The following is a 243,793-nucleotide window of genomic DNA, read 5'->3' as shown; positions in this document are numbered from 1 at the left end:
AGGCCTTAATAAGCTTTAGGTTCGGTTAAGCATTTTAATTTCCACTGGTTAGATTTAAGGGTAGCTCATTGGGGTAGGCGTATATTTTAATTAATTAGCTTCCTTGGGTTAGCTTTAGCATCTAAATTCCACTGGTTAGGGTTAGAGTTAATGCTGAGCGGATGTAGACGCATTTGCACATGCGCAGTACAAATCGGGTTTCCGGGACTTATCGGGTAGCGACAGCTAGCGTTCTGGTTGACAGAAACATAGCCTCTGCCTGTCGAGCTATCTGTCAATCAAATGAGACGCGCCCATCAGTCCGCAGTGAGTTTTTCCTAAACATAATCTAAACCATTGTGGTACAAAAAAAATCACCCCCCTATACAGTGAAAGCACATGAAGACATTAGCTAATGAGACACGTTCGTTTTGTTTTTTTTGGAACCAGGCTGTGAACCAGTTTATTTCTAGTGTAAAATCCGGCTGTTTAACAGCTGTCCAGATGGGACTTCCAGTGTTCCTGCAGCCAGCCTAAAGTGCACACTCACTGTATTGTATTTTTTTGCACTTCCGCATTGCCTTCATTTTTCAGGACCAGAGGTTGCTGCTTGGTTTATAACGGATATCAAAAACTTATTGTGCATTTATTTAGTTTTTGTTTAATTCATATCTTCTAAATATTTATTAGACATAACAAAAACTGTTTTGTGTTTTAAAAATGTTATAATTACGGCAAACAATTTCACATTAAGCTGAAAGGTCTCCAGTAAACATGGCCACAAGTTTAACCATGACACTGAAACTCCCACACCATCATCAACAGTGAAGATTCATATCATGCTTCCTCTGACGTTTTTCTGATTAATGTTCCCTGCTTAAGCCCACATATTTTATTCATTGTAATATTCTGCAGTTGAAGCGAAAATTGTCATATTCTGTTATTGTAATTAGCTGCTAAAACGCCACAAATAGGTTTTTTAAAAAAACATTATCTTGAGCATATTTTTTTAAGCTTTTTTTTTTTAAGCACCTCTTTCTTAGAGGATATGTTGTGAATCAAGAATCTGTCTGAATCAAAAATAGATTCTGTATCAAATCGTGACCCCCAGAATATGAATTAAAGATTCTAATCTCTAATCCACAGCTTTATCAGCTAACAGAAGTGTGTTAAAGTTAATTCTCTGAGAGACTGGGGGCCATTGTGAATACCTCAGATCAGCACTGATATGACCCGCTCTCTCTGTCTTAGTGAGGACTTGAGAATCAGCGTTCTGACTCAGCAGCAGCTGTCTGATTGAGGTTTTGGGCAGACCTGTAATGATACTGAAGATACATGCATGGACAAGTTTTCAAGATCCTCCTGGGTCATTAGTCCTTTAATCCTAGAGATACCTTTTAGATATTATAGATGTTTAAGTTTTGTTAACAACAGACTGTTGTCTCATCTTTCCACCATGTAATAAAAAGGTATTGTTATGATCAATAAAGATTCAGATTGTTAATGAGGGTCAACAAGGGTATCAATATAAAACACTGATCCTGTCACTGCTGTTAAAGTGTGTCATTGCACATAAAGTCAGTATATTTTGAATTAATTAGAGAATTGATTAACTTTGACAGTTTAGCTTATTATGTTTACAGATAATAATTCTTTGGGCAAAGATAATGAATAGATAACACATAAGCACTTTGTGTTGACTAGACTTAGATTGTTGAGTCTTCATAGACTAAATCTAGACTAAAAGTACACAGGGTACAAATGATCATAATAGGACTGAAACTAATAATTATTGTCATTAAAAGACTACACAACAACAACTGGAGTTTTGAATTCTCAGTGTCAAACATTTCAGAGTTGATTTTAACTCTCAAAGTGTAATTTTAAGTCTATTCAGAGTGAAATAGCCTTCAGAGTTGGAGTTAGTTGACAGAGTTGATCCAAAAGTGTTCGTCTGACTCTGTAGAGCAGTGATCATCAGCTGGTGGCCTGGGGGCCATATCAGGCCCCCCATAGCTTCCCATTCAGTACTAATACTGTTTGATTTTAATTGGACCATGTTTGAATTAGTTTGGTTTGGCTGATAGTCTGGACCTGCATCGTCTGTCAAGACCATAGACTGCAGAAAGAATTGGACAAACCCTGAGTGACGTCAGTCGTCTGCTTACAATAGGCGGACTCAAATGGCTCTTGAAGCCAATCCGCAGCGGCTTCCATATTGAAATCGCTGTTTCAACTGAACTTTGGATCAACCTAACGGCACGCCCGCCAAGCTCGACTTCCTGTCAGCTAGCTAGCTAGCATTCTGGTCGACAGAAACGTAGATTCTGTCGAGCTATCTGTCATCAAATGAGACGCGCCGATCAGTGCGCAGAGTTTTTTCCTATAATCTAAACCATTGTGGTACACAAAAAAAGAGTCAAAGTTAACGCGTAAATATCGCGTTAACTCAAATTATTTTTATCGCCGCTAAATTTTTTGTCGCACGATCAACGCATGCGCGTTCTGTATGACCCTCGACCCATCCCGTAGTTTGCCAGACCAGGAAGTGGCGCCGTTGTGATGCGGTACAAGCGAGCAGAAATGGGTAAAGGACAGAGACTTTTGAATGACAGGTTCAGCTCTCAGATCATGTCAGATAAGACTGAAGTTATTTTCTCCTACTGTCGACATGAACTGAGTTACAGGAAGTTCGTAGAGTCTTATATAGCCCGCACCACTCGCTAGCCATGCACCCCGCTAATGCAGAGAGCCGCCCCCCTCGCCATGCTGGATTTGTTTACAATGGAGACACTCAGACAACTCTGCAGGGATGGACTCGCTATCTGGCATACCGGGCATTTCCCGGTGTGCCGACGCACTTTTGGGCCAGTATGATTTATTCATTTATTTAGGCTATTATATCTGCCATGAACCGGCACCACAGCTGCGCTATTGACTGTTGACTGGTCCGATCACGTCTCCTAAAGGTCCGCTCCCATCCCCACGCAGCTCCTGCTTGAAAGTGAAAGTATTCGGAAAAAACGAAACTTACTGAAACGATCGACTGGAACTGTAAATAAACGCCAGATTTAAATAACAATCAAGACGCTGCAAAACTATCAAAGACTCTGCAGTCCCCATAGGAGACTGTCTGATGCATGGTGAATGTACAGCTGCATCATGAGGAGGAGGAGGAGACAGAGCAGCAGAGGCTGGTGTGTGACAGGAGAGCAGAGGTTAGTGAATGAGCTCTGTAGAGTATCATAATATAAGCTGAAAGCATAATTAGACTGTGGGTCTCCTTTATTTAGGAAGAAAAAAATGGTTTTAGATTAAATCTGTAGCTCTTCTATGATCTGAAAAATGAAAAGATGGTTAAGTCCTCTTAGTAGACCTTAAAAGTGCTCCACTTAGACTTCTTTTACTTTGTGTGTTCATGAGTTTTGAAAAGAGGCTTCACATGTGTGTTTATTGACATCATTCCAGTAAATCTACTGGACTGATGACAGTCATTTCTTACTGTTGGCATTTATTTTACATTTGGACTACATTTTTTAGTTTGAAAGTAAGAATATGATAGATAATAGCAGACATTTTTTAAGTAATTACTTGATTTTTCTCTTGAGCAGGGCAGATGTGTCCACCTTACTCACATCAGAACAGTGAAACACCATTAGATGAGTCTGTGCCTTACTGCTGAGCTCTCAGTAGAGACTTGACTTCTTCATGTCCATGTGTGATGATGAGATCTGTTTGGTGTTCAGCTGCTGAGAACAGAGGAGTAACTTCTAGAAGGCTAAAGTTTGACTCTACATTGTGGTATTATTCAGTAATGTTACATTAAGGTCAGTGTTTTCATCTGTTGCAGCTTGTTGGGCTTGAGTCTACCATGTTATGCTCTCAGGATATTTTTGCAGCATTCAGTATCTTTGAGCTCAGACTAGAGAATTTTCTGGACTTTATCTGTTGTTGTTTTGGGTTGTTGACATGAACAAACATTTGCATAAAGAAAGCATTTTTGTCCACTTGTGTTGATAAGGGTATTTAAATCTTGAGAAATAGTACTGTAAGGTACATTTAGAATAGACAAAAAAAAGTGCGATTAATTTGCGATTAATAGCGAGTTAACTATGGAATTTGTGAGATCGATCACGATTAAAAATTTTGATCTATTGACAGCCCTACTAATGAGACATGTTTGGTCTGTTGAACCAGGCTGTAAACCAGTTTATTTCTAGTGTAAAAACCAGCTGTTTAAGAGGTGTTCAGGCACTGTATTGCAATTTTTTGCACTTCCACATCGGCTTCATTTTTCAGGACCGGAGGTTGTCGCTTGGTCAAGACAAAAGCCGAATCTTGTAAAAATGTAGCTGATGACCCCTACTGTAGAGAGTCAGTCGATCTAGGCTCCGCCCCCGGCCATTTCATAGAAGTTTTCCCACCATGCCCTTGGGCAGAATGTTTAACTGTTTTAGATGTTTTTAGATGTTGCCTGTTGTACACTGATCATTACTGGGAATTCTTTACTCATATTGTCTTATTGAATAAGACACTTCTGCACCATGGATGAAGTTATCCACTGAGTTACTGGCTTCTCCCTGTGGCAGAGCTGGCCTACAGGGAGGGGTGGTGGGCTGAGTCTTCACAAAGACTGTTTCCTTATTCTGCATTTGCCTCTTTGTTCCACCTTTACTAGAAAATGTTTGACTCTGTCACAGGTGTCAAGTGGAAATCTTCTTTGGAATGGAAATCTTTTTTAATTACGGAAAGTACATTGCAATGAGTCAAATTTACACCTAAAGTGAAAAGAAATAACACATGGCTGTACTAAAATCTTTATTTTAGCATTTTTTCTTTTTACATTATTTATTACATAAATAATTGTACCCTACAATGCTAGTGTGTGGCTTACACTTCAATAGTTTAAAATGATAAACACTACAAAGAAGTGTATAGCTAATGTAACACTGGTTTGTGTTAAAAAGAGTCCATTTTTAACTCCAAAAAAGTCTGTGGTTTGGACCCTTAGAGACACTGTAAAAGTGTTAACTCTGACCGTGTTAATTTGACCACACAGATTTTGCTGTGTAAAACTAAATTTTTACAATTTGTCAAAGTGAACACTGATTTAGACCGTCTCTGATAGTCAGATTTCATTCTGATGATTTAATTGTTCTAAGAGGAAAGAGGAATAATCATGCACGCAAAAAGTTCCTAATTTCCTCTGTTAGTCTTTGTTTTATTTGGTGCTTACATTTCCTGATCTCTCTTTCACGTTGTATACCACATGGTCTCAGTCACATGTCAGTGGTCTGTCTTATTCTAAACGTGTGTCAAGGACAGTCACACCTGCTTTGTTGAACAGTGAGGAATCAGCTAATGAAGCTGTCTGAACATACTGTGGAGCTGCAACAAACTCATCGAGCAATCTGTCCTGTCAGTCGCAAAGTTCTGTTGTGTCAAATTAAGGCTGTGCTGATTAAAATGAAATGTCTGCTGCTGTGACATGCCATTCACATTTGTATCATGCTGATAGCACAGCTTCTGTTGCTTTAAGCTGATCAGCCATGTCGGGATGTATATCAGCTGGATTCTCACATGGAGTCCTTCAGACTACCACACGCTGCAGCAAAAACAACCTCCAGAAAGGCACGCTGTGTTATTTTATTGTTCAGTATGTCCTTTGAGCCGGTAGCTCTCTTTAATGCAGCATTTGTTGAGGATTTGTGTTTTTTATACATTCAGAACTGTAGCCTACATGAGTCATCAGTCTGTGTCAGAGCAATGTTTCCCTCGGCTCAGAAAGATCATGAGCGCTGGGACTATGGGGCTCTGTCTGGAAAAGGAGCCAGTGGCATCTTACTCACTGCTCTTGCAGCACTTTAGCGCCATCCAGTGGAAAATGTTTGAAAGATTCATGAGGATCGATCTGCTGCAAGCTTAAAGACTGGGCGACTGTTGCCTTAAATGTGTCAAAACATTTTGACCATAAATGTTGCATAAAAGAAGCAAATATGTCATTTCTATGCATCAGCACTGATGTTATGCAGAATAAACCCAAGAACTTCACCAGTGCAAAACAAAGTTACACCATACAGCCGACTGCATCATCTCCAGCTCAGGGAGAAGCAGGCCAGGGTCAATGCAGAATGCAGCAGATCTATACTGGACACAAATAGCAGACCGAGATACATCATTGATTAACCAGCAGCTCCCTCTACCAACACAACCGGCGGGAATGGAATGCATTATACGGACATTAGTATGAGATTATGATATCTGGCCTTGATATGCACGGAATCCATGAGAGGCATTCTGGGAGGGGGGAAACAGGGGGGCATGTGAATGTCCATCTGCCAGGCCAGCAGTCAAAACAGCACTCTCATTCCCAGGTGGAGGAAGCTCTCAGTCACAGCTGTTGGAGGGTAAGATTGTGAGGGAAAGGAAACTGTAAAGTGAAACAGTCTCAGTAAATTTGTCTGTGAAAGGAATTTGGATTGACACAGAAATCTCCCATTTAAAAAAACATCAATCTTGAAAGTTATTTGGAGAATTTTTTGAATAAAAAGTGGCAATTTTAGGACGATAACTTCATTTGTTGTTTATTAGGATGCTTTTATACTCATTTTGCATTACTGCCTTTACATAATAATAGCATACAACGTTACAAATTAAATGATTACACATCATATTGGTTGGTCCAAAAGGACAGAAAACATAGCTTTGTTTTAACTGACAGTAATGATCATTATGTACATCCTTATTCCTGGCCTGCTACAATGAAAAGCCAACTGCAGTAACTTAAAATGCTCTTTCAAAATAAAACATCCAGACATTTAATTTTAGCATAGCCACCCTATTACCAGCCCTCATGAATTCTGCACGTGACTCCCACACTGTAAAAACAAAAAAGTTGAATTTTGTTGAAACTGATTACATCAAAGTTCTTAAGAGTTGGCAATATTTTTTAGTATCTTTGTAAACTTTATCTTGACAATTCTGTTTATATTCAATTCAAAATTATTTTTGTAAAGCTACATGTTCTTCTTCCTCTACAATTCTCTGTCATTTCTTCAACATTCGTGCCACTTAAGGTTGGCCAACTTTAGTGACAGCAACTGAAAAGTGCACACTAAAACAGGAAGTTGTCTTCCTTTATAGTTAGCATACCATCCATAATGTATTCTGGTTGCTCCCCACAGACAGGACTTGTCTGACTGAGTCAGCAACTTCACTCACGCTGCACAAGGGCCGAATGCCCTAAGGCATTCTCGGACAACTCTGCAGAATAAGGGATGGTTTTCAAATATTTTGAGTATATTGACAAAAACTTAAAATGAATGAGTACTGTTAATAGCTATTAAAAATTTTTGGTGACCAATTTTTTTTTCTTTTTTTTTTCTTTTGCAGCCTCCAACTGTTCGGTCTTACAGTGCAGTGCCTTCTGCCAAACCAGCATTTCCATACTAACAAGACCCTTCAGTGGTTAATATGTGAGAACAGAATCTGTTACACCTGAAACTGGATAATGTGATTAATACTCTGCCTCATACTATCAAGGAATGAAAGAACAGTGAAGATCAGAGAAGTTTATTTAGCTGATCTTATTAGCTCTGTTTCAATATTTGCATTGTAATAAAGATTTGTGCTTCTTAAAGTTGGTGTTACACTACTTTACATACTTTAGAGCAGATGTGGAGCAGTCAGAGCCTTAACATTTCTCTCTTTAGTTTTTGGATGTTCTGAAATTCATTTTTCACAAACCTCTTTGAACTTATAGTCCCGCTTTCAATATGTGTCTAATATCCATGATCCACACAATCACCTCTTCATATCTGTAAATCTGAAATTAATTTGTGATGAGTCAAATCCCTGATGCAGCACCACTGTTAAAGACACACACAGTGCATTCAGACAGTATTAAGACACCCTTCACTGTTTTCACATTTGTTATGTTGCAGCCTGGTGCTACAGTCAATGCTACATTTCTCCCAGTTTTTGCTGAGATGTTTCTACACCTTGATTGGGGTAGAAACACCTGAGCCAGGAACTTTATGACTAAAACATAACAAAACTGGAAAAAAAATGAAGGAGGTCTGAATACGTACTGAATGTGCTGTATTTAATTTCATCGAGTTATCAGCCCAACCAGGAGAAGGGCAACAGGAACCACAACTTAGACCTTCCAGAAATACAAATCACATCAAGCTTTTGATATTATTTAGTTGGATGTTTGATTAAAAATAAAGCAGTGTTTGTTTAATTGATGAAACATGGTAATAAGCCACTGGGAAAAATATGTAATCATAATCATATCTACAGTATACTCCAACCTTAGTAGCTAAAGATGAGTGCAGTAGCATACCCTTAAATTAAAGATAGCTTGTAAGACAGCCAACCTAAACCTTTTCTGCTCTTTATTATGTCTTATATGTTAAAAAAAAAGTTAATCTTGCAAAATCCAAGTAGCTATGTTTATTATCACATAAGAGACTGCAAGAAAAGGTAAATCCAGCGAGAACAACAAAGCAAGGGAAGAATAGGGGCTAAGCTAGTTCTGCTAAAATGTTACCAAACCTGTAAACTGATCACCGTTAAAATGCTAGGTTAAATAACTTTTTGACCTCAGTTAGCTAAATATTGTGTTGCATTTACTAAAGCTTTTTTAGTGTTGTCAACTTGCACTTGAGTTTAAGTATACTTAAGTAATATTCACTGAAAAACAGTATTTGTTAAGTAGCTGGTACTCATCCATTTGAAGTTGTATCAACACAGTTTTACTCATACGTTTATGTTAGGTTAGCTTACTTTTCTTATCCATTGTAATTTTCACTTCAATCTTTCACATAATTTTATTTCAAACATTCATGCCACTCAGAGTAGTCTAACTTGTGAGGTTTGAATTGGTAATGACTGTTGAAGTGCTTTTCCATCATGTTCAGGACTTGTCTAACTGAGTGGGTAACTTCATGCATGGTGCAAAAGTCTTTCATGCCAATAGGCATTCTGGGGAAAACTCTGCAGATTAAGAGATGATTGTCAAAGCATTTTAGTGGAACGCAAAAAATACTCAAAGTGATCCAGTACTGTTATCTTGTAAACTTAAACTTTGTTCTATAAACTGAAAAACAGGCCTAATGTGGCTGTTTTGGGATGTTTAACTTATATCATGTTAACCTTCTTTTTAAAAGTGTCTTACTTTTCAGTCCTACAGTGCATAAAAATAATTGAGAAGTGCATCCCAAACCAGGATTTCTTCTATGAAGCCTAGCATTCCATACAGGCCTCACCTCCAACTGAGTCAGTAACATCATTCATGGTGCAGAAGTGTCTAATGCCCCAAGGCATTCTGGGAAAACTCTGCAGATTCACTGTGATTGTCAGACAATTGAATTAGAACTACAAATAATACTTAGCTCAGGCGCCTAGTCCTTATCTTATCATCTCAGAAACATCAATAGAGCTGCACTAAAGTTGAAATCACAGTTTTTTGTTGTTCCCACTTGTGTTTACAGCGGTGGTTCTCAACTGGCCTAGCCTCAGGACCCACTAATATCTTGGATAACAAATTGCGACCCAGATTTCCAGTAATTTTCACCAGTGCACATTTAGATAATGAAAATGTTGCATTTAAGATCTTGGATGGCACAGAATTTATGACAGGAACATGAGACAGTGAAAAACTGACATGTTTTTTATCCCCCTTTTCCCATGATAACGTGTAAATTTTAGCCAATTTTCCAGAGATCTTGAGAAATGATTTCATTACCATTGTAAAAGCAGCTCTTTTATTGCAAGAACAGGAGACAAATGAGCTGAAATATTCATAAAACAGTTAAATTTACCCATTTTCACAATAAAACAGTTACATAAATGGTATTGTTGCATGTTCTTTATAGATTTTTGCCACAATTTTTTTCCAGACACACATTTGCGACTCACTGAAAACTGCTTCATGGCCCACTTGTGGGTCCTGACCCACCAGTTGAGAACCACAGGTTTACAGCATGGGCTAACATTGCTCAATCACATGCTCAAACTGTTCATACTGTAAAATTTCTTCTTCTTTTTTGCTCGTTTGAGTGTTGCTTTAACCTGGTTACCGCCACCTACTGGACAGTTATGTGAATCTGCAAATTGGCAATCAACCTATAAGTATATATACTTGACTATCAATTTATTTGAGTCTGAATAGCTATCAGGGTTTACAGTGATGTAACCTTAACAGCGTAGCTTGATGCCAGCCCTGGAAAGTTTGGAAGCTAGAAATTAGATAGTAATTAATTGGTAAATACTGTGTACAGATTGGATAAAGTGTATTCATATAGCCTCTATTGGAGCAGTAGCTTTGGCACTAGCCTCCTGGCCAGCATTCTCCTCCTTTTTGAGTTAAAAAGTTATTTTGGGTTCAAATGTTCTACAAAGTTGCCTCAGTTGCCTTTTGTGCAGCTTATGGCTCAGCCCAGTGCTTTAAAATGTTAACTTAACCAAAAAAGTCTCCTTCTGTTTTAAGACAAGAGACAACATTTTGAATCAGGTTACATTTTAATATAGCAAAATGATAAAATATGGTTATAAAAGCTTAATTTTACAATGTATTGTGTTTTTACTGAACTTTGTGGCCTCAGAAAGTTCCCACCATCCAACAGACTGTGGACAAAAAACTGAGCAAAACCTGAGGGAAATATTTGGCTTTCTGTTTGCAAAATGCTCCCCTAATTTCATAACTAGTTGATAATAATGTGCTTTTAAGTGTAGAGTAGGAAGTGTAAAGACCAACAACAGTTTCTTGCTGCAGTACTGAAGCATTACATTATTTATGTGTTCGTTACACAGTTTTTATGACCACTTTAAAAACTTTCTAGACATTTTTTCCCTGCTTCTATTTTTCTGTCTTTAACCAGCAGCATCTCGCTCCACCAGAATTGAGTCTATCATAGTTTCAATTCTGTCTCACACATCCAGACTAATTGGAGTTCAGCAGTCACTTGACATTAGCATCGCACCCTGGGGGGGTGAAGCCTGTGAATGAAAAGGAAAGTCTCTCATCCATCCAGGCCTTGCTAAGCAGGACCAGAGGGCTCCAAAATCGCCAGGTCTTTCAGATCACTGAGTTTTCGGGAGAAGGAGCTCAGTCTGGTGCTAAAGGAGCCTCTCTTCTGGCTCTGATCCTCCCCTTGGGTCTTCAAACAAGCACAAAGGCCCTTGCACAGCCCTCCTAGACGTCCCCTGAAATGGTTCCCAATAAAGCAGTAGAGTACAGGGTTGATAGCTGAGTTGGAGAAGCCCAGAGAAAGAGTGAGAGGTGTCAGGTTTCGAATGATCCAATCTACCCGACAGCCATCCACCCAGCCGTCCATCTCCAGTACTCTCAAGAGGGTCACACAGTGAAAGGGGAACCAGCTGAGGAAGAAGGCCAGGACCACGGCGGCAACTGTCCACAACACTCGCTCCAACCCCCTGCCCTTCCAAGATCTGCTTCCGCTGGAGCTGGGGATCACGCAGGGGGTCGGAGGTCTCTCTGGCTTACTGCTGCTCTCTTGAGATACGCTGACCAGCCATGTATCAGCCAATAAATGTCTACCGATGGCACAGTAGCAACAAGTGATGACGAGCAGCGGCAGAAGGAAGGCCAAAACAATCTTCAAACACATCAGGGTTGTATGCAAGGTAGGACTAGGATGAGTAATGGCGCAATGAATCAAACCACTTTCCTCAGAGCGATAAAGTTCCCTCAGATACATGTTTGGGGTTGAGCAAGCAAATGCCAACACCCAAACGAGGATGCATGTGAGCCGTGCACGTTTGGGGTACCGCGCACTCTGAGAACGGAGCGGATGCACAATGGCCAGGTAGCGGTCCGCACTCATGCTGGTGATAAAGAAGATGGATGCATACAGGTTCAGATTGAGGAGGCCTGCACAGACTTTGCAGGCAACCAAGCCAAAAGACCAGTTGCCTTGGGAGTAGTAGACGGCCCACAGTGGTAGCGACAACAGGAACAGCAGGTCGGACACACAAAGGTTCAGCATGAACGTGTTTGCTACAGTTCTCCTTGAGTTACTGGCATGAGCCAGCACACACACTGCCAGGGTGTTGGCTATGATTCCCAGCACGCAGATTACGCTAAAAATGACGGGGATGATGGTAATCATGGGTATTTGAGGCCAGTCTGTGCAGGAGGGAGTGGAATTGTCCACAGAGGTGTTTGCATAGCCCTTTGTTGTTAAATATGGCGACGAAGTGGAGTTGAAAGCAGAGTGGTCATTTGGGATTTCCATTATGAAAATAGATACACTGTTGTGTCAAACAATTTAACTTCCCTCCTTTGAGTTGTCCAAGGTCAGCTGGAAAGAAATAAAGACAAGAGAACATTTTATATTCAGTTACCTTTTATGGACAAAAAAAGGTTTCCTACAGCGCTATCCTTAGTTGGCTGCAGTGTTTAGTAGCTGTCATACTTGATAAGTAATCACAGCAAAAATACATTACACCATTCTTGAAGTTTGGCAGCAAGAAATGCATATGAATGGAGCACATTAATCTGGCTGCATAATGGATTCTTTCAAACCAGCTTTATTTTATTAATGACTGCAGTAAGTTTTTGGAACATTTTTGATTTAGATGAAAAACGTCAACTTAAATTGAGAATTAATAATTGACCAGACTCTTTAAATTCAATTTTAGTGTTCTGGGTTCTATTTTGCTCCATTACACAAAGGTAACATATTTGTAACAGGCAAACAGGAGTTGAAACTCACAGTTGGTGATTAATAATAATATACAGAGCAGTATTCATCCCCTTGGATGTTTTACCCTTATACTGATTTTCTAAATCAATCGTGGCCAGTATAATTTGACTTTTCAACACATAAACATACAAAAAACTTTTATAATGTCAAAGTGAAAACATATTTCTACAAAGTAATGTCAATTAAACAAAAATATTTATATTGATAATATTTAGTCACTCATAAGTGACTGACCTAATTCAATAGAGGTCCAGCCACAATTAGTGAAGTGGGAATCACCTAAGAGCAATGAATGTGTCTCAAGTGATCGTAGAATAAAGACACCTGTGTAAGGAAGGTTCAGTCACTTGTTAATCAGTATTCCTGGCTACCACTACACCATGGAGTCAAAAGAACACTCCAAGCAACTCTATGTAAAGGTTATTGAAAAGTATAAGTCAGGGGGGAAAAATCCAAGGCACTAGATGTCCCCCAGACTTCAGTTAAATCCATCATCAAGACACAGAAGGAATATGGCACTAGTGTAAATCTGCCTAGATCAGGCCATCCTCACAAACTGAGTGTCCGTGCAAGGAGACTAGGAATAGAGGCCACCAAGACCTTTGACTACTCTGAAGGAGTTACAAGCTTCAACAGCTGAGATGTGAGAGAGTTAGTGAAGTTTATTTTGAACATGTAAAAGCATAACAATGAAAAATGGTCATATACCTTCAGAAGACATACACATTTTGAAGAGAGAAATGAAACAAAACAATTACAAGAACACGTAATGATCAAGATTACATATTTTAAACGGAGTGGGAAGAAGTGCAAACTTATTTAATCCCACCCCTTCTTAATAAAAGTTGTGCCAAAAATCTTTCTAATTCAAGATATGACCTCTTATATGAGCTTCTTAGTTCAAAAATAGAACTGTTTATTAATCTGTATCAAAAATAATCACTGATAAGTTTATCTATATCAAATAATAATAATAATAGTAATGATAATAGTAATAATAATAATACATATTTTCCCCCATTCATACATGTTTAAACAACAAAAAGACAATATTTTGGAAATTTAAACAGGTATTTACAGAGAAATACAACACAAACTACACTAAACCTTAAGAGGAGAGAAAGCCACTGTTGAAGAAAACTCAGATTAAATCTTGACTAGAGTTCGCCAAAAGGCACCACTCCATGGCCAAGTGGAAGAAAGTTCTTTGATCTCATCAGATCAAAATTGTCCTTTTTGGCCATCAGACTAGATGCTAAGTTTGGCAGACACCAAACACTTCACATCAGCACAATCATACCATCCCCACTGTGAAGCATGGCAATGGCAGCATCACGCTGTGGGGAGGCTTCTTGGCAGGTGGCCATGGAAGGCTTGTAAAGGGTAAAAATATCGGAAAATCCTGGGAGGACAATCTTATTCAGTCTGCAAGAGAACTACAGCTATGGAAAAGATTTATTTTCTGGGAAGACAACGGCCAGAAACATACAGCTAAATAGCTCAGGGACAACAGGGTGAATGTTCTGGAGTGGTTTAGTCAAAGCCCAGACCTCTATCCAGTAGAAAATTTGTGGCTGGACTTGAAAAGGACTGTTCATGCTCATTCTGACAAGGTTTGAGCAGTTTTGTAAAGAAGAATGGAGTAAAATTGCAGCGTCCAGATGGGCAAGCCTGATTGAGACCTATCCACACAGACTCAGTGCTGTGATTGCAGCCAAAGGTACATCTACTAAATACTGACTTAGTTGAAATCTGTTATGACTTTGACAATAAAGAGGATTTTATAATTTATAAAATCAAAAGAAGGGTAAAACATCCCAGGGTATACATTTTCAGACACTGTATCTGGCAGGTATGCTAAGACAGAAGACACAGATTTACAGACCACAGAATCATTCAAACAGTATTATTACATCATTTTAAAAACAGACTATAATTTTTCAGTTTTACCTTGAGACGTTGATTGTCCAGTCCAGGCAGTTAAGCTGTTTTCAGTGCATCTTTTGGTTAAAGCCCGTGTCCTGACATTTGCTCCTCGACCCCTTTAAGAGACTTCACAGCTGAGTACCAGGACCATATCATGCCTCTGTGTCTGTGTGTGGAGAAGACAGACTGGAGGCTCTGAGAAACCAGATGAGGTTGGGGGTCTTATAAGCCCCCAAGAGCCTCTAAATGATTGCACAACAGGGTAGTTACTAACACGTCACACCTTCACCAAAACCAAGGGGCTGGACTGTACCTGGACAAGAGCCAGTGAGAGAGGGAGGGAGGGAAGGAGGAAGTTGTTCTCTGTTTTTTTATTCTATCCCTCCTTCTTTTCCTCCCTCACAGACTCTCAACCAGAAAAAGCCAAAACTTAGTAAATCAAGTCAAGATGTATGTTAGAATAATAGCTCTGTCTCTGCTGACTGCAGACAAGCAGCCATATGTCATACCTGACCACGATGAACATGATACTCTTGTGTTTCAGGTGTCAAACTTAAAGCTCTAGCTGTCCCCCATGGGGCCTCTCACAGGAGGAGCTGAGGCTGTTTGTTAATTAGCAGGGCCTCGCACTTTGTGTCATATTCGTCCTGCCAGTGGTCAGATAAGCCATGGGAAATATTTACTCTGTCTCAGCGGAAGTGGAGCCCGTCACTGGGGCAGAGGGAGCGCAGGGGAGGCACAGTGTGGAAGATGAATGAGGAGGAGGACGAGCAGATACTGCAGGGAGTAAACAAGGAGATGAGGAGGAGAGATGGAGAGAAGGAGGAGTGAGAAATGGAGAGAAAGCGGAGATTCCCTCCAGTGGTTTTTCATTAAAGCCTCTGGTGAAAGTTAATGAGGGATGCGTACAAAGCTCTGAGACTGATTACATCACAGATCCTTTGATCAACGGTGTGAGCATGCTTCTCCCCCTGTGTGTGCGTGTGCATCTATGCTTCAATACTTGTGAAACTGGCTGTACTTAATCTCATCCTGGCATGCATGCATCAATGCAAGGAACTCGCCTGTGTTTACATGTGTGTTCAGATGTATTTGTGTGCACTATGCTCCATTGAGTATCTATCAGTTTGTGACATGTTCTAATAGCCGTGGGAAAGCTGACGGTGAGGATGATAGATGAGTGAAGACAGAGAGCAGCGGATTCTGAAGGCAGCATGTGAAGAGCTCTGTCGTTGCCTACTTCCAGGATATGAGATATTAGGGTTTGTGCTGTAACTCTCAGAACTATAAATATGGCAGATGTGCTTTCCAAAACGGAAACTTCATAATGCAGTGTTCTTGCACAGGCATGCTGGGTATGCACAGTTGTTTTCACACATACTCATGCAAGCCAAGGCCTCTGAGTCATGACATGACAACGAAAAATACAATTTATGGTTTTCATGTCAGCCAACTCAAATAGGCGAGACAAAAAGAGAGAGGACTGTGTCTTTGCTTCACCCGCTTTCCTCTGTAATCGGGTGAGAGTTTTTAACTGCCTACAACTAATAAAGTACACGTTTCTGGTAGTGTAGAAGTGTTTATGAACTGCAGTTCTCCAAGTGTCCACTTGAGGCTGGCTGCAGAAGTACTGAAAGCCACATACACACCCAGTGTTGGAGTGTACATTAGTCCAGCAGGATTAGGGATGTTTACAGCCTAATTCAAAGAACAGATTTGTGTTGACAAATATCTTATTGTCATAAGTATTCCAACCCTTTGCAGCAACACTTGAAATTTAGCCAAGGTTCATCCCGTTTGTCCGGATCTTTGTTGAGATGTTTCTACACCTTGATTGGAGTCCATTTGGAAGAAAAACACCTCGCTATAGAATGCATATCAACCAAGCTATGAGGTCAAAGGAACTCCCTGCAGAGCTCAAAGACAGGATTGCTGCAAGGCACAGATCTGGGGAAGGCTACAAAAAAGTTGTGCTGCACTAAAGGTTCCCAAGAGCACAGTGGCCTCCATAATTCTAAAATGGAGGAAGTTTGGCACAACCAGGACTCTTCCAAGATCTGGTAATCCAGCCTCCATCCAGGCTCAAGAAGAGCTTTTGTAAGAGAAATGACCAAGAACCTGACGGTTAACCTTAACATGCCAGATCGATTGTTTCAAATATCCATTGTAGGGATATATTTTACATTCATCTGGGAAAGCTCCCATAGAAAGCGTTTGGGAAGAGCAGGGGCTTCTGGAAGGTGATTGGAGGATGCTGAAGCACACCGGAAGAGCAGCTAAAAACATCTTTTCTGTCATCTTTGACAATCTCTGCCCTTGTTTTAAAAAAAGAAATGTTGTCCAGTTCTGACAAAACTGCTGCTGTGGCTGAGTTCAAGCTAATCACTACACTAGCAGCCATTGTATACAAGCACTCACACAACTAACCCGTTACCTCCGTAACTCACGAACTCAGGCTGAGCAGGTCAGTGGAAGAGCAAAAACATCTTTCCCATCATAAAAAGCTTTAAGTGTTGTTTTTAGTTTTATTTCATGCTCTAGTAAAATGACACTATACTAGAGCTATCTCCGAGCTAATTACCACAGTGGATGCAGCCATTGCAAACAGCTAACAACAACTAGCCTGTAGCTACTGCCTCATTCTCCTCAAATGACACTGATTGGTCCAAACTGTGCTCGGTTTGGCAAAACCATCGTGGATTAGAGCTTTTCAAGATGGATTTGCCTGATGACAGAGATGGAGTCTGGCAAATCCATCTGCTTTTCAAGGTTACCCAATGGTCCTTTGACTGAGCTTCAGAAGGGCAGCCTTCACTGCAGGCCTCCTGCAATCTGGGCTTCATGGCTAGACTCAGTGCAAAATATATGTTCATAAGGGTTCTTGGTCACCTCTCCTACTAATGCCCTTCTATCCTGATCTCTCAGTTTGGCCTGACAACCAGCTCTGGGAAGATTCCTGGTTGTGCTAAAGAGTTTAAGTTAGCTTTTAAACGCTCACTTTCACTTTTATATCAGAACTGCGCGTCTTAGACATTCTTTGACCTTTGTCAACTTTCTTTATCCAGTCGTAAGACAGTCAACTCAATCGGCATGTTAATGCTGATGCATATCCTTCACTTAAAAAACAAAACAAAACAAAAAAACATTATAATTCTTCTACCAGATAATTAGGCTCCATTTTTAGGTGCTGGAAGCCCAACTGGAGAGGCTGTATGAGGAACACTTTGAGAATGTGTGGGAGTTTGTGTCTCTGTGTTTGTTTGATGATCTAAACACAGAGATTGAGTTACAGGCAGCGTCTGTACAGGCAGCAGATAAGAGGAGCTATAGAGCAGAGAGCATCAAACTTTGGCTTACATCACAACCCTTACAGGACATCTATCTCCGAGCCAATTATTTTTTCCTTTTTTTCTGGCTTAAAGCTTGACTTTTTGTATTTTCCCAGCTATCACAGTTTGTCTTTTTCCTTCATCTGTGCACATTAACAAGATACATAATTATTTTATGTCTGGGTGTCTCTGCAAACATAAAGATTTCCACTTTAGATATCATCCAAACAACAACTAGGCTGCATTAATGTTAATAAACAAGAGTGCTTTTGTGAAGAATGTTTCTGCTGAACAAGATGAAGTCGACTTTCATGTGTGAATCAAGTGAAATAGTGTGGAATGTATATTATGCATGTTAATCACACACAAATTAAGCAGAGGAAGATGTGCAAAAGTGAACATTAAGGCGTTCTGTGTTCACAGCCCCCTTCACTTGCTTGCATAATTGTAATGTTTATAATGATAACTGATGAATGTGCCATGTGTTTATTTGGTGGGTCTTCCCTCCCTGCCTAGATCCTGGGAAGATAACCACCACAAACCATGACTGTTGTCATGTCCTCTGTGGAAAATTAGGCTCCTGGGGTTGAAGAGTGAGGGGTCAGAGCTGTGAGCCCCACTTCCTCTCTGCTGGTCAGAAAAAACTCTGAGAGAGCTCAGGACTACATGACAGAGTCCAGTCCATCAGTAGTTCTGAGAATATAATCATAGCTGCTTGTGCGGGGGCCCATATGTGTAGGGGACCCTTGAGAGAGGTGACATGAGGCTATACTTAGCACCACATCTTATGAAACCTCAAACACTGGCTGTCTTCTTATAGCAACAAGATGTTCATGTGAGAAGAAAGGACTGAACAGATTTCCCACTCCCTCTGCTCTGTTCTATTTTCAACCCAGTCAATATGTTCAATGTGCTTTTATTACTGCTGTTGGCAAATAATGATTCAAAAATTGTTTTTGAGAATTCATTCTTCAAAACAACAGTCACACACCAGCTACGTCCCTAAACCCCTTGACTCAAACCATCAGTACAGACTGTTCATAGCTCTGACGCTGCAGAAATCCTTGCTCCCATATGGTTTTCCCTCTACAAGAAGAGGGATGAGAAAGTATCGACATCTGATTGGTCTGGCATCCTCTTGTCTCTTCAACACGTGAGCATACATAGTCCCAGGGGTGATGACTGGTCAGCTGCATGCAGAGTTTATGAGGTCCAGGCAGCTCGGGTTCCCCAGAGGAGCAGTAAAGGAGCTATAAAGATGTTAACAGATCGCCTTGTTCCACAGAAATAAGCAAAAACATGTGGTGCTAAAATGCTTTTAGGTACAAATAACCCTCCCAGGGTTAACCCACATTTCCAATGATAGATATTTTCTCATTTGTACTGTACTTTTATTTCTGGACAACATGACTACACAGTCACATGGGATCAGCTTTAGTGGCAGTTTCTCAATTTCTGCTTTACTGGACGATGTCTTCAAGCTGTCTCTGGCTCGGTCCAGCAGCAATTAGTTAACCGTAACTTAACAAGCCACATGGAGACGTGTCTACAGCAAGCAACAAACAGTGGTGTTGAAAATTAAATCAGTGCAGAGGTATAGAAAACTGAAGTTCATTGAGTGTCTGCTTAATGCTTCCAGCAGACCCCAGTAGTCCCATTCACAGCCAATCCAATATGCCAGTTTTTACACCAGAAATAAGGCTAATGTACAACCCCCAGTCGAAGTTGGGGCACTGTGTGAAATGTAAATATAAAGTGATTTACAAATCTCTCCGACCCATATTTCATTCACAACAGAATACAACATATCAGATGTTAAAAGTTGGGACAGGGCCATGTTAGCTGTTGTGTTGTATCCTATCTTCTTGTAACAATGTCTGGAAAGTGAGGAGACCAGTTGCTGGAGTTTTGGGAGAGGAATGTTGTCCCATTCTTGTCCGATGTAGGATTCTAGCAGCTCAACAGTCCTGGATTTTCTTTGCCGGACTTTTCTTTTAATGATGCTCAAATGTTTTCCTGTGGTGAAAGGCCTGGACTGCAGGAGGTCAGTTCAGCACCCCACTGTGAAGCCATGCCGTTGTGATGGATGTAGTGTCGTTAAGCATTGTCTCGCTGAAAAATGCAAGGCATTCCCTTAAAGTCTGGGTGGGAGCATATGTTCCCCTGAAACCTCTCTAAATGTTTCAGCAGTGACAGTGCATACCATCAGAGATGCAGGCTGTTAAACTGCACTGATGACATGCTAGATTGTCCCTCTCCTCTTTAGTCTGCAGGACAAGGTGTCCGTGGTTTCCAGAAAAGAATTTCAAATTTTGATTCATCTGACCACAGAACAGTTTTCCATTTTGCCTCAGTTTAAATTATCTTTGGACAGCAGTGTTACTGGAACCCTTTCACTTCTGGCTTTTTCTTCTTCTTCTTTGCATGATACAGCTTTGACTTTTATTTGTGGCTGGCACGGCAAACCGTGTTTACTAACAATGATTCCTGGAAGAGTTCTGAGCCTTTGCAGTGATTTCCAGAACAGAATCCTGACTGCCTTTAATGCAGAACTAGGGACACTTATGAGGGCCTGAAGTTCATGAGCATCCAATAATCACCTTTGGACTTGATCAGTTGCCTCCAGACTCTCTTAATCTTCGGATATTATGTATGGTAGATGGGATATGCAAAATCTTTGTAATTTCACATTTAGGAGAATGATTCTGATGTTTTTTCTTCTGAACATTTCACAAATTTTAGATTCTCTTTATTGCAGATTGGTGATCCTCCGCCCATCTTGTTAGAGACTCTGCCTTTCTGAAATACTCCTTTTATACCAGGTGATGTTACTAATCTATTGCCAAATAACCTTAAGTTGTGAAAGGCTCCTCCAGCTGTTACTCATTAGTACTGGGGCTGAACGATTTGGGAAAATAAATTGAGCTTTTTTCCCCAATATTGTAACTGTGACATGATATACAATTTTTTCTTAAGCCCCTGAGCTTGTTTTTTGCAACAAACACAAGCAATGAAGCATTCTATATTACAGTTAATACGATATTAGATAAAACCAGGACTGAAAGCTTTCCAAAATTATCTAATTGTGACAATATTGACTTGTATTGCAAATTGTATTGGAATTGTATTGAAGGGAATCGTAATTTTATGTCATTCTCATATTGAATGAGAAAAACTTACAAAAAAAGTAGGATTTTTGCTGACTATTCTAAAAATCTGACTTTTGGATGACTGCATAAGTAATTTATAACATCTCTGCAGCAATAAAAAAGTTTAAAATTGGTATTTCGCTCAATTGCCCAGCCCCCTTTTCCAGCATTTTGTTACCCCGTCCCTACTGTAAGATGTATTGCTGTCCTCAAATTCAAATATGGGTTCAAAATATGAATTTGGGTTTATGAGATTTGCAAATCATTGCATTCAGTTATTTACATTTTACAGTGTCCCATTTTTGTGGGTATTCAGGTCCAGTTTTAATATCATTATCCTATTGTCATTAACATTCCTTACAGTCTTTGTCTCTGTTCATCCCTATGCAGGTGATCAGCTGAGAATGGGCATTTAGTCTTTAATCCCAAACAAAACAAATCTAAACAAACCCGCTATGAACCAGTCATCTTGGTGCTTTCAAACATTTAATAGGGTCTTGTTTTTTCCTTATATTGTAAACTATTTAGAAACTAAAATATTTACAGGCCAGCTGAGATGCTATTGTCCACTGGCCCCCAAAAATGGGGCCGTCAATCATAAATTACATCATGCTCACACAAAGGATGATGAAAACCAATGGTTTATTTTCAGAAATACATTCAATGTTTAGATTTATTCCAAGATTAGCTATAAGTCGTGATTAATTTGTAAAAATTGGACAAACCAGTGTAAATCAAATATTTAATACCCCCATATTACTGGAATGGAAAGACCCATGTTTCATAAGCATATTTAAATGAGAGTGGCAGAGGAGTTGTCAAGTATTCATCCAGGAGGACTTTTTAGTGAAAACTTATATTTTCAGAGCTTTGCAGGGTGGATAAAGATGTGTCTTTGTAAAGCAATGTCATTTGGAAAAAAAGGCACAGGTTGATATGATAGAGCACTGATATGCAATACAAACAACATGAAATCATGAAAAATATAAATTTATTTTTTGGTTCAAACGATTGAGGAACTTCTTTAAAGAAACAAAATGGAGCATCGTTGGCCCATCTTGTAATCATTACCAGCACATCTGCTCTACTTTAACTTAACTATGCAGTGGGCTAAATCACAATAAATAAGCACCATGCATTCATGAGAGTAAAGGCTGCAGCACAAAATCCAGTAATTGGTGAATGACACGTACAGAGAATGAGTTTCACAATCTGCCATCTGTGAAAGGCTTGGTGTGGGAGTATTGTCTTCTCCAAGTTTCTGTCCTTCTACTCAAGCCGATTCATTTTGTGTACTGGAATTGATTTCATCTCCACTACGAGGAAAACGGTTCTGGAGCTTTTCTGTGGAAATTAGAATAATGTGGGCAGAAGAAATGAGAACGGAAATGTTCATGAAAGACTTCCTGAGCCTGCTTGCTTTTAAAATGGCCTACTTATGCTGCAATGAGAAGGACTTTTTGTATCAAAGTGAGTTACAAGATGGCAGTGTGGGAATGAGATCTCTCATTGAGGTTGGTTGTAGTATTTCAGCTGCGTGTGCTGTACAAGTCTTCATCCTCTGGGCTGGATTGGCCAAAGTCCATCAGAGCAGGGTCGGGCTTGAAACCAGAGCCACCTGGAGGGCAGCAAGAGAAATGCAAAACATTTTGAGTCATGGGCACAGAATAAAACTTTTAATTTTGAAGGTTTTCACTAGAATAAAGCATAAATCTGATAAATCTGGGGTCTAAGCCATAGAGTCCTGTCAAAGGCATACATGTCCTGACATTAAAAGCTGAATTAAAAGTGAACTGGATGATAGATGCTGGATTTTGTGATTGCTGGTAGCTCAGATAGAGGTGATTTTAAACAAAGAGACATACAGAACTTTCCTATCACATTTTCTCCTATATATGATACTGTATATGAATTTAAGTGTTATGCAACATGCGATAACTGCGTTGTGTTTTTGTTTTTCTGGTTAGAATAAAACCCAGCTGTCCAGATCATTTCAAACTGTGGTTCCAATGCATTGCTCAAGTTTTCAAACTGCACACGTCCAAATGTTGACTCTGGCAGCAGTGCTTCAGATTCCTCTCATGATTTGTTTGGTGGATATTATTCTAACTCCTCCACTTCTCATTCTGTCAAACCGTTGAATATATAGATGTGTTCTTCTGAAATGTAAGATTCATGTGCGCGTGGCTCAGGGGTGGCTGCAGTAACACATCATCTAGCAGTTCGGTATCTTTCCCTGTTTTTCACAAAAGCAAGACTATTCCACTGCGGTCATGTTGACACAACACCCAGCACAGACACTCCTTCAACTACAGTTTCAATATCATAACAAAGACTATCATACAAGAAAACTTTAAAAAATAAAATGCAGCATTCATTCACTGAGGTCCACTATCATAGAGTGACTTAATTTTAAAATGCACAGCTGACTGTAGAAGCTGTGCTGTCTGTGCGGACACTGCAAGCATGGAAAAACCAAGCGCTTCAGCAAGTAGAGGTCAAACTCAGGCATCATGGCTAAGGACTTTCTGTAAAATCATGTCTTTAAGTCCCACTTTTATACCTATTTTTACATCCAAAAACAACCTGTATACCACTGAAACGTATATGCCTGTATAAAATGGTAAAGACATACTGCTGTGATCATGAGTGCAGCTGCCATCACCATAACCTGACATGCCAGATTGATTTCTTTCACACATCCATCTGGAAAACCTTCAATACTAAGCATTTGGGAAAGGGCAGAGGCTATGAAAAAACTCGGAGTGTGATTGGATGAACGTTCTGACTGTCACATCTTTACAGGCTAATTAGAAGCAGCAAAACATGTGACGTAGCTGCCACCGAGGTGTGCGTGCACAGCTACGCGAACCCTGGCGACTGTAGACATGTCAGTACACGACTTTTGTTGTTTTTGAAAAGAAAACTCACTGCTGTTCTTTGTTCTTCTTTTAACGAAGAAATGTCGTCAAGTTCTGATAATTTCTGATTCTGGGGACAGCAGTAGCTCAGTGGGACTTGGGATGGGAATCGGAGGGTCGCCAGTTCAAGTCCCAGTCAGACCATATCTGGACTTTGGCCTGGTAGCTGGAGAGGTGCCAGGACACTTCCTGAGCACTGCCGAAGTGCCCTTAAGCAAGGCACTGAACCCTAAGAGCTCACGGCAGCCCTCCAACGAGGGCAGCAAGGCCATCACTCTCACATCTCTCCATTAGTGCATGTCCATGGGGATCCTGTTTGTGCAGGTGTATCTGCATGTAATTCAGCCTATGTTTGTGTACCATGTATAACAATAGAGTGTAAACTGTGAATTTCCCTTCAGGGATTAATAAAGTATGACTTAACTTAAAACTGGCACTTTAGCAGCGTCCCCGCTAATCTCTTATGGCCATAATAGCACTGGCCTCTTGTTGCTGCTTGCTTACGTCACGACTCCGCCGCACCTGAAAGTACTGCCCCTCGTCACTGATTGGTCCTGTCACTTTCTAACCAGGCTGAAATGGTTCAGATGGGAGCTTTGCAAGATGGATTTGCCAGAGAGAAACAAGGAAACAGGTGTATCCATCTGCTTTGCAAGGTTACCATCATCACGCATTGCACACAACATGACACTGTAAAAGATTTGCCCCACACTGAGCAAAACAAAAACAAAACAGTATGGCGATATATTTTTTATACACTTAGCTAATTATTGTACAGTTCACAATACTGGCAGCAGCAGAAGGAAACTACACAAGACAGTCTGCAGACCGTTCATCTCTGATGGCCGCTCTCACAGACCGTTCATCTGAGACTCTCTATATCTCAGAGCAAAATACATGCTAAAACTTTAGAAATAAAGTCCGGTTGAACTTTTGTTCAGGGTCAGGGCTAAGGAATAGTTATGATGCCAAATACTAAAAATTAAAAATCTGACCTGCAAACCTGATAATAGAACATTTAAAAAAGTAGAGTAAACATTCTGCTTGCAGGAAAAAGCTTGTCCTTCATGTAAACATTTTAACGCCGCAAGTGTAGCTTACATAGCTCCATTAGCTTTGTAAGCTATGTAGGTAACATAGCTAAGTAGCTAAAGCTTAGCTCTCAAAGCAGCTATGTAAGCTACATATCTACATTATAGAACTGGGCAATTAATGGAAAAAGAATCAAAACCGACATTTAGAGCCTCTAACCGACATACTCTACGCTACTAATGCACCATCCCCTTAAAAACATGCTACTGGCTGTGTAGTCAGATGATAGAAAGCCAGGTGTCGCAAAGCATGAAGTCTGCTGAAAACCCAAAGGAAGTAGTCGAGTGTCACTGTCCCATCCAGTCCCCTAAAGATCTAACATGGAGCTAACTGTGCAAAGCGAGCAGCAGAGTAATTTTCTATCTTTATACGATCGTGTAAAAATAATCTTTGTTAGTAAGAAATACACGTCATTTATTTCTACTTTTAAATTTGAGGTACTTTTTTAGAAAGAAACATTTTCATTTCAGCTAATGTGTTTTAATTTCAAATTTTTCAAAAAATAACCATCAGTTGCGAATAATTGGCATGTTCTTTTTAGTTATTTGTTTTAAGATTATACAAATCAGTCATAACAGAGGTTAAAAGTTAAATCAATTGTATTTTGGTTTTTAGCATAATTGCCCAGCCTTACTACATTATCTACGTAGCCAACTTTGCTTTAGCTGTGTTTTGTTAAGCTCACATTGCTAAAGCTTTTTTAGCCATAGACAATGTAGCTACATAGCTATGTTGCTAAAGCTAAGCTCACAAAGCAGCTATGTAGTATCTGTGTAATCTATGTAGCTAAAATAGCTTTAGCTACATTTGCTAAAGCTCACATTGCTGAAGCTAACTTAGCTACATTTGCTTATATAGTAATGGTAATTACATAGCTTATGTAGCTAGCGTAGCTATATTAGCTTTAGGTAAAGTTAACAAAGATAAAGCCAGACACCATTTGTTTAACTTCTTCTAAAACAGGTCTATACATAATTTAATGCCAAATTAGACCTTTTTCTCTGTTCTATTTATGAAATCTTGCCTTACTGTTAGTTTGCAATGTGGTTTATTTTAGATACAGCCAGTATCCAAAATCAAGGAGTATCACAACATGCATCACATCAAGAATCTGTATCATATGTATTTGTATCATGAAGGAGTGAGAAATAGCCATCTCATTCATTACTGAAAGTATTGGTTCGCTGCTCAGACATTCTGGGATTAAGTGACACAGACCAACTTTATAGGGGTTGTTTTACTTTTAAACAGCATTTCTCCCTCATTAGATCACAGTCCTGCATTTACAGAAAACTGTGGTATACTGTTAGGTGACTAAACCATGACTTCTCAGTAAAAGATTAATGACCAGAGGAGCCTGACTTGCAGTCATTGGGTCGGTACTTTACAAGGCTGGGAGCTTAACTACTTTACTAAAGCTGACAGAAGTGCAAACGCTACACAGAAATTGGACTTTGTTGAATGCGAAGAAAATCAATGCAGAAAGACAGGTAAAACCTTCTTCTGAGAGCCATCCAACAACAGACTGCATCTTTCATACCAGTAAACCCCCCCAGTGTGCTGACTAATTCATGCCCAACATGCAGCACAAAGCTGTGGTGGTGAAAGGGTTAACAGTACCTTCAGGTCTTTCCTCTGTGGGCTGCACAGGAGCAGGTTCTGTTAGTGTTGGTTTCTCTTCTACAGCAGCAGGTATGGGGTCGGCTGATTCAGCAACTGGCACTGTGAAGGAGCCAAACACAAACCAGGGTCAAACACAGGGACACAGACAGATGTGTTTCTATTTTAATGTAGTCAAATGTCATCACAGAGTGCTGCAGCAATGAGTCTTAATAGGGATGAGTTCCAGAATCCAGTACCAACATGTCCACCTACCTTCCTCCGGAGCCAAATCAAACACAGATTTCTGTGCTTCATTTCAGTACCCTGCAACCCCAGTGTGACCCCCTGCCAGTCCAAATGAAAGGTATAAGATATATTTTTTCATGAAATTAATGTAATTCCCACTTGTTTTCTTTCAACAGGATATGAATGTATTTTATTTTTTACCTGTCCAGAGCAATGTCTCCACTCTTATCTGATTACGTTTCTTTGCACTATTTACTTCATGTTCTGTCCTTGACGCTGCACCAGCATGAGTTTTTTGCTTTGTCTTTACTTAAGTCACAACGGTTCTACTGGCAACTTTTAAGATATTTCTCTGGTTACCAAAATGGCTTTAATTCACCCACCGACTTTAATAAATTTTCTGGCACTCCCTGCTGTCTCTTCCATGTTTGTTTCTTGAATTTGTCAGTCTCGGTATGAAATGTTTATAAAGGTATGAAAGCAGACAGCGACACTCAGCTGGAGCAGCATCGCAGCGCTCTCTGGGTCAGATCAATGGAGAGAAAAAAGTACTCTGACTTTTATTTGGGAGAAAGTTTAGTCCCTTAAGTTTCCCTTTCTGTCCCATCAACAGACTTCTACATCCTGTAGCCCGCTTAAGTCCCATAACTTGTTATATGCATGATAGTTGAATAGCAGGGGCAAATCTACACTTTTTGATTGGTATAGCCTGGGCCTTGACTTATATATGGGGGTATTATATCATTCTGTAGTTTTGATTAAGGCACGTTTAGACACCGGTATAGTTTTAGAAGTATCAATTTAGCAGTGGTATTAAAAAAAACAAAAAAAACCCCATCCATAGTCCTAGAAACCAGATGCATAAGCATTTTAGCACTTCCAGTCCTATTGTCAAAAATGAGTGTACTGTTAAAGTCCTGAAAAAGACACAAGTAAGCAAAAGCTTGAGATAGAGATTTCAGTGATATTCTATTCAATGAATAAATCTGGGAGTGCTCCACTTGTAGACACTGAAGTTTTCACATCTTACAAAAAAAGCCCTTAGCAAACTAGGACTTCAGAGTTTATCTAGGACACTAAACATCATCACACCAAACATCTAAACTCAACTAGTCTGGCTCTCTTTGCAATTTGTTGGTCAAACTAAGAAAGAAGGCTTCTGTAGAAGAGGTAAGAGCAGGAAATAAAAGTTTGGAAGTTAAATGGTAGTGGCACTGAAGTCAGATGACTGTGCTGCAGTACTTCTGTAGCCCAGCATTAACTTTTTTATTTTGTTAACTGAGAAAGTATGCTTTGTGAAAATTACCCTCATGAACAAAATGTGCAAGTGTCAAAACTTTTTAATCCACAGAACTTACTTTTTAGCCATAATCCAAAAGCCACGTCAAAAGCCTACAAGTTTGTTGTTTTTTTTTTAAGATTTATTTTTGTGCCTTTTTTGTGCCTTTATTAGATAGAGGAGGACAGTGGATAGACTCGGAAACAGGGAAGAGAGCGGGGAGAGACATTCGGGAAATAATGCCACAGGCCAGACCTGAACCCGGGCCACCCGCATACATGGTGCGCACCCTAACCACTTGACTACCGGCGCGCCCCAGTGTGATGCTAACTTCCTGGCCTAAAAAGATTTGTCATCCCTGCAGCCTCTATGAGTAATGTCGATTTTGGCATATTATTTTGCATTAAAAGTGGACTTCCTGCACTCTGGCATTGGGCGCAGAATAATTTTGGTACCTAAAGGTTCATCTGAGGCCTTTGAAGCAGGTAGTTCTTCAGAAGAAAGAACAGGTTCAGCTGGGGCGGCTTCAACTGGAGCAGGCTCAACTGGAGCAGACTCGACTGGAGCAGCTTCAACCGGAGCAGGCGCCACTGGAGAAGGCGCTACTGGAGCAGCTTCAACTGGAGTAGGCTCGACTGGAGCAGGCTCAACTGGAGCAGGCTCTACTGGAGCAGCTTCAACTGGAGCAGGCTCTACTGGGGCAGCTTCAACTGGAGTAGGCTCAACTGGGGCAGCTTCAACTGGAGTAGGCTCAACCGGAGCAGACTCGACTGGAGCAGACTCCACAGGTGGTGCTTCTGCTGGACTGACATCAGTTGATAAATCCTCTGCTTCCACTTTTGTGCCAGAGGGCTCACTTCCAACAGGTGCAGATATTTCCTCTGAGGCTGTGTTGGTTTCTGTCTCTGCTGGCACTAAATGTACCGCTGGATCTGTGCAGAGAGAGTGAATGCAGCATATCATCAGTAAGAGCCTTTATGTGATTGTGTGTGAAACAAAAGACATTGAGATACAGAAGGAAGAAGACGGAGATCAATATCTATAACACCTGTATTGGCCTCTGTAGGGATCTGGTCTGGAGATATCTCTGTGAGTGTGACTGATGACACATCCTCTTTTACAACAGCTACAATGGGCTCTTCAGAGAGAGGAACAGACTCAGCTGATTTCACCTCTGTCTCAGGGATTGAAGAGCTCTGAACTGAGCTGGGCTCTGAAGCTTCATTCACTACAACAGACTCTGGAATTGGCACTGCAGCTGCCTGAAAACATGGATAAAAAAATAAGTTTTCAATCTGTTCAGCTAATAGAAAAAATTCCATTCATCTTTTTTTTTCAGGAAACAAAGCGAGAGAACAACAGGACAAACCATAATCTTAAATATAGATGTGAATACCCAACAGCACTTGCTCTTTAGCTCGTAGAAGAGCATCACAACTCAAACTCAGCACATCTAAAAATTTTAACATGGGTATACTGTATTGTAAGAACACTTCAGCCATGAGTCAGAGTTTAGGAGAAGCCCCGTATGAGCAAGACAGTAACAAAAACACATTTTGTCTCTTATCTTTTTGTGTCCGTGCACTGATTTTCTTTATGTTTCCCTTTGTATGCATGACATTACTTAGTTTTGCTACATGCTATGTAAAATAGGGAGCATTTATATTAATACTTATGCTGTAAAAAAAAAGAAGAAATTTGCAGTGGTTTTTCAAATGATCTCACAAGGCACACTGGTGTGCTTTAAACCAAGCCCTGGTGTGCCGTGGGAATAATGCAATAACTTAAGTTCATTCAGGACCACTTTGTCAAGAAACACAAATGATGTGTGTTAAAACTAGTTTTTCTTTATAAGCAGTTATGACATGATAAAGTCAGAGGAAGAATAAAAGAGGAGCTGGAGAGGAGGAGGGCTGTAAAAAGAGGGAGCTGCAAAGCAAAGCCAGGCAAGAGCAGTTCACATATTGCAGCATGAGTGCAATTAGCCAGAAGTGTGCTGATCTCATTTACATGGCAGCCCTTGACTCTGTGACTTGCATGAACTAACGCTTTACACTTGATTTACTATATTATTGCTAAGTCAATTTAGCCTCTGCAGCAGTACCGGCGACTTCAAGCGGCTGCAGTGTTCACAGCTGCATCTTTGACTTTATTTAATGCCACAGCCCACTTCTTCGACTTGGCATGGACTTACATCAAGTGAGTTCAAACTCTTTTTTTAAACTGTTGTTTAAGCCAAATCATTGCACGGCTGAGCAAAAAACTAACCGAGATGACCCAGCTTGTCTTTAAACCCCAGACACACCGATGGAGTCACTCTGCAAAGCAAGCACAGTCGCTAAGTTGCAGTTATTATAGACACCAAACAAAGGCATTAAAAAAAACGCAGATTTTACGTGTTCACTGTCTTGCTAACGAAGTACAGTGGCACAAGCGTGTGACATTCTGTTTGTTACCTGGTTGCTTGTAATGCTAGTGATAACGCTGACATATTGCTACTGGTTTACCACCCACCATTACTCTGAGTGTCTAAAAACTGTGTGGCACCGATAAGTTATTGAAAACAAAAGCACAAGTGTAGAGTACGGTTTAGTCACAAACAGTAAGGCATCCTTGCAGTATTTTTCTTTCAAAACTATAATGTAATCTCTCTTCGATTTAACACACTAATATGGCCGCTAACCTGTGGTTGTGAAGCAGCGTCGTCTTTGGCACCCGGCTCCTGGGGCTTTGAGGTGAACAGTGAAGACACTGTGGCACCGCTCCACTGCCCTGCAGCATACACCTTCTTACCTGTCACCTTACAAAAACAGAAATTAACTGCGTTAAACTCTTAAAAGAAGTTTTTGTAACTGGTCAGAATTTGTCAGAATTTAAAAACAGTAAAGGTTACCTTTAGTACAGCCACAGCTTGGGCCGGGTAGCACACTGAAGCTCCTGCACTCATCAGACCCACTGGAAGAGCTACCCTCTTAAAACGAGAACCTAAAATAATGTTTACAGAGAGGAATGTAAGTAAGTGAGTTGGCATAAAATTAAGCCCTGGAGAACAGAATCATGAGGGACCTCTGTTTCTGGAAAGGTTACATACACATGGCCTGCTGTAGCTTATTTAAACTAACACAGTGACGCAGTTTCACATAGCCCCTTCTCACAACCTAGTATGAACCTAGGAAATCTTTTTCCACCTTAAGAAACCAGGTGATTTATTTGACATTTAAGTGTTTATGATTCGATTAACTCTGAATAATTCACTAATATAGAGTTTAAAACTGTAAGAAACTTTGTTATTTTGACCTGTTTTTCTTTGATTTCTGTGCTTCAGTGTGTAGAAAACTGCATCTGCAAGTGCACAGCATACAAGACTTCTTTTTTTTTTTTTTTGTTAGGTCAAAGTCAGGTTAAATGCTGCTGCTGAAAGTGGTGATATTTTATTCAAAGTGTCCGAGTTAAAGCCCAAGACTTGGGGGTGAAAAAACAAAGGCTATGCAGGTTATGTGTTATTAATAGAGTCATTTCAACAGATCCTGCAAATGCTTCATGAGAGTTCAAAAAGAAAAACAATAAGCACTTTATAAAAATACACGTGATGCCTACTTTACGATGCTCTTTCAGAGCTGCATGGTAAAAGACCATCCATAGTTAAGGCAATGAAATACAAACAACTCCTGGTAGGTCCTGTTCTGTCCCCAAACATTAAATAAAATTAGGGGTGTAATGGTATTCATGTAGTTGCACAGGGAATATGTCTGAATGGAAAAAAAAGATGAAAACACATGGAAGTATTTACACGCTAGTTAAGGTGGCAGAAACGCTTGTAACAGTTTGCTAACTGCTGTTAAACAATTAACAAAGAAGGTGATGAAGAAAGCTTGACAAAACAAACAGGGGAAATGGGGGAAGCCTAGAACTAGAAATCAGAATTTTATGTTGATTTTATCCCAGTGAACTGAACTGTGACCCCAAAAACAAGGCACAAAGTGAACTGTGGCCTCCATAAACCCTTACTCTCCTACAACAGATTTTTTAAATTTTATAAACAGAAAATTTGCCACACACTGGCACAGCAGTAGAAGCAATTTAAGGCAAGTGTTTTGCCTAATGACACACAGACATGTAACAGCAGGATCTGGAGATCAAACCCTCGACTTAATCCTTAAAAAATGCCTTTTGAGGGCGGAGCCATACTGGTGGCAGAAAGTTTGCTAGCAGTGGTTTGTGGTCAGTTTACACAGGGTATACCCAGAAAATCTGACATCAGATCAAATACTTTTTAAGACCTTGCAGACACCCTGTCACATCAGAAAGTTCTAAACCATCTGGTTGTGTTCTCCTTTAACTTCAGTTGTTTGTCTGCAGAAGAAAAGTTTTCTTTTAGTGGCAGCTAATGTTTCTCAATGTGATGAGCAGAAATGGACAGTAACTGTTTGCATTTACTCAATTACGGTAACTGAGTATTTTTTTTTGCAGACTTGTGCTTCTTTAACTACTTTTGAGATCAGTAATTTTACTTTTACTTGAGCAGATTTTAACCAGAGTAAATGCATTTTTACTTGAATACAATACTCTTGCCTTTTTTTCCCACTGTCTTTGGAGCTCATGAAACTTTTTCAAATGTTGTGCAGGTTGTGTAAATCAGTGTTTTTTGGACATTAATGGTTTAGAAAACCACAACACAGCTCCGTTAAGGTCTGTTAGAAATTTTTTGAGGACTGAATCTTTAGTTTTGCTTTCATTTACAGCCATAAATCACTGTTGTGTCAGAAAGCAGAAAGAGAGGGGGTGAAAGAGCACAGGGCTAGAAGTAATAAAGCTGTTTCTACCCCCCCCCCCAAAAAAAAAACCCTGCTCTAGTAGATCGCAGATGCATTCTGATTCTTAACGATCTGAGATTGTCCTATCGCACACCCCATGTCATCCTAACATTTATATACCTGGCCTAGAGAAAATAACTATTTATGTTGAATCTATCTAATATTGTGTTGTTAGAGTGATTTTATACTTGTGTTTGTTGAAAAATGCATAAGAGGAGGAACTTAGAAGCAAAATTTCAAGTCAAATCGCAACTGCAATATTGGAATAAAAATCACAATCAGCCCTGGTAGCAACTCAGTACTGAAAGTACACTTTAAATTATGTACTTTTTACTTTTACCTGAGCAAATTTTAACCAAAGTAATTATACTTTTACTTGAGTACAATAGTCATGTACCTTCTCCAGCCCTGGTGCTGAGGTCCCCCGACCTATATGAACTTCTAGCCTGGACTTCAGATCTAGTTTGTACTTTGAAGTCATGTCTCTGCCAGTGAATGCCAAGATTTGTCAGACAACTTTTGGTGTATTAAGGACTGATGTACTGCCTAACAAAAATGATGGTAAACTGCACTTGTATTGACTGATAAGTATTTCCTCTTTGCTAATTCTTTTATCAACTGTATAAGAGCATTGTAAATCACTGTGAACATTGCTGTCACTTCTGACAATCATCTGTGTTTTATTTTACAGGGCGTATTCAAGGACAATATAGTATTGAAACAGAAGTTCTACCATTTTTAAAATTAAGGGTTAACCTATTTTGATTACCAGCGCAGGAATAAGACGTTTCCCATGATCTAGTTTGCGTCTCTGCTTCTCTCCACGTGCTTTTGCGAAACAGCTGTGTAAAAATGTATGCTTACTTCAAATTAGAAAATAGATTGAAAGATACATGAGAAACTCATTTTCCTCAGACATCCTAGAATGTTTTCATTCAAATAACAGGGGATCAATTTACCTTTACGTGCCAAGAACATGCCGAGCAGGCCAGCCATAGTGATGGTTCCAAATCTGGGAAGAAACCCTGGGGGAGGGTCTTTCAAGTAATAATATACATCTGGGAATCAAAGGAAACACAGTCAAATGACGATGAATACTCTAAGTACTGTTCTCAAGTCTGACCTAATGTCTGACCTTGTTTTAGATTGAATAAAGCATTAGTCATGGTGGGACTTGTGACGTGAGCACACGTTTTTATTACTGCATGGGGCTGATTCATCAATGGATTGTGAGATGCAGTCATTTTTATGGTGCAGAGCTGCATATTTTCTATTTTCTATGGAAGCTTGGCATATTTGAACATGTATGCTTGCATACTGAAATGCTAAAAAAAAAGTCCCAGATACACTGATTTTGCTTGATAAAAGGGTGTCCATATAAATAAACAAATTTAAGTTTTATTTCTATGTAAATAACCCTGCAGAGTTGACATCTTAACTATGCCTAAACTTTGTAATTGCATGGACAAGTGTTTTAAGTTTGGATTTTCAGGGAGTTAATATCAGTGATATGTGATGCCTTCATGTACCAGTTGATTACTCACCCTCTCCTGCGTGGTACAGATTAACACTCCCTGTTTTGACAGACACATACGCACCCTGTCAGGAACAAAGGGACAGAGCAGAAATCAACTTACAGCCAGTAAGAAAACAATTCTTAAGAAAACACTAAACCTGCAACATATGAGTCAGTGTGGATTTTTTTTAAACCTCCATCCTTCACAATATCAAACTGTCAAATCTCCCTGCTGCAAATCTAACAGCTGCGGTGTTGACAGCATGAACCCTGTTTCCTGTCAAACTCCTGAACTATGCCGTTTGCAAATATCGTACCTGCACAGAGCACTTGCAGCACGTGGGATTGTGCTCTGTAACCGCAAACAAGAGGAACAAAAATCAGGGTTGGAAAACTAACACTGCAGGTGCAAGATCAGATCTCTTCAATGTGCTTCAGTTGTTCCATTTTCAACACTTTTATCTGTCAGAAGGGTTTGTGTTTATTTTGGTTTGAAAAGTTAAAAGCGTGAATTACTTCTGAGGAGGCGGTGTCTGTGAACTTCACTTTATTGTCTATCACTGTATAAACACACAGCATATCTGAATACCTTAACAGCCAGGACAAACGGTTGTACGGTTTCTCTTGCTGTAGTTAACCCTCTCTGAATAACACCTGGACTCTCTGGAATAAAATGAGCTGTGGCAGGGTGTGGCACTGGGGTGTAGATGTTCAGCTGGGGACAGGGGCAGAGACAGCATGTGATTATGATGTTTAATAGTAGACTTTAAAATCAATAATTTAAGATGTAAAGAAATGTTCACACAGCCATACCTTTTCTCGAGTGATGAGCCCATCAGTGGGGGTTTCACTGATTGTATACACCCGTAGGGAGGCTAAGCCCAGCACCGTCGGGACGGCCACTATTGCCACCTAGGACAAGTGAAGTACACTGCTGTAAGCACCAATGCAAACCAGGCTACCAACAGACACATATCACTGACAGACACAAGACTTTTGTGGACCAGTGGGAGAAAGTGTAGCTGCTTTACATATGTAAAATTATAGATCCTGGCCTGTCTTTTATGGCTTTACTGTAGCTCAGATACTGTAAGAAAGCTCACTCTGGTAAAATACATCAACCTCATATGCACATTTGTATCAATTAATGTAAACTGTCTGAAACTATTTTATCTACCTCATGTAAATCTGCCCACATCCTTGCTAATTTATACTTCTGAGCATGTCTGGTCAGCATCCATGCAACCTTTGCACATCAAGGACTGGAGTCAAGTTCCTTGTTAACTTACTAAATCAAAATCTGAAATTAAAATCTGAAATAATTGTAAAGTATAGTAGTAATGCTTCATCAAAGCATTAACGACCAATGGTGTCATCATGCTGTATTAGCTAAGTTATTTATGGACTTTAATCTATTAATACTTCACTACTAAACATTTAAACTTGCTCGTGTTCAGTTGAAGATCATTTGAAAGAACTGTGTGCAAAAAAGGTATGAAACTGTACGCTGATTTACCATATGTTTGTCTAAAAACAACAAACAAAAAACTTAGTCCACAGGTGAAAAGAACTAAATGTACCACATGCATACAAGCTATAAGATACATCAGTTCTGCTCTAAAACCCACGTTATTCTGTTTTCTAGTCACTTCCATGTAGGTGTATTTTGAGCAGCGAACATAAATGTAAAGGCGTGTATAACTTGTAATACAACAGCTACACTAATGCTACCTGCATAGTAACATTCATGTCAATAGCCGCATGTTCATGACATTTCTATCACTTTAACAGTTTATACTGTAAACGAAGCCAGAGCAGGTGCATTTATCCGCTCAGACATATGCTTAGGAGGAAATAAACAGTGAAAGTTGTTATGAATAGCTATCAGCTAAGAAAGTAAAACGCTGACAGTTAGCATACACTCATTCAACGAGGCTAATACAGTAGGCATCATAGTTAGCAAGGCTATCTTCGAGAAACGTAGCGTTACAAGCAAAGAAAGAGCCGTTAACAGCTCCGGGGTAGTTGTCGTTAACGCTACACTCGACTAGTGATGCAGAATAAGCATTGTAAAGGCATAAAACTTTGACGGGAAGGAAATGTCATGCATTCACCTTGGCCGCCATGACAGGGCTCCTGCTCCTCCTTCTTCTTTGGGTTCTGAGTTACTCCTTCGAGTGGTCGCTGTGCAGTCCCCTACTGCCACCTAGTGGGCTGAGGACGCGTCTGCAACGGCTTAACATTGAAGGTGCTCCATATTCAGCAGCTATTATCAGTGTGTTTGCACGATCACTGTGAAGACTATAGATCAGGGCTGTCAAACTCAAACACAGCGGGGGCCGAAATCTGAATTTAGGTCTAACCTGAAGGCCCAACAGGGAAAACATTTTTGTTATTTAAATTCTAACCAAAAAACTGTAAACGTAATTTTCACAGGTAATTAACTAAGGGGGAAAAACCGATGATAAATGAATTTGAGATTTTTTTTAGCGTCAAAATGACAAGTTTAAAAGCTCAAAATCTGAGATAAAACTTTAAAAAATAGTTCAAAAGGTCAGAACACAAAAATAAAAGTCAAAATAATGTTTTCGAAAGGCAAATATATGAGATAGAAAGTAAAAATCACAAGTTTAATGGTCAAAATATGACATAAAATCCAAAACAATGTGTTTAAATTCAAAATTAGATAAAATTCAAAATACTGAGTTTAAAAGGTCGAAATATGGGATTAAAAAACAAATTCAGAGTTCAAAAGGTTGATGTGTGGCTTAAAATTTAAGATTGTGACTCTAAAAGGTCAAAATATGAGATAAATTTCTAAATCATGAGTTTAAAAAGTCAAAATATGAGATTAAAAGTCAAAATTAGGAGTTTAAAAGGGCAAAATATGAGATTAAATTTGAAATTCTGATCTTGAAATTTTAAAATATGACTTGAAATTCAAAACTGAAATGTAAAAGTTCACAATATGAGATAAAAAGACAAAATTCTATAGATAATGAAAAATGCTATAGATAATGTTTGTTAAATCTGGTTAAATGTTTTCAGAAGGGAAATCCATTCTATCAGTTTAATCATATTGTAAAGATGTATAAAAATAATGATAATAATAATAATAATAATAATAAACTGCAGCTGGAGTTTCTGAGTAAATGGCTTGAGCTCTGCACTTGTTAATCAAAACAAAGTGGATGCAAGGTGGGTGAAAACCCAGAAGACCCAGACCACAAGGGTCCCCTGAAGTTCTTGGTTCACGCCCATTTTTTCTTGTTTAATGCATACAAATCTTAACCAGCACAACTTAAATACAACTATGTTAATCATACTTTTTATGTATATCAAACATTTTTAAACATTCTGAATTTCATTATTGAAGTAAATGCCATGCTCATGTCATCAACTAGACCTTATTTAAATTTTAGTAAACACTGATTGCAATGGATTTAATGGCAACTGAGAGATATAGAGGGCAATGTGCCTAAAGGTACACTGTAGACTTGGTGGAAGTGATGCAGAAGTAACAGTTTTATTTGTGCTCAGAGTCCCAAAAAGGTAAATCTACCTTGAGATTTACTATAAAAATAAGAGAATTAGTAGAACTATAAGGATCAGCAATACACATTGCCACATACAGTGTATTAACAAAGCATTTAGACCCCCTTTGCTTTTTTCAGTTTTGTTGTGTTTCAGCCTAATGGCACTGTCAAAAAGAAACATTTTGTAATGTAATGTACCTACAATCAGCACCCCATCTTGACAAAGTAAAAACAGAATTTTATGATTTTTTTTGCAAGTTTCTGACAAATAAAAAAATGAAACATCACATTAATATAAAGATGCAGAACCTTTGCAACATGCAGTTAAGCTCAGGTTCCTCCCTCTTCTCTTGCTGAGATGTTTCTGCACCTTGATTGGAGTCCACCTGTGCTAAATTCAATTGATCAGACATGATTTTAAATGGCAGATATCTCTCTTTAGAAGGCCACATAGCTGGCAATGCCTATCTGAGCAAAAATCATGCCATGGGGTCAAAGAAACTGCCTGCAGAGCTCAGAGACAGGATTGTTGACAGGCAAAGACCTGGGGAAGGATTAAAAAAATGCTGTTGCAGTGAAGGTTCCCAAGAGCACAGTGGCCTCCACAATTTTCAAATGGAAGAAGTTTTGCACAACCAGGACTCTTCCAGAAGCTGGTCGCCCGGCCAATCTTAGCAATCAGGTGTGAAGGGCCTTCGTGTTTTGCACTGAGGAGAGGCGTCTATCTAGCCACTTTGACATAAAGCCCACATCGGTGGAGGGCTGCAGTGATGGTTGTCCTTCTGGAACTTGGTCCCATCTCCACACAGGATCTCTGGGGCTCAGTCACCTCTCTTGCTAAGGCCCTTCTCCCCCCATTGCTCAGTTTGGCTGAACTAGAGTCTACTTAAAGCTCAAAACATACTGGTGCTACACTGTCGTGTGACGTCACATGATTGGTCTCATTTGCCATCTTTAGCACACACTGACTGCAGTGCATCATCAGTCAAACTCCCCTCCAGCTAGTGCCTGGCCAGGTGCTTGATACCAGAGCTGAGAGTCTGCTCGGGGCTGGACTCCTCAGGTAAGTGATAAGGCGATTAGATCAGTGGCATTTCATCAGCAGCCTCCTACTTATTCAACACACCAAAAAAAAGATGGTGCTAATTTTCTTTTTTCTGTGCTCTCAAACAGCTGTTCTCTCTGGAATAGAAGAGTTGTGAAGACTCCTGTCTCTCTTCATCCAACTAGATAACACTAGGATGGCCACAGAACTGAGTAAAATGGAGTATTGATAACCTACACACCAGGTAAGTCAGTTCAACTCTGGGAGGAAAAAACACTTTTTTGTCAGGATGTAGGGATAGCACTAAATGCATGTAGAATTTTTCTGATGATAATTGCAGTGCACAGGTCCATCTAAAGCAAGGGTGTCCAAACTTTTTCCACTGAGGGCCACATACAGAAATATACAAGAATGGTAGGGCCACTTTCATACGCCACACCTTGAGGATATGAAAGTTAGTAAAACTAATCTAATGTAGCTATATATTCTTAGTGATTGAGTGTGCTCAAATGGCTAGGTAGTTGTTGACAAGACAAATAGCCAATAAATTTAAAGATTTTTGGGGAGGCCAACCACATTTCAGAGGGCCCTGGCTATGCACCTGGAACGCTATTGGTGCTGCTATCTGCTGTGGTAATCAATTAGGGCATTAAAAATCAAGATATCTGTTTTATTTTGGTTGCCAATATGTTTACCATTTACAGTGTCATCTTTGCTTGGTCACAAATTAAAAAAACAACAACATTAAATTCTTCTTGTCAAAATATTTGTTTACAGAATTAGCATGGTAGAACGGCCTTGTGCTGAAACCAAGAAGTAGAGTACCGTCAAGCAAAAGCTTCATGTTCTAATGTGGGTCATATTTCATTTTATCTTTAAAATTTGCTGTGGGTCAAACAAAAGTGGCCCCTGGACCATAGTTTGGACACCCCTGATTTAAAGCCATCCTCCATTTCCATTCATTCCAAATGGCTGTCCCCCACTTCCTGACCTCCAGCGGACATTTGTGAGTCATGTGGTTGCAAACAACCAATCAGAGGATCCCCTCTCCTCACTTCATCCTGGAAAGAGAACACAAATAAGGTAGACAAACAGAACATGGCTCATAGTGCAGAGGATTCAGTTTATTGAAGTCAAAGTTTAACAACTTAAGTTTACAATCTGTATTTTTTGTAATATATATTCATATATATGAAACCAAAAAAGGCTACTTTAGGAAGAATAAATGTAATTTTCTCTCTTTTTTTAATATCATCTTTAGTCAGTTTAATGTACAGAATAACAGTAAGCTAATATTATCCTTGAAAAAGAGCAATATGTTCCTTTTTTAATGTCGCAGTGCAACTTACATCTTACACACCTGTGCAATGTACCATGAGGTGTACACCCCTGAAAGAACACACAGTGGAATCTCCCCTTTCGGCCTGTTTCTGCAGGTCTACACACACAAAGATCAGGGAGGGATAACACAGTCTGTGCCTACAAATTGTAACTCGCACTCCTTAATCTACAGTATGTTGCCTGCTCGGCAGAGCAGCGGTTGAAAATAAGGAAACTAACATTACAGATGAGAAATGTAGATAGGTCTGCAGACTAACACTGAAACTCTTCTACAGCTGTGTGTGTAGGATCACCTGTATATGTCAGTCCACCGTTGCCAAAGAGAGGGTTGGGAGGCACAGGGAAAGTGCTTGCATCATTTAGATTCTTTGTGGAAATAAACCATTTAAAAACATGTCTGTGGGGTGCATTTGATATTTCACAACAGTGTGACATAATGAAAAAACCTGAACCTACACTCAAAGATTACAGAAAAGTATGAAGAATAAGTACAGATAGTGCTGGATGCAGCAGCTGCTACGCGTGTCTGTTAGAGTCTTGACCACTGGGGGGCACCGTTGAGTCCTTGGCCTGATATTGCAGATGAAATGGTTCATCTGAGTTTCACAGACGTTACAGACCGGTTAGAGTAGAGGTCTTTGTCCGCCCAGTGTCGACAGTATGCTTGGAGGGAATGTAAAAACAGCTTTCATTTGAGAAGCACCTGTACTGCTATCACTCAGGTGAGATTCCTGAAGCCTTTGGACTTGTGTCAGTCTTCCTTTGCAAACCAAAACAAACTGAAACCTCCTGGTAGCATGCTAAAAGAGGATCTGCATTAGATCGAGTAGCTGAGTGGCGCTCAGCTATTGTACAGTGTGTGTCTTCAAACACTATCAAAGGAAGAAATAAATATGAACTCTTAAATAAAAATAATTTTTCAACAGTACTTTTGCATGTATCATGCGCTACAAGTCTAATCTTGCAATCATGAGAGAAAGGAAAAACAAAAGAACACAAATGATCCACAATATTTTACCCTGTCCAGTCAAATCAGTCCCAGGCCTTTTCTCATGCAACACATCACCAGGAAAAGGGTCAGCCATGATGTAAACCAGTACAAACTGTCAATGATGGTGGTTGTTGTCATTTGCCTCCTAGTTGTTCAACTGCTAAACACCCTGCATCTACAGAGTGAAGAGGGGGACACTGCAAAACCTTGGCATAGAATACATCATACTTTACATAATATCTATGACACAAAACGTAAATAGATTTATATATTCTTCTATGTTTAAATATATTTGTAGACTGTACACAAATCTTTAGAAAATGAGACGGCAAATGCTTTTACCTGATATTTTGAAGAGCAATGGTTAAAGAGGCCGATGAGACATAGACCCTGTGATGCAGCCAATGAGATATAGAGATATAGAAAGTGCATTCTTTGTAGTAAGTGACTCCTTTGAAAAGAACTCTCTAGCTCTTGCATTCACGGTTAAAGATAAAAAAATAAACCAAAAACGTTTTGCACCCACGCAAATACATAATCTCTGTCTTCCCTCCGCTACCTCTAGAAGCATATCACAGTGGTAGTGGAACGCAAACATTTACATCAGTATACACAGCAGTATACACATATACACAAGTCTTTGAGGAACAGAGAGATAAAAAACAAAGGGGAAACTTGGACAAAATCAAAGGTGGAGATGAAGAGTGAAAAAGAATGCAAATGAACCATGCTATCAGAGGAGCCTCCTTCTGCAGATAAAATTTTAACAGTTCACAGTTTGAAAAAGTGTGCATCCAGCCAGCACAGTGGTTCCTTCAATTAGTTTTTTTCCTCAGTTTAACAACTAAATAGATAAACCAGCTACCTTTCACAGTCTTAAAGTCACTGCTCTTATATTCCCCACACTGTCCCGTCAGATCAGCCTGGAAAAACCACCTTCAAATTAAGATATGCAGTGTGACAAAGAAAAGATACAGAGAGAGAAAGGGGGAGAACTGTTGGCTCTGGGTGCAAAGTTCATCAGTACAAAAGTAGTACAGTGCTGTGGTGAAAAGGATTCTCCTCTGTATTGCTGCTACATAGCTCCCCCTGCCCCTGAAAATCAACTGGACAAAACAAAAACGAGAGAATACGAAATGAAAAATGTTAAAAAGTCTCCTTTTTTCCATTTTGCTTGACAAGCATGTGGAGTTTATGCTGAGTTCCATAGACAAAGGAAGATTAATGCTTTCTGTTCAGGCATGCAATAGGCACCCTGTGGGGTCCTCGGGATTATCAAAAGTTCATACACGCAGGTCTCAGTCTGTTCCCTCTATGATATTTACACATCGTACAATGTGCGTTCCTGTGTCTGTGTCGTGCTCAGAGTCGTGATGATGCAGGAGGATTCTGCCGATGTAAAGCTCTGTGTGTGTTTGTGTATGCGTCTGTTAGTAAGTGATTGTGTGTTTCTGTTCAGTCTTTGCTTTCCGCTCCCTTTCTCACACGTGTGTCTCGATAAAAGAGTGTGTGTGGGTCATGAGAGGTGCGCCCAGCGGGGAGAGGTCATCCTGGCCGTTGGTGCCGGGGCTGAGCTGGCAGATGTCTGAGTAGAGCTCGCTGTGCCACTGCTTCCACTCTCTGAAGGTCTGCGAGCACAGGCCGGGGTCCTCCAGGAGAGCACAGATCACTGCCAGCTCCGACTCTTTGGCCTGGGGGACAGAAGAGACATCAGGAAGTTACAAATAAGTTTAACAGCTAGTTCAGGGTTGGACAATTGGTGGCCCAGGGGCCACATCTGGCCCTCCACCTTATTTAATGCAGCCAAGTCAATTTCAAATACCAATAAACAGAAAAAATCTGCCATGAAAGCATGAAAACAGAAACAATTATATGATCTTTTGCAACTGGTATATAGTTAGATATTTCTTGAAGTTTTTAGATGTGATTGAAAAAAATTTAAAACTTTTTTCAATTTCTTTTCATAAAAAAAATCTATAAATATTCTATTTTTAATATATCAAATTTCATTTGTATTTACTTTATAATGCTTAAATTTCTTTTTCTAATTCTATTTGAATATACTTTAGCTTTATGTTTTTTATTTCATTAAAAAGTTTACACTTATTTTCTAACTTCAGATTTTTTTTATTTGTGCATTTATTTCATCTTTAAATTTTTATTTTATTTTTCTTTATGTATTTTTTAATTCATTTTCTTTTTATGTGTGTCAATATTTTTTTTTAGTTTTTTCATTAAAATTTTATCTTATGATTCTTTAACAAATTTGTATCTATCTCTATGATTTATATCTATTCACTATCTTTATTTTATTTTATTTTCAGTTTTTTTATTTCATCAAAATATTTGATTTTTTTTTATTTTAATTTCTTTTTAAATTTGTTTTGAGTATACTTTGGTTTTGTTTTTGGTTTCATTTAAAAGTTGATTTTTTCAACATGTTTTTTTAATTTGTGCTTTTATCTCATTTTCTTATTTACTAGTTTTATTTTATTTCTTTAGAACTGTTTTCTTTTTAATTTTTGTCAATATTATTTATTTTTTTAGTTTTTTGATTAAATTGAAAATAGAAATTTATTGATGAAATTCTTAATTACTTTTATTTTCATTTTGTTTCATTTTAAAATTTCTTATTTTATTCAAATTAAATGTATCATTTATTAATTTATCAAATTTGTGTTTATCTCTATTTCTTTTCACTTTGATATATTTTTAGTTTTCAAATTTAACTTAAATATTTGAAATTGATCTATTTCTAATTTCTTTTATCTGGACATTTTATTTTTTATTGTATCTAAATTTAATTTTTTTTTTCTTTATCTTTTCAATTTTTTTCGATTATCTTTATGTAGTTCTTTCCTTTTTCTTCCATTTAGCAGATTTAATTGGCTGTAGTTGTTTCTGTAAAAAAAATTGGGTGTGCATTACATAGCACTTAAAAATATGCAAGTAAAATACCAAGTATCATGTTCATTGCATTGAAAAAGGAGCTTAAAATTGATTTGTTTGCTGTGTTTATCTCATCAAATAAACTATATCTATCGCACTTGAGTTTAAAAACATGTTGGTCTAATAAATTATCAGGAAAGCAACATATTCTTCCTCTCATTTAATTATTAGTAATCACAGAGCTTAAATTGATAATATCCAACAATCAGTAATATTTTGGCCCATTGGCAATGAAGCTTAAATTAATGCGGCTCTCTTGATAACCAAAGATGGCCATCTCTGATCTAGTTCTTCCAAAATAATCCCTCAATCCTCTCTTTGCACTACCTTCAAGGTGCTACGGAGGGCTCGGACTCGGTGCAGCCTGTCGTTGAGGAGAGGGTCTCTGGCTCTTTGAGTGAAACATCGTCGAAGGTCCTGCCTGCTACAGGGTCTTGGGTCTCCCAGGGCTGTCACATTGGCTTGCTCTAGGGCTCGGTAAAGCTGCTCTAACCCGTCTAAGGGCTCTGGCTCCCGGCACTCTGATACTCGCCGCTCCCTTCCTTCTGACACCCTTCTCTCTCTGCCCTCAATTCTCATCTCCCGCAGATCTGAAACACCCAGGAGAGGACCAGTTAGATTCACAGTCACTGCTGAAATGACTTAAAGCACTGTTTAGTGTAAAAAAGCAAAAATATACAATTCTGCACCCAGAATAAGGGGCAAAAACTTATAATCTCTAAAATGAGAATACTATTGTTTATTTTGTTTGTTTTTCAGCTTTTCTATGAAAGTCACCTGAATATTTTGATGTTAGTTCGAACAGAAAGGGCACCTATCATTGGTGGGAATGCAGAATACTATCATAATAATATCAGTATTGGCAGATGTAAAGTCTGCAGGTTGCTACAGAACTGTTTGTAGCTTTAAAAAAGACAGATGGTTAAAAATTCAAATAAATTCTGCACAAAATGTCAGTGCAATCCAAAGAAATGCATTTCAGTTTTTTTATTCTGTCTATATTTGAAGAAGAATACACCTAGAATTTATGCAGGATCTAATTTTGCTTTCCATATTTCAAGCCTGTTTTGAAATAAATACATAGTCACAGTAATAGTAACAGTTCAGATCAAGTACAGGAGGGACTAAGTTATCTTTACAATGAAGAAATGTGTCTATATATCAGAATCTATATCAGCTAAAATGAGTTTGGATTGTCATATCGGATATTGGCAAAAATCCAAATAGTTCATTCCTAATAGTCTGTTTTTTTTCTAACGTTCAAGCCAAAAGATTGGTCCTTAAATTAAGCATCAATAACAACATCAATGCAAAGGAATGTAAAAAGAACTCATCTCCTTGGATGTTTTACCCTTAAACTGATTTGATAAATCAATCATGGTCAATATACTTTAGCTTTTTGACAAAACTTGACAGTTCCAGCCAATTGGTGCTAGTAGTCTCACAGTTACTGAAATGGGGATCCCCTGAGTGCAGTGAATGTGTCTCAAATGATTGTAGTATAAAAACACCTGTGTCTGGAAGCTCCAGTCGGTGGTTAATCAGTATTCCTGGCTACCATTACACGATGAAGACAAAAGAACACCCAGCAACTCAGAGAAAAGGTTATTGAAAAGTATAAGTCTATACTTAAAAGCTATGTTTGGACACCAAACACTGCAAATCATCACAAACACACCATCCCCACAGTGAAGTATGGTGGTGGCAGCATCATGCTGTGGGGATGCTTTTCAGCAGCTGGCCCTGGGTGCTTGTGAAGATAAAGGGTAAAATGAATACAGCAAAATATATGAAAATCCTCGTGACCAATCTTATTCAGTCTGCAAGGGAACTACAGCCTGGCAGGAGATTTGTTTTCCAATAAGACAATGACGTGAAGCATACAGCAAAAGCTACACAGAAAAGGTTTAAAGACAACAAGGTGAATGTTCTGGAGTGGCTGAGAGAAAGCCCAGGCCTCAATCCAATAGAGAATTTGTGGCTGGTCTTGAAAAGGGCTGTTTACTCCAACTTGAGAGAACTTTAGCAGTTTTGCAAAGAAAAATGGAGTAAAATTGCTGTGCAAGCCTGACTTGAGACCTATCTACTAGAGACCTAGGCGCATCTACTAAATACTGATTGACATGGGTAAATATTTATGCAGTCATTTATTTAGCATAAGATATTTTTGTTTAATTACTGTACTTTGTAGAAACTTTGTTTTCCCTTTGACATTAAAGAGTTTTTTGGGGTATTTTTTTAGCCAAAGTGCTAACTTATATTGATCACGATTAATTCATAAAATTAATAAAAGGGTAAAACATCCAAGGAGCATGAACACTTATTACAGGTACTGTACATTCTGCATATAATGATCTAAAGTGTACATAATAAAGACCACCTTCAACACTGAAAAGTCATTATAAACCATTTTATAAAGCAAATATTTTGAGTTTCTTTTCCTCCAAAGAGCACAGAGATTGCTTTTGTGTATGCCTCAGAAAGTTTTGTACATGTTGCTGCTTCTGTCCTTGCGTACAACAGATTGTGTGTTACTTACTCACCCTCCTCACCCTGAAGCATATCTGCAGCCTGCTCTCTCTCTGCTTCCTCATCCTCGCTCCTCTCCTCCATATGAGCAGAGGTGTGTAGCAGCTTTCCTGGCATCGGGTCCCTGTTCCTAGGTAGGCTCTGGCTGCGCTGCTTGTGGGAGCGTCGGTGCGTGTGGCTGTGTGTGTGGGGACCTCGCTCCAGAGGGAAGGGACCATCCCGTTCTCGGTCCCTCTCTGCAGCGTGGTGTCTCCGTACGGGCAGTGTGGCCTGTCTGCGTCTCTCTGGGGACATACCCTGTCTTCCCAGCCCTCCGTACAGCCCCATTTCTCCTGCCATGCTCCCCATTAGGCCGTATTCACTCTCCCCTGGTGCTGTTTGTAGGAAGTGCAGGCCTGCGCTGGTCAGAGGGGTCTCAATGAGGTCCTGCCAGGAGCGCCGCTCACGATGGGAGGAGCGGCAGCCTGATGAGTGTGTACTGGTGCTGCCCGTGCCGGTCCCCATGCCCATGCTGTCTCCACGCTGGTCCTCAGCCGAGGAGTGAGAGTGAGTCGACTCACTTGAGAAATGCCTGCCATGCTTGGGCTCTGGAAAAGGGCTGGAGGAGTTGACCTGGAGAGGGAGAGGGGAGGTGGAAGAGACCATCTGTGGAGGGATGGGGGAGGTGGAGGCACTCAGTGATGGAGGACGTGGGGATGGAGTGGAGCGCATGAGGCTTATGGAGCTGACTGAGCGGGGCAACTGGTCATAACTGTGAAGGAAATTAGTCTGAAGGAGCGAGGGTTTGTGAGGTGGATGAAGGTTAGTATGAAGAGGAGAGACGAGGACATTGTCACAGAGAAATGTGAACACAGATACAAGGAAAATGTGACCCGCAAAACAAGGAAAAAGAGGAGTTGTGCGAGGAAGGAGAGACAGCAGGAGAAGAGAGAAGGCAGAAATGCATAAAGGACAGAAAAAGAGCAAAAGAAGAGAGCAAAAAAGCAATGAGATGGCAGATGATAAAATCCAGGAATGACTGGCATGACTGTTCTGTTGCTCAGCTAGAAAATCACCAGTCCAATTCCCAGGACTATGTGCACATGCACTATGTAGAAGTCTTTTTCAGGGTGCAGTATCTCTCAGAGATTTAATGAGCTATGGCAACTGTCGCCACCTAGAGGTCTGATTTAAAATAAGCTCTGGCAGCAGAACACAGAGAAGTGATGGTGTTGGCTGCTTAGCAAACCAGATTCTCTCACACTCTGATGTTTTATTTATGTGAGTAGCTCTGGTCTATGCAGCCCTGAAAACTGAAGGGCTTTTAGGGATAAAATATTCCATCAGAATGAAACACTGCAATAGAAATGTAGAGTGTATGTGTATGGTGCTTACTGATGGTGTACGGTGGTAAGTATCACAGAGTGATGAGGGTCCCTCCTGTTTGAGCGTCATCGAACCATCAACCTCGTCCTGATCGCTCTCACTCCAGTAATCTGATGTTGAAAGGAAATCAGAGATACAAACAATAAATGCTAGAGGCTGCTGGACAAACAGAGGAAGAGGGCTGCAGAGCGAGTCTGTCTTACCTTCATCAGGGCGAGGCACCTTGTCATCAGGCGTGTAGCCAATAGCAGCAAGACCGAGCCGATTCATCCACCTATAAGAGACAAGCAAAGGGAAACGAAAATGAAAAGTGAGGACAAGTAAAGACCAGACCACCTTCTTTTGAGAAGTACTCACCCCCTTTGATGTTTCACACTTTTATGATTTTACAAATTAATCGTTGTCAAAATAATTTGGCTTTTTAAGAAAAAAATCACAAAAAAACTCTGCCAAATGTCAAAGTGAAAACAGATTTCTACAAAGTAAATCCAATAAAAAAAAAAAATGTAATGGAAAATAAGCAACTGCATAAATATTCACCCCCTTTAAAGTGACTGACCTAATTCAATGTAGGTCCATACAATTGGTGCTAGTGGTCTCACAATTAGTGAAATGGGGATCACCTGAGCGTAGTGAATGTGTCTCAAACGATCATAGTATAAAGACACCTGTGTCTGGCAGGTCCAGTCACTGGTTAATCAGTATTCATGGCTACCATTTCACCAGGAAGACAAAAGAACACTTCAAGCAGCTCAGAGAAAAGGTTATTGAAAAGTATAAGTCAGGGGATAGATACAAAAAAAATCCAAGGAACCAAACATCCCCCAGAGTTCAGTTAAATCCATCGTCAAGAATTGGAAGGACTATGACACGAGTTAATCTGCCAAGATCAGGCCATTCTCACAAACTGAGTGGCCGTGCAAGAAGGAAACTAGTGGGAGAGGCCACCAAGACACCTATGACTACTCTGAAGGAGTTACAAGCTTCAGCAGCTGACATGGAAGAGACTCTGCACAACAACTGTTGCCCAGGTTCTTTATCAGCCAGAGTTTGCCAAAAAAAGATGTGGAAGACTCCATGATAAAGTGGAAGAAAGTTCTTTGGTCTGATGAGACCAAAAAGGTGCTTTCTGGCCATCAGACAAGACTCTGTGCTTGGCAGACACCAAACACTGCACATCACCACAAACACACCATCCCCACTGTGAAGCATGGTGGAGGCATCATCATGTTGTGAGGATGCCTCTAGACTGGCTCTGGAAGACTTGTAAAGGTAAAGGGAAAAAGTAAATACAGCAGAAATAGGAAAAATCGTGGAGGACAATTGTTTTTTAGTCTACATAAGACCTCCAGCTAGGGAGAAGATTTATTTTCCAGCAAGACAATGACCAGAAGCATAGAGTGAAAGCTAAACAGCATTGCTGTTTAGCGAAAGCTAAACAGAAATGGTGAAAAAAACAAGCCTAATTATATGACTATGATTAATTTAGAAAATCAATTAAAGGGTAAAATATCCAAGGGGGAATCCTTTTTATATACACTGTAAAGCATTTTTACTTAACAGAAAAAAAAAAAAACATTCATAAATTTCTTACAGTTAAGGAGAAATGCACTTAAAAAGGCACTTCCAGGTTTGTGCTTTAAGCAGTCCCAAAAGCAACTCTAGAGCACTGGGTGACAAAGAGATTCAAATTTTAGACTAGCATTTTTTTAGTGTCACATAAACACTTAAGTAGGTCCTGAAGAACTTAATGTTGTTAATTTTTCTAGTATGCAATTTTTTTTGCAAAGCTTTTTTTAAATTGTTGTGTCTCAACAATAGCAAAATATTATATTTAACAGTTCTTTATGGTTTCCAACAGAAGGATCTTAAATACAGAGGTAAATGTAGAAAAGCCATTATACAAAGAAGACATGGTGGAACTATTCTGATGCTTAACAACCACCTTTTCACCTACACAAATAATAAGAATGTTCTTTAACTGTGTGCAGCAGCTTCTGCATACATGAACCTACATGGAAGTCAAATATAGTTGGTTAATTACTCTCTGGCAATTATCTCCCCATGTTATTGAGAAGAGGTGTGGATAATTAGAACTCATCAGATCGCACTCCTGCAATTATCACTACAATCTTGCTATCACACAAGCACACACGTGTCACACAGACACGCACACAGTCAGAGCTCCACATTTAACAAGGGAAGGCCAGGTTCATACCTTATTCATGCACTGTGTTGTGTGGGCTGTTGCCTTGTGTAAACTTGGTTTACTCAGTTAAAATATTCATGAAAGAACACGTGACGTCCCCAAGCATATGATGATTGTCCACATTAAGACACAAAAACACACTTAGAGACTCACAGAGACAACCCCTCGCTCACCTGTTCATTTCCTCAAGACAATCTGTGGCGAAGAAGAAGCTCTTGATTTTGGGATGACAGGCTTTGAAGGCGCTGCAGTCAGTCAGGAAGAGAAGGCTGATTAGTGTTTGTGAGTGTGCATGGTAGGCATGTGTGCATTCATGTTGTGTGGGTGAAAGCTAATGTGCTTGATTAGTAATTTTGGCGACATGTGAGGGACACTCACAATTTCCGTCTGCACTCTATGGCTCTGTCTATTCTGAACTCTGGGAGGCTGATGAAGCCCTCAGCTTTCTCATCCTGCAGGCACAGACAGATGGAGAGTGGTGGCACATCATCAACACAGGGAACAAAATGTCGCACATACTGATATACCAATTTTATTAGGGACAGCAATAGTCAAGTCTAGCATATGAAACAACATATGTTGTTTACATTGGCAGGGATACATCCCATCAACAATCTGACATTAAGAGACAGAGAAGAGATGAGACTGTCACAGCTAGAAAACTGAACAACAGAAACACATTTACATCAAATGTAAAGGCAGTTTTAAAGACAGATAGCAGTGCAAACATCCAGACTTGAAAATTACTATTTTTAGACTGTTGCTCCAAAGAAAAAAAAAAAACATAGTACCACCCCAGGAAAGTCTTTGTAAACGTTTTTATTCTTTGCTGCTTTTTCTTAAATGTTTATAAAAATCCTGGATTCGCACCCCCAGGTTTGGACTGTGTCTCTTGCAAAGGTATTTTCAACTATTTGGCTCTTTGGTTGAGCAAGGTTGAGTAACACTGAGTAAAGTATTTAATAAGGCTTTACTAAAGCTTATTAGTCTGTCGTATTGATGAAGTGTTTCCAAAATGTTTTATGTAAAATCAAATTTTGATATAAGTGTTGCAGAATTTGCCTAACTGTAGGAGTTTAAATCTGATTGTTGCATGTGATTTCTTACGTTTTGGTTGGTGTACCAGTAGAGGCAGGACTCTTTGAGGATAAACCAGTACTTCCGCCATTTCTGGGTGAAATAGCCTTTAGCATCCTTCTTCTTCCACAGCCAGCCCTCACAGTCACCATGGCCCAGATCCTTACAGGAAATTCTTCTTCGACTGGCACTAGTGAGGGAACCTTCATGAAGACAAAAGAGTGGTGTCAATACTACAATAACTGTTCATGGCATTTGAAGTAAATATTAGAAAAATCTGTAGGTACCAATGTTTTCGGGGGATTAAGCTGTGCACTAAAAAGCTCAATCCAAAATGTTAGGGTTCTTACTCTAAGTGTAAAAAAGCTCACTCTTGTAAAATGCCTCACCTCATATGCATATTTGCACGAATTAATCTATTTACCATACTCAAATGCTGGAAGTAATAAATCTATTCACTGAAAATCAAATACCACAAAAAAATGCTCTCTGCCATAAAATGCCTCACCTCATATTCACATTTTTTATTTATCAATCTACTTATTGCATCTTAAATCACTGTGGTAAAGTGCTTCACTTCATATGCATATTTGCACTTATTAATCTAAATACTGTAACCTAAATCACTGCGGTAAAATGCCTCACCTCATATTCGTATTTTTTTCTTATCAATCTATTTAGCCCATCTTAAATCACTATGGTAAAATGCCTCACCTCATATGCATATTTGCACTTATTAATCCATTTACAGTACTCATATGCTGTAAGTAATAAATATTTTCACTCTAACTCAAATACTGTCAGAAGGCTCTGTGTGGTAAAATGCCTCACCTCATATGCATATTGGCAGTAATCAACTATCTTTATCTTCTCTACCTCATGTAAATCTGCCCAACTTTCCAAATTCTATACTTCTGATCTGTCTAGGCAGCACTCTTGCACTCTTTGCACATCTTGCAACCATACTTCAAAAGCACACAGACTTGTATATACCAGCAAAATACCTAACAAGAGCTAGTACATATATTAATCTTATTGTTTTAATACTTTTTCAGTTTTATTTATTTTTTATATTTAATGTTTAATTCCTGTACATTGAGAGCAAAGATAACCAGAGTCAAATTCCTTGTTGTGTAAGCTGAGTTTGATTTTCTTACTGTCGTTTACTGAAGGATTTCTTAATGTAAACTGATCAAGTTATGTGGTCTACTTAATCCCTCCAGATTAATTATACACAAAGCTTAAACACATGTATTAAATCATTGGCAATGTTTAATGTGAAACATTTATTATTTTATCTTCTTATCCCCTTTTGTCTCTTTTTAAATTTTCATATCATGAAGTGTGATTCTGGACTTTCACATGTGAGAAATGTGTTAGATTGTAGAGCCTGCCTCAATCCCCCTTGGGTCTGTTCAAGCCCTGTCTTGTTATCAGAGTCACACAGCACCTGAACTATCTCAGGCTTGTTAAAAATAGTGTAGTCTGAGCCATGTCTCAGGGTAAAAGACTGGTTTTCTGGAGTTATAATTGACATACTGTAAGTACATTGTTAAGATCACACACAAGATGATACAAAAAGAAACGATTAAGCATGTTTACCTTTACTTCGTTTTTTGGTTTTTGTTCTCAGAGATGTGTAGTGGAAAGACTAGAGGGGAGACAAAAAGAAAAAAAAAACACATTAGCTCAAACAAACTTTCTGGGTCGACGTTGATACACAAAAAGAGGTTGCAGTAAGTTCATTCCAAGTGCTTATTTTTTTTTTATTTTTATCAGGAACACAGTGGAGAGGATTACAGGCACAGACGGATCACGATGATAAACCGCTTCAGCCAGGAAGTGACCTAGCTACAACCTGTGATGGAGATCTGAGAGCTGTTTGCCACAGAGACTTAAAGCCCGGTGATGTCAGAAAGTCATGAACAGTATCAATTAAGCTTTGACTTTTAGCAGTTTAAAACATTTGAATACATTAGAAAAGGGGCCCCCAAGTCCCAGCCCATGGGCCACTTCAGCCTGCCAAAGCCCCTCTGCATCCACACTGATCTCTTCCCAAGTTGCCATTCCCAAATCGTCTGGAAAGGCACACACCTCTCTATAGAAGGTCTCAAAGCTGATAATGAATATTTAACAAAAAACTAAGTCATGAGGTCAAAGGAACTGCCTGCAAAGCTTAAAGACAGGATTGCTGCAAGGCACAGATCTGGGGAAGGCTACAAAAAAAATCTGTTGCACCGAGAGTTCCCAAGAGCACAGTGGCCTCCATGGTTCTCAAATGGAAGAAGTCTGGCAAGACCATGACTATTCCAAGAGCTGGTCACCCAGCCAAACTGAGCAATCAGGAAAGAAGAGTCTTAGTTAGAGAGCTGTCCAAGAGTCTGATGGTCACTCTGATTGAGCTCCAGAGATCCTGTGTGAAGAAGAATGCTTGGGGGGCTGGACGTTCAAATAAACTTAAATTAAAGGTGCAGCGTGTAATATTTAGCCTAGTAGCATTAAGCTGAACAAACTTGGTAAAATAAAGCAAAACATTTCTGAGACGGTCTATCTAAACAAGTGTTTAGTCATCTCAATTCAAAAATAGCTATTTTGAAAAAAAACAACAACTCAGAATAAACCTTTAATTCATACATAGGGAGGGTCCTAGGGAGCATCCTCCATGGATGCCGCCATCTTGAATTTTTACATGTTTCCATGGTAACACAGAGGAAAAAAAGGATAAATAAAGTCATTGTATTGTATTGTATTGTATTGTATTCACATTACATTAAATTCAACTGGTTTCCAGCAGAGAAATGCAATCTAGAACCCACTCCTAGATGTTGATATTCAGTTTTACACACTGAACCTTTAAAAGACATTTTCGTCTAATTAACATATTTTTAAATATTTTATTTAATTTGAAATGTATGCCATTTTTAACCTCTGAAAGTAAGACCAGTCCCTATACTGTAGCCAGCCACAAGCAGGCTGGGTTATTTTAGCTGAATGCATCAGGGCTGTTACATTTTCCATTACTGCTAATATGGTGTGCCCTGATTTGAGAAAAACCTGTGTAAGAAAAAGGTCTTTAGTTTTGATTCTCAGGCAGGAAAACGGTCGAGATTGAAAGAAAACCAATGTTTAAATAAAGAAGGAACTCAAAATATGTGTTTTTTATTCATCATATTTGCTAACAATTGGTGACAGGTGGATTTCGATAAAATGGATCAAACATTTAACCAATCTGGACAATGTTTTTAAATAGCTGTAGGGAATTTTAAAAAGATGCCTTATATGCATCAACCAATATTTCCCTCTGCATATTTCTGAATTAAATAATGTTCTGGGGCTGGATGGGAAGATGTGGGGGCCTGATGTGGCCCTCGGGCCGCCAGTTGATGATCTCTGCTCTAGAAGGACAACTATCACTGCAGCCCTCCACCAATCTGGGCTTATGGCAGTGGTTAGACCAAAGCCTCTCCTCAGTGCAAAACAAATGATAGCCCACTTGCAATATCTCAGCAAAGACTGGGAGAAATGGGAAGAACCTGAGCTAGATATCAAGTGTTTTTGCACAGGGTCTGAATACGTATGTCAATGTGATATTTCTGTTTTTTATTTTTCATACATTTGCCAAAATTTCCAAAATTCTGTTTACACTTTGTTATAATGGGATACTGGGATAGGATTAATGGGAATGAAATTTTCTTTTTTGACTGTAGCATCAGGCTGCAACATGACAAAACTAAAAAAGTGAAGGGAGGTGAATACTTTCTGATTGCACTGTACATATAAAATGTCCAATTGCTGTCCAGTGTCCAACTGCAATTTTGTTTAAGCATGGCAAAAAAAAGTAGCTCTTGAAAGCTGAAGTGGCCCTCCTTCAAAATGACAGAACCAAAAGTGGCCCCATGACAGTTTTATCTTCCCTCAACACTACAACATCTCATTCTAAAACATAACTTAGTGTATCAAATGGGCTAGCAAATACTAATTGCCCATTAGCTGATAGATGTCCAAGAAGCTAATGCTTGAATGCTAAGAGCCCAAAGTTATCAACATTAAATACACAAGAAATAGACCTAGGAGCTATTTATCTAGCTAACAAAGCTAAATTTAAGTCCACTGAGCTGACTCACTGTATGCTACATCCCACAGTACTCAGGAGAAGAGACTATGGCTACTGTCACAGTAACCTAAATATGAAAACCAACTGACCTCATTTGACTGTTATCTTTTATTTAATTTTAACTGTCCTGAATGGATTTAATCTCAGGTGTCACAATGGATGTCCCTGTATCAGAGGATGTGCTTAGTAATGGTAAATGGACTTTGTCTGATAAAGCAGTTTTCTAGTCATCTGACTGCTCAAAGCGCTTTCACTCTGTTCACTCCACATTCACACACTTATGGAACAGCTTCTGCTTGGCCATTAGTTTTAGCTTATCCCATTCATTTGCATTCATACCCATTTAAACACTGCCATTGAAGCAGCAAACTTGGGGTTAAGTGTCTCGCCCAAGAACACATCAACATGTGACAGCAGGAGCTGGGGATCAAACCCACTACCTTCTGATTGCAGGAAGACCGACTCTACCGACTTTGTCTTCTATGGGGCGCTACAGTCGCCCTATAGAAAGCAGATGATGTAAATTCTGCTGTCAGACTTCTACCAAATGTATGTGAGAATGAGCAATATTTGAAGGACTGAGTCCATATGCATTTATCAAGCATCCAACAAATATAAAGGTGGTCTCACAGCTCTGTCTGCTCTCCTACCTTCCTCATGGAGGCTCCTCCTGAGCTCCCTGAGCCAGAGTACCTGCAGGAGGACAGACAGGATTGAGTGTAACCACAAACTACTCCTACTTCTCCTTCCATCAATCACAAGCATGTGGTGAAACCACAAACAACCACAAACGCACCTGTCTGTCGTGTCCGCTCGCAGTGTGTCTGCACCTCGCTGAGACAGAGACAGAAGAAGAAAAGACTCAGTTAAAGAGCTTCTTATTTACATGGATCAGGCTTCTACTTGTCAACAAGTTAGTAATTACTGTTTATATTCCTATGAGTTTCCACTAAGACTGGTATTTTGTCTAATATAAGCGCCCCCTGCTGTCTCTGATTGGGGCCCCTGCAGACTTGAGTGCTGGTCCAACCTGAGTTCTGATTACTGGAGAAGTTTTGAACAACTTTTCTCATAAATACTGCAAAGCAGTTGCCACCTACTCTCATCAGATCTTCTAATATTTTTCACTCTAACAGCACGGCGCTATTTCAACATTTTTTTTGTGAATTAAATGTTTTTGTCATGCAAAAAATTAAGCTACACCAAGGAGGAATGCTGCAAGCTAAAATAAAGCAACACACATCACTATTATTACTCATTATTATTGTTATTATTGTTGTTTTTTTTCTTCAATACTAATTTTGCATGTTTGAATTGGACTGCTCTTTACCAGTAAAAAGCTTTTATTTGCAAATTATGCGATAAATTTGGTCAACTATACCATGCAAAAAATGAGAGGTGATTTCTCAGTATGGTCGCCCCTGAAAATGTCATTCAAACCAGCCTTTGATCAGCACCACAGAGCAGCACATTTATCCTGGCCCATAACAACCAAAAAAATGCCTTAGTCTGGTTTAATCAAACTGCCACACATCTGAAATTGGTTAAACAGCAAGTTTACTTTGTGAGAGACAATGGTAGCTGCCAAGCAACTAAGACACAGGTGCCACTACAGGAAAATGACTCCATTTAAGCCCGGTCAAGTCAGGTGTGGGAGTGTGTGCTTATTTGGCACTTTGCAGTGTAAACACTGGCCCTATACCGCTCTGGCCTTCTAATAGCTATCATCCAGACCAGTGCAAGGCCCATGCCTCATCCCTGCAGGAGATATTTTTCTCCAGCTGACTGCAGGAATGCGGGAGTCCTCCTGAAAAGAAGTCTTGTTCCAGGCACTGACTAGGACTGACTGACTTGAGTTGAGCTGAAAAAGTTGAAAACCAGTCCCCGACACCTCAGCACCACCAACAACACTCAGCTGATGTCCGCTGCACCTTCATGTTCCGTACAGCTCATTCAAGAGCTGCAGTATCATGAGTCTTCCCTACACAGGGCTTTCGATCGTAGGTGTCTACATGCGGTGTAGCTCAAAGGTTCAAAGGGGGTGCAAACTCTGAGCCTGAAGCCTCTCGTGGCAAGAAATGCCTACCCCTTTCAGCCGTGGAGCCATGCAGCTAAATCAGTGCAGTCAAAATGCCTGCCTGTGGTCTTTGCAGGTAAAAGTGATCACAGTTATTTTTGCAGGCTGCACCGTGGCGCAGGGGTTAGCGCTGTTGCCTCACAGCAAGAAGGTCCCTGGTTCACTTCCTGGTCAGGGCCTTTCTGTGCGGTGTTTGCATGTTCTCCCCATGCATCCGTGGGTTCTCTCCGGGTACTCTGGCTTCCTCACACCACCAGACTTAGGTTAATTGGTGAGGCTAAATGAGCGTGCCTGGTTCTCTGTCTCTATATGTCATCCCTGAAATTGACTGGCAACCACTCCAGGGTGTGCTGCAGCAGCATCATTTTTAATTCAGCAAAGTTACAAGTAATATGACGGTACTGTACCATGCCATGGTGAAGAGGGAAATGACGCTCAATTTATCTGTTGTTTTTTGTTTTAATCCTTACCTATGGTCATGAGCTTTGGGTAATGTCAGAATGAGATCGTGGATAAAAGCAATCGAAATGAGATTCCTCAGGAGGATGGCTGGGCTCAGCCTCAAGAGATAGGGTGAGGAGCTTGGACATCCAGAGGAAGTTTGAAGTAAAGCCGCTGTTCCTTCGCCTCGAAAGGAGCCAGTTAAGGTGGTTTGGCCATCTGATCAGGATGCCTCCTGGTTGCCTTCCTGAGGAGGTCTTCTGGGCAAGCATGCTGTTGTCTCAGTAGGTTATAATATACAACAGCGCCAAACAGACTTCTCCTAGTCCTGCCATTAAATATTGTGTTAATATGATCAAAATATATCTGCCCTCTAACTAACTTTACTGGCCTAGAACACAGACTAAAGTTAAGGGGATAATGTTAGTACTCACTTATGCTTTCATGAACTCTATATTATTTTCATTTTGTCAAGTCTTCTGCTTTCCATCTGCTGTAAATTTGTAGTTCAAGCTGTACTGACCAATAACATGTCAGTGGGATTCTGTGTACACAGATAAAATGCCAGCAACAACAGGTTGAACCTGGTTCATGCTGGTGACAAACCAGCTAGCATCAATGCTAGTCTTATGACCATTTATAGTCTCAGCTATCTGCATCAAAGTACAGCTAACAATCCATTTTAAACCAAACGTTTGAAGTAAAGCCAGTATGTGGTTAGGTGTTCTTACAGACAAAAATGCATCAGTAAAGATCAAACCAAGCTCCATCTAAAAATCATGACATTTAGCTTTCTTTCTTCTCTTCAGGTAAGATATGAGAAAGTCCCATTGAAATTAGTTTCTCTTTTAGGCTTATATAGCTGAAGTGAGCATGAGTGAAGATGCTGGATTTTATATGGAGTCTTCTGTAAAACTGAGACACATCAGATGAACGTGGCTAGTCCAGAGAAAACAGAGATGGCATCCTATACACTGCAACCACCACACAGAAAAGGATATCTTGCCTGGAAGTTAACTACTGGCTCCACCGGAAAAAGAGAAAAATTCCCCTTGGTTTTCAGAGGTAAAAGCATTTATCAGACAATGATTGGCACGGATTACCGAAGGGTTCAGAGATTGGTGCATTTGTGATGAAGAATCTCACCCTTCATCTCCAGAAAAGCAGCATTATTGATCATGATGCATCATAAATACTTAAAAAGTCCACGCACTTTGTAAGACTTTCATTCTGGTCGCTGGTTTAATAAAAGGATCACAAGGGTTGTAGATATAACACAGTGGTTTTCAAGCATTTTTTTTTTTGCCCAAGGCATACCTAAGAACAAGCCAGAATCTCATGGCACACCATATTCATATCCAAGCAAAAGAGCCTTTTTAGCATACGTTACAGTATCTATAATAGTTGTATGGTTGTAGTAATGACACATGATTAATTGATTCCCAAGGCACACCTAGACTTGCCTCTAGGCACGCCAGTGTGCCTCGGCACAACACTTGGGTGAGATCTGGACGAGACATTGAGGTTTTTACTGATTTGAATAGTGTCTCAGCTGCTGTAAGAGTCCAAAGTGAAAAAAGTACAAGATCTCAATTCTTCTACAGTTCTCGTAGGTAGTGTCATTTTGAAGAAACTTGATAATAATGATAATAAAATAAAATGCTGGTATCACAGCTCCACACAGAAGTCAATAGCAACCTAAACTGGTCTTGGCCGAATTCTGAATTGCCCAAGAACAAAAAAAAAACCCAAAAAAGTTCCTGGCTATGTGGGGATCTTTCTGTGTGGGGTTTGCTTGTTCTCTATGTGCAGACCTGAGTTCTCTGGGAAAAATGTGGTAAGAAAAGGAGCACAAGAAACAGGGATTAGCTTGGCCTTCATAGGATTGTCAAACAAAGCAGATTCAAGAACTTAGGGGAGCTTCACAAGGAGTGGACTGAGGTGGGAGTCAGTGGATCAAGAGCCACCGTTCAGACGGGTCCAGGAAATGGACTACGAGCGTCGTGTTCTTAGTGTTAAGAAACTCCTGAACCACAGACTTTATAAGATTCTCATCAGGAGGGAAAGAACTGGACTGTTGCTCAGTGGTCCAAAGTCCTTTCTAAGATGAAAATACATTTTACCCTTTATATGGAAATCAAGGTTCAAGGGTCTGGAGGAACATCAGAGAGGCACAGAATCCAGGGTGCTTGAAGTCCAGTGTTTCCAGTTTCCACAGTCAGTGATGGTTTGAGGTGCCATGTAATCTGCTGCTGTTGGTCCACTGCTTTATCAAATCTAGTCAACACTGTCAGTCGTCTACCAGGAGGTTTTAGAGACCTTCATGCTTCCATCTGAGAAGCTTCATGGAGATACCAATTTCCTTTTCCAGCAGGACTTGGCAAAACTACCAGAAACTAGTTCGCTGACCCTGGTATTACTGTGCTTGACTGGCCAGCCAACTGGTCTGACCTGATCCCCATCGAGAATCTCTAGGAAAATGTGAGACACTAGACCCAACAATACTGACAAGCTGAAGGCTGCTATCAGAGCCTCCTGGGCTTCATAACACCCCAGCAGTGCCACGGACTGATTGGCTTCATGCCATGTTGCATAGATGTAATTTGTGCAAAAGGAGCTCCAATCAATTACTGAGTGCATAAATGAGCATAATTTTCCAGAAGGTCAACCGTTCTGTATTAGAACTTCATTTTTAGACTGTTGTTTCGTAATATTGTAATATTTTGAGATAGTGAAGTTTTGAGCGTTGTAAGGCTTAACACTGTAGGCCTATTTTATTTTGCCTTTCCACCGAGCAAAAGAAAAGCATCAAAAGTATTAGTATCAAAATAATACACAATCGTCATCCCTAATCAGCCCTGAGATTGACTGATGACCTGTCCAGACACCAGCTCCCTGTGATCTCGAATGGTGTAAGCGATATAAATAATATATGCAGGATGCAGTCAAAGGGTCAAGAGTTTCCTGTCCTTAAGACTGTAGCAGCCTGACTTTTGCTCTGTTCAATCACACACAGATCACTTTGATTACACAGCAGATTTAGGGGTTACTTTTATTTAATCTGCTGTGGTGGCAGAAGAACTGCTTAATGTGTGAAGATGACATTAACCAGAACTAAAGTCATTAATCAGGGCACCCATTGTTTCATAACCCATCCATGCTTCGATTAATTCACCGAGACACAACACAAGTAACAGGATGAACCTGAGCCCCCTCAGGTGATTTCAAGGTAACTTGACAGTGTCAGCTGATTAAGGCATGAAACGTTGAAATAATCTAGCTTTTTTAATGTTCTTTTGCTACATTTTATTTGACATAAATGTAATAATGAAAACAAGCAGGTCTCAGGCAGGTCTCTGCTTGTTAGAGTAAAATAGTGGACTTCATATGCCACCGTGTAGATGAGTCACCAGCATGATGAACATACAGCTGAGAGGGTAAGAGGGGGCTGTGTTAGCTTAGCAGTTAGCGCGCTGTGTACGTGTGTCTTTGCGAGCATTGTGTTTTAAGCACAGTCTGTCAGTCGTGCTTGTAATTGGTCTGGCTGATGCTGAGTCATACACCTGCTCACAGGGGTACGTATCTGTATGTGTGTCTATGCGTGTGTGAGTCTGTCCAAAATAAACTCCTATTTAGACTCAGGCGTGTCTGAGGAGATGGGGATAATAGGATGAGTTAGGACAAGTCGTGAGATGGATACCCAGCATACAAATGCACCCCTGTGTGTGTAAATGTGAGTTAGACTGTGTATTCCTTTGTGTGCCTGAAAAGTTAAGAGGGGTGCGTCTCTGTCCTTCTCATTAACTGTGAGTCTAGCAGCCATGCAATGACAGTACGTTTACATGCACCAAGAAAAAGTCAAGTTGTTGGCTTAGTCTGACTAAAAGTGAACTTTTAAATTGCATGTTAGCATGCCAGTGTGACTGAAAAACAAGTTATTTAAGTCAGATTAACATGCCTTCATAAGTTAGATGGAGACAGATTTCCTCTTGCTAGTATACACCTCAGTCAGACCCAAACTGAACTTGGCGATCTGAGCATGCTCAGTGTTTCCAGTTTCCAGACTTCTACCAAGAAGTGGATGAGTATAAAGACATATATCCAGTTTATCGCTTGCTAACTTTTTAACAAGATCAACTGCAAAAGGTCCATAGTAACTAGCTGAAGGGGGGCATATCAAAACCTATCATAGTAGAGGCAGACATGCTCCCATCAAAAAATGAATTCTCCTGCTGTATATGTATCCTGGGACAAGGACAGCAGTCCAGCTGAAATGCCTAATAAAATCACAAGTACTGGTACCCTTTAAGGACCACCTGTCAACTGACATGATCTCTGTATTCCGCCAGTAAGGACAGGTTTTTATTTACTTTGGTCCAGCCACATTTGGAGTGATGGGAATTGCGCCTCAAAACAGGTTTTGTCATTTCAATCCTTTCTACTGTCTTAACCTAAGAGTAATTGTCAGTAGAGCTTGGCAACCAACGTCACTGAGCAGGACATTATGGGCTTTGGCAGGCCAACAGTTGTACCAGACTATCCAAATAACAAACACGGGAAGCATCATTGTGGTGTTTATAATAATGCTAAATAATAGGTTAACAGAAAGTGGTATGTACAGAGAAAAGCTACCTGACCCAAAGAGGCTATATTGAAAAGATAAATGTTATTGGAAACTTAGACCCATATGAAGGGACATAAGAAGACTTGCTTCGTGACCTGGACGCCTTGCATCCCCTTTAGTTTCCAGATATTGTTAACTACCTCATATGTGGTCTAAGTGCTTATACTGCTACCCAGTTTCAAAGTTTTAACTCTCTGGAATCCCAGGTACAGTTTACCAATGGTTTGACAATGTGAGGACCAGAGTAAATTATAGACAACAATGCATCATCTATACATAAATTCCTATAACCAATTACATTCAGGATTGTACAGTAAATGCATCTGTAATGCAGTCTTACTCATATGATCAATATATATTCAATTGACTGTGATTAATCAATCAAAAAACCTGTAATCAATTAGATAATTTTATCTGATTTTTGACAACACTTACACATGTACATTGCTTGACAAATTCATTAGACCATCTGTAATATTTGTCTCAAAGACCATCCAGCATTATGAAGTGCTTTAATGCAGAGTCTTTCATTTTCAGTGAGCTCTCCACGTTTTACCATTTTGAACAGGAATGAGGGATTTCAAACTGAATTCACCCAAATTTGATCCTGCTCACTGTGCTTCTCTGAGAAGTCAGAAATGAATCAAGCATAACATTCAACCACTAAAACTCAGTTTTCTGTTCAGGAATGCAAGTAAATAACTATAATTTGACATATTAATCAAGAAATAATAATGTGCTTTGCTATCTTTTTAGTTCTTTCATAATCAGTAAATTTGAAAATTCATGGATAACAATAATAATTATATTTTAGCATTGAAATATCATTTGGGTTAAAGAGCTTCTACATATTGGTGTATTAACCATGGCAGAAACATAAAAAATGATTTTGGTAATTACCAATGCTGTTAATTTAGGGCAGCTGTGGCATGAACCTTACTTTGGCTAGGGTGGTCTAATAAATTTGTTAAGCACTGTACATATAGATTGCAAAATAATCCATGTGAAGATCAAGTGGGCTTTCATGTGCTTTGCACTCTGGAGAGGATTCTAGCAGTTTCTTAAAGCCAAGGAAGGATCCTCCAACGGCCATTTTTGAAGGATAATATCATCGACTGCCATCGGAGGGCTGTTTCAATCTCGAGGATCCTCGAAATTTTTCCCAAGGACTGAGTCCTTCAAACAGATAATTTCAAAGGATGCACATGTGTATCCTCCGCGCAGAGGAATTACTCACAATCCAATGTGCGTTGATTTCCTCCTCTTAAAAAAACAAATAAATAGCTTAATATCAGGTGGAAGCCAGGTCCTAGCACACTCAATACACTTTTACATGTCCGGTTTCCACCGTAAATGTGTTGTCATCATTATTTCATATCATCAAAGTAAAGTAGGATGGGTAAAACTAGCATATAATATGATTATATTATATATATCATATTGTATGATTATATTGAATAATAAATATGAATGAAAAATCACATTATCATTATATATATTATGATTATATTGTGATGTGATAGCTTTTTAGAGGGTACAGGGTAAAACTTGTTGTTAGTATGCCTCCCATTTTGATTTCTGCTGCCGCAGTGACCTTCCTATCACGTAATCACATACACTTGCTCGCCTGTTCCAAATGTCCAAATGTGTGTTAAAGAGTTGCCAGGGAGGACTCTGGCCTTGCCTCCAAGGGTCCAGACTCGGGAGGATCTTTCCCACAGAAGAAGGATCCTGGACTTTGAGAAACAGCTAATGTCTAGTCACCCTGCCATAAGGCCCAGATCAGTGGAGGGCTGCATTGTCTCTCTGGAACTTTGTCCCATTTCCACACAGGATCTCTGCAGCTCAGTCAGAGTGACCATAAGATTCTTGGTCACCCCTCTTACTAAGGCCCTTCTCCTCCATCCGCTCAGTCGGGCTGGGCAACCAGCTCTTGGAGGAGTCCTGGTTGTGCCAAACTTCATCCATTTGAAAATTGTGGAGGCCACTGTGCCCTTGGGAACATTCAGTGCAACTTTTTCGTACCCTTCTCTCTGCGTTGCAACAATCCTGTCTCTGAAATCTGCAGGTAGTTCCTTTGACTGCTTTGAGGTGTCCAATCAACTAGTTTGACCACAAGTGGACACCAATCTAGGTGTAGAAAAATCTCAGCACAGGTCTAGAGAAATGGGAAGTATCTGCACTAAATTTCACATGTTTTGCAAAGGGTCTGAATACTTATGCCAATGTGATAGTTCTGTTTTTATTTTTATAAATTTGCAGAAATTTCTAAAATTCTGTTTCCACTTTGTAATGATGGGGTACTGAGTGTAGATCAATGAGAATAAAGTTGAATTTTTTTTCTACTGCAGCATCAGGCTGCAACATAAGAATAACCAAAAAGCTCATCACTACAATAGTTGCTGTTAGGGACCTAATATGATTCCGTTATCATAATAAACAGCATGCAGTGGAAAAAGTGAAAGTATAGAACTAGTTCATTGGACAATGCAATAGAGTGTTCACAATAGCACAATTTGACTCAACCTCTCATACAGACTCAGAAAACAGGTGTAAGCAGGTATATAAATCACAAATTTATACTTACAGGCAAAGCATCAGGTGGTTGGTCTAGGCGCAGGGTGGAGGACAGCATGGAGGGGCTGATAGGAAAGCTAGGGCTGCTAGGATTGCGACTTTTGCGCCGTGAGCGTCTGGTGGAATCCCTTCGGCTCTCCCTCCCTGGACCCTCCGGCTCTTCTTCTATCACCAAGATCTTATCGTCGCTGAGGTACCGCAGCAGGGAATTATCTGAATCTGGAGGGTTGAGGGGAGGGCAGAAGGAGGGCGCTGTTAGCGGACGGAGGGACTCAACAAACTACTGAGGAGGGAGATAGATACTGTTGCTGAGTTGAGGTAGAATCCCAGAGTAGATACAGATGAGGATAAATAGACCCTCACATACAAAGATCCGCAAGGAAGGACTAAAAATGCTGATCTGAATCCACATCAAGGGACAAACAGCTAATCTGTTTGCAATGATTATGCTGATGTGGAGGTCACAACGGCTAAATCCTGTCAGTCACAGAAAGTTTTATTCCCCTTCAGCCCTGGAGAGAAAATGCTTTGCACATGATTTCTCTATTATTCATTTACTTAAATTTGAAAGTCTGGGAAGTGACTTAGAGAAAAGGAGGAAGCAGGAGAAAGGCAGACACCCGACAGTAGTATTGTGCCTTAATGTTATTCATGGACTTTCTGATGGTAGAGTGGAGGAACATCAGCTGAATACAGATCAAGTCCCGGCGCAAAACGTTGAAGCTGGTTACAGGTCACAAAGAAATACCCTCATTTCCAGAGCAGCTGTATAAATGCAGTTTCCTTGCATTTATGTTTACTTGTCGCTCTGTCAGATACATACCTGACAGATATGTATCTTCACAAAACCACAGCACCATGGATAACCAGAGGATGAGCTGAAATGTGTTGAGCAGAGTATGGAGCGAAGCAAAGAACCGGTCTGACCTGGGATTTTTCAGTGTACGTGTGTTTGTGTGTGTGTACCTCGGCTCCCTCTCTTGCCCATGCTGGGTTCCTTGGGCTCTGCCATCCAGTTATATTCAGGGGGCATGGAAACGGGCCTGAGATCACCTGGAACAACCAATCAGCAATCAGAGAGTCTGCTAGGGGGGGAGGGGAGTGGGGGGGTGTCGCGGAAAGGCGTTGACTGAGAGACAGCGTGGGAGACAGCTGGAAGGGAGGACAGGTGAGACAAAGTGTGTGCAGGTGAGGGGGGAGGAGCTGGAGACTCGCAAGGGGCTGCTGTGAAATGCGAGGCAAGGGTAACACGGTCTAATTTATCAGCCTGTGTAGTTTTCTATTCTCAGGTAGCAAACAAAAATACCTGGACCAAGCGTGACCACAGCATCTGTAGGTGAAGATATGTAAACGCCTCTATGCATGTCAATGTCCTTATGACTGTGTTAAATGTGGCTGTGCAATTCTCTGGTCATATGCTACCTTAACCTGACATAGCAACATAAAACTCTCTTTTCTCAGTGAAAGTAAATCACTCTGCTTCTCTGTCTCATATGCTGGTTTATTACCAGCCAGTAGGGCAGCAAGAGTAGGCCCCTTAACAGGAGCTACTTCCTTACCTAGTGGTCGATGGCATGCCCAAGCTTAGACACAATATGTGACCTGCACAGACATTCATAACTGATCAGTTGTTCTTTTGCTTATACTTAGAGTAATGACATTTAATCATTTTGTAGACATTGCTATATTGAAGTTCCCCAATGCATTACAGGCACATCTATGGTAGAGAAGAGAAAAATCAGTGCTCTCAGTGTTAATCAGTGTAAATGTAGTCATAGAGGCAAAAGACAGCAAGTGAAACTGTGTGGATGTCTAGTGTACCGCTATTTACACCTGGTCTGATCTTCATCATATCCTAATGTCCCAGTGAACATCTGAACACTTTCTTGCTTCATATGCAAAAAACATCGAGTCCCATTCACCTTCAAAAGCCTTTAAAAACTGGAAACAATGGCAACATCTGGTGAACACGGTCTGTGTCTTCAACCCTCTCTGTGTCTGCAGGCTCTAATGCAGGCTCTGTAATCAGCTTCACCCCTGTCATTTTGCCTCTATGACTACATTTACACTGATTTACACTGAGTGTAGCTTCTTCATGATTTTCTCTTCACTACCAGAGCCGTCATGTTTGCAATACAAAGATTTAATGGGCAACTAATGCATAGAAATAGTATGGGCAGTAGCCCAATGACATCACACTACCCAGAGTGCAGTGCAGACTAAAACTATTTAAAACTTTCTCAAAATGCAGATTTCTAGTGAGTTTTTTTGTTCAATATTCATATAATAGATACACATATCTATCTAATAAGGTAAATTTGCCTGATCGTGCAGGATTCCTTTAAAGATGACGATAAACTGCATGGTAACAATAATCACATTTTCAAAAGAAAACAGCTTCCTGTTCTGGCAGATAAAATATGAATTATCCCATATTTTCCTATAAAATAAGCTAAATAAGGCCAATATGTCATGATGGGTGGTAAAAGCAGAAATTAGGCAACCCTTTAAAACAGTAGTGCCTAAAAGATGTGGCATTTTTTCTACTTCTAAGTATACATTTTTCGTACTCCATGCAGTTATGATACAAGTAAGTTAATTCCTTAAGATCTATCTTGTTTTTGGGGATAACTAGGTTAACTTGGGTTAAGTTGGTACTATCACAATAATGTTAAAATAATTCTATCTCTGTAGAAAACAAGCAAAACTGACATGCTATCTCAGGAAACAAAATGTAGTAAAATGTATGCAAGCCCTCTAGAGCTTCAGTCATGATTCAATTTTAATTCTGTTCTCATTATTTCTATGATTTGACTGATTTGAATGGTAAAATCTATTCATATGAAAGCTTTTCAGATGTAGTCTGTTAATAGCTGAAGTTCCTATGGCTTGGAGGAAAAAAGTAAAAAATAATGGGAAAAAAGTTCTGGTTAATAGACCTCTCATTAAAAATTGAATGATACACCAGTCAAGTTTCAACTTTACTGGGAGGGGATATTCGATACCCCTTTACTATGGAGACAGATATACAAATTAACCTACAATTCTGTTATTGATACCAAATCTCAGTATTTTAAATGAAAATTATATACAAATTCTTGCCCTCAAGAAAAATGCTTTTCCTATAGGGTCTAGAAAAGGATCAGTATTGCTGCTTCTGTAAAACTGAAATTGAAGACACGATGTATCTTTTTTTGGTTTTGTCCGTGTGTGTTAAGGTTTTGGATGTTTCTGAAAAAATGGCTAGCCTTACATTCCCTACCACCGACAATGAGCTCAAACAACAATATTTGGTAAATCTAAAAGGGGTTGTTCAAGTGTTTTAAATACAGTTATTCTATTGGGTAAGAGATTTATTTTTGAGTTAAAGGAAGAAGAACGCTTGACAGACCCAATTTTTCTTTCCTTTTTGAAACACTATTTTCAGTTAGAGGGCATTATTTGAAATAGTCAGGGAACAATAAGTGAATAAGAAAGAAAATGGAGTACACTAAGGCCATGCTTAGAAGAATAATGACCATGATTATTTTTGTTTTCTGTTTGTATGTTTATACATGTTTATGGTCCTTGTAGTACTTGCATGTGTTTGGGTCTTGTGTGTATTGTTTAACTGGTCTCAATAATAATAGTTAAAATAATAATAATAATAATAATAATAATAATTCTGTTGCATTAGCATGTATCTATGTTCAGTCATGTTGTAGTCCAGCCAGTTTCTCATTGAGGAGGTTGTGGCAGGCTCTATCTATCTTTAATTTTTCCAGTTCATCAGCTGATCACGACCCTTGCTTTGTACATCACAGACCCCTTGAGAATCTCCCAAAAAGGCACAGGATGTCTTGGAAGCTGTCTCGGACAAGGTTGACACAGGTGGTGGGGCAGACAGGGAGCTGGAGACAGTGTTTTTGGACTGACCCTTTGGCATGTGATCAGTGCTTTTCAGGACGTGTGACGCAACATAAAACAACAAAGAGGTGGAGCCATGGAGCGAGTGATGAACACAGAAGGAGAAAAAGGTGAAAAAAAACTTGTGGCTTAAAAACATGCTCTAACTCAAACAAGGCCTTTACTGTGGGAGTGGACCCTTTTATCTTACCATGGGTAGGGGTCTTGTCACGTCTGCGAACCCCTGTGTTGCGGCCCCTGTCATAGTCAGGACCCGGGGGTCCGTCTCCCTCCAGCAGGGAGAAGAACTGACCGCTGTCCTGGTCCAGGTAGTAGCTGACGGCCTCTGAGCCTTTGGAGCCAGACTGTGAGCTCACGCTGTAGCGGCTGATGTCGTCACATGACATCAGACCCATCTCCTCCCTGCAGGGAACAGAGCTGTCATCATCTCTGTCGACAGCGCCATCATCACTCGATCATAATAATCAGCGTAATCACCATCATCAAACATCTGTGTGAGGATTTGTCTGACCTGGTGCTGTACAGTCCAGAGACAGGAGAGAGGATGTAGACGTCCTGCATGCTGGGGGCATCCATCTTGGACATCCCGAGAGGTCCACCGGGTGTAGGGGAGGTGCTGGTGGGGCTGGTGGGGACAGGCTGAGGAGAGAGAGAGGAGTGAAGAAAGAGAGAGGAGCTTATTTTAGCATTTTTACTCAGTTTCAATTGAAGAATGGTTAGCGGCTCTTTTTCTGCCTCATAGAAAACAAACAAACACAGTTTATGATGTTACAAGGAAAGAGAACCTTTTATTTGTGATTTCTTTCTTGTACTCGTTTAAACGCTGAATCACAAACAAGACTTGTTTCCACAGAGCTGCTGTTGTCTTTTTTTGTATCTGTCTGACTGTGCAGCATCTCCCACGTTCAATCGTTTCACTATTCCGTCATTTTGTCTCAACTCTCTTCACTCACACAGGGCTCTCCATGTCTGTTCCCATGACAACCTCTCCTCTTCTCGCTCTTCCTCTATCCTCACCCTGCTCCCCTCTCGCGGGCTACAGGAGAAGGAGAGGACGAAGGAAAGCTAGCGTGGCTTCCTACCTCGGCTTGACTCAAGGACACGCAGTTTCATTTGTCAACAAGTCCTCTGTGAAGACAGGATGCCTCGCCTCCATCTGATGTTGTGAATTATGTTTGTTTTCAGTTGGAACAGCTGGGTTGACAAATGGAAATAGTGCCAAGAGATTGCTCCCAGTAGAAGAGCTTTTCAGATTTTGAAAAATGGGATGTTTAACTGTATGTCTGAGGTGGAAGCTCCATTTTAAAGAGGAGATGTGGACAGGATGGATAAACAGAGACAAAGCCTGAGTGATGGTGAAGCGGGCGATGTTCTCATTAAGGAAGCCCGGTGTTTCATCATTTCATCAGCAGTGCATTAGGCAAATTCATTTCATTTTCCAAACTTTCCATCCTCACCACCCTCCCCAAACCGTCTCCATCTTCATCTCTTCCGCTCTCTCACAGTTGTCCCCTTTTGAAGGCGGCTTACAGTAAGACAGCCTCACAATAAATAATGAAGAGAAAGAGAGGGACATGAGAGAAAGAAGGGAGAGCGAAGGAAATAGGACAAAGAGAGAGAGCAGAGGAGAGAGAGTGAGGTGGGGGAGCTGTGCAGCGCCGTGACTGGAGCTGAGAGTGAAAACAGTAATTTAGTGATTACAGCCCACTGCTGCCTGCATGGAAAAGAGGGGAGGGGGTGCTTAAGCAGAGAGAGAAGAGACCACCGCAGCAGGCGAAAATCTAGTCTGTTAAAACAGCACTTAAACCATTTGACCCCTGCTGCGCCCACTCCAAAGTAGCATCGCCTAAACCCTACCCACACAAGTGTGCCTCATCCCATACATTTGCGATGACTCTGTACAAACACTTGAATATGCTTAACATAAAATTCAACCCTATAAAGGACCAAAAGCTTACAAAACTGCATGAATAAAAATGGGTCTAAAAATGGACAAGGTTAGCATGAATAAAATACAAAATCTTGCATCCATTAATGATATTTTTTGTTGAGCTGTAATCATTCTGACAGCAGTCACTTTTACTCAAGATAGAAGGAAAAACACAGGTGTGTTAAATAACACAACTTTGCAGTTTTACAGTGCCCATAAAAGTATTCACCCCCTTGGATGTTTTAATTGATTTATAAATCTATCATGGTCAATACAATTTGGCTTTTTTTGACAAAAAAAATGACAAAAACCCTCTTTAATTTCAAAGTGAAAATGTTGTTGAATAAGTGATTGCAAAATATTCACCCCCTTTATAGTGACTGACCTAATACAACAAAGGTCCAGCCAATTGGGGCTGGTTGTCTCAAAATTAATGAAATGGAGATGTCTGGAAGGTCCACTCACTGGTTAATCAGTATTCCTGGCTACCATTACATCTTGAAGAAAAAAGAACACTCCAAGCAACTCCGTGACAAGGTTATTCAAGTATTATTTAGAGGATGTATACAAAAAACTGAACATCCCCGAGAGTCCAGTTAAATCCATCATCCAGCGTGGTGAATGTGTAGGTCACAACTTGTCCACGAGAGCGTTTTGGAGTTGTTGGATTGTGTATTTGATGAGTTTGATGAGGGAAAGCAAAAATTCCATCTGCTAACATAGCGTTCGCAGTGCAGCTGGTTTAACGGTCTCCCCAGATCTACAACTTGCACCAACAACTAAAGGAAATGAACCTATTACTAAGACTATAGTAGTTATAGCAATGGGTGAAATGTTGAAGTATCCCTTTAAACTACACTTTGAATGTCTTAAATATTTTACAGTATGACACAGTGTTAATTTTGGCAGCTATTTTTAATTTCAGTCTTAGTCTCAGTCTTTAGAAGAAATGTCTATTAGCTTTAGTCCCATTTTAGTCATTTCTGCCCTTTATAGTTTTAGTCTAGTTTTAGTCGACAAAAACTCAAGATATTTGGTCCAAAGAAATCCTCACATCTTAGTCTTTACTTGTAGTATTAATTTTCTTGCCTAAATCTGGTACTAAATCATGGTAGTGTGTTCTCTGCACTCTGCTAAACCTGGGGTCCCTTCTTTCTTCAGCTGAAAGGCAGAATAGCTACAGCTGCATTGTTTTTTAACAGATTTACCACCAGTAGAGAAATATCATGGATTTTGAATGTCCGACGAAAACTACACTACGTTTTAGTCTAGTTTTAGTCATCTTGACGAAAACTAAACTTACTTTTTGTCAGTTCTAGTCATCACAGATCTATTTTTGTTTGTCTTAGTCTAGTTTTTGTTGTGAAAAAAAAAGGCTGATGACAAATAGTTTTAGTCATAGTTTTAGTCAATGAAATTAACACTGGTATGACAGAGCTGCAGCAACTCTTAAAGATCTGTGGTAATGTGAGTCTCCTCTGGCAAGAATAAAGCAGAAACAACCTCATAGAAAGACAATGCCTACTGATGAAGAATGTGCACTTTGCATCCTTTAAGAACAGCTAAAGTCACGGCAGGAACACTAACTCAGCATATAACTTCACTCATGGTGCAAATGTGTCTCACATTGAAAACAATCCACCAGAAACATGACCAGAAAAGCCCAGCAGCTGTTTTGGGATGTGATGTGGAGTCATTCTCCCTCTATATGCTACTGTTAGTCAACAGAGTATTGTACTTAAGTTACTCTGATTTTACCTTACATATTTTTGTTTGATAAAGAGTGATTTTTGGATTTCTTTTGTCAAAACAGCCAAATTATATTGACCATGATTGATTCATAAAATCAATAAAAGGGTGAAACATCCAAACAGGTAGATATATTTTATAGGCACTGTAATGTTGTTACTGCCATATTGAATAATGTTTTCACACAGTATTTTTTCCTTATATTCTGCAGGCCTTAATCCAATCCATTACAGCAGAAATAACAGAAAAATCCAGGCATACGGTGTGAGACGTCAGGAGTTATAACCCCTCACCCATTCAGCAGGCACGTTAATAATGCATACCATTGCTTAAAATAGCACACATTTTCAAAGAGCAATTATTTATGTATCTAAACATATAACAGATTTATGAAAGTGAGGTCACAGACTACACGTGTGACTGGTGAAGCGACCTGTGATGTGGAAATCGTCTTTAGGCACACGTAAAACGAGCCTCTGCACAAACACTGGAGCAGCACAGCAAACCTGCATGCATGCATAATGTAGCATCACGGTATTTCTCCATATATTTGTCAAAATCTGTGCTAGAGTCCTTGTTTGCATGGTCATTTAATTTCTTTAACATCCTGGAAAACAGACACGTGTGACAATAGGAAACAGAGGGAGATATGTTTTGTTATTTAGAGGCATTAAAGAGGCTGCCATGGAGGGATTTGGTGCTGGATTCTCAGGATCATTTCTGAGATAAATTGTTGCCTTTGTGGATTTAGAAATAATCCAACCATTTGCCACATTTGGATGAAACTTCGCGGACATGCAATTTTATTTACAAGGCTCAGAGGTAAGAGTGCACATGTGTCTGAATGTGTTTGTTCTTTTACTGTGTACATACAGTTTGTCTTCAAGCTCAAGCTTACAGGGTGCAGTGACCCACTTCCTTCACCTCTCAAAGGAGCAACGAGACAGATAACCGGTGCATCCCACTGCATGCATGCAGGCAGAAACACACTGGATTTGAGCTGTGCAAACCTGCAGAGGGCTATGCGAAGAAGTGCAAACACATCTGCCCCAATACACACACAGGCACACATACACACCACAGGCTGTTTAGCAGGATATTTTGGATTCAGTGCATTATCTCCAGTATTTGCTGAGTAGCAGCTCTTGTTTCAGAGCCAGTGGAGCTGCCTGTAGTTGCTTATGAATAATTAAAAGCTCCAGTCTTTCTGAGAGAGAACAAATCTAAAACATTCCTTTCTTCTCTTCTCCCACAGATATCTCTGCGCTCTGATCTCGACGCTCACGGCGCGTTTGTGTCTTCGCAGCCCATCAGGGTAGAATTCCCACAATCCTCTGCTCTTGCACACAGTAAATGCAATAATAAGCTCATGGAAACAACTTAGAGTGCTGATCCAACAAGGCAGCAACCTCATTACAGGCAGAGATGGTAATGAAGTTGCAATAGGCTCTACGGTCGTTACAAATTTAATGGTTTCTAGACGTTTTAAGAAATCATCTTTACCAAACCTTCACCACAAAACAGAGGCCCATGTGAATACTCAGGCACATGTATACAACTATACACTGAGTTTAGAAGCTCACAGATGTGTGGAAACATGACAGTCGCTGCTGCAGAAAGCACTCAGGCAGCATTAGATTAGCCCTCGCCTAACTCCTCGGTCTGCCTCACTCAACTACCACACAAAAATTTCTCAGAGTGAGGGACGAATTCACAAAGCATTTGCCCTTAAGTGAAATTTGTACATCCGCTCTGAGCTTTCCAACAAGCATCCCAACTTTTAGATCTTTATTACTCTTAAAGAAGATGCCCATTAGGGTCACCCTGGTGACCCTGCACGCCAGGATTAAACTTCGGATGGGCTGACGTTATTTTGGCTGGGCCTATTAAACTTCCTCTTGATATAGACAAATTTGATCTGTACGTTCTTAAAGACCATGCTGGAGATGTTTGAAACACTGAGCCTACGATAGAGACAGTTTACAAGTCATATTAATTTATTAACTGGCGCAAGTAAAACATGAACTTTTTATTGCTCAGTGCAAAAATATTATTCTGCCGAGTTTCTGCTATGATAAAAACCCATTAATCAATCATCAGAGGACTCTTCTTTAGCTTCCATGTAGGAAAATTATCCTTCTCATGGAGTAAGATGAATTATTTGTCTATTGATCGCAAAAGTGAGAATGTGAGAGAGAGAGGGTCAGCAGCTATGTTTACATGGACCACTTGTAATCAGTATAAATGCTTAATCTGAATAAAAATGCTACATAGAAATAATTCTGAATAATATACTCCGATCTGGCTCATTCGGAAAGAAATGTCATTCCAATCAGGAGGGGTGGTTTATGCCAACCATGGTTCAGATAAGCGTCCATGAAAACACTCAATGTGATCGGCTCTTCCTGTGTGGTGTGATTTTTTTTTTACTGTGCATTTCTGCCTCAAGTCACACGTTATCTTTCTGCTTCGTTTTTTTTTCCCCAAAATGAACAGGAGTTCTCTCAGGAAATTTAGAACATCCAAGAATTAATTCCCTGAGTTATGGAGAATATTTGTCTAACAATTTTGGAGGAAGATGACTAAACATTTGGCTCAAACACAAAGATTGGACAAGGACACGTCTTAGTCAAAGTGCCCTCTAAATCTAAGACCTCTCACTGGTAAGATTAAGACTTTTTAAGACTTTTTATGGCCTTTAATTTCAAATGTGCAATGTAAGACTATTTACGGCCGTCAAGGATCTGCAGGAATCCGGATTACCTCCTGTCTTTCCTGTTTTTTTCTGTTTTTGTTGTGTCATTAAGAAACTTGTGAAAATCTCACCTGACTCTCAGCAGGTACAGTCAGTCACTGTGGATGAGATCAATGAAGGAAAAGAGGTGACAAAACCTTGAGAGGTTTTCTGACTTTTACCTGCACAGACTTGAGTCTCTCTCCTTCACATGTTGCTCTCTCTCCATCCCTCATGGATCATCTGATCAGATGAGAAATGTGTGCGCACAAGCACACTTGTGCCAGTTTCACAAGCATCGGCAGCATAGTATGGCCTCATATGATTGGTTTTAATTTCCACCTAATAGCTGCATGATTGTTAGTTTGCATGTTTTAAAGGGGGAAGCTGTATTTTAGGTTAAGCATTCAGTGGCTATAATATAAAAGTACAAGCAAGGAAAGTCTATCATCTCCCAAACTTTCAGGGTGGCCCAGGCCCATAAGGCCCACCTTTAACACTGTGGCTGCTGGACAGTTCTTTAAAATGATTGTGCCATATTACACCACTGACTCATTCATTCAGCTATGAGTCCAAAAATGCATCCTTTAGTAAGCACAAGTTCACCTCAGGTGTGAAGCAGCCAACAAATTTGTGAATGGCTTTGAGCTGTGCCAGCAGTACAGCAGGCTGCAAAATAACTAAGAGCCTTGTAGAAATGCTCAATAGGAGTAGTGATGCAAGGTCAAACACTGAACAAGATCCCTTTGAAACATTTGCTTTTTCAAAAATGCCAGTAGGAGAAAGGAGAGCGTGGGCCGCAGAAGAAACAGAAGTGAGTCAAAGATAGAGCCAGAGCAACAACACATCTTAATGTACACAAAACACTCCAACCTCTAACTGTAAGTACAAGCAGAGTGCACAAGTAGGAAGAGTGCAAAAAGGGTTGAAGAGTGGTCACATTTTGATTTCTTGCTTCATAACCAGTTCAGTTCGGGGAGGGTTGAGTCAAACAGTTTGCTACAAAGCATCCATGTGTTACTGGTTTACCTGCAGGCCCAGGGGTTTCCAGCGGACGTTCCTGAGCAGAGCCGGTGTGGAGCTCAGGGTGTTCTGGGGCCTTTTCTTCAGAGTGAGGATGACTCCACATGGGTCCTCTCTCAGAGCGTTGACCAGGTTCTTCAGCTGCCAGCCCACCTGAGAAGCACACACACCGGGCTACCAAACTGACACCACCACACACAAGGCCATACATGATGGGCATGTCCCCCATCCTCTCGAGGAAAAACCACCAGGCACATTCAGAGAGCTCTAAAACGAATAACCACCACAGACGGGTCATGGTACCCCCTGTCTTAAATGCCACTCACCACTTTAATGCTCCATAGTCCGCCTATCGTTCCTGCCTGCTAACTGTTTATGATTTAAACATGTTTAAAATTAGCTTGCATTTCAAAATAATGTCTATGCTTATACTGACAATGAAAAGCATTTTCACCAGGGTGTTGATTAAATTGATTATTTTATGTTGACTTTTACATTGATTATTTAACATTAGTGTTGGCCTGAAACCAAAACAAAGGCGCAGGAGGCAGCGTTGAAGTCTCACACTATAAAATGCTGAAAATATGCAGAAGTGCATGTACAAAATGACTCACTGAAGTCCAAGAATCCCTGTGACAGCATTTGCACTTTCCATTAGTTCAGGTTTAGTCCCTTCTCAGGATACGCAACAAAGTAAAGGCTAACAATTAAATGAAGAAATTTCAAAGCAAACCGTTCTTTGTTATGCTTTTACTTTGTAATTGTGGCTGTCTTATGCTAAGGGTGGTTTACTTCCTGTTTCAAATAAAAAGTGATTTTATTTAAAAAAAAAAAAATAAGGAACTTCTGTTGGTTAAAAGCATCAACATTAGCTTAATGGCAAAAAAAATCTAGATTTAATAAAGATAACAAAAATAGCTAAAGGGAACATTAAAAATTTGAAATTTTTATATCACATGGTGCAGATCACTCTGGACTTGTCCACTGAGGTACCAGTTTTCGAAGTGAATTTGGACATATAAAAGATCAGTGGTAGACTTATTTTCCATCACTGTGAGCGCTGAAATGCTAGGGTGGGTAGTGCAGCTGCAGCCCCACTATGGTAACTTTATGTGTAAATTTTGAACTTCAATCACAAAATTAACCCTAATATCATAACTAGCATCTGTTTGGTTCTTGTTTATTTTTGTCCTTTTGAGAATAATAAAATATCCACCTTATTCCTAGCCCCCATGGTTCTTTGCGTGAAATATGGGCGCAACTTCCGGTCCGTTCAATCTAAATGGGACTTGCATAGAAACGAGACACTAAATGTGATTATTAGAGCAATTTTGATACCAAAATATGTAAACTTCAACTGCTTTACCTCAAACGGGATAAAATTAGTATTTCTCTGCCCTCTACTAGAGAGTAAAAAGTGATGACATTACCTAAGATAACTCAGAGGAGCATATTTAGCTAACTTTATGAACATCATATTAGTATAGAAAGAGACAATCACGTTTTGTTAAATGAATTTGGACACCACCTTCAGATAAATTTCTAGTTTGTGCGGTTGCTGAAGTTCTTATTTCACCAACTAATCCCTATTAAAATGTGGGAATTATATTGATAAAATTATCCATGAGTCAAGTTGCCAGCTCTTCAGTTTGGTAAATGTCAAGTTTTGTATTAAAAATTAGTGATAAATTGATATTGAAAGAATCACATCCCCGATGCACTTAGACAGTGAACGGCATGTTTAAAACACTGTTGTTAAGGAAATATTTAACTTTGTCACAATTAGTACCATGAATGTACCAACAGGTACTGAGCATTACAGAAAATATTATTTAATACTTTCAGTTCATATTCATTTAACAAAAAATGAAGCAGTATTCATTAGAGCAAATATTTATTTCAGAACAACCACTGTTGACGCTACATCACTTTAGTTAGCCCTTGAAAGAATTGCATTTTGCTATTATTGTTACTGTATGGGAAGTTTGACCCACATTCATAGCTACAGTAGACCCCCACCCCCACCCAGGAATAATGTGGTATCCACCTTATTTACTTACAAACAGCTTACAATACAAACAATGTGAACATGTGATTACAAAAATATATTTATATTTACAAATTTGAAGTGAATTCATATCGAAACGTCTGTTGTTGTTTGTTAGCATCTATCGTTAGCTGCTGTGCTAGAATACATGTGTTCAATGTACTTCCACTTTAGCACCAGAAGTTTCAACCATATTCAGATTCACAGTAGCGGCCCTGGGAATAAGGTGGATAGACAAAATAAATGGTCAAGAAAACAAGCTCATCTTCTGTTAAATACAGGAAATAAAGTAACCTAAATAAAAGTATTTCTCTGAATTTCATGATTCATTCATTCATTAACTTTTTTCCCATATTACATTCTGGACTTTTGCTGTTGTTGCACTCTTTCAATTAATGTTGGAAAAACTTATTCATAAAGTTCCAAATCAATAAACAAAATACCAAAATGATATTTACATGTTAAGAGATTTATTATGTACTGGAAAAGTTTCTCCAATCCATAATAAGCCCTAATAAAAGTTAACCTTTAATGCCATATTATTTCATGATCCAAATGAAAGCAGTTTAAAAACAGGGGAGATCACCTACATTAATACACTGTTTCAAATGTTTTGTTCTACATTATAATCCTCTGAAACCATACACTTGATGGTTTAGCCAGACTTATCATGAGACCACACATCTTCCTAGAATCTGCTCCCTCATTCATACATGGGGCGGGTCCCCTCCATGCAGTACCAGAGATGGGAGAAAATCACAGAAAACCATTTTTTAGCTCTACTTGTTGCCACAATTAGCATCTGAAGTGGGAAATTGCAGTCTAGATTATTTTTAGATGTTGCTAATCCCAAATTTTACACACAGCACCTTTGAAAGAACAACAAGTTGTCACAAAAGAGCCACATGTGGCTCAGGAGCCACGCATCGAGTATCATTAAACTATACTATCATTACTATCATCATTATTATTAATTATATCATTATTAATATTATTAATCATACTATTATTAATATTATTATCATTATGGTCTAGACCTGTCCTCTTTGTAAAGTGTTTTGAGATAACTTTGGATATGAATTGTTGATATGCAAACATTGATGGATTGATTTATTGGTTGATTAATTACCATCAAACCTTTGCTGTCCTACTCTAACTATTAACACTCTGAACTCTTGGTAAATGCTCCAGCTAAACTCCACCACCTTGCAGCACACTGTCCCAGTACCACCAGTCTAAACGGTGTCATACTTAAATATAGCTTAGTCAGTATGTTTAAGCTCTAAAGAGAGAGAGAGGAGGACGGTAGAGGAGTAAGAAAGAAGCTGACTGCAGTGTTTCCTCGTGTTCCGGCCAGCCTGTCTCCAGAGCTCGCAGCACTCGTCAGCCCATTGATTGGCTACACGAGTCTTCAGCTACTAGAAGTGTCCGCAGAGGCCGGCACGCTTACACACTCCCACCAACACACAGACAGAACCGCTCTGACCTTACTCCTGACATAATGATGACCAGCCTGTGTCAGCCTTTTGCAGCATGTTTCCTGTTGTCTTTGGCAAGTTCAGAAGTCTGGGTTCAGTTTTACTGGCGTCTGCCAGTAAAAAAGAGCTGCATGGGAGGAAGTTAATACTCTGCCCTGCTAAGTCCACTAAAACCAAAGGGGCATACAGGGTCACACTAGTATCCAGCAGGACAGCCGTCTTCTACAAATACAGCTAGATAAACAAGCGTTCAACATATTTGAGAGGCAGGGCTCAGTTCAGACAGAAAATCCAATTTTCAAGGTAAGGATTTTTCCCCACTTCAAGTTTCTATTCTATGCTAAGCTATGCTAACCTTTCCAAGCTGTAGATACATTCTGACCTACTTAAGAGAAAGCTGATTGATATGAGGGACACGTTTTTGTGTTTGAAACCTTTTTATCTCACTTTAAGGTCTGTCCATACTGAGGTTACGGTGGGCTCTGTAGTTCATTCAGGGAGCAAATAAGGTGGAATGCACTTGAGGTAATGCAAATCATAAATTCCAGTCACATGACTGCTGCGGGGGCCTAGCAGGGAAAAAGGGCTCAGGACAGTAGCAGAAACCATTGACTGTGGACTTGAGGCACTAGGCATTTTAGTCCTTCATCTCCTTAAAACACATTTACATCAACTAACAACTACAGAAAAACTGAGATATAATAGGAAGACAGTCTATGAAAGAGAGGACAGCAGGAAGCTGTTCTCTCCTGCTTGTGGATCTATGAGAGTGTGGTGGGAATACAGGTACCCGGTATCTGACAACAGATTAGCTTTTTGCAATTCTTGATGAGCAGAAATCTTTATTGATGAATGTTTTCACAGAACTTTCACAGAACTCTCACAAAACTCATGAAAAACTCCTGAAGTTTTGCAGGGGATTACCAAATTTTCCAGTCTGGTTTTATCCAGAATTTCTCTTGACAGCCCCCTGGTAGAATTCCTGAAGCCCAAGTGAGCTGAGAATGCCGCAGGATACCAGCAGAATTCACTGCAAGTGACCCAGAGTGGGTGGTGATTTTTATTCCCTGCAATCTGTGCACAACCGCAGACTGTATGCAGGCAACCAGTGCAGCCTCTGTGCATGTAAATAAACCGCTGTGTTTTCTGTTTACTGCTCTTTCAGTCCTCTGTTGGTAATGTGATGCTGTTGAACTACGCGTAGGGTTGTAATAAAGGAAAACATTCACATTTATGTGTTGTATATCTGACTCAGCTTTATCACCTGCTATTATCTGTGTCATTCTCTTTGTCTCGAGTGTGGACCACGGGCTTCTCGTACAAACAATAAGTAATACTGGCTTTGACGGTTCCAGAACTACCTGTGTGAGCAGGAAATATTCAGTCTGAACTTTTACCAACCACAAAAGGTGTTCCCCAGGTCCCAGTTCTGGACCCTGTTTGTTTACAGTCTATATCAGTGGTGCTAAACTGGTAGGTCGGGACCCAAAAGCAGGTCCAGAAAAAAAAAAAGAGCCAAAAAGTCTTTGAAAAGGTCCTTGGTGAACATGCATCAGTACATTATTTCTTACTATAGGAAAATTTATACATTTGCTCAATATTTCAAGTCATTCATCTCATAATTGCGCAATAACAAACAGCTTTTCCCACTCATTTGAGGTAATTTTGCAAGATTTCTGGAAATTGGCAAAAGTTTACCGGTAATTGTGGGGAAATGCGGTGTGAAATGTCTCCATTTTGTACTGTCTCTCTTCAAGGTCATGTATTTTGTTCCACTCCAGTTCCATACTGCAACATTATTTATTAAAATAAACATTGTTTATTGTTTACATTGAGTTGGTTTGTCTTCTCTGGTACAGAGAAATAAACACCTGTATGACCTTTATTTATAAATCAATTGGATTGGATTGGATGCACACCATCTTATATAACATCTATGCTAAACTGGTCGACTCAACCCTAAACTCGCTCAACTGACTGTCTAATGTTTCATGCCCTGTGGGTTTACTCTGAACAGGGAAAGTCTGTAAAGACGGGGAATCTTTCACAACACATGCTTAAGTCTGACACTCTCATTCTGAGACATTCTGAGTCAATTATTTCAAATTATTTCACTTCAATTTGTGATTGTTTCTCTGGGTAAAGTCTCAAAGAAGTGTAATTGTACTGTTTTAATTCTGTAATTTAACATCATTATAAATGAGGGAAACCTCAATGATACTCCAGATTTCAATAAAGGTTGATGATGATGATGAAACCATACTTTTTGCTTCCTGCCAGACTACTTTAGCTCACACCAGTTAATGTGGCGGTCTTTAATGTGTGAAAGTACGGGTCTTTTACCAAACCAGTCCAGATGAAAGCATCTCAGATCACCTCCAGTCGGAGCTATCGGATCTAAAATCTTAATTGGTACACATTAAGGTGCATCTGGGTATCAAAATACCCAGAAAGGATGATAATGTGTGTAAATGCATGGCATAAGTTTGGTTGTAGTCTCCTGCTATGAGGAAAAGGTGGATTTCAGGTGCAACCCACCTAAAATTATTGAAAAATTTTCAGGAATGCATAAGTGAAAAAGTGTTTTCTCCTGTAGATATTGTTTTGGAGCTGTAATTCAAATCTTGCCTCTAAATTTAAAGCAGTAAGCTGCAACCAGTGCAGAGGAAAGGCTGCCTCTTTAATTGCTTATCAAAATAAGCCAGGCCACATTAAAAAAAACTAGCTTCAGCTCCCAGAGGCTGTATAATTATTCAATGATAAGTGATGGGTACTGAGATTGGAAACAGTGGCAATCTTCTCATCTAACACTCCACTCTGAGAGCCTGTGAGCTAATTTTCTAAATTAAAAAATGTTCAAAAATAAATCAAAGTTTAAAGCATTTATTTTGCAAAATACAGCTAATGTATGAGCCCTAGCATTACACAGAAAATTCGTTTTAAATGCTGAATTGACTGACCTGTGAGTGAACTGTGCTGTGCCTTCATCATGCTAAACTTCCATCCACCACATTGGTGGACAGCAAGGCGTGTATATTACCAGTAAACACAAATCTAACCAGGCCGGTTTTAAAGTGCTCTGTAATGCAAATATGCAGATAACAGAGAGAAACAGGGAAACCTACCAAAAATAATAATAATAGAACATAAACTGCTGCTGAGGTGCTTTTTCAAATCCCCGGGGTCTTCATTATTTTCCCAGATGCTATTACCTCCACATAATTATGTTGCCTCTTCAAACAATCAGTTTGTTTTTGAGCAAATTCCATATTTTACCTCAAAAGAGAATCTGAGCTAAAAACTGCAAGCCCTGTTTTGAAGTGGTTCTCAAACAGAAGCTCATGCATAGACATGAAGGCAGCGCTGTAGCTAAATACGTGGGTTAGGCCTACATGATGATGCTGTAATGTAATAGAATTTGTTCACTCAATACTCACGCTAATCTAATTTTTGAATATGGACTCTGGCTGGATAAACTTATCAGCTGAGATGTTGACAGAGAGTTTGATGGTCAACTGTATCCATCTTCCTTCCTCAGCTGCTTGATTTAGCCCCCACTTCTTCTTTCATCAGCTTCCTCTCCTCCCTAAATCCCTCTTTGCTTCCTCCTCCCTGCTCTCCCAGCTCTGCGACTTCCCAGCATCCCCTGATTATTTCAACCCCGTCACACACACACACACACCTCTGTCTCCCCCCTGCTTATCTCCTCCCCCAGGGTGAGGGATCAGAGTGGTGAGGGTCTAGCTGTGGGAGTAATGAGGGGTTGGAGCTGTGAGCCTGGCGGGGTACGATCTGCACTGTCACCTCGAGGAGAGAGAAGGGGAAAGATAACACGCGGATCCCTCATGCATCAATCAACGCTGCTCCCAAGCGCCTGCATGTACGCTTTCACATGAACGGCACCTATCAAGACAAACGAGGAAATACTTATAGGGAGAAAAAAGCCTGTAAAAGACATCTACAAACAGATGAAACCTTTTTTCTCCCCCCTTTGGAAATCTCAAATAAAGCTGGAACAAATCGTTTGTGTCAGAGCTGAAAGAACAGCGCACTCAATCACTTTCTCTCACAAGGCACTGCTCTGTTTAAAATGGCTGCCCGTTTTGGCGCTTCTCTCTGATGCGATGAGTTGAAGGCAGAAATACAACTTATTCAAGTCGGAAAGTGGAACATGAGTTCACATCTCAAGTCAGGCGCCTCCTTCAGGGCTTTAACTCCGACAATGGGAACCAATTCCAGAAAAGTGTTAGCTGACAATCACACCGGACTGAACAAAGGTCTTGTAACTACTGTTCTATAATCTGCTCCCGAAGCAGGTCTAATTAGCCTAGATAGCGACACAGGCACAGGACAGGAAGCACCATGGCGGCAGTGGTGGTGGTGGTGGTAGCAGACATCATGTACCTTGACATTTCCTCAACACAGCACAGAATGGAGCACAAAAGGCAGTTTGCTGTATGCATTTACAGTGGAAACACATGGACGGTGCGTTTGGATGCCGTCAGACTCACCACTGTCTGATGGTTGACTTGGATCACCTCATCCCCTGCATGGATCTTCTTACACTGGTCTGCTGGAGACTGCAGAGGCAAAAACAGCAGAAGAAGGGGACATTAAGAGTGCATTTTGAGATTAATTTAGGGTGTGGGTGTCGGATTTCAAGCTTCTGACTGAATGAAACAAAAACTCACATTCTCTGTGGTTCCTGTGATGACATGGAGTCCATCATATGTCGATTTGATATACATCCCCTGAAACATGAGAACAAACAGAATTCAGTATGACACTGAAAATAGAGGACAAACACAATGAAACTTGATTTTGATGTTTCTGGGCCAGACTGTGACTTTGTGTAATCCTCCAAGGAGAAATTCAATTCCTACATTCTGTTATTGAATTTGTTAGGGTTATTAAAACTTTTGATACTTTCTCAGCTAAAATATAATAAAATAACATTACGTTTATTTTGGATAGTACTGAAAGTATAAATGTTTTGAGAGTTAAATGAATTTACTGTCAAATTTTAAACCCAAAGCAACTGCAGGCTGAGAGAAACAGAGAACAGCGGTCAGTGATCGAGTTTCATTAAAGACATGGGTCAATGACATGTACATATTTTCCTTTCTGAATCTAATATTTCCTTTAGAATAAAAATATCTCATAGCATAAATCCATTTGTTCTACTTTGTTTGAAAACATTTTCTATATATTTGAATAATATAATTAACTTAATATTTTGGCATCTCAAACCTTAAAAATGTCAGGCAACCATCTGAGTAAACAAACTTTACCCTTTTAAAAATGGCATTTTAATTCTGAGAAATTCAATCTAGAATACTTTGGCATAACTTTATTGCTGAAATCTGTGAAATAAACACATTTTATTAAAATGTATCATTTTAAAACTAGTAAGATCATCAAAAACCTTTTGACTCAGAATTTGCAAGTCCTTCAAGGGTAATCGTAATCATGGGGCTTTTATTTTGAAATGAAGTGATAAAAACAGATTGTAGCAGAATTTACCATCCTTTTAACCATGGGTGGAAGTAACATTACATTTACTCAAGATACTGTAACTGAGTAGCTTTTTGTGTACTTGTACTTTTTAAAGTACTTTGTAAAGTCACTACTTTTACTTTTACTCAAGTATATTTATATTCTTATTGCTTCCTCCATTGAGTGACTACATTAGGAAGTTAAAAGGTTAATGTTTGCTTAAAGGATCTGTGGTTTTATGTAACATTTTTTGGCTAAATATCCCCAAAAGTTAACTTTTTTCTCATCAATGGCGCCGTTGTAGCTCTGTGACCCACTGACCTCTCGGTGACCCTTTGCTCTAGCTGCAGGATGAGACGTAATGTTGATATCGTGATGATTTATGATCGGGAGTCTGTGCATTGTGTTGTATTTTGAAATAAAGGGAAATCCTACGCCTGTGACCTCCTCTTCTGGAGCTTTCTGATTGACGGGTATTGACGTGGTTTGGCAGCGGCTGGCGCTGAAAGTAGGCCTACAGCATATCTCGAATGTGTTGGTCCAGGAACGCGCTGCTGCCGGTCTAGAGCGCTGGCTGTGGAACTGCTCTGATAGACTAGAGAGGGAGCGATGTGCTCCGCAGTACAATTCGCCGGTGGTTCGCGGCGCTGTCGCTTTATGTGGAAATTGGAGGTAAGACTAACAAAAATAGATCTGTGATGGCTAAAACTTACAGAAACTAAGTTTAGTTTTCGTCAAGATGACTAAAACTTGACTAAAATGTAATCTAGTTTTCATCAGACCTTCAGAATCCGTGATATTTCTCTACTGTGGGTAAATCTGTCAAAAAATAATGCAGCTGTAGCTATTCTGCCTCTCAGCTAAGAGCAGGGACCCCAGGTTTAGCAGGGTGCAGAGAACACACTACCATGATATGGTACCAGATTAAGGCAAGAAAACAAATGCTTGGACTAAAAGTAAAGACTAAAATGTGACGACTTTTACTAAAACTAAAAGGATAGAAATGACTAAAATGTTAGTAAACTAAAATGCATTTCATTTAAAGACTAAAACTAAGACTAAAATTAAAAATAGCTACCAAAATTAATACTGCGGAGCACTGAGCAACATCACACCCCCTCCCCTCCTGCTTTTCTGTTATCACATCTCATTGGTTAAAAGTGGTACCCAGAAACACATGCACCTATGCATACACGTCAAGTCAACCACAGCACTTATATCAATGAGGAAGTGTCTTTAAATTGTCGGCTGTGGCAGAACAGTTTGCAACCGACTCATCTCTAGTGGGGATCACAAGTAGCTACACAGTAGTCAATACTCTGAGTAAACTTTAAATGACTAACTTTTTACTTTTACTTGAGTAGATCTCTGGAGCAGTACTTTGACTTCTACTTCAGTAAATTTTATTTAAAGTAACTTTACTTCTACTTGAGTGATTTACACTGTCAGAGCTAATACCAACACTTTAACAGTGTCTCTATGGGTCCACATCACAGTTTCTTGATTTGACTCTTTTTGGAGAGTTGGTACTTTGACACTCATTAAGCGTCATTATAAACTAATAAAACTTCTACAGAAGATTATCTCTCATTCTTGTTTGACGATAGCAGAGCTTTACCTTCCAAAATCCCTCAAGTTTTCACACACCATTCAATCTGATTCTGCTGTCTTAAAATGCATTTTTCCTTTTCTCAAGTCAAAACTTTCCTCTAAAGATTCAACTCAGTTTAAAATTAAAAAGCAACAACATTAAAATTATACCTTTTGACCCAGTGAATTCCCATAACAATGAATAAGGAATAGCTAAGCAAATGGAAGGCTCTGCATATTTATACACCTTGCATAATCAATTATTAGTCCTGTGCACTGGGGAGACTTTGGGACCAGGGTTATGTGAAAACACTGTTCACTGTTTTGAGAGGAAACTTGTGAAAACAGTCTAAAAAGTTTAAATAGCTGTTCTGATAATTATGAAGACTTATTCAGGTTTGTCCTTTGGGGGTTTAGACTCGACCTAGCCAGAAAATGTAAAGCTATATTAATTTTAAAGGGGCAGTTTAACAAGCTTGGAAACACAACACGGCATGCAATGACCTTATAAAGTTTCTCTGGTGTAGACACAAGCAAATAAACTAAGACGCCTGACTAAAAGATAAAATGTGTGATGTGATGCATGCTGCCATTTTACTATATACATTTAAAGCTCTGGTGGAAGTGTGTGTGTCCTTACCAAGCCTTCATTGGGCATGATGCTGGTAAGGTGGACCACCTCCAGATGGGCAGACTGAGAGACCAGAGAGTCCGACGACAGAGAGATGATGTGGTCACATATCCCCGCTAAGGTCTTACACTGGAGATGTCATCGGAGGTAAAGATAGCAGGAGGGGAAAAAATGACAGAGAGAGAGTGACAAAAAGAGGAAAAAAAAATTATTGAGATTGGTTTTGGTCCGCGAGGGATGCTGTGACCTAGCTGGAGGAGGTGAAACAGAAATCATTTCATCAGATTGTTCCACATCGCCACTTCCATCACTGCAGCACACAAACTGTTTCCTGTCACAGTTGGTCCACAGGCATGCCCACTAGACACTTTCACAGACAGGACAACACATCACCGATACCAGCCAACCCTGCGGTGTCTCGATGACATTTTCAAACATCTAAATTACAGAGCACAGATTCCATTTGCTGTAATATTGTTAAGAAGATAAGGGCTGTGCTGCCCTTAAATCAACAAAATGCAACCCGAGTCCAGAAGATTATCTTTGTCATATATCTGCACTTCAATTGCAACAACTTTCAATAACAGCCTGTAATCATTATTATAAATATTAAAGTGAATCTAAGACCATGCACTACATGATTCTAAGACTGACTTTAGGCAAGATTTACCCCCTCTACTGAACAGAAGATGTGTCCTGAGTTGAGGGTCACCACAATGACTTTTTGTCAAAAAAGTCCTCAGGTTTGTGGTGTTTTATTGCTTCCTTCTGCATTGGAGCCTCTCCAATTTTGAATCATTATATCAAACATGTTTGATATTTATGATTCTGGGTCAGACTGTATCCAGTGGAATATTCACAACAACCACTGAGAACGAGCAGATGAGGTAGCATCACAAAGCGGATGTTGCGTACAGCTCCAAACAGCTCCTACAGCTCCTAAACAGTCTGGCTGCAAACCGTTTGTCTCTGATGGCCACTCTCACAGACTGTTCATCAGAGACGTCATCTCTGACAGAGACAGAGATGACGGAATAAAATCAAATGATTAAACTTCAGTTTTAGGTTAAAGTAATACTTAAGGTCTCGGTTGGGATAACAGAAGTTAAAAGTTAAAAACTGTACCTGCAAAAGCTGATTACAAAATGTTTAATAAAGCCGAGTAAACAGTCTGCTTAGAGCAGGGGTGTCCAAACTATTGCCCGGGGGCAAAATGAGGCCTACTGGCTGATTTTTGATTGGCCCTGAAACAGATTCTTGAAATTAAAAGAATGCTTATTCTGTAAACAAACATTTTGACAGGACAAGTTTGTTTTTCTTGACTAACCTGAGGCAACACTGTAAATGGTAAACATGTTGGCAACCAAAGTCATAATTACATCTTGATTTACTTGATTGATTTAATATGATTACAGCAGCAAAAGCAGCACCAATGACGCTCCAGTGGTATCTGGGCTGACCAGGGCCCCTTAAAATCTGACTGGCCACACCAAAATCCTCAAAATGATTGGCTATTTGCCTTGTCGGCCATTAAATAGCCATTTTAGCCAACTTTCGTATCCTCATTGTGGGTAAATGAAAGTGGCCCCACCATCCTGATATATTTCTGGTTGTATCCCCCACTGGAAAAAATTTGGACACCCCTGGCTTAGAGGAAAAGAGCTCATCATTCATGAAAACACTTCAATGCAGCCAGCGTAGCTTATGTAGATCTAACAGCTGTGCGAACTACATAGGAAACAGAGCTGTGTAGTTAATGCTACTAAAGCTAAACAAAAAAATCAGCTGTGTATCTGTAATCAATGTAGCTGCATTTGCTAAAGTTCACATTTCCAAAGCTAACTTAGCTATAGATAACATAGCTACATAGCTAAGCAGCTAAAGTTAAGCTAACAAAGCAGCATTGTAAGCCACATAGGTACATTATCTACTTAGCTACATTAGCTTTAGCTATGTTAGCTAAAGCCCAAGTTGCTAAAGCTAACTTGGCTGCGTTGGCTTATTTAGTAACGTAAATTACTACCATAGCTATGTTAGCTTTCGCTAAAGCTAACTAAGCTAAAGCGAGACACTGTGTAAATACTTAAAACTTTTCCTGTTTGGAAGTGAAATGTTTCTCAGCCTGTAATGGTTGCAATTCGGTTATTTCACGAATGCTACTGAATGACTATGTTTATGCCATCAAAGATGTATGGTCTGCAGCCCTTCAACACAAAGAAACATCAGCCAGGATTTGCCCATATTCTATTCCTCGATTTTTTAATTTTTGCTATAACTGTAACCCATGCCTGGACAGCCAGCCAAGACCTGTACCATCATCAGTGTTTGTTTTTCCTCTTAAATCCTGTTGAAGATTGCTTCTACAAACAGCAGGTGTATGGTCTCACTGTCTGGTAGAGTTCTCTAGTGTTTGCATTTAAGATTTGAAAATCCTGTGAGTGGCCAACCAAAAAGCTGCTTAACATCAATGTTTTTAATTACCAATACTGGCTCTCTCAATTTCATTCAGCAAAAACTCCTTTACCTGTTCTCTTTTACCTTCATTCTTATGCTCAGATTGAAATTCAGCACATCAATGCCTGAGCACATGAACTGCTGCTATGTGATTGACTGATAAGATATTTGTATTAATGAGCAGCTGAACAGCTTACTAAAGTGGCCATTCGAAGATGTTATTATTTGCATTATCAGTCTATTATCAAAAATGCTTGTGCATACTAATACCATAATGCTTTTACCACTGTAGACATAAACCCATCCTACGAGTGCCTATAAAAAGTATTCACCCCCTTTTATTGATTTTATAAACCAATTATGGTCAATATAATTCCACTTTTTTGGCATAAAACTAAAAAACCCCTTCCATATCAAAGTGAAAATAGATATCTACAAATTTATGTCAAGTATTACAATTAAGTAATACAATTTTGTAATGTAAATTAAGTGACTGCATATTCACCCTTTTTAAAGTTACTGACCTAATTCAACAGAGGTCCAGCCAACTGGTGCTAATAGTCTCACAATTAGTGAAATTGGATCACATGAGTGCATTGAATGTGTCTCAAGTAATTGTTTACAGTGTCTGGAAGAACCAGTCACTGGTTATTCAGAATTCCAGACTACCATTACACCATGAAGACAAAAGACGCTGTGTTTGGCAGACACCAAGAACTACACATCACCACAAACACACCATCCCCACTGTGAAGCAGGGTGGTGGCAGCATCATGCTGTGTTGGTGCTTCTAGGCAGTGGGCCCTGGATGGATTTTAAAGGTAAAGAATGAATGCAGCAAAATATAAGAAAATCCTACAGGACAGTCTCATTCAGTCTGTAAGAGAACTTTTGCTGGGGAGGAGATTTATTTTCCTGCAAGACAATGACCTGAAGCATACGGTGAAAGCTACACAGAAATGGTTTAAAGACATCAAGGTGAATGTTGTCCAGCCACTGCTGAGCTTGCATGTTGTGTTGCCATGGCAACCATGCAATAATCCTATACGATGGCCTTTGAACTGTTGAAGAAAAAGACTTGGTCAGGACCAAAAAGTTGGTTGATGAGCTGAAGTCCTGTAGAATTTTTGAGGACAATGTGGAGCTTCAGCACAGAGAGAAAGCTGTCAAAAAGCGGGAGTCCCTCCTAAACGTATGAACCTACCTGAAGAGGTAAAAGACAAAGTTGGAGGTAAGGTATTCCCATTTGGCTCCTATCATCTGGGAGCTCACGCTAAAGGTGCAGATATTGATGCCCTTTGTGTTGGTCCTGGATTTCTGGAGAGGAAGGAGTTTTTCACTTCTTTCTATGAGAAGCTTAAAGCCCAAAGAGAGGACAAAAACCTACTGGCTATTGAAGACGCCTTTGTTCCAGTGATCCAGCTGACCTTTGATGGGATTGCGATGGACTTAGTCTATGCCCGTGTGCCTCAGGGGAGTGTCCCAGAAAATATCAACCTCCTTGGTGACAAGTTTTTGCAGGGCAATGACCTGCAATGCGTGAGGAGTCTCAATGGCTATCGAGTCACAGAAGAAATCCTCAGAAATGAGCCAAACGTTTCCACATTTCGGCTGGCTTTGAGAGCCATCAAACTGTGGGCCAAACGGCGTAACATTTACTCCAATAAGCTGGGCTTCCTTGGCGGAGTTTCCTGGGCCATACTGGTGGCAAGAATTTGTCAGCTGTACCCAAATGCCACAGCATCCACTCTGGTGCACAAATTTTTCAGATTGTACAATGTGTGGGAATGGCCAGACCCAATAATGATAAAGAAAATAGCTAACCATGGTTCCAGCCTCCCTGTTTGGAATCCAAAGGATAACGTAGCTGACCGTACCCACCTGATGCCCATCATCATCCCAGCGTTCCCACAGCAGAACACCACCAACAGTGTATCCCGCTCCACCTTAGATGTCATTAAGGAGGAAATTAAGAGGGGATACATCATCACTGAAGCCATCCAGCAAGACAAAGAAAACTGGTCTGCACTCTTCCAAACATCAAAGTTTGTGGATCAGTATGAGCATTATATTAAGCTGTAGCTCACTTCACCTACAGAAGCACAACATTTTAAATGGGCTGGCCTATTGGAGTCAAAAATCAGACTCCTGGTGGGAACCCTGGAGAAGAATCTGTACATTTCTCAGGCCCATGTTAACCCGGAGCCCTACCCTGCTCCTGTAAGTAAAGATGGAAAAAGCACCACATTTTGGCTGATCGGACTTGTCCTCAATATGGACCAGTATCAGCGTACAATAGTGGACATGCACAGTGTGTTCAAACCCCTCAGATCACATGTATTTAACCTGGCAAAGAGAACCAGGATGACTGAGAATGGGGTCACCTTATCATCTCAGTACATCCTGAGGAAAAACCAAACCTGTAACCTTCCTGAGCCAGGAAAAAATGTGTTCAGACCAGCGAAGTCCACAGTGCCCACATCAACCAACATGGCAAGACAGGGTACAAAGAGACCAGTTTTTCCACAGCCCCAAACTTTAGCCAAGAAGTGTAAATTAGAAGAGAAGAGTACCTATTCTGAGTCCTCACCAGGTCCTTCAGTGGAAGAGGTAAACTCTGGTCCTTCTCAAGGCACCAAGAGACCTCACAGCCATGAGCCCGAGACTCAGAGTAAGAAACCCAGGCCTCACTTCAATGCCCCAGCCCATCCAAGCCATGCAATCCCTGATAAAGAGTTGTTGGACCAGCCCTCCAGCCTCTCCAGACCTGTCCAACCAGCAAAGCGTAGATTTAAGCTTGTGAGAGACCGCTTCTGATGCTGCAAGTCTATTTTCAGCATCTGCTGCTGACAAACCGCGTCAATTCCCCATCAATCAGGAAGCTCCAAACAGGATGTCAAAAGTGTAGAATATCCAGTTCCTTCAAAATACAACACAATACAATACATGGACTCCCAATCGTAAATCATCACTCTATCAGCATTATGTCTCATCTTGCAGCGAGAACAAAGGGTCACCAAGTCAGGGACCACTGGCAAGAAAAAAATCAACTTTTTAGGACATTTAGCCAAAGAACTTTACATAAAACTACACATCCTTTAAGCAAATATTAACCTTTTAACTTCCTAATGTACTCACCCAACAGCGGAAGCAATAATATCGTGGACTTATACTGGAATGGGTGATAAGTTAACGCCAAAAGATAAAATAGTCTGTTGTCTGATCGTACACATGTTTTCATATCATTGGTACTGCTGGTGAAAACATGCGTACGATCCGTGACCTGCCTTTTCTGAGCATATTCGCCACTCGTGTCCAGATTAACGGATGCCGCCCTGTGTGTGAAAATTACTGTAGAAAGGGTTGGCAAGATGAAAAAAAAAAAATTCCCAAAAAGTAGTTTCTAAAGCATGCATTAGGTTTGTTAGAATGTAAATTTTGTATTTTGGTTGGTTTCAGGTACTTTAAAATACAATTTTTTACATTTTTTGTCAAAAAGTTAGACTAAAATCAGCTGAAAATGTCAAATGGTGTATCCATGAAAGAATTGCAACTATTTCATATTCTATATACCTGAGGTGTATTCAAGGGTACTCATGTAAACAAGTAACTCACCCTTAAATATCACATGGAAATAGATTTTATCCAAGAACCTTGAATTTAAATTTAATGCATTTTTTTAATATTGAGCTGGGGACACATGCCTAAAATAATCTCCATTTTCTAAATAACTGGTGGCAAGTTTTGCAAAAAAGGTAAAACACCATTTGATCCCCTTGTGATAGAATAGCTCTTTCTATGCCATAATCTTTTTTCTGTTTGTTTTAATATTTTGATGAATAGTGGTTATACCAAATGACACAGAGCGGTTACACCACCTGACCATGGTGTTCTTATATGGTTAAAAGCCATGTTTGTTTAAAGACCCTGTAAAGTGAAAATAAATATAGGTTTGTTGTATGACAGATCACTGTGTTTAAACCCCTACGTCAAATTTCAGTCAACTAAAACATCTCTAAGTCTATAAAATTAAGACTCAAAATCATGAAAAATGAGGCAGTAAAATCTGCTCCAGGATAGTGTGAGCGTGTCTTTCGAATGAGCTGAAGCCGCGCCCACTCAGGAGAAATACAATCTTCTCAGGTTTAATTAATGCTACGACATGAATTGCAAGAAGCACTTTCATTGACCTTAGAAGAAGAGACAAAATCCATTTTCTGGCTCAAATCTCTGTTACGATGATTTAAATGATCCATAGACCACTGTGGCTGATAGATCTGGGAAATTAACCTCACAATGAACAGAAAAACAGCATTTAAAGGTGCATTGTGTAGAAGTTGGCAGCATTTCGCCGAACAGAAACGGTGTAAATGGGATAAAATGTTTATATATTTATGTGAAGTATGTTGAAATAATTGTACAATCATCCCCTAAAACTTTCGTTTTCTTTTTACAAAATTAGAAAAAAGCTTTTTAAATTTACATTACCGCAGGTCATGCTCATGGAGGCTGACATAATGAACCGCAATGTTGTCTACGGCAACGTTTTGGGGACAGAAAGTGCAAAACGCGATTTTTAAATACGAACCTGCCCGTCGGTCCTGAAATCTACCTGGAAGGCAGGGGGAGAAGAAGACTGACCTATAATCTATAAAAATAATGGTTACACAAATGAATGAATAAACCCTCACCTCGTCACTGCTGTAAATGATGTCTGGCTCACGATCCTTTTTGGTCTTCACAGGCTGTCGTCGCTTAGTGATGTGATGTTTTGGTGACAGATGGGCTCATTCTAAAATCTGAATGCTAGATGTCGCTAAAATTCCAATTTCTACACACTGCACCTTTAACTTACTGTTAAGTTTCAATGAAGGCAGTGACAGACTGTACTGAGATGAACTGCTCTGCGGTTTTATATTGTTGTGTTAGAGGGGTGGAGTCGTTCCCCACTGTGAGCTCGTGACATCATGAGCCCACATATTGGCCCCACCCACATGAAACCAAGCCAGAAAAGAGGTGAAAAACTTTCTAATGGTCTAAATCCAGAATTCAGTCACACGTTTACAGCAACCATATTCCAACATATCTGAGTGAGTTAAAACACAAATTATGGATTTCACTTTACAGGGTCTTTAAGAATTTGATACTGACATCGCACAGAATATTCAAAAAGATCAACTGAACTGATTTTATGGATTTGTTTATTCATTTATTTATTTTTTGAGCTGTATATAATAGACTATATAGTGGACTCAACTGCAAAACACTAAAATGATTTCGTACACTATGACAAATGATGTCATCGCCATCTCACAATGTCTTAACACTTAGCAACAACAGCTCGTAGATTTCCATTACAACAGCTGAGGATCAAAATTATCGATAGAATTTCACTGACAACTGTTACTGAATGTGACATATTTTCACAAAAATAAAAATACTAATTAATGAATAACAATGCTCGCTCAGAATGTGGACACCACTACAAATTAGTGTATTCACTAAATAGCACTATTTAGTAAACAGGGAGTGATTTCTGACCCAGCCATAATTTTTAACATGAGAGAAAGGATGGCTCACAGCAACAGCCCCAGGGTCATATTCCCATGGTATTCCCACATGATCCCTTGAGGGACTTGATTATAGGACCTCCAGGTAGAATAAGGAGTTCCTCAAAGTGTTCTCTGGGTCAACAGTCCAGACCAGAATTTTAACCGGTTACACCATTTGACATTTCACTCTAAAATCAAATTTAACAGGCATTATCACAGACACCTATGGAAGCTTGCGGTTTTGGTATAAAGATTTCAAAGAGTACTTTTAATTTGAATAATAGTTTTTACAAAGATCAGGAAATATAGGCATTTTTCTTGGGTCATACCATTTGACATATGATCACTGGCATTCCTTAACATGCCCTAGAAATGTCTGATTATATCAGATTTTAATCAGAGATACCAACCTTGAGCTGTACCAGTTATGATCACCAGATGTTGATTTCTTTGACATCATTTCTTTTGAAAATGTCTTTTTGGAAAATATTAGCAAAATGGCCTCTTGAGTGGTGGTTACACCATGTTGACATTTTAGGAAGTCAACCGAACTTGAAAGATTCCCCAAACTATCAAAAATACACAAAACAATATTTTTTCAAAACATTCATCTGATATTCGTTAGCACAAATATAAAATTATGTCAGACTAGTTTATAGAGGGTTTTGCTGGGATTTTCACCGTTTTCAAAAAAGTTGATATTTTTAGTACCAATTCTTTTGGTTACACCACAATGACATAATTTCCGTAAATTGCCCCAATATTCTCTCAAAGTTGACTGAAACCTTAAAATTTAGACTAGGACAATAAAAGGGGCATGAGTGAAAGGGAAAAGTATGAATCTTAATCATATTCACTCCTTTTAGATATTATTAAAATATTCGGGAACTTTAAAACCTGCGTCACATCATTTACCCACACCCTTTTTCTGTCGTACGCACGTTTGATAAATGAGGGCCCAGATGTCCTTGTTTAAACCTCAGAGCTCACATGGCATGGATTTGTGCCGCAGGAACACCCCTTTGTAAATTGCTTGGTAACTTTTGAACCATAAGTCATGGACACTAACTTGTTTTTCCTATGAAAGCTCTCTGTTGTGCCTTTCGAATCATGTCTTCTATGCATTTGTAGCTCTTACAGAACATTTTCTAGTGAGCCTGGAACTGGGCTGACTATTTGGGGTCTCTGAGGACAGCATTGTCGTATACAACAATAAGTGACACAGTTTAGAAAAATGTTGATAACTTTTGAACCCTAAGTCATAGACACTCTTTTTTTCCTCTAAAGCTGACCATTTTGCCGTTTGTTTGCTACTATCAATCAGGGATTCCCAAATTTTTCAGCCCATGACCCTCAAAATAACAGGGTCAAAGATCAGAGACCCCCATCTTCTCTTGAGGGGGATAAAGTACAAGATACTGCACAAAGCATCATGTACAAAACTTGCATTTAACATTATTTTTGTAACTTTTACTTGTATTTATGCATGAATATCACTTAATAACTACCATTTGATTTAAATTTGATATTATTTTAACAATTGTTTTTAAAATGATAGATAAAATTTAGGATTTTAAAGAATATGAAATTTCTCTTTATGTTTCAGAAAGAGTCCGCGACTCCCCTTTACTATCTCATGACTTTGGGAACCACTAACCTAAAGGACACTGTTTTAGCAAGCCCGGAACTTCGGTGACTTTTCAAGGTCTTTGGAGATTAAATCCACAGTGTTACATCTGATAATAAGCGCCTTTTTATCCATTTTTAACCCATTTTCGATCATTTACTTTGGCTTTCTTTTGTGGCGAGTGCCATGTTTGTTGACATGCAATGCATTGTGGGAGGGGCAGTCAACCAGTTGCGTTTCTGCTGCTTAGAGGAACGGCACAAATGAATCTTACTGTAAAAAAATCGCATGGACTTTTTTGTATGAATGTAGATATTTTGAAAACCATTAGTTACATAATGTTTATTTTTTCACAGTTTTGTCCCAAAGAGATGGGAGAACAAGTCTGTGCAAAGAAAAGGCTTAAACTATTGTTTACTGTGTGTTATCAATAAGAATCTGAGTTTCCAATCCTGATTTGTTTTTTTCTTTTGTCTTTAGAGTCCTATAACCTTTTTAAAATTCAAGTGGCATTATTGTTGTAGATATATTCCTAAAGCCCAGGTTGTCCTTAAAAAAAAAAAAAAAAAAAAAAAAAAAAGATGTATAGAGCTTGACTGTGCACCACCGGGTTGATGTTTTATAAGCTTTTTCAGACAAAAAGTCCAGAAGAGACATGATAGTGGAAAAAATAGCTGTGAGCTCTAAGGGTTAATCAGGTGCAGGTCAAAGAGAAAGCTCATGAGCCAAGTGGGAGATATTCTCAACGAAATGTTAACCTGTAAAGAAAACTACTCAACTAAAAACCGAAGCAGATTTTGGATGTCCATTTTTGCACACTGAGTAAATTTTTGGAAGAGTATTCTTACACTGGTGGACTTTAGTGTAGTACAGATGCATCAATCACTGCCTCATTACCACAACCACAGACATCCTCACTTGTCAGCCCAAATGCTGAATGTGTGTGTGTTTCTAGTCCGCTCAGGAGGAGAGCGCTCATGATCACCAGGATCTGAACTGCCTCTTTGATCTCCGAAAGTCAAACTGAGGGAGAGAGACGCTCGCCCCTCACAGAGGATTAAATATCCCTGAGTCAGGACATCCCAACTCCCTCACCCTGCACTCTTCTCCACCCTCCATCCCTCATTCCTCCTCCTGTCCACCCTGTTTGTCACTGAGTCTGAGTCTCCAGAGAAGCTGGAAGAGAAAAGAAACATTGCACAGAGGTGGAAGCATCATGCTGTGGGGATGCTCCTCGGTAGCCGGCCCTGGAAGGCTTGTAAAGGTGGAGAATAAATGTGGGAAATATAGGAAAATCCTAGAGGGCAATCTTAATGAGTCTGCAAGAGAAGTACGGCTTGGAAGAAGATTTATATTCCAGCAGGACAATGACCTGAAGCATACAGTGTTCTGGAGTGGACGAGTCAAAGCACAGACCTCAATCTAATAGAGAATTTATGGCTGGACTTGGAAAGGGCTGTTCACACACCTGTGCAACCTGACAGAGCTTGCAGTTTTGCAAAGAAGAATGGAGCAAGTGTCCAGATGTAAAAGCCTGACTGAGACCTAGCCACACAGACTCAGTGCTGTGATTGCAGCCAAAGGATGATCTGCTAAATATGGACTTGAAAGAGATGAATATTCATGCAGCCACCTTTTTTGCATTACATATTTTTATTCAATTGGCATAACTTTGTAAAATCATTAAAAGGGTAAAACATCCAACACTTTTCGTGAACAGTGCACAAATAAAGCTTAAAATGAATGAATCAGGATTGAAATTCCTCTACATCTGAGCCAGTAAACACCAAACTAACGTAGGCTTCGCCTCCCCTTTGTTCTAGAGAAGCCTTGACTGTTTTTTCAGGCTATTTGTCTGTTTGGTCACGCATGCAAGTTAATTTATCTTCAGCAGCATCTCTGCCTTCTAATCCTGGCTGACTGACTAGAGCAGGCTTACAGAGACGGTTATCCTGGTTATCTTGCATCATTGCGTTGCTACTCATTGCACAGCACGCCAGCACAAGCACACACATAGAACGCTGCATATTACAGACATTTAAGAGAGTGCACCTACACTAGAAAGTGATGAACTCTGCATAAAATAATCTTCTGATCTCACTTCTAATGAGCAATTACCAGATTAAAGTGATGAGGTGACACACATAATGAAGTGCACACACTAACACACACACTCAAATGCACACACTAAAGCTTGAAGCTGATGATTCAGTCAGAGCGGGAGAAAAGGTAGAAGATCATCAGTGAGCCGGCCATGTGATGTGTTGCGCTCTTTTTGTCTGTATCATGCCCTGTCCCTACCGCAAATATTTAAAAACATTCAGCATCCTTTCCTGGATCATATACACTCAAAAACACAACTAGCTGGTATCATGTTTCTACATGATTAAATCACATTTTTAGGATGAATGTTATTATAGAATGATTCAGCATAAAATGAATAAACTGTTGAGTCAACGTAATGCCAACACGTCAGTGAAGCGAATCATTTTTGCCACTTGCTCCTGAGCAGTAGGTGGCAGTAATGAGTCACGAATCCACATGGCCCACATGTGCAAGAGAGGTAAGCAGAAATCCATAATCATCCATCAAAATGTAAATAAATAACTGTACACAAATGTATTTATATGTTCGTCCTCACTACATTTGGCAGTTAAAGTGCTATATTTCTTTACGTGGTGCTACTATTAAGAAGGGACTTTATTTATAAGCCAAGCATATGGTGATACCATGTGCTTATGGACACATGGATCGGCTGTCGGAAGTCATCACTACAGACCCCTGAGCAGACCTTCTTTTGGATCAACTCTGCTTTATATTGGATAAGAAACCTTGTAAACATCTTTGTATTTTATGGATTTTGCTCTTTAAAATCAGGTGAATTTTTAAAGTGCTTTAATAGGGGATTTATCTTGTGTTTTACTTCCCAGTCAAGCACGTATCTAAGCAGCTGTTGCAACAAACTAGTGGTAAGCAGTAAACCGGTATTAATACTATCACCGGTAAAATTTCTTTTTTTTTTTCTTTTTTTTCCCTTCTCTTTTTTGGTAAAATTTCTGCCAGGAAACAGATTTTTGCAACACCGTCATCACTGGTTTAGAGGCCTACACTGTGTTGTGATGCACATGCGAGGCATATCCGCTCCCGCAGCTGCAGGGTTGCCAGGTGTGTGTGACAAAACCAGCCCAATGGCCAATAAAAACTAGCCCAAAACAAACCCAATCCTGAAATTCAAAATAATACCGTAAAACCTCTGCCACACTGCATATATTGACATTTTGCTTCTCTGTGGGTGGCGTGTATGTCTGTGTGCCATGTTCTATGTTTTCCTGCCTCTCTGCTGGTTGTTGTAGTTGTACTTGAGTGTAAATAGAGTAGTTTTTCTGCTACAGGTATTAAATACTCATAAACAAGACATAAAAAATGGGTCTGCTCAACCAGCGGACAAAAAGATCTACCCGCGGCAGTACGTTTAAAAGTAACCCAATTCTGCAGGAAAACGGCAGACCTGGCAACCCTGCACAGCTGGCTGAGTGAGTGATTCATGTGATGGACAGCTCAGACTGAGTCCACAGGTTTGTTCGAAAAATCCAAAAAATTACCTCCTAAGTCCTTTCCTATCCACTTTTCCTTAGCCCCTGTGAAAAATGTCACAGGATCAGGGAAAGGTGGGAGTTACGGACCACAGGAACACTAGAATTCACGTACACAACACATGTAAAAAAGTGGGGTTTTTTTTACACTGTAAATAAACTGATTTATAGTCTAGTTCAAAAAACAAAATGTGCCTCATTAGCTAATGTCTCCATGAGCTCTCACTGACTGTGTTTACATGGACGTGAGTATTCTGGTTAGGAGCCATATCCTGGTTTTTATCATATTCCAGATACTGGGTTTACATGTGCACAGAGAAACCCGGTTATTCATATCCCTGTATACATGAGAAAAACTAGTATCCTGGCTTCTGATCACTGAGTCATATCTGCGCAGGCTTCTGTGATGTTATTTTTACAACACAAAACAAAGTGAGTTTGCAATTTGAGAAAAATTAGATCAATGTCGGTTATTTTTTGGGTTGAATACAATTAAATGCAAATATCACGGTGCAGAAATGGTATCTATCTCATTCCAACAACGGGAGAAAACTAAAATAACATTAATTCTCTGGGGAGAGCAGAACAGCTGTTCCTCCGCCACACAGACAGTATTTACAAGTATCTGAAGTTAAATTAAGTTAAATCAAAGTCGCGCCTGCGCAGGTAGTCTACATCTGTCAGAAAACGGGATACGGTGTATACATGGCACCGTATCCCGTTTTCCTTTAGAGTTCTCCAGGTGGCAAAACCAGGTTTCTCAAAACCGGGATACTGGAATATCCCGGTTTCTGAAGACGTATGCATACACAAAGAGAAACCAGGATACTCAGGTCCATGTGAACATATTCAATGTGAGGGGAGCAAGGTTATAATAGTTCTGTTTTTTTATTTAGTTGTGGCCTTTTCTTTCATTTTCAGTTTACTCTCACCAGGCTCATGTCAGTCATTATGCTAGCGTCAAAGACTGAAACTAAGGAGATTTTGTTCCTAATCCTATTTCATTTTAGTTAGTTTTGTAAGTACACCATACTGTTTTAGTTTCCATTTTATTTGTAAAGCTTGATTTTCATTTAGTTACAGTTAACTAAAATGATTTTTACATTTTAGTTTTAGTTATTTAGTTAGTTTTAGTTAACTATAATACCATGGAGGGGAGCGATTTTTTTTGTACCACAATCATTTGGATTATATTTAGGCAGACAGACTAACAGGCAGATGCCCAACACATTTTTTTTTTTTTTTACATCTGGCCAACATATTCCTTAAAAGTTGGCCCAACATAAAACAGTTATGTTGGGTACTTTTTGGACATTGATTTATCACAGTTCCTTTTTGCTGAAAACACACCTTTAACTTAGGAGGTGGAACTACTTTCCATGATACAATCACATTAAGCGAACAAGAGATTTTTTTGAGTGTATTTGAGCATTACACTTCCTAATTGATTTATACAATCCTGTCAATTTCTTATCCATTCATTTGGATACCCAGGAAAGCTCTTGTCATTCCCAAATTAGAAGTTTCAAGCACAAGAAAGGGAATGTAGATAAAGTAAAGGCAGGGTATAGAGCTAAAAATAGCATGTGAGGTCCCATATTGGAAACCATGAGTGACAGTTTGTGCTCTGCTTGTATCGCTCTTTGATCATTGGCTAACAGCCTGACCTGGGATTATCACAGCCCCAGAGACAAGAGGCCAGCTATGCAACTCCTCCAGCTGTGGCACACCCTGCCTTGATGTGACGCGCCTCTGGAGAATCCAAGCGCAGATTAGTTAACTTATGTGGTTAGCTGGCGTGAGATTTAAGAGCAGTGAAACAGAAAGCCAGACATACTGCGCTGCCAAATGGATTAAACTCTGGGTACATACTCTTCCCGCTCTTACTTCCTCATCAGTTTGCACCTTTTCATGCACACATTATCATGCTAACACACATAAGTGCTTAAAGCAGCATCTCCACATGCTTGAGCATACACTGATATGAAGCAAACCTGAAGCACAGAAGGACAGAGAGGGGAGTGGGGCAGCAGGGAGGTGGGAGGGGGAGTCCGAGAGGAAAGGGGAGACAACGAGGGAAAGGGAAAAACACACAACTAGGACAGGCTTATGTAATTCCCCTCATCCTTATGCATGCATGCACATAAAAACACACACATACTAATACACACTTCACGCTCCATCAGACACACAGACTCACACATGCTCATATCTTATCTCACACAGAGCACACAAAACACACACGCAAACACACACTTTTCCCGTCCATCTGATTGCTGCAGGCCCGAGTCTGGAGGAGAGCAGAGTAGCAGTGAGTTTTTGCATTATTGAGCAGAAGCTGACAAACGTACAACTACCCCACTACAGTAGCAAAGGCAGAGCTGACCTGAACATTAAAGTGTCTGTGCAGACTGTATGCTAGATACACTACTGTATGTCTGTCTGGATCCACCTGGAGCCAAAAAATTTAATGTGAAACTACCAACCCTACCACATGAAAAATACCAATGTAACCCCTGTATTTAAATTAAAACATTAACAATGTTCCTTAAAAATACAGAGGTTTTCAGAGCATTATTCTTAGATATCAAAATAATACAATATATAAGCAATGCATCAATGCAGCCTGAAATAAATGCAAAATATTTGTGCCCTAATAAAAGGATAAGTGCTCAGTGAAGAGACCCCTAATCCAAATTATGCCCCTATGCGCTGCTGATAAGTTACATAACCTATCACATGGCCCTTAGCTGTCACTGCAACCAAAACAGCAAAGCCACCTTCAACAGATTCATCCTCTCTCCATACTAGATCCAACTCCAGTACATGGGGGTTCATTGGCCCTCACTATGTAAAGTGAGGTTCAGCAAGAGCCGGGACATCACTTGAGTACAAGGAACCCCCCTTCACTGGTCCAAATAGTCCCTCAGGAAGTCTGCAAAGAGAGCTCTGGTGTCCCGTTAACACTCCCCTTATACTTAAAGAGAAAATGTAATGCGAACGACACTGACACACAAAGTAAAATTTTCTATGTTAGGACAAATATTTCTGTCGTTATGAATCTGACAGATTCAGGAATGTTAAATGTTGTCTGATGCTGCTCCTAATGCTTTGTAAAGAGCATGCAGTGCAGACCAAAATGGCCACTTTAAACAGCTTTTCTCCCTCGCTGCATTAAATTTATCCAGGAAATAAAAAAGGTGGTTGTTAGTGTAGTAAATAAACCTAATTCAGTGCAGAGTTAACCTCCCAAAGCAGATCGATTCACTCGGTTCCGTGTTTCTCACTGGCGAATCCATCTTGCAAAGCTCCAAGGTGAACAGATTGGGCCCTGTTAGAAAGTGACAGGACCAGTCAGGAGTAAGAGGCAGTACTTTCGGGCGTGGCGGAGTCGTGATGTAAGCAAGCAGGCCGGTTCAATTATGACAGAAGAGATTAGTGTAGGTGCCGCTATAGCGTCAGTTTTATCAGAACTTGACATTTCTCTGTAAAAAAGATCAAAGAACAGAGTGAGTTCTTGTCTTTGCGGAAAAGCTCTGCCCTTTCCCAAACACCGTCTATGGGAGGTTTTCCAGATGGATGTGTGGAACAAATCCATCCGGCATGTCAGGTTAGTGCAGAGTACTTCTTGTTCAAAACAAGCAGCAAGTCTTTATAGCTCAGTTCAGACCAAGGATTTGCATTTTAGAACGCTGTTGGCGAGAGTAGCAGCAGTCTGAACCGAGCTGACGCAGCTGGAATGAAGCAGCAATTCAGCATGTCAAGTCGCAGACAGCGGGTTTTTAGAACGCTGCAAGCAGATAAATGTGAAAGGGAAGGGAAGAAAATCTCGTTTGAAAAAATAAACACCAGTTACGTCAGATAGTCATGCCATTAATTTTAATAATCTTTTTTTTTTCTCATCGATCCTCTGATTATCACTGTCATCCCCATCGCAGCACAGCAGCAAAATTTCACAGCACATATAAACCCTAAAATGTTTTGTTAGATCAGTCTTGTTCTAACATAGATATCAGCTGAGAATAATCTTTTCACCGACAAATGTAGCTCCTACAGCCTTGAATTTCTCATATATTATCCCATAATAAATAAAGTAAAGGAGATCCTACACTATGTCAATTTTTCACATTTCACATCAGCTTCTTGGAAATAGTAAGGCCAACAACTATCTTTATAAAGATTTAACACGGATACCACAGCATGCCAAACTCCTGTCTCCTATGTCAGCTGCACATCAGGCTTAAATGCGCAGCTGACGCACTGAAGTTTTTGTGTGAAAACAAACAAAAAAAAGGATCGATGTGACCATTTCCAAGAAAATAAAGTTTCCAAAAAAAAAGTTAAATAGATTATATCATTTGGAAAGACTCTTTTTTCCAGCTGCGCATGGACTGGCTGCGCTGCGCTTTCTGAGATAATCCAGGATAAATGAAAGGCTGTATGAGCTTAATCTGTCTGTGGAATCTTTTTTTGTTCTCAGCGGATATCTTCATTATAGCAAGACTGATCTAGCAAAGCATATACTATCCCTCTTGTAGGGGCAGATTTAATGTGAATTGACTTCAAAATAAAATCTCTTTAAAGTGAGTGACTGTGAGAGTCGTTGCCACGGAAACGATGCATCGTCTCTTTCAGTTGCAGCAGTGTGAACTGGGAGGTTTTTAGAGCGTTGCAGAGTGGAACATTGCAAGCAGTTGCAAGTTTCAACTTATCTTGTCATGAATCTTTGGTCTGAACTGGGCATATTACCTCTGCCAAGGAGGTTATGTGATCGGCAGGGTTTGTTAGTTTGTTAGTTAGTTAGTTTGTTAGCAACATAAAAGTTATGGACGGATTTTGATGAAATTTTCAGGAAATGTCAGAAATGGCATAAGGAAGAACTGATTAGATTTTGGGAGTGAGCCGGAGCACCGTCTGGATCCAGGAATTTTTTAAAGGATTCTTTACTATAGGGAGATAGGGCTAATGTTGGAGGTCTGCACTCTCCGAGTGCTTTTCTAGTTGGTTATCTTTTGTTAATGTTTTGATTGGGAGCCCCCTGGTGGTGATTTTACATGATCTCCATTTAAGTGTAATTTTTTTGTATGTTAGTCCATGTACAATCAGATTAAAAACTGTTTAAATTTACAATTATGATGGTCGAGTATTAATAAGATTTTAGTGTGTTAGCAGTGAGATTGCCCACTTCCTCTCTTATAAAAGAAAATACCATGCTGCGAGAAAACGTCAGTGATAAAGGCCTGACTGTAACTGTGAACATCAGCTATGTTCCACAGTGTGTGTGTACACCTGATGTTGGGAGTGGATATGCACCACTGTGTGCTGTGTAGTTTTAATATCCGTGTCACTTCATCTCCGCTTTATTTATTTCTAAAACACAAAGTAAACAAGGATCAGCTCGGCAGCATAATCACACATCCCCTCCTCCTCAGTTGCTCTCTTCTCGCTGTCTCACACATAAACCTCCCACATGTTACAGACTTAGTCATGTGTAGCACTCGTCTGGCACCCAGGGTTTTGTGTGTGCGTTCATGTATGCATGTGCACACATGCGCAGAGCCATTTTAAGTATTTGGATGTGTCATTAACAGGCCTTTAACAACTGAGGAAAATGACAGTCATGGTTCAACAAACTACAGACCAAGGGGGGAGTACATTTTACAAGGGGGGGATATCACCGCTGAGACCAGCAATTCTGCTTGTTTCTGAATAAATGCACATGTTAAATCACACAGGCATTCTGAGAAAGAAGTGACATTGGACTTGTCACTTGGCATATAATCGTGAGATAGTTTTCTATGAACTCCCCCCCCACCAATGTTTCATTTGGTTCCCTCCTCCTGACCTTGAATGGTAGCAGGAAGTGTCCCAAATCCAACTGTCAGGCTGGATCAGACACTCGCTGCTCATTTGGTTTCACACGTGGACACGGACAGTTTCCTGTCATGCATGCAGGCACGTACACAGACAGACACACGTGCACACACGCAAACATAAACACACACATACAGCGCTCGTAAAAGGCCTTAGGCAGGCTTGGACTGTAGTCTGAACACTTTAGGGTCACTAATTCTCACACACCATACTCTGATAAACGCATAAAAACATACTTAAAGATTCTTTAGATGTTGTTTGAAACATGTGGTACAGGGACATTAAAAATGAGATATCAAAGCCCTATAGCATGAGGTTGTTTGCAGTCACATGATCCTGATGATGCACAAAAGTCAAATGGGGGCAGGAATTGAAGAGCGCAGGCTAGGAATCAATCAATCAAGGACTCAATCTTCTGTCTCTGCTTTGTCGTGCTTTATTTGTCAAACAAGCATTTTTTTTTTAAACAGTCATTGTAGAAATGTTAGTGCTAATTCTTTCCCCCCTCCCAATTACAATCTCAGACTAAACAATCCTATCTATAGCTGCGTTTCCACTACACTTTTTTGCAAATTAAAAATGATATTTCTTACATTTCGACTAAGTACAACTGCGCTTTGAATGTGTTTCCATTGAAGGGTGTTCTGAGCATGAGCCTCGCAATTCTCATAAAATCTCGTCTCAAGAGACTCTGCTGCAAGGAAGCTGGATGCTCAAAACTTTGAGCGTATTGGTACAGTTATAATTAGATCTACAACGGCAGTTGCCTTGATAATTTTGAACAAAAGACAAAGACAACAGGTGATAGCTCAGAGGCAAAGTCTGTGGCAAAAGCCACATATAAAGGTGTAAGTATGGTGTTAAGAAAAGTCTTGTCTCCTCTTCTGTCCACCCATACCATGCCATGTTGTCTCCGGGGGAACTGGTCATGTGACATCCTACGATACATCCTGTGACGTGTTTCTGAAAAACCTCCTCATGAGAGCATAAAAACTTTTTAGTGATATTTGAGAGGTTTTTCAAAATCCAGGTGTTTCCATTGCCCGTTTTTTATTGCACTATTAAGATTTTGTGCATTTCTAAGGGTAATGGAAACGAAGCGATAGATAGACTTGGTTCTAGCAGGGGCACTGGCCCTGATGGTCTGGAGATTAACTTTCTAAAAAGCACATCTAATGCTCTGCCATATCCACTGCCAGATCTATTTGATATTTCTTTAAATACAGGTGAAGTGCTCCTAAGTTGGAAATGCACAAGGGTCACCCCCTTGCATAAGGGTGTTGATCCACATGACATTAATAACTATAGACCTATCTCCAATTAATTGTGTAGCCAAAGTATAGAAAATAGTCTTTAATCAGCTTTCTGGGGATAGTAATGATTTCAATATCCTATGTACACATCAATCAGGTTTCAGGCCCAATTTTTTCTGCAACCACAGCTCTCTCAAAACTTACCAACGATATCACACCTACCTCATACAACAACTAGAATGGCCGTCTGAGGCGGCAGACCCACGCCTAAGCAGCACCACCGAGGAACTTACGCTCCCATTGATTACTATGGTGTTCAAAATTTCGAAGTCCGACAAAAACTGAACGGGTGCATGGATCATCACCAAAATTGAATCGATTCTTCCCTGTCACTATCCCAATATTCCCTGAAAGTTTGGTGAAGAACCAACTCTCCATCCTCAAGTTATCTTGTACACATACAAACAAACAAACAAAGATATGGAACCCTTTACATAACCCCCTGCCGATTTCATGGGCGTGGGTAATAAGCCAACTTGTGCCATATTCATAGCCCTTACCAAGGCTTTTGACATGGTTGATCACTATCTTCTGTTGGACAAACTTCACGACATTGGACTATCATGAGAGTGCTCTCCTCTGGTATAATTCATAGTTTCAGAGTTTTTGCTCATTGAAAAGGCATGCCACAAGGCTCTTCACTTGGTCTTTTTTATAAATGATTTGCCACAAACCTATCCCGTTTCTCAAATCCAACTATATGCTGACGATACAGTTATTTACACTTCCAGGTCTGACATTGCTCAAATTCAGACAACCTTACAAACCAACTTTGCCAGTGTGCAAAAAGGGGTCTCTTCTAACAAATTACCACTGAACAAGAGAAAGTCCTATAATATGTTATTTGACACAAGTTTTAAGATCTCACACTCAGATAAGTGGCGTATTACCTATCTTGATGGTACACCACTTGAGGAGGTCGACAAATGTATTAACCTACGTGGCTTGATTCACAGCTATCTTTGGCCCTTTAAAAACCTGCAGGAGCACAGGCGCTCCCATAGCATATCTATCTTTAACCACATTTAGAAATGTAACCAAATGAGATTGAGCAGTATTTATTTATTTATTTATTATTATTTTTTGCATATAAAACCGGAGGGGTAACACTGACATATCACACATTCAGTGTGTCCCAGCGTACTGTTTCCTTCCTTAAATATTCTTACATCTTTTGCAGAAATATAGTAAAAAGTGCACACATCAAAAACAATATAATATAATCTGGACCACCTTTCACAGCACTTCCTACTTTACATGTACATGATGCCATATGAAGATGTTTTGTCTGCATGAACCTATCACGTTGTTTTCTTGCAGGTCAAAGGTCGCACTTGTTGTTTCAACATGGTCTTCTGCAAACATGTGTATGCTCAAAAAAATCTGGCACAGTTTACAGATTTGATTGCACTACTGTATTTATAATAAACATTCTGTCCTTTTGCAAATTGAGCACAATTTCATTTTATTTTCATTTTTGCCTTCTATATTAGGTCATAAAGAGTTAAAGTGTCATATCAACTCTATTGCTCCATCAACTGTTTCACTCTTCAAATCAGGAAGTACTTTATATGTACCTTTATCCTTAGGTGGGATGGTGGGTGAAGGAGTGGTTAGGCTGGGCTTTTCCTGTATGTCCCTGTTGTGTAGTGTTTCTCTTAATGTTTTGTAATGTTTGTATTGTACTGGTTGTCTTGCAATGCTCCTGTCTTGCCTGTATCTCTGTTTGGGACCCCCTCGAAAATGAGATGATTCATCTCAAGGGGCTATTCCTTCAATGAATTTAAAATTTCACATGAACAGTTACGTCATTGTGTTTGTTCATGTCTGTTCCATCCATGACTAGTGATGACATATCAGGGCCATTTCATAGGGGGAGATTTCAACACTTCGAAAACGAGCTGTGGAATTTACCAACAAGGACATTATTGATGCCTGTACATTTGAAAGAAACTTACCACATGAAGAATCTTATTCTCTGTCTCATATACAGTGCAGTCCTGTAATAAGAGAAGATAGAAAGGAGAATAAAACATGAGATGGTTAGAGGATCCATGTGAATACTGGGACTCAGATATCTCCCTCAGAGGGAGAGGGTAATAAGAGACATTCGAGGCCAACAGAAACAGAAAAAAAACTACTTCCTCTTCAAGGTGGAACATCAACAGTCAGCATTTTAATTTAAAACTTTCCCATAATGCACTGTACATTATAATATAAGCAAACTAAAACACTGGAATGACCAGCTCTGGATGTATTCTGCTGCCTTGAGCTCCACAAGCCTCGGCAGGATTTAGAAACTACATTATTTGAACATGACAGATTGTTATTTAACGATAGCTGATAGTTAATCTATTTCTGGGAAAGCAGCCCACTGAATCCACCAGATGTGCATGGAAGCAGCTAATTCATCTGTTTGATGCATTATTGCGGGTTTTGCTGCCACCTTTGTCTGTCTTGCTGCACCCTGGCAACCACATGTTCATTTGGCCCATTGTGGCCCTACCGTGGCCCCTTTCTCCTCCCTCTCTTTTGGCCCTTGCAATAGGGGATGGGTGTTATCTACGCGGCTCCAGGACTCACTCTGGGCACACATACAAACCCACTCTGATACTCTCTAAGCAGGCTCTTAGAGGGAGGGCATGGATGGAGTCCAGGAGAGCAGACATAGTTTCCGTCCAAACAATGAGATTTCTACAATATCAGAGTGTGTATGCATGTAGGCACGGTTTTATTTTTCTAAGTATATTTGTGTGTGTAAGTGCGGTGAATCAACGTGAGAGAAAGAGCCAGAGGGGAGCAGACAGAGGGCAGGAAATGAAGAGACAAAAAGACCCCTAGTTCATTCTCCATCAGTGCCCATAAGTTAAAAACAGGATGAGTCAATGAGTGCTTTCCCTGAGGGTGTTACTGAGAGCTGCTGGTCCCAGCAGCCATGCTGCAAACAGCCTGTGGCAGTGGACACATGTTCCACTCATATCCAAATCTATAGACATGAGATATTGACGAGAGCATGTAGGTTCCACACGCTACATCCACTTCATTAGGTACACCTGTTTAACTGCTGATTGTGAAAATCTAATCAGTTTATCACATGGAAGCAACCAGTGTATTTAGACATGTAGACATGGTCAAAACGATGTGCTGAAGCTCAAACCGAGTATCTGTTCAAGGTTATCTTCTGTCCCTTTTATTCCTTTACTTATAGAACAGGACAGTGGACAAAGGCAGAAGTAGGGATAGGAGATTGGGGAGTTAACAGGTGGGACAGGAGTCACAGGTGGATTTTAACCTGGGCACGTACACAGTGGTCTGGCAGGTTTCATGTTGTTTCGGCCAAAGTCTGACCCAAACATTTAAATGTTGCAACAGAACTCCAGATTCATTAGACTGCCGTAGTTTGCTGTTGAAATAGTGGATGGTGCGTTTACACAATTGTTGCTCATTCACTTCTAGGTTAGTGTTGTTCAGCATTCAGAGATGCTCTTCCGCATTGCTCATTTGTAATGAATGCGCTATTGTTGCCATATATCTGCTCAAACCTGTATAGCCATTTTCCTCTACCAAGAACAAGGCATTTTAGCCCTGCCACTTGATATTTCCTCTATTTTGAGCCATTCTCTAGAAACGACCAGCAGTTTCTGAAATTTCAGACCAGCTTGTTTGGCACTCACAACCATATCACACCCAAAGCTGCTTCAATCTCCCTTTTCATTGAATGAGCACAATTAGCCAGCTAAATAGTTAAAGTCTCTGTGATTGGCACCAGAATTACTAATGGGTTAAACTAATTATTAATCGTGTTCTATCATTTCAGGCTCAAACTCCTGATTAAATGCTTTATCTAAACTGTACACAACAGTCCTTGAAATTGTGCTTAATGGCTACTGCCTTACCACTATGTTCTTTAATCGATGTAACAACGGTGAACTAATAGCACTGATAGCTTCTTGTCGAAACAGCATGGTTTTGCACTATTTTGATCCAGAAAATGGGGATAAAGTTCCATGTAGGCTGTGTCAGATTAGACTTGCAGAAAACTGTTGTATTGGGTAGTGATATTCAGCACAAGAATTTTAATTTGTAAAGAGGACTGCAGTCCAGTGATGCTAGCACTGCTAACTTTAGCCACATTCTATAACCAACATGATATCATTTAACAACTACTGCTTAAGTTCCATATAGGCGGTATCAGATTAGACTTGCAGAAAACGTTTGCATTGGGTAGTGATATTCAGCACAAGAATGTGGATTTTAACCTGCAAAGAGGATTGAAGACCATGGTGCTAGCACTGCTAACTTTAGCCACATTCTATAACCCACATCAGACTATTTAACAACTACTGCTGTGATGCCGTCTTCAATTAATAGTGTGCTAATTTGACTGTGGGTGTTTTCTTAACTGTAGTACAGTCAATTTAACACAGGTATAATCTGCTTTAAACTGGATATGAATTCATATGCTTAGCAACATCATTACTTCTCTATTCTGATGCTCGGTTTGAACTCTAGTATACTGTTTTGACCATGCCGACATGCCTAAATGCATTGATTGCAGCCATGAGATTTGCTGATTAGATGTTTGTGTAAATGAGTAGTTGAATGAGTAAACTATCAAAGTGGCCTGTCAATGTACAGTTTACTGATATTTAAAATTCACCTCAGTTTAGCCTTAAGTTGTAAAGTATGTCCTTTATTACAACGGTTACCAACCTTTTTTCCAAAGCCTCCCCCAACTTGTACACTGGTTCTTGAAAAAAATATCCATGTCAAACAATCCATTATTATGATGGTATATTAGGGTTACACGAAATATAAAAATATCTTTTATTTTCAAGAAAAAAATGTAAAAAAAATTCTAAAGCAAAAAATGTCATACATTTTGAAAAAAAAAAAGATTTTTTTTTTTTTACTTAAAAAGTCTTAAATGTACGTGAACCAACACTTTGAATTTTTGAGATTAAAGTTAAAAAGTTGGAAATCCAACTTTTATCAATTTGGTTACTTTTGTGACTTGTAAAATTTTGATTTTACAATGTTCAAAATTTATTAATTTAAAATCTAAATTTATTTTAGATTTTTGTGTCAAAATATGAGACTCCATAAACTATGATATTTGAGTTTTTTCTCGTATATTTACGACTTTTTGAAGTCTGACATTCTGAGTTTCCTCCTTGTAAATTTAGACTTTATAATCAAAGAAAAAATCAGTCCACTTTTGTCGCTCAGAAATTAATGGATTATCTTTCTCTTTTTGTCTTTTAGGGTGACCCTAAGACGCTGCTCTATATCATGTTTCAAATCATGATTTTCAAAAAATGCATGTTCATCTCATATGGACAACATCAGAGCAGACAGGGTGCCACCATCTCCTGAAAGCTTTTCGCCCCACCAAGGGTTACCTGGACCCCATGTTGGGGATCATAGCTTTATTAAACTGGTGTATTGGAATAGGTGAATATTGGTTAATGCGTTAGAGTGTGTATCTACCTGTTGTACAATGGTTGTTAATTCTAGGCAGAGCTGCACAATGTTGTTCTTCAGTAATGAATACTCTGTCACACTGGCAAACGGAGACCTGAAGTAGAAGAGAAAAGAAAAACAAAGAGTTCACAGCCTGACAAACAAATCCAAGACCTCAAACATGCTGAACATTTGCTGAAACTTGGACAAATGTACTGGACACAATCTCATTCAAACTTTTAATTTCATTCTTTTATGAAATGCTCCTGTCTTTGAGGAACTGCAAACTGAATAGAGTTTTCCTTAAGGCTGAAACTGTGTGTAAATTAATTTGGCTAAATCATATTTTCACAACATTGTCAAATTGTTTGCTTCATTTTGTGGAGAGGATGTAATGTTTGTGCTTTTACTTCATTTATTTGCAAACAGTGATATATAAAAGCTGCAATAGGGCAGAGAAAAGGAGTAATAAAATCTGTTGTGTGCTCCTCACAGAGCCAGGAGCAGGTGATAAAGACAAACAACAATATTTACTGTAGTATCATGGCCAGAAGGCTGTGAAACTCAGGGATCTAATGAAGCTCAACATTACTTTATTAATATTTGTTCTCAGCTGCATATGGCTCCATCAGCTGATCAAACCTCACCATAACAGCACACAACACACTCCGACATTATGAATGTTCAGAACAGTTGGCTACTATGGGCCCCTGTGTGATTAAGGAGATCAAAGATAAATTCCAACCTCATGTCCATCAGACAGTTAATTTAGCACAAAGACCGTTAGAGGGAGGAAAGCGCTGGCTGTCCTAGCGCAGTGTTTGTGCCAAGCCAAGCTTGCATACTACTTGTTGAAGCTGAATATTTAATCAACAGATGGAATTGTGGGATTTATGTTCTTTCCAAACAACAACCTCCTGTGTCAAAAAAATGAAGCCAATTTGGAAATGGCAAAAGAACTGTAGTTCCTCAAGTGTCCACTTGAGGCTGTCTGAAGAAGCACTAGAAGTCACATAAACACAGAATATATAAACGTTCATTTTTACAGCAGAAATAGGCATGTTTACAGTCTGGTTCAAAAAACATTTGGTTGAGAATACTTCATGTCTTTATATGAACACACTTGGCAGGAGGTGGATTTATTTAACCCTCTGAGCCCTAAGGTATTAACCATTTTGTCTTGCCTGGACTTATTGTCTTAAAAAGATCAAGATTTTGGTCCACAGTCAAGTTTTAAAATGCCTTTTTTCAGAACAACCTGGGCTTAACTTTCAAAAAGTTATGGAACTAAAACAACTAAAGAAAAAACAAAATGGACATTTGAACGTGAGACACAGAATAAACAATAATGACTCAGACTTTCTTTGGTCTCTTGGGGACCAAAAGATAAAGAAATAATTATTTTGTGACAAAAAGTCTTAAGAATAATCCTGTTTACCAGAAAAGTCATTGTTTTTTTATGAATTGGCCATTATTTAGAGCAGTTCGTGTCTGCAGTGACACAGAGGGCCACATCACAGGCTCTCTGACTCTCTTCATCTCCATTATGAGCTATTCAGGTCATCTCCTGCATGATCTGAGAGTAGAGACAAGCGCAGTTAGGCAAAGCATGACGTGACAACGGAACAGCCTGACATTGGTTGTCACAGCCCATGTAACAAAACTGTAGTGGATAGCATTAGCTGCTGGCGGCAGAACTTATTGAAAACAGATTAAAAATTGATTAAAAACAAGGTGTCAATATCAGAATTGCTGGTGTGGATTTAACCTTTAAATACCCTGGAGAGTCACCCACATTCCAGACTTGCTAGAAAAGCCTCTGTAAGGGCTACAAGGTATGGATAGCGCCATTAGAATGTCACAACAGTAGGCTACAGGAGGGGAAAAAAGTAGGTGGCTACGATGTATGTTTCAGAAGTTATTTAACTTTAAATAACCTGTGTCTCCTCTTGTCGTGTACATCAGTCTCAGAGGGTTAAATAACTTTACCAGTTTAGTTTTAGTAAAGATGCAAATAATGCATAATTTGGGAATGGCTGGTATAACAAAAGCCAGTATGCTGTAGCTGTTTGTCGGGAGGCTTAAGAGTCACCTCAACTTCCCCTCATAGTTTTTACGTCGACCAAAAACTAATGAGACAGTATTTCAAGTATGGCAACAACCACAAATTGAAACTTTCAGTCACCAATGCCAACCAATACTTCATATAATCACAGATCTATCTGACCCCCAGGATGAAGGCAAACAAGCAAATTTTGCACCTTTAAAAATCCACAGTATATTAAAATTAAGTTCAAAACACACCATCATCAGCCAGTATGAAATGATGTCTGTCTTACATCGGTTTTTGAAAAGAAAGGATTTGGTGCGTCATACAGAAACCGACTGGCATCATGCAATTGTAACTCTAACATACTGTGGTGGTACATCAGCATAGAATTCATCTGATTTGTTTTACTGGATTAAATTCTCAAACTCATATTACTAACTTAGATGAACACTTTACCTATCGAGCCAGGCTAGCAGGTTCTTGGCTGCTCCAATCAGATCGACCACTGAGGTGAGGAAGTCATTTGGTAACCTCCGGGATGCTCGTCCATCGTAGTGTCCACCCCTCCGCCGACCCAGGATGAAGTTCTGGAGGTTCTTAGCCGAAGCGTTGAGCTTGTGGGATAAGGTCCGGAGGTTCTCTGTCTCTAAGCCGTAGTTCTGGAAAACAGAGAAATTCTATTTAGAAGCAGAATTATAGTTTATATGTCACAACTACCCAAAAAGGATTGAACAAACGGGCCTTTTCAGGTGCCCTTTTCAGTCCGCTGTCTCTTTGATAAAAGCCCTGAAGAGAGTTAGGGTTGTATCTTAATCAATACATCCGAAGTGCATTTCTTTCTTGTTATTCAACAGAAGTTATAATGACATACACTGATCACTGATCAGTATTTGGCCACACCTGTTAATTATTAAATTCATGGTTCAGTCAGACCTGTGATGCAAACTGGGTCATTCTGAAGAGCTCAGTGACTTCAAGCTTGGTACTGTGACTGTTCATGACATTTCATCCCTGCTGGATATTACACAGTCAACTGTAAGTGATATTATTAGAGAGTGGAAGCATTTAGGAACAACAGCATCTCAGCTACAAGGTGGGAGACCACATAAAATCACAGAGCACAGTTAAGTCCAATGCCAAGTGTCAGACATAATGATGTAAAACAGTGGTTTTCAGTGGCTGGGACCCAAAAGTGGGTTGCAAAAATATGTCTACTGGGTCGCAAATCTATGTGAGGACTAAAATTGGCAAAAAGAGGATGATGTACAGAAGTCCTAAGTGGACATACACTGCATTCATCCACATTTGAGGGTCTTCCTGCAATGGCGAGTGTTTTCAGTCTTCAAGTTTTTGACTTATTTATCTCTTTTTCCCTTGATAGCAAAGCAAGTTTCCCCAAAAGTAAGGAAATATCTCAAAATCTCACCAAATTTCAATGATGTCTTGGGTCTTGCTTTTCAAATATGTTCGTGTTATTGTGCCTCTTTTTTTCAGTTGTATTCTGTTCCAATTAGGGTCCACACGGCAACATTCTTCATTAAATAAATTTGAAAGTCTGGGTAGCAGTTTCATACAAGTGGGAAGTGGTGGGTCCTGACGCCCAACCAGATAAGAAACCACTGGTTAAAAAAAAAAAAAAAAAAAAAAAAACACTGACACTGGACTGTGGAGCAGTGGAAAAATGTTCTGTGGACTGACCAATCATGCTTCTCTTCTTTGGCAGTCAGATGGGCGTGTCTGGGTTTGGCAGATGCCAGGAGAACGTCATCTGCCTGACTGCCTGACTGCATTGTGCCAATTGTGAAGTTTGGTGGAGGTGGGGTAATGATACGGGGCTGCTTATCTTAATGCTTCAGCATACCAGGCCATTCTGGACAATGCTATGCTTCCAACTTTGTGGCAACATTTTGGGGAAGTCCCTTTTCTATTTCAACATAACTGTGCCACAGTGCAAGAGGCAAGGACTATAAAGACATGGTTTGATGAGTTTGGTATGGAAGATTTTGACCGGCCCACACGGAGCCCTGACCTCAACCCCATCGAGCACCTTATAAGGATGAACTGAAACAGAGATTGCAAAACAGGCCTTTTCGTCCAACATCAGTGCCTGACCTCATAAATGCATGTATGTATGCATAAAGGGCATGTATTTGAATACAATGTCATTACAGCCTCAGTTGGTGGTCAGGCAGCTGAATTTTTTTGTCCATATGGTGTATATCCATCCTAACATTCTCTAGAAAAGTATTTAAAAAAGCCTTGCAAAACATTTTCCATGTACACAGAGAGATAACGTTAAATTATTCCTTCTGCTTCTTTCTTCTACAGATTGAACAGACCATTAGTAAAGCAAAATAGGCTATTTTAAGCAGATAAAATTAAATTTTAATGCCCTCTACTGAAAAAGTGTCTGCACAAAACAGCAACTCTCTCCACAAAACAAGAATAGTAGGTCTGTTGAGTTGTCCAGTCCTGCCCTGTGACCCCTTAAAATAACCACACACACATAAACACACAAAAACAGACCCACTGAGCCACATTGCTCAGCGTCCCTCGGCACCTGCAGTCATGTCTTGCCTGACAGAGCCTGATTCCTGCTGACACAAAGGCTGAGCACACACACATAAACACACATATGGTGAGGATGCACAGGCTCAACTAGACGGATCTATTCCTCCTCTGCCTCTAGATCTATTCTACACAGTCACGACCGCAGTGACTACAAAGGAGAGAGGGTTTCACAGTGGCAGTGGAGAGGGAGAGAGAAATGAGGGAATTGAGGAACTAAAGAGGCAGAAGACAAGAGGGAGAGAGTGAAATAGAGAGTACCCAGTGATGAATCTCACTGAAACTGGGTCATGCATACTCTGTGTGTTCTGTATAATCTTCAGTATTCTGCGTGAATGTGCTTGTACATATGAACCAAGAACATGCATGTTTGCACAGCTGTAATTAGCCTGTCCTATGATTCGATCTAAAGCTGTGCGCAGTTCTCTCCGGAGGGACGGAGCGCTGAGATGAAACGAGGGAATAATGCCCTGTGTCGGCCGTCTGAATGGGTTTGTGTGTGCGTGTGCGAATGTGGAGAGAAAGGGAATAATATGAGCAGCGTGTGCATATGTGTGCCTGTGTGTGTGTCAAATCAATACAGTAAGAGGGCAATGCCATTAGAGCAACAACCTCTCCACCTTCATGTCGATGTGGTTGCCATGGCAGCCATGTGCGGAGTGGCCTCTTCTCGATGCTGATGTTGCTACCATTGTTCACAATTCAAACAGCTCTGATGAAATGCTTACATAAAAAGGAAGACTTCCCCATTTAGTCTGTAACTTTTCAAGAGTGAAGCATCCACTATTCATGCTTCACTGTTTGGTTTTCAAAACTGGCATTGATGGACAACTTGCACCTAAATGGAGAGTCTAACCTTATCAGTTAAAGAATATTAATTGTGCATGTGTTGCTCTCAGCTTACATGTGGGCTCACTGACTCCTCTTAAGTAGGCTGATTGAATCTTTAGTTTATTGCAGCAGGTTTGCTTGTTACAAACCCAGGGTTTCCACTTGATTTTCATAAAACAGATGGGCCATTTAATTTTGAATGACTGAAACATACACTATATGGATAAAAGTACAAGTAAAGTATTGATCAGACCCGTTTCCACAGGTGTAATAAATCAAGAACTTGGCCATGCAGGCTTCATTTGCAGACATGTGTGACACTAAATGGGTCGTTCTGAACAGCCATGGGAACATGAGTTCCCATGGCCAGGCAGATTGCATGCCAGCCTTGAATCATCAAGTCCAATGCCAAGTGTTGGATGGAGAGGTACAGCGATACTGGACTGTGGAGCAGTGTCAGTTCGTCGACTAAAACTGTGACTAAAAATGTTTGTCGACAGCCTTTTTTTCCATGATGAAAACTAGACTAAGACCAACAAAAATAGATCTGTTATGACTAAAACTGACAAAAAGTAGGTTTAGTTTTCATCAAGATGACTAAAACTAGACTAAAATGTAATGTAGTTTTCTTCAGACATTCAAAATCTGTGATATTTTTGCAAATCTGTCAAAAAACAATGCATCTGTATCTCTTCTGCTGCTCAGCTGTAGAAAGCAGGGACCCCAGGTTTGGCAGAGTGCATAGAACACACTACCATGACTTCGTACTAGATTTAGGTGAGAGAAAATATGCTTGGACTAAAATGTGAGGACTTTTATGGACTAAAACTAGATTAAATTGTTTTTGAGTTTTTGTCTACTTAAACTAACTAAAACTAAAAAAGGTAGAAATTACTAAAATGGGACTAAAACTAAAAGAAATTTTGTAGCTGCCAATAGCTGGGGGGTGGGGGGAACTGATTACCCAGGCCCTAGGTAGGGAGGGGTCCTTAAGAAACTGCAATGAAGTGTGTTTTTTATTTATTACCTTCCCCAAGGAGGTTATGTGATCGGCAGGCTTTGTTAGTTTGTTTGTTAGTTTATTAGCAACATAACTCAAAAAGTTATGGACGGATTTTGATGACATTTTCAGGGAATGTCAGAAATGGCATAAGGAAGAACGATTAGATTTTAGGAGTGATCTGGATCACCGTCTGGATCCAGGAATTTTTTAAAGGATTTTTTACTAGGAGATAGGGCTACTGGCGGAGGTCTGCTCTCTCCGAGTGCTTTTCTAGTTTTTTCTTAGTAATTTGTGTCACTATTGAATCAAAAGCGACTAAATTCATTGGCCAGCACCCTTAAATTTGTATGAAATAGACTAAAATAAAATACTGGGGGGCCTCTGCTCCTCCCTTAAAAATGTCCCAGTGTATAGCCCAGCGCTGTGAAAAAATGCAACTAAATTTGATAAAACTACAGTAAAAATGTTGCTCATAAATGGGGAAGTTATGGTTCAAACATACATTAAAATGCAGATATTTGTAAAAATGACACAACATTTGTTGCTTGGCTAGCTGGTCGAGGGGGCCCCTGGGTAATATTCTTTCTGGGGCCCCTAAATCTCTAGCTAAGCCCCTCTGTGAAGTAACGAATCATGCTTATCTGTTTGGCAGTCAGATGGGTGAGTCTGGGTTTTGCAGATGCCAGGAGAATGTCACCTGCCTGACTGCGCTGTGCCAACTGTGAAGTTTGGTGGAGTAGGGGTAGTGGTACAGGGCTGTTTTAAGGTTTGGGCTCTGCCTCTTAACTCCAGTGAAGGCCAATCTGAATGCTCCAGCATACCAGGGGCACAAATTCCCACAGAAACACTCCAAAATCTTGTGGATAGTTGTCCATAAAGCGTGGAGGCTGTTATAGCTGCATTGCATATTAAAGTGCATGTATTGGAATACAATGTTATTACAGTCTGTTGATGCAGTGGTCAGGCGGCCATATACTTTTGTCCATATAGTGCCGATATTGGCCATCAGAATCAGAAAAAAGAAATAAAAGAGCATCAGCATAGTCCTGTCTAGGGGCAAACTGAAACATAACATTCCACATTCATTATGCTTTCCTATAAGAAACATCTAAGGATTCCTGCTTAATTAGCATTAATGTTCAAATATAGATGAAAAGGACTCTGAATATAAATTATGGCCAACTATTTAATAACTTTTACATAACCAGGAGGATTTTAAGATCCAGTTTGAGTCAGACAGCACAGCACTTAACAGAAACCAACACAGAAAGCTGACTAATCTGCATGAGAGGACGAGATGACAGCATGAATCACTTTCTCTGAACAAAAACAGAACAAAAGCAGAATGGGATGGATTCCAACTATAATAAAAGACCTGCTTTTTATTATGGAACAGGTCATGATATTTTGAGTGTCACAGCTGTTTAAGACGTGAGTGTATTGTAAGATGGTTTCATGTAGAGGCCTGGCTGTTTGAATGGCTTTTTCCTTAAGGTGCTCTGTTTAAATATCCTAAAGTCAGATTGAGAACCTCAGTTTTCATAGATTTGTATATGACTGTCTATGATTTTAACCCTAACAAACTATTGAGCTGCATAGGATAAACTACAACTACTTTAAATTAAACTGTAATTGAACGTTAATTGTAGTGGTAATGAAGAAGAAAGGGCAGGAATATAAATCAGTGCTGTTTGATTCATTGAAAATAAGCCAGGTGATATAGACCAAAAGACATATCTTAATATTTTTTTAGTAAAATGGTGATACACAATGTATAGGTGCATCCAAAAAAAAAAGAAAAAAAAATGAACTTAATGTAAATGTTAATTTTTTTCCTGTGATTTACTGCAGAAAGTAAATTTTCCATGGAAACAAAATAAGAAACTTTATATTTTGAATCTAAAAAATTTTGCCAGAAGGTGTCTCCATCAGCTGCTCGATCTTGGCCGAAGCCATAATCATTATGATTTGGATTGATATTGAGATCATGATAATTGTATATTTGTTTATGAATTTCAAATGCTTTAATAAATGTGTGTTACAGCTTTGTAACAAATTTATTTTGCATTGCTCCACGTCTGACGTCTTACCACTTAGGGGTCCATTTCATCATCTGCTATTTTTGTCACATGATAGCATGAAAACAAAGCCACATTTTGCTTTGCAATCTTTTAGTTTGAAAAGAGCGATTTTTAAGCTTTCTTTTTGTTTTGTTTTTTATATCAACAGGCCAAGTAAAACAGGGAATATGATCTTTTGAATATGATATAAAAGTTAATTTAACATACAGGGGACAGTGGGCCATACTGTGCAGGAGTGGAATGGATTTTTTTTCATAATTTCAGCATTCTGTAATTTCTTTTTTAAAAATGACATTATATTGTTTTAAATAACATTTTTTGAAATTCAATTGTTGGGGTTTTGTGTTCTTTGGAGGTCCTAAAGTAAATTAAACAAAAAAAAACTATAGTTTTCATCTCATAAAGTTAAGGTAATGCAGAAAAAATGATACCAAACATGAGCATGGCATATTTTCTGAGTGGTTGACAGTGTCAAAAGAAAAGTGGCAAAATAAGGCAGTGGTTCCCAACCTTTTATCCTTTGAGTTTCCCCTACTTATATCTAAGAAAACTTGAGCCCCCTCAGGACCAACAAGAAAGAAAGAAAAAAAAATGTGATACTCGGTTGCTAAAATTAACAGAAATTTCAATCATTTTTTTGAGTAAATCCAAACAAAGTCAACCTTGCAGAGCAGATGGGTACGCCTGTTTCTGTTTCTCACTGGCAAATCCATCTTGCAAAGCTCCTGTCTGAACCGTTTGGGCCTGGTTAGAAGGTGACAGGACCAATCAGTGATGACTGTTGTACTTTCGGGCACGTAAGCAAGCAGCAACAACAGGCTGGTGCAATTATGGCGGAAGACATTTGCGTGGATGCTACTAGAGCGGCAGTTTTATCAGAACTTGACGACATTTCTTCATTAAAAGAAGAACAAAGAACAGCAGTGAGTTTTTTTCTTTTTAAAAATGACAAAAGTCGTGTACTGACATGTCTACAGTCACCATGGTCCACGTAATGCAGTTCTCTATGGAGTTTACTCCTCAGTAGCGGCTACGTCAGGTGTTTTGTTGCTCTAATTGGCCCGCAAAGGTGTGACAGACAGAACGTTTACCTAATCACCCTCCGTGTTTTTTCTCAAAGGCTCTGCCCTTTCCCAAACACTGTCTATGAGAGGTTTACCAGATGGATGTCAGGTTAAACAAGTAACCCTAAACACAAATTATTTTACCCAAAAACCATTATGAATTGTTTTTATGTGGTATACCATGATTTCTGTTAATAATTGCAAATCTAATTTTAACAACCTCAGGGCAGACAGAGCCTCGTGCCCCCCCTTAGTTCTCTGGTGCCCCCTTAAGGGGGTCCCGGACCCCAGGTTGGGAACCAAGGCTGTAAGGATTAAAGCCAAAGCAGTTCCATGTGACTGAGGACTGTTTACTGTTTTTGTGAACCTGTGGCTGCCTCTCTGTCATCTTCTGCTGCTCTCTCACTCTTCTAACTCTGCTCCTCACTTAAATTAGATAGAGAGCTGTTCTGTAAAGGACAGAAGGGTGTGCTTTAGCCATCACGCATAGCAGAACCTATGGACAAAATCATGTTTTTAATCATTGTGGGGAATTAAAGGCGAAATTGAAACTGAAATGAATTAGCCAGAACTAGCTAATGCAATATGAGGATCATTAGCATGGCAATGTTTTAGGGCCTTTTAGAGCTTAAGAGAAGTCCTGAAACAGAGCCTCAGTGGACACTGCAAGGACTTATTAGATGTAAAAAAAAAACAAAAAACAAAAAAAAACAACAACAACCTTTCTCAGTCAATTCCAATGGTGTGTTTGAAAGATTAAAAAGTGTCAGAAAAATGAATTTGTCTATGCCTACAAACAGTACGTCGATGGCATTTTACATGTCTTTTAATTCAGGTTTTGGGATGAGCAATACTTTACACTTCCATTATGCCCTTTCCTCTGCACATTCTGCTGAAAATTCCCCAAACCCCCAGAAACCTACTTAGCATAGATGCTGGGGGCAAAAATTCGATTGCATAGACATAAAAGAAGGGACTTTCCACATTTACAGGCAGACTGAAAGCCCAGTCAGCTCTTGGAACTCGCATTGATCCCGGGCCATAGAAGCTTCCCATTTGAACTGCAGAGAGACCAGAAAGGCATAATGGTGGAGCCAAGGGAGCAGGCTTTTACCTTCTATATGATGACTATTATTGCTGACTACAGTGAATCATCCTACACTATCCAAATATTCACAGTGTCTGCAGGTTTAATACAGCTGCACTTCTTTGTTGTCTGGAGAGTACAATTAATGAGAGGACAGCTGAGATTTGCTTTTCCCTCAGGCAACTTTAAAGTATAATTCAGTTATTATAACTTCAGCCTCATTTTAGAAGTTTGTGCAATCTCGTCTATTGATCAGGAAAACATTTTACTCAACTAAATAGTTGGAAAGGTTTCAGAACAATGCAATTTTGCAACAGCAAAGTTTAAGGAAGCAAAAATTTGCAGTTTTAAACCAGCCTGAGTCAGTTTACCCCAAAAAAATGCACTCATCCCTTTTTGCACTTTGCACCTTGATTTTCTCTTTCAAAATCTAAGAAATCGTACTTTAAAGATCTCAGAGTTTTGGCTTATTGCATCAACCCTAGAATTTAAAAACATGCCTCAAAAACCTCATGGACAGGACTTCCTTACAGCTGAAACATTTTACAGTCTATGCTACTTTTGCAGATTTTACTATTCATTTTCATGTTATAACCATCCAAGATATATTACCTTGAGATACTTGAGAGTGAAACGATGTTGTATAGAAGACAAAAATAAATATTATATCAACCTCATTTGAAGAAAAACTTTTTACAATTTGCAATTTCAGGTAAAGAACTACACTACTCACAATCCTGGAGTGAAATTATTTTTTCAAAACCACAGAGTAAAAACTGGAATGTTGATATTTCAGTGTTAAGTTGATTTTAACTCTACAAGTGTAATTCTAACTCCAGAATGAAATGACCTTCAGTGTTGGTTTTATTTGATAGTGTTATTCCACCCAACTCTGTAGAGAGTCAACTGATCAAAGCACCACCTGCATACGTTGGCAGAGTTTTCCCATGATGCACTTGGGCAGATGGTTTACATTTTATATTGTGTTGTAGTTTTCCAAGTTAAAAACTTTTGCATCTTTTGAGGAATTGTACAATGAGTGAGTGACTCCCTGTCCATGCAGCATGAAGGTTTGATATAAAACACATCCGATTAGTAAAGCAAATTATCAAACAAGCAAATCACAATCCGGAGATTTTTAGCATTGCTTTGAATTATTAAATTTTTAGATGAACAACTCAATACTACCCCCAGAGAAAAGAATACTAATGCTAATAATAATTAAAAATAAACTTAAATGTGTCCGAAATGTTAAAATTGAACACTTTCAGAGAACTGGGACCTGTGGTAACTATATAAAATCAGCAACCCTGTTCAATCTAACTCTGTGGAGGTTGAATTAACTCTGATGGTTTTGCAGTTGAGAGGTGATTTGTTATAACAGAAGAGTAAATGATCAACACTACTGAGAGTAATTTTCACACTCTTTAGCATTGATAAACCTGTAGTGTTAAGTTTTAACAACACACCACAGTGAAAATGTTAAAATTGTACTCTTTTTGGAGTTTTTTCAACTCTAAAATGTAATAAAAAAATATAAGGTAAAATAAGGGAATTTTTGTACATTTTCACCCCCTTTAAAGTCACTGACTTAATTCAGCAGAGGTCCAGTCAACTGGTGCCAGTAGTCTCACAATTAGTGACTGCAGTGAATGTGCCAAAAGTGATTGTAGTATAAAGACGCCTGTGTCTGAAAGGTCCAGTCACTGGCTACCATTACACCATGAAGACAAAAGAACACTCCAAGCAACTCAAGGAAAGGTTATTGAAAAGTATAAGCCAGGGGATAGATACAAAAAAAATCCCAAGGCACTGAGCAGGGATGGACCCTGATGTTTAGACTCAGGTGCCAGGCTAGGGCACCTGAGGAGATGGCATGAGATCTGTGCACACATACAATCAACTGTCGCCTGCATATCTACTTTTAACATTAACATATTTAAAATATGTAATGGTACGCTATAATTTTTATTTTGAAAACCTGCTACCAAATGCATCAGATATGCATCAGATATGCATCCAGATCAACCAATAGAAAAATTCAGTTGCAGTTGTTGTTGTGCATATTTCTAATACAATATGTAGAATTAAAATACGTTGTACTTAGATGCTGATATTTGGACTGATTGATTCAAATGTATATTTCAAACATGTAAAAATACTATTCGCTGCAATAACATTAGTAAAAAATTGAATAATTGTACGTGAGGGGCATCTAGAATTGTAAATCTGAGACTTTTTCTGATTTTATGGATGAACCGAACCTGTACTACGAAGCATTACACCCTTAGTAGTTACTCTGTAAACCTTTCCAATTGCCTCACATTTAATTCTTGGATGCTTATTTATTTATTTAGAAAAACAACCAACATTATCAAAATAATTAGCTTGGTGATTGTTTTACTGATAAAAGTAATGATAGCTTTGGCTCAAAAACCCATGCATGCTTGTTGGAGGGGTTATGTATAAAGTATGGAATTAGAAATGAGAGGGAGAATACGCCCAAACTAAAACATTATTCATCATGACTATATAGAATGCAGTTTCACATTCGTGTGTCTGGTGTGAGCACATGTGTGTCCAGTTCCAGGACGTATAGTGACTGCCGCTCTGGGACACTCATTCCCATGCTGGAACGTTTGAATGAAAAGAGAAGCTGATTAACACACACACACACATGTGTGTGTCTACACACTCTCATACACAGTCACACATTTAAACAGCCCTAACTAATCCAGCCATGTGTGCCTGGGAGATAAGGTGCATCCTGCATACTCTTTCTACATACTCTCTCTCACTTCATTTCTCTCTTTCCTCCAATTCTCATTTCCTCTCTCGCTCTCGCTCTCTCCCTCACTCTGGTTTTTGGGAGAGTAGCACCTAATTCCCCCTAATTCCCTAATCCTGAGCAGGGCCACTGCACAGACAGTCAGCAGTGACCGAAGAAGCACACACAAAGTAGGGACAAAATGACTTTTCTAGTCATTTCTTAAGTCAACATCAATAACTGGTGGGGAAATAAACAGGCACAAATATATAAAACTATCTACCTGTGAAAATTCCCTTGCAGCTACATGAAAGAAAACTATTCTTAGAATTCTCGCAAACCCAGCAGGTTTTTCTTAAATGTTATTACTCTTTACATCAGGCCCACATGTAAAAGTTATTTCTAACCACCGAGGGTTGAAAAGGGCAAATGCTGGGGCTGCATACTATGATAGCTGAGTTTTGGAAACTAAATATTATTTTGAGACATGTAATCATGATCCAGAATACTTAATCCATTTAAATACATAGGTTTTTATACTGAAAGTCTTTACCTGTTATAAAGTTTCAATGCCGTATTATAAACCCTTTTTTTGTTTTTGGACTGGCATGTTGTAATATTCTAATATTTTAAGATACTGGTTTTTATTTTGGTGAGCTTTAAGCTGTAATCATCAAGTCTGAAACAAAAGATTTCTTGAAATATTTTACTTTCTAAGAGATAAATCTAGAATATATGGAAATTTTACTGTTTAAAGTAAATCCCCGTAAAGCATAACACATGGTATTTAACTTTTTAGTTGCACCTGTATATCAAGATATGATTTCTGGTCCATATCACCCAGTCCAAGTTGATGTTAACTTCTATTAATTTTGACCAGAATAGACTGTTAGCAGCTTAATTAGCATCTCTGTTAATGGATTAATAGCTAACAGGTAAATCTTTGACTGACTGTGCCCACCTCTGCTTGATAGTTTTACCCGTAAAAACGTCTAATTTCTCAGAGATTATCATAACACTTTTATTAGAAAAGAAACTGTCCAAATGAAATGGTCTAAACTAAACCCTAACAATGATTCAGCTCAGTTGAAGAGCACAGTACCCACTCTGTTAGAATCTGTGCACATTGAAATGATGTGTCTCAGTCAAAATGATAAACTGAGGCTGAGTGTTCTGTTTAGATTCCAAAAGCTTAGTTTGATTATATAATTAACATTAATTTATTATACTCACTTTTAAGTAGCTGCATTAGAGTTAAAATGAAATACTGAGCTTTAAAAATGTATTTAAATTCCAGAGTGTGGATGGGAAAAAAGGAAATAATTTTATTTCCCATCCTTAATGTCCCTAAACTGCTAAAAGAAATGCAAATAAATTCACATTCTTTTATGCTCCCATTACTGTCAAATATCACTCAAACAGATTGGGCAGTAAGTTAAACTAAATACTTTAGTGGCTTAATCCTTTAAACCGTATCAAACCACATCACCCTCCTCCAAGAGGCTGATTCAACTGAAGTGATAGCTTCTGTTAGTGACAGCGGCTGACTGACCAGAGCACAGAGGAGGTCGACAGCTTCCAGGATGAGCTCCTGATGTCCTATTCTGGTGACACCCAGCTCCTCCAGCTCCTGATGGGTGATGTGCAGCAGCTGCTCTCCCCCCATCTGCTCCCGCTCGAAACTCTTCACGTACTGCTGGAGACAGTCGTCCAGACCTAAGGCGAGCACAGACACACAAAGGTTAGAGGGCTTTTCTACTATCAGTGTACAATCAGTTTTTTAATTCGATTTTATTCTAAGAGCAGTTTGTGTTTCAGAGAGGCTTTTGGACCTCTAAAAAAAGGTAAGACATGTCTACCATTGGCTGTCGGAAGTAGAAAGGTAGGTTTTGATTCGTCTGATTGGAACCTGAATCCAATTAAATGCCACACAAATTTAGTGGAGATACATGAAATATGAAAACTGGGGCTAAAGCCAATGTACATTTAGTATTTAGTCAATGCTGATACCACTGTAAATCCGTCTTGAAAAGCTCAAATCCACAACTTTTGAGGCAGGTCGGAAAACAGACCAGACAAATCAGTGTCATTTGAGGAGGGGCGTTAGCTACAGACAGGGTTTAGTTGTACTGGAAGCTGATAGCAATAGCTACTGTCGGTGTAGCGTTTAGCTCAGATGTAGTTATTGCATAGAGGCAGTTTTATCAGAAGTGGACAACACTTTTTATCAAATAAAGAGAAAAGAAGAGCATTGAAAACTTTTTTATGACAGAAAAGGTAAACACACACAGAAAGCCATTAGCTTAGAGGTAGCTGTAATAGTATCAGTTTTAACAGAACTGGACCACATTTTCTTATTAAGCAAGAGCAAAGAGCGACGCCAAAAGCCTGTATAAACAGAGAGGATGTTTTCCACGTCTCCCAATAAGCTTCAGCGTGAAATTTAGCCAATGATAAGCTCTGCTCTTCACTATGGCAGTGCTAGCCTGGATAGCTGAGATTGGCACTACAGCTGTGCATGCCCTCTACCTTGTTTTGGCCCGTCGCTCTGATTGGAGTGTGAAAGACATAACGTTCATCCAATCACCTTCTGAGAATTTTTTCAAAAGTCCTGCCCTTCCTAAACACTTTCTACGGGAGGATTCCCGGATGAATGAGAAATATATCCATGCAATGAATATATGAAACAGTCTATCTTGCATGCCAGATTAGTAAAAGTATAGCACCAATTTTATCAGAACTGGACCAGTTCTTTATTAAATAAAGAGTAAATAACAGCACTGTAAGTGTTTCATGACAGAAAAGATGTTTTTTCTCTTCTACCAACTTGCCTTGGCATGATTTAGGGGGAGTTACAGGCAGTAGCTGTACTGTAAGCCGGTATATGCAACGGTTTCTGCCGGTGTGGCGATTAGCTTAGATGGAGTTATACTGTAGCATCAGATTTTTCAGAACTGGGCCACATTTCTGTATACAGTGGTGCAGTGATGACTATTTTGAATGCAAATCAAAGAGGTTAGCGTCACATGAGTGTCCTCGGCGGCGAGGATTTTTGGATAATTGCTGAAAATATGATGTGTCCAATCAAAATTTATGAAACTTGGATGTTTTGTTCATAAAGATAATCTTCGTGAATTAATAATATAAGTATCATACTTGTTTCGTAAACATAATTGATGACAGTAAAAAGCTAATGTCATGCTTTATTGAACTACAACACTGTCGACTCTCACTTGCATCACTCGGTGTGTCGGATGGACACAAGTGAGAGGGCAGGCTCAGCTGCTCCCCTCGGCGTGATGCCGAGGGGAGTCGCTGAGCCTGCCCTGTAGTCCTGGTTAGCTGCCCTTTAACAACAGCCTTTATTAAGGTGTGAAAACATATAAAATTCAAAAGAGGGGCACTTCACATGCATTGATTGTTGTACCAGAGACCTTATTACAGGCACTTAACCAAAAACTCTGTCAAAAATCCCACAGACATCCAGATGAGGGAACAGGGAGTGGTACGATGCAAGCTCACTTCTGCATTTTAGGACTCATTCCTACACCACTCTATTAAAACAAGAGCAAAGAGCAACAGTGCACTGTTAATTTTGGCAGTTTAAACTAAGACTATGATTTTAGTCTTACTCTTAAGATGAACTGTCTTTTAGTTTTAGTCGCATTTAAGTCATTTCTACCCTTTTTAGCTTTTGTCTAGTTTTAGTCCATGAAAAGTCCTCACATTTTAATCTTTACTTTTAGTCCAAGCATTTATTCTCTTGCCTAAATCTGGTACCAAATCATGGCACTGTATTCTATACACTCTGCCAAACCAGGGGTCCTTTCTTTCTACAGCTGGTAGGCAGAATAGCTACAGATGCATTGTTTTTTTGACAGATTTACCCACAGTGGAGAAATATCACAGATTTTGTGTGTCCAATGAAAACTATATTACATTTTAGTCGAGTTTTAGCCATCTTGACAAAAAAACAAACTTTCTCTTTGTCAGTTTTAGTCACCACAGATCTATTTTTGTTAGTCTTAGTCTAGTTTTTGTCATGGAAAAAAGGCTGTTGACAAACATTTTTAGTCATAGTTTTAGGTGACAAAATTAACACTGCCACAATGAACGTTTTTTTTTTTTTTTTTGCGTAGAAGATGTTTTTGCACTTCTCTCTACCGGCCTCAGCATGAGTTTTATCCACCAACAAGCTCCTTGCCTCATAAACTACAATAGCACTTCCTCACTTTATTAACAGAGCTTCTAATGTGTACTACCTCATTCTGTTTTGTCGCTCCGATTGGCCTGTCATGAATCTGAGTGACAGAATGTGCGTCCAATCACATTCTGAGAATTTTTTGAAAAGTTATGCCCTTTGCAAATGCTTTGTATGGGAGGTTTCCTAGATGAATGGGTATCTATCCTATGAAATGTTGAACAGTCTATCTGGCGTGTCAGGCTAGACTTCTTTTGCCAAATATAGAAACTTATCTGTGGATCAGACGAGTTTCTATATTCAACAGTTATGCATTCCAGATGCCAGCATTAAAATGACTGGATAAACATTGGCTGCTAATATCTGCATATGCCATATTATATGCTTGTCTCTTAGATACAGGGCTGATATCGGCTGTTACCGATGTTAAACAGAGGCTCTGGTGCATCTTTAGTATTCTTGTTTTTTTTATAATAAAAACACTTTTTACAGGCAGAAGTTTCCTTGATGCTTAACTGGCAAATGTCACTTGAAAAAGATACTGTAGCTGTTGGTTTGGCTGTCCAGTATCTTACACACCATGCAATAATAAGAGTTCCTTTGAAGTTGCTGCTTTTTTGCACACAAAAGAAGAAAGAATGCTAGTTTTAGTGTTTTGAGACTTTGATGGAAAAAGTGAATTTCATGCACATTGTGAGTGATTAAGGGTGTGTCCATGATCTGCCTAGAAAGATGTGAGTAACATATTGACGTCTGCCTCTCTGCTGTAAAGCTGCAGCTGCCTGCCATGCAGAGGGCCAATCAGTTGCACATAGACGTGGTGGGTCCGGGATACTATTGATCAGAACCAGCCTCAGGCTTTGAACCAAACAAAGTCAGCAGAAAGCGCACCTCCCCACAGACCTAATGAACAAGGCTGCTCCAAAATGAGCACACACGGAGCAAAAACGCATGAGGAGGAAGTAAATCTATAAACACAAACACACACATGGAACCAAGGCGAAACACAAACAGCTACACTCTTTGTCTCCTTGTGAACACACTCCTTAACACAATCGCACAAATACAATTACAACTGCTGTTGTTATTCAGGGTCTCGACGCCTCTGCGGAGGCATGCTGTTGAAGCCGAGCGGAGCTGTGAGGAAAACACTGATGCCCAAGGGAAGTGATGCTGACAGAGAGCAGACAGTGTGGTAGCACCTTAACACAGTCATCACACACACACTTGCTGCAAAGAATGAGCAAGAGGCATCCCGCTCTTGATATACCATGGGAGACATCACACAAAATGTAAGTGTACTGTTGCTCTGAGTGACACTGACAAACAATCCTGCCACGTAAAGCACACAAGAGCAATTCTAGTCTGACACTTCAGTAAGAGGCTGTGCTCTGTGGTAGATGTGAAAATTATTTAATAGAATATATTCCATCAGGACAAACATTCATATTCATGTTAGAATGTCTTCACAGAAAATAAAACACTGTTATCTCACCAAATACAGCAGCAATAAGTATGCGAATCCTTTGGAATGATCTACTTTTCTGCATAAGCAGGTCATCAAATGTGATCTGATCTGCATCTAAATCACAATTACACACAAACACAATGTGCACAATTATAATATTTAAAGTCTTTATTGAACACAGCTATTAAACATGCACACTGCTGCTGGAAAATGTAAGCCAACCCTGAATTGAAAAACTGGTTGAACCTCCTTTGGCAGCAACAATCTTAACCAAGTGTTTCTGGTAGCTGCTGATCAAACCTGCACAACATTCAGGAGGAATTTTGGACCATTCATTCTTACAGAATGGCTTCAGCTCACCCATATTCTTCGGTTGTCTGGTGTGAGGTCATTCCACAGCATCTCTGTTGGAGTCAGGTCTTAGCTGGGCAACTCTTAAAGGTGGATTTTCTTTTGCTGCTTCTAAACTTCAGCTGGCGGACAGCCACCCTGACATTATCCTGTAGGAATTCATTTTGTCCTAGATGATGTCAAGCGGCCCAGGCCTTAAAGCAGAGATCAGCAACTGGTGGCCCGGGGGCCACATCAGGCCTGAATCTTCTCGTATGGCCCAAAGAACATGATCAAATATAAAGATGTGCAGAGGAATAACAGGATGGGTATTTTTTTTAATTAACTCCCTACAGCTATTAAAACAACTCAATCAGGAATAGCTTTATGTTTCATGCATTTTCAGAAATCCAGCTGTCAGCCATTATTAAGAAATTTAATGCATGTGAAACATATTTAGCAGTCCATCTTGATAAAAAGTAACTGCTATTTTCGTTGGTAAACAAGAAGTAGTTTTTCAGGTGATTAACATGCTTGTACAGCCATGAAACTAGGTTGAAACATTCCCTGTGAAAAAAATGAGATGTATGGCTTTCGATGGTGCGCGTTGGCCTATTGTCTCAGTGGCGCCCTCTACAAAATAAAAAATTATAAAAAACGTAGCTCTGGCAGCATGATTAACCTATGTTTTCCTGCCAGGATCTACAAATATCACAATAATCATTTGGAATTAAAAAAAAAACAACCTTGCAGGTAAAAGCTCAACTGCTGACAGCTGTCATTCATGGGTGTGGTAGACATTGCCATTTCACATCACTCTGACACTCTAGGATTGTTGGTACTGTAGTATTTTCTTAAAGAGAGGTTGATACCTTACAAACTTTGTCTTCTCGGAGCACATGCCATTGTTTCCCTCTTGGGTGGCATGTGCTAAGTCCATCTAACTACAGCCAGAACCATACTGTTGAGCTCTTTATGGCCTAAAGGTCATATTTTGGTGCCGCCACCACTACCTCACAATTTATGCTTGACTTGCGTTTGTGACATCATGCAACCTTTTAATGTTTTTCTTCCTCTGTTATTTATTCTCACACTCAAACTTAGTGTCTAATTCACAAAAAGAAAAGAAAAAATCAGTGCTATTAAATTCAAAACAGCTCTTCCTTCTTTTGAATACAAATGTTCTAGGTGACAAATTCTTCAAACAGATGAAGCACACTGCAGAATTATATTTGAATAAGCTGGTTTTCATACCTTCAAATGTGAAATGTTTATTTCGGATGAATAATAGTGTAGTGCAGTCTGTGAATCATCAGCAGTGTTGGCAGAGATATGCACAAGTGGACTGAACGTGCAGATTTCTGTAGCTGGCCAGGAGCGATGGGAGCGGAGACGGCCATGCAGAGATCACAGAGGCAGAGCAGAGAAAGCCCTGCAGCTGATAAGGCGGATTTCTGAATATGAGAATCCCAACCCTCACAAGAACAGAGATATGAGAGAATTTATAAAATAAGACATGGCTACATCTCAAAATGGAAGTCTTTATATCCTTACCAATACATCCTCTGATTTCCTCTGCCCTACCTGACTCTAACATTTGTCCTCTACATTTACACTCTGTACTTTTATTCAAGAGACAAACACGGCTCTATGGTTTGTTTCCTCATGATTTAAAGCTCCTGTGAGAAAACCTTTATCTTTTTATTGCGCAGTTTATCTTAATCTCTTTACAGATTCTACACAAAATTGTGCAGGGGTCATTATTCAAGCGTTCTAGTTTCCGTTTGCAGTTCATTTGGAGTCTGAGCTTTACCAACTACTCATGTATTTGCCAGCTCGTGTGAAAACAGTAAAAAAAAGCCGGTGATAGGAAAGCACATATTATTGGCATGATATTGGTAATGCAGTTTAAAGTGAAATAGTGGAAAGGGATCACCTGAGTGCAGTCAATGTGTCTCAAGTGATTGTACTATAAAGACACCTGTGTCTGAGAGCTTCAGTCACTGGTTGATCAGTATTCCTGGATACCATTACACCATTAGGACAAAAGAACACTCCAAGCAACTCAGGGAAAAGGTTATTGAAAAGTAGAAGTCAGGGGATGGATACAAAAACATTTCCAAGGCACTGAACATCCCCCGGAGTTCAGTTAAATTCATCATTGAGAAATGGAAGGAATACGGCACATGTGTTCTGCCTAGATCATGTTGTCCTCACAAAATGAGTCACCGTGCACCGACAGACTAGTGAGAGAGGCCAACAAGACACCGATGAGTACTCTGAAGGAGATAGAAGCTTCAGCAGAAGCTCACCAAAAGGCATGTGGAGGACTCCATGCTCAGGTGGAAGAAAGTTCTTTGGTCTGATGACACCAAAATGGTGCTTTTTTGCTGACAAGATGCTACTTACGGCCATCCCCGCTGTGAAGTACAGTAGTGGCAGCATCATGCTGTGGGAATGCTTCTCAGCAAGTAAAGGTAGAGGGTGAATTGAATATGGAAAATATAGGAAAATCCTTGAGGACAATCTTATTCAGTCTGCAAGAGAACTACAGCTTGGGAGAACATCTATTTTCCAGCACCACAGTGACCTGTAGCATAGAGCAAAAGCTATACAGAAACTGTTTAAAGACAAGGTGAATGTTCTGGAGCGGTCAAGTCAAAGCCCATACCTCAATCCAATAGGTCTGATTGAGACCTATCCACACAGAATCAGTGCTGTGATTGCAGCCAAAGATGCATCTACTAAACACTGACTTGACATCAAACACTGCACATCACCACAAACACACCATCCCTACTGTGAAGCACAGTGGTGGCAGCATCATGCTGTGGGGACGCTTCTCAGCAGCCGGCAGTGAAAGGCTTATACAGTTAAGAGTAAAATAAAAGCAGTAAAAGAACAAAATCCTGGAGGACAATCTTATTCAGTCTGCAAGAGAACTACAGCTTTGGGGAAATGTTATTTTCCAGCATGACAATGACCCGAAGCATACAGAGAGAGCTACACATAAATGGTTTAAAGACAACAAGAGAGAATTTGTGGCTGGACTTGAAAAGGGCTGTTCACACTAAGACTGACAGCTTCTGTTTGATTGGTCAAGTGTTTGGTTGAAAAGCTTTTGTCCGGACCAAGATCACTCTGGTTGGCGAGTCTCTCAATTAATTATTTGTTTAGTACGACGTGATATGTATTAATGCTTCAAAAGGCTTGTTATGTTGATTCTAGGATCATTTAGAGAACCAAACAGTTGCAGTAAGGAACTTGTATGGATTAAACTGGTCCCCAATAAGGTGATTTTTTTTTTTTATTTTATTATTTTATTTGTTTTTACCTGAACAACCAATCAATTGGTTGGTGCCTGGATGTGATTTTGGTCGACCAAGTTTTTCTTTGGTTGACTAGTTCACACCTTATCCCTGTGCAATCGGCAGAGCTTAAGCAGTTTTGCAAAGAAGTGAAATTGCAGTGTACAGACGTGCAACCCTGATTGAGACCTGTCCACACATAGTGCTGTGATCGCAGCCAAAGATGCATCTGTCTTGGGGAATCACCATGCAAACCTCCTGTTATTTAGAACTAACTAGAACTAGAAGAACTAATGTCCATAGCAGGGCTATTCTGAAATTGTTTTTAATAATAATTACAACTAGTGAGCACTACAGCACTCATTCATAAGATAGTTAGTATCAGAGAAGTAAAACTGCTAACTGCTAAATTCCCGTACCTATCATCTATAAATCTGCATCATGCCGTTGTTATGTCAGGAAACTTAATCACTCTTAGTTGTGAGAAAGTCACTGTAGAATTTGTTTCTTTTTCAGCCTCATACCGCTGAAGTTAGTCGGAGAGAAGCTGCTGTGTAACTTCTGCTCTACTCATTTTTCTGCAGACAGAAAATTACACTTGCTGTTCTAGTCATCACATCAGCCTTCATCCTACTGTCTATTCATTAATAGTTGCATATTCCCTCTTTCTACCTATATCTGTTTATAAATTTCAGGGGAAGAAGTATTGAATAAAAAATGAAAGGGGTCTAGGTGGAAGGAACTGCTTTCCTGGTAAGTCCACCAAACTATCTCTCCAGCAGACATATGAACAGGTCACTGAACTAACAGCAGCTCTATTAGCCCCCCTTTTTTATATAAGAGGGACATTTTTGCTACATCTTTGGATTATTACTCACTCAGTTGTTCAGGCACATGTGTAGAACTGCAGATCGACACCAAGAGACATACATTAACGCACATACATGCACATGTTGACACACAGCTGCCAGCCAATGAGATGAGTCAGAAAGTCTCCCCTTGAGGACAAACAGCTGATCTGGGTTCATCTGCTGAGTTCAAATGCCAGCTGGAAATAGCACATGGTGCTCCTAACACATACACACACATATCAACTAAAACATAGAGTCAGGTTTGTTGCTACATGACTCTCCTGATGATTATTAACATAATATAGAAGTTATTAGTCATCTGCCTTTTCCTCCTCGTATCAGCTCATGTTCACTGAAGGGAATATTAAAACTGACCCCTCACTTAAGTAGGCCATGCAGTGTAATAAGAGTCGAACAAATATAGCCTGCGTGCATTTGAAATAAACAAAAAGTAATTTTGCATGAGTAATGTCACCAGTGCCTCTCTGTATAATCAAGTCTGAAGCCGACTCTAGCTTCCCCTGGGAGACTAGACCAGACCGACTTAAGAAGGAGATATTTTACCAGAGCTTAAACATATAAATCCGTGTTTCCACCAGCTTCCAGTGAGTGTGGAGTCACTGCAGAGGGCCATGCTACTGTACTAACATGAATGTTTTCTGTGTAAACACTACTGGATGAAACAGGGCATCACCTTCTTATCTCCTAGGTTTGTTCACTCTAAATTGCTTTTCATGAGACAAATTTGTCACTTGTCAACAGTCAGCTTTGGTTTTTCCCAGACTCTGATGCTGTCTGTATATTCTACATTAAGAGTAGTTTTTGTATTTGATGAAGTAAAGATACCTGCATGCATCATGGCATCATGTGGCCCTCATAAGTCCACCAAACATCCTCAATTCTACTTTAGCACTTAGCACATTGTGGACTGAAGTGGGCCCAGTGCTTTTTAAATAAACCAAGGGTTTTTATATGGATCTTGATTGGACTAAAGCACCAAAGCATAGTGCTGTAAATGCTTCACTTCTGGCTCTATTTTGGGAATGTTTCAAAATAAACTTTGTCATGTTGCGTACAGTTATTAGTCATGTTGTGAAATAAGCACAGTAGAGTACATTCAGAAAGTATTCAGACTCCATTCACTTTTTTCAATTTTGTTATGTTGCAGACTGATGCTACAGTCAAAAAAAATCATTTTTATTCTCCTTAATCTACACTCAGTACACCATCATGACAACATGAAAACAGAATTTTAGAAATTTTTTCAGATTTCTAAAAAAATCTTAACTGAAATACCACATTAACATAACTTTTTAGACCCTTTGCAACAACACTTGAAATTTAGCTGAAGCTCCTCTAGAGCTGGGCAATTGATCGAAAAATAATCAAAACTGACATTTAGAGACTCTAATCAATGTAAACCTGCTGTGTCAATTATTTTGCCTTGATATATGCCTCTCTACTACTGCACTGCCCCTTAAAAACAAACTGCTGGCTGTGTAGTCACATGATGGGCAGCCACGTGTTGCAAGGCATGTAGCCTGCTGTAAACCAAGGAGAAGAAGAACTAGTCATGTGACACCATCCCATCCAGTCTGCTAAAACTCAAACACAGAGCTGACTGCATATTTTCTACTTTTTATACAACAGTATAAAAATAATTTATTTTTAAGCAAGAAATGCAAGTTGTTTATTTTTTACTTTTCTTGGACAATTTGACTTTTACCATAAAAACTATTCAATTTCAGCTGATGTGGGTTTTTTTTTCAATTGTTTCAATAAATAACCATAACTTGTTAATCTGAGCATGTTCCTTTAATTATTTGTTTTAAAATTATACAAATATTTACAGAAAAAAGTAGGAGCTTGGGGGTGGAATAGTTGTCATTAATCGTAACCGAGGTTAAAAGTTTAATGAATCCTGATTTTGATTTTTGCCATAATCGCCCAGCCCTAAGCTCCTCCCATTTCTCTGGATCTTTGCTGAGATGTTTCTTCACCTTCCCTGTCATATTCAGATAATCTTATGTGTAACCAAGATATTGATTTTCTATCTGGCAGACCTTGAATTTAGTTCTCTAAAAGACATTTCAAGATTTATTTAATAAACACCTATAGTGTTTATTAACTAAATGCTATAGGTGTTTTCTTACAGACAGTGGCTATAAAAGTATTCAACCTCTTGGATGTTTTAAACTGTAACTGATTTTATATATCAATCATGGACAATATAATTGAGCCTTTGCAAAAAAAAAAAAAAAAAAAAACCTTCTTCAAAGTCAAAGTAAAAACAGATTTCTATAAAGTGATACATTAAAATAGAATATATGTCATGTAAAATAAATTAATGCACAAATATTCCTCAAAAGCTCCTCAAGTCAGCATTTAGAAGATGCACCTTTGGCTGCAATCACAGCACTTGTTGTCTTTAAACAATTTCTGTGTAGCTTTGGTTGTATGCTTCGGGTCATTGTTTTGCTGGAAAATAAATCTTCTCTCAAGCCGTAGTTCTGTTGCAGACTGTATAAGATTGTCCTCCAGGATTTTCCCCATTTTGCCGCTTTCATTTTACCCTCTAACTTTACAAGCCTTCCAGGACCGGCTGCTGAGAAGCATCCCCACAGCATGATGCTGCCACCACTGTACTCCACAGCAGGGATGGTGTGTTTAGTGGTGATGTGCAGTGTTTGGCATCTTGTCTGATGGACAGAAAAGCACCATTTTGGTGTCATCAGACCAAAGAACTTCCATTTGACCTTGGAGTCTCCCACATACTTTTTCGTGAACTCCTGTCGAGATTTAATTAGATTTTTTTTTCAACAGTGGCTTTCTCTTTGCCTCCCATGAAGCTTTGACTGGTGAAGAACCCAAGCAACGGTTGTTGTATGCAGGGTTTTTTGTCATTTTGGGGGTCAGAAAAGCAGAATTATATTGGCCATGATTCATTTATAAAATACATTTAAAAAATAATGCATCCAAGGTGGTGAATACTATTTTCGGCAGTCAAAATTCCCCAAATGTTGCTGTCAGTCTTTCTGTGACTGCAGAGGATAGTCCCAATGTTTTCGATCATTAGAAAATATTAACCAATCAAAAATGTGCAGATTCAGTTGAAACACGTAATTCGAAACAATGTGTAACATGTTTCTTTGAATACATAACAAAACTGTAACATAAAAATCTTGAAATCTGTGTTATATCTCAACTTTTTCATTCCATATCTCTCTCCCAGTGTGGGATGCAAATATCTTAGTAAGCAAAAGTGAAATATGTCTGTAAGAAACACTGGAGATTCCCCTGGTGCCCACCATCACTAAACGGCAGAGTGTGCTGAGGCTTGAACAAGTGTCTCATGTTGACAGCTTCATCCACATTTCATGCAATTCCCTCCTCTTTCTCTCTTTCCTGTGCAAAAGAAACCCTTCCTCGTAGGAAACACGGGGGGTTGCCAAGCAACCAGAGAGAGAGAGAAAGAGAGAGAGAGAGAGAGAGAGAGAGCGAGAGAGAGAGAGGGCTGGGAGCAAAAGTGAGGGATCAGCAGTTGCTGCCCCTCAGGACCCTGCACTGATGCTAGGCTAAGGAGCACACATGCACATAAAAATCACACACAAACACACATACTGTAGCATATATACGCAGCACACACACTGACTGAAAGCTTGTTGAAGGCCACGAGAAAAAGATTGCATTTGCAGTTGAATATAGCTCAGCTCTTCTCTGCTACTTGGCCATTAACATCAAATGCAATCAGGCTTTTCAAGCCAGAATTTTCCACTGAGATCATGTTTGGGTCAGATTGGGGCGAAGAGCCGTAGAGGCGGGCAGCAAAGACTCCAATTCTGTAGCCTTGCCCTCATCTGCGAGCTTCCAGCTGGAGTAAGTGCTTTGGTGAGTGCGAAGAAAAGACACAACACTCACTAAAAATATTCCTACTTTGAAATATTCATCACATCATGACAGAATATTTTAAAGACTGTGGCATTTTAGCTCCCCAGTATGTGAGCTTTCAAGTGCACCACAGCATGCTCTGTGAAATCCAGCTAGCAGTGAGGTGTCAAGAGGCAATCTGAAGGAACAGGGAGATGGAAAACAGGGTCACCGAGGAAGACACAAAGAGTTCGGAGGCAGAGCTCCACTCTGAGGATCTAACCAACCTGAGAGAATCAGATGTGACTACATGACTGCAGAAGTAAAGTAATATGTTCACAGGAAATTCATCTTTACCTCAAAAGCCCCAACTATCCCAAGTCTACCCCATTCAATCAGCTGGCAGCTGTAATTTGGCAGAGGGAAACACTTTGCATGTTGACATTAAGGCTCCACTATCAGATACTAATCGTTAACACAAACTTCAACGATTATGTGTTGGCGGTTCCTGGTAGAAGCACACATCACACACCAAAATTCAATCTCTTCTAGATATAGCACTCACATCGACAGCCATTCTAATTACAAAGAAAACTGTGAATCCGACTTTACACAACTGTCCAGTAGAGAATCAACTATAGTCCTGGAGCACAAATTAACACTCTTCTATCATTTGGGGTTATAGGGGACAGGAGCTGATCCTGTCATTGAGCGAGAGGCAGGGTGCACCATGGACTGATTGCCAATCAATATCAGGTCTGACATGTGGAGACAGACAAACATCCACGCTTACACTCACACCACAGGCGATTTTAAGTCACCAGTCCACTCAACTTGCACGTCTCTGCACAGTTTGTGGGAGGAAGCTGATGTACCCGGAGAGAACCCATGCATGCACAGGGAGAGCATGCAAACTCAACACAGCTGTGAGGCACACAGCCCACCTTGAGGTGTAAATATACACTGTATTCAAGATACACAGATCCATAATAATCTATATGCATTTACATTTTTATAAACAAGGGCTGCTTGATCACGGCAAAATTCCTAATCACATTTATTTTGATTGATACTGAGATTTTGATAATAAGCCCAATTACTCATTGAAAAAAGAGCAAAAAGTGAATGTAAATGAGGGGAAAATCAAAAATATGTATATAATGACCTACAATAAAAGCATAAACAAAAGACTAAAACACTTACCACATGGCAAAACGTATTGACCAAATGAGTGTGGCACAGTAATGGTTTAATCAAAGTTATCTTGTTTTCATTGTTGTGGGAGGCTAGATTTGTTATTGACATTGAAACTCAATTAACTAACCAACACGAGTTTTTACTGTACATTTTAAATACAGGTCAATACAGACTGGAATTTTCCCACATGGGCTTCGACCACACTAAAAGCAGGGGCAAGGTAGTTGTGTCTGCTGAATGGCCTGTTAACTCTTTTTGCCGAAATGCGCACCATTTCAAGACTACAGTGCCTATAAAAAGTATTCACCCCCTTGAATGTTTTCCTCTTTTATTGACTTTATAAACCAATCATAGTCAAGATAATTAGGCTTGTTCTCTCCAAAGGCGTAGTTCTCTTGCAGACTGAGTAAGATTGTCCTCCAGGATTTTCCTGTTTTGCCCCCTTTATTTTTACCCCCCACCTTTACAAGCCTTCCAGGGCCAGCTGCCAAGAAGCATCCCCACAGCATGATGCTGCCACCACTGTGATCCACGGTGGGGATTGTGTATCTGTGGTAATGTGCAGTGTTTGGCATCTTGTCTGATGGCCAAAAAGCACCATTTTGGTCTCATCAGACCAAAGATCTTTCTTCCACATGACCATGGAGTCTCCCACTTGCCTTTTGGTGAACTCTAGGCTAGATTTAATATGAGAGTAGCTTTCTCTTTGCCACTCTCCAGTGAAGAACCCGGTGAACAGTTGTTGTAATTTCTGTAATTTCCCCTTGCGGGACTAATAAAGGAATATCTTATCTTATCTTATCTTACACGTAGAGTCTCTCCCATATCTGCTAATGAAGCTTGTAACCCCTGGATGTCTTGGTGGTCACTCTCACTAGTCTCCTACTTGCACGGCCACTCAGTTTGTGAGGACGGCCTGATCTAGGCAGATTTACACATGTGCCATGTTTGTTCCAAATTTTTTCAGTGCCTTGGAAATATTTCTGTATCCATCCCTTGACTTATACTTCTCAATAACCTTTTCTCTGAGTGTTCCTTTGTCCCCATGGTGTAATGGTAGCCAGGAATACTGATTGACTAGTGACTTTAGCTTCCAGACACAGGTGTCTTTATAGTACAATCACTTGAGACACATTCACAGCACTCAAGTAATCCCCATTTCACCACCTGTGAGACTATTAGCACCAGTTGGTTGGACCTCTGTTGAATTAAGCCGGTCACTTTAAAGGGGGTGAATATTTATGCAACCACTTATTTCACCTTACATGTTTCTATTTCATTAACATTATTTTGTAGAAATCTATTTTTACTTTGACATTAAAGAGGTTTTATTTGTACCTTTTTAAAATTAAAAAAGCCAAATTGTATTGACTGTGCTTGATTTATAAAAGGGTAAAACATCCAAGTGGTTAGGGACATTATTTCCTGGCAGTATTAGTGCATTTAAACAAGCTTTGAGGTAGAAGAGTGGTGAAGCTAAGCTTAAATAAATTGATAACTTCAGAAAGTCATTTTGGTTACTTGTACAGGATAAAAGCTTTAGCTCTTAGTTCTAATCTAGTGTAATCTTTTGTGTAATGCTGTTTAAAAATTTGCAAGCTTGTAAATGCAGAAATGAAATGGTCATATATGTTGTATTTTTTTGTTTTTCTTTGTCCATAAAGCTCCAGTGATCCTGTGCTCGTACAATTTCCTGATAGATCCTGAGTCCAGAAAGTTTACTTGAAGGTTATTTATGAGGTCGTAAAACGGCAGCCCCACCACAACAACAGGTGCAAAATCAAAAACACACACACATGGAAACAGACACACACAGGCCCCTCTGTCCGAGAGCCCGGATAGAGCGGGGCGCTTTGATATGATGCCCACCGCATCTCCCATTCTCTGCACCGCTCTCCCCTTCGTTACTCGTCCCTCATTTCCTCCCCCATCTTAGCCTCTTCAGCCTTTCTTTCATTTTGTCCCTCGCTTCCCCCATCTCTGAGTCGATGTTTCTTGCGCCCGCTCTCAGCTGAGGGCCATAAAACAAGAGGGGAGGCATGAGTGTATGCCAAAGTTGTGTGTGCTGACTGTTGCGTGTGTTAGGGAAATACAGGATGTAGAATGGACATCTATGTGTGTTAGTGGCTCCCCATCTTATGACATGTGCTGTGACTCCAACACGATCTGAACTGGTTACCATGACTACGGATGCCCCACTTAAAGCTGCTGCTCTCAGAGTTTGTGTGTTTGTGTATGTGTATCATATATACATACCATACATTTGAGTGAGCATGTACATTCCTCTGAGTGCATACATGTGTGGGCATATATAGGAAGGGGATGCATCTCTGCATTCCCTTTGTGTATAAAAAATGAAGTTCCTTCAGTATGTGTGTATATGTGAGTGTCTGTGTGCATGTTTTCTCACAATAAGGCATGCTCTTTAATCTTTAATGCAGCTGAAACTACAACAAGCACACAGCCAGATCCAGGGAAAGTGTGCTTTCCTGCGACGACTTCTTTACCATGTCAGCAGGAGACTAAATCAGGGGACACAGTATGGAATCGTACTAAACATGGTTCTCATCACCCTAGGGTGCTCAATCAACAACAAACAGTCAGGGGATTCTTACCACATAACAAAAACAATTCATTGCTGTAATCTTAGGTGTCCTTTTCAAACCAACTCTGAGAAATTTCTATAGAAAAATTATATTTCATCTGAATTTATAGATTTTGTCACCCTCAGTCTTTCAACTACCTTGCACTTACTGTTGGACAATATGGACTAAAACTCACATCTCGTTGTTTTATAATGATCCTTCTGTTTTGTGAATAAATAACAAAAACAAAGTCAGTAACATGGCTACTATAACAGCCTGAAGTCAAAAGAACACTCCAAGCAACTCCGAGAAAATGTTATTAAAAAGTATAAGCCAGGCAATGAACATCCCCCAGAGGAGTATGGCACATGTGTAAATCTGCCTAGATCAGGCCGTCCTTCCTAACTGAGTGACTGTGCAAGAAGACTAGTGAGAAAGGCCACCAAGACACCTGTGACTACTCTGAAGGAGTTACAAGCTTCAGCAGCTGAGATGGGAGAGACTCTGCATACAACAACTGTTCCAAGGGTTCTTTACCGGTCAAAGCTCTATGGAAGAGTGGCAAACAGAAAGCCATTCATATTAAATCTGGACTAGAGTTCACCAGAAGGCATGTGGGAGACTCCATGGCTAAATGGAAGAAAGATCTTTGGTCTAATAAGACCAAAATGGTGCTTTTTGCCCATCAGACAAGATGCCAAGCACTGCACATTACCGCCAACACACCATCCCCACTGTGGAGCACGGTGGTGGCAGCATCATGCTGTGGGGATACTTCTTGGCAGCCAGGCCTGGAAGACTTGTAAAGATAGAGGGAAAAAGGAATGCAGCCAAACATAAGAAAATCCTGGAGGATAGTCTTATTTAGCTTGCAAGAGAACTACAGCTAGGGAGAAGATTTATTTTCAGACAATACAATGACCCGAAGCATACAGCAAAAGCAAAAACAAGATGAATGTCCTGGATTGGCTAAACCCAATAGAGAATTTGTAGCTGTAGACTTGAAAAGGGCTGTTCACGCCTGATCCCCATGCAACCTGATCATGGACGGAGCACAGGTGGTAAAAAGGTACTGATTACCCAGGCCCACAGTAGGGAGGGGCCCTTGAGAAGCCTGCAATGAAAAGTGTTTTTAAATTTACTTTTTCTTAGTAAAAACTGTCATTATTGAATCAAAAGCGACTAAATGAATCAGTCAACAGACTGAAATTTATATCAAATAGAGTAAAATACAATACTGGGGGCTATGCTCCTCCCTTGAAAATGTCCAAATGGTATAGTCCAGCACTGCAAAATAATGCAAGTAAATTTGATTTAACCATAGTAAAAAAAAAAAAAAAGGAAAAAAAAAGCCCATAAATGAGGAAATACTTAATACTTAATAAATACATTAAAATGCATAGATATTCGTAAAAATAACACTGTATTTGTTGCTTGGCTAGCCAGTAAAAGGGGACATATTATGCAAAATGCACTTTTTTATGCTTTTCTAAAAAAAAAAAAAAGGGCCCTTGTCCACAATCCCCTCAAGTACCAGAACCCCCCCCCCACACACACACACACACCTTTCAGAAAATGTGTGCTGAAACAAGCCATTCTCAGATTTTCCCCTAATGATGTCATGTTGGGAGTTAGCACCATTCGGTTCGCCCATCCCGCTCAGAAGAAAGTTCCGCCCTCCTCTCCTGATCCTCTTCTCTGCTGCCAGCTGAGAGGAGGATCAGGAGAGCCACATCCATTAAACCACATCCATTTCCTGAGAGGGGCGGAGTCAGACAGCTCAGTAACATTTAAAGCCACAGAAACAGAAACAGCTCGTTCTGAGCAGGGCTGAAACAGAGGGGTTGTTAGACATGCAAAAGTCTTAAACTGGAGTGTTTTCTCAGCAATAGACTTCACAAGTATGTTTATGGGACCTCAGAAACCAATATAAACTTGTCTTAAAAGGGCAAAATATGTCCCCTTTAAGTGGGGCCCTGTGTACTATTCTTTCTCGGGGCCCAAAATCTCAAGCTACACCCCTGAACCTGACAGGGCTTGAGCAGTTTTATAAAGAAGAATGGAATAAAACTGCAGTGTCCAGATGTGCATCTACTAAGAACTGACTTGAAGCGGCTAAATATTTATGCAGTCACAAACTTTGTGTTAACAGTTTACATGGCAATAAAAACAGAAACTTTAACAGACGTTTGCGCTCAGTAACTCATTCCAGGCACTCAGAACAGCAACGCAATGTAAATAAACAGCAAAAAATGTACTTAAGAGTTCATCTAGAAAAGTTCTCAACAAAGAATGTACTGTACTTTAAACAAATATTTGATGGTATTTATTGCGTTTTGAAACAAGATATAAATGACATTGTCTTATATGTCATTTTGATATATGTTTAAATCTCTATACTGCCCAGCCCTACTTCCACTTATTGAAATAGCTCATATCTGTACTTCTAGAGTTTCTGTTCCAATACATCAACACATGAAGAGGAAAGAGGAGATTACTGCAGGAACAGAGAACAGCCTTTTTCATTTTCCTGTCGCTGCATGCATCAGCGGGCTGTCGATGCTGTGCGCCTGAAAGCACCGAGTGATCTTATGAGGCATGCACCGCAATGTAAGCTGAGAAGAAGTCCATTTTTCTTTCATGCTGAACATGTTACAGCACCAATCCGTCCGCGTCATTCTTTACACATCAACTGCGTCTTCACATCCTCACACACATAGAGGAAACTCCTCCGGTGTGGGTGTTCAAATCAAAACAAATGCTGATGAGTCATCTTTCTGTGAGCCTCACCAGTGCTCTGCTGCCGGAGCAGTCTGTCTGCAGCTACAGTACGGGCTACCCAGCCTGGTGGCTAGCTGTGTCAGGTGTTCTCCTTAGGATTACAGAGTGTTCCGTCACTCTGTACCATATTGTTTCACATGGCTGAGAGGGACTGGAGAGGAGGGTGAGCTGCACAAGGGAGGGAACAATTCTTAATAGGTGAAGACTTATGTTTGACTCACCGATGAATATACCAAAATCCGAGAAAGTTTTCAGATTTCAGACTTTTTAAGCCCAAGTCAGATTTCATTCAGGAAATCTGGAAGGAAATGCCGCTATTTGATACTGAAAGGATGTTTTGAAAATTAACGTCATTTTCAAATCCAACAGTGAAAAGCATTTTGCTCAAATCTACTTCATCAGAGGAATTTTAAGATGCTTATATCCTCAGTGTATTCATTTTCACTTGTTTCTTTTTACTTTCACTCTAGTCTAGATTTAGATGCTCTTTACTTTGAAAACAAGTATTTTTTCCTATAAAACCTTGGTATTTATAAGATAATATTAATGTAAATCAAAGTCAAATTGATTAAACATTATTATATAAAGCAGATGTGGAAAGTAACTAACTAAATTTACTCAAATTACTGTAACTAAGTAGTTTTTCATGTACATGTACCTTTTTACTACATTTAAAATCAGCAGTTTTACTTCTACTTCAGTAAGTTTTATCCAGAGTAACTTTACTTTAACTTCAGTACAATTCTCTTGTACTTTTCCCACCTCTGTTGACTACACTGTTTCCCATCATGCCCTTGGGCAGAGTGTTAGATGTGTTTTATATGTGTTTAGATGTTTCTTGTTGTACAGTGATGCCTGCTTTAATCTGAGATACATCTGCACCATGAGTGAAGTTATCCACTGGGTTACAAATTGCCTCTGCAAGAACCTGCTTAAGCTTAAAAACACAAGCTTAATATCACAAATATGCTGTTGTAATTAGTTGTACTAAGCAATAGATCTGAAAACTACTTCTTCACTATTGACCAAAAAGACATGGCAAGGTAAAAAGGCGACATTTTTTGGGTGCCAGTGTGGCTCAGGTGGCAGAGCAGGCGTGCAGAAGCAGAGGCTAAAATCCTCAACGCAGGAAGGATTCTCGTCTCAGTGCATGCTTCTCCCCACTCTCCCTCCCATACTTCCTCTCTTTCTAGCTTTCTTGACATGTAAAGGCAAAATGCCTCAAAAAAATCTTTAAAAAGGGCAAAAATTGCATGTAGAATCTCAATTCTTCTAAGCACAATCACGTTATAGACATCTATTTTTTCACCACAACCTGAACCAACAGAATATGTTGCAGGGATGTCAGATAAATGCATCAAAAGTTGTATGACCAGAAATACAAAGTAAAAGATGAAATTCTCATAGAGCTTTATACAAATCACACCAAGATCAACAATGGCCAAGCCTTTTCAAATCAGGAGAAAAAAAAGAGATTGCTAACAAACACACAACAGTATCACTATCATTCACCTCGATAAAACCAACTCACATTTTGCGCACATGTGCTAATCCAGTTTGTAAAATGAATCCCACTTTAGAGCGCAAACGTCCCATTTTAACTAATTCGGTCTATTGTTTCTCTACCTTTCCGAACTGTCAGATAACTATCTTGTCTCTTGTTGATCTTTGGCTGGCCCTGATTGGCCGCTACCACCAAGAAAACAACAGAAGAAGAGTTAAAAGGCCTCATGACTAGCCAGAAAGCTTACAGGAAGTTGTTTTGTTTCACTTCTTGTGCAAAAATGAAAGACTGGTAGCAAGACTGCTAAGTTTTTCTTCATGAAATGCATCATAAATAGTCTTATTATCATTGATTTAGTGATGCGGGTTTTTGTATCAAAGCTCTGAATAAACACCATACTTTGAGCCTGGATTAAAAATGTTCTGGAAGGGATATAAATGCCAAGATCGGCAAAAAGGTAAGCTTCCGCTCACAGTTTACTCCATGGAGATCCGTCTTATGGTTCTTGAGATACTGTAAACAACACTTGTGCTACAGCCTGGGATCATGTGCGATCCAGAGCGGGTTGGATAGTTATAATCTTGTCAAGAATGAAATAGAAATGCCACATATTTTTAAAAATGTAGATTTTTATATGTGAGTATATATTTAAGTTGGTATGAATACTTTTAAGTTTTGTATATATATTAATCAATACAGGTTCCCTCTCCAGTAAGGTGATAACAGTTGAAAACTAGTTCTGTATATAATACTGATAGAATTTTTTTTATTATTTTTGGACATATATAATTTGTTTGCCCTCATTCCTTCAAGGTTAGGCTGCAAACAAACACACTACTGTGTCTCTGCTTCAGATCTGGCTGGAAACCCTTTATTGAATCTCTTTCTTCCTCATTCCCATCATATCTCTAGAGATGCTTTCTTGCTGAAAGGATTAATTCCCCGTATTAAAAATAATAAAAATACACATGACTCCACTGTTGCAACAGTGCTACCATCTGCCATTGTGCACGGCCAAAATGGCACGGTGTCATGAAAGAATAGAGTATTTAGTGCTATGATTACCAATTACTGCCTGCAGCCTCCACAGAGAAATACTATTAATGACATTTGTACTGAAAGATTTACTACCAGCACCTTTTTGTCTCATATCTATGTACTTTTAGCGTCCTTTTTTCTTGCATGGTTAAGGAGAAAAATCATTACAGCACTTCTTACGAAGGTCTCAGTGTCACTGCTCCCTACAGTGGCACAAAACTCAGATCAGCATGAGAGAGATGAAGAGCTTCCAGAAAAATAGGCCAAAGTGAAACCCCTGTAAGCGAAGAGATTAATTCTAGCCTTTTGCCTTTCACTTTATTCATAAGAATATAAGATCTGAGCATAAGCCTGCCGCTGAGGGTCTATGTTTGAAGCCCCAAAGGAAGAAGGATAGGGCTTCACAGAAACCGGGAAGAACACTGAGATGTTGGTTAAGGTCTATGAAAATGAGTCTCGAAGCTTTTCATGTGGAAGAGGCCAGGGGGCTCTTTTCAAAGAACACATGAGGAGGCCAAGTGTGAAGCAGCAACAATTTTCTTCAAGAGTTGGTGCAAATGTGTGTGCATCGCTCTTTGTCTTTACCTGTGGCAAACATACAAGGATGATTCAGTGTGCCAAATAAAATGAAATCATTGCTTTACTCTGGGAATATGAAACTGCTACATGCAGGGTTCTATTTCAGTTTATGAGAGCATCCCTTCCTTTCACTCCACATCAGTCAGTTATACTAAAGAATCCAATGCAGAACTAAGATGTGCTGAGGTTTTTTCCCATGTTGTAAAACTGCACCTCAGTTTGGCCTGTTATTAATCTAATCTCCAATTAAAATTTGAGCCAGCCTCTCTGAATGAACGGAGCAGGAGCAAAGCTTTCCAAGTGAACTCTCCACAAATCAGAGGGTGAAAGCGTGACTCCATCAGCTGCTTACTGTAGCTGAGGAGAGCAATTATAAAACCAGGAACATCATCGTAATCACTCAACGCAACGCATCCCAAATACTCCCTCACGATGCTCCCTTAGGGTCCATCAACCACCTTGACTTTTAATGGCACACATTAGCTCCCTGTGATCATAAAGGGAACTCTAGCAGCCTTGGTGCACACTTATAAAGCTGTAGGGTTTTAGGAATTCAACGGATTGCTCATTTTCTGTGTGATGGTGTGCAGACACACAACTACCAGTGTCTATATAGGAGCATTGCATTGTGGGTTTGAGTCATCACACAGTAGTGATTAAGTCATGCTCTTAAGTAAGGGATTGCGGGCACCCTCCCTCCACATTTTCATTGTCTTTCAATCGGCCTACCACAGTTTGTCTCACAGCTCTGAAGCTGACCAGAGTGAGTGAGAACAGCTCCTACCACACACATGATTAGTGATTACTCATTCAGACTGTCTGTTGGAAAGGACCTACCTCGCCAGCAAAGCGAGCAACATAAAAAAAAAGAGAAAGAGGCGAGCGTGATCGGTGCGTTTGCCTTATATGGCAGGCGGCATTGCGCTGTCCAGGGTGCTGAATCTGACTGTACGCCTGGCATTGGGGATGGGGGTGGGGGGGTGTGGGTGCATGCAGCTAACTACATTTATCATGTGTGCGCGCGCACATGCACGTGGACACACGCACACACAAACAGCTAGTGTTGATATAGGTTTGGAGCATGTGCCAGTGAGTGAAAGAGCAGATCTTCCACATTCATTGATAAGAGCTCTGCTGCTGATGGAGCAGCAGCAGCAGCAGCCTTTAGGCTTGGCTCTCATGCAAGAGAGATGTCAGAATGCTGAGCCTCCACTCCCTGCTTCACGGGGACGTCCATTCACTGCACCTGCTCCAACGCATTCACACTACTTTAATGACTTTAATTAGCCTTACAGTGGGCAGATACAGCGGCTAAATCACACGTCAGTCTGCAGCTTAGGATCACACATGCACAGTGTGGCCCTCCGCTGCTCACCATCATCATCACCATCACCATCATCATCCCCACTCACGAGCATTACCAGCCTGATGCAATGAAAGAATCCAGATTTACCTTTCATCCAGTCCAGCACTTGCTTTGGTGTCCATTTACTTATAGGTTCCATAACCAAAGCCATGGTGTCACAGTCTCTCCGAGGTGAACAGCACAGGACTCAATGCGGGCGACATAAAACGACTTGTCAGTCACATCTGGAATGACACAGCTGTGGCTAAATCTGAGGAAAAAGAAAGCCTTGTCAGTTTTATTCTCTCCATCTGAGCATGGCCGCCTGCAGAAACGGTGAACGGGATGCGGTGGTGCAATCCACGCGCACACACAGAGACACGCACACACACGCTCTCTCTCCTTCCCTCCCTCCCTCACTCGCTCCCTCTCTCTCTCTCTCTCTCTCTCTCTGTTTCTCGTGCCTTCCCGCCAGCAGCCCGCGCGCTGTGAGAAGTGGTTTCGGTGAGCGCGAGGGGATGGAGCGACCCCTCCCCTCTCCTCCTCCCGCCCGCCTCGCTGCAGCATCACAAGGGCCACCACTCATAATACAGACCAGGGAATGGTGCAACGCATACCATGGAGGAAGGCTCTCACCCCCTATCCCCACGCCTCCCCCATCTCACACATAGATACATACATGCAGAAAGGCAACTTGAGAAGCCCTCATGCTAACACCAGAATCCATTTGCTCTGTGGGGTGCCTTTATTTTTCACGTTGCTGTGGACTGTATGATTATTGCTGCTGCCTGTGTGTGCGGATGTCAGCTGTTTTTCAAGTTTACAATCTGTGGATAAGGAAATCAGCATCAGTTGTCAGGTTCCTGCTGCTCGATGCATGACTTCAGCTGGGAGGAACTGCGCCCCCTGCTGCGCACCTTGAACACAGGTGACGTCATGGATTACAGCAGCGCCCTCTCCACACACTGACACCATCATACAAATCAGGCTGCCTATAGACAGTATTCACCACCTTGAGTGTTTTACCCTCTCACTGATTTTTCTTTAAATCAATGATGGCCAATTTATTCTGGACAAGAAACTCCCTCTTTGATGCGAAAATGAAAACAGATTTCTATAAAATAATGCCAATTAAATACAAATATGGAAGGTAAAAGAAGTCATTGCATAAATATTTTCACCCCCTTTAAAGCAACTGAACTAATTCAACAGAGGTCTAGTCAATTGGTGCAAATAGTCTCACAATTAGAGAAATGGTTGTCACCTGACTCCAATGAATGCCTCCAGTGATTGTAGTCTAAAGACATCTATGTCCGGAAGGCCTAGTCAGTGGTTAATCAGTATTCCTGGCTACCATTACTTAATGAAGACAAAAGAACACTCAAGCAACTCAGAGAAAAGGTTATTGAAAAGTATAAGTCAAGGGATGGATACAAGAAGACTCTGCATACATTTGTTGCTCAGGTTCTTCACCAGTCAAAAGTTCATGAGAAAGTTGCAAAGAGAAAGCCACTGTTGAAAAAACTCCTTAAAACTGGACAAGAGTTTGCCAGAAGGCATGTGGGAGTCTCCATGGTCAAGTGGAAGAAGGTTCTTTGGTCCAATGAATCCAGAATGCGCCGGCACAGCGGCGCAGGGGTTAGCGCTGTTGCCTCACAGCAAGGAGGTCCCTGGTTCGCCTCCCGGTAAGGGCCTTGCTGTGCGGAGTTTGCATGTTCTCCCTGTGCACATGTGGGTTCTCTCCGGGTACCACCACCAAAGACATGCTTGTTAGGTTAATTGGTAACTCTAAATTGGCTGTAGGTGTAAATGTGAGCGTTGTCTGTCTCTATGTGTCAGCCACAGCCTGCGATTGACTGGCAACCAGTCCAGGGTGTGCCCCACATCTCGCCCAGTGACAGCTGGGATATGCTCCAGCACACCTGCAACCCCTAATGGGTTAAGTGGTATAGAAAATGGATGGAGTCCAGAATGGAGCTTTTTGGACATCAGACAAGAAACCAAACACTGCACATCACTACAAACACACCATCCCCACTGTGAAGCACAGTGGTGGCAGCGTCATGCTGTGGGGATGCTTCTCAGCAGCCGACCTTGAAAGGATTGTAAAGGAAGAGGGTAAAATGACTGTGGCAGAATATATGAAAATCCTGGAGGACAATCTTACTCAGTCTGCAAGAGAACTGTGGCTTGGGAGAAGATTCACTGTCCAGCAAAGACAATGACCCGAAGCATACAGTGAAAGCTGCACAGAAATGGTTTAAAGACAACAAGGTGAATGTTCTGGAGTGGACGAGTCAAAGCCCAAGCCTTAATCCCATAGAGAATTTCTGGCTGGACTTGAAAAGGGCTGTTCACACTCAATCCACCTGCAACCTGACAGAGCTTGAGCAGTTTTGCAAAGAAGAATGGAGTAAAATTGCAGTGTCAGATGTGCAGCCTGATTGAGACCTATCCACACAGACTTAGAGCTGTGACTGCAGCCAGAGGTGCATCTACTAAATACTGACTTGAAGGGGGTGAATATAAATGGAGCCACTTATTTTAAATTACATATTTTTGTTGACTTGTCATTACCTTGTAGGACTGTTTTCACTTTGACATCTAAGATGCTTTATTTTTTGTCCAAAAACCCTGATTATATGGACTATTGTTGATTTACAAAATCACAGCACTATACTTGATACTTTTTGAAAGGCTAGGTGGAGAAACAGATAGAAAAACATAGAATAACTTTTTAAAAATGGTTTTGACATCTGTACAGTTACAACATTCATCATCATGTACCTCAATCATTATCTGCTCTATCTATCCAAGAGTAATACCTCATCTCTAAAGAGGTGCATGCTCAGTGGTGGCTCCTGGTCTGTTCTTCTAGTACACAGCACTAAACCCTGCAAGAGAAGGAATTTATGTGAACTATAAAAAATCAGCATATATGCAAACAAACATACACACAGTAGGAACAGAAAACACAACACAATTATTGAAGGTGAACTGACTTTATTTCTTATACACAAAACAGAATAAGCAAGTTTGTTTTGCTTACTCAAGTGCATTAAAACCATGTGAACCTCTACAAAAACAAGGATCCAGTGCATTCGGTGGTGTAGTGGTGCCTGCAAAAGATTGGTATAATCTACATTTATTCTCCATATTTTTTAAATAGCACATTCACCAATGGATAAGCACCGTCTGATTTAAAACAGACTCTAAAAAAACTACACATCCTTGTTGATATACGTTTTTGTGATGCCAAAAAAATGAGGCCAAGATAAATCCTCTCACAACTTTTCCACCGTTAATGTAACCTATAACATAACTGCATCATGATTTTTGCGCTGGTTTTGTTCAGCAGGAACTTGGGTTTTAGTTAAGGTTGAAGAAATTCAGTTCCAAATACCCATCAATCTTGGCACAAAACCTCAGGCATCTTCCAGGAAGCTGAAGATGAAGAGGAATTTCACCTTTCTACATGGACAATGACCCAAAGCATATATCTAAAGCTACAAAAGATTGGCTTTGCAGAAGAAGATGGACATTTTGGAATGAACCAGCCAGAGCCCAGACCTGAATCCTGCTGAAAATCTGTGAGGTGATCTGAACAGGACTGTGTTGCAGTCGGGTAGATTTGGAGCATTTTTGTATGGAAGAGTGGAAACATTTTAACAAGCTAAGATAGATTACACTCATAGACTCCTACAAACAATGAATGAATGCTTAAATCAAGTATTAGTCTAGGGGTGTGCATAAGCATGCAATCAGTTTTTTTTTATTATTTGTTTTTTAAATAATTCCTCCTAAGGGATTTTGGTTGTTCTTCAACTTGATTGTATATGTTAAAGGTCACATTAAACATGGAAAAAAATTCAGAGATTATTTATATTGGCCTTACCACACAAAAATACGGCATTTGACAGTGTGTACAGGTACATCTAAAAAAAATTTGAATATTATGAAAAAGTTCAATATAATTTGTCACTCATTTCAGAAAGTGAAGCCCATATATTAAATAGACTCATTACATACAGAGTTAAATATTTCAAGCCTTTATTTCTTGAAATTTTGATGATGATGGCTTACAGATAATGAAAACACAAAATTCAGTGTCTCAGAAAATTAGAATACTGTGAAAAAGTTAAATATTGGAAAGTCATGGTGTCCCACCCTTATCAGCTAATTAATTCAAAGCACCCGCAAAGCTTTCCTGAGTCTTTAAATGGTCCCTCAGTCTCAGTCAATAGGCTACACAATCATGAGGACTGCAGACTTGACAGATGTCCAGAAGACAGTCCTTGACACCCTCAACAAGGAGGGTAAGCCACTAAAGGTCATTGCTAAAGAAGCTGGTTGTGCACAGAGTGCTGTATCCAAGCATATTCAGAGAAAGTTGAGTGGAAGGAAAAAGTGTGGTAGGAAAAGGCGCACCAGCATAAGGGATAACCGCGGCCTTGAGAGGATTGTCAAGCAAAATCCATTCAAGAATTTGGGGGAGCTTCACAAGGAGTGGGCTGAGGCTGGAGTCAGCGCATCAAGAGCCACTACGCACAGACAAATCCTAGACATGGGCTACAAATATGGCATTTCTCGTGTCAAGCCACTCCTGAACCAGAGACAACGTCAGAAGCTTCTTACCTGGGCTGTGGAGAAAAAGAACTGGACTGTTGCTCAGTGGTCCAGAGTCCTCTTTTCAGATGAAAGTAAGTTTTGCATGCCATTTGGAAATCAAGGTCCCAGAGTCTGGAGGAAGAGTGGAGAGGCACAGAATCCACATTGCTTGAAGTCCAGTGTGAAGTTTCCATAGAAAGTGATGATTTGGGCTGCCATGGCATCTGCTGGTGTTGGTCCACTGTGTTTTCAGAGGTCCACAGTCAACACAGCCATCTACCAGGAAATTTTAGAGCACTTTATGCTTCCTTCTGCTGACAAGCTTTACAGAGATACTGATTTCATTTTCCAGCAGGACTTGACACCTGCCCACACTGCCAAAGGTACCAAAAGCTGGTTCAGTGACCATGGTGTTACTGTGCTTGATTGGCCAGCAAACTGGCCTGACCTGAACCCCATAGAGAATCTATGGGGTGTTGTCAAGAGGAAGATGAGAGACACCAGACCCAACAATGCAGATGACCTGAAGGCAGCTATCAAAGCAACTTGGGCTTCTATTACACCTGAGCAGTGCCACAAGCCTATCGCCTCCATGCCACGCCGCATTGATGCAGTAATTCATGCAAAAGGAGGCCCAACCAAGAATGGAGTGCATAGAAATGAACATACTTTTCTGTTTAAAATACCCTTTTTTATTGATCTATGTAATATTTTAATTTCCTGAGACACTGAATTTTGGGTTTTCATTATCTGTGAGCCATAATCATCAACATTTCAAGAAATAAATTCTTGAAATGTTTCACTTTATGTGCAATGAGTCTATATAATATATGGGTTTAACTTCCTGAAATGAGTGACAAAAAAAATTTAACTTTTTCATGATATTCTAATTTTTTGAGACGTACCTGTAAATTCAAATACAGCAACTGTAAGAACAACTCACATATTAAGTTCATTTTTAAAGTGCACCCACTTAGTCACTTAACATCTGCTGCTTCAGGTAGGGAAGGATCTTCATAAAACTAAGAGCCAAAGAGGCTTAAAGTTTACCATCACCGCTGGCTCAAAGACTGTAGGCTGAGACAACTATGTGATGATTTATTATAACTTACTAAATTAACATTCCTGTGCAGAATTGGGGATAACATTTTAATATTCTACAGAGACTGAATGCCCACTCATACCCTGCACTACACCACACTGCAGTGTACCAATAACAATTCCAGAAGTCTTAAAATGAAAATTTATAGCTGTTAGTGGTTGTATTTATATTACTGGTGAGGAGGTGTTTATGGAGCAGTGTGTGTTTCACCCTGGTAAAAGGAGAGAACATTCACTGCCCCATTTCACTAATGGTATGCATTTCTGTTGCCAAATTCTTCAAATGTGCTTTTATGCATTGTCTTTCTGTCTGCATCCATAAAACACGAAAATATTTCATTCACCCTGTAGGAAAATGAAAGGACAACTGTTTGAGTAAATAAATAAATAGGATGACCACAACATAAATGTGAAACATTGAATAGCAGGATACATGAGTGTGGAAACCTATCATAGTACAATTTCATGTTTGCAAAGCTGCAGCAAAATTTTTAACCAATATTAGACCGGGATTAGGTACTGTAAACAGTAGTCCAGCTGTGGCACCGATCATCTCAATAATATGAGAGGCCTCCATGAAAAAAGATCACCAAATTTTACATCGTATTCTAAGCATAAAATCAGTATTAGCACATACAGGTGCATCTAAAAAAAATAGAATAAAATATATAAGTTCATTTTTCCGTGATTTGCTTCAAAAAGATAAACTTTTATTAATTCTAGATTCTTCTCATTCAAAGTGAAATATTCCAAATTGTTATTTGTTTACTCTTGATGATTACAGCTTATAGCTCACAAAAGTCTAAAATCCACTATCTCAAAATATTAGAATATTGTGGAAAAGTCCAATCTGCAAAGGTTTCCTGAGCCTTCATTCCCTCACTCTGGATCAGTACACACAACTGCAATCATGGGGAAGACTGCTAACCTGACTGTTGTCCAGAGGACAATCACTGACACCCTCCACAAGGAAGGTAAGCCACAAAAGGTCACGGCTGACAGGGCAGGCTGTTTTCAGAGGCTGCATCGAAGCTTATTCATAGAAAGTTGACTGGAAAGGAAAAGTGTGGTAAGACAGCCACAGGGATGAGCTCAGCCTTCAGCAGATTGTCTAACAAAGCAGATTCAAGAACTTAGGGGAACTTCACATGGAGTGGACTGAGGCTGGATCAAGAGGCACCACTCAGACGGGTTGAGGAAACAGGCTACAAGTGATGTGTTCCTAGTAACAAGCCACTCCTGAAACACAGATGTTTTCAGATGAAACAGAAGTTTGAATTTCATTTGGAAATTAAGTTTCCAGAGTGTGGAGAAAGATCAGAGAAGCACAGATTCCAAGGTGCTTGAAGTCGAGTGTTTTCAGTTTCCACTGTCAGTGATGGCTTGGGGTGCCATGTCGTCTGCTGCTGTTGGTCCACTGTGCTTCATCAAGTCCAGAGTCAACACTGTCAGCTGTCTACCAGGAGATTTTAGAGACCTTCCTGCTTCCATCTGCTGAGAAGCTTTATGGAGATACTGATTTCCTTCTCCAGCAGGACTTGGCAGCTGCTCACAGTAAAGCAAAATCTACCAGAAACTAGTTTGCTGACCTAAACCCCATAGAGGATCTCTGGGGAAATGTCAAGAGGAAGATGAGGCACCAGACTCAATAATACAGACAAGCTGAAGGTTGCTATCAGATCAACCTGGGCTTCATAACAACCCAGCAGTGCCATGGACTGATTGGCTCCATGCAACATTGCATTGAAGTACTAATTTGTGCAAAAGGAGCTCCAAGCAACTACTAAGTGCATAAATGAGCACAATTTTCCAGAGGGTCAACATTTCTGCACTATGCACCTGTTTTGGACTGATCTTTTTTGATATTCTAATATTTTGGGAAAATGGATTTTGATTTTTGTGAGCTGTAAGCTAGAGCTAGGCAATTAATTGAAGAATAATCCAAACTGACATTTAAAGCCTCTAACCGATGAAGACCTGCCATGTCAATTATTTCAATTTTTTCCCCTTTTCTTGGAAAACTTTGACTTTTTACGAAAACATTTTCATTTCAGCTGATGTGTGTTTTGATTTCAAATGTTTCAATAGATAAACATAAATTTTTAATCTGTGCATTTTCCTTTCAGTTGTTTGTTTTAAAATTATAAATAATATTTACAGAACAAACAGAGTCAGAGGTTCGGGGTGGAAAAATCGTTCATTAATCATAATCGAGGTAAAAAGTTCAATTAATCATTATTTTGATTTTCGCCATAATCGCCCAGCCCTACTGTAAGCTTTAATCATCAACATTTTAACAAAAAAAGTATTGAAATATTTTACTTTGTGTGAGATGAATCTAGAATATATGTCATTATATTCTATTTCTAAGATGCAAGTGTACTGTAAAGATTTAAAAAAGTGAATTATCAACAGATATGACAATGTCAGTCAATATTTACAGCAAAAATATCTGCCACACTTATTCACAGAATGTGCAAATGTATTATAATGCTTCCTCTTAGACGCTGACCAACAACAGACTAACCTCAGCTGAAGGTTTTGTCTTTTTCAAACCCTTTATAGACTGACAGGACAGAAATACAGGGTTCCTACTCGCTCTTAAACATCAAGTTAAAGACTTTAAAAGACCTTAACTGAGATCAAATAATAACACTTTTGTACAGGAGGCTGTCAAAAATTAGAAGCACACGAGATTTCTTGGTACGACGGACCAGGAATTTTCTGATTTAATGAACTGTTTCGAAATATTAAATGATATAGGGCAAAATAATTTTGGGGGGTCCTAAATGCCCAAGTTTGATGATTTCTGGCTCATTTAATGCCTCTATTCTATCACCGTACAGTACATTGTTATTTATCATCACACATTTTGCAGGGGCTAAGCTGAATCTAACCTGTTGAACTACTAAATAGCAGAATAATACTTTTTTGTCAGGGAGGACCTGTTAAAATAAGGGTGAGTTGCAAAAAAAGTAATGGGCAACCTGGTAGCCCAGATGTCAGAGAACTGGACAAGTGTTTTACAACAGTACAGAGTTTATTTATTCACAGTCTGACAAAATCAGAGAGGGTTCTGGCATCCTCCTCTGTGAAATTAAGAATATCCAACACTGAATTCCCTGAATAATGGAGAATTTTTATGCTACAACTTGTGGAGTGAGGTGATTAAAATCAAAACAAAGTTTGCATAAGGACATGTCAGCTAAAATTTAAGACCTCTCACTGGTAAATATCAGACTTTTTAAGGCTTTTAATTGCCTTAAATTTCAAATCTGCAATTTAAGACTATCTAAGACTTTTCAAGGATCTGCAGGAATCCTAATATAACAGGCTTTTTGGAAATCTCAGCATTTTGGGCAGCCACATATCTCTCCCACATAAAACTTTAAATACAAGTCCCACAATATTTTGCTTATTTTTTAATTTGACTTTATCTTCACCTTTCAAATCATACACTTTTAACACAATTTCAACTGTAATAACTGCAAAAAGTAGAAAAGTCATCACATTTGGTGGAAAATATATCATTAGTAGCCTTTTATTGAATGCAGATGTGAAATAGTGAATTTAAACCTTTCCTTTTCTGTGGGCTACAAACTGCACATTCAAGCACAGTTTATGTGTCAAGTGAAATAACCTTGAAAGCTTACTTTGACAGATTCAGATGCTGAGGACACAGAACATCTGCCATCCAAAGTTTGCCTGCTTCCATGTCTGTGACCTCCTCCTCCAGCAGCCACAGAACAAAGTCAATGGTGGGCGGGACCATGGTGCTCAGTTTTCAGCCCTTTCCAAATGTCACAGCGCTGATCTCGAGCTCTCATTGGTTCCTGTCTGCAAACACGTCACAATCATGATTAGAATTGATGATCGGACGTTCTGATTTCATTGTCTAGCAACGGGGACTGGTGAAGAAATCTGCTGAATTTGAACGTTCGCCTGATTTTGACATCAACACTGGTGAGTAGAAAAGTGATTTCACTTTTTGTCTCAGGGAATCCCGAACCGTTTTCCTTCATATCCGCTGGAGGGCATGGTCAGCGAGAATGGCCATGCCAGGGTCGGGAAATCACAGATTTGAAGGAAAAGTTTAGCTGCAGCTATCCATTGGGGAAAGCTATGCTAACGCTAGCAGACTGGCTAGCTCTGCTATGGCCGCTCGGGCCTGTAAGCTAACATGAGCTGTGTGCATGGCCATTGTGATGATGTGGTGCTTACCCGGTTTGTTTACCGTCTGGCTCGCAGTCGTAAAGTCATTGCATGTGCTTCCTGTGTGAGAAATGTGTTTCTAAATCCCCAGGCTGTTGCCTTGGTGGCGTGTTAATCTGGCGTGCCAACAATTTGTTCGCTAATTCTCTCCGTAATGTTTTCATATTGACTGTAGCCATGCGCAGTCTGCTTGAGTCAGCCTTCCAAAATAAACCTGCTGGATGCTTATTGGTCGCACTACATTCCCGTATGTGACATTTTTTGCGAGATTGTCAAAACCTCATACAGTTAGATTCAAAACATGCTCACTGGAGAGTCTTTAGTTTCTACTTGTCCCACCGTAACTTTTTTAACCTGACTGGCTGCTCCTCTCTTCCTTTCCCTCAGTCTACAATGAAAATACACGTCTGCTGGGAAGCTTTGACACGCATTATTGATTCCTATTTTAAAAAACAGGCATACACATTTATTGCTATTCCAGTTTGTATTGCACTTTGAGAAATAAAGGCTAACTTGGTCCATTGAAGCAACTTATTTTGAAGGAGTATGCATGAGAATGGTGTAATTATATGCCTTGCATGGATTCAAATATGTAAATTTGGGGCAGGATTTTCATTTTTTTTACCACAAAACAGTACAGTAAAAGACTGTTTTTACCACAAGCAGTGGTGGACTTAGCAATTTTGGGGCCCAATGGGACACAAGCATGGGGCCCCTCCTTTTTTTGTGTTCTCCCCTTTTTAGGTTTTTATTCATCAAGGAAATAGCTTCTCTAATAAGCATTCAAACATCAGTTATGAAAGGATGTCTGGGACTGTATTCACTGTAGAAACTGTAAAAAAAAAAAGAATTTCCTGCATTTCGTTTTGCATTTAGCCTAAGTCTAATTTTTTTCATTTTTAAATCAATTTTGCTGTCTTCTAATGCTTTTAAAGGAACTCTGCATGATAAGACAAATTCACCATGGATAATCTCTTATATGTATTTTGAACAAAAAACTCACCAGATACCTACATTTTGGGAAAGTTTAGATAAAATTTTGAATTAACTCACCAGGATGGAGCCGTGTTTTAGTCTGCACTGCACAAGTACAGACAGTCAACTATTTCCTTAATCTGAAATTGTTAACCTGAAAGGCATTACAAGGAGAAAAATTATGGGTCTGCCCAAACCCTGAAATTTATTGGTATTGAAAGAGTGATACCAGAACCTAGAGGTGGCAATTTGATTAACCAGATCTTAAGAAGGGAGGCTTTTTGGATCTATGAACTGAATACCCTTGAACCATATGGCCTCAATGAAGCACAAGATTTGAGCTGTTTTTTTATGAAATGTAGATAATTATTAATTGTCTTTTATTCCCTACAGGTGATACAGACCCATAGGGAGAGGTGAAACAAGTCCCTAACCTTCAGTAATTTCCCCACCATAATCAGTGAGAGGCATTGTAATTTTAATTGTTTATTAATAAACTTCTTTCAGCAAGCCAGGTCTAGGAGGTTATTGATCCTGAGAGTTAATATGAACTAATATAAATATTTGTAACTAGGATCAATTAGGTCTTGCATTTCTTGTTAGGGATTTTCATCTTTGATATTTTTACAGCACATGCTCTGTTTGTTTCTTTTTTCTTGTAACTCTGTTGTATTGTATATTCCATGTTTGTTGTTATGCTGAGTGATTTGGTTGATTATTGGTCACGTGACCATGTGTATTAAGCACACCTGTGTAAGCCCATTTGATTATGCTGGGCGAACCTGAAGAAGCTACAGGCTACTGGCGTTGTTCGCTCATAATAAAGTTTAAATACGTTTTTTCTTTATTCGTCATCATGCCTCACTCTTTTAAGTCTGTTTTAAGGACTGAAAATTGTTAGTTTATTCATCCTCAGACTTTAAACTGTATGTTTTAGGCACTGAAGTTTTTGGCCTGAACTACATTTAAATACTGGTATTGATATTTGCTCAAATTATTTTGTAGATAAAGGATTTTGGAAAAAAATCCAAAAATCATGCATCCCTATTTACAATAAAACGTGTATATATCAACAGCGATATAGTCTATAATGGGTTTGGAAATACTGACATATTGCATATGAGAAAAAATCCAATACAATGCATCCCTACTTTTTGGGTAATCAAAATGCACTCATGGCCTCTTAATAGCATTTAAAATACACATCTTAATCACTGAAATTAGTTTTAGATGTGTACCTCATATTTCATTCACACCAATAATGACTGTATCTTGAGGCCCTCTAAGGCAGCGGTTTTCAACCTTTTTATGCCCAAGAAACACCTAAGACCAAGCCAAAATCTCAAGGGAAGCCTTACAAAATAGCCTCCTTAAAATGTGACAGTTGTTTTATAGTTGTAGTGACTATGTATGGTCGTACAACTTGCCAAGGCACACCAGCGTACCATGCCACACCATTTGAGAAACACTGCTCTAGGGCATGAGGTCTCCGGCAGTTCGCTGTCTTTCCCTAATGGTGAAAGGGACTGTACTGATGATGTTCCTGTGTTATTAAATGGGTTGTCGTGGAGGATTATTGTGTTTTGACTTAACATGTGGCGTAAATCCAGTAGCAACAATGTAATATGATGCATTATAGTCCTGTCATTTCATTGCAAAACTGTGTACAAATAAAGTTTTTATGATTTGGTTTGCTTTGTTTCTTCCTCAGCCAAGTAACCCGATGGTGTGTGAGGCACAACATGAAAGGATGAGTTCAGCCAAAGGTGTGCTAATCTAGACACATGGAGGTTTTGCTGTGATCTGCATAGCAACCCCCTTCCCCTCCTGTAGCAGAATGGATGCATGGCCACAAAGGCGGGGCCTACAGACTGTAAGTTTATCAAGAACTGTATTTTAAGAGATGAAACCATAACATGATTAAAAGTTATATAAAACTGATGTAAAAACGGAACTACAAAACTGGCCTCATTCACTTTTGTAGAAAACAGAAAGTTGCACAAAGGCTCTGAAATTTACAAATAATTCTAACATTGCTGTCTTCTCTTAGATGAACCTGCGGTCCGTGTTTACAACTGAACAGCAAAGGATCCTGGAACGTTACTATGACAATGGGATGACCAATCAGAGCAAGGCTTGCTTCCAGCTAATACTGCAGTGTGCCCAGGAGGCCAAACTGGACTTCAGTGTGGTTCGGGTAAGAAGCAGATAAGGGACTCTTATTGATACCTCATGTCTAATCTCTTCCCTGTGTTTTCTTCATACTTTAAGAAATTGCAACTTATTATCCTCACTTTGCTCAAACGTCCCTGTGGTGTTTTGAAAAATATTCTTGTAAGCAATGCCACTGATCTGATTGTCCTTCTCTGTGCAGACATGGGTGGGCAACAAAAGACGAAAGCTTGCCTCCAAGGTCGAACAGAACGGGGGCATGTCTCATTCCTTATCCAGTCATGGACTCGCTGGGAGTCTACTCTCCAATCACACAATAGCCAGTGGTGCTCTGTCCAATCATAGCCTGGCTGCCAGGGCTCTGCTTCCAGCTGAAATGGTCGTAGCGAGGAGCACCATCCAGAATCGTATGCACCTTCTCCCTCCATCCTCATCCTTCCCTTCTTTCTCTTCATCATCTTCCTCTCCTTCCTCCTCTTCTTCCCTCGGCAGTGGGAGCAACAACAACAACAACAATAATGATGTCATACTGACGGGGATCTACTCTCTCAATTCCATTCCCCGATCTAGACCAAGACCAACAGCCCCCCCATCACATTCAGACTCTGAGCTTTCTGCACATACGTCGTCTTCTTTGGTTAATCAGGCCCCGCAGAGCAGGAGTAGCTCCACTTCTACAACTCAGACCTCCAAGTTAGTCTCACTGTCTCAGAACCTCACCTCCCTCACATCTGCCTCAGGGCCTTTAGTCTACACTGCAGTCAGGAAGGGGTCTTTATCCCTTGGGGAGGCAGGAGTCGTTGCAGGAGCTGGGGTTGTACCTCACAGCTGGACAAGGCAGTATGGTACAGCACCAACTCGCCCTTGGTCTTCTTCCTCACAGTCCCAGTCTCAGCTTCAACCCAGACCTCACTCCAACCCACAACCTCAAACACCTGCCCCTCAGAAACCCAGAGTTTCCCTCCCGGTACCGAACTCTAGCTCCACCCCTGACCCCTCACCCCGCATCCAGCAGGTCTTCACCTTGTCAGAAAGAGGGGAGGTGGACTTACGTAAGCAAAGTCAGACATCTACACAGAAAGGCCAAGAGTGTCAGAGGCCAATGCCCATTCGTCTTGACCACAGTCATAACTTCTCTATCGCCATGGAAACTGGAGATGAAGAAGATGAGTGGCAGAGAGAAGAGGAGTTGGCAAATATGGCCGCTCGGACACACATTCACAGGGAGCAGACATCAGCCAGTCCAACCAGGGCAGAGGTGTCAGTGGGAAGAGGAGGACATACACCCCCGGTGGTCGGTCCCAGACCCGCACAGCTTCAAAGCAACACAACTCTTCAGGGCAGCTACTCCCTCACAGCACAGACCTCACTTTCAGGGGAACCCAGCTCACAGGTAGGAGAGGTTCTAGTTCTGCTTATCTTCATGGTGAATTTAAGGGTTACCTGACTCTGGTTGTCTTTGTTTGCAGTCTTCAGTTGGTGTGTCCGCTGCCCCCTGGGTTATCAGCAACTCCAGAAAGAGAACAGTTAGTACTTCTTGTTACTTAATGCTCCAAACTTAAATAACTAATGCATGATTTTTTTAAAGAACAGGTCAGGCTTAAGTGTTTTATTAAAAGGAATCTGATAAGTTCATCATGTTGGATAGATAACTGTATCTTTTATATGTATATTGAACAAAAAAACTCACCAGATAGCTCTATTTTGAGTAAATTTGAGCTTATAAACTCATCAGGAGGCTGCCATGTTTTGGCCACACAGATAATGTGATGTCATCTGACTACAGAGCCCCTCAGTGGTTTTATCGCAGCTTTCATACCAGGCATGAGTGTGCTGGCCACATCTCCGTGCTGTCGAAGACCTGTGATTCTTCACAAGTTTTACCGAAATAAACCTCTCAACAAGTGACCTGATTCTGTGTATAGTAAAACTGTGCAGGGAGCTTTTCAAAATAAAAAAACTCTGTACAAATGAAGGGAGTTTCTCCAAAGAAATGCTAAAGCGGGCTTTTACTTGAACCAGAAGTGTACTTGTTCTGCATTTATCTTTCTTGTGACTTATTATACTGGCCTGTAAACAGAAAGCTGCACTAAAAGTAAAAGTTAAGAGAACAACTTTATTAAACATCAGGACCTTTAAGAAAGAGACTATTCTGGCAATGTAGACATAAATATTTGCTACAACAAGTGTCTATTTTGGCTTCTAGCCACTTGCTGCCCTGGGAAAAAATAGAAGAGACCTCATTTCTCTAAAGTCTCTGTGCTTAACCCTTAGAATTCCGAGTGAAATGAGTCGAAACCTCGTACCCAGGAATGCCCAAATTAAATTAAATGCTGTGTTTGAACAATTTGGAGTACAAGCACAAACAAGATGTTTCTAGAAATGTAACATTATGAAGTTTTTTTTCCAAACTGTCAGATTCACTGTAGTTGCTACTGGTATTGAGTAAAACAACTTGTATCATGAAACAGAGGCCTGTTGATCAGTGATTTTCAAACTTTTTTCACCCAAGGCACAGCCGAGATCGAGCCAAAATCTCAAGGCAAGCCATTTCTACGTAAGGCAGTGGCTTTTTTTTACTCATACCACACCCCTTCACCAGATAAGCTGATCAAATCAAGCCCAAAGTTTCCGAGGAGCCTGTGTGTGAAACCACAGAGAACCAGCAGTGCAAGCACACCATTATCTATTTCCATGCAAAACAGCCTCTTTAGTTCTTATAGTATCTTCAGTCACAGTTATAGTAATGGTGCATTGCTATACAACTTCCCAACGCACACCTAGACTTGCCTTGCCAGACCATTTGAGAACCACTGCTGTAGATGACTGTAGCTGGAAGATATAAGCTGGGAAACTCAACTAGACCAAAGCATGAAGCCTAGCGAGTTATACAAACCGGTTCATGGATCTTTATGGACTTGTGTTTGTTTGTTGTCTGATAAATACATTAATTGTAGCTGCTGTGGTGGTTTTATCCTGAATGGTTATCATGTTCAGTATCCTGAGAATCTGAGCTTTCTGCTGGTGTATAACATGTTATATTAACAGTTTGCTAATAACTGAATAGTTGCAAAATAAATCTGCTGGCCCGTCGCTGGGCCTTTAAAATGTGTGCAGGGCAGTCTGCAAAGAAATAGTACAACCGAGGTTTACATCACACTCCAATAGCAAACCAAACCAGGCGGCCTCCTGGTGAGTTTATAAGTTTATAAATGGAGATATCTAGTGAGGGTTTTTTTGTTCAGTGTACATATAAGAGATACAATATTCCATCTAATAAGAATAATATGTCTGATTATGTAGGGTTCCTTTCAAGATACACTGCTGATGATCAACTCTGATTTTTTATCATTAAAACAGAGGTTTGTGTTTCAGCTGCAGGATCGGACCCAGTTCAGTGATGGGGACCTCATTCAACTGAAGCGCTACTGGGACCGAGGCATGACCAGCCTTGGCTCAGTCTGCAGGGAAAAGATCACTGCTGCAGCCAACCAGCTCAATGTAGACACTGAAATAGTCAAGGTAACCAACTTCACAGCGATTAAATTAAAAAAGCAGCAGTTGTTTTGCACAGAGAAAGCTGGAAAAAATGAACTTCCTTTTTATGCTTCTCTGCTGCGGTTTCATTTAAGTAGATATAGATAGTAGATATCATCTTCAGCCTCACAGTTTTGAAACTTTTCCCCAGCGTCTGGCCTCTTGTCTTTGACATTTAGTGAAAACAAGTCTATTTGACTCATTTGAACTTTAGAGTACGTAAAGAAAACAGGAAAGAGTACACATTGTAGGTCACAGAAGTTTTCTATCGTTCTTGCTCAAAGTTGTGTAAAAGTCAGGCAGTTATATATCAGGGCCGCAGTAGGAATGCTGACAGACTAAATATAGTCTCTCAGGCCTGACTCTCATATGACCCACTGCCGATCTCACTTACAAAAATAATGATTTCAAGGAAGATGAATCTTTGCTTACTCAAAGAAATAATATATTTAAATCACTTCAGCTATAAAACAGCACCTTATGTAGCTAGAGGTCATTTTGTTGCATGTACTGTTCTTGTTGGTAAGTGACTCTATATTCACAAAAATTTAATTTAGTTTAATTCTTGTTAGACTGTGTTTGGCCCCTTTGCTTGCATAAAAGCATGACTTTATTTTACTGCGTTCATTTCGCTCATATGCAACATAAACTTTCATCCCTTATATGGCCAATTAAAGAAATAGATAAATTTAAATTTGAAGCATTTTCCCTGGCAGGATTTTTTATCTATTTTGTTGTTTTGCATTTGGTAGACATGGATCAGTAACAGACGGAGGAAGTACCGTTTGATGGGTATTGAAATCCCACCACCCAAAGGTGGGCCTGCTGTATTCAACTCATCCCCAGGAAATGAATCTCCAGTAGCCCTCAGCCCTGACGAGGAGCAGCTTAGAACGCCTGAACTTGGAGAAGACTTGAATGATGGGGGATCTGTCTGTCTGTCTGAAGGTTAACTTGATGATACAGTGCAAACACCAATAACTGCATCTGGGTAAACTGAGTATGTCATCATTAATACCATGTTCTGGCTCCTAGATGGCACCATTGACTCACAACATCAAGACGGAGACGATGGAATAGATCTGTCCACTGCTGCTCCTCTCACCAACAATGTGGTAATTCATTAAATTCAGCCATGTTAGAAAAAGCCATCTTACTCAAATATTTTAAAATTGAATGCCCACTCACTTGTATTCAATCATTTAAGTTCATTGTAGTCTGTAGTGACACTACACAAGATGAACTTCATTTATCAGGTATGAATATTGATAATTTTCTCCTGACATTTTACTTTTTTAAGTTACATTTTTGAGATTTTTATGCCTTTATTTCAGAGAGGAGGACTGTAGGTAGAGTCAGAAACAGGAATGAGAGAGTGGGGAAAGGACATGCAGGAAAGAGGCCGCAACTCGGGTCTACCACATACATGGGGCCCAATCAAACCACTAGGCCACCTGCGCCCCATGACTTTTTTTGAAGTTGTACAATTCAGCTTCCCAGTAATGTGTTGTTAATAGTTACTTTTCACAGAAAACATTTTGACATTTCATAGCAGAGCAAGCAGAAGTATGAATAATACAATTAATGTTAACTTTGATTTATTTAGTTTTGTTGGTTTCATGGTCATGGTGTTAAATATGGTGGCACAATGCTGTGTCAATGTGCCACCGTGTTCTTAAAGTCACAAGTTTAATCCCTTCTTATTTAAGCCAAGCCTTTTGGGAAAAGATTGTTTCATGGATGGTAATTACTATTTAATATCAGTACTGACTTACTCTTTAGGACTACAACGATAGTTTTTTTATGTCAGTTCATAACCCCTACATAAAAAGCAGACAAATACAAAACAGAAGAGACAGAAAACAAAATAACAAATGCATTCAGATCCCACTGTTGTCAAAATTCATAACACTGATGTAAAAAATTAAGTTAAGGACCATATGAGATTGCCATAAATTCCAAAAGTTTGAGGTTCTGCTTTTATTCGTATAATAAATTTTGTCTAAGACAAGGTAGCTTGAAAGTTCATTCCACCAGTGTGGTATTGCTGGGTTACCTTCCAGTTTAAAGCTATGCATTTCCTTGCTGCTCGTAAGGCAAGATCTATGTACCTGCATTCATACTTATTCCACTTGTCTGACATATTTGTTCCCAGGAGACATAATCATGAGGAGAATGGAAATAGAAACATGTAAACACTAAGATGTCAACTCAGTAACAGAGGTTCAAAATGCTAAGAGGAGGTCACATTACCAGAACATTTGAAAACATATTATATCGGCAACAGAGATTTTTGTTAAGTTTCTCTGGAGTCTAATAAACCCTGTGTATTACCTTGAATATACAGTAAATAGTTTATAACTTAAATTATAAGAGCACAAATGAACATTCCCATATATAAAAGACCAATGTTATGGATGGATGGGTTTCAATATGAAGGTCTTGTTCCCACTTCTGCCTAAATTATCTGTATTTACCAATGAAATTTCAATAAAAACATGCTCAGCAAATGACAGAAAGGTCCTGTTTTCAAAGAAATGAGAAATTTCTCTCATACTTTTGTCATACCAAAGTTTAAATAAGTCATCTGCACAACAAATAATACCTGGATTTTTCTACCGTGAGGAGAAAGGGGAAACAGTGTTCTCATAGCCTAATAATTTATGCAATTTTCCAAATACAAAGGCTATTTAGTATAACTGTATTCATAGTGGCTTTAGACACTTCTTTAAAATTAATGTATGGTAGATGTTCCTGATTGGAGGACAGATATCCATGCATATGAGGAATATTTAAACATCATTTAATCTGTATAAGCTGAGGTGACAAAAAAGGTTGGGAAGTTTCAAACCATCAGACTTGTATGGCAAATACAAAACCATCATCTGAACTCATGTAGATTTGTTTTTCCAAAGAAAAAACAGTTATATCACATTAAATACTATTTTTAATTTGGGACTGGGAGGTGGTTTAAATTGTATTTTTTGAATGACTATAAGAAGTACTGCTTTTGTGCTTATGTTAATTTTTATTTCTACTGCAATACAAAGTGTACAGTGTTTAAAGTCATTCATAAAAATAAAACAAAGGGTAATAAATCCTCAAGCATAATGTGAGTAACATAATACCAACAAATGTGATCATTCTTTATCCATACTGTCTTAACATGCTATAAGAATTGAATAAAATGTGTTTGTCAACAGAAGATTGAAGTAATTGATGAGGATGAAGAGGATGACGATCATGATGGTGAATTAGTGGCTTCTGACCTTGAGCAAATGCAGAACCTCCTGGAATTTAAGGTAATAGCAAACATTCACCTACAACTGACTGACCAAGCAGGCAGCACAATTAAAGCATGTCAATGTATTAAATGTTCTTCCTCTTTGAATAACTGTTTCAGCAAGAAGAGGTCCAGTTCTTAGAGAATGAGCTAGAGAACCAAAAACAGAGATACCTGGAGCTTGCAAACTTCACAAAGAGCCTGCTCAGCGCTGTGAGAAATAATGACCTGGAGAGACAGAAGGTAATGTTGTGATTTTGTTTACATCCACTTGAACATTAGCTATAAGTGAATGGATGTGTCTGACTGTGCTGTTGTATATTTGTATAGGAACTCATGGCAAGTCTACCTCAGCCTTCAGACCAGGACTGGGACATGACTATGGAGGAGGGAATCCAGTCTGTTTCTGTATCAGCAGACGCTTCACCAGACCACAACGGCTCCCTGTCAGCTGGTGCAAACAACACGGAACCTACACTAGCCCCATCTTACGAAAAAGTCCCTCTAGTCGCTACAAGTGAAGACCAGGCATCTACAGAAGATACTGAGCCCTCTGCATCAGAGGAGCAGCTACAGGAAGTGCTTTCAGAAAAGTGACTATCGCCCATATATCAGCTCACATGGACTCATGCAGATATTTCCACACTCCACACAGAAGCTGGTTTCACAAAAGACTGTTTAGTCTTGCATCATTTACACAAACACTCTGTTACACACATGCTCTGCGCCCAGTGCCTGTGGATTGATGCTTCAGTATGACTGTTGGGCTAACAAATGCCTTTTTTACTGCATATCATTCGCCTTGTTCTGGACAAGTCCAGAGAGAACAATAAATGACCTCTAACTTACCTGTGTGGTAGTGTGTTTTAGTAGGAAAGATGCATTTCTCATTTGCTGCTGATTGAGAGACAATTATGTCAGCTTCAACAGAGGTAAAGAAACTGATTATATTTTAAAACCTGAACAGTAAGAAGAATGGGAATTTGCTTGTAGTTTCTAGAATAAATTTGCAAGGAAATTTGTTAATTTCTCAAACAACTAGACTCCAATTGAACTGTGCAGATCCTATTTACTTCAATTAAGATTGTTGCACAATATCTGAACTTAAGTGTGTCCAGTGAGGAATAACGCACAGCAGATGAATTAGAAATATGTCTCTATAATTTGTGTCAATTTATTTGACAAATGCAAACACATCTAGTGTAGATCTATTACCCCACTGCACAAAGACTGTGTCTATGTGGGAGATAGAGCTGTAGAGAAAGTGGATGAGCTCTAAGCCTCTTATTTCCACTTGAACAAGGGATGGACAGGCTTATGAAACAGCGGCTTTAAAACATTCAACTTACAACCTTAAGATCAAAGGCTTAGATTTAGCCCATCACAACAGGAGGCTGTTTTGTTCCCTAAATTGTCTGTCTCTATTTTGTCCTGCGTCAAGCAATAAATCAAACTCCACGTCTGCTACAAATGCTATGACCGTTTCTGTCGCAAGCAAACGGTCTATCACGCGGATGCATGTCCGTCACACGCACCGTGTCAGTCAGCATCAAGTCCCCCACGCCACCACGTCCTCTCCCCCTCTTCTGTATCTTGCTTTGGTTTGGACGGGGGAAATCCTTAACTGAATTGCGTCATAAATACGTCAATAAACTCTCATTCACTGACGGTCAGGTACCACGATAGCCGCCATATTCGCATCCATGGCAGGGTAGCGGTGCTATCGGCGAGCGTATGGTCGAGTCATCAACATCGGCTATTCCCCGCACCGACCCCCCGATCCCATCCTGGTAGCGGTCGGCACCCACGCAGCTTGTATCTGATCATCTAAGCAGAAGAGCCGGACTTCCACAGACGGGAAGACATGCAACGTGGAGCGGGGGTTTAGGTTGACTACGATGCCGTAGACTTAGACAGGAATCCTGGCACAAGATGGAGGTAAACAGCGTTAGTAGTGAGGTGAGTTCATGAATGTATGTTTTGCGTAATTATTTGCGTGACTTGTTTTGGTTTGAGCTGTTCCGTTAAGTTGAGGTCGGCTAGAGCTTATTTTGGCGTCACGACCTGCAGCGCACCGTGATGCATGCTAACCCGTTAGCCAATGCTAACAGCTGGTTAGATGTTTATTTTTGTTGTACTGTCTGAGTGGTATCGCTTAGCCTCTCGTCCAACCCTTTGCCACTACTTGTTTAATACATCGAGACCTGAGTAACAATACAAAATATTTAGACCTCCGTTCATCTGTTGTTGTTATTTACACTTCTCTGGTGGAGTTTCCATCAAAGCTAACTTAGCGTATGTAGCATTAGCAAGAAGCTAACCTGCTAGCTGACAGCTTGCAGGCTTGTAACTTGGACACAAGTTTTTATTCAACCCCGACTGTTGAGTAATTAGACGTAAAGTCTTTACCTGCATCGTAAGGACGTTACATTTCTGTAATAATAGACTAAATTTATAGTTACACACCAACTGGGTTAAACTTCGCCAGACCTCACATCTGAGAGATGGCTTGTCACTCGGACAAGTGAATTACTGATGCTGTGAAGAGCTTTATCTTTGGTGTTGTGAGCTAAATGGCCACTCGTGATTTGTTTAAAACAAACAACAAGACGGCTTATGTTTCATTAACTGTAGCCGAGCAAAGTAAAGTTGTGTAAACTTATCATTACAGGTTCATAATGAAATGTAAACCCATGTGTCAATAACAAGCCAGCTTAAATGTAAACTTTCAGTGAAACTTGCAATACAAGGGATGCACGACATTGGATCTGTGCCGATATCCGATATGCCGATATTAACTAAATAATTTTAGGCGATATTGATACCGGTATTTAAATCTAGTTCAGACCTACAACCTCAGACCTTAAAACACCAATTTTGAAGGGTGATGATGAACAAATTAACACTTTAAGAACACTTTAAAGTGCGAGGAATGATGATGAATAATAAAAAATACTTCAGCTGATGTAGATCATTTTCTGTAGCCAAGAATTTACAGCTGATATAGTCTGATTTTTATAGGTAGAATATAGGTTGTAAATATTGACTGAGATTTTCATATTCACTGATAATATTGTGAATCCCTTATCAATACTGTTTAAAGATTTCATTGAGCGCTTTCTTGTAATAACATTGGATTGGCTTTCACATTGGCCTCATGGGCAGATATTTTTGTTGATGTGTAGCAAACTCAAACTGACATCTTAAACCTTTCCATCTCTGGGATTATTTGTAGTTTTTCACACCTACCGTGCAAAGTGTGTGACTGTTTAAAGCCGATAGAAAGCTAAAGCAACACTTACTCTTGACCAAGTCCATGCTTGGTAAACTCTCCTGTAGTGATTTAAGGGGTCACTGATTTATCGTAAGATATCTGATTGCAAAGCGGGTGCACTCTTATTCCTTTTACATATATGCATTTGAATCCATTGTATAATTTTGCTCATTGTCTTGACAGAAGTAAACACTTAAAGAGAATAAGCAGGTATGCTAGCCGATAACCCTGACTGACTCTAAAGACGATTTTAAATCAGGGAGTTGTATGCCAGTATCAGAGATAGTGAAGTGATATTATGCATGACTGTCAAATGGCTGAAAAAGGCTCGCCTGGTTGTGCTGCAAGTGTAGGCTGCACTCTGTTACAAACCGTGATGAGCCACAGCAAAGGTGGGAGTGAAAATGTATGTGTGAATTATGACACAAGCACTGCCCTGGCTTTGGCTATCCTAGAAGTTGTGCTTCAGAGATGCAGCAGGGCCTACATTTTTTTTTTTTTTTTTCCCCTTGGTCTTGCTTTGAAGTGTGAATCCAGACATTTGAAATGTTTATGTTGTTAATGCTCTTTTACAGTGCAGAAATATCAGGATAGTGTTTGTTGGCCTCCTTTCTGAGGATGTATGTGAGTGTATGTTGGTGGCTCCACCCACTGAGTGGGTTTGCGTAGCGCTATGACTCATCCCCCCTCTTCAGAGGCTTGATGGAATTCAACACACAATCACACTGGACCGAATACATCATGCAGACAGATCTTCAGCACAGAACTCAGATATGTAGACCTGGATAATGTTATTGCGGTCAGTTTTGTTTATTTTTTCTGTGATTTTTTTTTTTTTTTACCTGCAAATATTGAAAAAAACTGCTTTCTATCTGCTGACATTGTATAGATTTTCAAACCAACAAAAGTGAGGCATACAGCTTGCTCTTTAATGCATCTCTACTCAAAACAAAGTGTTATTTTTAAATCATCTTCATACTATCATCACACTGAGGTCTTTAAAGGACTAGACTGTAGAGTGTCCTTAAGAGGCCAACTGCTGACTACAGCTCCAGCAAATATCAGCCCCTCAGAGCCAGTCAGACATGTTGTTTTTGCTCTGGCCAGGGATTAAGCTAGAATGCTAATAATGAGGGGCTTTATAGGGACAGGATCAGAGTTGGACAGCTGGACAGGCTTAGAGTATGGACTCCATACTGTTTGACAACAGAGAGCTATAGTTGGGAAAGTGAAAGTGCACTGTTATTCCATGTGACTCACTGATTTCATCTGTTAATCTTCCATCATACATGTGGGCGTGCTGCAGCTGCAGTCACACTCTTGCTCAGCTGAAAACAGAGCTGAACAAGCTCTGTGAAAGTGTTTGCTGTTTGAGACTCTTCTGATGATATTTGTTGCTTTTGCTGCAGGTCAATGGGCATCAGATCATGGATGAGCCTATGGAGGAGGGAGAGTCTTTCTCACACTGTGTAAGTAAGGGTGGGCTTTTTTCTTAAAGCACGTGTTTGTGTGGAGGAACATATCTGCAGTGATGTGCCGCTGTCTCATATTGATACCGTTTGTGTAGGATGAAGGGACGTATAAGGAGATTCCTATCACCCATCATGTAAAAGAAGGCTGTGAGAAAGCAGATCCATCTCAGTTTGAACTTCTGAAAGTCCTCGGCCAGGGCTCATTTGGCAAGGTGAGGAAGCGTGGCAGTCCTGTCAAATTTTCCATCAGCACCATTTGTATCTTTCTAAATTTCCTCTGCTCTCTCAGGTATTTCTTGTCAGGAAGATTGTTGGTCCAGATGCTGGGCAGTTATATGCAATGAAAGTTCTAAAAAAGGCATCGTTGAAAGGTAACACAACTTAAATCACAGTTCGAATAGACACCAAAGTCACCAGGCACCTTTTCCAGCATGTTCTGTCCTCAGTGTTAAATTTCTTCCTCTTACTGTTCCTTCCTGTTTTGTCTCTTCAGTCAGGGACAGAGTTCGCACTAAGATGGAAAGAGACATTTTAGTGGAAGTCAATCATCCCTTCATAGTGAAGTTGCACTACGGTAAGAGGCATATTAAGATAAAGTCAAATATTAATAAGTAAAGATAATAGCGACCATTCATATTACTGCCAAGTTTATATAGCTACCAGAAACAACATTATTTAATTTCTAATGTTAAGCTAGGTTAGCTAGACTATCAGCTTGCTAACATAAACAAAAGCGTGACCGACACAACGGTAGATCACAGACATTATGTCTAAGAAAAACCAAGTCATATTCCCTGCACCTTATTAGTGAAAATACAAGTATTAACATTGCCGTCTATTGGCCAACTTCTGGACGATTCCCGATTTTTTTATTTTTTTTAATAGCCTAAAATCAGCCGATTAAATTGGCAGCCCATCAGTCAGTTGGGCCCTAATAAGTAGCAATGTTTACAAGTGAAAACCTGCATAACCTAAAATATTTAAATTTTATGTTTTATCTGAAAATAATTATCTTAAATACACAGTATGTCAATTCCACTGCTGGGGATCTCAATCCAATGAAAAAAGATGAGTAGAGATGCAGTGTTTAACTCCACCATCTCTACTGCTTACATTTTGGTTTGAATTGAGGACTTGAAAGGAAAAAAGTTTTGGAGCCACTGCCCTACAAGGTTAATTTACCTAACAAGTCGGAAACAGGAGAGAGAGTGGGGAGAGACATGTGGTAAAGGGCCACAGCCAGATTCGAAGCCGGTCTGCCCACGTACATGGGTAGCGCCTTAGACCGCTAGGCTATCTGTGCACCCCAATTTTTCTACTATCTTAAGATAAGGGTAATTGACTTCCTGTCTGGATGTAGAGCAGACCTTTTTTTTGATAGATTGAAGATTATGACATGACATTAAACACATAAAAAATTACGATCCAGATGGCTTTGATATCAGCGCACAAAAAATAGAACAAGCAGAAACCAGCAGAGAGGAAACATAGTCTGTCACAGGTAAGCAGCACGAAACATGAATGAGATTCAGCAACAAAATGTCAGCTCCCAATAGCAGTTCTGTCTTCCTCATCTAGCAATCTCTGATGTAACATCCAACATTTCAACGGTAATTAAGATTAAGCAGGTCCATGGTGGCTGCTGTGATAAGAAACAGACTGTTGAATGCTATAAAAATTAAGAGTTTGTTTAGTTTCTTAAACGGTTGGAAATATTGAGGTAATGTTGGTACTCAACTTTTCAATTGGTGTACACTAGGGATGTAACGGTATCAAAATATTACAGTGTGTTAATACCTTGGTTGCAAGTCCACGGTACAGAAAACTTTGGCTCCAGTGTGTTTACTAACCCCCTAAAACCTTTGTTGTCCACCACTGAAAACAGTTGCAAGTCTCCAGCGATATTTTTTTGTGATCTGTTGAGCCCTTGCGCGGTTGTGGGGCAGTGGCATTTTGAACGCTTCCTTACGAGTCTTTTGGCTCAGCCGCATTCTGCTCCTTGCATCTTTGCAAATCTTTTTGGGGTGAGGATTTGCCAAGTGGCTCCTTATGTTACTCGTATTCCCCATCAAGTGTCACCACATGCTGGCAGAGTCTGCAAAAATGTTTGTGTTTGTCCAGCCTCCACATACTCTAAAACTTTGTCGCTTGGTTCTCCCTCGCCACATGTAGCATTTACTCAAGCCAGCGAGTGAAGCGCAAAGATGGTGGGCATGCAAGGGTCAGTGGGAAATGTAGTTCCCACTTCTCTTCACTCTGCTCCACTATAACAGCTGCACTTTTGCCTTAAAGACCCTTATTTGAAATTGTCACATGTCCACGACCGTATTGAGATGCTTACTGATACAGTTACATCTCTATTGTGCACATTTCAATGAGAAATTATACGTAATGTACCTTTTTAGTAACATTCTTTCTGTTGTGTGTCAGCCTTTCAGACAGAAGGGAAACTGTATTTAATACTGGACTTTCTCAGGGGAGGGGATGTATTCACTCGCTTATCCAAAGAGGTAAGCTGACATCCTTTTTGCTTTGCATCTCATTGACTTTCAACTGTTTTGCACATTTTTCTGTCTGAACAGAGAATTACTGGACGTCCTTTTCGTTTGCAAATGTGATTACATTGTTACAAGTGTGTTGAGTATGTTTGGAAAATCCTAATTGCATTTGACGTGACTTTCATTAAAAAATTGAAGGAATTTCAAGATGACAGCTGGAAAAAGAACAGGTGCAAATGTAGCATACGAAAGTGTATTTTGTCTTTTTAAGGGTCTAAGTAATCATTAGTCTCCTTTCTGCTGGGTTTCTATTTGAATCATGATTTGAATTCCTCCTGCTTTTCTTGGAATCTTTCTTCCCTTTTATATCACCAATCCCCTGTCAGTTAGAGGCTCTGATCAGCTCTATCCAAATGCTTTCAGGGAATTCAACAATGTTTGATTGTTCTCCGCATAGACCTTTTGTTGAAAGCGTGTCTTAGAACCAAAGTGATAGCTGCTGGCAATGTCAAATCAACGGCTTGCAAAATCATGTTACTTATTTGAAATGTTGATATTGTGTCAGTAATAATACTCTGTTTTCTCTTTTGTGGTTAGGCTTAATGTTAAAGTTTTTTCTTCCTTTGTTGCTGAATGTCTCTCCTTTTCTGAGTTCAGAGAGTAAATTTGTCCAGTTCTTATCAGGTTATGTTTACAGAGGAAGATGTGAAATTCTACCTTGCAGAGCTGGCCCTGGCCCTCGACCATCTGCACAACCTGGGCATAGTTTACAGAGATCTCAAGCCAGAGAAGTATGAATCTTACACTTAACTTACCTTTGAATCTTTACACTTAGAGCCGCACAGAGAGAGCATTACTATGTCAGGAATTAACTGGAATGATGTGTAGAATTTTGAATATTTCATTTACCATTCACACACTTTTAACCATAAGATATTCATTCCCCACTTGCTCTTTTCACTAATATTTTATTTTTATTGAACACAGTGAAGTATAGAACTGTTTTTGTCAAAAGCCCCAAAGCGTTCAGCAGTATTGGCTTAAAATAATCTGTTATTAAGATGACAGTACACTAAGTGAAGAACAAAGACAGAAAAATCTTTGGAGGGATTTAAAGCAAAAATGGTTGGAGTTGGTTTGGTGTGCTTTGGCAGAAGGTCACTAAGTGCAGCGGCACTGTCATAGAATGCACATAGTGCTGTTATGCCTCAGACAACATGCTTTTGTTGACAAACAGAGGATGTTGAAGCCAGCAAGGATGTTGTTAAGGCCAAAGAACCATGTTGACTGGTAAACTGTTGCATGAGGCATATGTGTTAGGGATGCTCGACGGTATTGGCAGACAAGGCTTGACATCGGCACCCGCCAAATGCAGGTGGTTTTCTGACGTGACAGGTAGGGCAGTGACTCCCACTAGCGTGGTTGAATCTATGGGTGAGACATCCTGTGTGTTTACTCTAACTGTGCTTGGCTGTTAGTGCCGAAGATTGCAAACGCTTGTTGCAATGAGCTCGTTTTGCACAAAGGGGATAATTTTCCCCCAGATTAATGTTAATGGTAGACTTTTTTAATTTAAGACCACAAACTTTGTTAGTCAATTGGTTTTTTCTCCAGGGTGGATGAGAATAAATACTTTAAAGTTGGGAGTACAGTGTTTATTTACATTTCAAAGGATTGCAGATTTAGTTTAAGTAAATTTTAGCTTGTCATAGTCAGCCTCAATCATATCAAAACATTATTTTTGCCAAGAAGATTGTGGCTTGTGAAAATTCATAGCGGCCCGTAACTTTGGAAAACTACTCGCGGCAACTTGTGATATTGAATTTCCCTTCGGGGATAAATAAAGTTCTTGAATTGTATTGTATTGTATTGTGTTGTGAGCAAAAAGGTTAATGTCAAGCCCTTTCGACAGATATAAGCCTAAAAAGTGAATTAATTATATGATATGAACACAGATATGAACATTTTTGCTGATATTTACAACTGATATTTTGGCCGTAAATACTTGCCTCCTGATTAAATAAATTAGGGGAATGTTAGGCTGGACCAACAGACCTATGTCAGCTGATGTCTTTTTCTTTATTCATCATCATTCCTTACACTTTAAAGTGTTGTAAGGCCTGAATTTTGTTCATCTTTAAACTTGAGTGTGTTTTTAGGACTGAAGTTTATGGCCTAACCAACATTAAAATATCAGTATCAATATCAGTATCTGCTAAATTAATGTGTAAAAATTTACATGTTAGATGTTGTCAAAAATCCAATACCCTGCATCCCCAGTATTAGTATTGTGTTCTCAGCTGTTGCTGTGATAGAAATAGTCTGTGGCTAAATAGCTGCATTGGAGAGGCTAATTTATTGAATGCAAGTTGGGATCGGTGTTTCAGATTCTTAACTTGGGTTAGACGAGTTACTGAATCCAGTAAAGCTGCGAAACACGAGACAACAATGGCAAGGTTAATGATTTAGTCTGTTATGAACAATATCTGCAGGGATGTACACTCTGATATCAGAATGCTGCTTTCCCATTAGCTGTGAGACAAATGCTAATACCTACTGGGCGACAGTGTACCATCCAACAGCAACACGGTCACCGGGGCGTTGCAGCTGTTTTCATGAAGCTCTTGCCAACTTGTAAAAGTGGGTCCAAGATGTACTCAACTCTGGCATCTTGCATGGTCATGCTCTCTTTTTCATAGCCTAATCTGTCACCACCCTCTTCTGGCTCATAGGACAGTAAAACAGAGTAAAAAGATGGGCAGACTGGCTTGATTTTAGCTGAGGGCTGGTGTCATGTGCATAGGTCATGTGCATTTCTTGCAGGAGAGCCGAATTGTGCTGCCACAGTTACATAGCACTGAAAGCGGATTAGAAAGCAGGGATTCATCCTTAGCATTTATAGGGGAAATAATTGAAAAAAATAATAAAGCTTGGGCAGAGAAAATGAATGAAATGACGTAAGTGTTGTCGTTAGGGTTTTTTAATTGGTTTGAAAAATTAGTTTAAAGCTCATTTTCTTTTTTAAACTTCCTGTTTTTCAGCATCTTACTTGACGAAGCTGGACACATAAAATTAACAGGTAAGTTTTAATTTATTACAATCTCAGTGTTATTACATGCAATGTTTGACTGGTTTTCAGCCATGTAACTACTGGTTCTGGACCCACAAAGTGAATTTTGGAGCAGTTTTCAGTTGGTGACTAACTTGTATGTAGAAAAAAACTAAAGGTGGCAGAAATTATGGCTAAGGGACTCCATAAGCGCACATACATTTATATCTTTTATGTTGCTTCATTCTGCTTTGATAGTGAGAAAGTATTTTTTTCACTTGAAGATCTCTGTTAATCTGGTCATCTTGGGATAACGGTCTTTTTTTCATGATAATTTTTCTATTTCTTGAGCTCTCTAAAAAAAAAAAAAACAACGTACACATTATCACTGTAAATTAAGTTTAATATATGCATGCATTTCCCCCCAGTGTTTCTATAATGGTTGGCATTTTCAGACATGTTTTTGTCCTTTCTCCTTATTTTTCATGTTTTATTCTTAAGGTTCTCGCTGCACGCTTTTTTAAATATGAGTGGCTAAAATGTTTTGAAAGTATGGGTCACAATATCTCATTAACTAAGTTGAGTATCTCACCTTCTGCTCTACATTACTCTCTTGCAGACTTTGGCTTGAGTAAAGAGTCAGTAGATGCTGATAAAAAGGCGTATTCCTTCTGTGGTACGGTGGAGTATATGGCCCCTGAGGTGGTCAACAGGAGAGGACACACACAGAGTGCAGACTGGTGGTCTCTGGGAGTACTTATGGTATTCAGGCTTTTACAAACCAACACATTCTGACTCATCACTCGTGCTTTGGTCTCAAATGAGCTGATCAGAAAACATCATGTGGATTACTTTTTTCTCCTTCTGCTGAATATTTTCAGTTTGAGATGCTAACAGGGACGTTACCATTCCAAGGGAAAGACCGCAATGAGACCATGAACATGATTCTCAAGTGAGTCACAATGCACTTTGTGTTTAAAACTTTGAAAGCTACACTAAACTGAGACGAGTGTAAAACCATTGAAAGTTTGAATCACCTTGGTTTTCAGATTTTGGGCTCATTTTTTGAAGGTGGCTTTTTTTAGCAAAGAACATTGACAGACATCAGATATGGCATTTACACTGAGATAGTTTTGTTCCTAAAACAATTAAACGTTTAAGTTGTCAAATGCAGAATATTATCACAGTTTATAATTGTTCATATTGCTGTCATAGTCGCTATCCTTTATGTCCTTGAATTTAAGTAAAAAGAAGATTTTAAGTGTTTCAACACCCTAATTGAACTTCAACTGTGCTTGCAGTCTAGCTCTAAATATTTTTGTTGTCTTTCAGTTTTAATTAGTTATATTAAGATAGCTTTGACTCTACATTGCATTTTTTAAAATATTGCTAAAGGAACACAAGTGCCTATTCCAGGTTTTTTGGATATTGAATATTGTGGATGTTTTGATGAAGAAGGACCCTCTTGTCATTCAGACTTACTTTTTCTGTTTCTTTTTTAAATGACTAGTTAGAGAAACCAATCATTCAGTGTAATTCAAAATAACATGTTTAGCAAATATCAGTCCTCCCTGTTTCATTACCATTGCAGTTGCTAATTTGTGACGTTGGAATGAACCATCATTATTTATCGTCAGTACACACAGCTGCATCTTAAAAAACAGAACAGTATAAAAAAACATTAAGTTTCATAAATTTTATTTTCATCTCATACTAAGTGAAATATTTCAAGACATTTTTGGTTAAAAAAAAAAACAGCTCAAAAATCCACTTTCTCAGAATATTATAAAACAGAAATGTCTACATTCTTGTAAATTCTGCTCATTTAGGCATTCTGTACTTGGTCAGGGCTCCTTTTGCACAAATTACTGCATCAATGTGATGTAGCCAATCAGTCCATGGCACTGCTGGGGTGTTATGAAACCCAGGTTTCTCTGATAGCAGAGTTCAGCTCATCTGTATTGTTGAGTCTGGTGTCTCTCATCTTCCTCTTGTCCTGGGGTTCAGGACAGGCCAGTTGGCTGGCCAATCAAACACAGTAGTGAGATAGTGTAGTGAGATAGTGATTTCCTTTTCCAGCAGGAAAAGGAAATCACTATCTCCATAAAGCTTCTCAGCAGATGAAAGCATGAAGGTCTCTAAAATCTCCTGGTTGACGGCTGACTGTGTTGACTTAATAAAGCAAAGTGGACCAACAGCAGCAGATGGCATGGCACCCCAAAGCATCGCTGACTGGATTTCAAGCTTGGATTGTGTGCCTCAGATCTTCCTCCAAACTCTGGTACCTTGATTTCCAAATTAAATCAACATTTTCTTAAATCTGAAATCAGGACCACTGAGCAACAGTCCTGCTCCTTTTATCCTTTGCCAGATAGCACTGTCTGTGGTTCAGGAAATGGCTCAACACTAGGAACACAACACTTGTAGAACATTTCCTGGACATGTCTGGGTCTCCAGCCTCAGCCCACTCTTTGTGAAACTCCCCTAAGTTCTTGAATCTGCTTTGTTTGACAGTCCTCTGAAGGCGGACCTCACCCCAGTTGGTTATGCACCTTTCCTTACCACACTTGTCCTTTCCAGTCAACTATCCATGAATAAGCTTGGAGACAGCCACTGAAAACAGCCTGCCTTTTCAGCAGCGACCTTCTGTGGCCTACCCTCCTTGTGTAGGGTGTCAGTGATTGTCCTCTGGACATCTATCATGTCAGCAGTCTTCCCCATGGTTGTGGTTGTTTGCACTGAAGCAGAGTGAGGGAAAAGAGGCTCTCAAAACCTTTGCAAATTGGATTTTTACACATGCTTTCATGAGCTATAAGCTGTATTAATCAAGTTTAAACAAAAAAGTCCTTAAATGTTTCACTTTGTATGAGATGAATCTGGAATATATGGATGAATATAAGCATGAGTTTAGTTCTGCGCAAGATTTCTGCCAGTTAAAAAATAATCTTCTCTTGCCATCTGAACTAAGAATTGATTGGCTGGCTAAGAGAACTTTTGCAGCATGATAGAATGAAAGACAATTCAAAATATATTCTGTTGTCTTCTCGGCTATCTGACTGTGCAGTTTCAAGCTGATGTGTCAAATGTTGTCAAACATTTCATTCAAGAACTGATCCATTCAGTGGTCTTTTTTCTTTATTCACCTCTGAAGTTTTGCTTTCTTCTGCCTTCCAGAGCTAAGTTGGGAATGCCCCAGTTCCTTAGTTTGGAGGCCCAGAGTTTGCTAAGAATGCTGTTTAAACGTAACCCTGCTAACAGACTAGGTAAGTTACCTCAAGGCTGAATTTGTGGATCTGATGGAATAAAAGAAAATGAGATGTGTTCATCCCCCCCAAAGGGGTATTTGCTAAGCTCAAGCTTTTTGGCATCCACTTAAATCACAAGTTAAAAACCACTGAGAGAAAAATGTGTGAACGTGTTGATCCCTCTGAAAACAATAAAAATGAGCGTGCCAGGTTAACTGAACCGTTGTGATCTGTGTCTTTAGGGGCCGGGCCCGATGGAGTGGAGGAGATCAAACGCCACGCTTTCTTTTCCACCATCGACTGGAATGTGAGCATGCATGCACACATACACATTTGCACACATGCACATAGCTTTCCAGCTTCTGTTGAGGATTCACACCTAGCAAACGGTTGGCTTGGTGACTACTGGCCATCAGTCCACGCCAACTATGTTTGTGTGTGTCTGGGCAGAGGGCCAGATCTCACTGTGTGTGCACTAATAGCCCTGTGTGAGCGTTTAACAGCCAGCAGGATGCTATTGGCTGGACTGGGATATAGAGGGATGGGCTGGAGTTCATCTGGGAGGGTCTTGGCTTCTCTTTCACATATGTTCACACTCCAAACAGCCTGCAGTAGGGTTTAATTTCTAACATGGATGTGTGCTCTCTGCACGTGTGCACCTGTGTGTCCCTCAGAAACTGTTCAGGAGAGAGCTGCAGCCGCCATTCAAGCCTGCGGCAGGTAAACCCGATGACACGTTCTGCTTTGACCCAGAGTTCACCGCTAAAACGCCTAAAGGTAAATCAACACCTACACACACACACACAGGCGTTCTCATCTCATGCTTTTGATCTTAAAAGTAACAACCATTTCTGCAGCCATGGAAACTGCAACTGGGCACTGACTAAGAGAAAAAACACCCAAATTTAATGGGTGCTTTGTATGTCTGTGCATGTGTTTTATTAATGATCTTTGTGTATTTAGACTCCCCAGGTATCCCTCCCAGTGCTAACGCCCACCAGCTCTTCAAAGGCTTCAGCTTTGTTGCTCCAACCCCTATGGATGAGAACAAGAGCTCCCCACTGCTCAGCATACTCCCCATAGTTCAGGTAAGCACACAGACTTCTCATTTGTCCCCTATCCTGATGTGCACTGGGTTAAATATTACATACAGATGAGGACAAAACTATTACCCCTTCTGTGAAAATTTAAGTTTGAGTGTTTCCCAAGTGCTGTTAAACAGAGCAAGGAATTGTAAACACAGCTTTTCCAAACATCCTCATTTTATGTATGATGCTCATGTTATTTAACATTGCACACAGAAACAAAATTATTTCATGAAAACTACCAGGGTCCAGATTATTAGCCCCCCCACCTGATGTTAATAGTCATTTGTGTCTCATTTTTGCTGGACAGCAGCCTGCAGTTATTTGTAGTTTTAGTCTCAGACTCGTCTCCTGAGGAATCCCAGCCCACTTTTCTTTGGCTAATCTCTCTAGCTGCTCCAGATTTGATGGTCTTCTGTCATGGACCCTGGTTCAGTGGGACTCAAGTCAGGGCTTTGAGCAGGCCAGTCAGTAACGTTTGCTTTGGTCTTCTTGAGGTAATTCACAGGGTGCCACGTATGTTTCTGGTCGTTGTGGCGTTAGACGACAAAGCGACGATTCAGACCCAGTTTCGCTGCTGACTTCTTGAGGTTTTCTTTCAAAATCTTTACATTTCCTCCTTTCTTCATGATTCCTTTGACCTTTACGAGGGTCCCAGTTCCAGATGCACTGAAGCATCCCCGCAGCATAATACTCCCACCGCTGTGTTTCGCTGGGGGAATAGTGTTCTTTGGGTGATACGCCTCTCCCTTCTTTCTCCAAATATAAGCAACGTCTCTATGACCAAAGAGCTCTAGTTTGCCTCATCCGACCAAAGGACAAGCTTCCAATGTGTATTTTCTTTCTCCAGGTTGTCCTTGGCATACTTGTTTGAAGGTGTTTGAAGACTTTCTTGGTCAGTTCTTGTTCAGGGCTCTACTGATGGTCTTCTTTGAGACTACAGTTCCCAACTTGGCTGAATCATTCACTGGTGTCTTGTCAGGTGTTCTGGGGTCTTTAGACATGTCTCTCACTAGTTTTTTTCTGGTGGGTTTAAATCTTTCTCTTCCTACCTCTGCCAAGCTTGTTCTGTACTGTGTGGCTCTCTTTGAATTTCTTAATGCTACTTCTCACTCCAGTTATTGGCATTTGTAAATGCTGTGATAACTTTACAAGCTTGAGCATTGCAAAGTTAAAACGTCATTGCGCAACAGTGGTTTGTGTTATGGCTCAACAAAAAGGTCAATTTGAAAGGGAGCTAATAATTCAGACCCTGGTAGTTTTAAGGTTTTGTGAGGTTTAATTTTTCTGTGTGCAAAGTTAAATAATATACACATCCAAAATCAAACTAGGATGGAAAAGATGTTTTAACAATTCCTCGAAAAAACTGAAATTAACTTATGAACATGATTATCACAGGCATTAACAATGCTCTTAGGCTTCTATATGATGCTCACATGATGAAAAAAACTTTGTTTGAATGTGTTTATCTCAAATATTTGTTGTTTTGCAGTATGATACTGATGAGTAGTGTTTACCATTCTGTTAACGCATAAGAAAGATGTAATCTTATGGGCATTGTCTTTACAATGCATTACAATGCATTGTCTTATAGACAGATAACACTGTTAAAACGTAGTTAAATCACATTTAACACACCTGTGACTGCCTCAAACCACTAGGCCACCTGCACCCCATACTCACTACACACTCAAAGTTGACTTCTGCCCTGTGAAGTTAAATTAAGATCAAATTAACTGATAGTAGAAGTTACATCAGGTTTCCTTTAAAGGTTTTAATCACTCTTAAACATTTAAGATTTAAGGTCATAAGATGTCTTAATAAGACTTAATTTTATATGAGAGATCTTAACATTTAGATTGCACTTTGACTTAGACATGTCTTAATACCTTCCAAAATATACTCAGTCTAGTGTTGTATGATTTTCTGATATCCTTTCTTTGACGACTCACAGCACTTAATACAGCTTTTACTAAGGTATGTATTGTTTGTATTCCCTAACCACCATAAAGAGGGCAAATGAGGATCATTTTGAAAAAATGCAGGTTTAAAACTTTTGGCTTTTGTTGAAAAATACAGGAAATGGTCAGTATGTGCAAACGATCTGCAAACTTTTGATAATAGGAATTAAAACAGCTGAGTCCTGCATGAGATCTGAAAACCACAGGCACTATCCAGTGCAAAAATGCCATCAACTTTCCCTGGCCTGGGTCTTTAAAATGTCTTGTAAAGACTTGGATATGATTTTAAAATAGCTGCAGCCTTGTACATTATATTTCTCTATAGCAGTAACTGCATGTGTCTTGTTGTTTCCCACTTAAAACCTTTGCACACTCATTTTGTCCTTCTCACATTTAAAATGGCTCACTTTATTTCCATAACTGTTAACTCAAAAGCACATTTCTATTAGGGGATGTGTGACTAGGCAGCCAGTACTACAGTGTTCATACTACAATGGCTTTGACAGTTTGACAGTTTGCTGAATATGTAATAATATCATTGCTACAGTTCTACTTTGGCTTATGTGTGAACAAAACTGTTGAGACAAAGGCTGTGGGAGCAAATATCACCGTAACAGCCTGGGGCGACTGTGGCTCTGTAAGCAGAGCTGATTGTCTTGAAACCAGAGGGTCGGGGGTTTCGATCCCCAGCTCCTACAGTCACATGTTGATGTGTTGTTGGGCAAGACGCTTAAACCCAGTTTTTCTGTGAATATGTGTGAGTGGGATCAGTGATGGCCACTTTGCATAGCAGGCTTCACCATCAGTGTATGAATTTGGAGTGAATGAAGAGCTATACAAGCTCAAGTCAATTTCCAGTCAACCAACATAACTACAACACTTTGTTGTAGGGGTGTAATGGAATTTGTATTTGTCCCGATCACAGTTCGGGCACGTTGTCCTATGACAGATTAGTCTGAATTATTTCTACAGTTTATGATCTGCATGAAGAAAAATGGCAATCACAGATGACAGTGTTACCTGCCAAAGTAGATGGCAGGAAGGCTTGTAACTGTAAGCTAACTGCTTTTAAACAACCAATGAAGAAGCAGGCACAACAAAAATCATGAAGAACAAAAGTTAGCTTCTAGCTTTTTGGACTTTTTAATCCCTTTTATTTACAGTGGATAGAGCTGGAAACAGGAATAGAAATTGGGGCAAAGACGTGTGGGAAAGTAGACCCAGGCCGGCCTTGAACCTGGACCACCCACGTACATGGGGCGCACCTTAAACCACTAGGCCATCTGCCCCTGGGAGCAGCGCTTCTTCTTCCTCCTGCCAACTTCTTCACTGTTTTAGAAAGCCTCTGGATGTAAAAGCAGAGAGGGTAGAGGAGTTAAGTGATGCAAACACATTTTAAAGGCCATTGTGGATACACAGAAGTAGAAAACAGAAGCTACTAGTGTGTATTTAGGTCAGGGGTGTCCAAACTTTTTCCAAAAAGGGCCACTTACAGAAAATATGAGAATGGTGGGGCCACTTTCTTATTACTCACCTTTATGATACTGAAGTCAGTAAATCCAGACTATTTTAGGTAGAGATGTGCTTAGTGATTGGACAGCCCTGGTTGACCCTGGCTATCACTGGTTCCACTTTGGTCACAATGAAGATGGCAATTTACCAGTAAATTTACAGTGTTGTCTCAGTTATAGTCATGAAAAAGTATATCAATGAACTGTCCTGTTAAAATGTTTGTTTATAGAATTAGCACAGTACCACCTCCCAGTGCTCAAACTAAAATATACACTAATCCAAAGAAATTCATGCTGCCTTTACAAAATGTAAGTTTATCTTTGTTTCCTTATTGACAGGCGAGTATAGTTTTGGGTTACCCCCAAGATAACACAAAACGCTACTCCTCTGTCAATAAGAAAACACGAATGAAGCTGTATGGGCCATTTTTCCTATATGGCAAAGAATTTGCTGTGGGCTAATAAAAATCGGCCAAGCGTTCACATTTGGCCTCCGGGCCATAGTTTGGACACTCCTGATTTAGATGCTATGCTTAGATTCTGTTCATCCTGTGTTAACATGAGCTAATCTGCTGTCCTTCACCAGTGAACACAATTCATAATTTTGCATCACTATAACATACTTTAACCAGTGTTCTCTACCCCTGTGTATCAGTGTATAGCTTTTAATATGCTGTTTACAGTAACATCTACACTATATTGCCAAAAGTATTTGCTCACCTGCCTTGACTCTCATATGAACTTAACTGACATCCCATTCTTTATCTACGGGGTTTAATATGACGTCAGTCCACCCTTTGCAGCTATAACAGCTTCAACTCTTCTGGGAAGGCTTTCCACAAGGTTTAGGAGTGTGTTTATGGGAATTTTTGACCATTCCTCAAGAAGCGCATTTGTGAGGTCACACATTGATGTTGGACGAGAAGGCCTGGCTCTCAGTCTCCACTCTAATTTATCCCAAAGGTGTTCTATCAGGTTGAGGTCAGGACTCTGTGCAGGTCAGTCAAGTTCATCCACACCAAACCCTCTCATCCATGTCTTTATGGACCTTGCTTTGTGCACTGGTGGACAGTCATATTGGAACAGGAAAGGGCCATCCCCAAACTGTTCCCAGCTCCCAGCTCCTGAAAAACAACCCCATCCCATAATCCCTCCTCCATCAAACTTTACACTTGGCACAATGCAGTCAGACAAGTACCGTTCTCCTGGCAACCACCAAACCCAGACTCATCCATCAGATTGCCAGATGGAGAAGCGTGATTCGTTACCCAGAGAACGCGTCTCTGCTGCTCGAGAGTCCAGTGGCGGCGTGCTTTACACCACTGCATCTGACACTTTGCATTGCACTTGGTGATGTATGGCTTGGATGCAGCTGCGTGGCCATGGAAACCCATTCCATGAAGCTCTCTACACACTGTTCTTGAGCTAATCTGAAGGCCACATGAAGTTTGGAGGTCTGTAGCGATTGACTCTGCAGAAAGTTGGTGACCTCTGCGCGCTATGTGCCTCAGCACACACTGACCCTGCTCCGTCGTTTTACATGGCCTGCATCTTCATGGCTGAGTTGCTGTCGTTCCCAATCGCTTCCACTTTGTTTTAATGCCACTGACAGTTGACTGTGGAATATTTAGGAGCAAGGAAATTTCACAATTGGACTTGTTGCACAGGTGGCATCCTATCACAGTACCATGCTGGAATTCACTGAGCTCCTGAGAGCGACCCATTCTTTCACAAATGTTTGTAGAAACAGTCTACATGCCTAGGTGCTTGATTTTATACACCTGTGGCCATGGAGGTGATTGGAATACCTGATTTCAATTATTTGGATGGGTGAGTGAATACTTTTGGCAATACAGTGTATGTGACGGTGTCACAGCACATCACATCACGTAAATCATGGATATGATCTTTTTAAAGGCTCTAGAATACATGTATTTTATTTTCATCATTATGTTTTATGTATTTTATCGTTCTAAGGCGATATTAGACTATTCATTTCCCATTTGTATTTTATTTAGCAGCTTTTTTTTTAAAGGTTTTTTCTCTGGTTTCAATACACCACCCTCTATACTATCACTGGTCGTTCTCACACCAAAAGGATCGAACCGTAAGCTTCACTATATTAAAGTGATAAATAAGGATCACTAATACAATATTTTTCAGCACTTACGTTTGACTAGATACTCCCATCCCGAGTACAGTATCTGCTGTGTTTTATCAGCACAAGTACGAGTACTTAAGCTTGATATAGGTGCCGATACCCAATACTGATCTTTGTATCCCTTGCAATAAATGAGGGAAACCTAGACTTAGGCCTATAAATTCGGGACTTTATGTCCGTTTTTACAGAGAAACTGAACTGGGACCAGAAACCGAAGTTTGACCTCTGTGAGCCGTCACACCCCTTTCTTGTTTTGTTTTGACTAACGGTGGACTGTAGCAACACTCTGGTACTGTACTGGTGCAGTTTTTAATCATTAAAATATTAAAAAAGTAACTGTTTGACGCTTCATCTTTCCAGATGCACGGGGGCTCAGCCAAGTTCTCTGACCTGTACGAGTTGCAGGAGGACATTGGGGTTGGCTCCTACTCCATTTGTAAACGCTGTGTACACCGAGTCTCTGCCATGGACTATGCTGTGAAGGTAGCAGGATTTTTCATTTTTGAAACCCACAATTCATCAGTGTTCACTTTCTGTACAATCATTAATCTGACTTTATATTTTAAGCACTATTAATTCCAGTGAGTGGGCAACTGTACAATCATGTTTTTTACTATATTAAACTAGATGACTAAAAACTTGGGTGTCAGTTTATTAGTCATAAATGTTTCTGAGTAATGAGTAGGCATGTGGCCCCCAAATAATTTTGCATAAAGACCAGCAGAGGGCAGCATTGTTTAGCAAGTTTGATCATATGATGGTTACATTTAAGCTCCATGCATAATATCCCGGCTGAGAGCTCATGTACCAAAACTACATCTTTTTTTTCCGACATTAAAAGCTAATGTATGTGTGTTTTCATGTGTTTCAGATTATAGACAAAATAAAGAGGGACCCCTCTGAAGAGATTGAAATCCTGATGCGATACGGACAGCATCCAAACATCATCACTCTTAAAGATGTGAGTGGCATTTCTGTGTGAGTGTTTCATAAAGTTTTAGTAAAGTTATTGACAGGTTTTACGTGTCTGTGCTTGGGTCAGGTGTATGATGAGGGCAGGTATGTGTACCTGGTGACAGAGCTGATGAAGGGAGGGGAGCTGCTGGACAAGATCCTCAGGCAGAAGTTTTTCTCTGAGAGAGAGGCCAGTGCTGTGCTCTACACCATCACCAAGACTGTTGACTACCTCCACTGCCAAGGGGTAAGGAATACCATCTGTATATATGAGCATGAGGGAAAAGTAGACATTTTCTTTTTTAATTTTCTCCTCTGTTACTCTCCCACGAAGGTGGTACACCGAGACCTGAAGCCCAGTAACATCCTCTATATGGATGACTCTGGAAATCCTGATTCTATCAGGATCTGTGACTTTGGATTCGCAAAGCAGCTCCGGGGAGGCAACGGCCTTCTCCTCACCCCCTGTTACACCGCCAACTTTGTGGCTCCAGAGGTGAGAGAGGACAATGATATATACAGTTTATAAGAAGAAGAAGCTGTACTCTATTAAGCCCCAAGTGGATAGAAATTTAGTGTTTGTACTAGTTCTTCAAACATATTATACATACGTAGGCCAGCAATACACACACATGAACAAGCAAGAATCTGCAGACATTAATGGAGGGATGCCAGAGTGAGGTGCTGCACATGAAAGAGCTCCCAAACAGCTGGGGGTTCAGCGCCCTGTTCAAGGACAACTCAGCAGTGCCTGTCAAACACCTCTCCATAACCTCACACACCCGACAGACTGTTTCACATATCTATGGCATGGAATATTTCACATGACTCTCGGCAGCACCCCATAGATGATGTTTGGGAAGGGCAGAACCTTGGAAAAAGGGTGATTAGACGAACGCTCTGTCTGAGGCAATCAAAGAAACGAAATGTATGATTAACTGGTTATGTTCCACCGCTGAGGACTAAACTACATGAAGCGAGATCAACTGGCTTCACTCATCGTTGTTCATTCTCAATGAAGCCAGTTGCTAAATCAAAATCTTGGCAAAGTTGGTCAGGAGAAGTGCAAAAATATCGTTTTCACCAGGAGAAGCTTTTGGTGCAATTCTTTGCTCTTCTAAATAAGAAAGGTTTTTCTGTTTTGATAAAACTACCATTATATCTGCACCCATGCTAATCTCACTGTCTACACACTTGTAGTGCAGCTACACTACAACTGGAGCCAACAACTGTGTCTCCTCACATGACACTGATTGGTCTGGTCTTTCTCTGACAGAGAACAAGCGTTTCAGCTTGAAATTTTGCGAGATTCACTTACCTTATGACAGACACAGAATCCAACCAATTCCAGACCAATTTCCAATCTACTGTCCTTACCAGGATTTGAACCAACAACCCTCCAGTTGACAGCCAAAGTCTGAAAGGACTGAGCTACTGCTTACCAAAATAAACCTAGCACAAAAAGTAAGGAAAGTTGTGTTGGATAGATTAATTTTTTGTTGTAAAAATGCTTCTTGGCCATAAGTCTTGCACCATTAAAAGCCTGTTTATTTCTCTTTTAATGGTGCTAGTGCTAATGGTGCGAGTATATGGGTTGCACCTATGAAGAATCTTCTCTGCTGTACCAAACAGCTGCCATTGACTTTTGTTTGGTGTTATTTGATTGATTGGATGATTAAAGTCTAAAGAAACAAGACTTACTGCCAATTTAACAATTCATTCATTGAACAAACACTAGCCTCAGCAGTGTGTGGAAGAACCACACACAGCCATAAAAGCCTAGGCTGGCACCTCCTCCTCATGCTGGTCACCAGCCTGGTCCCGCACTGCTGTGGGATGGCATCCTATTCTTCAAGCAGCATTTGTCACAAGTCAGCCAATGTGGTTCCAAATTCTGGAGGTGGTCTCTGATAAACCCCGCTCTGTGTGGGCAAGCGTAGTCATCTTGGAGGATAGAGTTCAGTCCCAGACTGTGGAGATATGGGATTGCCAGATTGCAGAATAATGGTTGCAGAATCCCATTTCGATATCTCTCAACATTGAGATTGCCTCCAGTGATGACAAGCCTTGTCTTTTCAATGGGGGAGTTGCCGCCCCACATCATCACTCTGCCTCCACCTCCACCAAAAGATGGAGGTAGTGTTGGAACTTGGCCTTCAGTTTGGAGATGGTACTAGGACTCACTCCCAATAATGTCGCAGCTTGGCTTTGAGAAATGGCAGACTAAAGTTGCCCTATCACACGCCCTATCCAGATCAGCCAAATGTGGCATGCCGATTCTTTGAGTAAACACAGATTGACCACTATAGCAGGAACTATGCTCACAGGTGCTTAAAACAAGAGTCCATAGCAACAGAAAAATAAGCTGTTTGTCATCGGCAGGGAAGATTTGGTTCATTTTTGTGAGTGCAGCCCGCATACTTAATCGTAACACTTTGTCCTCTGCTTATCCCACAAATGCATGCTCCTTACAAATGTGGCACCATTTAAAAGGGAAATAAACAGGCTTTCCAACGGTGTAAGATGTATTGCAAAGAAACAAAAAATCAATAATCTACCAAAAATAAACATCCTTACTTTTTGTGATAAGTTTATGAATAGCAATTTAGACTACGATGAGAGGTTATACAGTTGTCTGAGAGTTCCCATTGTCAGCATGTTTCCTTAACAGTGTTCATTTCTTTTATTGTGTTGTTCCAGGTACTAATGCGGCAAGGTTATGATGCAGCCTGTGATATATGGAGTCTTGGAGTTTTACTGTATACCATGCTGGCAGGGTAAGACTGCACTTGTAACAACTGAGATTTAGTTTAAATGTCTTGTAAAGATTTATCTTCAGATTTTATAAATCAGCTCTATTGTTCTATCTGCTTTAACTGAAACTTATATTTGAAGAATTGAGTTTAGCTGTTACGTTTCAAGACTAACCATTATATCTCTCTTTACATGAGTGTGGCAAGGGGTTATTTCACGCAACTCATCTCTGCTTGCCTACCCTCTCAGGTACACGCCGTTTGCTAATGGGCCCAACGACACACCAGAGGAGATTCTACTCCGGATAGGATCTGGAAAGTTCTCTTTGACAGGAGGCAACTGGGATACGGTATCAGATTCTTCAAAGGTACACAGACCACCTCCACATTGGTGTTGGACTTCAAAGAATACTTCCAAGTGTCCTGTATTCTTTCATAAGCATGATTTCTTTTAATTTAGCTGTTATATTCATGTCTGTTCCAATTAAAACTATCTAGGAGGTAAAATATTGTTTTGTGAACTGAACACTTACAGCATTTTCTGGTGTTTTTTTAATGGTTAACTAACAGGGCTAGTTCATAGATAATTTACATTTATCTCTATCTGTGTCCGCACTACATTACTACTACTACTACCACGGTCTTTATGTTTCAGGATCTGCTTTCACATATGCTTCATGTGGACCCTCACCAGCGATACACAGCAGAACAGGTTTTAAAGCATTCCTGGATCACCTGTAGAGATACGCTACCACACTTCCAGCTAACACGCCATGACGCACCACACCTCGTCAAGGTGAGCACATGAACTCCTCAGTAACAGACAAAACTCAGGCATCTATCATAAGATAATAGTATTCTGTCATTCAAGGTAAAGGAGTTAAATGTACATGTAGCCTATTTGTAATGCATTGATTCAGTACAGGATTTTCAGTATGGTACAGACTGATTGAATGAACACAAGTGCCTACATGGACTGGAAAATAGGAGTGCAACCCACACTGTCCAGGCAATCACCCAACCACAGCAAACAGTAGCTATAGCCTGACTACTCCCGGCTAAAATGTCTCCCGTTTTGTTCCCAGTGAAATTCAACAGCGGACAAAGATGAAGACAAGACACAAGTAGTGCGCTGACATCATTTGCTGACAGCACGTCCGTCAGATCAATTTAAGCATTCGAAACAGCACCACACAACCATGAACATCACTGCGACTAGGAGAAAAAAATTAAGTAAACACAGCAGTCTTTGGAAATTTAAGTGCCACTTGCTGGCAATTCTGAGAGGACTAAAGCTATAAAAATTGATAGTGTTGGGGGGCACAGGAGGCCTAGCGGTTTAAGGCGCCCACCATGTACGCGGTCAGCCCGGGTTTGAATCCGGCCCGTAACAGTTTCCCGCATGTCTCTCCCCAGCGCTTTCTCCCTGTTTCTGAGTCTTATCCACTGTCCTCCTCTATCAATAAAGGCATAAAAAGCCCAAAAATAAATCTTAAAAGAGAAATATTGACTATTTTAAAGAAGCAGATCTACAGTCATATAAGTTGTTGAGAACACAGGATTTAAACACCTGTCAAAGTTAGTTAGTTAGAAATTCTTCTCTGCCTCAGAACCAAAAAGTCTCACCCGCTCTTTATGAACTTCTCACGACTTCACATCTCTTTATTATGAACTCAATCATATCTGCAGCTGTGTTGTATTGGTAAAACTTTTCTCCTCAGACTCCAGGCAGACTCCATCCTCATCTGCTCAGATGGGCTGTGACAAGTGCTTCCAAACCTTGTAGTAAAGTCCCATCGGTTAAAATAGTAGTCCAAGGCTGAAATCTGTGTTGAAATTGGCAGTATAGACATTAATGAGCTCACTTAACAGGCTAACTAATGGTTATCTAATGATGTGTTGAAGGTCAGTTGGAAGATTTGATGACTAGAGGAATTGGTATCAATATGTGAATAAAAATAAACCCCCCTCATACCTAGTATTTGCATAGATTATTTAATAATTTAATCTAAATTAATTCTATTTTAATATATCATGTTGTATATAACAAAAAAAAGAAGGCCTGAGAGCCTGAACTACAGATACTGCAATTTAGACAATCTTTCCATTGTATGCAAGTATATGACAAGAATAGATGTGTCTTAATCAAAGTTAAATTACTCGTTAAGCATATATCAACGCCACTCGTTTTTTACCCCTGAAAGCCATCTGTTTTGCCATTCAAATGGCGCTATCCACACCTTCGTAGCTCTTACAGAACGTTTCCTAACAAGCTTGTAACTTGGCTGACTTTCTGGGGCCTTCAAAGATTAACTACACACAAGTAACTCTGATATTTAACAGCTTTTTATCTATAATTATAAAATCATTTTACTATATTTATCTAAAATTATAAAAATCAATTTTTCAATCAGTCCTGCAGTGAGCAGATAATGCGGTCACCATATTATCTGTTTGTCTCCCAGAATGCACTGTGACGGTCTGTGACAACCAAAGGCAAGCTGTTTCGTCATCATGTCATGCTTTGGCGAACAGTGTATGAGCAAACACTAAGAAACTCAAGGAGACAGCCTGAATGACTCAGAATAGAGAGAAAGCAGCACAGAGAGGCTGTGATGTGTTTCTTTGTCACTGCAGACAGGAACTGCTTAGAATGACTCAAATTCCCAAAAGCACAAGTGCTTTTTTAGAAAAATGTGAATATTTTAAAGACTTTCTGTCACAGAATAATTATTTTAAAAAACTTTTGTGATGGTATGGGAAGTTTGCCCAAAAAATCCTTAGTCATTGATATTTACTTTGTTCAGTTTCTGTTTAGTTTTATTCTTTCTTCTTTATAGTCGCATTATTTTTAGAATTTTTATGTCACAATCCTGATGTACACATATTCTTAAAGACCAGGTTATCCTGAAGAAAAGGATGTTTAGAGCTCAACTGTGCGCCACAGCGTTGATGTTTTACAGGCTTTTTAAGACACAAGTCCAGGCGAGGCACAGTGGTTGAAAAATAGCATAGGGCTCAGAGGGGGAAGTTCCCAATTTATGACTGGCTTTAAGGAGGAAGGGCAGTACGATGTTTGTGTCACTTGTATTTGCGTTTTCAGTATTGACACACTAGTCAATCTAAATATGGAACCCAGCATCTCTCCTCAACATGACGCCATCCTCTTGAAATTTCAAAGGGAGCCTGATCCTCTGTGATTCACACACTTCTAATCTCATCTATTACTAATACCAAATCAAACAGAGCAGCTGTGTCCATCTTGTGTCTTATTATCCACTGGTCTAGGTTAGATGCTTCTTTCAAATGGAACTCATACTGTATATTTCTTCATCCCGGATGTAAGAAAACAAATTTCATGACCATTTTTTTTGCCTCAGAATATCATACTTAAGATAGATACAGCAGAAACACTTGTCAGGGTACTCCCGATTAAACCATATCCATATGATTCTGCTTTAGAGCACATAAAGTCACAGGACAGCCAGCTTAACAGTGCTAAAGATTGTCTTTCTCTACTTACAACTCATTGCACATTGCAATTCCACAACACCACCATGCTAAAGGTCTGTCATCATTTCAGCTTAACACTGATAAACTGCAAAAAAAAATCACATTAATTAATCAACGAAAAGGGAAGGTTAAACCATCAAACAAACCTCCTCAGGCGTTTGTCCGGGAGTGTGTGTGGCTCTGTGTCTGGCTCTGCTCTGCATGCTCCTCTCCCCTGCCACTCTAAAGCCGTGTTTCCATCAGGGAGTTCGGTTTGACTCAGTTTGGTTTGCCCGTTCAACAGCCACAGAGCGATGTTTTCACAAGGTAATCTAACGTAAGACGTGGATGAATAACTAGTTACAGATGAGAGTGAACTGTTCAAAGGCTTCGTATTCACAAAACTTCTGCATTAATTTAGTTTTTCATCCATCCTGGATGGGTCTGGCTAATGTGAGCCTTTGGGCTCTGCTTTGTGTTCTTAAAATCATCCAGATAAATGTCAGGAAACTTGATTTGTGGCCAGATACCAATATCCATAGACTAGGAAAAGGTTTGGATCTCTGTCGAGTCCAAATATTTCCCATTTAGGCAGATATTGGTCCATTTTTCTCCTGTTTTCGCCCTCTTCTCACAGCAGACTTCCGTCTTTGAAGCCCGGAGGCGAGCAGCTGAGTCGCGCACTGACTTGACGTCAGTGCTGCCCCTATTGTTGTGTGTGTGGCTCCACCTTTTTGGTACGGTTAGGTAAGATTGGCACCCCTACGGAAGGGTGCCGAAAAGTGGGACGGTACAGGTCAGTTTTTTGGGACCCTTTCTCTATGGAAACACCAAAAAAAGCGTGCCGTACTGCACCGAACTGAGCCAGACCGCTCGGTGGAAACGACCTATAAATACCCCCCTCCTCCACCCCGAGTGCTAACAGCACTCAGGTGTGCTGCAGCCTGCAGGTAGAGGGAGGAGGGAGACCAGAGAGCCAGGGAGAAAGAGGACATGCAACACTCCAGGACGCACATAACGGGCATAGCATGAGCATCTCAAAAGAATAGAGAATTAAGCTCTTGAATGTTCGTTGTTTGATCCTCCCAAGGCTGAGCTCATTCTGCTGCTTCTGCTCTTTCTCTTACCATACCTCTCCCTTTCAGTCAACTTTCCATGATTATGCTTTGATACAATACACTGAGGAGCAGCCTGTCCTTTCAGCAGCAACCTTCTGGGATTTACTCTCCTAGTGAATGGTGTCAGTGCTTGTCCTTTGGACACTTTTCGTGCCATCAGTCTTCCCTATGGTTGTGGTTGTGTGAACCTAACCATAATGAAAGAATAAAACCTAAGGAACCCTTTGCAAATTGGTCTTTTCCCCAATATTTTAATAAAAATATCTCTCCTCCAGTAAAACTCAAGTATTCATCTGCACTTTCTCTGTTGGTGTTGTCTCTAAGTCAGTTTTTCTTTGAGCACCTACAGAGAGAGGCTGACCTCTTCCTTACTGAGCGTTTCAACTTCGACATCTCTTAATCTTAGGGAGCGGCAGCTTTATATAGAAGCACTCAAAATCTCTCTCCTGAACTCCTGACCCCATCATGCAGGGAGAGGCCAGCAACCCTCTGCAGGGATCTGCTTCTATCTGTGATCTTTTTCTCTCAGATACAACCCAAACCTATGGTAACTGGAACAAAGATCGACAGCAAATTGAAAGGTTTGCTTCCATCTTAGTGCTCTCTTCAACCTTTTTAACAACAGACAATGGCACAGTCCTGTTTTTTCTTGCCAAGACGATTACTTAAGATACCTTTTGTTTGTGAATTTAGAGATGATCCCCTGTGCACCCGGGACACAGGCAAGGCAAACTTTTGGCCTTGATTTAAAAAAATGTCATAGATGTAGTATAGTTGTATTTGTCTTTGTAGATTGTAGGCAATCACTCAACAAGATCTTGCAAAGGGTCCACTCCCAGGCTCCCTTACTCTCTTAGGCCTAGTTATTGAGAATGTCAGCAGCACAAACAAGGTCACGGTCATGTCTGTGGTGCAAATTTAATGCACGAGTAGTGACACAGCACTTCATTCAAGGAAAGTCCAACCATTAAGGAATGCACCTGCTCAGCAAAAATACTGTCCTGACATCCAGGCTCAGCAGCTCCTTTAATGGGTTTTACATAGGCAAAGAAAAGAGTTCCTGCCAACAAACAGTACCAGCATCATGAAGTAGGCTCAGTAGGCCCATATTGTTCAGGTCACATTCTATGTTTCTGTTAGGTGAACAGATATGATTCTTCCACTAAGCGGGCTGAATATGGGTGCTGACTGTAGATTCCTGATCCTGATCTTTCATCTGCCTACATTCATCAGTGATCTGTTCTTACTCATTTCTAGTGTGCCTCAAGGTCTGATGACAGCGTTTGAATAGAAGTGATGGTAACCACTGCCACCTTTAGGTGATATTTGAAAACCTGAGTCCTTTTTGTTAGCTTTACTTGAAGTCACATACATTAAGATTTTCCTTCAGGGCGACTGCTAATAAACAAAATTGGATTTTTGCCATATCAGATATGCAGACAGTTTTCATTTTTCAAGTCATTTTAGCTGATACCATGTGCATATTTTATTTTATAGTAGGACTGGGCAATGAATCATAAATTAGATTAAATTGCAGTATGGCCTCCTGCAATTTACAAATCACAGACTTGAAATGTGTCAAAATACCAGTTTGATAAATCCATTTTTTGCAGCGGCAGAGATTTTATGCACATTATGCAAACATTCAAGGGTCATTATTTTATGTTTTACAAAAATCCTCCTTTTTGTGTTTTATGTATGTTTTTCTCAATCAAAATGAGTTGCATAAAAATGATAATGCTCTTTAAAAAAGTGAACGCCATCACATTTGCAATACAAGCAAAAGTAGTTAGCTCTATCTAAAACTGATGAAGCTTAGCGTTACTTCATGAAAGTCATACCTCAGCTGGTAGCCAGCCTCACCTCCCCCACCGCAGCTGCCTCCTGTATAGCTTAAAGCTTGTTGCAGCCCCATATTCAGATTCATGCTACTATGGATTAATTGCTTTGAAAATAATTTCATTGTTTGCAATTCACATGGTCTTATTTATAGAATCATTTACTGCTTGAATTTGTCGAAAATTACATACGATTAACCCAAGAATAATCGCATAATAAATCGCAATCACGTTTGGGAAAAAATCGCAATTAGATTATTTTTGCATATTGTTCAGCCCTATTTTATAGGAGAACCAAGTCTCTCCTGTAGTAATTTTCATGCTAGTCATATTGTGACTGTTTCAGAAACAGAAACTAAAAGAACACAAAACATTTGATTCCTTAACTAATGATCGATGTATTCTATTTACAAATATAGTCTTGAAGCAGTGATAAACCTTAAGTCTTTTATTTGGATTGCATTTACGTTATATAGTAATATATTATCAAATCAAGTTGAATTTTCCCTTTGAAGGCTATCAACAGCACTTTAAAAACCTTGCGACTTCATATCTGCCAATAATGATATTATGAGGGTAATATTATGCATTCCTAGCAGCGATAGGTGACCTTTGCTACACCCAGGACTCTTACAGGAGCTGGTCGCCCAGACAAACTGAATACATGAAAGCCCGCTTGGCTTTCACATGCAAACTCCAAGTGGGCTTTCATGCGTTTTGCCCTGAGGAGAGGCTTCTATCTAGTCACTCTGCCATAACCCCATATCAGCTGAGGGCTGCAGTGATGATTGTCCTTCTGGAACCTTGTCCCATCTCCACACAGAGTCTCTGGAGCTCAGTCAGAGTGGTTCTCAATCCCCTCTCTTACTAAGGCCCTTCTTCTCGATTGCTCAGTTTGGTCAGGTGACCAGCTCTTTGAAGAGTCCTGGATGTGCCAAGCTTCTTCTGATTGAGAATTATGGAGGCCACTGTGCTCTTTGGAACCTTCAGTCCAGCAGAACATTTATTGTGGTCATCGCAAGATCTGTGCCTTGCAACAATCCTGTCTGTGAGCTCTGCAGGCAGTTCCTTTGACCTCATGTCTTGGGTTTTGCTCTGATATGCATTGTCAGCTGTGAGGCTTTCTGTGTGCCTCTCCAGATCATGTCCAATCAGTTTGATTTATGACAGGTAGACTCCAAGGTGTAGAAACATCTCATCAAATTTCAAGCAAAATGGGAAGAACCTGAGCTAAATTTCAAGTAAAAGGGGTCTGAATACTTTCTGAGTGCACTGTATTTAAATAAGAATAGTCCAATCGTGATCAGTCCCTTGTGGCATCCTTAGTTTTAAACCTAAAGCTCTTATCAAAGGGATTCACATCAGTCGTTATATTCAGTCCATTGTTCCAGAAAACAGGCTGTTGAGCTAAAAATCATAATTTTTTTCATGTAAAAATAAAATTATGGGGAAATGAAATTCCAATTAAGTATTTGGCTAGTAGCACAACACTCACAGATCTTTGCTCCCATTGCTGTATCAGTGGCATGTGAATGGGATAGGTTTATATACTGATGGCAGCCTTCGCCAAAGTGTGTGAATGGGTAAGTGTGACCTGAAGGGCTGTGAGAAGTCAGACCACTCGAAAATCTTCATTCAAGCTTAAGGCCGTTTATTTCTGTTGCTGTTTTCCAGGGAGCCATGGCTGCCACATACTCCGCACTGAGCCAGAAAACGAGTCAGCCGGTGTTGGAGCCCGTGGCGGCGTCCAGTCTAGCCCAGAGACGCAGCATGAAGAAACTCACCTCAACAGACATGTAGACTCACACCGCCACCCCTCCAGTTTTGACCTCGCTCTCAGTCGGACTCTCAAACGCAGACCGAAGTCCTGGCCAGTCAGACCTACTGTCCCCTTTTTAATCTATTTATTTGACACCCTTAACATATGCACGCATACAACGACATGCACTCTCACACTGGATGAGGTTGCATGGTGAAGAAGTCAGCTGAAGAGGAAGAGGGGAAACTCACATATCTGTTACCGCTGGGGAGAGACTCACTTGTATTTATTTCCACAGCTATCATATGCACTTGCCCTCCTCGCCTTTCATTCTTTCTTCTCCATGTGGGGAAGAAACGCACCAGCTGATGTTCTCCTTCACTGTGATTGGCTGATTCAAAGCTGCTTCGGTAAACTGTGCCCCCTCCCCACTGCTCTTCATCTGCGCTCTGCCATCCTCCTCCTCCTCCTCCTCAGTTCTCTCTGCTTACCTTGTTTGCTTTTGCTCTTTGACTTCTTTTCTACAAAGTGAAGTAATGGTTTATGTGTGAGAGTGCTGGCAGGATGATGCTGACTGAGGGGCACTGTCAGACTGTTTCCCTCCTAAAAGTTACAAGACAAGTTTTTGCTCATTGCAGATTAAAACCTCAGAATCAGAATCATCTGCCAGCACTTTTGGGAACATAAATGCATGTTTGATCCGAACCTGTATTTCTTTTCCTTAAAATTTCACCGTCTGACTCATGTTACTCTGTGATGCTAACAGTGTATGGAAAGAGGAAAAATAAGCTGCCGCTGGAAAAAAATAGAGTTTGAAGGTGAAACTATGTGGTTACGATTACAGAAATTCTAGTTTGCAAAAAGATATATAAAAATATATAATGAAGATGATAAAGATGAAGAGCATGTGGGGGAGCTGGATGGATTTCTCTGGGGGGGACGGGACGCACCCTGTCGAACCAGAGAGGCTGAATTTAAAAAAAATTTCCATGGATATCTCTTCAAAAAGACATTGTGGAAATTGTATGATATTGTATTTATTTCATTTGATTTTTAAGATTCTATTTTTCTTTCAAGTTCTGTATATATTGACATTAAAGATCATTATTGACATGCATCTAGTGAGGTGTGAACTATTTATTCTTTCAGAACGCATCACAAACATCCATCACTCATGAAAATGGGAAATATCAGGAGAAATACAAAACAGTTCAGTACAGTCTGACTCTTACAGAACAGTCAACCTGGATATGCTGTAGGTCTTGAGATTGATTTTTTACATCCTTATAGAACCATTCAATATACAGTTGAAACCAGAAGTTTACATACACTACAGAAAAAGGCACATAAACTTTTTTTTCTCACCGTCTAACATTAAATCAGATTAAACTTTTCCTGTTTTTGGTCAATTAGGATTACCAAAATTATTTCTATTTGCTAAATGCCAGAATAATGAGAGATCATTTTTTAGACAATTTTCATTATTTTCTTGAGAGTCAGAAGTTTACATACATTTCATTAGTATTTGGTAGCATTGCCTTTAAACTGTATGACTTGGGGCAAATGTTTTGGATATGCTTCCACAAGCTTCTCACAATAGTTTGCAGGAATTTTGGCCCATTCCTCCTGGCAGAACTGGTGTAACTGAGCCAAGTTTGTAGGCTGCCTTGCTCGCACATGCCTTTTCAGCTCTGCCCATAAATTTTCAATGAGATTGAGATCAGAGCTTTGTGATGGCCACTCCAAAACATTGACTTTGTTATCCTTAAGCCACTTTGTAACCAGTTTGGCAGTATGCTTAGGGTCATTGTCCATTTGGAAAACCCATTTGTGCCCAAGCTTTAACTTCCTGACTGATGTCTTGAGATGTTGCTTCAGTATTTCCACACAATGTTCTTTCCTCATGATGCCATCTATTTTGTGAAGTGCACCAGTCCCTCCTGCAGCAAAACAACCCCACAACATGATGCTGCCACCCCCATGTTTCACAATTGGGATGGTGTTCTCAGGCTTGCCAGCTTCCCCCTTTTTTCTCCAAATATGACGATGGTCATTATGGCCAAAAAGTTCAATTTTAGTTTTGTCAGACCACAGAACATGTCTCCAAAAATTAAGGTCTTTGTCCCTGTGTGCATTTGCAAACTGTAATCTGGCTTTTTTATGTTTCTTTTGGAGTAATGGCTTCTTCCTGGGAGAGTGGCCTTTCAGCTCATGTCGGTACAGGACTCGTTTGACTGTTGATAATGACACACTCTTACCAGCTTCAGCCAGCATCTTCACAAGGTCTTTTGCTTTTGTTCTTGGGTTGAGATGCACTTTTCGGACCAAAGCACGTTCATCTCTGGGACACAGAACCCGTCTCCTTCCTGAGCGGTATGATGGCTGGACATTCCCATGGTGTTTATACTTGCGTATAATTGTTTGAACAGATGAACGTGGCACCTTCAGGCATCTGGAAATTGCACACAAGGATGAACCCGACTTGTGCAAGTCCACAATTCTCCTCCTGATATCTTGGCTGATTTCTTTTGATTTTCCCATGATGTTACACAAAGACGCAGTGTGTTTCAGGTGTGCCTTAAAATACATCCACAGGTGTGCCTCTTATTAACTCAGATGTTGTTAATAAACCTATCAGAGGCTTCCAAAGACATGACATCATCATCTAGGCTTTCCCAAATTGTTTAAAGGCATGGAAATCTTAGTGTATGTAAACTTCTGACTTTAAAGAACGTAATAAAAATTGTCTAAAAAAATCCTTTTCTCATTATTCTGGCATTTAGCAAATAGAAATAATTTTGGTAATCCTAATTGACCAAAAACAGGAAAAGTTTAATCTGATTTAATGTCAGACGGTGAGAAAAAAAAGTTCATGTGCCTTTTTATATAGTGTATGTAAACTTCTGGTTTCAACTGTATATACAGTGCTTAACAAATTTATTGGACCACCACCCAAAGTAAGGTTTATGCCAAAGCTGCCCTAAATTAACAGCATTGGTAAAAATTGGTAAAACCAAAATCATTTTTTTATGTTTCTGCAATGGTTAATACACCAATATGTAGAAGCTCTTTAACCCAAATGATATTTTTAATGCTAAAATATAATTATTATTGTTATCCATGAATTTTCAGATTTACTGATTTACAAAAAAACTGAAAAAATAGTAAAGCTCATTATTATTTCTTGATTAATATGTGAAATTATAGTTATTTACTTGCATTCCTGAATAGAAAAAAAAGTTTTAGTGGTTGAGTGTTATGCTTGATTACTGTCTGACTTCTCAGAGAAGCCCAGTGAGCTGGCTCAAATTTGGGTATAAAAAGGTGAATTCAGTTTGAAATTCCTCATTCCTGTTCAAAACGGTAAAACGTGGAGAGCTCACTGAAAATGAAAGAGTACACATTAAAGCACTTCCTGATGATGGTCTCTGAGACAGGTGGTCTGATAAATTTGTTAAGCGCTGTATATTCAACATATATGGTAAGTACTTTAGGGGGGCTGTTCTGTTCAATAAAATTCATTTTAAAGTAGCTTATCGTCTTTACATCCACATAAAACATGAATTTTCATTCAGAATAAGCAGAAGTAACACGCCTAATACAAGCTGAATAAATGAGTGGAAAAATGCAGAAATTAAAACACATTTCAGGCTCTTTAAGGGGGAGCAGACAGGAGAAATTTGGGATTTTTTAAAGAAAACCTGTACCTGACTAGGTTAGCTTCAGAGACTCATTTAGCAGAATAACTGACCCAGAGCTCCAGTTTTCTCTCATTAAAAGACAGACATAACCAACCCCTCATCCTGGGGTTTGAGTTCCACTCCTTCTTTAGGGAGGGTAAAATAAGTGAGGAGTCTTACTATGAAGACACCTGTGTCTGGAAGGTCCAGTCACTGGTTAATCAGTATTCCTGGCTACCATTACACCATGAAGACAAAAGGACATTCCAAACAACTCAGAGAAAAGTCAGGGGATGGATACAAAAAAGTTTTCAAGGCACTGAACATCCCCCAGAGTTCAACTAAATCTGTCGTCAAGAAATGTTAAGAATATGTCACGTGCAAATCTGCCTAGATCAGGCCGTCCTCACAAACTGAGTGACCACAAGAAGCAGACTAGTGAGAGAGGCCACCATAACTACTCTGAAGGCGTTACACCAGTCACAGCTTTCTGTGAGAGTGGCAAAGAGAAAGCCACTTTTGAAGAAGACTCATTCAATCTTGACTAGAGTTCACCAAAAGGCATGTGGGAGACTCCAGGGTCAAGTGGAAGAAAGTTCCTTGGTCTGATGTGACCAAAAATATGCTTTTTGGCAATCAGACAAGAAGCTATGAAGAAGCTACCCACTACTAACACACTATTCCCAATTTGAAGCACAGTGGTGGCAGCATCATGCTGTGAGGATGCTTCTTAGCAGCTGGCCCTGGGAAGCTTGTGGTAGAGGTAGAGGGTAAAATGAATGCTGTTCACGCCTGATCCGCATGTAACATGACAGAGCTTGAGCAGTTTTACAAAGAAGAATGGAGTAGAAATAGTTTCTAGATGTGCAAGCCTGATTTAGACATATGCACACAGGCTCAGCCAAGAGTGCATCTATCAAATACTGACTTGAAGGGGATGAATATTTATGCAGTCACTTATTTTACAACATATTTTTGTTAAATTGGCATTACTTTGTAGAAATGTGTTTTCACTTTAACATTAAAGAGGTTTTTACTCTTTTTTAACTAGTTTGTACATCCCATAGCCTTTTATGCTGTTAATAGTGCTTTTTGAAGATATTAAAGTTCAATATTTGCCCAAAAATGTACTAAAAGTAAAATTACTGATTTCAAAATGTACTAAAAAAAAAAAAGTACAATTACACAAAAAATAAAAAAAAAAACTTGAGTGAATGTAATTTGTTACTTTTCAGGCCTGGTTATGAATTGATGCAATAGAAATAGAAATAAAAATGACTGATTTGAGCTGCTGCTGTACAAATAAAAATGGCATGACTGAGTAGATTGCAGTGTTAATTTCGTCGACTAAAACTATGACTAAAAATATTCGCCAACAGTCTTTTTTTTTTCATGACAAAAACTAGACTAAGACTTACAAAAATAGATCTGTGATGACTAAAACTGACAAAAACTAAAGATGACTAAAACTAGACTAAACTGTAATGTAGTTTTCGTCGGACATTTAAAATCCGTGATATTTCTCCACTGTGGGTAAATCTGTCAAAAAACGATGCATCTGTAGCTATTCTGCCTTCTCAGCTGTAGAAAGCAGGGACCCCAGGTTAGGCAGGGTGCAGAGTACACACTACCATGATTTGGTACCAGATTTAGGCAATAAAAATAAATGCTTGGACTAAAAGTGAAGACTTAAGTGTGAGAACTTTTTATGGACTTAAACTAGACTAAAATATTTTGAGTTTTCATTGACTAAAACTAGACTAAAACTAAAAAGCCTAAAAAAGACTAGAATTAAAAATAGCTGCCAAAATGAACACTAGTAGATTGGCACGCTGACACTACATGCTTTTTGACATCTTTGGGTGTAAAAAGACCTTTTAAAGTGACGACAACAACACAAGCAGCTTGATTTCTCTTTGTCCTTCTCCAACACACATCCATGACATGCAAAGTGCATAATCCACCACTAGGGGGTAACAATGTCCACTACATGAGAGGTCCTGTGTCTGTGGATTACACAGCGTCCCTCTGTGGGTCTGTGTCCTACCCTTATGTAAATGATCAGTCTCGCCTGCGTCCATTTTGTCTGTCCGACCCCCCGCTCCCCTGAGAATATGAGCTTTTCTAACCAGTGGTGTGTATAGAGAGCTGTGTGTGTCAGAGCTGTCATGAGCAGACAGCAGCAGAGGATGGAGATCTAGGCAGGAAAACAGATGGACTGAGGCATCAGGACTGCTCCCATCAATGCACAAACAGAAACACACACAGACACACACGTTGGCCTATGGACCAGCTGTTATCTTGTTTCTGCAACTGTCTGAGCTGACTGCATGCTCCCTCTCTCTCTCCTGGATTAGATGCATTTTGCAGTCATCCTGGGAGCTGAGAGGTAAACAGTGGGGCTAATTGTTTTGACATACTGCTCTTTGTTTTGGCCTCCTGGTGCTAATCAACCACTTGGCTAATAAGTCTGCCTGGTGAGGAGAACAGCAGTGTTTGGACCGGTATAGGGAGTAGAAAGGGGACAGGTGCTGCAGTCATAGTTTCAGTCCAGAGTTCCCACAGTGCTGCTGTGGCTGGGTAGCGCCCCGCTCAGGTGTGAATCTATTTATCCTCATTAACGAGCGTCTCCCCAAAGTCAGCCAATTAACACGCTGCTCCTAATGAAGCCATTAGCTGTCAGATGAGGTAGAGGCAGTGCTTGTCATCGGTCCACTGTGTGCATATATGTGTGTGTGCATCCACTCTTGCTGCTAATAAAAGCAAGAGAATTAATGGAGTGAGCGTGTGTGATAATGACTTAATGTGGAACAAGCAGGACGAGCAGTGATCAGCCCTCTGTCTCAGATGAAGATATCAGACACAGTGATTTACTCTCACAGCCATAAACAGGCCTTTCTCCTCTCATATACACCCCTCGTTCATGTTTGTGAGTGAATGTGTGTGTGCAGGCTGAGTAAGAGCGCCTATAAATACAGAGCATGCATGGATCAAGAATCAAGACCTCTTAACTGCAGTTGTGCAGCCATGTGCAACCACTTAACATCACATCAAAGTTTGCAGAACCTCAATATGACAAAGTATGGATGTCACCCAGAGTTCCTGTGTTCCTTAATGGAGCCATCACACTGCTCAACCTTAATATGCTTTTAATTGTCAATGTAATTGCAAAGACATGACTGGCACAGCCTCAGCAGAGAGGAACAATAAGATCAGAGAGGCAGCTGTTCTACTGACACCATTTTTGCATTTAATTGTCAGTGGCTGAATATTAAAAATGGAGATATGAGGTTTCAGTGTCTGTGCTGATCTTCTGAGGTGAGGAGGATCAAATCTAAAAAACTGAATTTCAGATTTTACCGGCAGCATTGCATAAATTCTTTTCTTTTCATGATAATTCTCCCAGAGTTTCTCATTGGAATCCCCTTGGCTTGATGCTCTGTACTTCTTACACCAACCCCCCACCCTGCAAACTGGAGATGAAGCTGCCCCGCCCTGCCAGTGGGTGCCAGAACTGAGGATGTGAAATTGATTTTAGGTTATGCGATAAATCGTATTCCGTCTTTGGTCTTCTTCTTCGACACCAGCTCCCCTCCCCTCCTTGTGCTCTCTGCTTTCTTCTCTCCTCCGCTTTCAGTAACACTTACCCTGATTCTGTGCTCTAACACACTTTCATTACCAACAGAGGTCCTCTGCCCTGCAGTGATCACTTATCTGTTAAGTTTGGTTACATTCACTTTCAAGTCCTGTCAGGGCCCTGCAGCAGCTGCTTTCAAGTGTGCAACTAGGAGCACAAATACAAGGAAAATGTGAGGAGTCAGTGTGTACACACCGCCTGCAACAAGTGTTTAAATGATAGCCAAAAACGTGGTCGTACATTTCAAAGAACGTAATTTGTGCACCTATTTTCTTAATGTAAAAGGAAACTGAAGCCTCACTTGTTCTCTTATGCATGGTAGATAGAAGAATGAACAGTTAGATGAATTGAACAACAAATAAAAACAAACAAAAGTCAGTATGTTTAGATAAAGTTAGAAAAATTTGAATTATTGTGTCAGCCCAACTAAAACTGGTCCCTCAAACTGCTAAGAAATAAATCAGTCCAACTTAAAATGTACTAAATTGAATTCCTCCAAGTTCAACTAATACACCAGGATTGGAGATCAATTTACTCTTAAATATAAAGTGCATTCAGAAAGTATTCAGAACTCTCAGCTGAATACTTGTATTTACTTGTCACTGGCCACCTTCCTGAGGTGTTGGCTCTCACCTGACATGTCTGGCGACGTCTTGCTGCCCATCAGTCTGCATCATTGGGTTGGGTTGGGGAAAAGGTAAGTGTCAACAGCGTTGTCACTTCCTGGAGCTTGTTATGTGGAGCCTGGGCCTGTTTACCCTCTGAACCCTAAACTATTTTTAACCATTTAGGCTTGTCTCAACTTTTTTGTCTTACAAAGCTTGTAAAAAAAAATCAACCCTGTGGTGTACAGTCAGGCCTAAACATATATTTTTCAGGACAACCTTGGCTTTAGGAATGTGTGCTGGAGTAATGCCACTTAATTCTTATAAAAGTTATATGACAAAAGTAAAAACTAAACAGAAATAAAAACCTAAAGATTTTTATGTGTGACACACACACACACACACACAAAAAAACAATATTTACTAAGACTTTTTTGCACAAATTTGTTCTCCCATTTCTTGGGGACCAAAAAGTAAAAAAAAAAAAAAAATCATTCTGTGATGATTTTTTTTTTTTTTAAATATTCACATATTTACAAATAAAAGCTTCTTTGAATTTTCTGTTTTTTGTCATTATTCCAAGCCCTTCCTGTCTACAGTGGGCCTCTGTCTCTCTTTCTTTCCATTTTAAATTGCTTTAAATTATATTTACGCTAGTGTTGCGCAAATCCTTTTAATTTTTCTGCTGAACTTTCGGTTCTAGTTTGAGTTTTATTTTCAGATTAACATATTGTAATTTGGTAAGGTTTTCACGTCTGTGTTGAAGTTTGTATAAATTTGTTTTCCTTAATATGAGGAGTATTTAAAGTAAGAGATGTTTCATTTCATGTCTGTAAACTGCTAACGGATGTCTAGCCAGCTAGCTAGTAAGAGTAAAGACATGCGCAGTTTGACAAAGCACGACGCAACGACAGAACAGCCTGCCATTGGTTACCATAGCCCATGTGACAAAACAACATGGCGGATAGCGGCAGAAACGATTGAAAAAAGATTTTAAAATGGATTAAAAGACTTTCACAATCGGAGTTACTGTTTTAGATTTGATATTTAAATCCCCCAGAGATTCTTCCAAACGGAGGGCTTCCAGATAAATAAGGTAAGTGGCTACGATTTATGGTTCAAAAGTTATTCAACTTTTTATAACCTGTTGCCTCTTCTTGTCACATTCGACAGCGTAGTTCTCAGAGGATTTTTAAGTAGTATACCAAAGACAATGACAAGGTTTTTAGTGTTCAGTAAGCATAATTTTTAGATATGTTGCCAGCAGTGGTGTAGCTGGTGCAGTGTATATGTGGGTTTGTGGAGTGAACTTACTTCAAAATCTCCTCTCTTAGGATGGCAAAGGCAACCTGAGGAAACCTGAGTACACTGGTGTATTGTTTTGTAATGCACTACGCCAAATACTGCAGAGGAATATGGAATCATTATCTCATAATCATGTATGTACTCATAATCCAGTCTTATTTTGGCTCTATTAAATGGTATTAATCCCTGGACCAGCTGAAGTTATAAGCAATGTGTACATACTAAAATCCCATTTATTGGTAAAAAAAAAAAAAAAAACACACATATATATATATATATATATGTGTGTGTGTAAGATGGTCTTCCATGGCTTTAATAACTCAGGTCAGTTATTCTGTGCTGCGTGGGCTGGTGTTAAGATGAAGGAGATGGAATAGAAGTTAACACACTTCCATAATAACACACCAAGCATCCATTTAATGTAGAATTTTTCAAATATAGCAGGTAAACCCAAAATTAGATCACGTGTATACTCATTTTTCATCTAGATGGGGTATTGCAATATTGCAGGAAAACAGACCTATCCATTTTATTTGTTATTAAGGTTTAAGGCTTTTTGTTATTCTTGCCGTCTTTTAACCTTTTAAAGCCATTTGTAGGATTTATGAACATAAAAATGTGAGATGTATTTCTGTGAATCTAATGAACCTCTCATCATGCCTTTAAAAAGTATTCACCTCCTTGGATTTTTTTTTACCCTTTTATTGATTTTATGAATTAATCAAGTTCAATTATATGTTGTTTTTGGACCAAAAAAAGAAAAGAAAAAAAGCCTGTTGTCAAAGTGAAAACAGATTTCTATAGAGTAATGTCAGTTAAATATAAAATGTGATGTATAAGTGACTGCATAAAATTTCACCACCTTTAAAGTGACTAAAGTGATTGTAGTATAGAGACACCTGTGTCTGGAAAGTTCAGCCACTGGTTTGTCAGTATTCCTGCTACCATTACACCATGAAGACAAAAGAACTCTCCAAGCAACTCAGAGAAAAGGTTATTGACAAGTTTAAGTCAGAGGATGTTTCCAAGGAACTGAAAATCCCTCAGAGTTCGGTTAAATCTATCATCTTAAAATGGAAGAAATATGGCACAATCTGCCTAGATCAGTCCGTCCTCACAAACTGAGTGGCCGTGCAAGACGAAGACTAGTGAGAGAGGACACCTATGACTACTCTGAAGGAGTTACGCCAGTGAGATTGGCAAAGAGAAAGCCACTGCTGTAGAAGACTTGTTAAATCTTGACTAGAGTTCACCAAAAGGCATGTTGGAGACTTCATGGTGAAGTGGAAGAAAGTTCTTTGGTCCGATGTGACCAAAATTATGCTTTTTAGCCATCAGACAGTAAACTATGAAAAAGCTACCCACCACAAACACACTATTCCCACTTTGAAGCACAGTGGTGGCAGCATCATGCTGTGAGGATGCTTCTTAGCAGCTGGCCCTTGAAAGCTTGTGAAGGTAGAGGGTAAAATGAATGCTGTTCACGCCTGATCCGCATGTAACGTGAGAGAGCTTGAGCAGTTTTGCACAGAAGAATACTTTCTATATAGGCACTTTAAGACAACTGCACAGTCTCAGAAGATATTAAAAGTTTTATGAGCTCAAAACTGGCTTAAGTTAGGAGTGGAAGCTGATAAAAATAGAAGTTTGAGAAGTCAGAAACATCACAATAAACTTAAAGAAAATAATGAGCCACCCTCAAATGTGTGTGGAGCCTCAGAGCAGCAGATATTGATCATTTCCATGTTTGAATGCTCTCATGTGGCTCCTTGTTTAGTTGCCGTCTGTGTTCTTTCTCTTTCTAATCAAAGAGATATGTCCACTGTCCTCTCTTTGACCTTCTTTTATGTCAGGGTCTTTTTCTGCTTTTCTGCCCTTCTTTAGAGTTTATCCTTTGAATCCAAAAGTGTTTCACTCGCTTTTTTGACCTTTAGAGATATTTTAAAGGTCTGAGGAAAAATAACTCTATTGATAAAAAGCTTTGGAAAACCATTTATTTAGAAGAATTTGGTTACCACTTTTTTTCTCTTACACTTTTGACTTCTTAACTTCCCAGCAAAGTCTTTGAATCAGGGTAGAAAACAAATTCAAAGAGAACAGACGGTTTAAGACAAGATGCTATTATAAAAGGTGTGAGTCAGCCGGTCCCATTATCCCCTGCCAGTAAACAAACAGCTCTTCCTGCAAACTGCTACTACTACTTGTTCTTCTCTATTGTTTCTGTCCTGTCTGATGATCAGACTCTCTCACTGATTCAGAGGCTCAATTATCTGCCGCTGCAAAGCCGAGTCATCCGACCTCAAGCATTTTGGGAAAATAATTACCTGAAGTTCCTTATTTAAAACCTCTGAAACGGGCTTTTATCTTGCACCTGTTATATTTTTCTTACTCTTCTTTAAACATTTTCCCAAGTCAATCATTTTTCACTGGTGAGTTATTTCTGTGCAGGTGTCAGTTACTCTTTAAAGACGGATTCTGAAGAGGAGGTTTTGAGGCATCCTGTCCCTACACTGGAAGCAGCTCAAGGATACTGCAGTGCTGCTCTGGACCTCTGCTTGTTTGCTCGGCTGCTGGCTCCTCTTCCATCCAGGGGTTATTTTTTTCCCCTCCCCTCAGAAATCAGGGATTATTTCAAACTAAAATAGATGGATGGGATCAATCAGCCATGCTTTTACTTTTCTCCTCTTCTACATAACCGCCCCTTTCACCTCCACACTCACGCCCTGTTCCCCCTCTCTTCCCCCCTCTCTTCCCTCTCTCTCTCTCTCTTCTGTCTCCCCCACCCCCCTCTCAGGGCTGCAGACTGAGGAGATGCATAAATTCAGACGCATTAGTATTCCAGTCAGGCTCTCCATTTCAAGGCAAGGCCTAGCACTCTTCCGCCTCTCCTTTCCTCTCCTCTAACCCCTCCTTCACTCTCCCTCTCCTGCTCTATTTTTGAATCATTTAAAGCAGCACTGCATCTACAGGCCTACTTATTTCCAAAACCGTCCCTAAATTATTTTTAGGCGTTATGATTTTTTGGGGGGAATATTGCTCTATTTTGCCCTTGCATGGCCAATTATACGCAGCTGTAGTCTTTGAAATGAGATTCATCTGCTTCTGATTGTGTGTCTGAGTGTGTGTGTGTGTGTGTCATTGTGTTTTGCTGTCAGGCCCAGCAGCCCAGGCGATAAATCACGCATGTCTGATTGAAGAGGGCAGAGGGCCCGGACAATAACATTTGGGTGAAACTGCAGGGGAAAGCGTCTGAGTTTGCTGTGATCCGTGGAGCCTGCAGACCTGCAGCCAAGGTCCTGTTGAACTGCTGGATATTTTACAGCTGTTAGTGACGTGGAAAAGTTTCCCTTTGGTCATGACATTGAAGCAGAGTGAAGGTTATTCAGCAGAAGCTGTTTTTGTTCTGTGTATCAATAAAGGAATAGGACATGATATTCTGATTAGTAAAATTACTGTAAATCAGAACCTTTTCAACTCATTTATACATTTTATAAAAATTAAAAGGCAACATTAAATGAAGGAATTGGTCATTAAAAATCATTGAATTTACTGCTTTAATTACTTTATTATTAATATTAATAATAATATGCACAGAAACCACTGTTTTTCAAAAGATACTGACCAATAGCAACAGAGCATTTGGGTGTGTGCCTGGGGTCTTGTGCACTCAGGGGCCTGAAAACTTAGGTAAGGGTGAGATACACGTTAAAGAAATGTATTAATCCTGACAAGTATCTAAAATGTAAAGAATGACTAAAATAGTCCAGAACATTGATCATCAACTGGTGGCCCGGGGGGCCATATTAGGCCCCCCAAAGTAGGGGTCAACTGATCATCGTCCTGACCAATTATTGAAGTTGATATCTGGCACTTGGCCGATCATCAGTATCTGCATTTTGTCTAATCAATAATCTATATAATTTATTAATCAAACAGTGTGCTAATTTGGCTTCATTACAAGCTGTCTTTATTTTCTCCACAGTCCCACCAAATTTCCTGCATACCATCTGAGCCATCTGATTGGCTAAATGTCACATGCCGGTCAACTCTTAAGCCTGGTTGCCACTGCCATGGTAAGCGTGTGGAACCACTTTCGGTTTTCCTGCTACTGTGCCATTTCTCATGTTGGTCAACAGATGATTAAACTCAAATGTGAGGAGGAAAAAAGTTCTTATTTTTTAGAATATCTTTTGTGTCTAAATCCCTACAGCTGTCAAATTAATTTGAAAGTCTGGCCCCTAAAGCGCCTGTCAAGACAAAATCTCACTCCTGATCAAATGTAGTTGATGACCCTAGAAGTCTAGAACTTTCCCTGCCCCATAAACCACCACTGTCTTCATCAGGGAAATTGCAAGATATATCTATATATGAAAATCAAATCTGTGCTACAATGGCATGAAATAGATGTTAAAAACATGTTTCCAAAATTACACCTGTAGGTGCTTGTTTTGTTTATTTACCTCAGAACACATTGAAATTAGGGCTGTCAAGATTAATTGCATTGATGGTGATTAATTGCAAGCTTTATTGTCGTGTTCCAAAAACTTTGGTTAATCCATGTCAGTGTCTCCCTGCTCCTAAATGTCTTATTTCACTATAAAAAACTCACAGACCCTCAGTGGGCAAGTCAAAAGTAATCTGAACCATTTTTTTCAAACATTTATCTTTTTACTGTTCACTTTTTTTCTTTTCTGTCCATAACAAGTTCCTTTTTCTGTGGTTCAGTTCAGGCTAAAACATCCCGTCTCCATCTTAAAGCAGGTCTGTATCCAAACAGGGAGTGTCTGACCCTAGGTTTAAGACAGAATCCAGACAAATCCAGAATGACACAAACCAGTTTTAAATGCAAAATAGTGACATTTCTAAATGCTACAAATAGGGTGCGATTAATCACGATTAACTACAGAAATCCTGAGATTACATGTGATTAAAGATTTTAATTTTTTGACAGCCCTAGTTGAATAATATTTAGATGAGGAGACTGTCATATTTTACTGAAGAAAAAAGATGATACAGGTACTGCTTGTGCACATTTTTCTATATCAGTGATGGTCAACTGGCAGCCTGGGGGGCACATCAGGTCCCCCCACAGTTACCCATTTGGCCCTCTGAAGATTATTAAATGTGAGAAGGAAAAATATAGCATGCAATTGTTTTTTAGATATATAATTATGAGCTCTGTTTTTTTTCATTTACAGAGGAGGACAGTCAGAAACAGGAATGAGAGAGTGGGGGAGAGACATGCAGGGAAGGAGCTGCAGGCCAGACTTGAATCTGGGTCACCAGCATACATGAGATGTGACCCACTAGGCCGTCTGCGCCCCAACTTTTTTTTTTTTTCTTAAAGCTGTGTTATTTTTACATCAATTTTCCACATAATGCTCTTGGAGAGTGTGATTTCCCTTTCTGAGAATTTACACTGAAGATCTGTTTCCTGAAAGCCAATCAGGGTGTAGCATATTAGTATCAAACCTAGTGACAGACATGATGACGGCTCTAGAAATGCATAGCTGAAATATTTCAGTTGTCCCGCTGTGACTAGCTGCAGTATAGGTGATGGGGGCTGATCTCAAAAGGCTAAAACAGTTCCCAAACTTTTTTTCCTTAGGGCCCCCCTACTGATATCTAAGAGAAGCCAAACCCCCCTCAGGACCCACTTGAGAAAAGTAAACATCAATTTTATTGTTATCATTGATAAAATCCCAACATAACAGGTCTCCATACACTTGTTCTTGATAAAAATCTATGTTTAAAGTATCTATTATTCTGATAGTGTATTAGGGCCACTTTAGAAAAAGTAGGAAGTACCAGTTAATTTTCAAGAAAAGTCCAAATTCTCAAGTTTAAAAAGTTGTTAATTCACGAGAAAATTACAAGATTTTTTTTTTAGAGTATGTATGTAATCTAAAAAAAAGTCATTTTTGAGATTATTAAGCCCAAAAGTTGAAAATGTAACCACTGCTTTCAGGTTAGTTTCTTGTATTTTTTTGTCTTTACAATGTTATTTATTTCAAAATTTCAAAACTTATTTTTTTTGCATTTCTAATGTCAAAATTTGAGACTTTTTGAACTTTTAAATTTCAAGTTTTTCTTGTAAATTTATTTAAATTCTTAGTTTGAGTTCTTATAAAAATCTGACTTTGTAATAAAAAAAAATTTGATTTTTTTTCCCTAAATATTTTGACTTTGAATTTTTGCACAAAAATGAACAGATTCTCTTCATTTTTTTTATCTTTTAGGTTGGCCCTGATAGATTATATTTCTCATCATGGTTTAAAACATACATATATTTGCACATCTAATTTTAACAACGTCAAAGCAGGCTGGGTCCTGCACCCCCCCGAGATCTTTGGCGCCCCCTTGGGGGTCCCCGGACCCCAGGTTGGGAACCACTGGGCTTAACAGTTCCATTAATTTTGAAATAAATAATATTTCTACAAGAATATGTTAAGCTGACCAAAATATTGATTTTAGCTTATTCCAAGTGCGGCCCCCGACAGCGTCTGTTCAGAAAAAGCCCTTGATGACCCCTGGTGTAGGCTCTATCCTTCACTTATGTGCTTTTAAAGAGATGCTTCCATATAGTTTTCTCCTGTGTCTATGACTGCTGTAAACAAAATGGAAAAGGGCCTTATATAGTTTTTTACCTGGGGCATTAAAATGACTAAACTGCCTTCAGATTGCTGAGTACTAATGTGACTATTATAAATATGATTCCAAACATTATTCACCCCCTTAGTATTTAGCAGAGAGCAGTTTGTTGTCTGCTCCACTTTTGTCTCCCTTACTTCTGTTTTTTTTTTTTTTTTTTTTTTTTAAGTGCACACATGACTCACACTTCCCCTACCCGCTATAATACTGAGAGGCCAACATCATAATGTTGAATCAGCAGTATCAGAAGTTTTTCAGAAGAACTCAAGTATGTGCATCAATAAAGAAACACATTAAATTATTATTATTATTATTATCTTTATGGTTGTTGTTATTATAACGATTGAATATAATAAAATAACTATAATACAATAATAATAATTATTATGTCAAATTGTAATTATTATTATTATGGTTGTTATAAAAAAAATAATTATACAACAAATGAAAATATATAACAGTAATAATAATAATAGTAATACAAATAATTATAACAATTCATAATAGTAATTATGATTATTGTTGTTTTTATAATAATTCTGCAATAATAATAATAATAATAAAACTTTTGCAATTTACACACTCGCCAAAAGTTTGTTTTGGACAGTGAAGAGTTGTAGCAAGAAATTGTTTATTACAACATACATAGTTTATTTCAAAACATAATACAAGCTTTATACTGAAAATAAATAATTACTTGAGCTGTCATCGAAATTTGGAATAAAACCGCCGAAACAGTTCAATCTTACTGAAAATATTGTGTTTTTGTTTTTACAATGCTAATTAAGTGCATGAATAACTAAGAGCATTTGTTTAAATTAATGACTTCAAAAGGGTAATATATAAAACTGTACAATATTCGAAAAAATACTTAAGAAATAAACCAATAACAGGAGTATTTAAGATTATAAAATTTTGATAGTGAACGTACAATAAAATTATAGGCAGGTGTATAGCGTCGTCAACCCCTCCTTCTATTCTCGGCTCTGTTTCAGAGTCCACACAGTTTCTATGGTCGGAGATGATTGAAATCAAATAAATGGATTTATAAATAGCTCTAACTGTGTGTGGCTTCAGAAGCTACAGGCCATAAGGGAGGAATTCAATCAAACAAAACAAAACAAACCCTCCAAGTGCTATCATGTTGGCGATACCTCTACAACTGGAATGAGGGCCTATATTTGCATAAGCAAAAAGAAGGACAGATCTGCTACAGGTAAGTTACAAAATAATGAATGTAAATATGAAAAGTAAAGCATTGAAGCCCGAGGGGAGCATGAGGAACACACGGCCTCGTGGTGCTGCAGGAAACCAGTGAAGAAAAGTGAGTATTATTGTTTCACTGCAACAGAATCAAAACAACACATCAGTCCCTTCTGATCGCTGTTACCGAGCTGATGAGACGTGGTGACACAAACCAAAGGCGCTGGCAGGTTATTAGGCACATTTTGTTTTTAAATCCGTGATGTAGAAAAGGAATTTGGCGGGCTCCGTAACCTTAAATGTGACGTTTGATATGCAGCTATAGAATAATGCCCTCATGACAGTTAGAAAATGACGAAGGCTGAAAAGGTATTATTGTTATTGTCGACTTTCAGTGCTGGAGGCATCTGGATGAGTCTGTACCGGGACAGGCACGGGGGCTGGGAGGTGCCACCGCGCGGCCCTGCGCTCGAGAGTCAGTGCCGGAGGATTCCTCCCCGGTGCTCCGGTCAGAGATCGTGGCACGAGGAGGCGTCTCCTGCGCTCCCGCTGTGAGAGTACGGTCCCTCGTGCGGCGGTGGCTCCCCCGGCGGCGTCATGCGCTTCTCCTTCTGCCTCCGGTTGCAGAACCACACGCGCACCACTTCCTTCTCCAGCTGCAGCGAGTCCGCCAGCGAGGTGATCTCCTGCGCGGAGGGTTTGGGACACTTGAGAAAGTGCGTCTCCAGAACCCCCTTCACGCTGACCTCGATGGACGTCCTCTTCTTCCTCTTCCTCCCCTGAGCTGCTATCTTGTCTATACTGCTAGAGCTGCCTGTGGACGAGTCTGCCTCCTCCAGCCACTTGTTCAGCAGCGGCTTTAGTTTGCACATGTTTTTAAAGCTCAGCTGCAGCGCCTCGAACCTGCAGATGGTGGTTTGGGAAAAGACGTTACCGTAGAGCGTGCCCAGAGCCAAACCTACGTCCGCCTGCGTAAAACCCAGCTTGATTCTCCGCTGCTTGAACTGCTTGGCAAAGTGCTCCAACTCGTCCGAAGTGGGCGTCTCCTCGTCGGAGTGGTCGTGGCAGTGGTGCCCACCGAGATCGCTGTGCTCGGGGCTGAGCGTGTCCCTGAGGCCCGGGTGCATGCCTTGGCCCTGCGGGTTGGGTGGAGGTGTGAGGCCCCCGTGGTCCAGCATGCCGTTGACAGTGAAGCCCGTCTGGGAGTAGATGTTGATCTGCTGCCCGCTGGTGATAGAGGAGTTGTGGGACACCGGGGTCCCCCAGGCTCCTGGGTGGTTGCCATGGTTGTTGTGATGAGGGGAGTGATGCGCTACGTGCGGGGAGCGGTGATGGATGATGCCAAGCTGCAAGTCCTCTCGGCCTGGTTTTACGTCCTGCTGCTCCATGGAGGCCGACCAGGGGCTGCCCTCCGAAAGACTGCTCGCCCACTGGTGCCCGAGCGGGTGTCCGTTGCTCTGCACGCTCTGCAGATAGTCACTCTGGAGGAGTTTCTGGTGTCCCCTGTAGGGGCTCGCAGGCTGCATGGCCTGGCTGTCCGGGTGGATCATGGGACTGGAGCTGAGCAGGGTGTAGGGGCTGGAGGCAGCTGTGGCCATGCTGGCTGCTGAACCCCACTAGAGCTACTGAAGGGAGAGAGCAGCTCAGCCTCTGACATCTCCCTCTCTCTGGAGTCTCAGCAGCAGCCTGCCACTGACTGACAGCCCACTCATCCACTCACGGAGCGACTGAGACGCGATGACGACGCGCGTCGACCAATGACGGCGCGCCTCCGCCTCTGGAAGCAGAGCTGCGGGTGCGAAAGGGTTACAAGGCAATCGAACCGGAAGTGAGTCGGAATGCTGGTCCAGTGGGTCTGGTTGTGGAATGATGTGCGCATGGAGCGCAGTTCCTGTTTATTAATTAAAGTTTCCAACTGATTTACGCACGAGTTTATTGCTGCTCCTGTCACCCTTGAGCGCGTGCGAAGGAGGAGATTAAAGCGCAGTGGTATTTCTCAGACGTGCCAACACTTAATTTAGAAGGATACAATCGAACCAGGAGCAGTTCTCACTGTTAATTATTAACTTTTAAAGAACACTTCCTCTCTTCTTTTATGGATGAGCTTCTTTAGATTTTGTCTTCTGCACACGCGCTTTTACGCACAGAGCATTCAAAGCAATAACCATTTTTGGAGCGACACAATAACGCCTGTCATTGGCCTCTAATTGAAATTAAGTCTTTTAAATCAGTTTTGCATACGTTATTAAAAATTTAAAAAATCTGACAGCTCCTCTCACACTCTTTCCTCCCACGTGCTCCTTGGACATGTTCGCAAATTATAACTTCTCATTTTACGTTTTCTAAGAAGTAAATGTGTCCTCGCGCGCCACACACTCATGCTTGCAGTCTTTAAGAATCTCATCAGCTCCTCTCAGACATGAAAAAGATCTATCTGCATATCTGAGAGCTAACTTAGCTGCGTAATTATATTTGCCATTAGAAGACTGCGTCCCAGTCTCCTTATTGGTTCGAAATTCCATTAAATATATTGCTCTAGCTCTCAGGTTAAGCTTGATTTAAATTTGCATACATTTTCATACATTTAGGAGAAATAAAAGAAGGCTGCAGCCACCAGAAAGTCATTAAAGAGCAGTGAGCCGAGGAGCTGCTGGTGGAGTAGGGGACAAGAGAGGAGGAGGAGGCCGGAGCAGGTGAGGTGACCGCGGGGTGGATGTGTGGACAGAGCCGCTGGAGGCTGGAGGCTGGACGGGGCCTCGGTGTGGAGGGGAGAGTGATGACAGACCAGTTTGTAGCTTCGTGTTGCATGCAGGCCTCGAGGATGATGGGGAGTCATTCAGACGTGGTTATATATTTGTTGATGTGTTCTAATTCCAGTGTGGCGTTGCGCGTAAATTCTTTATGTTTCCTTTTTGAATTTTTCGTGAAAGTGTCTAAATATTTGATGTGAATGGCAGGGCTGTTCTAGTGGCCTAGTTTGTTCTCTTTAGATTGAGTCGTTGTGATGTGACATTGTGCAGAATTGTTTGCAAAAAAATAAAAAAAAAATCACAATTGGAGCTCTGGTATTTCAAAAACAATCTCTGTCATCATGACTGACGCGCAAAAGCGAAGATTTGAGGATGCATTCTTATTTTACAGCAAATATCCTGATAATTCTGACCAAATCTGATCAGCATCTTGGTTCTCAATCGACTCAAGCGATTCCACGCTCAAAGCAAACATGATATATTTTTTACACCGTTACAAAAATTGTGTTCGTTTCGGGCGCACAAAGCGCACAGGATAAGGAGTTGGAGAGGGGGTTGTATTGCTCTCGATAGTCTAAGTTTCTAAGTGTAACAGATGCTTCTCTAGAAACGCTCCTTGTGCTGATTCCTTTTATTCACATCAACATTTTTCTGCCGTCGAGCGCGTTTCCATAGCGAGGCGAATAAAAGGCAAATCCCCGCTCCGCGCCTCCAATAAAGAGCCCATTCACAGATAACCCGAGCCAGCCCTGCTACACTTACACCAGGCAGCACTGCAGGCTCTCTGTGCCTGCGAAATAACACAAACTAATGACGCATAATTTCTGTAATTTCGCCTTTATAAAATGACACTTTACGGCTGTTTGTCGTGCTTGTTTAGCTCCTTGTTGCTGTTTATTTGTCGGCTTTGAGTAAATCTATCGGTGATTATCTTCTGACTCAGATTATTTGCTGCAGGCAGAGGGGTAAATACACTGATTTGTTCAGTGTAAACCTTCAGTAGGTGAACTTCACCAGACATTAAATAAACCCAGATTCAGGGAAGAATAGGCTTTTGCTTTTGCGCACAACTTAATGCGTAAAATGGCACTAAAATGATTATCCAGATTGATTTCCATCCACTTTAAGCAGGAATATTTGCGCTCTTTTTATGTGGCTACCCAGATAAGAGATGCGCAAATTTGCGCAGTATTTCAAATTAACAGCACACATGAAGTGTTATTTTAATTTAGACGTTTGGTGCGTCTCTCTCAGAGTTGGCCACTTTGAATAGACCTTACATAACCTATTTTTATTCCCCCAAAATAAGTGTGGTTATAGTGCCCTTCCCTCACATTTTTGTGCCTGTTTTAATATTAAAATGTCAGCGATGTTTCTGAAAGCAGGCTGCGTGTGCGCACAATGATGGGATGTGGAATGATTTTTCTCTCCTCTCCAGTTTAATGCGCCACGCTGCAGCCTTTAGATAAATCAGCTTTAGTCTGCTGCAGAGACAGCCGTGGGCCTCAGGGCGGGACCTGTCACATGGTGTCATGACCTTTGAAAACTTTCCCCATGAAGCCTAAATCTCTGCTCCTGCCTCTAAGATATGGCCCCAAGTTAGAGAATTTACAACTGCGTCTTATTTTTTCAGTGGGCCAGGTTTGAAGTGGATCAGAAAGAAGTCGCTTTAATTCTAATAAGCAGCCTCATGTTGATGTTTAATTGTTTCTGCATCTTTGGTTTGATTTGTTCTTTAAATCCTTGTTTTGATCCAGATCTTTGGTACCACATCTGAGTGTGAGCGCGGTTGTTTTTTCAGTCACTTCACAGGCTCCCAGACAGTCCAATCGATATTCCCATTAACCCGTGACGTCTCTAATAAAGGACAGTGACACCGTGTTTAAACAGCACGGCCCTTCAAAAACACAAACCCGAAACTAATCTCCCATCTTGTCGCTGACAACCAGTTTGTTTTCAGCCACGACTTAAAACAAAAAAAAACCGTGTGTTTGAGCCTTTTCTGATGGGAGAGCGCAGCCTGTCCTACACGTCCATCTGTCACTCACCTCTGCCTGCATGTGTGAGTCCGGCAGGAGGAGGAAATACAGTAGACACAGCAATAAAGGAGGCTTAAAAAAAAAAATCATCCCATGAGAACACACAAGTGTAAATGTACATTCATAATGCATGAGGCCCTGTGCGTTTGTTTGGTCTGCAGCGCGATACTCCTGCGCGCACTGCGCAGGGTGTGCGTCTGCTTCCATGTGAAAGTTTAAATCTATCAACACCTTTACACTAAATTCCTGTGATCTTAAAAGAAAAAAAAAACTTTCACACATGGAGAAAAGTATCAGAATGGTTTTAGTGTCCTGTCCAGGTGTTTCCTCTATTTGGAGCGCGCATTTGGTGTTAGGTTTCCACGAATTTAAGGCATGAAAAACAGCTGGATTCAGACATTAAGGTTATTAAATCACAACATTCAAATTATGCAATTAATCCAGAAGACATGGAGGAGATTTTTGAGCTTGTTTTGATATGATTCCACTTTACAAAGATGCGCAATCTTATTTTTAATTACGGATTTTACGCACGCGTTTTCCCCGCGGTGGAAAAGAAACTAATATAAGATAAAAGATTGTAGAAGCTTACTCGGATCCAGACTATCACAGAGTGGTTTTATTTTTTCCAAATTATTTGTAGGATGTTCAAAAATCACCTGATCTTGATTGAAATTAAAGCTTTTACTTTGAAGGGCTGGATCGAGAAGCGCATACGCTCTCCAAAAGGGCAAATCATTTGCACAAAATCTTATTATTCACCATATTTTTGTTTACAGCAAGAAGCATTCAGAGTCACAGAGAATATGATTTCTGGAAACTCGACTGAGCTGAGCTGTGTTTCTGTTTTACTGACCTTCATAACAGCATCCTGACAGTAAAGGCGCGTTTTAAACCCCCTGGATGCCTTTTTTTTAATCAGATAAAGTTGTTTTGAATTTCCAAGTTCCTTCAAAATTCACGTCATTTAATTTCCTGGAACGACTGAAAGACAGCAAGTGCAACGTGGAGCTTCAATTAAATGTCTTATAGGTCTTCATATTAGTATTCCAACTCTGAAGCAAAACGCAGCGTAAAATGATTTTTTGGTGTGTGGAGTTAATTAGAAAACAGATTCAGTCAAAACAACGCGCAGGCCTGAGGTCAGAGAGGCTCCCAGTTCCTGGAAATGTCTCTGAGAACAAACAAGGCAAATTTATTTTTTATTATCTGAGAGAATTTGAAACACCTGTGCAAAAATGAAACTGTTTGTCCTTTCTGCTTTTTTCTCAAACAAAGGTGTGTTTGTCAGAGAGATTATTCGATTCATTCCGCCTCCCTCTCTCTCCCTCTCTGTTACAGGTGTTGTTTGCAGAAGAGGCTCCTGTATTGTCCCTGGGTCAGCGAGGGAACCAAGGTTTGCAAAAAATCTACATAACATTACCATCTGTTAAACTTCAAACTGCTCCAACACTCCCAGAAACAGAGAGCTGCAGAGAAGAGTCTATAGAAATGTAATGTATGCTCTTCAGGCCCTCTCCAGCTCCTCTCCCACATCCTCCTTCTTCTTCTCTTCTTCTGCGCTGAGAGCAGAGAAGAGCTCGGGGTTGAGGCCTCAGCAGTGAGGAAGAGAGCGGGGAGGACAGACCTGTTGTGAAAACCTCTGTCTATTTCCTATCAAAATGAAGCCTCTCACAAACAACCCAGGATTGATTTTCATGCAGAATATGAGCACGTTCTCTGCTGCAGCTATATAACCAAGCGGCCTACTTTCCCCTGTGGCTTCTTCATACATGCACACTCACACAGACAGGTCCCTCTGAAGGAGCAGGCGGAGCCGGCAGTTGCACATCTGCATTTCAAACACAGACTCTCTGGGATTCATTATTAATTAGCCTGCTGAGCCCTGGAGGACTGGTGATGCTGCCGTCACACACACACACACACAAAGATGCACACTAAAACACACACATTTATTAAAACACAGACGCACACACCTCATGACCCCTTTGCCCCCTCTGCTCTACAGTTAGAGTCCTCACCAGAATACTGAGTCTTGCATCAACGTCCCTCTCTCCAATCACATCTCTTCTCCTGATTTCCAGGCTTAATGTTTGCTAAAGGATGATGAATTACAGAGGGAGGTGGTTTGATTAAGCTTGAGCGCTCTGCAACTGTGTTTAAAATATCCAAAGGAGTTGTTTAGCACAGGAAAGTGTTAAATCAGTGGTTCTCAATCAGTGTAGCCTCAGGACCCGCCACCACTGCTGCAATGAGATACACAATTTTTTAAACTACTCAAGCTAATATAATGAAAAAATGTAGGAGTTTGGACTTTAGGTTGCACAAAAAATTAGGACTGTCAAGATTAATTGCGATTAACTGTGATCCACAATTAGTGCACTGATTTTTCACATGCTTTATTGTCGCATCCCAAAAACTTTGGTTAATCCACGTCTCTGTTGAGCTACAGTGATGTAAAATAAGTCCACCACTGCTCCTGAATGTGTCATTTCACTTTAAATAAACTCACCGACAGCTCAGTAGAAAGGTCAAAAGTCATCCAAACCTTTTGTTATCAAACATTTACCTTTTTCCTGTTCACTTATTTTTTTCCAGTCCATCACAAGTTCTTTTTTCCATAGTTAAGTTAAAATCTTTAGTTTCCCTATAAAAGCAGCTCTGTATACAAACTTGAAGTCACTTACCCTCTCTATAAGACAGATGAAAAATCCAAAATGATACAAACCAGCGTTTAATGTAAAATAAGGTGTGATTAATCGTAATTAACTACAGAAATCCTGGCTTTAGTTGCGATTAAAATTGCAATCTTTTGAAAGCCCTGAAAAAAACACAACTTAACAAAGAGATGGTCCAAAAAGCATGTTTAACCCTTTATAGGGCACTCATGGAAATACTTGGAAATTCAAAATTGAAGCCCTTGAAAAGGGGTGTCAAACTCAAGGCCCGGGGGCCAAGTCCGACCTGTGGCACAGTTATACCCAGCCCGCAAGATCATGTCTAAATCTTATTTTAACTGGCCCTAAAATATGAGGTCTGCAGGTTTCCTCCAGTATAAAAATGTAAACTAAACCTTGATGATATCAAATATCCTTGAGTCATAAAAATATTTAAAAAATTGAAGAGTAAAAATAATTAGATTTAAAAAATGTGGGAAAAGAATTAATTTGTATTTTCATTTCATATTTTCAATTTTGCAAAACACAATTATGACTTCTATGTATTATTTGGACTTTTCATGTTTTAACTTTTTAAATGTATTATTTTGACTTTTTATCTCATATTTTTGACTATTTTCAAGTTATTTTTTTACTTTATCTAATAGTTTCAGCTTTTTTAATTTTGAATTTTGACTTTTTATCTTAAATTTTGACTTTGTCGATTGATTATTTTCACTTTTTATCGTATCGTTTGACCTTTTCAATTTATTATTTCAACCTTTATCTTATATTTTGACCTTTTAGGTGCACCATCTATATTTAAGTCATATTTTTGCCTTAAAATCATAATTATGACTTTCTTTTTACTATATATTTGCCTTTTAAAAACATTATTTTAATATCTAATTTTGTGTTTTGACCTTTTGAACTAATAAGTTTGACTTTTTATCTCAGATAATGAGCCTTTTAACTAATCAGTTAATTAATTCAGAATCCAGCCCCTTCTGTGATTGAGTTTGACACCCCAGCCCTAGAATATTATTGGTGGACATCACAATTTTTAACTTTTGTCATGTATATTTACATTACTTACATTATTATGGCAAGAAATCAAGGTCAATGATGTGACCGTATTTGGCTCCCAGCCCAGTGTATAAATAATGGAGTGTTTATAATAGATAAAGGTTAACACATTTAGAGTCTATTGAGTTTTTTATTTGCACATTTAAAAGATATATAAATTAAAAAGTATTCATCGAAAAAAGACATGCTAGGCAGGATGTGTTTCAGAATACTGTGTAAGTAATGGTGGTAGCAGCAGTTTTAATTTATAACTTCAACAGGAAACCTGTAATAATCACAAATATTTAATCACAAAGAAAACTTTAGCAGTGATGAGACTCAGCAGAAATAAGAAACGATTTATTCCTTTTCAGTTTAATAAAATTGTCACACTGTAGTAAAACGGACTAAAATCACATGTCTCATTATAAATACCACTGATCTTTCTTTATGATTACACAAGAAAATAAAAAAACAAAAAAATTTAATGTGTAAATTAATTAAAGTAGAAATAAGGTGAACAGTAAAAATAAAAACTGATATAAATCACATAAGTATAATAAAACCCTCATGAGGTTACAAACCTGACCAGAGATCACATCTGTTTTACTATTCATATCTTGAAAATGTTTACAAAATGATGGTGAAACTATTACATTTGCAGGGATTTCTTACATTTATGAGAAGGTAAAAGCACCGTCTCTTAAACATGTATAAGGTCCCACAAATGTAGTGTGAACATGACAAATAAAACTTGTGGTCATTTTGAGAGACAGGTATTTTTACTGTCCCATAAGTGTAAAACAACTTGCCAACCACAAACACGATAACTGGTGCATTTTCAGGAATTTCTTAAGTTTGTGAGAAGGTAAACATCTCTGGCTTTAAAAGTTTATAGTAATTTACCTTAAATGTAATAGGAACAATAGAACTAAAAGGTGTTGGTCATTGTTTTTGTTGTAGCCTTTTTACATCAGCCAAGTCACATCATAAAACGTGGTCATTGTTCCAACCCTGGCTCAGGGGAAGCAACACAAAGGAGCAAAAACTAATCAAAGCTTAACAAAGTACATTATTACAATAGCTTGAGTTTAACATTGCAACTGAGAATGGTGGCTGAGGAACATGGCTGGTCTTGCCGCAGGCTGAGAGACAGAGAGGAGTAGTTTGGCTCTGGCTTTTGTAGACTTCCCACAGGTGCAGGTGATCAGAGACAGATTGAGTGTTAGCTGAGCAGTGCCACCATGGAGTTAGTATATGGAGGTCATGAGGAAACACAGAGCACCGGAAGTATGGCAGCCAAAAAGTGCCTCAAAGAAAATAGGCACATAACAGTCATGGCAATTTTTTCTGCCATGAAACAGGAAGTTTTTTCTAGAGTCTTGAAATAATCTTAGAGCCATGAGTCTTTGCACCAAGTTATTGATTGAGAAAATATTAGGTTTGATATCAATTTCAGCTGCTTAGATTGAATGCTCTAGAGTGTTTTAAGACCCCTTAAAAAACTACTTCCTGTCTCATGGTAAAAAAAAAAAAAAATCACCAATGCTACGTTATTTGACGTGACTTGAGCTTGATCTGACTTGTACTCACAGGCAGTTGCAAAAAGACTACAACAAACAAACAATGTCCATTTAAAAGCTGGAGATTTTACATTCTCACAAACATTAAAAAATTCATACTTATGTACTAGTTATCATGATAGGGAAATTTGTTGTGTTTGCTGTTGGCTACTGTTTTTATGTTTGTTGGAAGGTAAAAATCAGTGTCTCTAAAAACTGTATTTACTTCCCACAAATATAATGTGAACATGAAAAATAAAAGTCAAACCACATCAAAAACATAATCCCGCCATGAAACAGGAAGTTTTTCCAGAGTCTTATAACACTCCTAGAGCCATGAAACTTAGCATAAAAGTTGTGAATGATGATTTTTTAAAATTCTGCAAAATTTAAGGGGTCTTCTTGAAGTAAGACCTCAGAGAGGATTCTTTTGATCCAAATATCTGTAATTCTACTGTTCCTAGAGCTGACAAAAACAAACTTTTTTGCATGTGACAGGACGAGGCTATGCTGGCTCTCCCTGTTAAAGAAGTTACTGTGTATTAAACATACAGGGTTCAAACTTCTGAGACTAAAACCAAATTTTGAGTCGAAGGGGATTTTAAATTATTGTAAAACAATAAAACTGGCTGGGTGAACAGTGTTTGTGTTTGTTGTTTAAAATTTCCTCAGAGCACTGTTTTGACACATTTTAATCCACTTGGCTAAAATTCATGGCTCTAAAAGTGTTTTAAGACTCTTAAAAAGCTACTTCCTGTTTCATGGCGAACAAAAAAATCGCCATCACTGTGTTTTTTGTTTTTTTTCTGCAGACTTCTGAGTATTTCCATGTAGGGGTTGATAGGTTAAGTAGCGTCACGTGTTACTAGTGCTACCTTAAAGACAAAAAAAGCTGTGCCATTTAAAATAGGCTACTGTTGAAATGCATTGAAAGCAGCCCAGTTTGGGTATTTACAGTAGGTTCAGCTGCAGGGGTAAACACAATCTGCATTGACTATGTGCTGCCTCTGCATCGATGCAGAATCATACATTCCTGCACCATGATGCATCAGGAAATTATTATTTCGACACCATTAGCAGCTTTAAAGAAAGGAACCACTATCATGGGGAAACCAGCTTTGATAACGAGATAAATTCGCGACCTACTGAAACAGCCCAGACCCTTTTTAAGGCCTTGACCCACCCGTTGAGAGCCACTGATTTAAATGACGTGAGAAGATTAGAAGAGCCTGAAAATCCTGAAAATGTAATGCTTCTTATTTTAAATCAATAAACATTACAAAACTGCTTTCTGCCTTTGTGTTCTGTGTTCTTTTAGCTATTTATGGAGAGTAACACTGTTGTATTTTTGCTTGTTTTTAATTTATGTGTTTCTCTGTGTGCGTGCAGCGCTGTGCATTAACCTCCACCAGCAGTAGATAGAGGAAGATCAGAAAGACACACAGCAATTATGCATGAGGAAAGTCTCCAGGGTCCAGAGAGAAAGAGAGAGAGAGAGAGACATCAAACACGCTGCAGTGAGAACCCTCTGTCCACAACACACGTCCCAGTGTGTGCAGTTTACAAAAATAAACACGAGAGGAAGAAACAAATGCACACGCTGCGGGTTTAGACTATTGTGTGCCTCCACTGTTGCCCACGGTTGCATTAGTATGCAGGGAAGCTAACATTTGAAGCAGGGATCATTCAAGAGCATCAGATCGTGTATGATGTTCTGACATGTTTGTGACAGGGTGGTGTGTTGACTGCAAATATTTGAAGGAAGAAAGTTCTGTCCCAGGCTCTGATGGAGGAAGTTTTTCCTTCTCTAATTGGAGGTTGATAGAGGAAATTGTTAAAGGTTGTCCTGTAACGTGTAACTCCATCCATCCACAGGCGGTTTCACCAGGGTAAGGTAGGCAGTTGTCGGGGGTCTTTAGATCCAGGGGGCCACAAGTTAGAGCCATTATAGGTGTGCATTGTAAATATGAGGTATGCATCTAATATTATTTTCAATAAATAATGTGTATTTGAAAGCAAACAAGAGTCCAGGAGTGAACAAAATAGCATCATGATTCTGGTTATCCAGAAATGTCCATGGGGAGGATCTCTGGCCCTTACAGGAAGGTTCGAGCCCCTTGAAAAATCTCCAAAATGTCTTCATATCAAGCCGAGACAAGTTTATTTAAAGAGCAATATTTATACACGAAGAGATTCAAGGACCTTTACAGAGTTTAAAACAGAACATTTACAACATTAACATTAACAGCATTAAAAGATATATCAACTTACACGTTAAAGTTAGTTGGATCTTTTTAGACATTTTGAAACATTTCCGTTGGAAATTTGGGTATGTACAAAAACTTGGATGTTTTATCATTTTATTATAAATCAGTCAGGGTCAAAATGATTTGGATTTTTTTGACTAAAAACAAACAAAAAAAAAACTTTAATGTCAAAGTAAAAACAGATTTCTACAAACAATGTCAACTGAATAAAAATATGTAAAGTTAAAAGTGGCTGCATGAATGTTCACCCTCTTCAAGTCAGTATTTAGTAGATGCACCTTTGGCTGCAATCACAGCACCGAGTCTGTGTGGATAAGTCTCAATCAGGCTTGCACATCTGGACACTGCAGTTTTACTCCATTCTTTGCAAAACTGCTGAAGCTCTGTCAAGTTGCACAAGGTGTGAATAGCCCTGGCTTTAACTCAGCCACTCCAGAACATTCACCTCTAGTCTTTAAACCATTTCTGTGCTTTCCCTGTATGCTTCAGGTCATTGTCTTGCTAGAAATAAATCTTCTCTCACAGATGAAATAGGATCTCCCTATTTTCCCAGTGTTCATTTTACCCTCTACCTACAAGCCTTCCTGGGCCGGCTGCTGAGAAGCGTCCCCACAGTATGATGCTGCTGTTACCGTGCTTCACAATGGGGATGGTGCTTTGCAGTGATGTGCAGCATTTGGCCACCAAACACAGTGTCTTGTCTGATGACCAAATAACTTTCTTCCACTTGACCATGGAGGCTCCCACATGCCTTTTGACTTGAGTTTTCTTGGGCTTTGTTTTTGCTACTCTACCATAAAGCTTTGACTGGTGAAGAACCGGGGCAGCAGTTGTTAGTGAAGCTTGTAACTCCTCCAGAGTAGTCGTAGGTGCCTCTCTCACTAGTCTCCTTCTTGCACAGTCACTCAGTTTGTGAGGACGGTCTGATCTAGGCAGATTTACACGTGTGCCATATTGCTTCCATTTTTTGATGATGGATTTAGCTGAACTCTGGGGGATGTTCAGAGCCTTGGAATTTTTTTTATCCATCCTCTGACTTCTACTTTTCAATAACGTTTTCTCTGAGTTGCTTGGTGTGTTCTTTTCTCTTTATGGTGTAATGGTTTCCATGAATACGGATTAGAATGGCAATCAGGTGATCCCCATTTCACTAACTGTGAGATTGTGAGAATACTGCATGCATATTTCAGCTTCCTTTCAAAATAAAAGCAGGTCTATATCCAAACAAGAAGTCAGTCACTCTTAGTTAAATAAACTTCAGTATTCAAAATGGGGATATGATACTCTGAAATGCAAGTAATATAATTTCTAAATGTGGCAAAAGGGGGGATTAATGTGCTTACATTTTTTAATAGTTTGACATGCCTTTTCAAATATTTAATCCACTCGCTATGATTGCTTTTAGCTAAATGGAGGAAGGCGTCTTATTAGTCTGTGGCTGGGGTCTCCATATTGCTGAAGCTGCTCCTACATCCACCCACCCACATGTATGGCTCAGGTAATATTACCATAGCCTCTAGGGCTATAGGTGCACCGTCTGTGATCTCTCCCCACACATCATCACCTCACCGATTGGTTCGCTCAAGGCTATAACCAGAGCTCTGATAGGGCAAAAGGCTCTGGCAGTAATTTGGACATAATTGCATAATTGAGCTGGACTCCAGCATCATCAGCTTCTGCCTCTGAAGTCTTCGATTTAAAGCTCGGCTGTCACCTTCTATCTCCATTCAAACTGATGAACTCGTCCCTGTGAGGATCGCTGCATCCTGATCTCACTGGATCTGATTCAGAGCCAGCAGTGGACCTCCACCGAGCACAGCCACACTTCCTGGTTTCACATGGTGAATTCTGGGTAGAGGTTTGCAGGAGGAAGCGAGCGCTTCTCGTCAACACAACACAGCCTTTGTTAGATGTGTAACGAAGAATCTGGGGCAATCGAAGAATCTGCACAAATGTTGTTACAAGTTCTCGCTCTGAAAGGGGAACAAGAATTCCCTTTCGGAGCGTTCCCCTTAGCCTGCTCTTTCGTTCAAAGGAATGTACATGTGATTTTTGGTTTCATACCAATTCCACCTGGAGTCTCGAAGGGAAGAATAACAAATATGGGAAACATTTAATCCAGAATAATATGTTTATCCAGAGACCTGTGGATGTGGGGAGGAATGGACCCCCTCTGATGTGGTCTGCTGCCAGTGTGTGCGGGATGCTGTGTGTTTGAGTTGGACGTGTTAGGCGAGTGAAGAGACCCTCCACCCCCCGGGGCCAGGAACTCAATGTGAGGAGGAAGAGAGGTGTAACACACTCTCGCATTTCTAAAGTGTGTGTCTGGAGCTGTGTTCATGATACAGGATGTGACAAAAGCGAGACAGCAACGGAGAAGTTGGACAGAACTGCTGTAAAATCTGGAAGCATCTAAGTTTTTATATGCTTCACACAGAGAAAGCCTTTTTCTGCAGGAAAGAAAATATAAATTTAATCCTTGTGGTGGGGTTAAGTGTTGAGAAAATACTCTAAACTCTGATGGGTTTGCACCTTTTGGGGTTCAAAGGCAGACTGATTTATAACAGCTGGGGTTCACCTTTGATGTTTTTGCCATTTTTAAGTCTGAGATTGAAGACACAAGGAAACATGTCACTGGATGACCAGCATGTCAGTCCATTAGGTAACACCAAGGCCACTCATAAGGAGGGACAAAAGAGTGAGCTTTCTGGGGCCCTGGCAAACTGGGGTCCATGGTGGTCAGCAAAATCAAGGTCCATTATAAAGTGCAGCTGTGATAACCACTCTCATCAAAGCAGAAAAAGGGATTTTAATTATTTATGCCTTAGTGAAATATAGCCTTTTCCAAAATGTACACCTCTCTTCCTTAAATAGAATTACCCTCTTTAAGGGGGACAACTGTGTGGATGGGCACATTGACAAAAACATTTAGAAAGTAATGTCAGACTTTATAGCCATGCCACAATGTGCACAAAGGATGCTGGGAAACAAGTATCAGAAACAAAAAAGACATCTAATGGAAAATAATCAAGTAATCATGAAAAGAGACAAAAAAAAGTGAAAACTGTCAAAAGAAGTGGTAATTTAGAAGTGTCAAAAATGGGTTACAAGTGGAAAATAGAGAACAGGGGATGATAAAAATGGCAAGAAATTGGCAGAAAGTTTTAAAAATTGGCTCCAAAATGTCCCAAAAAAGTGGCAAAAGTAGGTGACAAGGGGAAATAAAAGCGCCAAAAATGGACAAAAACGTCCAAAAATGGGTTAGGAGTTGGAAAAAATGGCAAAAACTGATTACAGGTGACAATAATAAGAGGCAAAATGGGTTCTAAATGGCAATAAATGTGGCAAAAATAGATTTTAAAGAGTGACTAAAACAGTGGGCAAGAAGCAATAAAGTTCAGAAATGTTGACATGGCAAAAAAGTAAAAATGAGTTACAAGTAGCAAAAAGGCAAAATGGAGGAAAATTGGCAATAAAAATGACAAGAAACTGGCAACAGATACAAAAATTTTGTTAAAAGTTTCACAAAAGGGTTAAAAAATGTCAAAAGGAAGTGGCAAAAACAGATGACAAGTGGCCATTAAAGAGACAAAAAAGGGCAAAAAGGTCAAAAATTGGCAACAAGTTGCAAAATATGGAAAACATGGATTTAAAGTGGCGAAGAAAAGTGGCAAAAATGCAACAAATTGCAATACATGTGGCAAAAACTGCAAAAAAAAAAAAAAAGGCAAAATAGGGCAAAAAATAGAGAGCAAGAGGCAATGACATGGCTTAAATTGGGCAAAAATGGATAAAAATTGGTTAAAAGTGGTACATAGAAGTGGGATTAATGGGTAACATGTTGCAAGATTGTGGCAAAGAGGGGAAAAGGTGTGATAAATGTGGCAAAAAGTTGGTGACATGCAGGAGAAAAAGTAGAAAAACAGCAAATATGGGTTTTAAATGGTAAAGAGAAGCAAAATAGGGCAAAGAAGTGACAAAAATAGTAGCCAATATGAGCCAAAACTGGCAATAATGGGTTAAAAGTGGTAAAAAAAAAAAAAAAGGCAAAAAATGAAAGGTGACCACAAAAGTGACAAAAAGGGTAAAAAATGTTTTATTTTTTAAAATGGGGGTGGTACATGGCAAAAATGGGTTACAAGTGGCAAAAGAAAGTTGCACAAACAAGTGACAAGTGGCAATTAGAGTGGCAAAATGGACAAAAATGGGATACAAATGGTAAAGAATGGGAAAAATAGGGGGAAAAGTGACAATAATAGTAGTAACAAAAGTGGCTTATATGTGCAAAAATGGGTTAAAAGTGGCAAAAAAAAAAGGCAACTGACCACGAAAAGTACAATAAAAGGGCAGACATTGTAAAAAAAAATGGCAAAATGGGTTACAGTGGCAAAATGGACAAAAAGTGTCAAAAATGGGTTACAAGTGGTAGAAAATGGCAAAATAGGGGAGAAAGTGACAAAAAGAGGTGACAAGCGGCAATCAAAGTGGTGAAAAATGGACAAAATTTTGTTAAAAGTAGCAAAAATAAGTCATATAAATGGATCACAAGTGGCATAAAATGGGAACCTGTCTCCTTTTTCCTGAATTTGCTAAAATTTCTAAAATTCTGTTTCCACTTTGTCATGCTGAGGCACTGAGTGCAGATTAATGACAATTAAAACAACTTTATTTCTGACTGTAACATCCCTTTGCAACATGATAAAACTAAAAAAAAAGTGAAGGGGGTCTGAAAACTCTAAATACACTGTAGTTTTGTGCTTCTGCAGCCAGTCTTGGGTGGACACTAGGAACTCAGGTTTTTTTTGTACTTCAATAGAGAAATTGTTTTCCAGTGTCCTCTGAAGATGCAGGGTTAATTCTGTACACATAAGCTGTTTCTACCTGGAGCTAACTGTGTGATCACTTTGATTGATTTGGCTCTGATATAGATCTACTCCAGCAGGGACTGTTCCATGAGGCACTCTCTGAAGGAAGAGACTGTTAATATGGTGAAGTGAATTAATTCCCTGGTTAACCAGCAGTTAGTTTAACATTCATCACTGCGTAACTATGACATTTTTTCTGCACCTTATTGTAATGTGTTACTGGTAAATTTACCATAAATGATTGAAACTACGACCAAAACAAAATTCAGCCCGGCACTCTGGCATGTCATTGCCGCCTCTTCCTCTATCAGCACTAGTTCTGTGCTCAAAGTACTAACCACCTCCTCCTCTTCTCCCTCTCTCTCACTCGCCTCCCTCTCTTTTCCACTGAAAGAAGGTCTTATTGTGGCGATGTCAGCTGTCTCAAGGGCATCCAGAACAAAGAAGCTTTTCACCCCTCTGCATATCCTCCTCTCATCATCCTCCACTCTCTCACCTCTCATTTCTCTCAATGTCCCTCATTCTCTCATACAGACTTTGCGTTTGTTTGCACCTTTCCTCCCCACATCCTCGCCTTTTCTTGCTGCTGTTACAACATCCTCAGGGTGGGGCGTGCACAGCGGCTGGTGCAGCAGCAGGTTGGAGTAAATGAGATGAGTATGGTATCACTGGTGGGTTATTAAAAGATTAAATCCTTCTGAAACTTCCTTGATTTGGACTTAGACCCTGCATATCTGCTGCTGCTAGAGTGTTTGTGTCTTTATGTGTGTGTGATATACGTCCCGTTTGTATCTGTGCCCGGCAGAGTATGGAGGCAGGAGCAGAGTGATGCAGGCAGCAGCAGCTGGTGCTGATACACAATGTCAGGAGAGCTCACAGAGACAGAGAGAGGGTACAACAGAGGATGCCTCCTTGGCCGACTGTGTGGAAGGGGGGACAGTGGAGCATAACAAACAGGATCCACCTTTCTGCTTGGCTAATTTTCCCCATTAAAACAGCCCAGCAGGAGCCTCAGCAGTCCACCAGCTGGAACAGAGGTTATTTTAGTGCCTGTCTTTCAGCAGGGTGTGAGTGCGTGTTTGTGTGTGTGCATCTATTTTGGTGTGGTTTGGGGAAGCATAAAGATCTTCCATAGGAGCGGATTCAATTCACTGATATTAATTTCCTTCTCTCCAGTCATGCATAAACAAAGAAAATCTCCTCGGCTGTCTGTGTTTCGGCCTGCTGCGCGCTGCTATAATGTGCTCCGAGCTGATATTGATGTATGTGCCCATATTTGCCCAGTCATCTCTTTATGTGGCCGGCCCTCCTCTCCTCTGTCTCAGTCAGATCCTAAACTAATCCCCAACCCTGCTACTCTGACAAGAAAATCCCCTATTTTAATGCATGCACACACACACTCCATCTTCCTCCCTCGCCCCCGGCCACACAGCCGAGCCGCAAACACACAAACACATTTCCTTTTTATCCCTCTGTGTACCTGTGCGCTCTAAGTCGCCTCACCTTAAAGAAAAGCATGTCTATCTAAAAGCGGCTGTTTGTGATATCTGTTATTCTAGGGCAGGATTTAGTACCAGAGTCATGATGCAAGGAGCTGTCAGGAAATGTTAACTGTGGCCTGTTACAGTCCATTTACTGTAAGAAAACAGTAATCTAAACACAGACATTAGTATTAAAACAGGCAGGCACGCTGTGTTCCTATCAGAAATGCTTCAAGTTTTTCCAAATGGTCATTGTGGCTCTGGATGTTTGGGAGTTTAAACACGTTTTGGAGAAGTATAATGGATTTTGAGGCAAAATAATCCAATGAAGTGGACAGATTCCTTTTTATATTTAAGGCTAATAAGATTTGTGGTTCATTATTTTTTCACTTTGGTCTGGCCCTCTAAAGAAGGGAGCCGACTGGTGGCAGGATCTTGTAGACAGAAGGCAGGAGAAAGGTCAAAGGTGATAAATGAAAGTTTTCACATGTAAAGGTCGTATGCTTTCATGTTATAGCTAAAAGTCCTCTTATACTTTACATGATCACATCAGTCCAATAACTGAAGTCCATGAAGTACGTGTCTCACACTGGCAGTGCATTACAGCTGCCCATCAAATATCCAGTCCCTATAAAAAGTACTCATCCCCTTGGATGTTTTATCCTTTATTGATTCTAGAAATCATTCATTGTCAAAATGTGGAAAAAGTGACTGCATAAATATTCACCCCCTGCAATCTCAGCACTGAGTCTGTGTTGATAGGTCTCAATCAGGCTTACACATCTGGGCGCTGCAATGTCACTCCATTCTTCTTTGCAAAACTTCTCAAGCTCTGTCAAGTTGCACGAGCCGGTTTCAAGTCCAGCCATAAATTCTCTATGGGACTAAGGTCTGGGCTTTGACTTGGCCACTACAGAACATTCACCTTGTCTTTAAACAGTTTCTGTATAACTTTCGCTGTATGCTTCTTGTCATTGTGTGGCTTGAAAATTAATCTTCTCCCAAGCCATATTCTCTTGCAGACTGAATAAGATTGTCCTCGAAGATCCTCCATATTTTCCATATTCAATTCACCCTCTACCTTTACTTGCTGAGAAACATCCCCACAGCATGATGCTGCCACTACTGTGCTTCACAGTGGGGGAGGCCAAAAGTAGTATCTTGTATTCTAACCAAAAAGCCCCATTTGGTCTCAAAACAACAGTGAGTTCTTTTCTTTGCGGAAACAATGTTTTTGCCCTTCTCCTGACCGGACTCGGAAAGAGTCTAATCATCACGTGTTTTGTTGCTCTGATTTGGCTGTAAAGATGTGACAGAACGTTCATTTAATCACCCTCAAAGATTTTTTTTTTTTCAAAGGCTCCGCCCTTTCCAAAACACTGTCTACGGGAGGTTTCCCAGATGGACGTGTCAGGTTAGGAGTCTCCCACATGCTTTTTGGAAAACTCCAGTCCAGAATTAATCTGAGTTTTCTTCAACAGTGTCTTTCTCTTTCCCACTCTCCCCATAAAGCTTTGGCAGGTGAAGAACCCAGGAAACAGTTGTTGCATGCAGAGCCTCTCTAATCTCAGCTGCTGAAGCTTGTAACTCCTTCATAGTAGTCATAGGTGTCTTGGTGGCCTCTCTCACTAGTCTACTTCTTGCACAGTCACTTGGCCTGATCCAGGCAGATTGACATATATGCCATATTCCTTCCAAGAGATGTTCAGTGCCTTGGATTTTTTTTGATCCATCCCCAACCTTTTCCTTGAGTTGCTTGGAGTGTTCTTTTGTCATCATGGTGTAATTGTAGCTAGGAATACTGATTAGAACTGAACTCAATAATTTTCAGTCTACCAACCTTCTGGAGCTCTGTTGAATTAGGTCAGTCACTTTAAAGGGGGTGAATATTTATTCTGTCGCTTATTTTACCTTACATATTTTTGTTTAATTGATGTTACTTTGTAGAAATCTGTTGACATTAAAGAGATTTTTCGTAATTCTTGCCAAAAGAAGTCCAATTATATTGACCATGTTTGATTAATAAAATCAATAAAGTGTAAAACATCCAAGGGGGTGAATAATTGTAACAGGTACTGTAGTTTTTCAGAGGTAAACATTACGGCCTTAAACGGAGTCAAACATGAGTGCGGACTTGGAACAGCTGATGCGGTGAAGGAAACAGGAGCGTGTTTCCAACACTGCTCAGTTTTTCCTCTAACTGCTCAGAGAAGTTGGGTTTGGGTTGAATTTATGCCCTTGTTGGCTTGTCAGGCTGGTTGCCAGCTCCAGCCTTTCTGTATTTCACATCATTGTTTAAAGGCAATAAAACATTTTATTTGTAATTTGTGAATTTATGGCGTACTAACAATGCTAATTTGTAACCCTACCACAACATATTATTTATGTTTAGTTGCCATAAATTCCGCCTGTTTAGATGACATATCTGTTCATGTACACATGTCGAACTATTGGGACTATTTTTACATTTTCATCAGTGGAATAGCCGCGTTACCTTCAGCAAGTAAAAGACTATCTGCATTTACCAGCCAGGAGAGACGAGGCGCGGTTGACCTTGGCATGTGTGCAAACACACAGCATAGGGGGAAACTGACAAATGGCAGTTCAGCAGCTCAGTTAGATGGTAAATGTGTGTTTAAACAATGCGGAGTGACGCGTACACACGCACAACACTTAGTGGCCAGTTGGCATTATAAGATTGATTTGGTTCACTCTCTCATACTCACTCTTTTGAAACACACACACACACACACTCACACCTACACATACGCCCACTGTGGAATATGAGTGATGTGATTCAGGACACCTCTCGGCAGCCACTCTGCTTTCCATCCTAATGCCTGAGCAGAATACTAATCACTGGATCACATTACAGGGAGAGAGAGGGAGATGGCTGTAGCTATAGGAGGAGGAGCAGCAGCGCGGAATAGCATGGATTATATCAGATAACAGAAATACAAAGGTGGGCTTCGTAGACCGTGGTGTGTGTATTATTATTTTTTTACATCCACACCTTCCTGTGAGCAGCATGCAGATACTGCAGGGTTCTGATGAAAAAGTAATGTCATAGGCAGGTGAGAGCAGAACTAAACAGCAGGGAGGGAAACATGTTGGAAAGAGAGATGAGATCAGAGGAAGTAAAAGAAGTTCTGTCATCCTCCAGGAAAGTCATCTACAAGGCAGCGCATGTTGAAACAGTTATTCCCTAAAGCCGCAATTAGAATAAATAACTTTTCACTGCTCTGCCTTTATTTGACTACTTTGATTTTATTCTTAGAGGCTGGTATTGGACCCCTTACACCTCAACATTAATTATTAGTTATCTTTCTATTTGACGGAATATTATTTCACTTAAGCCTATTATCAAATGAGAGATGACAGAATCAAGCAACGTGTACTAAATTATCTTAAAGGTCACCTATTATGCAAAAAACACTTTTTCAGGCTTTTCTAGCCAAAATATGTGCCCCTGGCCTGTCCACCCCCCGCCCCCTCTCCTTCTCCAACTCTCAGAAAATAGAGAGGGTCGTGGTCAGGGGCG

At 39.9% G+C, this 243,793-nt stretch overlaps 6 protein-coding genes and 2 long non-coding RNA genes across 16 annotated transcripts; 3 read left to right on the top strand and 5 right to left on the bottom strand.

Annotated features, from left to right (window-relative positions):
- Positions 1–6,546: 6,546 nt before the first annotated feature.
- agtr2 (angiotensin II receptor, type 2) lies at positions 6,547–14,825 on the bottom strand. Its single transcript, XM_041797623.1, has 2 exons — positions 14,664–14,825; positions 6,547–12,308 (listed from the first exon to the last, which is right to left on the bottom strand). Exon 2 carries the CDS (start codon positions 12,240–12,242, stop codon positions 11,025–11,027), a length of 1,218 nt encoding a protein of 405 aa, XP_041653557.1. The 5' UTR covers positions 12,243–12,308; positions 14,664–14,825; the 3' UTR covers positions 6,547–11,024.
- Positions 14,826–22,091: 7,266 nt separating this feature from the next.
- Positions 22,092–36,782, bottom strand: apool (apolipoprotein O-like). The gene is made up of 11 exons (XM_041796834.1): positions 36,702–36,782; positions 35,401–35,499; positions 35,177–35,302; positions 34,616–34,670; positions 34,031–34,129; positions 31,151–31,242; positions 30,941–31,057; positions 29,306–29,519; positions 28,713–29,189; positions 26,751–26,852; positions 22,092–22,735 (listed from the first exon to the last, which is right to left on the bottom strand). The coding sequence occupies exons 1-11, from the start codon at positions 36,711–36,713 to the stop codon at positions 22,647–22,649; spliced, it is 1,482 nt and encodes a 493-aa protein (XP_041652768.1). The 5' UTR covers positions 36,714–36,782; the 3' UTR covers positions 22,092–22,646.
- A 3,505-nt stretch (positions 36,783–40,287) lies between these two features.
- On the bottom strand, positions 40,288–152,784 carry si:ch211-26b3.4 (connector enhancer of kinase suppressor of ras 2). 3 transcript variants are annotated; one of them, XM_041796866.1, is made up of 24 exons: positions 152,536–152,784; positions 128,926–129,089; positions 116,429–116,631; positions 113,950–114,037; positions 110,418–110,459; positions 88,056–88,175; positions 85,021–85,080; positions 84,841–84,909; positions 76,811–76,957; positions 69,880–70,007; positions 69,559–69,770; positions 66,429–66,515; positions 65,473–65,681; positions 56,540–56,577; positions 56,394–56,436; positions 53,232–53,280; positions 51,660–51,832; positions 50,931–51,004; positions 50,726–50,797; positions 48,547–48,617; positions 48,353–48,453; positions 46,993–47,590; positions 44,777–45,039; positions 40,288–43,191 (listed from the first exon to the last, which is right to left on the bottom strand). In XM_041796866.1, the coding sequence occupies exons 1-24, from the start codon at positions 152,597–152,599 to the stop codon at positions 42,982–42,984; spliced, it is 3,285 nt and encodes a 1,094-aa protein (XP_041652800.1). In that variant the 5' UTR covers positions 152,600–152,784; the 3' UTR covers positions 40,288–42,981. The 3 variants fall into 3 exon arrangements, with proteins under 3 accessions (XP_041652800.1, XP_041652802.1, XP_041652801.1); XM_041796868.1 differs by lacking the exon at positions 66,429–66,515; XM_041796867.1 differs by lacking the exons at positions 56,394–56,436; positions 56,540–56,577.
- A 2,696-nt stretch (positions 152,785–155,480) lies between these two features.
- LOC121515977 lies at positions 155,481–162,698 on the bottom strand. The gene is made up of 3 exons (XR_005992433.1): positions 162,358–162,698; positions 161,790–161,973; positions 155,481–155,546 (listed from the first exon to the last, which is right to left on the bottom strand). It is a non-coding gene; the product is annotated as an uncharacterized LOC121515977 (long non-coding RNA).
- On the top strand, positions 161,962–173,163 carry hdx (highly divergent homeobox). Of its 4 annotated transcripts, none has more exons than XM_041796980.1 (11): positions 161,962–162,099; positions 165,035–165,196; positions 165,374–165,520; positions 165,698–166,888; positions 166,965–167,021; positions 168,856–169,017; positions 169,785–169,980; positions 170,068–170,147; positions 172,239–172,334; positions 172,436–172,558; positions 172,646–173,163. In XM_041796980.1, exons 2-11 carry the CDS (start codon positions 165,161–165,163, stop codon positions 172,910–172,912), a joined length of 2,355 nt encoding a protein of 784 aa, XP_041652914.1. In that variant the 5' UTR covers positions 161,962–162,099; positions 165,035–165,160; the 3' UTR covers positions 172,913–173,163. The 4 variants fall into 4 exon arrangements, with proteins under 4 accessions (XP_041652914.1, XP_041652915.1, XP_041652912.1 ...); XM_041796981.1 differs by having other exon boundaries at positions 161,963–162,099; positions 168,871–169,017; positions 172,236–172,334; XM_041796978.1 differs by having other exon boundaries at positions 161,963–162,099; positions 172,236–172,334.
- A 759-nt stretch (positions 173,164–173,922) lies between these two features.
- Positions 173,923–205,602, top strand: rps6kal (ribosomal protein S6 kinase a, like). 3 transcript variants are annotated; one of them, XM_041796974.1, is made up of 22 exons: positions 173,923–174,253; positions 176,999–177,058; positions 177,157–177,273; positions 177,351–177,432; positions 177,555–177,635; positions 179,492–179,571; positions 180,244–180,350; positions 182,601–182,638; positions 183,228–183,370; positions 183,490–183,560; positions 185,783–185,871; positions 186,096–186,160; positions 186,528–186,630; positions 186,817–186,941; positions 192,932–193,054; positions 193,443–193,532; positions 193,614–193,772; positions 193,860–194,021; positions 196,226–196,302; positions 196,529–196,646; positions 196,934–197,074; positions 204,401–205,602. In XM_041796974.1, the coding sequence occupies exons 1-22, from the start codon at positions 174,248–174,250 to the stop codon at positions 204,524–204,526; spliced, it is 2,163 nt and encodes a 720-aa protein (XP_041652908.1). In that variant the 5' UTR covers positions 173,923–174,247; the 3' UTR covers positions 204,527–205,602. The 3 variants fall into 3 exon arrangements, with proteins under 3 accessions (XP_041652908.1, XP_041652907.1, XP_041652909.1); XM_041796973.1 differs by having other exon boundaries at positions 173,924–174,274; XM_041796975.1 differs by lacking the exon at positions 173,923–174,253 and adding an exon at positions 176,331–176,388.
- A 7,761-nt stretch (positions 205,603–213,363) lies between these two features.
- On the top strand, positions 213,364–219,537 carry LOC121516613. Of its 2 annotated transcripts, XR_005992496.1 has the most exons (5): positions 213,364–213,503; positions 213,742–213,846; positions 216,868–217,005; positions 217,695–217,785; positions 218,911–219,537. It is a non-coding gene; the product is annotated as an uncharacterized LOC121516613 (long non-coding RNA). The 2 variants fall into 2 exon arrangements; XR_005992495.1 differs by lacking the exons at positions 217,695–217,785; positions 218,911–219,537 and having other exon boundaries at positions 216,868–217,212.
- A 1,591-nt stretch (positions 219,538–221,128) lies between these two features.
- Positions 221,129–223,167, bottom strand: LOC121516511 (POU domain, class 3, transcription factor 4-like). Its single transcript, XM_041797837.1, has one exon. The coding sequence runs from the start codon at positions 223,162–223,164 to the stop codon at positions 222,076–222,078; it is 1,089 nt and encodes a 362-aa protein (XP_041653771.1). The 5' UTR covers positions 223,165–223,167; the 3' UTR covers positions 221,129–222,075.
- Positions 223,168–243,793: the final 20,626 nt, after the last annotated feature.

This window comes from Cheilinus undulatus, linkage group 10, assembly GCF_018320785.1.
Source record: "Cheilinus undulatus linkage group 10, ASM1832078v1, whole genome shotgun sequence".
Taxonomy (NCBI): domain Eukaryota; kingdom Metazoa; phylum Chordata; class Actinopteri; order Labriformes; family Labridae; genus Cheilinus; species Cheilinus undulatus.
This window is presented reverse-complemented; position numbering and strand designations above follow the sequence as displayed.

Excerpts from the sequence above, each read along its gene's own strand:
- agtr2 (XM_041797623.1), bottom strand. The coding sequence starts at position 12,242 with ATGGAAATCCCAAATGACCACTCTGCTTTCAACTCCACTTCGTCGCCA.
- apool (XM_041796834.1), bottom strand. Across the intron at positions 29,190-29,305 it reads CCCTACAGAGGCCAATACAG|ATCCAGCGGTACATTTAGTG; the intron begins GTGTTATAGATA and ends CTCTCTGCACAG. Across the intron at positions 26,853-28,712 it reads GGCCTCAGATGAACCTTTAG|TGCCAGTTGCTGAATCAGCC; the intron begins GTACCAAAATTA and ends GCTCCTTCACAG.
- si:ch211-26b3.4 (XM_041796866.1), bottom strand. The coding sequence starts at position 152,599 with ATGGCTTTGGTTATGGAACCTATAAGTAAATGGACACCAAAGCAAGTG. Across the intron at positions 85,081-88,055 it reads TCATGCCCAATGAAGGCTTG|GGGATGTATATCAAATCGAC; the intron begins GTAAGGACACAC and ends CTCATGTTTCAG. Across the intron at positions 76,958-84,840 it reads AAGTCAACCATCAGACAGTG|GTGGGCTGGCAGCTGAAGAA; the intron begins GTGAGTCTGACG and ends TGTGCTTCTCAG.
- hdx (XM_041796978.1), top strand. The coding sequence starts at position 165,161 with ATGGATGCATGGCCACAAAGGCGGGGCCTACAGACT. Across the intron at positions 169,981-170,067 it reads ATCTGTCTGTCTGTCTGAAG|ATGGCACCATTGACTCACAA; the intron begins GTTAACTTGATG and ends TCTGGCTCCTAG. Across the intron at positions 172,335-172,435 it reads AGAACCTCCTGGAATTTAAG|CAAGAAGAGGTCCAGTTCTT; the intron begins GTAATAGCAAAC and ends TAACTGTTTCAG.
- rps6kal (XM_041796973.1), top strand. The coding sequence starts at position 174,248 with ATGGAGGTAAACAGCGTTAGTAGTGAG. Across the intron at positions 177,433-177,554 it reads AAAAAAGGCATCGTTGAAAG|TCAGGGACAGAGTTCGCACT; the intron begins GTAACACAACTT and ends TTGTCTCTTCAG. Across the intron at positions 196,647-196,933 it reads CGGTATCAGATTCTTCAAAG|GATCTGCTTTCACATATGCT; the intron begins GTACACAGACCA and ends TTTATGTTTCAG.
- LOC121516511 (XM_041797837.1), bottom strand. The coding sequence starts at position 223,164 with ATGGCCACAGCTGCCTCCAGCCCCTACACCCTGCTCAGCTCCAGTCCC.